This window comes from Cnephaeus nilssonii (assembly GCF_951640355.1).
Source record: "Cnephaeus nilssonii genome assembly, chromosome: 7".
NCBI lineage: Eukaryota > Metazoa > Chordata > Mammalia > Chiroptera > Vespertilionidae > Cnephaeus > Cnephaeus nilssonii.
The window spans coordinates 79,728,198-80,014,802 of record NC_137078.1 but is presented as its reverse complement, the minus strand read 5'-3'; the positions used below and the strand labels follow the sequence as shown (position 1 = coordinate 80,014,802).

The 286,605-nt window shown below is 52.6% G+C and overlaps 1 protein-coding gene across 1 annotated transcript; it reads right to left on the bottom strand.

The window, feature by feature from the left end:
- Positions 1-60,807: 60,807 nt before the first annotated feature.
- Positions 60,808-267,871, bottom strand: GRIK3 (glutamate ionotropic receptor kainate type subunit 3). Its single transcript, XM_079777705.1, has 16 exons — positions 267,379-267,871; positions 138,256-138,432; positions 127,854-128,111; positions 123,205-123,386; positions 120,849-120,902; positions 114,229-114,402; positions 113,550-113,693; positions 107,215-107,322; positions 103,931-104,044; positions 95,758-95,961; positions 87,635-87,858; positions 83,821-83,939; positions 81,117-81,334; positions 70,327-70,549; positions 69,605-69,855; positions 60,808-66,927 (listed from the first exon to the last, which is right to left on the bottom strand). The coding sequence occupies exons 1-16, from the start codon at positions 267,491-267,493 to the stop codon at positions 66,733-66,735; spliced, it is 2,760 nt and encodes a 919-aa protein (XP_079633831.1). The 5' UTR covers positions 267,494-267,871; the 3' UTR covers positions 60,808-66,732.
- Between the last annotated feature and the right edge of the window lie 18,734 nt (positions 267,872-286,605).

Here is a 286,605-nt window from a genome sequence, read left to right as displayed (position 1 = left end):
TTAACACCCGCCACGCCCATCACTGCAGCGCTTAGGACCCGGGACTTGCCCGCTCTCCTGGGCCAGGGGGTGTGGGGTGGGTCCCCAGGTGGGCGGGGGAGGAGGGTGCCAGGCCAGCTTGTTACCTCTAATTACCCGGCTGCAGACAGCGGCCTGGGCTCTTCTGAGAGCCGCTGGCAGAGTACTCCTCTGCCTGCCTCTCCGCGTAACGAGCGGCCGCCACCCGCTGCCGTGCGGCTAGATAGGACCGAGTTTAATTGCTACCCAAAATGTCAGCCCTTTCAAACCCACAGTATTTCATCACTTACCTTTAAAGAAGAGGGTAAAAAAAAATCAATTTGGACCGTGAATTTCGGCAGCAAAGCCCACAGAAAGGGCTGCCCAGTCCTTCATGGGAGCTGTTCTTTTCATTAAAATAGCTATTTTTAAATCTCTCTCTCTCTCTCTCTCTCTCTCTCTCTCTCTCTCTCTCTCTCTCGTCTCTTCAACATGAGATGAAAAAATTTCAGCTACAAGAAGAAACCCTTTCATGAGGGAATAATAATATAAAAAAAGAGTTTAAAAAAGCCCACTTCTAAAATAGGTCCTTTTTTAAAAAAAAAAACACCAAAAACCTCTCAAAGGTTAAAAACAGAAAAGGGTTTTATTCTCAAAAGGCTTTCACACGCGTGATCTCATCTCACCCTCACGGAGCTTGCGGTGTTGGGGGAGGGCAGTGCCCCTGTTCCCATTTTATGGATGAAGGAATGCCCCAGTGTGTATGTGTGTGTGTGTGTGTGTGTGTGTGTGTGTGTGTGTGTGTAGATCACACACCTATTCAGGGGGAGGAAAGAGGTCCCCCTTTTCTGTTCCCCAGGCCGGTCTCCCTATGGGTCCATGCATGCCACCTCCCATACACTTCGCCTCCCAAATTCAAGCTATTTAGCTCCTAGTTAGAAAATAAAGGTAGGGGGCATTTAAAAACCAAACCACAGAGGCCCATTAGCGTTTAACACTCATTTAACTCTCGGAGAGATCACAGCCATCCTTTCTTCCCAAGGGAGAGTCCTGCCCCCTCCCGCCCCCTCCTGCCTTTCCTTAGAAGAAAGGAATGTAATTCTTTTGGAGATTACGTTCCCTGGAAACTGGTTCTTAAGCTACAGTCTGAAGAAGTGTTCCGAAGTCTACTGACTAATTAACCCCATTGTTCGGAATTAATCACCTCAGGAATATTTGGAATCAACAAGAAATGTATCAATTGGGCTCTTAATAAGCCTAATGAAACGACTCCGCAAAAAGGCACACGAAATAGACTTTTAAAACATTAGCATACGCCACCAACCTCCTCGCGCAGCACCATCAGTCTTAATTGACACGTTATTAGCACCACGAATTGCCATTAATTTGGCAAATCCCCCCACACTGCCTGCTGCAATGATAAAGTTTTTTTTATTTGTTTGTTTTTTAAAGAGAAAAGAAAGAGATTGAAGTTTTTGGTGAACGAAGAGAGGGAAGAAATTGGGAGTCCCCGGATGGAGACGGAAGTGACGGGGTCTGAAGTGTGCTTTCTGCTCACGGGAGGCCGCGGAGGCAGGGGTCTTCGGGTTGAGGAATTGTCTCTGACCCAAGACAGAAGCAGCCCAGCTGGCTGCCTCGCCTGGTTCCCCGCATTGGCGTCACTTCAGTGCTGGGGGTTGGGGTTGGGGTGGTGGGGGGGTGTGTCTGGGCGGGAGCACAAGTGGAGGGCCTGAGTGAGCAACGAGGTGCTTGGAATCCTTTTTGAGTTTCAGTTTCCATTGTGATGAAACATTTGCTTCCAAAGGCAGGGGACTGTTCCTAACCCTGCTTGCTCGAATCCCTCCTAATGTCTAATAATTCTGCCCCGAGTTTGCGGTAAATGTGAGAGGGGCCCCCCCAGTTTCTCCTCAGCAGCCTCAAATCGACCAGGAGCCAGGAGGAAAAAATCCTCTGGGGTTTTATAACCAGGGACTTGACACCACTTGGCTGTCCATCCTGGGTGTCTGTGACCACTCGGACATCACTGTGCTCCCCATCCACTTCCTCTTCTTTCTCCTCCTCCTCCTCCTCCTCCTCCTCCTCCTCCTCCTCCTCCTCCTCCTCCTCCTCTTCCTCTCCGTCCTCTTTCTGAAATTCCTGGGGACACAGTTTCCGGGCTCAGCCTGGCTAGGTAAGGTGACCCCATACTTTCTGGAGTGGCTCCTGCTTGCTTAGAGCAACCAGAGAGAAGCAGTCTCGGGTGCTGTCCCAGAGGGCACCGAGAGCTGCAGAGTGTCCAGCCCATGAACAGAGTGTCAGAGAAATAAAGGGCGGGCTGCTCGTGCTTCATTTGAGACTGACTGGGGGTGTGTGGCCGTTCCTGTCATATGCCCCCAACTTGGATTAGAGGTTTACACTCTGCAGCTATTGTGGGCACAGGCTGCCTGGGTTGGAACCCTAGCTCTGCTGTGTCTTAGCTGTGTGACGTTGTGTGCCTCAGTTTTCTCATCTGTAAAATGGGATCATCACAGTGGTTCTTAAAAGCATTATATTATAGATTATCAGTAAAATAAGTACAAAGTTCTTAGAACTGTGCCTGTCACAAAATGAACACTATACAAGTGCTCTGTCTTGTTGTTGAAAAGGAAGTTGGAAGAAAGTAATAGCTAACATTTACTGATCATTCAGTATGTAGTGTTATGCAAGCCCAGGGTGGAAAGAAGAATCTACCAGATCAGACACTCCAGACTGATAAAATACTGCCTGAGAGTCTCCTGTTGTGTGGTTGGTATCCAATGGACCCAGACTTATTTGGATCTGATTTCGGGGTGATCTCAAGAGCAGGCACAATTCACATGCATTAGCACCCTTGGCATCTGCCCCTGGAGCCTCTAGCCCTGGGGGCTGGAAGGGAGGGGGTCTCTTTGCATGGAAAGGGGGCTGCTGATCCCCCTTCCAAGGTTTGCTCCTGATGCTGTGAAGAGGCCAAAACTCAGTGATACTAATACTGTTACTATTTGTGGGGACTGGCCAGGCACTAGGCGCTTGGCCATACATTTTGCTGATCACCAATAACCTCCGTGTGGCTTGGTGGGGCAGAGCAGGGCGGGAGAGCCAGGTTTCCCGGACTGCAAAGCTTCGGATCTCACCCGTTACACCCCCTGCCTCTCCTTTGCCAGCAATCTCTTCCATCATCTCAGAGGCTGGTTGCACAGCCTGCAGCAGCGGGGAGCTTAAAGCAGGTTCAAAGACCCAGGCCTGTGGCCTGACCTGGTAATGGTCCAAATTCATCAAAAACTGCCTCTCAGGACATTGGAGGAAACATGTAAAACAAGAACCTGGGTTCATTGAAAATGTTTGCTGCCGTGTTGGTCCTCAGACCAAAAATAACTTCTAAACCAATCCCACATGATCAAACATCAGCAATGTAGAGCGCAGTTTAAATATGAATGCCTAATGTTTTTCAATTAGTCATGAAATTATATATGTTAGATAGATGGTGCATGAGGGACAGCCCCAGAAATATGATGCTTGGGCCTCAAAAGTGTGCACACAGATTACACATCTGTGTGTAGCTCATGCGTTTAATCATAATCTTTATTCTCGAGTTTATTGTACCAGGCGTTGTGCTAAGTGCTTTGCATGTATTATCTCATTGAGTCTCCCCCAAGCCCTATGAGGTAGGTTCTATTATGACCCCCATTTTGTAGAAGAGGAAATGGAGGTGCTTGGTTATCTTGGGTCCCACAGCAAGTCGATTACAGAGTGGAAACTGAGGCCACGTCCCTTTGCTCCTTGCTTCACATGCCACAGCCATCCCCACATTTTAAAGGAGGTGTTTTTCTCATTTTCACCTCAGAGAACAGTCAAACAGAACATTTCCAAGGAAGATTGGAGAAGTCACTTCAGAGGCAGTGCCAAGGGTCGCTTTCGCCCCAGCAAAATCTTCTCCCAAGAGCTCAAATTATGGCTCAAGGAATTCTTCTCTCCCAGGCGTGCACCAATGTGGCTATGCACAGTGTGGACCAGCTCTCCAAGAAGAAAAATAATGTAGAGGTTAAAGGCTCCATTTCTGAAGTCAGAGTACGTAGGTCAAACCCTGGCCTTGCTGGGTAGCCTTGGGCAAGTTAATGAGCCCCTCTGGCCTCAGCTTCCTTGTCTGTGAAATGGGAATAAGAGTAGCATTTAGTTTGTGGGGCTGTTGTGAAGATTAGATGAGTTCTTAAGTGTAAAAGGCTGGGAACTGGACTTGACAATCAGTATACATGTTCTGCTGTTACCATCCTTAGAAATTCCAGTGGATAGAGTGCCTCCTCTAACCCAGTCTGAAAAAGGTTGATTGACTGGGATCTTGTGCCTCCTCTTAAACCAATCACTGTGGCTGGGGGTGGGAATATGCTGATTAGGCCTGGTCACATGCTCACCTGGAGCCCAGAGAAGGCCAGTCCTCCCCCGCAGCAAGAGGGACATGGCTGGCCCTTCCCAGAGCCATGGACCAAGAGGGTGGAGGGTTGACATCCCAGAAGAAAATCACAGCATGTCCCCTTGGGGAGTGGAAGCTGAGCAGGCACAAACCAACAGGTGACCGCCAATGTAGCTGACCTGGGATTTGAACCCAGGCAGTTCACCTCTTAAGAATGCAAGCATGGACTTTTTAAAACGGTAACTTGCTATTTATTTTTAAATGTGTAGCTTATGTACAGTAAAGTTAACTTTTTAATTGTCTGTTCAATTCTGAGCACTTTAATGCATGCATAGAGTCTTGGAAACACCACCACAAACAGGACCCAGAGCAATTCTAACCCCGCCCCCCCCTCCAAAGACTTCCAGAGTGCTGGCCCGTGGTACACCATCAGTCCCTCTCCAGCCTCAGCAAATCTGTTCTCCGTGCCTGTAGTTTTGCTTTCCGTCAGCATGTTCTACAAATAGAGTCATCAGCCTGGCATCTTTTGAGGGTGGCTTCTTGTACTCAACATTAGCATTTAGGATTCACCCATGGTGTTGGGCCTGTGACTCATTACTTCCTGTTTATTGCTGAGTAATAGTCCATCGCACAGCTGTACCACATTTTGTTTCTCCATTCACTTGTTAAAGGATGTTGGGGTTGTTTTCAGTTTTGGGTAATTATGGGTAATGCTGCTATAAACATCTGTGCACAGGTTTTTGTGTGAGCATCAGTTTTCATGTCCCTGTAAATAAATACCCAAGAGTAAGGTTGATGAGTCCTGTGATGAACTTTGTAAGAGGCTGTGTTCCAGAGTGGCTGGACCACTTTGCATTTCTCCCGGCAATACAGGGGAGGACCAGCTGTCCCACGTCTTCTCCGGCACTTGGGAATTGCCAGTATTTTTTTTTTTTTTTAACTTTTGACATTCTAATAGGTATACAATCCAAGCTCACAATCTCAAGCAAAGATGTTAATAAATGGTGCCAGTAGCTGCAAAAGTCAGAAAAAGTCTTGCCAGAGGGAGCTGGAGCCTAAGCATTGCATCCCAGACACTAGAATGGTAGTAGGGTGGGGGTAGGGGATTCCTTTGAGGGTTTGAAGGAACTGGGTTGTTTAAGACAAGTTCATGATGGACCCGGGAGAGTGGAGCGGCTGTCAGGGCTGTAAAGGAGCTCAGACATCACCCTGCGACATCCCTCCACTGTACCAATGAGGAGACCCAGGTCTGGTTGCAAGGGAAGGTCTCTCCCAGCTGCAGGACGTGCGGTAGATTCTCAACAAATGAGAGCGTTCAGTTTCAGGATTCCACTGGGGCTGGGGTATATGGCTGTGCATGTGCTGGAGGCAGGGGGCATTCTGATGGATCTTCCATGGGTCCTTTCAACTGAGGGGTTCTCGATGAGAGACACAGCTCAGAACCAGCTCTGTGTGCCATTGCCTGGCCCAGGGGCCACCCGGTGCCACTCTGTAAGAAGGAAGGCAGGATGTGGGTTGGGATGGGTGGTATTAATTGAGCCAGTTGCATGAAAAGTGAGCCCCCACCTTTTTTTTTTTTTTTTTTTGGCCTCTATGTGACCATGGCCAATAGCCCTGGAGTGTGTGGGGTTCTGGATCCTCATTAGAGCCACTATGCTTGCTTAGAAGGGGACAGAACAGTGCTGTCAAAAAGCAAATCCAGCTCTGGCTGGTATGGTCATGCACCAAGTAGTCCCCGGTTCCATTCCCAGTCAGGGCACATGCCCACGTTGGGGGCTCAACCCTCCAGTTGGGGATGTGCATGCAGGAGGCAGGCGATTGATGCTTTTCCCTCACTGATATTTCTGTCTCTCTCTCTCTCTCTCCTTCCTCTCTCTCTAAAAAATCAATAAAACATTAAAAAAAAGAAAATCAAGGCTGTAACTCCCCCAGGCCTGGAGCTACCCAGGCAGAGCTCCACTCACCCCTCTTGTATCTGATGCTCAGAGAAAACTACAGGGAGGCAGGGCTGAGTGGATGGACCGTGGCCCTGGGGTCTGGCGGCAAGAGGTAGGGGACAAACCACTATTGCCTGGTGTGCTGGGCGGGTGGGACTCAGCCCCTCCTCAGCTCCTGCAGGGCTCTGGGAGCTCTCTTCCAGCTAAGGCAGGGGTGGGGAACCTTTTTTTCTGCCAAGGGCCACTTGGATATTTTTAACATCATTCATGGGCCAATCAAAATGATCAACTTAAAAATTAGCCTGCTATCTTTGGTTAAACATTTAATTAACTCACCCCGAATGCCTTGGCAGGGCCAGACCAAATGATTTCTCGGGCCTTATATGGCCCATGGGCCAGATGTCCCCCACCCCTGATCTAAGGTACTCACATGAGGTGGGGAGGGGAGGCAGAGAAAATCCTGTTCAAGAAGCTCAGGGGCCATATACTTTGGTCAAGAAGGCGATGCCTTGCCAACTATGACTGTAGCGGCAGCATGATCTGGCCGCCCCCACTTCTTACTCCCCTGCTATGCTATGAACATTAGGATCCCCCTTGGGCTTCGGAAGAGCCATAAGAAAATGTGTATGCTCCCTGGGGAGGGCAGGCATCGTTTTGTGTGGCTTCCGTAAATCAAGTGCTGCCACTTGGAAAGTACCTAAGGCAGGGCGTTTGTTATTATTTTTTAAATTCTTTATTGTTGAAATATTACATATGTCCCCCCTTTACCCCCATTTACCCTTTCCAGCCCGCCCACCCCCCAGGCCTTCAGCACCCTATTGTCTGTGTCCATGGGTTATGCATATATGTATACAAGGTTTTTGGTTGATTTCCTCCCACCCACTCATCCTCCCTTGCCTTCCCTCCGAGATTCCGCACTCTGTTCCATGCTTCCATGTCTCTGGATCCACTCTATTCATCAGTTTATTTTGTTACTTAGATTCCACAGATGAGTGCAATCACATTATACTTGTCTTTCTCTGACTGACTTATTTCACTTAGCATGAAACTCTCCAGGTCCCTCCATGCTGTCTTAAAAGGTAAGAGATTCTTCGTTTTTACTGCTGCATAGTATCCCATGGTGTAAATGTACCACAGTTTTTTTTATCCACTCATCTGCTGATGGGCACTTGGGCTGTTTCCAGATCTTAGCCATTGTAAATTGTGCTGCTATGAACATAGGGGTGCATACATTCTTTCTGATTGGTGTTTCTGGTTTCTTAGGGTATATTCCTAGATGTGGGATCACTGGGTCAAATGGCAGTTTCATTTTTAGTTTTTAAAGGAAACTCCGTAGTGTTTTCCATGATGGTTGCACCAGTCTGCATTCCCACCAGCCGTGCACGAGGGTTCCCTTTTCTCCACATCCCCACCAGCAGCACTTGTCATTTGTTGATTTGTTGATGGTAGCCATTCTGACAGGTGTGAGGTGATACCTCATTGTCGTTTAAATTTGCATCTCTCTGATGATCAGTGACTTTGAGCATTTTTTGTTATGTCTCTTGGCCTTTTGTATGGCTCTTTGGAGAAGTGTCTATTTAGGTCCTTTGCTCATTTTTTAATTGGATTGTTTGTCTTCCTTTTGTTAAGTTGTATGAGTTCCTTACATATTTTGGATATTAACCCTTTATTAGAGGTATCATCGTAAGGCGGGGCTTTGAGGGGCCGAGATATGAGAGGGGTAAGGTTTTATGAGTGGGGGAGGGGATGGAAGATGATGGACTGGTCTGAGCAAAAGGCATGGCCAAGCTGGGATAGGAGAGTGTGTGTGTGTGTGTGTGTGTGTGTGTGTGTGTGTGTGTGTGTGTGTGTGTATGATGGGAGTGACCCAAATGGGGAGGGACAAGTGGGGAGGCTGATGGGGGAAGCAGGCTGCTTATGGGACCTCCAGGGCAGGGAGATGGGCTCTGGAGGGGGGCAATGCAGGCGGGGATCGGCCTGAAGCACCCTTTTTGCCTGCTGTTTTCTCAATGACACACACACACCTTGAGAAAGTCTGTGTGCTCCCCAGACCTTCAGAGGCTGCCACGGGGCCCCTGGACTGGCTCCTGGTAGCAGACTCTTCTCTGGCCATCAGAGCTGTGATCGGGGAAGAGGAGTCCTGCCTCTTGGCCTCCTTTCCCTACTGGCAAGATCATTTTGGGCTGAGATAATAGACTGTGACATCAACAACAATGATGACAACATCTCAACAACGATGGCAACGAATGCCATGTCTGAGCACTCACTTTCCAACAGGCACTGGCAAGCATATCACACACAGTTCGCATAAACTCACAGAAACCGTGCCATCACCCCATTTTACAAATGAGCTGGAGGTGAACTTGTTCAGGGTCATGTGGTGAGCAGAGGGAGGAGCAGGAATTCACGTGCAGGTCTGTCTCCCTCCAAAGTGGATGTGCTTGACCACCACTCAAGGTCCAATGAATGGAAGTGGTCAACAGGGGGACATGGCCTGAGGAGCCCCTGGGGGTCTAGGCATGCCCTGGGTAGGGGGTCTGGGCCGCCCAGGAGAGCCACCTGTCCGTCCAGGACAAATGAAGTGGGACCACTGGGGAGTGGTGCTGATGCTCCCTGCCCGGGCAGCCCCTTCCCTTGGCTGGCATTCAGGGTGGGACTTTCCTGTCGTGTCCTCAGTAGAGTTTCTCCAAGGAGAACCTGGTTATAAATTTTTCCAGCTCCGCAGCCCCTGGCCCTGGCCCCAGCCTCGGTCAGCGGATGCCGCTGAGCAGACAACAGATTTGTCACCGAGCGAGCCCTGAGCCAGCGCAGCTTTCAGCAGGGAGGAGTGGCTGTGCACCGCGGCCACGGCAAGCTTACCCTTGAGCATGACAGATGCAGACAGAGACCTCAGCATTCGCGGCTCTTCCGTCTGAGTGATGGATGGACTGGCTCCTGGAGCCTCGGTCAGAGGAGGTGCCTGCTCTAAGCCTCTGGGGCAACCAGATCGGTGGGCAGGGCTGGAGCTGGCATGGTGAGCCTGGCCCGCCTGGGAGAAGGGACTTGGAGGTTGGTGTGCACTGCTCCCCCTCACTCCTGACCATCTGTGCCCCCTCCCTGCACAGTGCACTGCAGCGGGCACAACCCATCCTACTTCTCTCTCACCTCCTTGCTTTCTTTCAACGATACATCCATCCAGCAAACATGAAATGCCCACCACTGGCTGGCACTGCACCAGATGCTGGGGACAGAGCAGTGAACAGGACCCCCAGATGCCTGCTCTTACGAAGCTTCCAGTCTAGTGGGGGGCAGAAGCCAACACACTCAATAAAGAACCAATTGAAACCTCAGAGAGTGATGAGGGCTGTGAGGAGAATTCAAACAGAGTGTGAGGGAGTGAGCAAGGGGCTACATAGTGTAGGCGATCAGGGAGGTGTACCTTAGGAGGTGACATTGAATGACAAGACAGTGCAGGCCAGGTGTAGACCATGGAAACAGCCCGAGGCAGAGGGAACAGCTGGTCAAAGTGCCCCAGGCAGAGTGAGCACGAGGGCTGAGGGAGCAGAGACATGAGCTCTGGCTGGAGCAGAGCGAGCGGTGGGGACCGCCAGGAGCAGGATGGGGCTGGCGAGGCAGGTCAAAGGCAGCTTCTGCACAGGGCCCTTAAGTCAGCAGGAAGAATTTGGCTTTCATCCTGAGTGGGATGTGAGCCATTGGGTTTAGAGTAGGGGAGAGGCGTGATCTGATTTACCTTTTGAAACGATCACTCTGGTTTTGTTTAGAGCAGATGTCGCTAGCAACATCCAAACTTGCCACAGCTCCCAGCTGCCAATGCACACAGCCTGCCTGGAATACCCGATGCTGTTTATCCGGCAGCCACTCTGACCGTGTCACATGCCTTCTGTCTAAGAGGATTTTAAATGTGTAAAGTTTTGCAGTGGTGTCATTATACACAGACACATACCTCATGACATGTGGATAAGGTCCAGTCTTCTCCAAGGAAGATCCTGAGCCTTGAGTAGAATTGGCACCCTTACAAACCATCCTGAGTCCATGGGTTACAAAAACTGTTCTTCATACATTGGGTGAAGTAGGGACGTTAAAGGCAGCCTTAGAGGGGTGGACTCAGTGGACCAAAGGGATATTAACAGATTGGCATTTAAGGGTTGATGTTTCTTGCGCTTTGGGCAGTATTGCAATTCAACACATGGTTTGGTGTGACAGCGTTTAGGGTGAGATGTTGAATCCGAGATGAGTGTGCCGTATAAAAAAGAGAGGAGAAGGGCCAGCGAGGCGCCCAGAGAGGAAAGGGAGAATAGAAATTGAGAAAGGTGCATCAGAGCGTGATAGGAAGGGACGCAGAAGCCCTGGAGTGGAATTGGAAAGAAGAGTATGAACTATGACTTTAACATTCTGCTCAGTCACTGAAATAACAGGCGGCCGCTGGGCAGATGCAGGTGTTGTGAGGTACTTGCAGCCCCACTGACCACGCGTTAGTCATCCAAGCTGCTTTGCTCTGGAAGGAAGCAGGGCTCCCGGGAGGGGTAAGCTGTGCTGATCTTTGTGGGGAGGTGGCTTGGTGCTGGAAGGCAGCAATGCTCTCCTGCAGGAAAACTGGAATGTGCACGGAGGAGGCCGGCCAAAAGGTCTCCTCCTCCCTCCCATCAGGATGACCAAACAGAGACCATCTGAGCATAGAAATCAGTCATTATGAGCAAGTGGCACAAGCTAAGTCCATGAAAGTGCGTAAGTCCATAAAACTATTGAAAAATGGAAATGAATAGGAAGTGTGCCAGAGGAAGCTGGAATGCAGACCACCAATTTTCAATATGATTTACAGAAGGATATTGATCAAGTCACATGGCTGGAAGCTCACACTTAAATTGTGGCCAGCAACCAGGTCTCCAATCCAACTTTTTGTTGACTTGCTCCAATTGTTTCCTCAAAGGATTAACATGCACGCAGAATCGTGCTGTTCCTGACAATATTTGTGTGGTTGTGCCCAGTGCTCGATGTTTGTAATAAGCAAGGCGTGGAAGGTAGCAGTCAGACCCACAAAACCCACATGTTGTCATTATAGACTTTTGGATGGCACCTCCACAGTGCCTTTTGCCCAAATAGGCCTTCATCACCAGGAAAAGATGTATATCATACCCCAAAGTGGTCAAGATGTCTTGAGAAAAGGTGAAAAATTGGGATGGTATTGTCCCTAGGTCAGAGCAACCAACACCACAGGGCCATATTTAGCCAACAGATATGTGTGTATTTTGACTCCTACCGGGTCAAAAAAAAAAAGGTGAATGATTGCAAAGTCTAAAATTAGAGAGACTTAGCATATAATCCAGATTTTCAGTTTCCTTTGAAAAAACCGGAAGATCTGGAAATGCTGAGCCAGCATTTCCATCCACACAGGAGGCTGGGGTTGAATAGGGACCTTCCTTTCTAGACAGAGCTCATGACTCTAGTTAGTCCCACTCCCTACCTCTCCCAATTGCCTCTTATCTAAACGACTTTCTTGAGCTCTGCCGACATTTGAGGTCTTGACCCATACTGGTAATACCAGTCAACAACAACACCAGGAAAGGGCCATTATGACCATTTTATAGGTAAGAAAACTAAAGCCCAGAGGGCTCAAGTAAATTGCCTTGAAGTCACAGGCTGTGGGAAGAACTGCTACCAGTTAGTTTCCTCTTCCGCATAATGAACAGAACCTCATTTTGTCTAGACTGACGATGTGCCCAGATAAAAGAATACATTTCCTCCAGCCTCCTTTATAGTTAGATGTGGCTATAAGGACCATTTAAAAAAACTCCTTAAAATGGAGGAGCAGGTCCTGTTCCCCCTCTCTTGTCCTCCTTCCTGGATGCCTGGAATGCAGATGTAAGGGCTGGAGTTCTGTCAGCCACTTTGGACCGCGAAGAAACCTTGAGCATGGAAGCCATGCATGTCTGAACAGAAAGCTAGGAACTGGATTTTCTGAGTGTGTAGATCCACCATCCCAGTCCTGACCCACATTCTGATAGGCTTCTGTTATGGTAGTTAGTAAACCGCAGGTGTTGAGGTCAGGTTTCTGTCTGTTCCTGTCACTGATAGAGTGGCGAGGCCAGGATTCGCACTCAGTCTGTCTGCCTGACACCCGAGCAGGGACTCTTAGGTGATGCCCCTACCCAGCCTTCCAGTCAGTACCGTAGCAATTCCTGACTTTCCCTACTGCCTGAAGCTGGCGTCCCCACTTCCTCCTTGCCTACTGGCAGTGGAGGAGCAATTGTACCACATGCTTGGACTGGCTAATGAGCAAGTGGCTACCTTCCAGGTCTACAGGAAAAACAGAACTGACCCGGGCAAGGACAATTCAGGAGTTCCTTGGTGAGGGACTACAGTCCCATATGCCATCTCATTAAAAGAACAGTAGCCAGTGAGCTTCTTTTCCCGGCTGCCCTCCAAGGTCAAAGGACAGATAAACAATGCCTGCGATAATGCCCACGTGGAGGGGGTTCTCAGGGAGACCCCCAAAGTCTGCCAAGGCTGTCACCAGCTGGTACCCCATTTTTATTCATGTGAAGGGTGTTCCTGCAGTAACAAGTGCCCTTTCTGTTCGAAGCAATGGACCCCTTTTGTTTAAGTGGTTGGGATTCATTTTGGTTTTGGCAAAAGAAAAACACACATGGTCAAACACTGAGACTTCTCTGGGGGCCATGAATGGATACAGCCTTCGGCTAGAAAGAGAGACTTGAAGTTAGAAAGAGAGACTTGAGGTTTCTGCTCAAGTCTCTCTGATCTTAAAAACAGTGATGACGACGACGACGACGATGATGATGATGAAGAAAACACCACTTTTAGCCATTGTACCATATTTCTTCTTGCTTTCCCTTCTTCAAAGAATAATCTAAGCCCCTCCTCCCCCCACCCCTCCCTCTTATAGCTGACCCAGTGGCTCCACTTCTGCCCCTTCACCCTTGGGCTGCTTTGGTTAAGTCACCAGCCACCTCCTGTTGTTCACCCAATGATTGTCTTTTAGTTTTTATTTTATTGGACGTCTTTGTAGAATGTATTGCTATCCACCCCCTTTCCCTTGAAATAGGGACAATACGACCTTTAGGTTTTCTCTCCACGACTCAGACCGATCCTTCTTTGGTCTGAGGGTCACCAATCCTTGTTCCTCCGAGGCTCATCTTTGGTCTCCTCCCCTCCACCCCCACTCCTCCTGGCCCCTCTTCCTCCTTTCTCGAATCCCTGGACACACTGTCCTCAGGCTCTGTCTTCAATCCCCGGTTTATCTAACACCATTCACCCATGATGCCTGTCCCCAGACACAGAATCTAAGGTGGAGAACCGCTGGCAGGAAGCTTCCTGAGAAAGGCTCGTGGAAACAACATGTGGGGGACCAGGAGCCCCCGGAAAGGGGGACAGCAAGCAAGCGAGGCCTCCGCCGATCCCCGGTCTCGGGATCTGGGATGGCCCTTCACAGTTATCCCAAAATAGGCAAGGGAGCCCAGCGCTTGCGCCCTGAGTGGCAAGTCACACTCACAATCCCCAACGGCCCACATGGCGGGACCAGGGGAGGGGCCTTGTGTTGGGTGAAGCAGCTTCTTTCTGCCAAAGGCAATTCCTGAAGAACGGCCCCGCCAGAGCAGGCAGCCGCCAATGTTCCCTCAGCTGGGGAAACGAGGGCCTCGTGCAGAAGGGGAGTGGGAGCACCACACATCCGCGATGCAATCCCAAGTCTAAATTTGTAGCCTTGACCTTTTTCTGAGCAATTACCACACTGAGGTCTTTAACTACCGCTGAATGTATTCACCTGCTACAGTTCCCGAATGCAACCTGCTGTGCACACCACTGCTGTAAGCGTCTCTCCTCTCTGCCCACAATGGGCTCATTTGTCTACTCACTAATTCCACACTTGCTTATTGAGTGTCCCTCTGTGCCAGGCACTGTGCCAGGACGTGGGGCACTGGCCAGTGGCTTGCTGGAGGTCAGGCCTGGAGTCAATCTGCCCCGTCCCAGCCCACAGCAGGGCAGCTCAGAGCCACCAGGTCCTGGGCAATGCCATGCTCACCTACTCTAGAAGCTTCTGGTAGTCCAGCAATGGGAGGAAGGAAAAATGGAGCCCCAGGGGCTGGTGGCAGGGGTGGGTCTGGGGCCTGGGGCAAGCAGAGGCTCAGATAACAGGTGAGATTTGTGGGGCTTGGGCACAGGGGAGCAGGGAACCCCCCACTCCATGTAACCCCTGCCTGAAGAGCCCCCAAACACCTACCTGCTGTGGCCCCTGTAGAAACTGGCCTACAATTCTGATGCCTGAGTAAAGTTGGACCCTATGTACATACATGTATGTGCCCACCAGCAGACCTGTGTCCCATGTGCACAGACACATGGTCATGCCTGCAGTTCCTTCGCAGGCACGCACGTGAGCAAGTCTGGGTTCCTCACAGCCATAGACATATGAATGGGTGTGCCACCACCCCAGCACACACCCAGGGCCCTGTGTCCACACTCACCATCCCCATCGGCCCGTGCCCACACGGTGGGGCTCGGCTTCCCGCTAGCACATGCACGGGCATGCAAGACCGCTCCCGCACATGCTCACGTGCACATGGTCATGGGAAGCCTGAGTGACAGCTGTCAGGCTGCAGCACGGCTGGCATCTGCCACGTCCTGCTGTGGCCAGGAGAAGGATGCTCCGCTGCACCAGCCTCCCGAGGGGAGAGATGAGGCTTTTTTCCCTTTTCGGGGCCAGCCTCTGAAGTGCCGTGAATAAGCAGTCAGCTTCCTTCCCTCCCCAGGGACCAGGCTGCTCTCTAAATACCAAGGCGGGTGGAGAGGTGGTATTTAGCCAGTGCAGTGGCTTCCAGAGGAGAGCCGGAGACCTCAGCGCCAGCCTTTGTTACCGTCCCATCTGCTGCCCTGGGTCCCTGATGCTGGAGCTGGAGCGGGAAGAGGAGGGGAGCAGGCTCCATCCTCCGGGGCAGGGTGTGCCCTGAGCTGGGGACAGGCCCTCAGGGCAGCGGCAGGCTCTTTGGGGTCATGGCCGGCTCTGGGTGGGAAGGTGAAGATCCCGGGACTGGGGGAGGCACAAAGGAGTGCCCCACTTCTTCTGGGGAGCGTGGGTGAGGAACAGGGCTTCAGCCACCATTCCAGGTCCTCCCTTAGGGAGCACGGCCCTCCCCCCCTGCCTCCTTTTGCATAGGTAAGGTGAAGAGATGATCACTTCACAGCACAATCCCTCTGCAGGCCTTTGCTTGGGGAGATACCGGGACCAGCTAGCCCCCTGGGCAGGGAGATGGCAGGAGCCAAGGCAATAAGGATAACAAATTGGCTAAATGGTTCTGCATGAGAAGTAAGAGGAACCAGCTTTACTCCTGAGAGGAAAGGAGAGAGAAGAAAGGCACGAGGGAGGGGTCCCAGGGAGAGATCCGGAGGCTGGCCCTGCTGGGCGTCTCCACGCCATTCGCCACTCCACATGCTGTCCCACTTCTCCATCCTGCCTGGGCCCTCAGCCTGCCCCTCCCAGGAACATCTCTGACCTCACGGAGCTCCTCCCTTCTGGCTTCTGGTTGGGTTTGGCCAACAGGAGGTATGGATAGGAGAACAGAGGGTGGGAGGAGAGAGGTTGGGGTACTTATTCCCTGACTCTCTCCACTCTCTTCCTATCTCGTGGGAAGTCACAGGTGCCCTGGGGGGCCCCCTCCCCTGCAGCATCACATGCAGTCACCGTCCTGCTTCCTCCCTCCTGGCTCAGCAGACCTGCTGTTTGCTTTGCTTGTTTGTTTTTACCGGCCTTTTCCCCCGTGTAGAGAATGGCTTCGCTAAAACTGAGGTGAGACCTGGGGACAGGTTGCTGCTGTCTGCACCTAGCTTGGGGTCACCACAAAGAGAGTGTGTTGGACTAAAGGTTGTGTCCCCCCCAGATTCCCATGTGGAAATCCTGACCCTCCAGGTGATGGTGTCAGAAGGTGGGGCCTCGGGAGGCCAGCAGGTTATGAGGGTGGAGCCCCCCTGCATGGATCAGCGCCCTGAGGAGAGGCCCCGCCCCTTCGGTCAGAGGAGGGCCCAGGAGAACCTGCAGCCCAGACCAGGGCCTGCTTTAGGGCCCCACCATGCTGGCGCCCTGACCCCGAAGTTCCAGCCCCCAGAACTGTGAGGAACAACTATCTGTTGTTATAAGCTGCCCGGCTGTGGCATTTGGTAGAGCAGCCCGGGCTGACTCAGGCGGAGAGGGAGGGCTGGCACGGATGGATGGTGGCGGGGACCTATGCCGGGCATGTGCCGGGGCGGGGTCAGAAAAAGGAGGCTTGTGACCCTGAAGAGGGACATTCTGTGTGACAAAACACGTGGGCATCTCGAGGGCCCACTGCCTGTGACTAGTGACCTGCCCCCCTTCCCCCAGCAGCTCAGGACCAGGTGGCTCCCGGACCTGCCTGGTGTGCCTGTGGCTGCCGGGAGAGCTGGGCTGGGGCGGGAAGGGGCGGCAGAAGGAACCTACAGAAACTGACCTAGGGACGGGGTTCTTTTCTGGCTCCTTCAAGGCAGTAATGGAGAGGGGACAGGCAGAGAGGGGCCTTTAAGGACTTGTTTTTCCCCCCCAACTTGTGACCCATAATGCAATCAGGTGACATTTAAATATTCATAAAAAAGGCCCTGACCGATTTGGCTCACTGGATAGAGCGTCGGCCTGCGGACTGAAGGGTCCCGGGTTCGATTCCAGTCAAGGGCATGTACCTTGGTTGCGGGCACATCCCCAGTAGGGGGTGTGCAGGAGGCAGCTGATCCATGTTTCTCGCTCATGGATGTTTCCAACTCTCTATCCCTCTCCCTTCCTCTCTGTAAAAGATCAATAAAATATATTTAAAAAATATTCATAAAAAAGGATAGAGATGCGAGTGTGAGACTAGTGGGCGAGGGAGGGAGCGAAGGAGAGAGTTTGGGATCACATGCCGTGTTTTATGGAACCACAGGATTTCAGAGTGAGAAGGGCAGCTGGGGTCACTGAGTCTGAGCTTTCACTGTTGCAGGAATTCCTTCATGGCATCCTATGTTTCTGCTCCATCCACTCACCGGGCTGCCAGGTCTACCTCTCAAACACCTCTGGAATTTGCCCGTGTTTTTTTTTTTTTTTTTTTTTAAATATATTTTATTGATTTTTTACAGAGAGGAAGGGAGAGGGATAGAGAGTTAGAAACATCGATGAGAGAGAAACATCGATCAGCTGCCTCCTGCACACCTCCTACTGGGGATGTGCCCACAACCAAGGTACATGCCCTTGACCGGAATTGAACCTGGACCCTTCAGTCCGTAGGCCGACACTCTATCCACTGAGCCAAACTGGTTAGGGCTTGCCCGTGTTTGTGAGCACCGCCGCTCTAGTCCAGGCCAGCGGTCTCTCTAGCCTAGATGACTGACAGCCCCTTACTGGTCTCCAGCTCGTTCCCCGACCCCAGCAACACCGGCAGCGCTCATGCTGGGGAGGAGGCCAGGAGCCTGCAAATGCCACTGCGACAGGCCTTGAACCAGGGACAGAGCTGGAGTTCTGGTTCTTGTGAATCGAGGCCTGGCTTTGGGAAGAAGAGACAGATGCACATGTGTGTGCATGCACATCCGGATTGCGTGTGCGTATGTGCGCGTGTACATATGGTGCGTGTGTGCGCTGCATGCATGTGTGCGTGTGTGCTGGGAGTAGGTGATCCAGGAGGGGCTCCTATCCTCACGGTCCCTAGAGATGTTTCCCAAGAGCCTGCTTCCTGCCCATCACCCGCCCACGCGGGAGAACAAAGCTTCTTCCAGCTGACTGCCGCCTGTGTTTGTGGAGACAAGTTGTACATCTCAATTTTTATCACATGAAGATGAAATAAATGATGCCGGAATAGACCCGAAGAGACGATACAGTGGAGTGACGACTCCTTTGCTGCAGAGTCTCCTGGCCCCCCTCCCCGCACCCCCTCCCCTAAAGGCTGTCCCCACTGAGATGCCAGCACTCTCTTTGGGGCCTTCAAAGGGGTGTCTGTCGTGGCACTTACATTTTAAAACACAAGGAGAGTTAAATGCACCACAAAGGCAAGAAGAGCGGTTCTGAAAGGCGCGGTGTGTTTGCTGCCAGCTCGGGCGGCTCGCCGCCTCCTCCGCAGTCCTGCCTGGACGCTGCCTTGACTAGACGGGAGATGTTCTCCTTCTCAATTAGGAAAAACCCACAGCTCCGCGCCTGCACAGGACGTGGCAGCACTGGCATTAGCATGGGGAGGGGAGAGGAGGCCACCAATGTGGCCCTTGGCCGGGCTTTCAGCCCCAGCCTGGCCCAGAGGAACAGCCTGGCTTCCCGCTGGGGCTCCCCCTCCCACTGGAATAGACCGGACGCAGCCGCTTCCAGCCTGTGCCAGGCCCCTTGGCAGATCTGAAGACACAGAGGACTGAAATGCAGGCTCTGCCCTGGGAGAGGGTGTGTGTGTGTGGGGTGGGGGGGTGGGGGAGCAGAGCTAGTCAGAGAGACCGATGGAAAATAGATAAACCCGGATGCCAGCTGGGCTCCCCTGTTCCTTAGCGTCCAGGTCAGATCAATTCTACTCCCATTCCACCGACCACACACGGAAAAGCTCCCAGGATTCCCACACCTTCCTGGAGGGCTTCTCACAGGAAGAGTTAGGAGCGCAGGCTCGAGGCAGACCCCCCGGGTCAGATCCTGGCTAGCTCTCCGCCCAGCCAGAGGGACCCACGTCCCTCAGCTGCTCTGTGCCTCTGTTCCCACACTCCCAAAGCTGGGTGGCAACAGTCCCTACTTCGTCGGGTGCTGTGGGAATTAAGTGAGTTAGTGCAGGTGCTATGCTCAGAGCAGAGCCAGGCACAATCGTAAACACCGAGAGATGAGCGCTCCACTCTCACAGCCTCTCTAGCTCTGAGCTCCTGCTTACATCGAATTAATTCAGTTTGTGCATCTTTTCAACCCCTGCTGGTGAAGTCAGTTGCATCCTGAATCAGCCCAGACAAGGACCTCAATCCTTTTCTTAGGTTCCATGAAAAAAAATCAGCCTCCCCCCACCTCCCCCCAAAACAAAGCATGGCTGGGCACACAAAGCCCCTGCGGGTAGCAGCCGCTTTCAAAGGACGGAGAGAAGAAGGGATTTATGGATTGCAAGAACACCAGCAGCGTCAAAGCCCCTGTTTGACATTTCCCTTCCTAAAAAGCCCCTCAGTCATTTCCGCCACCTGAGTGGCAGCCTCCTGCTACATTGTTTTAGCAGCTTCCCCTTTGCTCTCTGCCCCGCTCTCCCCACCTCCGAGTTCCTGCGTGTTTCCCACGCAGAGCAGTTTACTCTAACTACCTCTTCTGGTTCCTTGTCTCCTGTCAAATCATACCCTCAGGATGTTTCTTCCCCCCACGTACCTTGTCAAGGTATTGTTTTATACAAAGACGTTTGCTTCCCTAAGAGGAAGTATTGGAAAATGATAAAACTTTATTTAAAAGCATCGTAGAAACCCTAAATGAGAGAAACCCCATGTACTCACTAATTGGAGCACTCAATATTCTGAAGCCGTCAAATGGCACCCCCAAAGGAGACCAAACCCTGAGCGGAATTCTGATGTCAGATGCTAAATCAGTCAGGATCCAGCCAGGAACAGAGAAACCTCTGTAAATGTTTAGGACGGAAGGAACTTAATGCAGGGCGTTGGTTACACAAAGGAGGGGAGGTTGAGAAGCCAAATAGCCGGGCTTCACCAGCAGATAATATATTAAAACTAGAGGCCCAGGGCACGAAATTCATGCACGGGTATGGTCCCTAGGCCTGGCCTGCAATCGGGGCCATCGTCCCCAGCTGCCTGCAGCCGGCCCTGCCCCCCAACACCACCCACGCCTGGTTCCCTGTTCACCCTCAGGTGATCAGAGCCTGAAGGCTGGGGAAAGGGACTGAGATGTTGGCCGTTCACGCCTGCTCGCTGGCCCCACACCCGCTGTGGGTTGCCCTCTGTGTGTGGGGCAATCGGAGGGGTGGGAGCTTTGGCCTGGCACCGCCCACATCCCCCGCCACCCACGCCCGGTTCCCTGTTAGTCATCAGGCGATTGGAGCCTGGTGGCTGGGAAAAGGGTCCTACAGGTGGTCAGTGCACCTCAGAGTGACTGGTGGAGCAGTCGTTCTGGTTAGTCCTCCGTTAGGGTCCATTTGTATACTACCCTTTTATTATATAGGATACATTTGTGCTAGTCAAGAGCTGCTGTGAGTCCCCAAGTGTCCCCCAGCCGCTCCTAATGTCCTCCCACCTCCCCAGGCTCTGGCCACTAGAGGGTCAATGCTACTCACAGCAGGGAGCCTCCAGGGCCTGCTCCAGGGCCTCCTTGGATGGGTTAGTGCGCTGACACTGGTGGTTCAGTGTTTGGGAGCATACCCCTGGCCTGGGTGAATGGGGACCGCTGGAGCACGGTGAGCTCCTGAGCGAGCGGAGGCCAAGGAGCAAGGAAACCTGGGTGGAAACTGGAGGATGGAGCAGAAGGAGTGAGCCGGAGGCAGGGAGCACTCTAGGAGGCTGTGGTCAACAGTCCAAGGAAAAATCCCATCGTGGGACCCCAGCTTGCTTCTCCATCTCTCTGGTGGATGGTGCAGAGCGGCACACGTCCCCCACCCGGGATGAGAAGGGGCACATCGAGGCCAGCGAGACCGAGGTTTGCCCACGGTTATAGAGCAGACAGGGCCAGTTCTGGGCTCCGGAGGTCCAGGTGGGGGCTCTCCCCACGTCCGGCAGTCTGTCACCGAGTTGGATGGTAACACCAGCACACCAGAGTCAGAGAAACAGGAGATGAGAGTAGGAGGGGCCGAGAAGGTGAGCGGAACCTTCAGATTCCACCCCAAGGGAGACAGCAGAGACTAATGACATCTCGGCAGGACACAACAAAGCGGGAAGAGGCCTTTGAAAGAGGCGCAGGGAAGGCACAACCAGCGGTCAAGGACACGCACCGCCCACTTCTGGGGAGGAGGCGGGGGAGGCAATTAGTGGCGGTGAGAAGCATGGGGGTGACCGTGGGGAAGGAGCAGCCAATCCTCTCTCAAAACAGACCCGACGCAGGGCCTTGCTCTGACCTCAACTAACCTCATCAGCGCGCGCCTGTTGGAAGTAGAGGCTGTCACGGAAGATGGAGCGGTCAGCCCTCCCAGGGTCAGTTGGGCCACTCTGGTTCTTGTTTAAAAGTAACAGAAATGGACTCTGGGCAACTTAAGCCAAAGGGCATTGGCCAGAGTCTTTGAGATTCTCAGAATCAAGAGAGGATGTGAACACGGGCCTCAGGGATAGAGGGCATGCAGAGCGATGGTGGGTCAGGCCCAGGGGGAGGGGATAACAATACGTGTGACAAGGTACAGATGACAATATTTTCATGTCCAGAAGTCTCGAGCCATTTCTCTTTGTAGACAGACACCGAAGTGGAGCTGAGCTCCTTGGTCTGGGGACTTGAGTCTTCCTCTGAGTAATGCAAACATCAGGCTAGTGGGAAACTTACTGAGAGGTAACCAGACCTTTCGGGGTGTGTGTGTGTGTGTGTGTGTGTGTGTGTGTGTGTGTGTGTGACATGTGCATAATCAAAGAGCTGGCACCCGGCTGCCCAGCTGGTGCTGGCAGGATTCAGACCTGTTGCATGGACATGTTTCCACTGGGCAGGCAGGACCAGCCTTCAACTGGGAGTGGCACCTGTTTCTTTCTCTCCTGGTGTTTGGAAGTAAGTTTGACCCGCTTCGACTCATGAGCCCTGAGCGCTTTTGAGTAATGCAGGGGAATGGGGACAGAGGTCTCAAGGAGTCACTGGGTCCTACTATTAAGATTGGTGGCACCTAGTAATTGAAGACATACTCACAGATGTGTCTGCATCTGTACCCCCATCTGCCGAGCGGGGCCACACTGCTTATAGGCACCTTAAGATCTCAGAGTGCTTGGCACACAGAAGCCATGCAATGCATGGTAGCTAGTTTCAAAGCCTTGGGGCCAAACGGGAGAGGGTGGCTGAGCACATCGTGGATTGTAACTCAGATTTGCCCATGGCCCAGTCCCGCGGACAACTGTGTATGTGCTTGGGAAAGAGGGAGGGGACTTCAGCAAAACCAAAATGAGCAAAGTTGACAAAAACGGCCCTGAGACCTTGGGGACATTAACAGCCCTGCTTGGCGCTCTGCTAAGAGGGAGGATCTGACCTGCCCGTTGGCCACCCTTCCCTTTCCTGGGGAACTGCTTCATCTCCACTCGAACCCCGCGGTTCAAGTGGGAGCTGCGTCGCAGGATTCAACCTTACAGCCACCTGGGTACATGCATGACCCACCCCCAGCCATTCAGTAACCTTTCTGAGAACTTAAATTGCAACGAAGGGAAAAGAGTCAATTTTTCCTGAGGGCGGAGCCCTAAGCTGTGATCCTGGACTTTATTGGTTGCAACCTCTCCGACCCTGTCAGAGGTCAGTCTGAGGAGGAGAAACCAGAGCCAGCACAGCTGAGAGATGGCCTGGGAGAGGGTTTGGAGGGCAGGCAAACTCCTGGCATGGGTGATTCCTGTAATCCAAGTCCACCTCTCTACTTGCCATGGTTTGGTCATGTGAACCAACAAACCCTTCTTCTCAATGAGCTATTTCAGGCTGGGATTCTAGAATTTGAAAGTCGCGATTAGGCTTTGGTATTGGCTGATTCCAACGCGTCGATGGTGGCTCTGGCTGGAGATGATGGACACCCGTGAAGGTAACTGCATCTGATGAGGGGGGCAGTGTCAGCAAAGGTGGTGTTCCTGGGGGGAATGACAGATGCCCAGGGGAGAAAGCAGTGCCGGGGAGCCACGGCCAACAGTCTCCGGCAGAAGCAGGAGCAAGTTGGGGGTGGGCGGAAATGGGGACATGTCATCTGATTGAGCAGATTTTCTTGTGAAATTGATCACACATACAATCGATGCATTCTAGTATTCTTTTTATTTCCACTTGACTTTGGACCTTGGGCATCTTCCCTTAAAATTAAATGTGTTTTGAAAACGTGATTTTTAATGACTTCACAGCCTTTCATCATATGAATCTAATATAATTTATTTAGCAAATTCCCCAGCATAAGGGATTGTAGTAAATTGTCTTCATTTAAAAATTTTTTTTTCTTATTGTGTACTACGCTGCTAGGAACCTAAATAAATCTTTGTGCACATCTCTAATTATTTCCTTAGGAGAAATTGCTATAAATGGAATTGCTCTATCAAAGAGTATGGACATTTTAAAGACTTTGATCCATATAAATAATTTGCCTTACAGAATGGTTGTGATAATTCACACCCCCTGTAGGGTAAAAAATTTTCCTTTTCTTTGAACCTTTGCCAGCCCTCAGTACTATGATTTTTTTTTCAAAGGCTAGGCTAAGATGACAGGCAAAATGTATGTCTCCTTGCTTTAATTCAAATTTCTTTTATTACTAGTGATGCTAAAATGTTTCATGTATTTATTGGCTATTTGTAGTTTTTTATTATAAATTCCTTATTTATGTCCTCTGTTCATTTTTCTAATGGGGTTTTCAGATTTTCTTATTGATTTGTAAGAGTTATTCACTTTCCGTGTCATATATGTTACAAATATTATTTCCTAGTTTGATTTTTAATATTGTTTATGATATTTTTATCTACATAATGGCTTAATTTTTATGTTTTCAGATTTGTCATCCTTTCCCTTGGTGCTTTAGTGCTTAGAAATAAGCACTTCCTCACTCCCAAAATCAGATAAATGTTCACCAATTTTTCTTTTGGTTCTTCTACAATTTAATAGTTTAAACACATCCATCAAGAATTTATTTCAATGTGAATGAGGTAAATATTTAACTCCCTCCCCCTCCAAATGGTCAATCAGTTTCCCCAATATCATGTGTTAACTAATCCATTCTTTGACCACACTTCTTGCCTCCCATGGAGCTTTGACTTCCATCATAATGGAAGTACCTGATGGCCCACCGAATTATTGTAAGTGCTAGGATCTGTTGCTGGGCTTTCTGCTAGATTGCTCTGGTCTATTTGTCTATTCTTGGACTAAAATACAATTAACTGTATTTTTTTTTTAAAGAAAGGAAGCAAGGAAGGAAATAAATCTCTTAGTCAATTTGAAAGGGGGGAAATGCATATAATTGAGAATTTGGCCCTATTTAGACATTATACTACCTTTGAATCTCAAAATCTTTTTGAAATTTCCACACCATCTTTTGGCATTTATGACTAGAGCAGAGGTTGACAAAGTTAAACGGCTAGATAACAAATATCTTATGCTTTGCAGGCCTTCTGATCTCGATTGTAACTATTCAACTCTGCCATTATTGTGTGAAAGTTGTAGAAATATGTGAACAAATGACTCTGACTGTGTTACAATAAAACTTTATTTACAAAAGCAGGTGGTGGGCCTGATTTGGTTCATAGGCCATTGTTTGCTGATCTTGTTTTAGAGCAGCATAGCACATTAAAAACATAATGTAAGCCAATAAGTAGTTTAAAATTTTAAGAAATAGATGAAATTAATATATGTCATTGACTTCAATATATCCCAACTATTATCATTTAAGCATATAATCAACATAAGAAGTATTGAGATATTTTACAGCATCTTATTTTGTAGCATATACTAAAAATCTGGTTTGTATTTTATACTTTCAGCATATTTTAGTTCAGCTCAGCCACATTTGAAGTGCTCACTGGTCATGTGGATAGTAATTACTACATTGGCTAGCATTGTTCTAGATCATAAATCTAAGACTAATTTTGTTTTTTTCTTTGCAGGAACCAGTCTTTTTTTTCCTATAGGCCTGCTTTGAGGATAATTTTTTTTATCCTAAAAATTTAAATTTAACTATGATATGTTTAGGCCTTAATTTTTTTCAATATTTTTGTCTGCTATTTAGTGATTCCTTTCAAAGTGTGGACTCAGTACTTTAACAGAATGCATTTCAGCTATTTTATCTCTGATAATTACTTTGGTTCTAGTGTATGTATTTTAGAAACACTAATTACCTGTATATTAAACCTAAGGTATATCTCTTCCTTATCTGTTATCTCTCTTTTACTATTTGAATCTCTTTGTCTTTTCCCTTTGCATTCTGGGAAACTTTTAAAGTGTGTCCTTCACATCACTGATTGCATTTTTCTGCCCTAGGCTTTCTTGAATTCATAGGCTTCTAATGAAGATTTAAGTATTCCTTACAATCTTTCCATATCTAGCCCTCTTTATATTTCTGCCTGCCTCTCAGCCACCTAGTTTCTTTTCCACCTAAACCTTATCACTTTCCCCTCATTCAAAAATTCAATTTATTGAACAAAAAAATGAGCTTATTCACTTAACTCTCTATTGTAAAACCTAAAATACTATCTCTAAATTGTCTAGTGTGTTGGTCAGCTACTGCCATAGTAAAGCTGTGTAACAAATGACCCAAACACCATGATAAAACACAATACATATTTATTGACTGTGCTTCTGCTCTGGCTGTGGGCCTACGTGTTGACTAGGGTGGCTCTACTCCATATTTCATTCTGGGCCAGGGGTAACTTAGGGCATGTTGTTCTCATGATGCAAGTCAAAGCTCCATGGAGGCAAGAAGAGCACTCTGGCCTGACTTGTGTGGCTCAGTGGTTGAGTGTCGACCTATGAATCAGGAGGTCATGGTTCGATTCCTGGTCAGGGCATATGCCCGGGTTGTGGGCTTGATCCCCAGTGTGGGGCATGCAGGAGGCAGCTGATCAATGGTTCTCTCTCATCATTGATGTTTTTATCCCTCTTTCCCTCTTCCTTCTTCTCTGAAAGAGGCCTGATGCATGAAATTCGTGCAAGAGTAGGCCTTCCTTCGCCTGGCTGCCAGCACTGGCTTCCTTCCAGCCACCGCAGGCACCTGGGACCTGGGTTTCCCTCACAGCCCTGGCTTCATCAGGAAGGACGACTGGTCTAATTAGCATATTATATATATATAGACACACACACACACATATATTTAAAGAAAGAACACTCTGTGACTTTATTTTTTAATCCTCACCTGAGGATATTTTTCCATTGATTTTGAGAGAGAGAATGGAAGAGAGAGGGAAAGACAGAGAGAAATGTTGATGTAAGAGAAATACATTGATTGGTCGCCTCCTGCATGAGCCCCAACCAGGGCCTGGGTGGGGGAGGAGACTGCAATCAAGGTACGTGCCCTTGACCAGAATTGAACCCAGGACCCTTCAGTCCACAGGCCAACGCTCTATTCACTGAGCCAAACCAGCTAGGGCCACTCTGTGACTCTTAAGTCTGAGACTTAGAACTTACACATTGTCACTTCTACCTACATACCATTGGCCAGAGCTAGTCATATGACCAAGGCTAAAATCAATTGAGTGGAGTCATATTACTTCATTCTTTTTTTGCTGTTTTAAAGAGTCAACTTTATAAAATCACAACCACATACTACCATACAACTCTTAGAATGGCTAAAGTAAGGAAAAACCGACAATACCAAGTGCTGACAAGGATATGGAGAAACTGGGACTCTCACACATTGGTGGTAGGAATGCAAAATGATACAGCCCCTTTGGAAAATAGCTCAGCTTTACAAAGTTAAACATACACCTTCCATATGACCCAGCACTTCCACCCCTGGGTATTTACCCAAGATACAGAAAAACTTATGCTAAGTTAAGGAAGCCAGATTCAAAAGGCTACATACTGTTTTATCCCATTTATAAGACATTCTGGAAAAGTAAAGACCATAGCGACAGAGAACAGAGAGTCAATTAAAAGCAAGGATTGCAACAAAAACTGGGGACTTTCTAAAAACACCTCTTATTTCCTTTAATAAACTCATAAGAAGCCTCTTTGCCTTAGTACAGACTGATATGACCACTGTTTCATATATAGACTATGAAATATATAGGCTATAAAATAGCTTATATTGTTGATTTTTTCCTTTCTAGTTTTGAATGAACAATTTCTATCTAAATCTAGTGTTGAACTATAATTTGAGAGGGTGGATCCTTCTTGGTTCTGATCCATCTACTTGGTTGTAGTTTTTCTATCAGATTTCAAACAAGGTCAGTCTCCAGTACTGGCTTTTCTGTCAGTCATGGCAAGGCCTGGCCAGCCAGCAGCAGGAATAGTGACTTTCCAAGGAATACCACTGGAGGTGCCAGGGAGCAGGTCCCAGGCTCAGGGAGTTTGGGTTTAAGGGATGGCGTGTGGTTCCTTTAGTGAGGCTTGAAAGAGAAGCCCACTGGGGAGAGGAGCTCCAGGACAAAGAGACTCAGGCCTCCCGCAGGTGAGGCTGGGTGACAGCAGAACCTGAAGCAGCTGTACGACTGGAGGCGACAGGGCTAAAGGAGTTAGACAGGGACATTTCATCCCCTGGCCTTGCCCCAAAGAGAGGCCAGGAGTGCGGCAAAGGCAGCGTAAGGGGCAGTTCTCCAGGCTGGCCAGCCCTTGGACCTCATTCTGTCCAGTTTCTTCTTTCATTGAAGCCCTCCTTGCCCTCCCCCGTCAGCCCCAGCTGGGAAGTAACTGGAGAAACGAAGACTGGGGTGCCGGGTCTTGAACGGAGGGAAGGGAGAGTCATCTTTTTCCTCTGGGCCTCCTGTCCATGGGGTCTGGGCTGAGCTGAGCTGGCCTCTGCCTTGTGGAGGCAGGAAGAAGCCAGGCAGACAACATTCACCCAGGGACCTGTCATGTATGTGCTGAGCCTGTGGATTCGGTGAAGCCACGTCCTATAGCGACGTAGGCTACCCTGTGGAGCTTCCATGTCATTATCCTCAGACCTTCAGGGGCCCCTTCGTAGACACCACTCCCTGGTCTCAGGGGTTTGGGATGGAGTGGTGGACGGGAGGATGGGTCCCACTTTCGCTGAAGTCCCCTCGGTGGTGTGAGCCTGGGCCGGAAGGGAGGCTGGCCCCGTGTGGGGGTGAGATGAAGTCATTTGGGAGTTTCTCAGGGCTGGCAGTTTGAGGAAGGGGCCTGAGGGGAGATGGTGGTGGGTGTGCACTGAGGGCATTTTGCGGTGGGCTAGGCTCGAGGGCTTACGGGTGGCACACGTTATTACCATTTAATACTTTTTAATGATTCCCGGGAATGTGAGTTCCTTTTGCAGCGTCCAGCTGGGGAGGCATGGACATTCTGGCTGCACAGGTGGAGCTCGGGGAGGGGCCTGCACACGGGCCCCAGGAGCGCCTCCTTCCCCGGAGGGAAGCTTTCCAGGGGTGGTGGTCGGGGAGGACCCCCGAGAGCACCTCCGTGACCATCTTTGTACAGAAACCTTGGTCTGCGTTTTCGTGAGGACAAATTCCTAGCAATGAAATTCCTGTGCCAAAGCGTAGGGCATCCGTTGGAAATGTTTTGGCTGTGGTGACAGAAGCCCCCTCAAGCTGGCTTATCACGACCAAACGAGTGTGGGGGAGGTTTTCTGGATGCTCTGCGGTGGGAAACCCTGGGGTAGACCTGGCCTCCATCATGGTGGATCCGGGCCTCGGTCAGTGTCACTGGGCTGGTGTTCTCTCCCGTCATCTTCAGCTCAGCTGCCTTCCTGCGCCGTCCCTGAAAGCACCAGGCTTCCACCCCGCTGGCTCAGGCATCTGCAAAAAGAGGAGATCGCTTTCCTCTCTAGCTCACACACATCCTGGGCTGGGTCTCACTGCCCAGCAGGTGTCCCTGCATCGGCCACCAAGGCTGGGAGACACAGTGACTCAACAGCCAGCCCTGGGCCTCACCCTCCTCCTGGGACCCCACCCAGGGGATGGAGAGTGAGAGAGGGAGCTTCCCAAGGGAAAACCAGGCTCCTGTGACCTAAAGATGCTGCACAGCAAAGCCCACAAATGTCTACTATGAGCAGGCACATTGCTAACCTTTCAGTCTTCAATCAAATGTTGTCTTAAGCCAGGGGTGTGGAACCTTTTTTCTGCCAAAGGCCATTTGGGTATTTATAACATCCTTCTCAGGCCATACCAAATTATCAGCTTAAAAATGAGCCTGCTCTATTTGGCCAAACATTTAATGAACTCACCTCACCCCTAATGCCTCGGCAGGACTGGACCAAATGATTTTGCAGGGCCGGATGTTCCCCAACCCTGTCTTAAGCAATCGTTCCATGGCTGTGGCGATGCTGTAGGAGCAGAGGACCAAGGAAGGCCAGAATCCCTGCGAGAAGCATTCCTTTCTGCACAGGGACTTGACACCACTGCCTGCCAGAGGCTGCTGGCCCTCGGGCGGCAGAGTGAATCTGTGGGCCACACACCGCTCCAGACCCAGGAGATTGAGCAGCACACCCCAGGTACTGCCTCAGAGAGCCTCCAGTCTGTGTGGGGGACACACGTGCAGAGGTATCGGATGGTCAGAGCCAGCAGGTCACACGGTGCCCTGACAGCCCAGAGGACAGGCACTTGGGCAGGGGGAGGGGGAGGGGGGAAGGGGGAGTAGGTGAGCCCCAGTAGGGAGGCCAGGCTTTGAGACTTCAAGCATGAGTGGTGGAGACAGGAGGGGCCTGCAGGGGGAATGTTCCAGACAGAGGAAACAGCCCGGCCAAGGCGCGGAGACTGGGAGAGGAAAGGGCATCTAGTTCCTTCAGGTGGATGTGTGGGCCTGGAGGGTCGAGGAGGGTACTGGCGATGGGGAGGGATGGGGAGAGAGGAGGTGAAGATAAAGGGAAGTAATGGGAGGGAGGGCCCTGCTGGGCTTGATGTCCGGCAATGTGAGGGCAGTAAAGGATCCCGAGTCACTCGGATGTGTGTGGTCTGCGGGAGCTGGGGCAGTGTCTTAGCTCAGGCTGCTGGACCTTAGGCTGGGGGCTGAAATAACAGACTTATTTTTCAGTTTTGGAAACTGGGAAATTCAGGGTCAAGGTGATTTGGTTTCTTGGCTTTTGGATGGCCAACTTCTCAATATTGTCCTCACCTGGCATTTCCTTGGCGTGTGAGCATGGGCACAGCGACCTCTCTCTCTCTCTTCTTACAAGGACACTAATCCCAGCATGAGGGCCCCACCCTCTTGATCTAATCTAACCCCATAACCTTCCAAAGGCCCTCCTCAAGCACCATTACATGGTGGGTAGGACTTCAATATATCAATTTTAGGGGGACACAAACATTAAGTCCATATCATGGCTGGGGGGCCATGGAGGCAGGGGAGGGACCATGTGGAAGGTGAAGGGTAATACAGGGCCACACTCTGTCTTCCTCCCTCCCCCTCCTCTCTCTCTTCACCCTCCTCTTCTTCCCTCCTCCCTTTTGTCTCCTTAGAGGATGGGGAGCTGCCTTCCCAGAAATAGAAATTTATGGGGAAGTTTATCCTTGGCATGAGAGACATCCGTTTTACTCCAGAAAACCCAGGGTAAAATAAATCTAATTAAATCTGTTACTGTTCACAGAGACTAGTTTTGTGGGCAATTGACCTGTTTTATTTATTATGTAAACCATCATGAAACCCAAGCTCCATATTATTTATGCTAATGGAAGGGAATAAGTAATAGATCCCGTGTGAGGATGTGGGCAGGCCAGATGGTATGGTGGCACTTTGATGGCTTGTGCTGGAGGAGACCGTGCCAGACGCCGCTCCCAATCCCAGGAGAAGGGTTGGGGGGTGCCAGGAGGGGGTGGCAATGAGTCCTGGGGGCAGCCTCACTCTCAGCAAATTGCAAAGTGCTAATGAGAAGAGGGGGGCTTTCTGGGTCACCTCCCTCATCCATCTCCTTCTCCCTCTCAGGGGAAACTCTGATCTGTGCTGTGTCCCTTGTGGAGACTGGAATGAAAATAGATGGTGCGCCTCCCATGTGCCACGTCCCAGGGCGGGCACTGCCACCTACACGATGGCTGTGGGTTCCGCAGCAGCCCTGAGCAGGACTTCTCATTTGTCCCATTTGACAGGTGAGGAAATGGAAGCTGAGCCTCAGAGCGGGGTCTGGACCTGATGTGTTTGACTTGGAAGCCTCAGGTCTCTCCTGGGTGCCATGGCCTTGGTAATACAGACCCAGGAAGGAAAGGCACGAGCCAAGAGGGGACAGAGGAAGAGAGAAGGCAGGAGAGGGCAGAACAAGTGTCTTGTTTTTAAAGGTGGAATCTGGGGGCACATCACAGTACCCACTACAGTGGCTTGGTAAATGTGCGTTCTCCCATGGCCCATGGTGCAGGCCAGGGTAGATATAAACAGAAGGTCCCCTTCGCAGTCACAACTGGTGTCAGCTGCCGCCATCCATAAGAGCTCAGGAGGTCTCCTTCAAATTCTCATCGTGGCTTGTTCAAAAGGTAAGACCCTGTACTTCAGCCCCTAGGTAGAGCCTCTCAGGGTCTTCACCCCAGGGCCCCAGGAGGTCCCAATCCCCCATCTCCTGGATGTCAACTTGGGGCAGTGGAATCCTCAGATTCTTCAGCAGGAGATTCTTTTGCTTTTCTCATGGTGATTGTTCTTTCTTTCCTCTAGTCTGGGAGTCCCAGGCTATCTTCATCTCAGATAATTAAAATAGTGAAAAGTAACAACAGTCCTGACATTTATAGAATCTGTACTGGCATCAGGCATGTGTGGACAATGGGGTGGGTGGGTGGCAGAGCATGGAGGCAGGGAGACTGGCGGTGGCCATACTGGTGGGCCAGGCAGGCATGATGGGCACTGGAGTCGGGGCAACAGCTGTTGGCAGGGGTTGGATTCTGGATAGAGTTTCAAGGAAGAGCCGGTAGGCTTTGGCCATGGACTGGATATGGTGTATAAAAAAGCAGGCAATGGTTTTGGCCTGATCAACTGGATAAAAATGGGGATGCCTCTCCAGTAAATGGGGAGGTCCAGTAGGCGGTTGCATATATGAGCTTGAAGTTTAGGGATGGGGCTAGGGTTGGACACACACACTTGGGCATCCTCAGTTCATAGAAGGCAGCTAGGGCCATGACCTTAGGTGAGAGCACTGAAGGAAAGAATTGGAGAGAGGAGAGGAGAGGTCCAAGGTCTGAGCCCGTGAGCCAACAGCGTTTTGAGGTCAGGACTAGTAGGGGGCTTGTATTAGTTTCCTAGAGCTGTCAAAACAAATGACCACCAACGGGGGCAGGAGGGGGGGCGGTTAACACAACAGAGACATTCTCACTGTCCTAGAGGGCACAGGTCTGAAATCAAGGTGCCCACAAGACCACGCTCCTTCCAGAGCACCTTCTTCCTCTTCCAGCTTTGAGGGACTCGGGCATTCCTTGGCTTGTGGCTGCATTGCTCCAATCTCTGCCTCCATCATCACATGGCCTTCTCCTCTTCTCTCCCCAGGGCGTCTCCTCTTCTGTCTCTTCCAAGGACACGTGTCATTGGATTTAGGGCCCACAGGAGAACCCAGGATTATCTCGTCTCCAGAGCCTTAACTTAATTTCATCTGCAGACACTTTTCCAAATAAGGTCACACTTACAGGTTCTGAAATGTGGACATATCTTTATTGGGAAACACCATTCAACTCACTGCAGGGGTTGGGCACAGAGGTGAGGGGGATCAGATGGGGGAAACCAGGTGACGGTGGTGTCCCAGAAGCAAGCAGAGAAGATGTTTTTGGGTGCAGGGGGAGAGACTGATTGGGTCCAATGCTGCAGAGAGATCAAGATGAGGCCTGAGAACTGACCCATAGATTTGGTTCTATGGCCGTCAGCCAGGGCAAAGCAGCCTTCAATGTTCCTTCACACCAGGCCTGGACTACCGAGTTAGTAGGCCCTACCAAACTGAGTTCCCCAAGGGGCAGGAATGTGTCTGTTTTGGTCAGCCCTGGACTCTCAGGGCCTAGTTCAGTGCCTGGCACATGAGAGAGAGGCTCTGTAACAATTTTTCATGAATTCCCAAGGTGGAAGCCAGAGCCTCGCTGGGGAGGCTGACACCACAACTGAGAGCTGAATGTGAGGCCAGCCCACCATTGTGCACAACGTCTGCTCATTTCCAAGTGACCATCTGACCTATGGGACCTGCTGCCATGGGCCTTAGAGTCAAGGATACTAGACCCAAGGAATAGTCAGGGGACCTGCCCGGCCCTCCCTACTTCCCCAGGGGAAGGTAGAGCAATCCCAGGCTCATGGGGGCAGGAGAGAGGGGAACTCTGCAGAGTAAGCTATTGCCAGGCAGGCTAGGGGTGCTCTGGGCTCTTCCTCCTTTTGGATGAAAATTCACCCTCAAGCCTTAGCCGGTTTGGCTCAGTGGATAGAGAATCAGCCCTTGGACTGAAGGGTCCTGGGTTCGATTCCAGTCAAGGGCATATACGTCGGTTGCAGTCTCAATTCCCTAACCTTGGTCAGGGCACATGCTAGAGGCATCCAACTGATGTGTCTCTCTCACATCGATGTTTCTCTCTCTGTCTCTCCCCCTCCCTTCCACTCTCTCTAAAAATCAATGGAAAAATATCCTCGGGTGGGGAATAACAAAACAAAACAAAACAAAACAAAACAAAAAAGAGTAAAAAGAAACTCACCCTCAGATCCTTCCCTAGCACCTGGGAGTACCATCTATTCTCTGTAGCCAAGATGCCAAATGCTAATCCTAGTCTGGGCTTGGATAAGCTGCTGTTTAAATAGTCAGAGATTAGTTTTCAAATTGACAAATAAAGGCCATCTGGAGTGCTTGGAGCCGGCCGCTCCAGGGCCTGGCTGAGCAAACCCGGTTTAATTAGCCTGGTGCTCAGCTCTGCAGGGGTGGGAATAGATTGGCGTGGGGTGGGAGCATCTTCTAGCTCAGCTGCTGGTCTCTCTGAGGCAGCTGGGCAAGTCCCCGTCTGTCTGTCCACCCCAGGCCTTCTTCCCACTGTGCTGAGCCCTCAAGGGTTAAAGGGCAGGCATCACCCCTGCACCCCCAACCTCTGCTTTCCCCTGGGCCTGTGCATGCCTCTCATTCATTCACTCAGTCATGCACCCACAAAATAATGATTGAGCCCCTCGTGCTTGCCAGCCACTGTTCTAGGCACAAAAGAGGCGAAGGCTCTGCCTCTTGGAGTTTTAGTCTAGAGCGGGCAGTGGATAATGGGTCAAATAATCACACAAACAAATCTGTATGTAGTCATAGGCTGTGAGATGTGCTCAGAGAGAGGCGGGCAGTGTTGGGAGATGTGGGGCTTAGAGATGTTCAATGTAACAAGCTGCACACTCTCTAAGAAAGCTCTAGAACATCCCAGCCATGCCCAAGGAAGCACACAAGGGAACCCAGGTGGACCAGAGCATGGGGAAACCCCTGCAAGTTTCTCATTAATGGTCATTCACTCCTGTTCATTTGTTTCATTCTCTTTCAGTCCTTACACGGAGACAGGGGGACCTGGATAGTTTAAAAAAGAATGAAAAGGGAGAAAACCAGAAAGTGGGGAAAACTGTAATAATTTATTTCATCCTCCCCTCCCCCCGCCCCCCTGCAGATTTGGGAAAGACGCGGACTCTATCAAGGCAATCCTGGCAAGAAACAGATGGCACTCAGGTGCTTGCAAAAGGTGTGGACGAGATGTGGGGCCATCCAGGTGGTGGCAGGGCCGTCGCAGCCCCGGGCCCCAGGGAGGGATTTCCGGGTTGCACAGAGGTTGGGGAACTGGCCAGGGCGCACAGACAGTGGCCAGAGTCCGGCCAGGCTTGGTTTCCCCTTTGATATCCTGAACTAGGACCTGGGGCTTTGTGTGGCAGGAGGACTGGGACTTGGGGACACGCTGGGTTGCCTTGTCCTTGAAGCCCCATTTGCTCTTCTGAGTTTGCTTCAAGTCCCAGCGGGCAGGAAGGTGCTGGGGCTTGCTGGGAGGACATCACCATGAGAATCTCCTCTGGGAACAGTCCCGAGGCCTGCAGCCGGGACCCAGGCAGAGTCCAGCGCTCTGCTGACCTTCGGAACCCAGAGGGGAGGTGGCCGGTGAGTTGGGAAGGTGGCCGTTGGCGCAACAGAAGCAGGGCCGGGCTGGGCAGAGGCCAGGGCTCCCCGACTGGTTTGCTTTCTGCCTGGTGATTACCCATTACCTCCCGTCAGGGCCTGATAAACCGTTATCATGGAATTATCCGCCGCAGGCTCCGGCATCAGTTATGAAATCCATTACTGTCCGTCAAGCCCTGTGGCTAATGGGAAAAACCTGGCAGCTGCCCGGTGCGCCAGGCGGGGCTCGGACAGATCCCTTATCTGTCTATTACTTCAGCAATCGCACTTCGTAATGGAATCTTGGATGGGAAATGACAAGAAGTCCCAGGATGTGTCACTCTGACGGGCAGCTGGTCAGTGGGGCTGTTGGTTGGCTCTGGAGTGTGGAGTATGGCAGAGAGGTGACTCCAGGGGTCAGCCGTAACCTCATCCCCTGAGCTGGAGGGAAGCCCTTTGCTGGGGGCCCAGGAGCAGGTGCCCAGTCCGGAGCCGGCTAGACATGATGGTGGAGAGAAGGCTGGATGAATGGATAGATGGACGGGCGGGCGGGGTACAGGCCATATCCCAGCAGCCTGGAGTCTGTGCTTCGCTCTGTTCCTACCAGCCTCCCCTTCCGGGTCCAAGTTCAGGGATCAACGAACATAGCAGCCGGTGTGAGTGTGGCACAGGGTCAGACAGAGCTGGGTTTGAAGCCCAGCTCCACCACTCTCTACTGCATGGCCTCAGGCACGCGGCTTAAAGGGTCTCTGCTGCAGTTTCCTCATCTATAAAATGGGGTCAGTCCTGGACTAGTAGCAGTCAGCTGATCTCCCGTGGTTCTCGTGGCCAGGGGCATCCCTCCTCTTGTTCCTCCCCGTGTGGGACAGCCAGGGATGGCGGCAGCACTGGCTTTGGAACTAGCCCGGTTTAAATCCTGCCTCTGGGGCTGCTGCAACTTGACCATGGGCCAAGCGCTTCATTCCCCTGTCCTCCCACACCTCCTCCCGGGGGCGGGGCTGAGGGTAAGTCTCCACCTGACCGTCCACATTGCACAAGCTGATTGTCTGCATCCTCTGGAATGGGAGCTCCCCGAGGTGGGGAGTTTTGTCTCCTTGGTTTGCTGCTGGTCTGAGGTGCTCACTAAGTATAAGCGCGAATGAGTGAGCGAATGACGGATAGAAACCCACGGCACACAGGGGGACCCTGGGACTCTCAGCTTCTTGGCCACTCCTCTTCGTTCTTATCTTCCGAGTTTGACGCCATCTCCTCCCTCCTCCCTGTCCCTTGTCCAGGCCACGAGCATCTCTCTCCCCCTGGACTCGACCGGAATCTCCCCTCTGTCCACGCTGCCTCCTCCTCTTGTTCCTCACAGGCCACGTCCGCACAGCAGTTGGAGTGCTTTTCTGAAAATGCGAATCAAGGTGTGTATTTCCCCCCGAGGAAAAGCTTCCAGTGCATTGGAACTACAATGGCTCTGTAAGCGCTGGCCCTGGCAACCCCTCCAGCCCCCCTCCCTCCTGCTCCCCTCGCACAGCACTCTGACCACCCCGAGCCTCCCCTCTGCACCGTTAACAGCTTCGGCACACTCCTGCCTGTGCCTCTGCCTGGAATGCTCTTTCCTCAGATCCCCACCTGGTCGGCTCTTCCCATCACCAGGCTCCTGTGCAGGGAGACCTTCCCTGGGCCCTTGGTCCATCACTTATTTTCTTCACGGACTTGCCAGTAAGTGGAATTATTTTATTTCTTTGCTTTTTAAATTGTCTCTCCCCCACCATGATGCAAGTCCTCCAAGGGAGGGGCCTGGGGCAGCAGATTCCTCACAATAATAGGCAGTGATGGGCAACCTTTTGAGCTTGGTGTGTCAAACTTCGCCAAAAAACTGAGCATAACTCGGGTAGTGTCACTTTGAGGAAAAACATTATTTCGCAAATGTTTCATCCTCAGGAGCAGCAAATGTTTCATCTTCGGCATGCGGCCGCCTCAGCGGCCGCGTGTCATCAGAAATGGCTACGCGTGTCAGTGCTGACACGCGTGTCATAGGTTCGCCATTACTGAGTTTGAGGATCGCACTGTTCCTATCACCCCCATTTTACAGATGACTAAACTGAGACCTGGGAGGTTAAGGAAGTCGTGTAGGTTTGTGGAACCCAGACAGCCTCAAGAGCCCGAATCCGTAACCACTTCCCACTCACGTGGCACACGTGTGCTCACCTTAACTCAAGCACACGCGCCTGTCTGCCCAAGCAGGGAGAATTCTTGGGCCCTAACTTGTCTCCTGCCTCCGTATCCCCTGAAGTGTCCAGTTGAATTAATTCATGGAAGCAGAGGAGGGACTTTTGTGGGGAGAAATGGAAGCAGCCTACTGGTTTGGCCAGGCCCCGCGGAGACTCCCAAACCCAATTAGCACTTTTATTAAAGACAATTGGATTAGACGCGTCTGCAGCAAACGTTTGCTTGGCTTGAGCTGGGGGAGTCCGTTCATTTTTCATTAATGTGTCCGCTCCTCGCTCAATCATCAGCCCTGGGAGTGTTGGACTGGCTGCACACACCCTGGCTGCCTCTCTCCTCTCACCTCGTCTCACCCTGCCCCCGCCCTCCTCCCACCGCCCTGGGACAGCACCTTGCCGCTCCGTCTCCCTAACAAGGAGAGAGGGCTCCCAGTAGGTCTGTGCCTGCACCCAGAGAGGGGAGCCTGGGAGTTTTTTCTCAGCTCCTTCTCACTCTTCAAGTCAAAGCTCATACGTCACTTTTTCAGAGAGACCAACTCTGACAGCTCTACCTCAAGTGACCTCCCCAAGTTATTATTATTATTTTAAAATATATATTTTTATTGATTTCAGAGAGGAAGGGAGAGGGACACAGGGAGTGAAACATCCATGAGGAGAGAGAATCATTGATCAGTTGCCTCCTGCATGTCCCCCACTGGAAATGGAGCCTGCAACCCAGGCATGCACCCCGACTGGGAATAGAACTGCAACCTCCTGGTTCATAGGTTGATGCTCAACCACTGAGCCACCACAGCTGGGTCCCAATTTATTTATTTTTTTATCATCACCCTGTTTGTTTCCTTCATAGCTGTTATCCAAGTGAACATTATAGTGTTTTGTATTTGTTGAATAAGTAAATAATTCTCATGACAACTCTGTAATATTATATTATTCCCCCTTTTACCGAAACAGAGACACAGAGAGGTTAAGTAACTTTCCAAGATCACACAGCAGGTTGCTGGTGGAGCTGGTAGTGAACTGAAATCCAGTGAAAGCAAAGCGATGGCTCTTTCCTTGCCATTCCTGGAGTCATTGTAAATTAATGTATGGTTCTGAGGGGACACTCCTGCATGCACAAGCTCGTTCAAACCCAGGGTGCACTTCGAGGCCCGATGAGTGGGTGGGTAGCCCAGCAGGGCAGCCTCCATGCCCTCAGCCTGCTGACTGCTACAAAGCAGAGGTCCAGCTGTGGCCCCGGGCCCGGCAGGGGCAGCCACACGCCATGTGGCCTCCAACCCCCAGCCCCGTGGGGCCAGAAGGCTTGGCCACATCCAATAGCAATGTATTCCTCCCACTGCAGATATTAATTTGGGGGTTTAGAGAAAAATCCATATGATGTGAGTTATCCAGGGCAGCGGTTGCAGGGAGAGGCACAAAATCAATAGTGAGAGATTGTCCTATTTCACGGCTTCTGTAAACAGGGCTGGCGGGCCACTCCACGGTAGGTGCCGGCCGGCGAAGGTCAGTGGGCTGCCCGGCCCTGCGTGGCCGCGGCTCTTGCTGCCAGCCCGGAGGCTGGCTGGTTTCGGCGCCTGCTGGGGCTGACTTGTATTCTCCCTCTCTCCCTCGGCACTGTCAAAGGGCTCCGTAAATATTTATTAACACTTCTCTGCAGGCGAGAGCTCCTGCTTGGATGCAGCTCCTCGGGCATCAGACTGTGGCAGCCATGCTCACGCCCCACTCCGCAGCTTGCCTGTGAGAAAGCAAGGGGGCCCCAGGCAGACAAGGAAATGCGGGGTGGCCCAGGGCTGAGAAGTGGCTTCATCATCTCGAGGTGGGGGGGAGTGGGAGTGGGGTGGGGGCTCCTGAGGTTTAGTGAAGGAGTGAAGTTGTGGCTGGGCCATCCCGCCCACTGGCTCTGTCCACCTAGGCCAGTGGTCGGCAAACTCATTAGATGAAATTAGACGTAATAACATCTTTTATTTAATCCAAACATCAGCATTTCAATGTTTAATAAAGATTAAAAATTATGAACGAGACGTTTTAAGTTCTTTTTGTCATGTGAGGTCTTTAAAACTGGGCGTGCGCTTTTACACCTGGAGTGCACCTAACTTCGGACCAGCCATATTTCAAGGGCTCCACAGTCACATGTGGCCACCACATGGACGGCTCAGGTCTAGAGAGCTGTCTGAGGGCCAGGGCCAGGGTGGCATCAGGGACTGACTGCATGGTGTGCCAGCCATTGGTGTTGCCCAGCAAATATCTCCAGTTCTCCTGGGCACAGGGTAGAACTGGACTCTCCGAGCCTCTGAGCGTAGATGTGATCTAAGGACACACCTGGTCAGTGGAGTTGAGTAGAATGGAATGTGTGATCTCTACGCACCAGTGTGCAGGTCACCATGCTCTCTTTTCCTCTGGCGCAGTGACCAGCAATACCCCGGACTGGGCTGCTCTGTCCACCTGAGTCTCAGAGAGTGAGGCCAAGGACCCAGACGACTGAGATGAACCCATAGCATGAGTGAGAAGTAGACCTTTGTTGGTTGAACCCCTGAAACACAGGGGTTGTTTGTTACTGCAGCACAACATTACTGCTTCTCACTGCCGTGGGCGGATGGTTAACTGAAGACTTCATTCCTCAGTCAGCAATATAGAGTGAGTGCCTCCTGAAGCCAAGAGCCTGGAGAAATAATAGAAACACAGCCCCAAAGGACCCTGACCTCAGGGCACTTCCATTCTAATGGGGACCCAGACATTAAAACAATGGCCTGTTCAATTATGTGTCTAATTAGAATTGAGGAGTGATCTGAAAAAGACTGTGAGGAGCCACTGGAGCACCTTACATGGGGGATCAGGAAGGGTTCTCGGAGGAAGAGGTGCTTGAGCTGGGTGCTCAAGGGTGAGGGGGAATTAGGTAGGTAAAGGGTCAGGGTGGAAGCACACCGGTGGCTGTGGGAGCAGCATGTGTGACCTCCCTGAGGGACACTGTTCTCCAGGGACAGTAGCCTTGTCCCCTGCCCCCTGCTGGTACTACTCATGCTCCCCTCAGACCTCTATGATGTGTGTGAGGAGCTGGTCCAGCGTTGGGGGCGGGGAGTGGTGGAGATGAGGATGGGCAGGGCTCAGGTTCTGTTGGGCCTTGTAACCATGGGAGGCTTTTAAAACATGACCTTATTTGTGTTTTTAAAGATCTTTCTGGAAGGAGGGTGGATTAGAAGCCAGGAGTGGAAGCAGAGAGAATAGCTAGGTGTTGCCCATCAAATATTTGGTTGGGAAATATCCAAAGGACCCTTGTGGCAGGCAGGGGTCCAAGTGTTCTGGGCCGGGGAAGCCATGGGGATGGGGAGAGGCAGCGATCTGAGAGTGGTTCTAGGAGGTAGAGTCAACAGGACTTGGTGGGGGACTGGGTGTAGGGTAAGGGGCAGACAGGAGTCCAGAGAACGCAGGGCCCTTTAGATGAGCACGTGGCACCTTGGCCTAGCTATGAACCTGGGCTCACTTCTGAGAACCTGGGCCCTGCCTTGTTCCTTTGGGTATCCTCAGAACCCCCTTTAACACAGCTCCCAGGAAGCCAACCCTAATGGATTGAAGTTGGTGCAAAACATAAGCTCTAGCTGACACTTTTGAACTGTGTCAAGTCTGCTTCCTGAGCTGGCATGTGAGGTGGGTGTCAGGCCATCCTGGTCATCTACCTTCCACACATACTGCATAGGACTTGCTCTGTGCACCCTCTGGGGTTCCGGGTGCCAACACTGGGGTCCCAGGACCTCACAGCAGGTTGCAGCCATGTAGAGTGATACCTAACAGAGGAGAAGACTCCAGAGAGGCTCTTGACCTTCAGTGGGGAACGCAGAGGCGACTGTGCCCAGTGATGCCCTAGCCCCTTCCTGCTAATGACCACTACTTCCTAAGACCCCAGATGAGTGCACACCTGGAAAATGACATCTGTCCCGGGACTCAACGGAATGGAATTTTCTTGGGCCCTTTGGCTATTTCCCAACCAAAGTCATGCCGGAACTTGGTGGGAATCAGGGTGGCCAGTGCACCTGGGGAAGAATGGAGGAGGCGAGGTTAGGAGCTCAGTACCCACCATGAGCTATTTGTAATGACTCCTGGAAACAGCCTGTGGCCCACTGAGGCGTGGAGGGTGCTTCCGCCGTGCGCTCCTGCCACTGGAGCCAGCCTCTCCCAGCCGATAGACAGCCTTCACGACTCCTGAGCAGGCCTGGGAAACCATCGTGACAGCGGCCCTGAAATGTCACCAAGGTGCCCGGTGACAGCGGTCACATAAAGTGTGCAGGGCGGCCAGGGGAACTTGCACAAGGGAAGGTCTGGGGGGCCAGGGGGCATGAAATCATTTCATTTCTTTATCTACCAGGTTCTTCATTGTTTGTGGGGCGGGAGGAGCACTCATTTACCAGCACCCACATTTCCAGGTGCAGCTGTTTCCAGTGGAATAGCCCTCTGGACCCAGCTCTGCGCTGAGCCAGCCCCTCATCCCCTTGGGAGGAGGAGGAACTCTGCTTGGTGGTTGGGCGAAGGCACTGAGCATGCTCAGCTCAGCGGCTCAGAGGATTCCCATCCTCCCGCCTTCCGATGTGGCACACAGCTGCAGGTTTGCAGTTCAGGGAGAGGGTCGATGCAGGGGCTCCCCTTTACAAGGCCACACGGCTCTTACACCCACACCATGTTCTTTTAAGTACTACAGCTGACATTTTGATCTCCATTTGTCTAATGCTGGTGGGAAGAGACGAATGTCATTTATTGGGCTTTCTTAAGCCTTGTTAATGTCAAAGAAAAGCATCTTGCTACGAAAAAAAAAGAAAAAGATATGGGTGCTTTTTTTAAAAAAGTCGGGGATTTTTGCAAAATGCTTGGCTTTAGATCCAGTGCCCAATGGGCATTGCGCTTGACACGTCACACAGGACACCCACTAAATACGGAGAATGACTGACCCACATCACACTACGACTGGGCATAATAAAGAGTGCCTCAATGTGGCCAGGCCAGACATGTCACCTCATATGACCGGTCACTGTCACCAGACCTTGGACAAGGCACCTAAGCAAAAGCGTGGGATGTGGGTTTGGCGTACGGCTTCTCTACTTACTCTGTGATCTTAGGAAAATCATTTAACGTCTCTGGGCTCCCGTCTTCCCACCCATCAAATGAGAATAATAAGAAGTCCTCCTCCAGGGGATCCCAGCGTGCACCTCCTAGTGCTGGGCATGCTAAATGGTGACCTTCACCACTGGTACCAGAGAGGTCAGATGGACAAAGGTCGCCTGGAGCCCCGGGTTGAGGACAATTCTAGGAGCTCTGGAAGTAGCCTGTCTTCTTCTCCCCTGCCTTCTCTCTTCCTATCTCCCTAATTTCCTTTCAAACTCTCCCCACCACCCACCACAGAGGCAAGGAACCTGTGCCGTGGATAGAACTCAATCTCCAACTTGGTGTTTTGGCTGACTTCACACCGCACGTGTTAGCATTTTTACCACCACCAGATCAAGCCTCTTCATTTCGCTGCAGAATTGTGGGGTTTTCTCGTAAAGTGTTTACCAGGTATGTAAAATAGATTTCGCAGCTTGATGAATATGGACTAGATGATTTTAATGATTGCAGGCAATTTGAAACTTAAGGGCAATCACATTTGCAGCCATCTTCTGGTGCTTTAAAAGCACGAGCAAGCGGTTCTGAAGCGCCGCGGTCTCGCCCGCCTGCTTCTCGGCGACGTCCCTGCTCCAACCAGTGTTACAGTTATCTGATTATTGTAATTGATGACATTAGGAATAAGGAAGCCGCACAGAGTAATACAGCGCCTGTCACGCCAGAGTGGTTTTATTCATTGTTAGAGGAGTTCATAAAGTTGAAAGAAAGCATCTATGTGGGCTGGAACAGCACAACGCGTGTTCAGTCCTTTCTTAATTTGTAAATAAGATGATTAATTCCCGGCGCCGACTGTAACTGACAATTGGAATAAGCCCTGTGCACACCCCTCTTTTCTGCGCCCAACCCCTGGGAGTTACACGCTGCCACCCAGCCCTGCAGGACACCCGTGCCCTGCTTGTCCATGGCCAGCTCGGGGGCCCCTGCCTTTGTCCTAAGGCCCCCCTGCCTTTGCTTTACTCATCGTTACCACTCCTCTCATCCCCTCTCTTTTGGGGTACCCTCTCCCCAGTTTGGCTGCAAAGTTAGAGCCTTTTGGGTCTGACACAGGGTTCTGAAAGCTGTAGAACCCCAGACCCTCTTTTTAGGGGGTAACGAGTATCTCTATAGATTTCTGCTGTCCCTTTTGTAGTTAAATCTAATAACCATCGTTGATTGAGTGTTACAATGTGCCATGTGTGGCTTTTAACGGCTCAAGGATTATTCAATGGGATGCCTCACACCCGGCTTGTGTTGAAATTTTTATTCCTTTATTTTTACAGACAAGGACACGGAGGCTCCGAGAGGCTGAGTGACTTGCCCGAGATGGGGCATTTAGTTGGTGACAGTGAGAAGGTTTGAACCTGGGTTGGCCTGGCTCTCACTCTAAAATAGCTTTTCTTCAGAGAAGTGAGGGAGGAGGGCAGGAGGGGTGGCGTGCAGGGCAGAGGGGGTGCAGGGGTGTCGAGGAGGGAGGCTTTGGAGGCACTGCTGACTAAGGGCTTTTGGGTTTTTTGAGAATTTGGAGGCAGGTCCTTGGCTGAGCAAGAGAGAAGCAGTTAAGTGGTGGATGGGAGACCTGCGGAGAGGAGAGGAATTGTAAAATACGGCGTAAGGAAGGCGGGAAGGTTTGTTGATCAGAAGCTTGTGCAAGGAGTTGAGAATTGAGGGCAGGGTGATGCCTGAGAGTGAGGAGAGACTCCAGGCCGCATGGTTGTGTGGCCTTCAGCCATGGAGGAGGTGAGGAGGGACGGTGCTGGCCGTCTGCATGGGTCACATGGGTTCAATCCACTGACCCTGGGGGACCACACCCCGAGCGCCTCCCGCCCCCACTCTACCTCCCCGGTCCTCCCAGAGCCACATTCTGCTGGTGACTCTGCTGATCCCCAGTTCGAGGACACAGTTAAGGCAGGGCGATTTCCCTCATTCCTGCTAATTTGCTGCTTCTGCTTAAGCTCGTAAAAAGTTTCCTAGCAAAACCATTCTGGCCTGAGTTCCTGCCGTCGCCCGCTGAGCTGCTGTAATTAAGCTTTGATTAGCCGCCTATAAATTCCTTTTTGGAAGCCAGCGCTGCCCTTGGGAGGCCCAAGGAGAGCCTTCGGTGCACGACTGTCCCAGAACCTGCGGAGGGATGGACTCAGGGGGCCGTCCTGCTCAGGCTGAGATGCGGACGTGCAGGGAGAAGACCCAGGCTGGCCCAGACCCTTCCAGAACTGGGACAGTGATAGGCTGGGGTTCCGGGAGCGGGGGTGGGGGGTTGGGGGGAGGGAGGCAGGGGAGGGAGGAATGCTGGAGGGCACAGCCCCTCTGGAAGGCCCTCTCTGGCCTGTTTTGCAACAACCAGTAGGCCCCGGCCAAATATATTTCCCGACCATCGCAAGCTTGTTGCAAAGTCGGTTTTATGGATGCACTAAACCTGCCTTTTAAATTATCGTCAAGTGTAATAAAACGGCAGAAAACCGTCAATTTCCCCGAGAATGTGAGTAAAGTGAGAGTTAGTTACATGTCGGCATGGAGCTGTGGTCCAGCTGTGTCCGGGATCGGAAATACGCCTGAAAGCTTTGTGAGAACAGCTGTTTTCGGATCGAGCCGCCGGGCTTAGATTTTATCCCGAGGAGGTGAGGAGGCAGGGAACAGAGGCCCTGCATGTCTGTGAACTCACCCACAGGCCAGTGAGGAGGGAATGAGGGCTCAGGATGCTCTCCTGCCGAGGTCGCCACCTCCCACCTTGAGTCACGGCCACTCAGCATCAGCTAAGAGCCCGCAGGGCCCCAGGTGGTCTGGACTGTGTAGTGGGGAATGGTTAGCAACCGGCTCTCAAAAAACCAGGCCAAACAAAACCAACCAACCAAACAAAACACTCTGATGTATAGCATTCACCAGGTTCCATGGTATCAATACCGCCAATTTCTAAGTACAAACGTGACTTCACTGAACATGGTGTTGGGAAGAGAGTTGTGGCAATACATCCTTATCTGGTATTTCCAGATTTGATGGATGTAATTACCTGAAGATCATAGATATCAGTAAGATAACTGAGATGCAATGAATGGTGAACATCTATTACCTTTATTTATAATACAGTTTATTTAGTCGTGAGTTTACATATTTTAATTTTTAATTATGATTGTGTTTTTTTATTTTATTTGTTTTTCGTTAATCCTCACCCAAGGATTTTTTTAAAAAAATCCTCATCCACTGATTTTTTTTTTTTTTTGAGAGAGTGGAAAGGAAGGGGAGAGACAAGAAACATCAATATGAGAGAGACACATCGATTGGTTGTCTCCCACAGGCGCCCTGGCCAGGCCAGGAATTGAGCCTGCAATCTAGGTACGTGCCCTTGACCGGAATTGAACCCGGGAGCCTTCAGTCCACAGGCTGACACTCTATCTACTGAGCCAAAACCAGCTTGGGCAATAATGACTGTTTAACAGCCAGCTTGAAAAGTCTTGAAAAATTAACCATCGCTGCTGCTGCACAGCACTGGGAGCAGGTCTGGGAGCGTCCTGCTGGGTCCCAAAGTCTCCAGAGGCAGGGCAACCTCTGTCCTGCTCACTGTTGGGTCCTTGCCACCGAGCTCAGTGTTCTGCGCTCAATAGCTGTTCCTAGAATTTATGAGTAACAGGTGGCAGGAAATGTCCCTTGCAGTGCAAGGGAGTCCCTTCCTTCCTGTGGCAGGACTGATTCAAAGCCAAACAGCTCTTCCCTCCTCCTGCCAGGAGCTGCCGGAGATCGCCAGGGACTGCACCAGGCCACCTCCTCCTCTGTCCCTGCCTGCACATCCCTGGCTGGGGTCTGCTCCCCTCAGGGCAGCTGATGCTACAGAAGAGAGGGGACTTTGGAGCCAGGCAGGCTGGACTCAAATCCTGGCTCCAGCTCCTCCTTGCTGTGTGACCCTGAGTAAGTTACCTAATTTCTCTGAGATACATCAGACAAGCAGAAATGATCTCATCCTCTGTCCTTAACTCCTTCAACCAGTATTCCCTGAGCCCCTACTAGGTGCCAGGCACTGCCATGAATGCTGCAGACACACAAAAGAACAGAGCACAAAAGAGAAGGCAGACATGCATCGTTGCCAACCACTTATAAAGCATCATGCACTGTGACGCGTGTTATGAAGGGACAGAAAATGGTTTATGGGAGAGAGTGATGGGGAGCATGAAGCAGAGTGTCAGGGGGAACCTCTAAGGAGGAAACAGTATGCAGGCTGAACCCGAGGGATGTGAGGAGTTGTTTAATGGTAAATGGGAGGAAGAACATTCTAGGCAGAGAGGGCAGCAAAGACCCATGTGGAAAAGTGTTGTTGGGAGTTTAAAGGGGTGGCACAAGTTCCTGGCACACAGTAGGAGGTCAGTAAAGGTGCCTTCCTTTCCCTCTCCCCGCTCTGACTCTCAGTAGGTCCACGGGGGCAGGGCAGCGACTGCCCTGGATGAGAGGCGCTGGCCCAGTCGGCTGGTCCCAGCTGGAAGGCCAGGGAGGGAGGCTGTCCCTGCAGGCTCAGGCCCCTCGCTGGGGCCCAGGAGGCTGCGGAGGCGTCAGGCTGCAGGCCTGGGCAGGGCTTTTAGGGCGGAGTGCTTTAAGCTGTCGTTGAGGGCATTCAAATGGCCCTGTGGTCTCTGGGCCAAGAACATGGAGGCAACGCTTACTTTTATCCCATGGATCCCCAAACCCAGTGACAGATCCCATGTCCCTCTGCTGTGGCCTGGAGCCAAATTCCTTCTAGTAATTTATGGTTTGTATCTTTTATCCTGACTCCATGCTCTGAACTTTTCTGCCCTCATTTCTCCTTATCTCAATGTTCACTTAATATATGTACTGTTTTTTAAAAAATATATGTATTGTTTTTTATTGATATCGGGGAGGAAGAGAGAAGAACATCAATGATGAGAGAGAATCCTCCTGCCCACCCCACACTGGGGATCGAGCCTGCAACCCAGGCATGTGCCCTGACCAGGAATCGAACCATGACCTCCTGGTTCATAGGTTGATGCTCAACCACTGAGCCACACTGGCCGGGTGATACATGTATTGTTTTAAGCTGCCTTGGATTCTAGACTTCAATGTGGTAGGAGAAATTAGGTAGGGAAAGAATGAGGGAGAGAAGGAAGGAAAGAAGGAAGGAAGGAAAAAAGGAAGAAAGAAAGGAAGGAGGGGAGGAAGCAAGGAAAGAAGGAAGGAAGGTAAGAAGGAAGGAAGGAAGGAAGAAAGGAAGGAGCAAGGGGACAGAGAGGAGAGATGGAAGATGCTACTCCGCTGGCACTGAGGATGGAGGGGGCCTTGCACTGAGGGAGCAGGGGCCTCTGAGGCTGGGAAGAACAGGAAATGGATTCTCCCCTGGAGCCTGAAGAAGGAACCAGCCCTACTGACCCCTTGACTTCAGACCCATGAAGCTGATTTTGGACTTCCGGCCTCCAGAACGGCAAAAAAACAAATTGTGTTGTTTTTGAGCCATTAATTTGTGGTAATTGTTATAGCAGCAATAGGGAACTGACACCGCTTCTGAGATGCATATTCGACCTCACCTCCGCCCTCTAACCTCTGACCTCTGAGCCTGACCTACCGATGCTTGCCTCCAACAGCTGCCCTCAAGGAATCCCGTTTCAGCTCTCCCTTCCAACTCTCCTCTTGAGTCTCCTCTCTGACTTTGTATCTCCCCAAACTCACCTCTGATCTCTCACCTCTTGAGGGTCGCTTCCCAACTCTGACCAGTCCCTGGTCTTCCCAACTTCCTGTCTTTGGGTGCTGAGCTCCAGGCTCTGACCTCCTGAGCTTGGTCCACCCCCACCTGGGTCTCCCGCAGGAGCCCTGGAGTCCAGCAGGGGCAGAGCCCTATGTGTGAATGGCTCTTAGTCTGAGGATGGAGTGAAGGTGGGGTGGGGGGGCAGTGACTTTGGGGTGGCCCTGCCCTCCTAGGGTTTTATATCTAGTAGCTGCATCCACATAACACTAGAGCAAGTTGCCCAAGAGGGAAACATTTGGCATTATCATTAACCAGGAGAAAAGAATTGGCTTATTATGACTATATATACTTTAATGAATTCAACCAAGTAGTCAATAAATATTGAACTGAATTGACCTGAATAATCTAATAACCAAAGCTATTGCATATCAGGATTTATGGGTCTGACACATCAGTTACGTTTCTCACCTGATTCCCAAGTGACCTCTGGGAGAAGTACTAGTGTTTCTCCCACATTACAGGTGAGAACAGTGAGGTTCAGAGAGGTCAAAGGACTAGCCCAAGGACACATAGCCAGAAGGTGGTAGACCTAGGATTTGAACCAACCAGAGTGGGCCAGTGCCTCATGTACTTAACTCCACTGGTAATTACTTTCTCTCACTTGAACCTCAGTTTCCCTCTGTTGAGAGGGGATAAGACATTACCAATTGCATGGCCTGCCACCTTGGTCACTGGAATTTTTCTGGGGCTCTCAGAGAGCCAGAGGGTCAGACAGGTGGCCCCCAATGTCAGGCCCCAGCCTGGGCGAAGCCCTGGTGCCTCGGGTTCCTCAGGGACCCTGCTAGCCTGGTCTGGAAGGTGTCATTCCCAGAGAACATCCACTGTCTCCCATGGCCGCTCTGGGCTTAGGTTCAAGGGCTGCTGTGCGCCTGGATGATGCTCCTTGTGAAATGCTGTTTGTCTCTGAGTGCCCTGAGCGGGCTGCCTGCAGAGTGATGCGAGCCAGCCCACCAATCCCCGCACCCAGACAGTTCTGCACACTCCTCCGCCTCTGCACTTCTCAGAAACGCTTTTAAAGTGGCAGATGCAGCTTCTGTCTCCCCTGCGCCAACAGGGCACTAGAGGTGCTCACAGCCAACGCCGATGGCTGCCCTGGGACTCAGAGGCAGACTCGCTGTTCCTGGAGATGCAAATGCTTAGGGCAGAGAGCTCGAGGTGGGGTGGAGTCAGGCTCTAGATCAGCTAGGGGCTCCTACTGACAGGCTGACATCCGTGGATACCAATTCTTCCCCATCCCAGGCCTGATGCAGGGCCTTACCTTCCCCCACTGGGCCCTCAGCGCTTAGCTCCCAATGGCAAGTTAGAATGCAGATGTGGCATCTAAACTGGGGGAGATGACAAAGCAGGGCCCAGCTCCTTTTGGGTGCTCCCAGGCCTGGGAACCAGAGTCAGGCTGAGGGAGGCAGGGTGCAGAGCTTCGAGTCAGAAGTAACCAGGGTCACAACCCAACTCTGACTCATACCAGCTGAGTGACCTTGAGCCAGCATCTTCATCCTCGCCTTACCTCTAGGACGGAGGCAGTGATGAGATCCATCTCAAAGGGCCGGGAGGACTGAGTGGGAGAATGTTTAGCACGGTGCCTGCTTCCTGCTAAGTGACCAAGAAGAGGCTGGAACCCTGGAGCCCCCGGCCAGGGCCCCATGTCCTCTTCTGCCCGCGGTAGGCCCCCTCAGCCCAGGACAGGGTCCTCTATTTCTCTGCTTGTTTCTCTTGGCCATAACCCCAGCTCAGGCCAAACTTTCCCAGTGCAGCCCGGCTCCTCAGCTGTTCAGCCCTCTTCTGAGATGGCAGGTGGCCCCTCCGTTCTCCTGTCTGGATCCCCCTCTCCTGGGCTTTCTTCATCTCCGGTTCAGCTGGAGCATGTTTCCACTCCCCTGGCCCTCGTCCAGCAGTTCCTGACTCACTGCTGGACCCTCAGCATCTCTTGGTGCCCGTGCCTCTCACCCCAGGTCTGGGAATGCCAAATTCACACACCACCTGCCAGAGGCCCCGGGGGCTGCTGGCCACTGGTGTTTTTAGAGAGAGCTCTTGAGCGTGAGAGCTGGAGAGACCCTGAGATCTTCAGTCTCAGCCCTGTCATTTTGCAGAGGGGCACAGGATGCCTGGACAGCGAGGGGACTTTCCTCGGGTCCTGCATGGTGCCGGGATGGGGTCTGGATCCTTCGCCTCCTCTGTCTACAAGCAGGACCCGTAGTTCCGGGATTAGATGGGGAGAACATCTGAGAGGGACCTAGCACTCCGGAAGGAACTTTCCAGGGAACGGAGGGATCTGTTGACTCCTCAGGGGCTTTGTCTCCAACAACCTGCTTTCCTGATGATCTAAGTACGAAGCTCTGCCCTCATTATCCCAGTTAGCCTCCAAGGAAATAAAAACATTTCGCTCCTTTGACACAGTCTTTGTGCTGTTTTGCTTTTACAACCATTCCCTTTCAAGTGCATTTAGTTTAAAGCTTCTCAAATCCTGTTTAAGTACACGGGGATAAGGCATCAATGAATGGAGCAATAAATACAGAAATAGGGAGGGTTGTGAGTTTCTTTTTCCCGCATCTCTGAGGTGCATACCAAATGTCTGACCCACCCAGCTCTGGGCCAGGCTCCCTAAGCAAGGGATCAACGTTCATCTGAGGGTACAGAGCTCACGGTCTGGGAATGAGGCCCATCTGGCCGCTCAGCCTGGACCAGCCCTAGGTCATGGACAACCCCAGGCCACCCCAGGACCTTAGATCTTGTTTCTTGGACTCCTGCTTGGTGTGTGTCTCGATCAGATTATCTAGAAGCAGAACCTGAGCTTGGGACTCGAATGCTCTTTGTGGAAGGGAAGTGGAGAAGCAGCCTAAGGCAGGGGCAAGGGCACGGTCTCAGCAGGAGTTAGCTTCAGGCTGGTCCACTGCCCAGCTCTGGAGCACAGAGAACGCTGCGGAGTTGGTCCCATCTTAAGGACCATGTTGGAGGTCATTGGCTGTGAGCTGCCCCAGGTGCTGGGAGATGGGAAATATAACCTCATGGATGAGGGAGTAGCTGAAAAGGGGACGGTGGGAGCTATTACCAGCCAACACTCACAGAGGCAGAAGGATGAGTGCATCATCCAGGAGAAGGTGACCTGGGCGGAGAACCTACTTTGATTACTATAGTGGCCCAGCATCTCCAGAATGGGCTTCTGACTCCCTCTCAGGCTTCCACTTACCCCTGATTGAGGCCTTGCTGCTGGCCAAGCTCTGTGCTGAACATTTCATATCCATCTCACTGCACTTTCACAAGAAGCTCACAGGCAGGGCTTCTGAGCATGGCTTTATGAGGAGGCTCAGAGAGGTTGAGCAGTTAACCCAAGGACACACAGCTGCTGGGTGGTAGAACCAGGATTCAAATCTCATTTCCAAAGGCCACCTGGCATTGTGTTCTGGTTCTTGTGTTTGTTAGGTTTGCCGGATTCCACTTTGGGGGACCTTCATTGTCCCCCGCAGCCCAACTGCTTAGCATCTTCTACCTTAAGTAGTTTCCCCTCTGCATCGCTGGCTCCATTTCATACGTCATCCTCACCCACAGAGGTCACTCATTTCTAGTTTCTGGTTTTCTGCTTTTCCTACACCCCATATCTGCCCCTGGTCCTACCTCCACTCGCTGTAGCAGCCTGAGTTTTGCCAGGAATGTGTGGCACTATCTGAGTTGTCCACAAATGACAGACATCTCACTGGGGAGGGTTCCGGTTTGCCACCACTGTCTTGGCTGACACATCCATCAACATAGACCTTCCTAAAGACAACAGACATTTATCCCTGACAGTCAGAGGCACAATTGTAATCAGATGCTGGAGGCCTGCATTCTGTGCTGTCAACAAATTGATGAGGGCTCTTCAGTGGGTGGAAAGGGGCCAGAGGAGCGGGTTGGGGGAGCTGCAAATAGCCCATCCTCTGCAAGAACCAGCTCCAGGGCCAGGGCTGGGCTTCAGCTGCAGGGGCAGCAGGGTAGCTTGCAGGACTCATGGCAGAAATGAAGGAGAGACTATGAAAATCTTAGGCAGAGTGTGAGCTGGCTCTGGGCCTAGGAAAACAGACTATATGAGTGCAGAACAGGGCAAAGGACTTCAGGGTGGTGGAAGATGTTGCTGTGCTCAGCAATATTAGTTCCTTTCTCCATCCTAGGTACCTGGGAGACACACTCCTACCCTTGCTTGCCGTTAGGCAGAGTCGTATGTCTAGTTTTAGTCTATGAAACGTGAGTGGCAGGAATGTGTGGCACTTTTAGGCCGTAAAGAGCACTTATATGATTCTTTAGTCCATTTATTACTTTGTCGATGAAATATGGAGAAGGCCTGTGTTAAGATGGTGGAGCCACATGATCGAAGTAGCCTAGATCAGTGGTCGCCAATTGGTGGTCTGCGAACCACTGATGGTCCGTGAGGTCCGAAAGGTTGGTGACCACTGGCCTAGATCACCAATTTTCACAATGGAAGACAGCCATCCCAGAGAGCTGCTAGACCCACAGAAAAATAAATGTGTGTGAGAAATAAACGTTGTATGCTAAGCCACCAAGACTTTGAGACTGTTTGTTATTGCAGCATATCCTAGCCTATCCTGACTAATGCAATTACAGTTCATGGCTCACCTACGATGTGCCAAGTATTGTGGTGAGTACTTTACATGTATCATCTTACCCAATCCTTGCAGCTCCCCTTCCAGGTAGGACCTTTAATTAACTGCATTTTACAGATGAGGAAACTGAGGCTTAGAGGAATTAAGTCACTCCACAAGTTATCTCATAGTTAGTAGGTGCAGAGCTGGAATTCAAGTCCGGGTCTGTCTGGTTCCTGAGCTGGGATTCTTATCACACAAATTCGAGAGAGGCCACCTTAGTTTTTCTGCCCTTATTGGGCTCAAGGCACCAGGTAGGACCCAGGGGAGTACCTGAAAGCTGCCTCCAGAGTGTCCTAAGCATTAGTGGAGTTCCTGAGTGAAGTCAGCAAGGGCCACAAGCACACCAGCCTCTGCTGCCATGGAGTTTACAGTCTGGGGGAGCAACTAGCCAGGCAAAAGTGGTGGTTGGAATGAGGTGTGTGTGTGTGTGTGTGTGTGTGTGTGTGTGTGTGTGTGTGTATGATGGAATGGATTCAGTGAGGAGGCTGGTCTGATTAGAGGGGACAGTGTGCTGATGGGAGGCAAGTGGGTATGCCCCAGGCCAGAGAGATCAGAGGGAACCCCCTTGGCCTCTACCGGGAGAAGTAGAGGTGTGTTGGGTTTACTGGGGGCTATGGCTCTGCCCTTTACTCATCAACCCTTCCCAAGGGACCCTAGTCTCCCTGACCATCTGCTTGGGGGTGTGCCTATTCCTGTTTCTTGAGTTATAGAGTGCGGCTAACGTCCCGGTAAGCTGAGTGATAAACCCCACTTGTGGATTGCGGTCCTGTATACACTCTCAGACAGCAATGAGCAGTGGGTGTTTGGCTCAGTTTTAGCTTTTGTAAAGGGCTGACTTCTGAGCTAGGGATAAGACAGCATGTAGAACAGAAAGAGGCAGACAGACATGGGTTCAAACCAGCTTTTACACTTGCCCCTGAGTGACCTTGAACAAGTCTCTTTAGTTCTGATTGTCAGTTTCTTCACCTGATAAAATAAGGACAATCACATTTCTCTTGAAGGTCACTCCTGAGGACTAAATGGCACATAGCAACGTGCTCTCTCTTTCCCTCCCTCCTTTCCCACTCTTTTGGAAATGCTCTCATCAGTAACAGCCCCTGGGTAACAGAGCCCAGGCCATAGGTCTTCTCTGGCTGGGGAGCTCTCCTGGGGCTCTTCTCTGGCCCCACGAAGGAGGCCTACCCCAGAGGGCCACCTAGGGCCCAGCTGCGGGTGGCCCTGCCTTCATCCAGAAAAGAAAGATCAACTTGAACATAAAACTCCCCCACTTCTCCCAGCATCACGTCCCCGGAGGCAGTTAGCAAGCGGAGTAATGTATGGCTCCATTTTTAGATGTTGCCGAATTCCATTTGCTGGAGATCTGTGTTTTATTGCCGTATCAGTGTTTCTAAATTGCACTATATTTTCTTAGCTTGATGGGAATTTACAGCACCAGGATTGGAGCGAAACTGGGCTCTCCCTGAGGCTCGGAAATCACTGGGGTCGATTTCTGTGGCTGCTGCCTCCCCCTCCAACTCCTTCTGCTAATTATTCATATTAAGAAGAATCTGAGTCTGAGAAAGGCCGCCCAGGAGGCCCACTTGAGATATTCGTGAAGGCTGGGAGGTCGGTGGCTGCTCCGGATGAGGTGGGAGGGCTGTGGTCTGGAGTGTGCAGAGGCAGAGGCGAGGCTGGGGACCTGGGGAGGGCCCAGCCAGTGGCCAACCTTGGGCCTGGCATGTCCCAGGGAGCACTAGGCATTAGGTTGACAACCAAAGTAGCAGGAGCAATAATGCTGCGCATTTGAACATCCCTTAGTGGTCTCAAAGCCTTTCCTGTCTTCTTGATTCTCCTGAGGACAGGGACTATCAACCCCATTTTACAGATGAGAAAACTGAGGGCCCAGGAGACCAAGGTAAGCGATAGAGCTGGGGTTAGAACCCAGGGTTCTCTGACTCCAAACTGTTGTTTACTCTCCCTTGTACACTATGTGGGTTTGGCCTCCTCTCCATTTCCACGCTGGAGACTTGGAAAGGGTGCTCTCATTTACAGAGCCCCAGGGACTGCACCAAGATTCCGGCATCATCTCATTTCCGGTATCATCTCACTGAACCTGCCTAGAGGAGGTGTGACTCAGCCTGTTTATAGGATAGCCCAGGACGTTAAGTCACTCTTGCAAGGTCACACAGCAACTCCTAAGTGGCAAAGCAGGAGACTCAGTCCCAGAAATGACTGATTCCAAAGCCCGTTCTTCGCCACCTCGCTCCACTGCTTCTGGTGACACCAGCTCATCCAACTCCTGCTGATGTAGGAACGAGCTTCCCCGACTGTGGGTGGGAATCCCGATGCATTCTGGGAGTCAGATGGTGCCTGTCGGGTGCTGACATTCAGCAGGCTGCGGGCTTGCATGACATGGCCAGGGTGCTCGGGCTGCACCTGTATTTGAAATTCACCATTTCCCCAGCTCCTGCCTCCCAGGATGACAGAGCAGCACCCAGGGCATCAGGCAGGGAGAGGAGGGAGTCCCGAGGACCCAGCTGGGGACTGCAGGAAGTTCGGGTCAGTCCCTCTGGCAGGTCCCTGCAGTTTATCTCACTTGGCAGGGATCCTCTGTCTAAAAGCACGTCCGACGTTTTGTGCAATAAAGTTAATGGACTTCTCCATCTTAGAGCAGCTGAATTCTCTTGGAGCAGATGCTGAGGGTTATGGATGTTCTAATTAGGAAGCTGCCTTTGGCACCGAGGAAAAGAAGGGAGGCTTGTGACGTTGCGAGCCCTGGAAAGACCCCCTGCCAAACGGCTTTCTCCAAGCCTGCCAGGGCAGACGCGCTGCCGCGGGGAGAGAGGCGCTTCTTTCTCTCCCACTTCCCTCCCGCGGCCCACGGCCCTCCGTTTCCGGGAAAACCACGGGAACTGGGTGGAATGGCCGTAGCCTCCCAAGTCTGAGCAGCCACAACAGGGTTAAGTGTTGCAATCAAGTAAAACTTACAACCAAGTTAATCTGACACGTTTATTGATGTGCATAATTGTTATTGGACTGCACTACAATTAGGCATAAATGGTAGGTTGTTCCTGCAAGCAACTGTAATTAGTAATTCTCATTTTTGGCCCAATCAAGTTTGGATTTGTGTTTTTCTACACCCATAGAAATTCCCCAGTGTATGGAAACAGCATTGATTATTGACTGTTTTCTGATTCACTCATTCATTTACTCATTCACTCATTTATCAAATCTGTGGAACACAAGTCCCATCCTGGGGGCCTCATTCTGATGCTTCCCGGGTGATTGGGGGAGAGTTGTTTTACTTCTCTTAACCTCAGTTTCCACATCTGTAAATTGGGGATGACCTCCCTGAGCTCATAGGGTTATGGTGAGAATTCTGTGAGATGAGGTATACGAAGTGCTAAGCACAGTGTCAGGCCTGGCATTGTCACTCATCTAGCTGGAGCATATCATCATCATCATCATCATCATCATCATCATCATCATCATCATATTCTTGTTATCATTATTATTATTAATGACACTTTCTCCTGGAAAAGTAAGAGCTGAGCACTAAGAGCTCTCAAACCTCTGATCATCAGATGAGAGGGCCATTCTGGGTGCAGAGGGGGTCTGTCCCTTGGACTTTGCAGGGGGCTGGAGGCTAGGGATATGCAGAGGACACAGAATTGAGATGACATTTGGGTTATGGCGACTCTTGTGACCCTGTCCTCCCCCATAGGTGAGTGGGGTTGGGAAACATGTGGTTTCCCACATCCTCTGTCTCCCCCCTGCCCGGCCCTCGGGAATGTGGGGCTGAGTCAGACTTCTCGGAGAAGGACTTACGCGTGCAGGGCAGAGGCTCTTACGCAATGCTTGGACCAGAGGGTGCTCTATCAGGGTTTAGAGAAGTCTCAGCGCCTTGAGGCCGGATTGGGGAGGAGGAAGGGAAGCTGATCCTCACTGCAAACTCGAAGTAGAGGATTTAGGCCGGAGGGACAGAGGCAGCAACCTCCTGGAGGAAAAGCTCTCCACATCTGGAAGCCGCTGGACTCCCAGCGGGGAGCGTGTGCCTCACCAGCACACCTCACACTGGGAGGAAATGGGCTGGGAGATGCGTGGAGCAGGCAGGGTCTGTGGGGGCTGTCTGGCAAGGCCAGAGCTGCAGGAAGGAGCGTGGGGGAGGCATGGGCAGGAGGCCGGGGAGCCTGTGTGAGGAGGGGCAGAGGGCCAGGAGACAGTGAGCGCTGCCCTTCGGCTTACTCACTGGAGTTTGGGCAAGTCACCGGTCTCTCTAAGCCTCCGGCTGTTCATCGCTAACCTGGGGTCGCAGCAGGTGCTGTGTCTTGCACAGATCTCCTGCCCTATCACTTCTGCACAAAATGCCCAACTTCCTCCTGCCACCGCCTGCATTGCTCTCCCTGAGGCTTTGTCCTGCCCCAGCGCTGACCTCGCTGCCTGCGGCCTGCGGCCTGCTAGAAACACCGGGGATTGGAAACCTGGGACCAGCCTGACCCAAAGATGAATGTGTAGGTCTCCCAGCTCTCTCCCCTGGAATGGGAAACGGAGGTCCCTGGGGAGGTGAAGCCCTGTTGCATCCTGTCTTTCCTCCTCTATCCTCTGGGTACTGGCAACTCAGTCTTCAAGGGGCCCCAATGACTGAGGAACTGGGGACAGAACCTGAGCCAGGATGAGCTGATACTTAGATCTCTGGAAATAAGGGAACAGGGCTCTCTTGGGACACAGGGAGGATCTGGGGGCTTGTCTGGCAGGAAGCAGCGTGTTCCAGGGCTGGGTGGCTGCTCCAGAAACCCTCTCCACGGGGCCTCCTCATCCCTGAGCTGTCTGGAGGCCGAGGCAGCAATAAATCCCCGGATGGGGCTGGTCCCAGCATGGGCCACCCTGCAGAAAGACTTCTTCTGCGGCCTCATTTGCATAAGATAATGAAATCGCAGTAAAAATAGTAAAGGAAAAAATGGTCTGGCAACTCTGTTTCCATAATGACAGATGCTCCTTAAACACGCAGCTTCTGTTTCCAAGGAAGTGCCATCAAGGCCCCGGGGGAGCGCGTGCCCTGGCCCCGCCCGATTCTCCGCATGGGGACCCGCATCCCCAGAATTCCGGGGCCCTGACCTGCTCCTGCTCCTGGCTCACTGCCCATGGACCTGGGGGATGGAGGCGGGAGAAGGGGAAACTTACAGACAAGCGCAGAGGGACCCTCACAAATAGTAAGCCTGATGCTTCACGCTTAACATATGCTTTCATGGGAAGCTTTCTCCCGCCTCCTCACATGAGCTCCCTTGGCAGTCAGAATGGGCAAGTCCATTTCCTTCTCTGATCTCCTGCTTCCTTCACTGTAAAATGCGATGTGACCGTGCCTGCTTCAGAGGATCAGTGCTTAATCCCTGGGAAATGGGTATAGAGTGCTCCCTTAGATACTAAGTGCCTGGTAATGTGGGTTCCAGTTTCTTCCTTGGGGAGAGAGCTCAGTGTGTGTGAGGGCCACCCAGGTGGAGATGGGCTCTGAGAGGTAGCGTCAGGGGCTTCTCAGAGAGGCTGGGGGCGGGGCAAGGAAGTTTCTTCCTTTCTCTGCCCAATCCGGAGACATTCAGGGCCACCCCAGTATCCTGAGAGGTCTGGCTGAGCCCAGAGTGTCACAGATGGGCTTCTGGGCCAGGCTCCGAGCCCTGGGGGAGGAGTCTTGCTTCATTGCTCACTACTCTATTCCCAGAGGGCTCAGCATGTAGGAGGTCCTAATTCTCCTTCTCCTCCTCTCCTTTTTCTTAATAAAAATTACTACCACTTATTGTTGGCTTATGATACACCCAGTCCTGTGCTAAGTACTTAACATGCCTTTTTCTCCTTTAACCCACACAACCATTCTACAGGAGGTGATAAAGGGGGTTTAGGATCATGCATTTAATAGACGAGGAAATTGAGCCTCAGGGATGTGAAAGTTGCTTTTCAAAGTTATACATCTAGTAGGTGGCAGAGCTGGGACTCATACACAAAATATTTGTTTAACTCTGTGAAAGGATGGATGGATGGGTAGATTGAGGGTGGGTAGACAGGTAGATGGATAAGAGATGAACTGATTGATGAATCAGTAGGTGGATGGGAAGACATACATAGGTAGACAGGTGGGTGATTTGATGGATGGATGGCATGAATGGGTGGATGAAAGGATGGGTGGACAGAGGGATAGATAGATGGATGAGTGGCTGTTCTGCTTCTTCACCCCCACTGTGGACCTCATTCCTACCGGGTCTCTTCCTTTTCTCTTGTCCATATTACCCCGCTCCTGTGGGCTGGTCTTGGAGTCTACCTGGAACCCTACTGTGTTCACTCCTACGGAAAGGACCTTACTTCTGCCTCTCAGTGGCTGACAGGTGCTTTCAACCCAGGACCTCTCCCTGCCTCTGACCTGGCCTGGACCCAAAGCCTCTCTCTGGGCTGTGGCTCCAGGCTGGACCAGAGTTTCCAGACACGGTAGCCGCTGGGTCCTGAACTCCTCTCCACTGTGCAGGGATTTCTGAGGCCTGGGCTTGTCGGCTGATGGGAAAGGAGGGTACACAAGTTTAGAAAATCTTCCCAGCCCACCTATCTTTCTATGGAAATTTCTGGTTTTCTCACCCCTCCTAAAGCAAAGAAACGGGCACCATGATTTATTATGTGGCTCTTCACTCACTCTGGTCACAGCTGATTGAACCCCAGGTGACCGACTGACCCACGCTCTAATCATCGTCACTCGACGGGCAATTAGAAGTGGTGCATTTGGACTGAAAGGGCATGTAGAGTCAAGGTCTGAGACAACAGTGAAAGGATATAAAATGTGTCGAAAACTTAGCATAGCACTTGTCACATAGGAAATGCTCAATTTAGCTATGATTTAGCGATGATGTCATAGGGGAGCGTGGGGGGTTCTGGATGCAAATTAGTCTTACCAATTGAATCTGTCTGCACGAGTTTGGAAGGCAGAAGCGATCTCCCTGCCCCCTTCGGTCTGTTTCTGTCACGGAGCGTCACTCCGGGATCCATGGCCAGCTTCCCGGCAATGAGAAGCAGCTGTGCTGGGGCAGCGGCGGCAGCAGGCTCCCGAGCCCGGCTTTCGGAGCCCTGGACTGCAGTGCTGGCTGGGTTTTCACCTCACGGTTTCACCTCAGAGGGGGCCGCTGCGTGGGTCAGTTCTGTGCTGCTCTGTGGCCACTGGAGGCCCAGCTTGGCCTCGTGTCTTCATCTCTTCATTGACTTTGTAAGCATCCATGTTCAATCCCATCCTGCTTAAAACGCCCTGCCCTGGCCCAGCCGGCATGGCTCAGTGGTTGAGCGTCGACCTATGAACCAGGAGGTCTCGGTTCGATTCCTGGTTAGGGTACATGCTCAGGTTGCGGGCTCGATCCCCAGGGTGGGGTGTGCAGGAGGCAGCCGATCAATGATTCTCTCTCATCATGGGTGTTTCTATCTCTCTCTCCCTCTCCCTTCTTCTGTGAAATCAATAAAAATATATTTAAAAAAATGCCCTGCCCTATACCTTTTTTGTATGTATAGTTTCCGTCTCCCAGGGGTAGTTGACTTAGAGCTTTCTCGTTTTCAGTTTGACAAAGCTCAGGCAGGACTTCTGATGAGCCAAGCTCAGAGAGAGGCCCACCCAGCCTCCCCATTGGTGGCCACGGGGACAGGGTCCCATAAGGACATGGCAACTCCCCAGGAGGCTACGTGGCTGGAGATAAGGTGGGGAGGGACCTGCCCATGAGAAGGGAAGGCAGAGGTCAGACAATGTCAAGGACAGACACGACACCCCCCAGATCTGACTGGGAGCCAGGAGCCTGGGCTGGAGCCACCCCCACCTGCTCCTCACCAGGGTTTCCAGCCCTGGGTGAAGAGGGCACAACTGCACTGCCCAGCACCCTCTGGTTCTAGGGAGGGAAGAGAAGCAGAAACACACCTCAAGGGGGCCCCGTTTTCTAGAAACAGTTCTTTATTTAAAATTTAAAACCATATTACTTCATACAGCAAACTGTGCACTTGGATATATCACAGTGTCTTAAAAAGGAAAATAATCGGATTTGTTTGGAAATTTATTTACATCAGCCTAGAATGATTGGCAAGTAACACAGTTACTATGAAACCCAAATTGTTACAAAATGTTTACAAAAAACTATATTCATAGAAATTCTGCATGTCCACAAAGGGCATCCCCTGAATGGCCCAGAGACCAGTGTGTGGGAACCATGTTGTGTGGGAGCGGGGGCGTCCAGGCACTCCGGTCTGGGTGCTGGGATGGGCCAGGGGTCTCGCATGGTGCTGGCTGGGGGCTCAGCCCAGGGGCTGGGAACCCAAGTCCCCATCACGGGAGGCCCAGCCAGGCAGAGATGGGGTGGGGGTTTGGAGCACAGTGACAGGACCCTCCTCAGGGGGCTGGGTTCAGATGTGCTCTGTCCAGGACCCCTGGGCAGACCCAGAGTTAAGTGCAGACCAGCCTGACCCACGGGGCCGAAGCAGAGGGCAGGCCGCTGGCCACGGGGAAGCCCACTCCAGATCTCTCTCGCCTGCATGCTCCAGAGATGCTCTGGCTCTGACAGGGCAGGACCACTAGCTAAGGGATCAGAATTGCAAAGAACAGACGGACGTGGGAGGAGCGGGGGTGGAGGTCTTCTGGTTCTTCCGGGGGCTCTCTGTCAACTGCCCTGCTGGGGCGGTGCTGCAGGGGAGAGAAGGCAGACAGATGGCGTGGGCCCTGCTGGGACAGGAAGTGCCTTGTTGGTTTCTCATTTTGTGCCCATGTCACTGTCCTGCTCGCATCTCCAGCTCCCCAGTCTCTCTCTGAAGGCTGGCCTCTGGGTCAAATGGAGCTGGGAGGTCATCTGAGGTGGGACAAACTCCTAACTGGCATCACTGGGCCTACAGCTGCTTCCCTGCACCTGCGGCCTCAGAGCTTTGATCTGTAAAGTAGAGACACACTGCGGGGTGACTTGAGGTCTGTCCTAGAAAGCAGGGAACAGGGGCAGGTCAATAACGAGGGCATCGGGGCATCATACTGGCATGCTGGCAATGTCCTCAGGCCATTCTCTTTAAAAAGTGCTCTCCCTAGCCACGAGCTGTGCCCGGTGTGTGGGTGAGTATCGGCGGCAGAGGCCTTTTGAGGGTGTTCCAGGTGGAACCTGACATCTGCTTGCCAATTGTGCAGACAGGCCTTAGAGCAGGTCTCGGGAGCCCAGGACTGGCATCACATCGCTCCCACGTCACAGGCCCTGCTGTCCTGCTTCTGACACTCTCAGAGGGCGACAAGGCTCCTCCCCCACCCACCCTCCCAAGGCGGCACCTGCTGTGCAAGGGTCCATCCGCCAGCCTCCAGGGTTCCCCCTCTTCCTCAGGGTCTGCAGTTCTGGTGAATGCAGGGCTTGCCACACCCCCACCAGGCTCTCTGCATCCCTGGCCCAGGGCGCCTCTGTCCCAGACTTTGCTGCTGTAGCCCCCATCTCTCACCTGGTCCCCACCCATACTGGCTGGGTTATGTACACTCTGTGTGCAGACGTGCAGGGAGGGGTGCATATACACATGGGCTACAGGTCATATATACGCTGTGCATATATATATATATATATATATACAGCATATATATATATATATCTTTTTACATTCATATATATATTGTACAGAACATTCACCTTCTACCAAAAACAGTTTTGTGACTTCACATATGGCCTCAGCTCTGAAATTTTAACTCCAGGGCAAAAGCAGGACTGGAATGAAGGCTTGATTAAATATGGCATGGGGACAGAGGACAGGACCCTTCCACCATGCCAAGCGGCTGGGCCCATTCCAGATGTGTCCACGCCCCTTGGGAAACTGTTCCAGATGTGTCTATTCCGGAGACCTGCCTACAAGATTGGGCTCATTTTCTGCATCTGTCTAGGGGGCTGGGCCAATCCCAGATGTTAAGTCCGTACAGCTGTTTGACCAGAGCTAGGCCCTTCCCAGATGGTGCTCCACACAGGACCATTCCAGATATGGGCCAGAGTCTGGCCTGTTTCCAGATGTTTGTGCATATAGCTGGGGTGGCTCTGGGAGGGATCTGCTTCATACTGAGTGATGAGAAGCAGCTGCAGACCCACCCATAGCACCCCCTGGAAAAGAAGGCAGGGGGACCTTCTGACTGTCCTGGTCTGACTTCCGCCCTCTGAGAGCTTACAGAGGGGGAGTGACTTCTAGCCATTTGGAGTCTTCACCTAATAGTGTTCAAGACCCCTTTCTGTGCCCAGGAGGGAGCCAGCATGAGCCAAGTGGAGTCTAGGCTGTGATGGGGGGGTCTGAGCTGTGTCCCAGCAGAGACCAGTGACAGGTCAGGGGGAGAGAGAGATAAGGAGGGCTTATTGTGTGTGTCCCCTCACTGCTGCCCTTCGTTTGGCCACTTCAAGCAGGTTGAGAGGAGGCACTGGCGTGTGAGGTGGGAGATAGGGGTGGAAGTTGGGGCACTCTTCTGTTTAGGGCCAGCCTGTGGGGCCAGACTGGGACAGTCTAGAACCTGCTCAGGCAAGTCCCACCTTCTGCCCCATCTAAGTCAGCATTTACACTCCCCACCTCTCCCAGCCCCCCACCCCAGCGCCTCTATGCATGTGCCCACGTGCACCCGCCGTGGCTCAGCCCACCCCCGCTGGCAGGCGGGCCTAAACTTGAATTGCCCAGGACCTCCCTTGCTGGGAACACCTTCTCCCACCCCACCCCTCCAGATGTAGTGGAACCTGGAGTCCTCGAGAGACACAGCTCACACTTGGGCAGAAGTGGTTTCCACTGCACTTGGAACCCTGGGCTGGCCTTGAAGACGAACACAGGACATCAGCTAGAAGCTGAACATGAGCCACACATATGGACATAAGCTGGAATGTGGAGGAAGGTCACGCAGCATGTCACCCCATTTCTGTTTTGGAGCCCCCGAATCATTTCAGTATCTTGGGGAACTTCCCTCACTGAATCGTACCTCTGCTATCCCCCGTTCTTCACCTGTTTGATGAAAAGCCTTTCTACCCATGCCCTTCCTTTTCTTTCTCTCATCACAGTCTGTCTATGTGCAGAGCCTCAGAAAAACGTGACATGTCGTCCCTTGAGTGTTATACACAGAAGCACACACGTGTGTGTGATATGAGCATGGATGTGAGCGTGTGCTAAGAAATTATACTGGATGAAGAAAGACAGTTGGTGAGAGCAAATGGGCAAATACTTTCATTAGAATCCTGTTACCTGGAAATTGCAAAAATATGTCATTTTCCCCTCAAACAGGGCACTCTGCCTAGAGCAAAGGAGTCACCAGCCACAAGCTCCTGAAGCGCTCTGCCCCGACTTGTGCCTATGCCTAGACAGTCTTGCAAATCTTGTGACAGAAGATCTCTCCCCACGACAGAAGTGCCAACAGACCCTGGTTCTCTGCCTTCCTGATTGTCCATTTCTGCTCCTGCAGTGAGCTGTAACATGTGTGTGCTTGAACACGCATGTGAGCATACAAACACACACTCACAAACTCCAGTTCCTCATGGCTTCTCACACATGACATGCATGAACCTTGCTGCATGTCTGTCTGGTTCTGTCCTCTCTCCCGCTCTCTGCTGCACACATGAGCCCACACACACCTGTGCACACATGCTCACATGTGGATCCCTTGATGACATGGCTTCTCCTTTAAAACATATTTGGCAATGCTGCAGGTTTTATTCTGTCCTCTACCTTCTGCCATTGGTGCACAAATGCACATGCACACACACACACACACGCACACAATTGTGCATATATATATATATATATATATATATATATACTCACCAGCACCCCATTATGACATGGCTTCTCCTGTTTTTACATGTATGGAGCTCTGCTGCTTGTTCAGAGTTGTCTCCTTCATTCTCAATTCACACACATGACACATGTGTACACACACACACACACACACACACACCAGAACCCAAAGGATTCCCTATTATTGCATGCCCTGGACTCTGTATATGTCCAAATCTGTCCTTCTCTCCCAGCCCCCAAAACTCACACATACAAAGACACAGATACACATAAATGCACCACACACTCTTGCACCAGGAGCTCACGACAGCATGGCTTTTCCTATTGTTACACGTGTTGGCTACACTGCATGTCCAGCCATGTCCGGCCTCTTCTCCTACCTCCCATGCACACAGCCTGTTGGAGCAGCTCTGATTTGTAGGAGGGCCAGTACTTGTCATATGAGCCCGTTGTGCTCTCCTGCTTTGGAAGCCCCTCGGGGGAGCTAGAGATTACCCTTCCCCCCAGCCAAGAAGGTGCTTGAGACCTAAATGTAGCTCTTCCCTAACCAGGCTCCTCAAGCAGAAACAGGAGAGAGGTGGGAGGGGGTGGCTGGTGCCTCTGGGTCCCTGTCCAGATTCAGTCCTCGTCCCCTGCTGGAAGACTGCCCTCTGCCCTTGGCAGTGGGGAGCCCTACTGGCCCTATCAGGTTCTTTTTAAGGACACTTGGCTCCTACACCTTCCATGTCTCATTCTTTCCCCAGACACTTGAAGTCACAGACCTCTAGAACATCCATCACAGCTGGCTGGAACCTACAGACCATCTGGTCTACCCCTCACTGGCACCCCACCTGCTACTACTTCTCTGCCGAATCCCCAAGCCCTACAAGGTCCCAGCTGCTCTGGACAAGAGACCAGGCTCCAGGGTGACCTTGTGTCTTTGTTTGGGGGTCTTTGGTTAATTCTCCAGGAGGCAGCTTCTATCTTCCCACCTTTGGGGCCTCTACCAGCCATGATATCCTGTCCCCCAAAACTTCATTTTTTGGGGGGTATCTTTAGGTTTGGCAAGACCAGGAAGCTGGGAGTTCTTTAAGGCCCTTCTAGTTTTCCCATCTACCCCAAAGTTAGCCTGTGCATGGGACCTGGACCCCTCTTGTGAGGAAGGGTGACTCGGCTTTCACTTTGATCTAGGCTACTCTTCTCCCAGGATGATGAAGATCTTAGGGCCAAGCGGCCAGCAATGGGGAGCTGCTGATGAGTGGACGGCAAACAGGCCAAGCTCCTCATGCCATCAGGGTCTAAAAACAGCTTGGTAACCAGCAAAATAAGATCTCATGATGTGAAGGCCTATGGGATTTCCATGGAACCCACTGTTCCTCTGGGCCTCAAATATTGGCTGAGTCTCTGGGTGTCCTTTTTGAGAGTTCCAGGGAGTTGTCTCTCTGCTAGCCAGAAAGTGGGGAAGAGTTTGCTTCGCCTCTTCCCCCACTCTCCTAAAGAAGTGTGGCCATCGGACATTGATTGTAGAATTCAAAATGGCAGCCTCTCCCAGACCCCAAACTCCTCTTTTTCTCTTTTCCCCTATGGGGCTCTTTGCCTTCAACTCTGCCCAAACAGGGGCTACCATGGTTGGTGCCAAATCCAGGAATTCAGAAGCCTGTGAGCAGCCCCCGAGGGATGAGGTCTTCCCTCTGCCCAGGCATGTGGATGGCCATCCTCTGTCTTTAGCTCCCCACTGTCCCACTGTCAGCCAAATGAGAACACCCCTGCCCTGTCCAGGGTGTGTGTCTCTGGTCTCGTAGTCAAGCCCCAGGAGACCTGGGCTGATGGGGAAGGAGTGGTAATAAAAGAGCTGTTGCCTATTTTCTCTGGCCTCTGCAGGGCCGTGGCAGAAACTTCTGACTGTAGAGGAAGGTGGAGGCGCAGGTGAGTGTGGCCTGACAGAGGCGTGTGCTTCCTTTGGCCTTGGCTGTCTCGGCTGGCAGCTTTAGAAACCCACAGAAGAAACAAGAGGAGATGAAGCTCAAGCAGCTGGCCTGGGGGCCTGCTGGTTTCCCGGTAGGTGAGGGCAGAGGGCTCCTGGCCCAATAGGCAGGCAGCAGTTCCGGCCCCCAAGCCCAGTGTGGGGACAGGGATGTTCCTTCCAGCCTCCTTTGCTTTCCTCCACCCTGCCCTCCGGCCTGCGGTCCCCACCCTACCGGTGCTCAGGGGAACACGGGGGCCAGTGATGTGCTGCAGGTCATGCTGTCCTTGCCTGGAAGCCGGCGGTCATTGAATGTGTGCATGTTGATGACAGCGTCGGTCTTGACCATCATGGGGGGCGGCGGCTTGTGCTTGACCCGACGTTGGCAGGTGAGGGCGAAACGGATCTCGTCGGCCACGGTGCTGCAGAAGGAACGCTGCGGTGGGAGTGAGGCGGAAAGAGCAGATGGGTGAGGCCTGGCCCTGCAATTCCAGCCAACTCCTGCCCTTTCTCCTGAGCCTGTGCTAAGGCCACTAGGTCTGTCACCCCTTCATCTCACTCACCCTCGGCCCCGCTGCAAGATGACCAGTTTATGCAGCAGCTTACAGAGCATCATGTTCTTGTTTGAAGATGAAGCCCTACCCGGTTTGGCTCAGTGGATAGAGCGTTGGCCTGCAGACTGAAGGGTCCCAGGTTTGATTCCAGTCAAGGGCATATGCCTGGGTTGTGGGCTCGATCCCCCCTGGGGGCGTGCAGGAGGCAGCCCAGCAATGCTTCTCTCTCATCATTGATGTTTCTATCTTTCTCTCCCTTTCCCTTCCTCTCTGAAATCAATAAAAATATATTTTAAAAAAGAAAGAAAAAAAGATAGTAGGACAGGTAGTATCATCTTATCCCCATTTTACAGATGAGCACACTGAGGCTCTGACTGGCATATACATTAAGTTTGAGGAGTTGACATGTCTGACTTTTTTCCACTAGATTCTGAGAGCAGGAACCAGTCAGCTCCGCCCCATCGCCTCCCCCCGCCCCCGTCCATCCCCCCCCACATGAGCCCAGCACCGCACTAGTCCTGGCTCAGAGTCAGGATTTAAGAAAGACTTGAAATGTGTGGAGGGCTTCAACTAAGGGGAGCTAGGCTCCTGCAGGGCAGTTGAGTGGCAGTGGCCTCCTCTGGCCTAGGTCCCTGTGAGTACCGAAAGCAACAGCAAAAGTGCAGCATTGCCTGCGTGTGTATGATGGCAGAGGTTGTCCTGCAGCTTGACTGGAAGGCAGTGGGGACCACTGATGCCCAGTGAGGCCAGGGCATCAGCACCGGACAGCTGTCCAAGGCTGTGTGGTGCAGGGGAACGGGACCTGGCTTTGAATTCTGGCTCTGCCTCTTACCAGCTGTGGGACCTCTCCAAGCTCCCTCTTGTTCCCCCACGAAACACAGGACATCACCCTCACCTGCCTCTCTTTATTCTGAAAATAGTGACTGAGCCCCTACTATGTGCCAGGCACTATGCTAGGTGTTAGGCACACAGCAGGGAAAAGGACAGGCAAGGTCCCAGTCCTCGGGGAGCTTATGGTCTAATGATGGACGAGAAACAGATAACAAACACGTAAGCAAGTAATTTCAGTGATAACTATTGTTAAGAATACAGCAGTGGAATGGGACAGGGAGGGTTTGGGAGTAGCGACAGGTGGGAAGGCTCCTTGAGAGGTGACATTTGAGCTGAAACCGAATGAGCAGAAGATGCCGAGAATACGGCACTCTGGGGGGTCATTTCAGGTGCTCGGACAGCACGGGCAAAGGCCCATGGCTGAAACATGTCGGGCGCGTTAAGGACTCAAAAGGAGGCCGATGTGTGTGCAGCAGAGAAGAGGGGTGGGGTGGGTGGGAGGAAGTCAGAGGGGTGGGCCAGGGCCAGAACCTGGAGGCTTTTTGGTGGAATTTGGAGCTCATTCCAATTACAATGAAAATTCCTAAAGAGTTTTTTTTAAATGTAATTTTTCCAGCCATTCCTGATTATTGGACATTTAGTTTTTTTCCTGTTCTTTCTCTCTTCCTTCCTTCCTTCCTTCCTTCCTTCCTTCCTTCCTTCCTTCCTTCCTTCCTTCCTTTCTTTCTTTTTCTTTCTTTCTTTTCTTCACAAAATAATTAACACTTCAATGAACATTTCTGTAAACATGACCACACATATCCTTGGCCACTTCTATGGGTGCACTGCTGACGCAGGCTTACTGTTACAGAGGACGCCATCTCCTTTTGGACAGATGTGAAAGCTGCCTGTGTTTAATGGTCCCCTGTACACACGACTTAACAGCCATCTCTCCCCACACTGGCCCCGCGTCGCTGTGAGCTTCGGGGTGAGCGGCGCTTCCCCCCGCACAGCGGCCTTCCCCGCTCAGGTGCTCACTGAAACCACGCTGTACACTTTCTTAAGACGCCAATGCCAGGCGCTACCACAGACCAATTAAAACGGAGTCTCCGAGAGCGAGGCCAGGGCATTAGCACTTAAAAAACTCTCTTCCTGTGATTCTAATTTGCTCCGGGGACCCAGAGCCACGCTTGAATTAATCAGACAGGTTGAGTCGAGGTTCTCCCATCTGAACGCTTGGGCCGAACCTCTCTCTTCACCCTTTTCTTTTTTAAACTTTTGATTATGGAAATTTCCAAATACATGCAGAAGGAGAGAGAACAGGATAATGAGCCCCCGTGTAACCATCACCCAGCTCCCATAATTACCCTGGAGGGTCTGATGCAGGGGAATGGCCTGGTTTGAATCAAGTTTTAAGCGGCGCTGGCTGTGGATGGGGAGTGGGTGGCAGGGAGGAAGCGTGGAGGCAGGAAGGCCGGGCCGGAGGCTGAGGCGTGGTCCGGCTGGGGAGGACGGGGCTTGGCCTGGCATGAACAGCAGGGATGGGAGGTTTGCTCAGAGTCGGAGCAGAGGTGGGCCTGGCCGGGCTTCCCGCTGGATGGGATGCAGGGTGGGCTATGATGAGGATGGGGTCAGACACTACCTTGGGCCTGGCGCGCAGGAGGTGTGACCCCAGCATAAGCCCCGTTCTTCCGTCTCCCTCCCTCTCTGCCTCCCTTTCCGGTCCGGGTGCCAGTGCTCGGGGCTCACCTGCTCTCGCTCTGCTGTTTTGCGGAGTTTGTACACAAACTCGCCCACGGCCACCAGCACGGACAGAACCAGCCCGGCGGCCAGGACGATGAAGATGCCCCCGATCTTCTGGATCCCCAGGGCGCTGGCCTCCTTGTTCTCCTCCTCGGGACACCCGCTGCCCCGCCACCACTTCTCCTTCATGATGTGCAGCTTGTCCTCCTCCTGCAGCTGCAGGATGGCGATGGTGATCTTGTCCCGGTACGGGGAGCCTGAGGTGGGAAGCGGAGACATGTGTCAGCGGCGCTCGCGCCACCTGTGGTGCGCCTGGTCGGCGTCAGCCACGATCACTAGCCCTCTTGGTCAGCTCATAAAAGGGGCACCCAATTGCCAGAAGTCTCTCTTCCTATATGGCACCTGGGTGGGAGGAAGGGTCCTCACCTGGGCCGGGGAGTCTTGCTTATGAATCACTGTGTCGGGGCTGCCTCAACGGGGGTGAGGCCAGGAAGAGAAGGCATGACCTCTGAACTGCCCCCACCTCTTGGCCCCAGTTCTCTGCTTAGGCCAGGGCTGACCTCGCAAGGTGCACGGCTCCACCCCTGCATCTCTGGGCTAAGGAAATGCCACCTTGCTAGGCTCAGCGGGAGGAGCTGGGAGTGGGAGCAGGAGACTGTGTGTGGGAGTGGATGTGAGGGCCTCGCCCAGGCCTGACCCCTGACCCCCACACGCAGCCCCTCGCTCACCCATGGGCGTGCCGATGCCGTAGCCCTTGGAGTCGATGAGGCCCCCGATCTGGGTGAGGTTGCAGTTCCTCTGGGTGACGTACTCGATGGTGGTGGACTCCATGAGCAGCGCGTAGTCGGCGGTCAGCGTCCGCTGGATGCCCTCCTCGTTGTTCTTCACCAGCGCCGAGGGCTTGCTGCTCATGAAGGCCCACATCTTCTCGAAGGTGGAGATCTTGGATTTCTGGGCCGCAGGGAGGGGGACGCACACAGTTACCGAGCACACTGGGGACCTCGCCTGGCAGCGCTCCGGGCATGGAGCTCTGTCTACAGCCCTCAGAGTGATAAAGCCAAGAACCGGACGCAGGCCCCCCTGTCTGGAAACCCTTGGCTCTTTACCATGGCACACGTGGTTTTCACACTTTTAAAAATTTAATTTTCTTCCTCTAATATTTCCTGGATGATTACACGTGCAGGCCCTGTTCTAAGGGCTTCACTGCATGTATTCACTGAGTCTTCACAGCAATCATAGGAGGCAGGTACGTTAGCCCCATTTTACAGATGGGGAAACTGAGGCATGACTAAGTAACTTTCCTGAGGTCACTCAGGTACTAAGTGGCAAAGCCAGGCTTGAAACCCAGACCTGCTGGCTCCAGGGTCCATGCTCCTAACCACTGACTTGCATGGCTTCACAGAAACTACTGTGAGGGCAGAGAGGGAGAGGTGGATGCCGATGAGGGCAAAGCTCGGTAGGAGCTGCTGTGCTTGCGCTGCCTGGCTGGGGAGAGTCAGAGGGCACTGGGGCCAGGAGAGGGGGCTGACACCGCATGTCCCCTGCTGCTGGGGAGAATGGGCAAACCGGGTGCATGAACTTCATGAGACTTCTGGGGAACTTAGTGCCGGCCAGCTGCCTGCTCTGATCAGGGATTGGCCCTGCCCCCACTGATCCCAGGGGAGCAGGTGGCTCTGCGGGCCCCATTGTACCCGGCGGTTTCCAAGTCTGGCTGCGCCTGTCTGTGATGTCAGCCTGTCTGACTGGCACCCGGCCCAGCTCTGGTGTGCGTGATGGCATGGGTGTGCTCACACAGGCTGGCGCGGGGCTGGGGATGGGCAGGAGATGGGGAAGAAACTTCCAGGAGTCGGGGCAGTGGGGGTGGGGAGAGGTGGGGTGTTCCCTAGCTCCATAAGGACTGTCCCCTCTGACAGTGGCTCCTGGAGACGCAGGTACTCCAGGAGGAGGAGAGGCCTCCGAAGTAGCAGGGGGGAACCCACGAGGAGTTCCACCTGAGCCCAGATTCTGTCAAGTACCAGTGATTGCTCCTGGGCACAGGGTCTGGGGGCACCTTCACAGACAAGCAGCCCCTCCTCACCTGCAAGTTTATCTGCCCCCAAAGCCAAAGGCCTGAGATGTCTGGAGCTTAAATGGTTCCACCAGAGCTGCAAGCTGGCCGCTCCCAGCTCTTCCTGGGCCTCAGACTGTTCTATTTTCAGCTCTTCCTGCTCTCAGCTACTCCACCTCCATAGTTACTCTCTTACTTCTGCAACTCTTGCCTCCAGACCTTCTGTGCTCTCCAGCTAGTCCATCCACCCAGCTATTCCTCCACCTCAGCTTCTCCTGCAGCCCCAATGCCCGCCCCCCACGAGCTCCTATTACCCTTAAATACATCCCCAATTTCCAGCTCTTCCGACTCCCCAGACATTTCTTATTTTCTAGATAATTTCTGATATCCAGACTCTTCCACCCTCCAGCTTCTTTTAGCCCTCAGGTTCTTTCCACTGTGCTGCTTTTCCTGCTCAGATTCTCTGTGGCAGGAAGTTTCTATATGGCTCCAGTGATCTCCATCGGGGGACTCATGTCCTTGTGTAATCCTCTACCCCTACATGGGGGCTGGATGGACAGACTTACTTTGAAATCCCTCCCACCCCCATCCCATAGCTATGGGATGTCGCTTGGAAATTAGGTTAGTGAGACTGAACTATCATCTTGCTTGCACTCTGCTTGCTGCCCTGATGGAATCCACTGCCATGCTGTGAGTCGCCCAGTGGAGAGGCCTCATGGCCAGGAACAAAGGACAGCCTCCAGCTAATGGTCAGTGGAGAACAACCACAGAGGAACTGAATCCTGCCAACAGCCACGTGGGGGAGCTTGGAAGTGGAGCAGCATTAGCCGACACCTTGAATGTAGCTCATGAGACAACCAATCAAGAGGACCCAATCAAGCTGTGCTGAACCCTGACCCACAGACTGTGAGATCATAAATGTTGTTTTAAGACACTAACTTTTGAGCCGAAACTGGTTTGGCTCAGTGGATAGAGCGTCGGCCTGCGGACTGAAGGGTCCCAGGTTCGATTCCGGTCGAGGGCATGTGCCTTGGTTGCGGGCACATCCCCAGTGGGGGGTGTGCAAGAGGCAGCTGATCGATGAATCTCTCTCATCGATGTTTCTAACTCTCTGTCCCTCTCTCTTCCTCTCTGTAAAATATCAATAAAACATATTAAAAAAAAAAAAGACACTAACTTTTGGGTCATTTGTTACACAGCTATAGCTAACTGACACACTCTCTTACACACATACTCACACAAGCTATTTCTGTTCCCAATAGTTGTTTTTTCAGATAATCAATTCTAACTATTCCTTTAATCAGCCCATCGAAGTCCTATCATCCCTGCTTACCAGGTACACATACTCCTCAGATACTCTACCCACCTGGTTATGGTAACTAAGCACTATTCTCCCTTCAGTGACTCCAGCACCTCAGCTCCCCTTCCATCCAGGTCCCTCCTGCTTTCCGAATTCTCCTTCTTCTACCAGAGCTAAGCACCAGGGCTCCTTTATACCTCCAGTGCATGCATGCAATCCATCCATCCATCCATCCATCCATCCATCCATCCATCCATCCATCCTACCCTCCTTTATCATGTTCATGTTCTCATCCATCTGCTCACACACTATCTATACATTAATTTATTCAACTAACTATCCGACCACCCACCTAGCCTTTTACCTATTTATCCTTCCATTCATCCATCTAGCCAGCTATCTGTCCATCCATCCATCCACCTCTCCACCTCACCCATGTTACCCACTCACTCTCCTGTGCACATAGCCAGCCACTGGTAAAATCTCAAGCCTGGCAGAAGTAACTTGATAATGAAACATTCAGGAAGCCCTGCCCTACTCCTTGTGTCTCAGAATATAGCAAGAACTTCTCCCTATTCTGCAAACTCCTCCCTGCCTCCTCCCTCCAACACCCGCTTCCTCCTATACATACGCTTGTCTGTCATCAAGACACAGGCTCTTTCCAGTCACACTAACCATAAAAGGAGACATTTCCGTTGGGGGTTTGAGGGAGTGTTGAGGCCGATAGGCTTTTTGGAAAGACACAGAAAAGCCTCCGTGGGTAAAGGAACAGAAGGAGGAAGATGGGAAAGGACACCAGAGAGCTTGGCCAGGTAAGGTGAGAAGTGACAATAAGGCAGGAAGCCGGCGGCGATGCTGGTTTCAAGAGGCCCTTCTCTGCCAGCCCCGGTGTCAGCAAAGTCACCGCCTTGGCCACCTTTAGGCGGAGGGTTTGAATCCACTTCCCTAGCATGCCCACCCACTGTGCTTGTCCTATATCTTGGGCCCCATCGCAAACACCCCCACTCATGGTCCTTGTCCCCCTTATGCTCTGCTCTGTCCTTCGGTGAATCTGTGATTCCGGACACATCCCTGAAAAGCTTCCCTCTGGCATGTCTGAGGCAAGCAGGGATGCATGTAGGGTCCCTCCTGGAATCTCAGGCCTCTGTCCCATCTCCCCAGGCTCGGCCACCAGAGGCCTGAGCTCCTTCCTATCACTGGACCGAGCTGTGGTCACCACCAGGGAATGGAGTCTCATACACCTATGGCTCCAGAATCATCCTGCCTGCCCCAGCTCCGCTGGGAGCCTTAATAAGCCTTGCTTCAGGGCCAGTCACTCAAATCAATTAATGGAATTGTTTGGAGCAGCCATTCAGGGAGATGTGCCAGGATGAAGAGACTTTTTTATCAGTAAAATTGGCAAGAAAGTAAGTCTCAGGCTCACGACTTTCAATTGCAGCCTCCTCAAAGGAGTAAATTGATTTTCCCCAACCGAAGATACTTCATCTTGAGAATTTAACATTTCTGTACAAGAAAATGTACGTACGTGTATATATATAAATATATCAGTTCTGCAGGGAGCTGAAGCCCGGGAAGCGTGCGGCGATGTGATTCCATGTGAGACCGGGGATACTTTCCCTGTTGGGAAGGAGACCTTTCCTACAGTAATTAGCTTTCTTATCCCTGTGTGTGGAGTCTTTGGCTTTATCTGATCTTCCTACTCGAGCAGTTAATCATGTCTCTTGGCTTATTTCTGTGGGAACCAGGAGGTCTCCCTAAGTCCGCTGCTTCTGCCTGCCTGGCCAGGTCAGACTGCTGACCCCCACTCCCCACAGGCTGCCCAGCAGCAGCCCCTGTTGTCTGCACCCAGGCTTGCCCATGTGGGGCTGCAGGCTGGGCCCTGAAGTGGGAGTCAGGAGGTGAGGGCTGCAGACAGGGGTGGAGGTGGCGGAGGTGGTGGTGGGAGGGGTCAGCTCCACGGTATGAACTCTGGTTTTAAATGCCAGCTCCTTCTGTAACCACGGGCAAGTGACAGCACATCTCTGAGCCTCACTTTGCACATCTGTAAAATGGGGGTTAGCTTAGCACAGAGCCTGGCCCATGAAGTGCTCAATACGTGCCTGGAATCATTCTTTTCTTTAAGGCTCTTTAATTCTCTTTAAGGCTCAGTTTTCTCACCTAGAAACTGGGGACAATAACTTCTGTAGTACAGAGTTGCTATAGACTATAATGACACAATACTCAGTGAATGCGGACAGGAGCCACACATGGCATTGCAATAAGTGAAGAATGCTGAGTGGAATTTTGATAAACTGGAGAGAGCCGTCGGCTCTCAGCTCCTGACAATTGTTGCTTTGTGGAAGAGCTGGCTCTGGGATGCTCCGTCTTTCACATTTTCAAGAAGCTGGAAATGTGAATTTTTTAAATGCAAAGATCTCTGTGGCTGAAGAGGCCTGTGTATCACTGGTTCCAACAATCAACAATCAAAACAGTGTTTATGGCACATGTACTGTGTCGGGCACAGTTCCAAGCTGTTTATGTGAATTCTCCCATTTAATCATCTCAGTAACTATAGGAGATGGGCACTATTATGACACCCATTTCATAGATGAGAAAACTAAGGCACAGAGAGGTCCTCAGTAACTGAGAGTTTTCAATCACTGCCGGCATCACTGGCCCTCCCCCTGCACCTGCCGTTGCTCCTCTGCCCACTCTGGCTCTGCTCCGTTCTGACCTCTGGGTACCTCCTCAAGTGCTTAGCTCTGTGCAGAGGCAGATGGCCATCCTGTGACAGAGGCACCATGGCCTCCCCAAAGGCCCAGTCCTGAAGGACCTGGGAGAATGGAAAGTCTCCAGGTGTCCCCTGCCTGGACTCCTTCCAATGTACTTCTGGGACTTTGGGGCAATAGGAGAAAAGGGTCCAGCCTGCTTCCCCATTGGCTGGGCCAGCCAACTGGAGCAACATCCAGAGGAGAGAGCCTGGGACTTACGTGTGCCTGTGTGGCTGGCCCTGCGCTGACCACTGCACCACGGCAGCTCATTGAATCCTCTTGCTAATGGCCATATGGTGGGAATCAGTATCCATGTCATCCAGGTGAGCAAATTCAGGCTCAGAGAAGTGATGTGACTTGCCCAAGGTCACCCAGAAGAGACAACACCCACGACTCCAGTCCTGGTCTGTCTGACTTTAAGACTGATGTGACTTGACTGTGCCAGGGGCACCCCACCAAGCTCCGCCTGGTCATTGCATTTTGGTCTTCCCACCCCACTATCGATGGAAAACAGGGAGAAGGCACCATCAGAGAGGCAGGCAGACAGAGCGGAAGAAACGGAAGCTGAGGCCGGGGAGTGCCCCTGAGCCTTCCAGCTCACAGAGGAGTGCCGAGCAGCTGAGAGGGGGTGGGGGTGATGGACTGAATGGCCTCTCCAAGCGCCTGCCAGGCTCCGGTGCTAGGACAGGGCAAGGCTGCACAAGGGGGAGGGCTTGGCAATCCCAGGGACCGAGAGACCCTGAAACTCATGGCCCCTAGCTCCCACCCCTTTCCGAAGCGGCTCTCCTACCTACGTGTGCTATGCCTCCTCCACCCCAACACCAAAGAGGGCTCACTCTTGGGAGAAGCTGTCTTCTGATAGCTTTTCCCTTCACAGCTGCCCAGCCCTCCCACAAAGAGCCCGCTTCCCCAACGTTCTCCTTTACATTTTGCCTACATATTGTTCCAGCCAACCGGTGCTTTCAAAGGCCTCCCGTTTCATCTCCTAATTAATTTTCCTCTTCCAAGACGGAGGGAGGACAACACAGGAGACGCCGTTTGTGATGTCCGCCGCTCCTGACAACTCTTCAAATGAAGTTTCCTTTGGAGTGATGGGGCTGCCTCCAGCCGTGCGTCTCCTGGGCTGCAGGGTGGGGGAGGGGAGCTCCCCAAGAGAGCCCAACACCCCACTTCCTGCCGTTGTCTTTGGACAGGAATGGGTTCTCCCCACTGAGTTCTACTCTCCTTTCGGGGGCTTTTTAAGGTGGTTTGCAGCCTAAGCAGGAACACAGGTTAACCTCAGCATTGAAGTGCATCTGCCCTGGACTCTGGGACACTCAGGGGTGCCCCCTGCTCGGTTCCTGTCCTCAATAGGCCTCCTGCATTTGCCCCATTCGGCTCCTGTCATCTTTCAATTCCATCCTTTAATTCAAAAAGGGCACACATGAACACACACACACACACACACACACACACACACACACACACACACACTTGGTTATCAGATAGACAGTCTCATTTATTATTTGAGCAACTGTTCTAGGCTGGGGATCTGGCTCAACTGACTGTGGCTTCACTCTTGCCCAACTGACTCCTGGACTGCCTGGCTCTTTAGGGAGGTGCTATGGACACAGTGACAAAGAGCACAGGCACTAGAGCCAGAGGGCTTGGGTTCAAATCCCAGCTCTGCCTTTCACTAGCTTGATGCTGGGCAAGTCAGTGTTAATTAGGTTACTTTCTGAGGCTACTTTCATCACGTGCAAGATGGAGGTGAGAATTACAGCTATGACCTTCTAACACTGTTGAGAGAATGACATGAGTGAAAACAAAAGTCCTCCCTTATCTGCGGTTTCAGTTACCCACGGTCAACCATGGTCCTAAAATATTAAATGGAAAGCTCCATAAATAAGCGACGCATGCATTTTAAATTGCATATTGTTCTGAGTAGTGTGATGAAATCTCGAGCGTTCCTGCTCCGTCCTGTGCAGAACACGAGTCGTCCCTTTGTCCAGCACACGCACGCGGCATATGCTCCACAGTTCGTCACTTAGTGGCCGTCCCAGTTATCAGACCGACTGTCACGCGGTTGCAGTGCTTGTGTTTAAGTAACCCTTATTTTGCTTAATAATGGCCCCAAAGTGCGAGAGTAGTGATGCTACCAATTTGGATATGCCAAAGAGAAGCTGTAAATTACATGCATGTCCAGGAAAAAAATCATAGTACATACAGGGTTCTGTACTATCTGTGGTTTCAGACATCCACTGGGGGTCTTGGAATGTGTCCCTGTGAATAAGGGGGGGGGGCACTGTACAGGCAAAGTGCTTGTGACATTGCCTGGCACCTAGTAAGTGCTCAATAAATGTTACCATTCTTGTTGACTTTGCCAACGTCTCCTAGACATCCTGTGAGTACTCCTGGCACTGATCCCTGTTCAAACCCAGTGCCAACCTGGCCATGTCCACTCAGGGGCCGGGGAGGGACAACCCCTCCAGAAGACCCCAGAGTGGGTGTGAGAGAGGGCACTTCGTGTGCAGACAGAACATCCGGCCTTACGTCCCAGTTCCACCACCAACCTGCTGTGTGATCACCGGCCAGTCACCCAGCCCCTCCGTTTCTCTAGGTTAAACTCAGGTTTTCTCCCGGCTCTCACGTGAAAGTGACAATGAGGCTATAACCTGGCCTGGGATGGGGGAGGTGTGACTATGGAGGGAAGAGGGGCAGGGAGAAGTAAGTTTGTCCAGGGATCTTCAGGGAGGGTGCTGTGTGCTTTCAGCTCCTCGTGTGGGGCGGGGCTCATGTACCCACACTCAGCTCCTCTCCGCTACATAGCAGTCCCACTGCTGCTGCCAATGAAAGGGAGCTGGACGAGGAGAGCTTCACCGGAATTAAAGCAGGAGACAGGAAGGCCGGACTTCAAGAGGAATTAATTGGGTATCCGGAGAGTAAGGAAGTGGAGTTGGTCCTGCTGGGGGACATGGAGTTGCTGTTTCTGGCTGAAGGCCCTTATGAGGACAGGCCCTTGAGCCCCAGCATCTCAGCTGGGTGGCAGCATCTGAGTCCCTCCACTGTCCTCCTCACGGTGCCATTTGCAGAGAAGGTGGGTGAGGGCAGAGCAGGCTGCAGGAGGTGCTGATTGATGCCGAGGACAGCGGCTCAGTGGGGAGCTGGGACCAGGCTCTGGGAAGCCAATCTGAGCATCTTAGAATGGAGGGAGGCAAGGACATCCAATCAGCGGCAATGAGCCTGCACCGGCCTTATTTATGCTGCTTCCCTTTGATCGGGAGCCCTGCTTGGAGACGCGCTCATGAGTAATGCATGAGAGATGCTCTGGCATAGTCAACGGGCTGGGCCCCAGCCTGAGGAGAGGCACGAGCACACACATGCATACATGCACACTCATACATGGACCATTACAAACACATGTAGACACACATGCATGCAGGGGCCATCACACGCACACAAAAGCTATTACACACACATGAATGGGCCGCTACACCACACATGAACAATCACACACACACAGGCACATCCCCCCACTCACACTCATTTAGGCACACCCGTGGGAACATTTAAACAGATGGACATGCATATATTCTTCACACATATATACACACAGACACCCTGGCACACACTTGTAGACATTTATAAGCACATATCCACACACCCAGGTCACAGAGATACATATACACATATGCTCATCAGTACACACACATATGTGCAGATACTCATGTTCATACACAAATACACATGCTCCCACACAGGCAGACTCTGTGCATGGGCACAAGTGTGCACACATACATGTATTATACATTGCTATATGTACACATGAATGTAACACATGCTCACATACTGCTCACACTCATGAACATAGGGTCCCAGAGAACTCCTAACGTGCCTGTGACCACACTTTTCTCTTTCCTTCACTCTAAATACATGGAAGTGCCCTCTGAGGAAGGCCACGCCTGCCGTTTCACAGTGGCAGTAGCAACATCTGAGACAGGAGCCCCTTTCCTCCCTCTCTTCTCTTCGCTAAGCAGGTGCTTCCATCCCCAAGGAGGGAGTGGGGGAGTAGGGGTGGGACAGAGTCCTGGTGGGGCTCAGGTGCCCAGGAGGCAGAAGGCTTTCCCACCAACCCCTTCTTCCCTCCTCACTCAGGCCCCATTGGAGGCTCAATCCTTCACTCAGAGGATTAGCCTGGAAGGAGGCAAGGGCTGGGGCTGGGGAGCCAGGGCCCAGAGGAAAGGGACATACCCCAGACTTTCAGACTGATCGAGAGCAGCTGACTAATACAGAAATGAATGAACAAATGGACCTGTAGCCCCAGAGTTCCAAATCCTGACCTTTTCTGAGAAATAGTTGGGACAGTGGTTCTCAAAGTGTGGTCCCTGGACGAGCAGCATCACCTGGGAACTTGTTAGGAATGCACATTCCTGGCCCCACCCTAGGCCCCCTGACCCAGAAACTCTGAGAGTGAGGCCCAGCAACCTGGGTTTGCCCAGCCTTCCCGGTGATTTGGATGCACACCCAAGTCTGAGAGCCATGGCCTACACCATGGGCCTTGGAGGAAGGCAGACCTGGGTCAGCATCTGGCTTCTTCAGCTGTGAGTCCTTGGACAAGTCACTTAACTACTCCGAGCCTCAGTTTCCACATGTGTAGAGTGGAAGTAGGACCTACTCACAGGATTTGTCATGAAGGTTAAATGAGGCAACCATTTAGCACAGCGCCTGGCTCGCCGTGAGCTCTCGGTGGTGGTAGCTGTCGTTATGATCACTTTAATTTCCAGACTAACATTTATAGCTACTGGTTTTCAGGGTCAGCCTGTCAACCCTCAGCTACTCTAGCAGAAGGTGTAAAAACATTGGGAAATGAGCCATCACCTTACAAAGCAGGAGGGGCAGCAAAGTCATGGCCAGATTCCCATAAGAGCAGTAACCTGAGCAGGTGACAGCGGCTTTTTCTGGACACCAGTATTCTTAAGAGTGTAACACGCTAAGGAATGTTTGTAAACACTCTCTTCCAAGGAATAGAGGAGGACATGACCCCGGCTGCCCTCTAAGTGGGAAAGAGCTCACCCCAAGCCCAGGCCAGCCTCGTGGAGGTGGATGCCACTGAGACCCAAAGTCAAGGGCAAGGATGCCACTGGCCCTGGGGCCTGTTTTTGCATCTGGCCTCACTTCCTCCTCCAGCCTCGTCTCCCCACCTGCCCTCGGATGATTTAAGGAAATAATTCACACTCACACTGCTTGTCCCCAGGCATGGAAACGTCTAGGATCTATGATGGGACCAACCCAGGTGGCCACATCACCATCACCCCCAAAAGTTAATGATCCCCAACAGGGAGGGACAAAGCCCTGGGAATTTCTGGCCCTGGCTCTGTGTGGTTAGGGAAGGCCAGTAAAGGGTCAGCTTGTGGTGCTGCAGTGGAAGGGAGAGGGCCTCACCTTGAAGAAGGTCATGGTGGCCCCATCCTTGACCGCCCCATACTCGATTTTGGTTTGCTTGGCCAGGTCATCCGCAGAGTCGATGGGCGATTCCATGCGCTCCACGGTCAGAAAGGCGGCCAGGTTGGCCGTGTAGGAGGAGATGATGATGAGCGTGAAGAACCACCAGATGCCACCGATGATGCGCGTGGACAGGGCTTTGGGCATCAGTTCAGACCCTGGGAGAAGGGAAGAGGCAGGTGGTCTCTGACCAGACCAGGGCTGCTCGGGTCCCCTGGGTTGGGGACTCCACTGACAAGTGAATGAAAGCCGAGGCCCTTACCCTCGACCAGTGTTCTCAAACTGTGGGCCCTGGGCCAGCAGCATCAGCATCACCTGGGAACTCATTAGCAATGCACATTCTCAGGCCCCATCCCAGGACTTACTAAACCAGTAACCTCAGGGGTGGCGCCCCACAACCGGGGCTTGATGAGCCCTCCCAGTGATTCCAATCAGGCTGAAATTTCAGAGCTGCTGCTCTAGAACCACAGGCACTTGCGCAGCATTTCACAGGCCTGCCAGACCCTCTGATGCATGTCCACGGGCCCCTGGATGGCCCCAGGTTCTGAACACCTGGGAGTCAGGCCCCCTAGGTTCTGTAGTGAATTCTGCTCCTGACTCTCTGCATGATCTTGGGCCAGACACCTCCCCTCTCCCGGGACTCTGCAAAGCACGAGGAATTGTCCCTCCTCTTCCCAGCCTCACGCGATGCTGCGATGATATAATTTGAGGAGAAATTGTGTTGGAAATACAACTGGTATACAAATACAAGATTGCTATGCGGGGCTTTGCAGGAAGAGAAAATCAACATTTTTTGAAGCTCTTGGCAGAAATAGATAACTCTTCCTCCCCGACCTTGGGTGTGGAGCACAATTTAGACGAAACCTTCTAACTGAAGTAATTAACTGGGCGGCTTTCAAGAGATTTAAATAGCAAGTGACTCCTGAACTTTTCAGCATATTTGGACCTGCAATCTGAAAAGCGTCTGCTTTGATATGGATGATTTTTTTTTCTTTATCAAAGAAATCACTCAAGGGAGAGGTTTTCAAATACACAACTATTTTTCTCCCTCTTAATGAAAACCTTGCGGGAATACACAAGGGGCCAGGGCTTTGAATAGCAGCAGGAGACGAAGAAGAGAGGCTATTACTGCACTGAGGGGTTTCCAGGTCTTTCCCAACTGTCACTGCGCAAAGATGATGGACGAAGAAGCAAGGTGAGGCTTCAGGACACTCATTAATAGCGGGGACAGCTCGAGGCACTTCCCTTGAGAGCTGCCTGTCACTTCCCACCAGCTCCTCAGCTTCCTCACCCGCCAGTGCCCCACCTGCCTGGCCCTCCCCCAGACTGGAGGGCTAGAGCTGCCCCCAAGGGGAGAATGATTTAGTTGTTTGCTTGGTGAGCTTTGCCAGGCTCTGTTGGAACCCTACCCAGGCCCAAGTCCCTACCCTGGGCTCTGTCATGGATGGGAAATCATGGGGGAGGGGGGCAGGCACAGTATTTATCTTTCCTTCTTCATTCAAGCGCCCAGCACAGGGCTTGGCAGGTAGTGGGCACTCAGGACCCACTGGATAATATCACTCACTCACTCATTCATCCACCCATTCAGCATTTGCTGGTGGATGTCTACTGAGGACCAGGGTTTGTGCTGGTCCTTGAGGATACACACGGATGAGTGAGGGACAAGGACATTTTCATTGGGATCCTCTTCCCTCTGAGCCATGCTCCCTTGTCACCCGATGTCCCTTAGTGGGACCCTAGAGGTTTGGGTTCCCCCATTTCCTGAGATAGGAGGCTCTGGACTGATAGGCAGAAGCAATGGGCACATGTTCCCCCTGAGGGTGTTTGCTGGCTGGGGGCCCCATTCCCGGTGCCGCCACCAGCCCAGGGTGTCTCTTCCCACATCCTTGAAGCCGGAGCAAATGCTCTGCTTTCTGAGATAGGTGAGCAGCTGCATGTGTTTCCAAAGGGTGGGCCACCAGCCCAGGGCCAGGTACACGGCCCTCCCTCGACAGGATGTAAGGACCGGTGTCCTTCCACGTATCCCACCTCTCATGCGCTCAGGCTGAAGTCCAACCTCAGCCATGGCCCGTCCTCCTCCCAGGCTCCCCACAGCCATGCGGTCACGGAGTCCTGTTCCTGCTGCATCCTGACATCCTCTTAGTCCATCTCTGTCTTTTACCCTCATGGCCACTACCCCAGTTCAGATCTCACCATCTCCTTCCTGCAATGGCCTCCCATCCAGCCTCCCTGCCTCCAACTCTCCCCCTCCTCAGCCCAACTTTGTTCAGCCCGATGCTATGGTGGTGAGGCCATCGGTGGGTCAGCCTCAGTAAGAAGGATGCTCTATATCCACCTCAGTTGGAGCAGGAGGAGCTGGGGATGAGCCCTGCATGACATGGGTGGGGCAGCGTATCTGCTTTAACCCGAGAGCCTGAGCTGGCCCAGAAACAGCAGTGGTGAAGGGTGGGACCCTGGGGTAAGGGCACACACCTGGGTGTCCAGGTGTCGCCAACCCTGTGATGGCTCAGCAGGTCTGAGGCTGTCCTGGAGGGTGGGCTGACTCTGCTGACTCCATAAAGGCTGAGCCCTCCCACCCCCCTGCACACCCAGGGAGGAGAGGTCCCCTGGGGAGTGGGGACTCCCCCTGGGGAGGGGCACATACCTTGTTGCATCAGGGACCCCATTCCGAACCAGAAGCTGTTCAGCAGAGTGAAGTTGTTTTCCACCACCTCGGAGCCAGGGTTGCAGGGGTGAGCATCGTACCACTCATAAGGGCTGAACCTGCGGGGAGGACAGGGGAGCAGTGAGGCTGAGCTGCAGGGCGCGGGAGGGAGGGGTGTCCCTCCCACCAGCTGGTGGTTTAGCGAACACTGAAGTGCTGACCACTTGAGCATCCATTTCCACATTGTTCCGCTGGGGAGGCAGGGATGGGCAATCAGGGCCGTTTTGTTTTGTTCTTTATGGTTAGTGGCTTTGGCTGGTTATAAAAGTAATTCAGTAGCATCTCTTAAAATTAAAAGTGCACAGGCCCTCCAACCTAGCAATTCTGCGACTCATTATCCATCCTAGAATAAAACACGACTACACAAGCATAAAGAGAAGTGCGCGGAGGTGTTTATCAAAGCACTGTTTGTAATAGCAAAAAAAACGGGAAACAACTGAAATGTCCTTCAATAGAGGAACGATGAAATCAACTCTGCCACAAGGTGCTCTGAAATATCATGCAGCTGATAGGGAGAACGAGATACTTCTAGATGTACCGACAGGGAAAGATCTTCAACACGCGTTTGGTTAAAAAAAGAGTGATAAAAATACGAACAATAGGATCGCACTTATGTAAATAGAGTCCCGAAGACACAGCTATCTACCTCTTTATGTACATTTGTATTTAAATGCATATAAAACATCTGGAAGAATCCAATTCTAAAAAGTATCAGTGTTTTCCTCTGGGGAGGGAATTCAGAATGGCAAAGGAATTTCAGGGAAGCCTTTTGCTCTATATGTATTATATGTATTTTTATTTTTTTAATCCTCACCCGAGGGCATGCTTAGAGAGAGGATGGGAGGGAAGACAAAGGGAGGGGGAGAGAGAGAGAGAGAAACATGGATAGGCTGCCTTCCATAGGTGCCCTGACTGGTGATCAAACCTGGAACCTGGTCTTGTGCCCTGACTGGGTATCAAACTAGCCACCTTTTGGTGTACAGGACAGAGCTCAACCAACTGAGCCACTCCGGTCAGGCGTATAGTATACATTTTTTAAAATGAGAATGGGCTTTTGAATGATTTGTAATAGTATTTATTCATTTATTATTATTTATTACTATTTTTGTTATTTATTTATATTTTTAATTATTCATATATTACTTAAAAACTTAAAGTAAAAACAAAAGTAAAGTACATTCTTCGTAAAGTATCCAAACAGCATAGAATATAGTGAGAAAGTAAAAGTACTCCAGGATCCCACCCCGCTGGAGAGAACACTGTGCTATCAAATTTTTAAGATTTTTTTCTCTGAAGATACAAATGCATGTATGGCAGGGAGAAATGGTTACTTTAAGCCCCCCACTGCCTTCTGAGGAGGAGAAGTCCTGGCAGGTGGGGGCATCGTCTTTGTGTATGGCCCAAGTTCCCGTGGCGGAAATGAAGGGTGGGGGAAGCTAGAGCCTCTGAGAGAGAGAGAGACCCTGGGGAAGTGCCCAAGAGGCTGGGATGGCTGGTGTGGCCCGAAGCAGAATATCCTGGTGGCAGGAAAAGGCCTTCCTCAATGCTCATGCGCTGGTGCTAGGCAGGCATGAGCCAGGCCAGGCCATTGGCAAGGCAGACCGCCCTGTGCTGAGCCACAGGCCGTGGAGAGGATCTGGGAGCTCGCCACCTTCACAGGCCCCAGCTCTGGGCGCTGTGTCCAGCTCTCCAGCAGCCAGCATGCAGTGGCCCCAAGGACACAGGCCACGGGGAGAATGGGGCCGCGGGCCACATGCCCCATACAGATGTGCGGTGCTTGACCCTGGCAGTGTTGTAAAAAATCGAATGAGTGGCTACACATAAAAGCCAAGAGGTGTCACATTGAAGTCTGAATCTCTCTAAAAATCACGAACCCCGCAGCGCTGGCACAGCATCCTGCCGAGCGCAGCTGTGGGAGCTGAGGGTGTTTTTTTTAATCCCAAACCTTCGCCAGGTGTGTGCCTCTGGTTTGCTTCCATCCCCTCGCTCCCTATTCCCTCCACTCAGCCTGCTTCCCTTTCTCATGCTTCCTTCCTGGTCCCCCCGGCACCTCCATTTGCCACCCCTGGTTTAAGCTCGGAAAGGTCATGATTTGGAGCCTAACTCTGCAAGAAAAAGCTTTGTGACTTTGGGCAACGACTTCACCTCTCTGAGCCAGTTTCTACTTCTGTAAAGTGGGCATAATTATACCGCCTCACAGGGCTGTTGTGACGATTTCGACAGGTTGGGTGTGAATTGTGTTATGTGAGTGCTATACAATGTGACAATTGTACTACGATGCTGTCTGTGGCTCCGTGGCCAAGACCCTTCTCCTCCCTTCTCAACTCATGTGTCCTGTGTCACCATTCCAGCAGTTCTGGAAATCCCATCTCTCCCCAAAAGTCTCCCCCGCCTAACCTTGGGAAGGGGGTTCCTACTGTCCTGGCCAGGAGGGACTTGGTGGGAAGCAGGCTTGGCTGCCAGCGGCTGATGAAAGGCCAGGAATGGGAGGGGCCGGGGGAGGAGCCGCACTTCACAAGGGCAGAAGTGATGCTGGAAAACCTGAGCTGTTTTCCAGGGCATGGGGGGCTGAGAGGCCCCTGGAGCCTCGAAAATGATGCTGAGAGCTGCAGAGTGGCTCCTGGCCTTCAAAGGCTTGTTAGACCATTAGAGACAAGAGGCTGTGGCGGTGTCGGGCTGGGCTGCGGGCTGGGCTGGGCTGGGCTGAGCAGGCAGCCCCAGGCCTGCAGGCAGCGAAGGGCTTGGAGGCAGGACAATCTCATCCCGCCATCTTTCCCTTTGGTCTTCCTCTGTGTGGGAGGAGGGAGCGAAGGGAGTGGGATGGGGGAAAGGTTTTCAAAGAAGTCCCAGGAGAAAAAAAGGCTGAAACACCAAGTCCTTGGATCTCAAATTGCCTCTCCAGAGAAGTCTCCCTTCGTGCCTTGTTAGGGTTTAGAGAAAAAATAACCAGGGCAGAGGCTGGGCTGGGGTCTGGAGGGAGGGGCCAGAGGGCCCAGCTGTGAAGGGGAGGGGGAGCTGGGGCCCAGGCAGAGGACGGATGTCCAGGTGGCCGGAGATGTGGGTCACAGATAAAACACATGGGGTCCCGAGTTCACTTATTGCTAGGATGACCTTGGTGAGAATGAGCCTTTCTGAGCATCAAATGTCTCCTCTTCCTGGGAGGCTGTGAGAAGTAACTCATATAATGGCTGTAATAGACAGAGCATGGTGCTTGGCAAACACTAGATGCTTGGTAAACACTGAGCTCAACATGTCCCTTGTTATCTCCTTCTACCATCGACCACAAGGATGTGCTAGCATCTTCCATACAACCAAATGTGCAAGGTATTGTTAGTGTGTCTTACAGACAGGTGGGTATGTATGTTTCTGCATGAGTGCATGTGTGTGTGTGTGTGGTACTGTTTCCCCTGCTGTTGTGGATTAAATGGACACAGTCCTTTTTTCAAGTGTCAAGTCGCCTGCTGGGCCACCCAATGCACTTGGGTTTGCAGGACTGGGTGCCTGGCCCAGATGATTCAGCTCTGGGCAGTGACTTCACCTCTCCAAGCCTGCTCATAGGGCCTGGGGTGCAAGAGCTGCTTCTCAGAGTCATATACACAGACCAGGGTAAGGACAGGGATTCAAGCTTGGGGGCCATGAATATTCCCCGAGGGTCATAAAGGGATCCAAGCTTCAGAGGAGGAGAGTGGAGACATGCCTGGCTCCCTAAACCTCCAACCTTGGGCCAGAGCTTTGGCCATGGCATTGCCCTTACCTGGCGATGACAAAGAGGACACAGCTGACACCCAGGTAGGCGAGCAGCACATACATCCAGATGTCAGGGGACAGGGGGTTGAGGAAGGAGAAGACACTGGGGTTGGTGCCGTTGGGCTTGCGATATAGGATGCTGACACCGAGCGTCATGAAGGGCTTGGAGAAGTCAATGGCCTTCTCGCGCACATGGGTGATGGTCAGGGGGGCCACGGCCAGGTCCGCCTTCTGCAATGAGAGAGAGAGACAGACAGACTGTGAGCAAAGCCTCCGACTGACAGTGGATAGAACACTCCTTGGAGTGGAGTCAGTTGCCTGAGCCCTGGATTACTTAACCACTCTTCAGTTTCAATGTTTGCGAACCCTTCTGCTGGGCCAGGCCATTCTCAGGGTGCTGGGGAGACAATGATAAACTTAACCCTGTTCTCCGAGAGCTCATGACCTTGAGGAAAAGGACAGCGGCATAAACGTGCAGAGAATGGAGCCCTATTAAAGCTATAACCATGTGCTCTATTATAAAAATGGTGCTTTGTCAAATAAATACAGTTCATAACCTAAAAACATTTAAAGATCACTCATGTTCTTTATTTGTGACTTTCAAACATCATGAAGAGGACACGGAATCCACAACAACCCTTATCTAAATGTTTTCCTCTCCTATCCACTTATTTATTTCTTTATTTGTTTGTTTATTTATTGGTTAATTCTCACCCAAGGATATTTTATTCACTGATTTTTAGGTAGAGTGGAAGAGAGGGAGGGAGGGAGCAGGAGAGAGAAACAGTGATGTGAGAGAGACACATTGATTGGCTCCCTCTGGTACATGCCCCGATTGGGGCTGGGTATTGAACCTGCACTTGGGTACATGCCTTAGATGGGGGATTGAACCCATGACCCTTTGGTGTGCGGACCGATGCTCCAACCATTGAACAACACTGGCCAAGGCTCCTATCCACTTCTTGACTGCTTCACAACACTCTAGATATTCTATATATCCTAAAAGCCCCCAAAACCAGTTAGGCAAAAACAAGACCTTCTTTGGAGGGAGAAGGTAGGGAACAAAATAAACAGGCAAATTCAGAGCCCCCTTTAATCAGGGAGGGGAGGGATGAGAGCAGAGAAATAAAGGAGGGGGTAGGGGAGGCTATAAATGCTCAGATATTGATAAATCTTAGCCCATCACAATTTTATTGAAGAAAATAATAAAAGTTCTATCTTTTGGGTCTGAGCTTTTCCTAATTAAAAATCTATAATCCTTTATTCCTTTCTGTCCAGCCTTACCGCACTGCTCTATTTCTAAATGACGCCCCATTTAATTGCTTCCTGTTGACCACATCTATGCTTTGCACACACTGTGCCCTATTGAGAATGCCCTCTCCCTGTGGCCTTTTACCACTTTCCATATTCCTTTGCACATGCTCCCTCTTCCAAGAAGCCCTCTCTGATAGCCTCCAATTCTAAACTCCCACGAATTTTGCTCTGTCCTGTGGTAAGATCCTAGCCTACTCAGTTTGAATAACAGGATGTTTGGCCACATGACCTTTTGTCTTATCTGCTTATTTACCTGTGAGTTTCTAAGCACAGTTGGTACTATAGCTGATACACTTTTTCCGTTTCTCAATTTTTAATCCCCATCTCAGCCTCTGTACTATTTGTTAATTAATGTTTCTCTCTGAGAGGTTACCCCTTAGGTTCCTGTGGATATTTACACATTAGAATGTGAACCAAGTTATCACTTTCCTTCCCCTGATGGGGCAGGACAGAAAGGGAGGTTGGGGTCCTAAAGACCAGCACTAAAGACCCTTTTGCTAAGCTGTGAGACCTCGTCCCAAGGCAATGCCCCTAGGCAGCTATCCACTGGCTTGGTCCAGCTCCATCCATCCATCCATCCATCCATCCATCCATCCATCCATCCATCCATTATTTATAAGATCCACCAAGCATTGGAGAATACAGGCAGCGAGGGAAGTGGACACTAATCAAATTGTTTACTAAATGGCAGCTGTTAACACTATCTCTGACTTCACTAATCCTAGAATAGAAACCAGGAACCAAGTTGAAATCAGACTTCAAAGAGGGGAGGACTGATATGGGTGGAACCCCAGCTTCTAAATAGCTTTGCAAATGTCCTAGATTGGGGACGGCGGGAAACACACCATGATGTTGCTTACCCCAGTGTTTCTCCTTCTAACAGCACCCCCACACCCAACTATTGACACTTGGAGCACAAGGATTCAATGAACCTCAGAACCTGGGAAAGCTAGGGAGGAGGAGCCTATTACAAAGGATTGTTTTACACGGGACATTCCTTTTGTACATTTCTGAGTGTGTGAGCTGGAACTTGCTTAGCTCTTAAGGCAGAGAGAAGAAACAGGTACCCCAGTTCCCTGGAGCCCTCTCAGTTCAGGAACGTAACAAAAGAGAGAACTATCTGGGAAGGTGCAGAGGGACTGATGTGTATTTGCTCAAGACCTACTGTGCACCAGTCTGCCATGCAGAGGTGAGCAAGAGACCCAACCCCTGCTCTCAGGAAGCTTCTGGTAGAGGGAGACCCTTTTGGGGGATGAGGGTAGGACTCTGAGTAGGGTGGGAATGGGGCCTGGCACTCTAGAGAGTCCCTTTCAATCTTGAAGTTCTAGGATCCTCTGTAATGTTGGCATAACAGGATTGAAATGGACTTTTGATTCTCAAAGTTGGCCTCCCCCAGACTTGTCCCTTCAAAACACAATGCTTTTTGGGAGGCTCTGTTATGAACCCGAAGTCAACATCATTGTTCAGAATGCATTTGGAACTGGTCTCTGGGAATAGCCTCTGGGGCTTGGAGTGGATTCTTGGGAAGAACTTCAAAGTCAATGGAGGCAAATCTTCCTTTGGCTTTTGGTGGGAAGTTGGATGAGAACATTAGTTACTGGGGGGGATCAAGGTTTTTGCGGCCAGGGCTTGTTCCATCTACCAGAAATGTTTCAGGATTGATGAGGAAGACAATCATAGGGCCACAGGGCCTCTTTCTTCCTCAAGAACCAATCAGAACATCAGAATGTCTCTACCAGCCTTTCTACTTTCTGCTATAATGGGGTTAAGGCGCAGGGACATCTTTGGTATTCTTTGACTACATCAGCAAGACAATTGGCCAACCTGACCTTCTTCATGGGAAATTTTAATGTGTGTTCTCCTTTGGGCTTCAAGAAGGCCGGTGTTCTCTTCACTTTTGTTTAAGGCAAGAAACACATTTCACCATTTGGTTTCCCCCCCCGTAAAAAAGGCATTATTTTGTCCAAGTTCTCCTGAAAGAGCAGAGTAGATGTCAAGCCTTTGCCGTTTCAGTTCATTACTCAGAATGAAAGGCCCAATCTTGGCAGGTTCCTCCCACTCATGCAAGTTTTCTTTGAGGATGATTCACAAAACCACAGGCTGTCAGAACTGGACAGGAGAACTTTGAGAATATCTACTCCAACCCCAATTTCTTTATGGAGAGGAAACTAAGGCTTAAAGAAGGTCCAAGGTCTTTGCTTTCATATTTATAGTAATCACATCCTTGAATAACCTTCAAACCTCTGACTTGTTCAACACATTCATTGGTCTTATGGGTGATTTGTTGACCCTTCCCGCCCATGTCTCTCTCACTGACCATGTTCCTTTCTCAGAATACTTACTCTGGCTTAATAGTTGCATCTCTCCATACGTTCATGGATTATTGTTTGTTTCCTCCAGTAGAAGGTCAGAGCCTGAGGCTCAGGGGAGGGATCCTGCTGTGTATTCACAGCACCTGGCATGAGACCTACCTTAATAAATTTATTGAATAAATGAATAACTTGATCAATGGGAACACCAGAGGTTTAGGAGCTTACCGCCTGGTCTGCCACATGGCAGTTTTCGAGGGTGGGGACACTGAATCACAGGTGGTGTCTGATGACCCACCAGCCAGTCACACTTACCAATCAGCACTGTAGCCACTGACAACCTCAGAACAGCCTGCATATATCTAAAGAAATGGGTACAGGTGGCAGAAAATTCCTAAGTGTTGGCCGAGGGGTCATTGCCTGTGCTTCACACACAGACCTCCTGGATGCCTGATGGTGAGAAATGAAGCCGCTGTCTTTCCCCAGGCCTTGGAGAATGGCTGATTCCTGAGTCCTGGCAGGAGGTCAGCATGTTCCATTGATTCAGTTGCTCCCGCATCTCTAGTCACCATCCAGGTCTGGCATGGCATGGGTGCTTGGAACAGACCCTCTGGCTGTGAATAACCTCACACAGGTACAAGTTGACAGCATCTCACCTCCTGCCACCTGGGCCCTTCTTGCCCCCATGACTTCCCAGGGACACTGCTGTAGGGTCTCGATTGGCTCCCATGCCTCCATGCCAAGCCCAGAAATGCATGGGAGTCAGGAGTCAGTTAATAAGCCTGTCCCCCTCACTCCAAGAGATGGTTCTGAGATACATTTTGCAAGGCTTTCTTGGGGCACAGACTTGTGGATCTAGCCATTAGTTGTACTCAGTGGCAATGGCTCAGTAATGCATCCTTGTATTGGCTTTCCCTCCCTCCTGCTCCATTTCCCTGCCTGTCACTTTCTGCCCGCATCACACCCCGTTACTAAGCAGTGGCATCTGAGCCTATGCCTCAAGCTCTGCCCTTCAGGAGCCCAGGCTGAGACTTTGCTCCAGGAAGTTTTGTGGAATGAATGGAGGAACAGATGATCCTCAGGAGTGTAAGCGTGGTCCAGGTGCTCCCTCTGACCTCAGTTTCCCTCCAATACCTCCTTCACCCCTGAAGCTCTATTGCTACCTTGCACCTTGTCTTTTCTTGCACCTAGTTGTTTGAACCTTGACCCCTGCCAGGCTCTTTCCCAGGCTGGTCTCTGCTTGCTGAGTCCCTAGCAGCTGACAGTTCTGTGGTGAACCTCAATGTGGCTCCAAGTCCTTCCTGAATTCCTCACTTGCCTACTGGTCATCCTCAGGCAGATCCTGAGCTTCTCCAGAGCTCTGGTCAACCTGGCTGCCAACAAGAGTCCACCTTTGCAGTCCATCCATATCCCCTACCCTCAAATGCCCTGTCCCATCCAGGATTCTGACCTGCCCCAGGTGAGCTCCCAGCATGCCTTGCTTCAAAGTGCATTGCCCCAGCCTGAAGGAGGTGGCTTGGCAGAACCTTCCCTGGTCACACAAATAGGGGTTTGAGAACCCTTCCAACACCAATGCATGCAGGCCAGGACTTGGATCTGGTTCCTGGTTTGAAGGTAGAAGACATAATAATGGGTGATGGGGTCATGGCCTGACACCAGTGATGATTAGAGAGAGAGAGATGGGGTGATGGATGGAGAATGCGCTGCTCTGCCTAATCGCATTTGTTGCTTCCATAGTTGGAGGTGACTTGGGGGAAGGTGAGTGTGTCGGGTGTGGGGGCACTCTCCAGGTGCCCCATCTTCCTCCACAATCCTGGCTCCTGGGAGGCCATGTGGCATGGGACAGAGGTGAGCAGAGTGTCAGGGAAGGACTTCTTACGTCCTGCTGGTCAGAGGCTCCACCCAGGGCCTCCGAATAGGCCTCTGGGGGCAGATCCTTGCAAAGTTAGCATTCATCATTTTTACGTCTACGATCAGATCCCTAATAAGAAAGTAATAATGTTGCCAAGCCTTTACCACGTTTTCTATAAGCTAGTGAGAAGACTAATTATCTGACGACACTAATAAATGGTTATGATGATATTAAAATTGGCACCAAGCTAGGATTAATGGACTCATCAATTGTAGGGACTCTGGTTTAACAAGGTCACCTGCATGTCCCGTTAGAGCCTATGGCCTCCATGGAGACAGGGCTGAACGGGAGCCATCGATGGGGCCTCCTTCTTTCCCCAGCCAAGGGTCAACTTGGGAAGGTCTGGCTGCTGCAGAGTTTTTCTGACCCACCCCTAGCAAACAGCTCTTCAGAGCTCTCTGACTGCAGGAGATTGCAGTGACAAGACCGGTCTCTGCCCTGCTCGCTTCCGCACGTGGCTTCCCCTCCAGTGCTCTCTCTTCCTCCCCTGCCCAGCTCACGTCTGCAAACAGCAGGCTCAGAACCACTGGAAGCCCCACACTCCACAGCCCTGCTCCCAAGTGTACGGGGCTCCATAATGAAGATGCCTCTGGGCCCTGCTGACTAATTTCCATAATAATTACAGTTATTACTAGTAACGGTGACAACACCACACCCTTCCATTTAGATTGAATTCCACAACCTGGGAGCTGCTTCCCTAGCAGTTGTCTCTGAGGAGCAGCACAACCAGCTGGGAAGAACGCAGGGCAGGTATGGTTACTCTCAGTGAGTTAGGTCATGAGCTCAGGGGGATCATGGGACTTCCTGAAGCCCCCTCCCCAGCCTCAGTTAAAAAAAAAATAATAATAAGGGCAAGTACTGACACAGTGCCAACTATGTGTGAACTTAGTCCTTATGGGGGGAGGTTCTATTATTATCACTCCCATTTTACAGAGGAGGAAACTGAGGCACAGAGGCACAGAGAGGTTAAGGAACTTGTCCAGGAACACACAGCCAATAAGTGGCAGAGTAGGAATCAAGCCCCGTGGAGTTCATGTTCTTTACCATTAGCCTCTCCCATCAGCCTTCCCTGGGGGTTACTTCCTGGGGCCTAGGAAACTGCCATGCTCTGCTGGAGCCTTCTTGCTCTGGGCTCCAGCCTCTTCCCCGCTCCAACCTCCAAGGCCCCCATGTGGCAGCCCCGCCACCAGGGGCAGGAAGACTAACAGGAGGCCCTGCTGCTGCCTGCCCCCGCTCTGAGAGGCAAAGTGAGAATAATCCCTTTGGCTGGAACTGTTCAGGTTGCAAAGACCAACTGCATGAGCCTCCCTCTGCCCTGCCTCTTTGCAGAGGTCAGAGCACAGGGCTTCGGAAGTAGAGGGCCTCCAAAGACAGGTTACTGTGGGCCTTCACCTCCCTCTGCCTCGGCTTCCCAGTCTGTACCAGGGGTGGTGGCAACAGTCCCTACCTCACTGCACTGTCAGGATAAAGGAGAGAGGAACGTAAGGGGTTTAGTACAGATCAGGTTCTTGCCTTCCTTAGCAGGCCTTTGATCGAGAATGCTTCTGGAGAGTGGAGGGCCCTGCGCTGAAGGCAGGTAATGTAGGTGCCAGGTGAGCCTGTAGAAGTGGTGCCTCTTTTATTGCCACAACAACCCTAGGAACTCCGGTAGTTGCTGATTACTCCCTTTTAGAAGTGAAGAAATTGAGGCTCGGCGATGTTGATGAACTTACCTGGTTGCTCACTTATCAACTGGGAAAGCCAGGACTTGAACCTTGGTCCAGCGGTCCACGGCCTGGGCTCCTAACCATGGTGATATGTGTGCTGAAGGCTGGCCCTGCACCTAGTATTTCATGCTCCATATCAACAATTCTATGAGGAGGGAGGAATTACACCCGTTGACAGAGTAGGAAGCCACTGAAGAAGTCCAGTGACATTCCTGTTTACATAGCCAATGAATGAGGAAACGGGATTTGAACCCAGAGCCTCCTGACTCGCCCTACTGTGGTATCCCTAGACTGGATTTTCTTCATCTTGCCCCCAGTGTCCTACAAACCCAGTACCCTCCCACCACCTGCTCCCTCTCTCAAAAGCTCCATCTGTTGCTTCTGCTCCTTGTTCCCCTGGGTCCTCTCCCAGCTCAGACTGAGTATGAATCTGCCTCCTTGGTACTTCCCAGCTGAGCCTTGCTCATCCCTTCATCCCAGTCCTTGGCTCCCTGGCCCACCCATCTGCCCACTGGCCCCAAAGTCACTTAAGACAGTGTAGGATCTATCTCGGCATCCCAGGGTTTGGTGAGGTGTTTTGCATGCCAGCTCACCCACATGGCTGGGACACCCTTTGGTAGCTCTTAAAGGAACAGAAGGCAGCTCATCAAAGACTCTGGTGGGAATGGCTCTGAGTGGGATGGGCCAGTGCGTGTATGCTTAGATGGAGGGGAGTATCTGGGAGTTGGGAGCATGAACAAGGCAGGCCAGAGGGAGCTCCTCACTCCTCCCTCCCCACAGCCTGTGACTCCATCTCTCCTGCCCCAGGGCCCTCGTCTGCCAGATGCCCCACCCTGATGTGCAAACGGGACTTGGCCAAGCTTTCCAGGGGGTCCTCAGCCCCACTTACATGGTCAATGAGCTCCTTGATCATGCCGTTCCACTGGCCCTTGTCGTCCTGCGCCCCGTACTTGCCGTCCTCCACCAGCCGGATCTCGTAGGAGAAGCCCAGGATGTGGGCCAGTTCCTTGAGCAGGTCGATGCAGTAGCCCTCGAACCGGTCATTCCCAAACAGGGTCCTGTCAGACTTCCGGAACATGACAAAGGGCTCCTCCTGCAGGGCAGATAGGAGAGGCGCTGAGGAAGGCTGAGTGGGTTGGGCGAGGCCGGCTGGGGCTGGAGAGCTTGGGCTGAAACCTCTGCTCCTGTGTTTTAAAAAAATCCTCTGGGTGGCTTAGAGGGAGGCCTGCTAAGTCAGGGAGGAAAAGCACATTTCCTGAGAGCCGACGCTGTGCCTCCCGGATGGCCACCTACGGGTATCCCTGGCAAGACGAGGGGGCTCAGGCCGTATTTACTGATTAAGTGTCCAATGGTTGCAGAGCTAGTAAGCAGTGGACTAGGTATTTGAACTCCAAACCGTCTGGTTGTGAGTCACACGCTCTGTCTGCTGCACCCTCAACGCAGGCTGGTGGTTCTGAGTGTGGTCCCCAGACCAGCAGCAGCATCACCATCACCTTGGAGCTTCTCAGATTTACACATTCTCAGGCCCCACCCAGACCACTGAACCGGACACTCGGTGGGGCCGGCGGTCTGTGTTGTAAGAAGCCCTCCGGGGGATTCTGATGCTGGCTCAAGTGTGCGCACACTCTGTCATCAGGTATCTTCCCAGCTCCCATTTAAAAGATTAGATCTACATGCTCCCTGATACCGCTCTCTTCCCAAGGATCTCAGTCCCCAGAGTCAGGATCTGCCAGGTGAGTGACTCCTGATAACCGCGATAGCTTGCATTTGTTTGTTGACATGCGGGGCACTCGTAAATCAGCAAATGAGACAGTGTCGGTGGAGGGCCGAGGATGGGGCCCAGCAGAGCAGGAGGCTCAAAAGGCAGTAGCTGAGATTGCCTCATTTAACCTTGATTTCAACCTTTTAGGGGTAGGTACTCATAATCCATTTTATAGGTGCAGAAAGTGAATTTCTAGGATGAGTGACAGATAAGCTCAGGTTCCTCTAGAGAGAGGACCTGAACTCAGGTTGGTGCAACCGCAGAGCCTGAGCTCTTAGCCACCTCACTGTGTCAGAGGCCCTGAGTCCCAATGTGTCTCTCCCTGGAGGGCAGGGGTCCTCGGAAGGTAGCTATGGGGCCAGAGCACAGGTGACAGCTGTCCCATGTCAGGCTCCCTCCCTCCCTGGTGATGGGGAGTCAGTGAAGGGCTTTGAACAGGGCACGGCTCTGGTTTCCCATTTAGAAACAACCCCCTGGCAGCCCTGCCAAGTATAACAGGGAGAAGAGGCAGGAAAAATAGTGGAAAGTAGCTGTTGACCTCGTCCAGTTGGAGAGACACAGAGTGAGGAACTGTGGGATCTGACGTGTCCGAATCTAGGACCATACAGTGTCCCAGAGTCCAGGTCTTCCATGCAAGTCTATGTTTCCATTGGTCCCACCCACCCAGCTTCACTTACACATCTCCATTCAGAGTCTGTGGTGAGTGAGCTGAACGCTTAGCAAACTCAACATTTCTCGGCCTTCCTGCTATACATACACCAAGCACTAATTTCAACTCTTTCTCACAGGCTGTTTGATTTAAAGGCCTCACAAACTTGCAAGGAAGATGACATTGTCCCCATTTGACAGATAAGGAAACTGAGGCTCAGAGAAGGTCAATAAGTTGCCCAGGAGTTGAACTGCAGTCTGACGGAATTCCGTTGCAATCTTTCAGCTTCTTTCTGGGCCTTAACCTTCTCCAAAGCCATCTCAGCACCCCCAAATGTCAGAATGCCCCAAACCTTCAGCTGAGGGGTGATATTCCTCACTAGCCCACTAGCTGAAAGAAGGCACATGTATTGAAAAATCTTATGAACACAAGCCCACAAGAAGGGCACACACCTGATTATGCAGGTATCTCATCATTCTCTCAACTGGTGTGGCCATTCCTCTGACATGTGGGGCTCTGGAGTGGGGTCAGCAATGAAAGGCTCAGGCAAAGACCCTCATCGGAGGTCCTTGGGTGCAGAAACCCACCAGCAACCTCTTGCCAGGCTTCCGCCATTACAGGTGGGCTTGATCCTCTGGCCCTGGGTCCCCGGCCACACTGCCTTTCAAAATCCCACCTCACCCCATGACTGATTTACTCTAGATTCATCAGTCCTTTGGGATGCTTCAGAGAAAGAGCTGGGGAGTGTCTGAGTCCCCAAGAGGTTCCTGTCTCTCCAGGGATTCTGAGAAAACTACTTCTCAGTCTAATTGGGTGGAAAGCTGGGTCCTTTGGCGAGGGTCCACGCTCAACCTCAGTGCTGCCTGTCCCCACCCTCCAACCAAGTAGGCAGATCACAAGATGGGAGAACGGAATGCAGGGGCGGCGGAGAAGGTGCAGGTAGGGAGAAGGCGCTGGGGCCACCTGGAGGAAAGGCGACTTTGGCTAGTGCACAGGTCACCTTTTGTGCTAATTAGTCTCGGGGAAGGTGCTGCCTGGAACCCTGGCATGGGGGTGGGGCCGGTTTCAGGCCCAACTTATCCTTCTGGTCAGATGCTCTTGTGCAGTGAACAAACTGGCCCACGTACCTGGTGGCCCTATTATTGGCCCCAGAAAATAACTGGAGAGAAAGTGCCATCTTCCCCAGGGGATTACCAATCCCACTAGATTCCCAGGCAATGTGCACCTCCTTCTGTAAAATGGGGATAATAGTAGAACCTGCTTTATAGGGCTGTAATGAGGATTAAAGGAGTCAAACTATGAAAAGCACGTAGGACAGTACCTGGCAAATGGAAGCTACCATTATTATTATTACTATTACTAGAGGCCCCATGCATGAAGATTCGTGCAAGAATGGGCCTTCCTTCCCCTGGCTGCCGGCACTGCCTTCGCTCCTATCCGGAGCCGCCTTTCTGCCTCTTGCCTTGTGGTGTCAATTTGCATATTCCCCCCTTATTGGCTGTGGGCACCTCCACCTTTGTCGCGGAGTTATGGTCAATTTGCATATTCTGTCTTTATTAGATAGGCTTATTGTTAATATAATTATTGTCTTCTTTCTGTGTCCTGGGTGGCCTGTTACCACAGTGACCTTTCTAGCCTAGAGACCATGCCCAATGTTACCGAAGGTTAAAAATCATAGCTGGCAGCGGAAATCCATTTTGGGAAAGGCCCCGAGGTAGCTCACTTCCTGACCCTCTCTCCATGCCCGCCCCTCCCGGCCCTATCCTCTAAAATTAGCACTTCATTTGTGAAGCCACCACAGCCCCCAATCTATACATCTCCATATAAATACGCTGCCTTCGGAGCAGCTGTAAAATGCCATTAATTTTGGGAAGTGCTTTGCGGATGGCATACATATTTAACAGCCAAAGCCCAGAGCATTAAAATGGTGCTCGCCTTGGTAATGTGTCTCTAGACCTCAACATTTCCTAGGGGGTAATTCTGAACTCCGCCAACTACTTATTCATGGACTATTTCACAATTTATTACTGGAAATGTCCAGACAGCCAATTCACAAGCTCTCTCTGCTGCTAATCGATTGCTCGGTGAAGGTGCCCTCAATTTCATAACTTCACGCTCTCCTATTGCTCTGGGAGCACGGCTAAAGGAGCAGGGGTAATATTTCTCTTCAACAAGTCACAGGAAACAGAGGTCCAGGAAAATAACCTTTCTGACTTTTCGTTGCCAGGGCTCTTAGTCTAGTTTCTCTCCGATCACTTATACTGACTTGAGAGCCGGGCCCTGTGCTGAGCTTCTCCCGGCGACAGGACCTGTGGAGTTAGAAGAGGGGGCCTTTGGGGGAAGGATCCAGGGGTTAACTGCCTAACAGCTATGTTCCCACTCTCCTTTCTGACTTAGGTGTTATACACACACGTACACACAATATCCACACAGAATGTGCACACATGTGCACACAATGCCACTGGCACAAACACAACACATTCTCGAATATCCTGTCTGCCTAGCCCTGCTCGGACAAAGAGGCCAAGGACCCTGGACCCAAGGCCTTGGTTCTGCCAGTTAAAACCAGGACAGAGTACGGGGTGTATTGCCCTCGCCGCGGGGGGCTGGAGTGGTCCCTGGCCTGGGATGGTTCTCCCAGCCCACATCCCGGCCTTCCTTCTCTCCTCTCTCTCCAGCTGCTGGATACCATGGTCCACCTGCCTGGCTGCTGAGTCTATGTGGGTCACGATGTGCACACGGCACACATACACCCGTATCCAGACACCCGTGCCTACGGTCCCATACCCACTCACGTGCTGATGTGCATACTGACACCGCTGCTCACTTCAGCAGCCAAAAGAACACTGAACCTTCAAAAGCAGGGCCCCAGGAATGAGTTGGGTGTTTTTGCGGTGTGTGAGCTGAGGTTTGGGTGGATGAATTTTTCATGAATTCATGGAAGAGCCGAACCAGGACAGAGGCAGGAGCCAGGCAGGGAGCAGGCGGGAGGGCAGGCTTCCAGGCTCCTGCTGCAGCGCTTTGGCCTCAGGAATGAGGAAGGCTGCCTGCTGCAAGGAGGGGCCAGAGAGGGTGGGGCCAGGGCTCTGCCCGTCTGTGTCCAGGCTAAGGCGTCCCTAGCAAATAACCCTGGGCTCTCGGATAGGGAGAGGGTAGCACACACAGAGATGCTGCCTTCAGCCACATCAAGTTTCTAGAGGTCTCAGGGCCAGCCCTGTTCGTGAGGGGCGAACAGTCCGATCTTCCTGTACTCTTGCTTTCACCTGCCTGTCACTCAAAGCACTGTTGCCCTGGCAACACACTTCCAGAAGGGCAGGGGCCCAGTGCTCTCAGCGGGTGATGCTGGCCCTGCTCTCAGGCTGCCAAAGCACAGGGCTGGGTTTTCAGCCAGAGCAGCTCGGGCTGGGCCTCTGCCCACAACTGGCACAGCTGCCCCTAAAAGCTCAAGCCTGGGGCACCCCGGGCTCGGGGACATGCGAACCACACCGAGACTTTCCACTCTCTGGACGGTCTGGACCAGCTCTTGTGTCTTCAGACTAGTCCTTGTGTGGGAGTGGGCATCTCAGTCTCTTGGAAGACTCCGAGGAAGGACATCTGGGTCAGCAGCCATGCGAGAGGTCAAGGCCACGGGGCCAGGACTAGGGAATAATCGTGGTGTCAGGGCCAGAAGCTCAGACGTTGGCCAAGGCAGGGGATGAGGTGGTGGCTGGGACCTGGAGTTTCACCTATAGGTAGGAGACTAGAGCTATGAGACTAGAGCTATGAGGGGCCTCGCCTTCAGGGGCCAGTCAGGAAACAACTAGATAAGAGGCATCCACATGTAAACAATAGAGTGGTGGGGGTCTGTGGAGAGCCAGGGAATGCCCACCGGGCCTGGAAGGCATTCAAGTGCAAGTTCAAAGTTTAGAATGCACCCTGTGCTAGAGATAACCTCTGCGACCATGGTCAGGGGTCAGTCTGCAGCGAGGCTCAGGGACAGGAGCAGAGGTTTTCTCTAGAACTGTCATTCTGCATAGTGTATTAAGCCCGCGCTTCCTGGGGACTGGATTTGCACTCAATAATAATATGAATTAAGAACAGCAGCAGCTATCAGTTAGCACGCACTCTGTGCTGTCTGTACTTATTAATCGTTATTCCTCTCAACTCTAGGAAGCAGGTACAATCATTACCACCTCTCTTTTTCAGTTGGGAAACTGAGGCACAGGATGGTTAAATGATTTTCCAGGTCACAGAGCTCATGAACAGTCAAGCCAGGACTCAAACCCACCGTTCTGGGCTCTTCACCATCATCACACAGTCTTGGCCCTGTCCTGTTCACACTGCCTGTCCCAAAGGGCTGGGGGGCTCATGTTGGCCTGGTTAGTGGGAGTGGGACCAATGGAGCTGTGTCCAGGCTGTGGGCCAAGAGGGGCTTCTCTCCTTCCCTGTCCCCGGGAGCCTGGGAGCCAGTGGATGCTGCAGGCGGGAGGGGTCTCTGAGCAGCTGAGTACAAGGTAGATCCACAGTTTTGCAAGAAGCTTCCAGTACTGACCAAGAAACTTCGGGAAGAATAGGGGTATCTGCTGGATTTTGTCTCTGCTAGGGTAGAAAAATCCCTCGTGGCCTTGCCGAAGCGACTTCTGCCCTTGAAACCAGGCTGCTGCCATTTTAATAAGAGAACCCTGTGTCTTTCAAGGTGGATTTTGCATCATTTTGGTGTATTATCTGCAGCGTGCCTCAGACCGCTAGAATATTGTTTTGAGGCTGAGTCATCTCAGCTCATTTATCACCTCTCCTAATTTCTCAAAGCAATACTAGTTTTACCTTTTTTAATCTTGTCGTGTGAAAAGCGCCTTATTTATTGATAGCTCACGTTCCATGCGGCTCTGCTTTTAATCTTTTACCACCTTCTTATTATTTCATTTTTACCCTTTTATATTTTAGCTTTGTCACACTTTTATCCTTTTGCTTCCTGACATTCAGGTTTTACATTTCTTACCATGTCTAGCTGGAGTGTTAATTATTTATTTTCCCTTTTCATCTTTCTTGATAGCGTTCCTTTTCATTTTTCTCTACTATTTTCCTTTTAACCTTTTTATTTTTGTTCTCTTTCCAATCTCCTTTTATTTTTTATATTTTTATCCACATCAGTATTCCTTTAATTGATCATCAGTCTTCACTCTAATCTCTTTGCTCTTTTTAATCTTTTAGAGTTTTGTGTTTTTTGTTTGTTTGTTTTTGTGTTGTTGTTTTTTTTGTTTTTTTTTACAAATTTTCCCCTATTCCTAATGAGACCTTTGGACTTACTGGTTTTTAAGTCTAATTTTTATATATTTTTTAGTTAACAAAAAGTCGATCAGTAAAGGCAGGCAGGCAGGAAGAAATAACAGTTGTCAGGAGAAGATGCCAGGGGGGCCTCCCCCCAAATTGGCGGGAGTAGGTGTCTCCCCAGTCCTCTCGTTCTGGCTCAGTGGCCTGTCCAGAAGCCATGTTAGGTCCCCGTCACCTTTAATGATTGGATCCTCTCAATCATAACCCTGGAGACCGGGGCTGAGACCGGGGCTGAGACCCACAGGCCGCAATTGCTCCCTAGAAGCCAGTGGTGCCCCTGGCATCTGCTGCTCACTGGGCCTCCTGGGAGGATGGGGTTTACATCCCTTCCCGCTCTGTGGTGCCCACCACCCAGCTACCAAGCACATTGCAGGCTGTCCCACCAGAGGGAGGACATAGCACTGTCCAGTGGGGCTGAGCTGCCTCCGGTGGGAGGTGGGTGTGGCCAGCCTGCACGAGCCCCGTGGAAGGACCAGCATGGGGTGCAGCCTTACTTTATCTGTGCACTCTACACAGAGTTCTTTTATTGGTTTGTTTTACAGAGAATGATCTTACCACGTGGCCCTTGTAAACATTTGGCTTTACTATAAAGAGAAGCTGACCAGGGCGAGAATTGTCCTCAAAGGCTCTTTGGTCAGAATCCACCAGGCTGTGCCCCGGCTGCCTCCCCCCACCATGGCCCGGCGTGGGCCCCCAGAGCAGTTCTGCGTCTCTGAGAGGGTGGGTCCTGAGCCTCTGGTCACGCTGGAGGCTGAGGTCCAGAGTCCAGAGACCCCAGAAGACCCCCAAAGCCACTCCTTGGGTTGAAATGACCAGAAGAAGGTGGCACTATTCAGTCTGGGAATGGAGGGAGGATGGCAGGTAGAGTGACTGTTGCCAAGAGCAATAGGACAGGGGAGACCAGCGGGAGGGCCTTTGCTCAGGGGACTGAGGTGGAAGAGGTAGACCCGAGTCCTGGTTCAGACATCAGGTCAACTTCTTTTCTTCCACTCCATCTACACAGACTTCGGGGCTCAGGGAGTGGGTGGGTGAGATGTAAACACACAGTCCTCTGCAGGACTGACCACCACGTCTCAGGCAGGCTTGAGGGCCGAGTGCTCTGGCTCTGTGGCCTGTGGCCCTGAGCAGGGCTGCTGTGTCCCAACCACCCGAAGAGGGCTGTTTTGAGCAACCCTGAATGCATCCCTTTCCAGTTCCCCTCCCCCATCTCCCAGCCTCCCAGCAGCTTCATAGGAGGTACCCGGTCGATGCTGGGTGGGGTGATGGAGGGATCTCTCCAGCCCCGATGGCCAGCCCTCCCCCAGGCCAGACAGTCCCTCCTGCAGGGCTGCAGGCTCCTACCAGCACTGTGGTGACGACGAGTGACCGATTTGTCAGAGAGTCGGTGACGTTAGGGCCTCGGCCTTTGGGGACCTCTGTGATGTTGAGCCCCTCGGCAGGACTCCACACCCCAACCTGGATGGACAGACAGACAGAAAACAGGGTGCTGAGTCCTCAGTCTCTCCATCCTGTTCCCACATCAACAATCCCATCATCCTGATCCCATTCTTCACGGCCATGGCTAACATGTTTGAAACTAACCTTTCTGACTGCCACCTGCCTCCCTCACCCCAGGAGGAGGCCCCTAAGCGGGTGAGTCTCCTGAATTCTGCCTCATCCCCTTGGTGGCAAACCCTGCACAGCTGAAGGGGGAGATGCAGAGGGAGAGGTGAACACAGAGGGAACCAGTGGAAACCATCCTGGGTGGGAGCAGATGCCATGAGGAAGCCAGGGTCCTGAGTCAGGGTCAAGGTCAGGTCCTCCCCTGGGACAGTCACTTGAGTCTGGTGGGCCTCCCACCTCCCTGGGAAGACCCAGGCAGCCAGCTGCTCGCTCACTGGGTCTCAGCCCCAGCAGCAGCTCCAAAGCCCAGGACAGGACCTGGAGTGAGGGAGGGAGATGTTCATAGCATCTATGGAATGAGTGAAGGGACAATGACATGGGTACATACAGGACGGCAGGCTGGGCAGGAGACTGGTCTTGGTAGCTGTTTGGGGGATGGCAGAACAGAGTGGGTGACCCTCTCTGGGGGCCTTAGATGCTGCAGGGATTTGTGGTTTTACTTCCAAAATTGGCAGATACCCGGGAAAGGCGGCTTAATCTCTGTCCACACAGTGCCCTTGTTGCTATCAGGCCTGAGCCGGAGGGAGGCAAGGGAAGATCAAGTTTATAAATCATTCTAAAGCCCAGGGCCTCCTAAAGGTTCTTTTGGATCCAACTCTGCCCTGCCCTGCCCCAATCTCAGCTCTTCTCTCTCAAGGACGATTTCGGCACGTCCACCCTGTCCTTGGCCCAGCTGGGGGTTCCTCAGAAACTTAATCAATTAAACAGAGAAGCTGAGTGCAAACATCCCATTAAGAGAGCTGTGCCAGGAAGATAGCAGCGAGATGCGTAATTATGCTCGGGTAATTCTGCCTTAATCCTCCCAAAGCCACTGGCTGGAGCTGGCTGGATCAGCTGTGACCCAGCTTAGCAAACAGAAGTGACGGTATGGGAGGCAGAGCGGCTGTGTTGGGGGCTCAGTGCCATCTCCAGGCAGGATCTCTGTCTTCGCAGACCCCCCAGGGCCAGAGGAGAGGAGACAAGGAGACAGCCTGAAAGATGCTCTTCTCTCAAGAAGCCCAAGCTCAGCACGAGGGGCCCGAGCAGCACGCCTGGGTGCCGGGGCTGCTCAGCAAACATCTGTCTAGGGGCCAAATGAACAGCAGGAATCTTTGCCCTAGGAAGCATCTATTGAACTCCAACTGCATGCCCTGCTAGACACCAGGTGCCACGGGGATGTGAGACAGTGAGGACCGGGGGGAGGGGCGTGGACCAAGCCTGCAGAGGCTCTCTGCCCAGAGCCTGAGATCAGGAGCCTCTGAGGGAGGCCGCTGCAGGTCCACCTCAGTCCAGGTGCAGTAGAGTTTTTCTTCAGTGTAAGCTGCGGCCAACTTGTGCCAGTTGCGGGCAGAAGGATGCTGTGGTGGGCTCAGTGGGAAAGAGTGTTCTGATGAGCAGTTACTGATGCCAGCCACAGGCACAGGAGCGAGAAGTGGGGCATGCATGCCATCCTTCTAATTTCAGGCTATCCTCAGAGCTGAGACAGCAATGAGATGGCTACCTGAATGGATCCTGTATTGCAATAGTGCTGCCCGAGGAGGAAGGGAGCGCCCCAGCATGGCGGAGTTTAAATAGAAGCGGGAAGACTGCGGACTGGGAACTCACATGCTGTGTAGGGTCCACTGGCCTCGAAGATGTGAGGGGCAGAGGCCACAGCCCGTCCTTAGGGACCGATGCTACGTTCGGCACGAGAGAGTCACGCAGTGAGGGTGACGTTTCCCTGGCCCCCTCTCCCCAGCACAGTGACCCCATGTATGTGTGGGAAACTGGAGTGAATGGAGTAAACCTTGGCCACAAGGTACAACCCAGGAGTCAGAGGCCACTCCTGCCACCAGGACAGGACGGGGGATGGCAGGGGTGAAGGCCAGAGGTGCAGGAGGGAGGGGGTGTGACTGGACCATGGGAGTGCTGTTGGGGACAGTGGAGACCAGGCCTAGAGAGGAAGGCTGGGGCATTTCGAGAACCTTAGAGGCTGGGAGAGGGGCGGAGCTTACTGACTCAGGACTGGGGAGCTATGGGCAGGTTCAGAGCAGGGCAGAGCTGTGTGTTGGGAAATGTCGCCTGTGTGCACACTCGAATGGCTGGAGGGCTCAGGAGGGAGGTGGAAAGAAAGCCAGGTGGGAGTGTCAAAATAATCTGAGGACGCAGCCTGACCCAGGGCAGGCAGGGAGATGAGGAATCAGGGACTCCTGCAGGCCCACAGGCACCAGAGCTGGCCCTGCACTTCCAGGCCTCTGCTCCCGCATTTTATACACCCCCACTCCCGGGGCTACCAGGGACCAGCCTGCAGTGGGATGAGAGTGTGGCTGAGCTCCGGGCCCCGAGGTCCAGGGAACACTGAGAGTCAGGGGCTAATGTTAAATCCCACTTCTCAGTCCAGCAGCCCGATGTCAGAATGTGCTGAAGATTCCCAGGACCAGAACTGGCCCCTTCACAGACATTTCTATGGCAATCAGATGGGAGTCCCTAGGCCCTGGTGGGCCTGCTTTTCTTGTCCAAACTCCCTGGAATCATCCAGGCCTCAAAAACCTAGGGCCGTTCAGAAACCACACGCTTCAACCTCTCTGCAAGAGTTAAGAGTCACCTCCAGTGTCCCAGACAAGCAACTGCTTTGCTCAAGTTTTGCTTAAATGCCTCCAGTGACAGTGAGCTCACGACGCACAGGCAGGCACCTGTGGTCCTTAGAAAGTTTCCTGTACCCAAGGATATGTCTGTCCCTCTGCCCCACACAGCCCTGCAGAGACTTAGAGACAGTCTGTCTGCCGCACGAGCCTTCTATCCCTTTTCTAGGTTAAACATCCCTGAAGGCCCTTGCTCGGATGGCTTGGGTATCGCTGTGGCCAGGCCACTGGGTTCTGCATCCCTCGTGTGACCAAGGCTTCGTGTTCTCTGAAGGGCCAAGGCACAGGCCACCCCGGGTCCTGCTGAACCCTAAAGAGGCGGCTACGACGGGCCTCGCCCCTCCCGCTCTGGCGCCCACGCACCTTCTCTAGGCCGTCCTCCTTCAGACTGATGATGTCCAGATCGAAATCGGTCCGTAAGCCACTGGTTTTGTTGAAAACAATCCGTCCAGTTAATCCTTCCCATTGAGCCTGCCGGAGAGGAGAGGGCAGAGCGGCAATTCCTTGGGCTCATAAATCATCATTCGGTACAACTGTACAATGCTTCATTTTAATTACTCCTTGCACTGATACTGTTCCCCCAAGACCATGATTAATTAATAATCACCTCCATCATTGCTCGGGCCGTGGTGCGAGCCAGCGATTTCCATAAATTCTATTATGCTCTTTAGCCAGCTTTACATTTGCACCTTCCCGTGTACAACATCGATCTCAGGCACACTCAAATGAGCCCCCGCCTCGAAGCCATGAGAAGGGGAAGCCCGCGTCAGATCCCCGGCGAGGGGCAGGGAGGCAGGTGGGCAGGGCAGGCGAGACCTGCTGAGAGGCAGAAAGGCCAAGGGGGCCAAGTCGGCTGGGAGACCAGATGCGTGGAGTGGCCTCCAGAGAGCCAGGGAGACAGAGAAGGTCACTCCTGCCACCCCAGCCCTGTGGCCTCAGAATGCTAGATTCAGACACAATTAGCTGTGTGACCCGGGGCGTTTCATTGCACTCTCGGCCTCAGTTTCTTCATCTATAAAATGGAACTAACAACAGTAGCCATCTCACCAAAATGCGATGAGGGTGAAATGAGGTGAGTCCCGTAAAATATGTGGAACGGTGCCCGGTACAACCTGAGCCCTGAATGAAATGGTAGCTTTTCGTGAGCATCATTCACACAAAGAGGCAGACAGCGGTTCAGAGCAGGTTCAGGACCCAAGCTGAGAAGAGCTCCATCTTCTAGATCAGAGGTGGGCAAACCACCTGCCCGATGCCTGTTTTTGAGGACAGTTTCTTAGCTTACAGCCTCGCCCATGGGTTCACCTATAGGTATAGTCTTTGGCTGCTTTTTTGCTACACCTTCAGAGCTGGATAGCTGCTACAGAGACCGTCTGGCCTGCCAAGCCTAAAATATTTACTATCTGGCCCTTTGCAGGGAACGTTTGCCCGTGGGCCCCGAGAGTTAGCTCTGCGCGGCACTCCGCACTGTGCACACCACGCAACCTCCACAGCAATCCTGGTGGTGATGGGCCTGTCCTACAGATGAGGAAGCAGCCCCAGAGGGGCCCCACGCTCACACAGTGGAGAAGAGGGTGAGCCAAACTGGAGGCGGAGTCCCAGGGCCCCACCCCCCAGGCGGAGGGGTTTCCTCCTCTCCCTCCTCCTGGGGTTAGGGCACAGCAGCACACAGGTAAAAGCTGGGACGTGTGGCTTTCTGTGTCTGGGGAAACAACAAACCCACCCATCCTGGAGTCCCTGGGAACAAAGGTGAGCTGGGGTTTCAGGGAGAGAGGAACTCTGGGACTCACACAGCAGCTGCCTAGCCCGAGGGCCCAGAGCATGGACGGGAGGGGAGGTCTGATGCTGAGTCCTTGCTTGGCTACACTGAGCTCGTCCTTGCATGCTGGGGTCAGGGTCCCTTACAGGTTCTGAGAAAGGCCCCAGCCCCTCCCCGGCTGAATGTCTGTTGTACCCCTGCCGACACTCTCACTTGGACACACAAGCTCATGGGTTCACAGATGCCGATCTGTTGATCCGAAAGGAAAACTCTTGGGCATCCATAAGCCCCGGAGCAGCTCGAAGGCGCTGGAAAGTCAATCCTGACAAGCGCCCAGCAGGCAAATGGGTACACTAGCCGGCACCCTGGGGCTCCCAGAGGCTGTCAAACAAAAGTGGTCAGAACGTGGGCTTTGCGCTAGGAATCTACCCTCTCTGAGCTTCAGGCAGGAAAAATTACCTACTTCACGGGTGTTCAAAAGGTGTGTAAAGTGCTTAGCACAGGGCCTGACATGCAGCAGTCCCTACTTATCTGCAGTTTTGCTTTCCATGGTTTCAGTTGCCCGCGGCCCCAAAATATTAAATGAAAAATTCCAGAAATAGACAATTCATAAGTTTTGTTGTTGTTGTTTATTTTTGTTGTTACTCCTCGCCCAAGGATATTCTTCCATGGATTTTTAGGGAGAGTGGAAGAGAGAGGGAAAGACACAGAGAAACATCGATGTAAGAGAAACACGTCGATTGGTTGCCTCCTGCACGAGCCCCGACCAGGGCCCACCAGGGCCGACCAGGGTCCAAGCCGGGGAGGAGTCTGCAACCAAGGCATGTGCCTTTTGCCAGAATCGAACCCAGGACCCTTTGGTCCACAGGCCGATGCTCTATCCACTGAGCAAAACCGGCTACGGCAACAATGCATACATTTTTTAATTGCACATCATTCTGAGGAGCATGATGAAATCCTCCCTTTCCTCAGAGTATCCACATGTGTACACTCCCCGCCTGTTAGTCACTTAGCGGCGGTCTGGGTTATCAGATCGACTGTCAAGGCACCGCAGTGCTTGTGTCCACGGCACCCTATTTTACTTACTAATGGCCCCAAAGCGCAAGAGCAGCGATGTTGATGCTGGGAATTCCGATATGTCAAAGAGGAGCGGCAAGGGCTTCCTTTAAGTGACATGGTGAACATTCTCAACTTAATAAGGAAAGGGAAAAATTATATGCCGAGCTTGTTAAGATCTATGGTAAGAACAAATCTTCTACCATGACATTGCCTAACTTATAACTGAAACTTTATCACAGTGTGCATAGGGAAGCATAGTACAGGTAGGCTTTAATACTGTCTGTGGTTTCAGGCATCCACTGGGGAGGGGGGTTTGGGCCGTATCCCCTGCAGATAAGGGGGGGCTACTGTGTACAGTCCTGACTGAGTGGTATATACTATGATTTCTCCCTGTTGCTTTCTTGTGGGAGCTCTGTTGGATTATGGCCCTTGGCTGCGGGGTGGGGGAACCCTGGGCTAAGGCCCGAGGCCTCAGTAGAAACCCTGTCACCGAGGACTGATCCCTGCATGAGCTCATTCTGTTCTCATCCCGATCCTGCCAGGTGGGTGTCACCACTGCCCCCATTTTAAAGTCATGGGCACCGAGGTTCAAAGAGGGACCAAGCTGTGCAGGCCCCAAGCAATGGTGGTGCAGATGCCCGCTGCAGGGGCAGGGCAGAGCTGGAGAGCATGGGTCATGGCTGCCAGGTCGAATGGGAGATTTATGGAGCCCAGGGAGCCGGAGGGGGTTGGGGATGGAGATTAGAGACGCATCAGAAGAGGTGAAGACCACTGTGTATGACCTTGAGGGGAGGCTCAGCCGCTCTCAGGCCGGCTCCCCAGTCCCTCCGCCTCCCTCTCGGCACCGAGGGCGCCCACCCCTCAGGCTTTCTCCGGGCCCCCGGGGAAATCACAGCAGGTGCCTTCAAACCTGCACTGTGGAGGGGAGCCTTCCTCCTTGTCAGCTCCAGAGGAATTAAATGCCAGCAGGTGCGCTGCCTGTCTGTGGGCGGTGGGCAGGGGCAGGGCCTGGGCAGGGAGCCACTGGCACCTCCTCCCCGTGACATTTCGCGGCCCCCCCAGCCCCTTCCAGCCGAGGCTCCGGACTCGCTAAATGAAAGATGCTTCACACGCTCTGAACTCCGGCCTGGCATTTTCCAGCTCCTCTCGGAAATGCCAAGTCTTTAAAATGATTTACTGTCACGCAGTCAGATGGGGAGGCGGGCAACTTGGAAATGGTCCGAGGATAGACTGTGCTGGGCTCCGGCAGGGCACCTGGGGCCTGGTCGTGACCAGCTGTGGGACCATGGGCCAGCCCCGTGGCTGCTCTGGGCCTCGGTCTCCACACCCTAAGGCAGATAAAGATGTTTCTGAAAGGGTTCTGTAAAGGGATGTGAGCGGTGGGGCCATTCACTGGGCCGGAGCCAGGAAACAGGGGGGTTGGGCACTCCTCCCTGGGCCTCCTGGAGGGAGAAGGGGGCTCCCCTTTCTATGGTGTGCACAGTGGCCATTCTGCTCCCATCTGGGCTTTACCACTGAGCCTCAAGCATTCCCAGGAGTGAGGGTGAACAGAGTGGGGCTTGGAGATCCTCGTTAGCTGAAAACCCACCAGGAGACAAGAAGCCACAGGGCGGACAGTCGTGATGGCAGAAGCAATAGCTACGGCAGCCGATCTGTTCAGCACTGCTCTGTTCCAGGCGGTGTCCTGGTTTCACACACACACAACTCACTTCATCCTACAACAACCCTGGTATTACCTCCACTGTACAGAGGAGAACCCGAGGCACAGAGAGGTTCAGTAGCTTGTCTAAGGTCACACAGCCCCAAAGTGGTTAAGCTTCAAAGCCCCTTTGGTCTGGCTCCTAAGGGTCCCAGGGTTGTGGCCGGAGTCAGCAGATCCACACACTGGCCTGTGGCTACTTAAGCGGGAGGCCTGCCGAGGAAGGAGGTCTGGGAGGCAGGAGTCAGGCCCCAGAGAGTCCTGAGAACAAGCCGACGATCGCCTGGGCCAGCCAGGCCTGGCTCAGGACAGTGGTCCATCCACCTTCCTCTGCGATGTTGAGGGGATGAATGAGAAGGGCCCTCCGTGGTCCTCTTGTACCAAAACACCGGGCACTGGACTCCCTGCCAGGAGTGAGGGAACTGGCGCCAAGGCCTCACGTGCTCCCTCGCAACGACTCTGAGAAGGAGTTTGCCAGGTGACGGGACTGACGCTTGGGGACGTCTAGGAACTTGTCTAAAGCCACACAGCCGGGAAGAGAGACACTCCAAAGGCACACGCGTCAAACCCTCCAGCCTGTGTCTCATCCACGTTCCTGTTAGCGTCATTCTGAAATGCAGGAGGCGCCGTCACTGGCCTCATCCCAAGCAGTCACAGGAGGGAGGGCGGGGCCTCCGGGAAAGCAGCCCTGCCACTGAGGAGGGTGATGGCTTCCCTCGCTCTTCACCCTCACAGCGCTGCCTTCCTCGTGGGGTAGGGATACAGGCTTTAACTCGATGATGTGATGGACGTCTGCCTGGGCGCGAGCTCTGAGAGCGCGGGGCTCATCTGCTTTAGCTCCCTGCCTGGCACCCCGCAGGCCCACACAGGTATCTGCTGAATAAATGAACTCCCAAGGCAGCTGGCTTCATTTCTGGTCCATTGTGGTTGCTACAAAGGGATGGTCTATCCCAGGGGTCCTCAAACTTTTTAAACAGGGGGCCAGTTCACTGTCCCTCAGACCATTGGAGGGCCGGACTATAGTTTAAAAAAAACTATGAACAAATTCCTATGCACACTGCACATATCTTATTTTGAAGTAAAAAAAAAAACACAAAAAAACGGCAAAAACACCCGCATGTGGCCCGCGGGCCGTAGTTTGAGGACGCGTGGTCTATACGGAGCCCTCCTGCAGCTCTAAGTGCACTTGGTGTTGCCCTGGACACGGTCACTCTCTCTGACCCAGGATCTCCCTGCCCAGACCTCGTCCCCCCGAAACCTTCCTCATCTACCATATACTGGGACCTGACTGTGCCCGCCCTGGGGGCTTTGTGCATAGTTTTCCATTGCCTTCCCAACAACGCTTTGTAGCACACAATCTTACTATCTTCAGGACACAGCCGAGGAAACCGAGGATCTAAGAGTGAGTCATCTCAGCCAAAGTCACTTAGCCCGTTGGGATGAGCCAGGGTGCAAGCCCAGACCTTAGCTTCCTCCATCGGTAAAATGCGAACAATAAACGGCCCTCCACAGTTTACAGGACAGCGGTGCTGGAGCGAGCCCTTTGGGACTGAAGCAGGCACCGTGTCTTTCCACGGCCACCTTCTCAGCAGTAGGACAGCCTGCTGCTCTCTGGTTCCTTGGAATCAGCTCCGTGAGTGGGACTTCTCCACAGTCGCCGTGGTGCCAGGAGAGCTGGTCCCGATGGGGACCCTGGCTGGGAAGTTGGCTGGTGGGCCCATGACGTTAAGAGGAGTTTGTGGGGCTGCTATTCACCGAGCCTCCTCTGCCTTCTGCACTGCACGGAGCACCTCCCATGTGGTCACCTTTCATCTCTGCGCCGCATTGTACGGACGAGACAACCAAGGCCCAGCACGGTTCCTGAGTTTGCCCAAGGTCACACAGCTCCAGGTAAAGCCCCTCACCTGTTGTACTTGAAGCCCGTGCTGTGTCCTGCTGGCAATGCTGACCACTCCCTGAGCACCTACGACGTGCTAAGGACAGCCTCTCCATCACCCTGTAAGATGGGTCCTATCATGGCTATTTTCACTCAAGGAAACTGAGGCTCAGAGATGTAAGGCAGCTTGCCCAAGTTCAGGTGGATTGAACATTGAACCTGATTCCCAAACCTGGGCCCTTGACGGCTCTGCAGCACCAACAACCTCTGGAAAGATGGCCCCGGTGGGAGTTGTGGGGGGCACTTACCTCCTTGATGAAATTCATGAAGCGGCCGCCGAAGCGCCACGCCTTGTGCCGGTGGCACTGCAGGGAATTCACGGTCATCTGGGGTGCCCGCTGGTAGCACACGGACACGATGTGCACGGCGTCATACAGCAAGGCGGCGTCGGTCTGGAGGGAGGGCGCAGGGCCTGCCTGAGAACAGCTTCCGAGTGCTCTGCTCCCCCTGCCTTATCCCCTCCCCCGCCCCCCCCCCCCCCAGGCACACGGGGTCCTGGCGAGAGGCCAGGCTTGGGTGATCCTGCTGCTCTGCAGACACCTGATATCCTTGCAGCTCAGGCCTTTGAGCAGTCCCTCTGCCCCATCCCCATGCCCTGCTTCTGTCTTGGCTCCCACACCATCTCCTTCCCGCCTCCCCAGCCTCTGCTGGTCACCCCAAGATCCACTGGGCTATTCCAGCTCTCTGTAACCAGCTGTTGACATGTCTGTGCTGCCAACCTTGGGATGGACTATGTCTGACCCCCTTGTGTCTGACTCCCTTGTGTCCTGCTGACCTAAGAAGGGGGTTGGTAGGAGGGAAGTAAGAAACAGGGAAGGAGGAGAAGTGGAAGGAGGGATGGGAGGGATAGGAGGGAGGAAGGTAGGGAAGGAGGGAGAAAGGCGAAGGGAAAGGGGAGCCCTGGCCTGGCCCCCCCTGCTGCCGTACCATCATCACGCCGTCCAGCAGCCCGGACTCGGCCCGGGGGGCTGCCTGTAGCCGCTCCATGGACCACTTCTCCACGATGGCCGAGACGTGGGGGTTGTCCACATTGAGGATCCGGAACCCTGTCAGATTCACCCCCGAGTAGCGGTAGGGCTCCAGGTCTAGCGCATAAAGATCCTGACAGAGAGAGGTTCGTGGAAATAAAGGTGTGTCCACTGTAAGCTCCAGCCCACTGCCCACGCTCCCTGCTGTCCCCCAGAGCAGAGCCCTCGCTGCAGCCCCCTGCAGCTCTGACCATTTCTTCATCTGCCTCCTTTATAGGCCCAGGTGCAGCAGTTCATGCCCAATGCCCGGCCTCCAACAGTAGCTGGATGGTCATTTCGTGCTGCTGGGTCTAGGCATCTCCACGTTACCCTGAGTGAGGCTGAAGGAAGGATTTTATTCCCTAAAGGAGAGTATTTTTAAAAGACTTCTGCCAGGGACTCAGAGTACAGCTGCCCTTGGCCTCTTCTCTCCCCTGGCCCCCCACACCACAGGCTCCATCCTCACCCCTGCCTCCTGGGAGCAGTGACGGTGGCCAGCCTTTCTGTCTGGGGGCCAGGTCATGTCCAGGCTGGTGCGTGGGCAGGCCCTTGCCTAAGGGCCAGGGAAACAGGCCTGAATGCATGGGGGGGGGCCCAGCTCCAGCACCCCCCTGCAGCTCCGGGGAAGGGGGTGCAGACACAGAGGGAGAAGTCGGGTGCTTAGCTGAAAAGAGGTGGTGTTTGGGGGGTGGTAGCATGAGGAGCAGAGCAGAACTCTGTCCTCAGAGCAGACACTTACCCCAAACCTGGAAATAAGGCAGGAGAGCAGCATGGAAACATGGGTTACCTGCCCACCTGGGATTGTGCGATTCTCCCTGAGACCACACCTGGGGTTGCCTTCACTCTCAGCTACTGGGTCAAGGCCCAGACTCTGGGTTCACTTGTAGACTTTTGTCCATAAAAAGGATAATCGCCATGGTTGTGGTTTTATGTCCCCGCAGGACGTTAATCCGTTTTGTATCTGACCTAGCAGCCTTATTCTATGCTTTTTCTCATCAAGTACCTAAGCACTAGCCCCTCACTTGCTCTTTGAGCCAACACTGCCATCCTGCGATCCTCCTGCTGCCCTTGTTAATGATTGCATCTTTGCCACATGTTTCCTTCTATAATGTTTTTAACTGTTTGGAAAAATAGACTTTGACACTCGAGGTTGGTCCCATCCCACTGGTGGGGAAACTGAGTCTAAAGGTCATTGTCTGAGCTCCTCCTCATCTACTGTCTGTTCTTCCCCCCACTCTCCCCTCGCCGTCCTCGCTCGTGGGTCCTCAGGCTTAGTCGCTCCATCCCATGCTTGGAGGGTGGCCGGGACCCTGGCTATGCCTCTCCGTGGTACAGACATCGGGGGGAGCACCCAGCCCCACCACGGTCCCAGCTCTGGTTAAGGGGATGATGGCTCAGGGAAAGATGATGAGTGATACAACCTGGAGCCACGGAGCAGCTCTCACCCTGTGCTGGCTGCTTGTGGCCTCTGAGATCTTCCTAATCGATGCTAAACTCATTCTGTTCTTCCCCAACCCCCCAAATGGCCTCTTTCTGGAAGGCATTGTGTTAATTTCCTCTTGGAAGGTTAGGGAGTAGGGGAGAGGCTTAGACAGTGTAGTTCCAGCCTTGCCCAAACAAATACGGCCCTGATTCTAGACCAGGATGGGAGCTGGGGAAGGAGCTGGGTGGGAGCAGGATGCAGGGTGTTGAGCAAATGGGAGATGGCTACTGAACTGACCAAAGGGTGTCTATATGGCCTTAATATCGGTGGAAGTGGAGGGTGCTCACTATGCTCAATCCTGCACTGGAGTATATAATCAAATCTTTTAAAAAATATTAAAAAAATATTTTTATTGATTTCAGAAAGGAAGGGAGAGGGAGAGAGAGAGAGAGAACCATCAATGATGAGAATCATCGATTGGCTGCCTCCTGCATGCCCCACACTGGGGATCAAGCTGGCAACTTGGGCATGTGCCCTGACTGGGAATCGAACCGTGACCTCCTGATTAATAGATCGACACTCAACCACTGAGCCACGCTGGCCAGGCTGTCATTGGATCTTCACAGTCACCTGTGAAGTGGGAACTCAATAGTATTCCCTCTATTCCATGAGGAAACAAGGCCAGAGGGGTGAGGGGAGCGGCCTACGGTCATAAAGCCATGAAGGCGAACAGAATGTGTACCCAGGCCTGTTCCAGCGGTGGGATGGAGCTGGCTCACCCTGGCTGTGAGAGCGGATTGCTAGCACTTCTCCCCGGCTCTGTGTTCAGTGGCATCACACTGGAAGCTTCCTATTGGCCTCCCTGCCTGCTCCTCTACACACGTATGGTCAGGCGGGTCAGGGTGCTTCTGCTCTTCTCCCGGGGCCTCTGGATGTCACCCCCCTGAAAACAACTGTCTATGCTTGTGTCTGTCTCCCCTGTGAGCCCTTGAGCCAAATACGCTCATCAACCGAAGTAGAAGTAAGGTTCAGCACGGGTAGCGCTCTGGGGCACCAACCATCACTGGGAAGAGCCCGAGTGGAGAGACTAGTGCTTCCCATCCTCCTCTTGGGGGGAGCCCCTCTGGGGCTGAACGTTAGGCATGGTTTAGTAAATCCCGGGGGTGGAGGATGAGACCCTCAAGGGGCTTGCTTCAGAAACAAGAGGTCTTACCTAAACCACTTTCAAAGCAAGTGGGTCAGGGAAGATGGAAGGATTTTGTTTTGCAAGGGGTGTCTGCAAGTCTGGGGCTAGAGCTGACCTGCTGGGGCCACGGAAGAGAAGCTGAGCTCTTTCCCCAGGGGGCGCCCTCCTCGCTCTGTCCCTGCACAGGTTCAGCCTCTTCTCCAATGCAGTGTGGACCTGACACTAAGGCCTGAACGATGCCAGATGCCAGAGCACTAGCCTGCCTGGGGCCTCTGTGACTGGTCCTCCCTCCTCTAGGACCAGATGACAACTGGACCCCCTGGAAAGGGTACATCTCTGGCTTCGTGGCCGCTTCTGTGCTGGTGACAACAGCCCTTCCGGTCTCCAGCTGCAGCCTTCGTCCCGTTGACGCTTACACAGAGGCTGGGAGGGGGCGCGAGGGGGCGGCAGTGCTGGGGTCACCTTCCTCCTGTCCCCTCAAGCCTGGGTTTAGCTGCAAAGTGCTGCGGGGCTTGTGGCACCAAATGCGCCATCCCTGTGACATGAGGGCAGCGGCAACAGGACACGGGTAAAGAGGCCTCTTTGGCCAGCTCCAATGTTTGGATCCAAACCGCCCCAGGCTGAGACCCCAAATGCTGTACACAGCGAACCGTGTGCAACCTTGCTGCTTGGCAAAAAGTTGCTGTTCTCCGTGCCAAATGTTGACACACTGAATTCAGTATCGACGAGGGACCTTTTAGAAACATTCAGCATAACATAATAGGCTAATTCATTAGCACCCCATGGGTCTGACTGGGTGGAAGCTGAAGCTCGGAAAACATCGCCTTAAGGAATGACAGATGAAAATATCTTCCCCGTGATATAACTGTTATTGCAGGGAAGTGGCATTAATTGTGATTGCTTATCTATTAATTTATTATAATTCTTTCTTCACCTCCAGGCTTTTACCTACACATGCCATGTACCAGGGGCTCAGCTGGGGCTGGTGAACGTGGGGTTATCTGGGAAAGGCTCAAAGCTGGCTGGGACAGATAATGGCAGCTGGGGTAATTAAACTGTCTTCCGCGGGGGAGAAGCAAGTTGGGAGGATTTTTGAGAGACGAAGAGTTGGTGACATGGCTTTCCTAACGGGAAGGAGATAAATGCCAAGTGGCACTGCCTTTCCGGTACAGCTACAGCTGACCGCTGGGCGGAGGCGGAATCACCAGGGCAATACGTAAACCAACAGGGCTGGAAGGAGGGTGCTGGTGCTGGAGCTGGAAGCAGGACATGGGCAGCAGGAGGGGACCCAGGGGACACAGCCGATGCCCTGGCATGTGGGGGGCTGCTGGGAGACACCCTGGTAGCTCCCCTCTCCCCTACATACTCCACTGCAGAACTATCTGCATGGCGGCAGCTGTGCTTCCCTGGAGGGGTCTGTTCTCCTGGACTCTCAGAGAGGCGTGGGGAGGAGGGGCAGTGGGCTGGAACAGCCATGAGCTAGACCGGAAGTCCGGAGCCCAGGCCTCTATCACTGATTTGCTGTGAGATTCTGGGCAGATCACTCAACCTCTCTGGTCCCAGGTTTTCCCATCAATGATCAGGGAGCACAAACTCTGCTCTGTGAAGAGGAAATCAGTGATGTGGAGAAAGGGCTCTGGAACCGGTGAAGTGTGGGTGCTGCTGGGATTTGTGGAGGCGCCGTTACCCCTATTAGTGTCAATCACCAGGCCTGGACCATCACAGCCAGCTACGTGGAATCGGAGCCGGGCAGAGGCCGGGGAACATTCCTGCAGGCTCTCAGCTGCACAGGCTTCAGCAGAGCGCATGGAGCCGGGCACTCCCTGCTGGGAACAATCCTTGCTGCGCCCCTTTCTCGCTGAGCGACCTCTCTGAGCCTCAGTTTCTATGTTTCTGTAAAACTGGGGGAGCCAGGCCTCCCTTGAAGAGTTGGATTTGGATGAGATGAAGTATGCTGAGTACACAGAAAACACAAGCAGGAGTTTACTTAATTAATTGATTTAACTCATACAGGAGACTAAATGCCAAGCACGTTTCTAAGTGCTTTACTGATGTCAACATATTTAATGCTCAGCATAGCCATCCTCTGGGTAGTACTGCTATTGCGTACTTTTATAGCAGGGGAAACGAGGCACAGAGAGGCGAAATGAAAGAACCTCAATTATACCTCAGGACCAGAGTCCAGGTCTCAACTGCTGTTGTGATGGAGATATTGATAATTTCACTGATTACTTGCTACTTGGTATTGTGGTCATTCATTCAGATATTCGTGAGCACCTACTATGTACCAGGTACTATTTGGGCACTAGACATATAGAGATGAATGGGGCACGGAATCCAGGGACTAGGGTCTCAGTCACCAGCTTGGGGGATCCCTTTCTCCTTACACCACCCTGGCAGGTCCCCAGGTCTGAGCTTTGGATCAGGAGAAGGAGCAGGGTGGCTCCAGACCTCTGCCATAGGTATGGGGTGCAGTGGGTGGGGGGTGGAGAGAGGGTGACAAGCAGGGGTGTGCTGGTAAATGCTTAATAACCAGCTCTCAGGGGAGAGGGGGTAAAAAAACCCCCTTATTTGTAGCTTTTGCCAACTTCCGTAGTATGAATGTTCCCACAGTGGCCAATTTCAAGCCGTCTATGTGATATTACTAAGCGTGGAGTTGGGAAGAGAGGAACACAGCCGGCTCTCACAATCAGCCAGAGCGAGCCAGCTCCAGCACTCCACTGAGGAGGTACTCTGCCCCTTAGCCTTTGCCTACGCCGTTCCCTCTCTGTGGCATACCCTTCCTGCTTTTCCTTGGTAAACTCCCACTGATCCTTCGAGGCCAAGTTCTAGTATCTCCTTTCCAATAAAGCCTGCGTCACATTTTCCACCTCCACTAGGCCCTCAGCATCTGGCATCTCTTTCCACTGTGCCCCACGGACATCTGCCCAGGCCTGTGATGGCACAAGCTTGCTCTATGAGCTGGACATAGAGACACAGACTGGACAGGATGGGAGCTCCTTGAGGGCAGGGCCTCAGTGCCAGTCATCTAGAGGTACTCAGCTGAGCACAGGGTGGGTGCTGGATGGATGAAGGAGCGCAGTCGGAGGCCGGCAGGGCTGTGGCGGCGAGGCTGATGCAGACTGCGCGAGCTTGTTTCAGCAGCAGGGCGGTGAGCAGCGCTGTCCCTCACCCCAGACCTGGGCTGGGCGGGAGAGTCCATCCCAAGCCCGTAAGGTCAGAAGGCGTCTGGACCCAAGGCAGGGTGTCTGGGTGTTGGTGCCCCGTTGGCACAGGGATCTCTTTATTCTGCTGATCTCAGACCACAGCTAATTATCCTAATGGGTTTAAATGGCCCTAAATGTTCTCAGAGTTTGGACAGGACCCATCTGGAGCCCGCAGGTGGGCTGGCCTGGCTGACAGTGAGCGGGCAGACTCTGGCACGGTTGCTATAGGAATCCAAAGAGGCCATGCCTGTCATTTCGAGAGGCCTGAGACACGCGTGGGGAAGGGTGGGCTAGGAGCGAGGGTCAGCGTCATGAGAGCTAGTATTCCTCTAGCTCTTCCATGCCCGGCACTGCTCTCGGCATTTACTTTATTAACTCACTGGGTCCTCGCAGCCATCCTAGGAGGCAGAAGCCATTACTATGCCCATTTTTCAGAGGAAGAAACTGAGGCAGGGAGGTTAAATGACTTCCCCAAAGTCTCACGGCCAGTAAGCAGAGGGGCTTCTGTCCACGCTGGCAGGTTCTAGAGCGCCTGCCCCCCTTCGTCACACGTAATGTCACTTCTCCACGTGGGCGGGCCGCTGAGACATCTTTGTGCCCTCACCTGGGGCCACACCTCAGCCCCAGGAAGGCAGCTCCAGCCTGTTCCTCCTCTAGCTGCGCTGGCTGACCTGGTTCCGAGGGAGCCCCACCCCGACCCACGCCGGGGCCCAGAGGTACGTTACCAGAGTGGTGAATATGAAGTGGTAGTACTCGGTCATCATGCCCATGGCCATGGCCTGCGGGGAAGCAGAGCGTCAGCACCTGCAGGGAACACCCGAGCAGCCCCTCCCCGGCCCCTACCTCCCCACCCCCGCAGGGAGGAATGGGCAGGGGACAGATTGGCTGTGGACTGGGGGAGGCTGGCCACCGGAGTGATATTCTCTGAGACCCCTCCACGCCGTAGGCAGACTGGCTGGCAGACAGCGGTGGATTTCACCCAGGCGTGAGCGGCAAAGTCGCCCGGGACAGATGAAAATAAAATGCACGCTCTCAGGCCACTCTCTCCAAAGATTCCAAATCCCGAGGGGGGCGGGAGGGGGGCGCCTGGCGGTCCATCTTGTGGGAAGCGTCTCTGGGCCTGCCACACAAGCCAAGATGCCTTTTCAAGTGCCCTGACTGCCCTCGGCTGAGGCCAGCATCACAACTCCGGAGAGAGGTGTCCAGGTGCCCAGCCCTCCTCACCCCTCCCCTCCCGAGCCCCGGAGGAGGGCCTGTCCTCCGCCTCCGCCTCCCAGGAAGGGCTGACCACAGAGCAGGCCACGTGGCTTGGTGGAATGACTCCACGCCACCGTGAAGTCCCAGTATATACATTGCGTGTGTCGTATGAGAAGCCTGTAATCTGTAATACTAATGATCGCAATGCATTTTCTATGGAGCGCTTCAGGATGCTGGCCCGCAAAGAGCTCTGAGCGAAAACCGTCCCTGGTCAAGTCCACTCAGAAACTGCCGCACGCTCTCGCCCCCTCCTAGGGATTTACAACCCACACGCGCAGGTGGAAGGCTCAGGGAAGTCCTCAGTAGGCATCACGCTTATCTTTGTTGAGCTCGGTGTTCAGCGGAGCCCAGAATCTTCATTTTAAATTACAGACGTTTTCAAGCCGGACCGACCTGGGAGTGAGTTCTGACATTCAGGCTGGGTGACCGAGGGCCCACGGCCTTCCCGGGAGCCTCAGTTTCCTCACCTGTGGACTGGGCACAATAACCGACCCCACTTCCCAGGGTGACGGTACACGAGGAGCTACATGTACTGGCTCAGAGTGACTCTGTGGTAAACCAAAGTCACCACTGTCCTTCTTACTGTTGCACACGCCGGGAGGAGAAGGGATGCCCTGGGCACAGATGGCTGAGAGAGTGGGGGTTATGGGGTTACTGGGGAGTGGTGTCTCCTGGACGGCGACTTTAAAGATGCCCCCACCAGTGCTGACCATGAGAGGGCACCAGGATGAGCCCTTCCCTTCCTCACCTCCCTGAATCCTCCACGACCGAGTGAGGCAGGGACCACTCACTCCACCCACAGAGGAGGGGATGACCAGGCCGCCTGCTCTGGGCAGGAGAAGGATTCAGACTCTCCAATGAGCTTCTTCATCACCAGGTGAAGAGGCTGGTATGGGGCCTCCTCAGGGGAAGGCAGAGGCGGCCATTCGCTTGAGCACCCCTTGTGGGCCCAACGGAAGGGTGGCACGCAGGCCCCCAGCCCAGTCCTTGAGCCACTCCCCGGCCCTGCTCAGCACCTCTGCCCTCCGTGTCCCCTCCCTCCCACCTGCCTGTCGAGGTGTCATGTGTCAGGACCCCCAGAATATGTCCTGCAATCACCAGGGGTGCTTCCTGGGACCACATCATTGCCCTTTCCACAAAGCACTGGCTCCAATCAGAGTGTTTGGTTTCTCTGGGGCACCCTCAGAGGGGTTGTGGCCATTTGTGTTTCTTTCTTTGGAGGTTTGGCAGAGCTTGGCTCTCGTTCCCAGCATGCCACACCGGGCTGTGTCCAGCGCCAGGGGCCCATCCAGGACTGGGAGCCAATCTCCTCCCCCGCCGTCGCTGCAGAGCTGAGCAGATGGTTGGAGGAACCTCGATAAACCTAGTTATGGGAGAGCAACACCAACGCCGCGGGCTGTGGGGATCAGTCTCGGGAAGAGGCAGTGAGGCGCTCTGGGGGCTGTTCCCGAGACCCCCAGGTCTCGGTGCTTCCTGAAGGGTTCTGTCCTGGGAGGCTTCAGGCCCCTCTCGGCAGCCCGGGCCTCCCACCTGCACAGAGGTGGCACAGAAAGCAGCATTTACTCCGCACCCTTCATGTGCCAAGCCTGTGGCTGCTCATCCATCGTCACAGTCCATCCTCACACCAAGTCGGACGTAAAGACCACTGTGTCCATTTTGCTGCTGGTGAAACAGAAGCTCAGAGAGGCCCGTACAGCCAGCAAGAGGCCGACTGGGGGTCAAACTGAGATCTGGCTGATATCACGCCTGTATTTGGGGAAGGAGTGTTGGGGAAAGGGGGTAGGCAGATCCCAAGCAGCCATCCCCTGGCCAGCGCTCACGCACCTGCTTGAGGATCTGGGCAGCCATGGTGTGGCTGCAGTCGAAGATGATGCGGAATTCCCGGCCTCGCTTCATCTCCTTGAGCAGCGGGCGTGAGTCGTCAGAGTCCAGGGGCAGCTGGCGGATCTTCAGGCGGATGTTGTATCTCGAAGGGGCCATGATGAGCTCCTGCAGTCGGATGAGCCCTGAGAGACCACGGGGCACAAAAGACATGTGTACACACATGCATACACAGCAACAGGCATCTGCAGGCTCACGTTCATATACATGCCTGTGGCCACAGGTCTGCAGACAGGGACTCGTGGCCCCCAGAGATATGTGCATGAGCATGTTCATAGCCATACACGTCCAGACACAGGAACTAGCACCTCAGACTAGAGATGTGCACTCAACTGTACACACCTGCACATGTACACAGATGTGTGTACACATATGAACATAAGTTTACATGCATGTCGATACAGACAGGGCATATGTTTGGGCTGATAATATATGTGTATATATGTATATAAACGTGTGTGCACACAGATACATATACACACATGTGGATTCAAAAGTAGGCATGGACAGCAGATTCTCACTGACCACGCCCACCTGCTCCTTTCCAACCCAGAATAGATGTAGAGACTGATGGAACCTGAACCAGACACCATACCCTCTTCATCCCCTGCCCCCTGCAACATGGTGAGGCACGGGGCATAGTTCTCTTAACCACACTTAGCAACCTGTTCCAGGATGCAGGCACAGTGGCAGCTCCACACTCAACTGTACCAACAGTTGGACTGGGTAGGTTCAGATGGTGTCTGTGTCCAGTCCCCACCCCCACCCCTCCCCCCAAGGGCAGACTCCTCAGTAAACCTAACCCACCTTCCAAGCTCAATGCATCCACCTCCTCCATGAAGCCTACCCCTACTGTTCTGTCCAGACAAGATCTCCCATCCCCCAACTCAGGGGCCTCTCCCTCAGCACTAGCCTCCTCTGGACTCATCTCATCCCCCTGATCCTGCCCCAAACTCTTTAACATGAGGGGCTGTAGGGACCCAGCCCAGGGCCTGGCACTTAATGGTATGCAACACAAATTTCCATTAGATTGACTTACTATTTTTCTCTCCCCACACTGAAAAATCCATCCTCCACCTTAGCATTTTGCAAAACCACTTAATCTGGGGACTTCCAGGGAAAACTAAATGTCACTTCCTAGAGACAAATGGCTTGCATAGGTCTAATTAAGTTCATTTCCGTCCCTATTTCAAGGTTCATTCCTGCTGATGTCTCTCCGCTTAGCCTGGAAGCAAGCCTGCTGGCTGCTCTATCTCCAACCCCAATGCAAGGAGGGGCGAAGCCAGCATCGGGCCAGGGGCCCAAGCAGGTCCTTACTCACCACCACCACCTGCTGGCCCCCTGCTCATACTCGGGGCTCGGGATGAGCCTAAGTCCTGGCTGCACTGTGCACTCAGTGTGCTCCACACCCCCAATGACAACACGCTGATTTCCCTTTGGGGAACAACCCCCTTCTCTCTCAGGCCATATGACCAGGAAGGACCCATCTCCAGCTTCCAAGGCTCAGCCTGTGGCCCCAGCCTGGCCAACCAGGCAGGAGTATGGGCTTAGAGAGGGTAGGTGCCCCCAGCTGGTCCTCAGTGACGTCCAGTGCCAGAGTAAATGGTGAGATGCGCCCCCTTTTCCATTCAACTCCAAATAAGGAGGACGTGAACCTGGGAGTCACCACATGGGACCCGAGAAGGATTCCAACAGGGCAGTCAGAGAGGCCAAACGGGGAGAAAATTAGGTTGATGATACCCATTCAAGCCTCTGGACCAACCAGTACCTGAAGCTAAATTTACTCAACTTCCAGTTACAACAACCTCCCCCCGCCCCCCCTTTTTTTTTTTTGCTTAAACTAGTTTGTGTTGGATTAAAGTTTGCAATCAACTGTTACAGTGTCTGCTATCTGGACAGAGTTTCCTATGGTCTCCACAGAACCCCCCTCTCCCCACCGCCCCACAGACAGCCCACTTCAGATGCCTTCCAACAGAGAGCCCCCGTTTCCAAAGCTATTTCGGGTACACACGCCTGGGTCTGTTCAGCCTCTCATTCCCGTTCTGAGGGCTGGAGTCAGGAAAGCGATCTGATTGGTGTCCTTCATGTCACTGCGCTGGGGAGGACAGAAATAGAACCCGGAGACCTAAGCCTCTCAAAGGGCTCCCAAACAAGCTTTGCCATGGCTGTGGGGTCAGGAGCCCAGCCCCCCGAAGGCCTCAGATCCAGGTGGCTGGGGTGGGAGAGGGCTCTGGGGTCCTGAGTGGCTGGATCCATGGGGATCAGGGCCTCCTCATACCAGACTTGATGGGGAAGATGGCGAGGATACCAGGGAACCTCAGCAGAGGAGGGAGGGGGGTCACAGCCTCCCACAAACACACACCCAGCCTCCCCTCCACCCAAGCGAATCTCAGAACCCCTTCGTTTGGCTGACTGATGCTGCCTACTCCCACCTGTTCCCCACAAGGCCCAGAGTGCACACTGTGCTCCCACGAGCTCGGTTTTCAGACTCACGCACAGCATCCGCAGGCACACGGGCTGTGGGGACCCAGGACAGGAGGGCGGGGATGGCCTGGGTGCTGGAGCAGAGCTCACCAGAGTCTTCCTGTCAAGCAGGTGCAATGCCCCGTGTAATAGTCGGTGACCCACATTCTCCAGCAGCAAGTGTCAGAGCTCCTTCCCATCAGTGTATTCCCGAAGGAGCCCAGAGGCTCGTCTCGGCCAACCCAACGGAAGACGAGGCTCTTTTGTTCGCCCGAGATGAGCTTTCCTTCCTGGCTGCTTCCCTAATCAATCTCTCTCAAAATATCTGCAGTGAATCATGTTGTTGGAATAAATATCTGCAGTGAATCATGTTGCTGGGATCATGTTTTTCACTTACAAAGCACTTCCGCATTCATTACCCGACTTACCCGTCTCCCTGTCCTAGAAAGCATGCAGATGAGGGGCTTCTGTCCCAATGTGGCAGGTAAAGAAACTGAGGCCCAGAGAGGTTAAGTGACCCTCTTAAGGTTTCACAGCATGCTAGCAATGGGGTCAAAACTAGAGATCCATCCTTTGGCTTCTAGACTCGTGGTCGGCAAACTCTGGCTTGCGAGCCACATGCGGCTCTTTGGCCCCTTGAGTGTGGCTCTTCCACAAAATACCACGGCCTGGGCGAGTCTATTTTGAAGAAGTGGCGTTAGAAGAAGTTTAAGTTTAAAAAATTTGGCTCTCAAAAGAAATTTCAATCGTTGTACTGTTGATATTTGGCTCTGTTGACTAATGAGTTTGCCGACCACTGTTCTAGACCAAGTTACCAGCACATAAACCCATCATAAGCCAAGCAGCATCTGTATTGCCCAAAGGTAGCTGGCATACCCCTTCTAGCATGCCGAGAGAACCATGATTTTGTTTGGGTGACCATGCGCCAGTCCCATGAGGTGACCTGAGATTGGGAGGAACCAGCCAATGGCAATCCGTTGTAACATGATCAACTTCTCAAAATAAGATGGTATAATTGCATCCTCATTTCTTCTTCCTTCCCAGTGTCCAACACACTCTTTCCTAATAACATTTACTTATAGTTTATTTCAACTTGATTTTCGATTCGATTCAATTCAACTCAATTCAATTCAATTCAATTCAATTCAGTTCAATAAACCTTCATAAACATCTGTGTTGTACCAGGCTAAACCCTGGAGGCACAGAAAGCTCTGCTCTGGAAGGAGAAACAGGCTCAAAGACAACCATTCATAGTGGTATGTAAAGACAGATAAGCCTATAGGGCTGCACCAACACTGGGGGTGACTTGGAGCTGGGCAGGAGTGCCCCTCAATGGCAGGGAACTTGTGCAGGAGGCCCTGAGAGGGGTGGTGGTCCCTGCCCTCCAGGATCCTCTGCCTGGTGCTTTGGGTATGGCAGGACCTCAATAGATGGTGGTCGAATCCTGAGCAAAATCAACAACTTCGGAATGTCTTTTCTGAGTGTTTGATTCCCACTCCGCATGTGGAGGTAATAGAGCTGACATTGAATCGCAGGCTGCTACGAGCTGGAGGGCTCTTTCCAGACTGGATACTGTAGCTCTTGCTTGATGCGTGGAGAGTGGGGCAGATGGGTTAAGTGACTTGCCAAGGTCACTGCCTCTTAAGAGGTGGGACTAAGAAACATTTGGGACTTGAGTCTTTGGAAGGAAAGAGGAGAGGAAACAGGTCCATGCTGCCCAGCTAGTAAGCATCAGAGCTGGCGTACATGCACTGGTGGGTTTGAGTTCAACGCTTGCACAGAGGGAACCATGTGAGTGTAAGAAAGCAGGCAGGTGTGAGCGCAGCTGGGCAGGTGTGGGTGCTAGGAGTGGGGTGAGTGTGCTGAGTACAGATATGAGCATGCTGCTGGGTGGAGGCGGGTGGGTGGGAAGGTGTGAGGTGGGCTGGGGCTCGGTGAGTGGGCGTGTGGCTGGGGTACACAGGGCTGAGTGAGCAGAGATGAGCAGAGACGTGACTGAGTGAAGCTGGAGGGTGAGGGAGGACCCTTTCCCCAGGGGCAGCTGAGTTGGGCGAGCAGTGAGGAGCCTGATCCTGGGGTTCTGCCCCCCTTGCACCCTCACCCCAGCCTGGTCAGGCCTGGCCACCCACCTGTACTGTCATCATAGACCACGGTGGCCGACCGCCACTTGAGGTACTGAACCAGGTCAAGGATGGCGTGGCTGAGAGAGGCGTAGTCAGGATAGAGGTTCACGTAGAAGGTGTCCTTGTTGTCCAGCGGGTGGTGCTTCCAGCGCAGCTGGATGTGGGGCACCTCCAGGGCATTGCAGATGGACTGGACGGCGTTGGTGCAGGAGCCCTGTGATGGCCCGAAGATCGCCACCACGCCCAGTGCCAGCTGGTCACAGGCTGCAGCAGAGGGAGGGAAGGATGCACAGGGGTCAGTGCTGGGTCTTGTCAGGCAGCTGGGGTCCAGGGCCCTGGGGCAATGGTTTTGATAGTCCCAAAAACACATGGGCAAACAGCCCCTGCAAACCCTCTGAGGCTGGATGACGGACACTCTCTCTGAATCTCCGTTTCCTCATCTGGAACCAGGGTCGCAATAGTGCCTGCCTCATGGGCTCATAAGAACTTGAACAAGATAATGCACCTACGCCCCTCAGCACAGAGCTCCTGAAAGAGAAATGATGACTTTTGATGTCCTCATTGTCATTAGCTTCCCCAGCTCTGTATCATGCCCTGTTCTGGGTGGGAACTTGAGAAACAAATAGAAATAAAATACCTACTTGCTGGTGACTTTTAAACTTAAATCTCCAGCCCCGATCTATTTCTTAAAATCCAACGTGTATGTCTCACCCCTCGCCTCAACACTGCCATTTGGTTGTCTACAATGCACTTCAGACCTAATGTGTCCAAAACGCAACCCCCTCTTCTCCTCCGGACCTCTCCCAGGTTGGTAAACGGCAATTCCAGGGTCCCACCCGGTGCCCTACATCAAAAACCCTGGTTCTATCTTGACTCTTCTCATACTCTCATATCCCACATCCCAATCCATCAGCAACTCCTGTTGTTTCATCTTTGAAATATACCAGAATCCGACCACTTCTCCCCACTCCTACCCTGATCCCAGCCATCGTCATCTTTCACTTGGATTCCTGCAGAAGGCCCCTCGCTGGTTCCAGCTTCCTCAGTAACCGGCTCTACCATCTATTCTGCACTCAGCAGCTCGAGTGAGCCTTTCACAACTTGAGAGTGGATTACATCACTCCTTTGTTCCACTCAGGGTAAAAGCCTGTCCTAATGGCGACCAACAAGGCCCTATTTGTTGTAGCTCCTCCCCACCCCTGTCCCCAACGTCACCCACTAGTTTTCTGACTTCCTCTCCCATCCTTCCCTCCTATTCTGACAGCCCTCAAGCCCCACTGGCTCCCATGATGTTCCTCACACACACTAAGCACACTCCTGCCTGAGGGCCTTTGCACTCGAGGTCCCTTCTGGCTGGACTGTTCTTCCCTCGGATCCACACGACTCCCTCCCTCCTTTCCTTCAGGTATCTGTGAATGTGCGTCTTAATAGAGAGGCATCACTACCCAACCCATAATAGCAATCCCATCCAGCCAGTCTCTCAACCCCATACCCTGCTTTACTTCTATGTTAAAGACCACCAGAAGTCTTGTTCATTTGTTGACTTCTTTTCCAACTTGAACATAATAAGTTCCAAGGAGGCAAGGGCTTGATCTATGTTGTTTATTGCTGTACCCACAGTGCTTTAAACTGCTGATCTGAGTAGGTGCTTAATCAACATCTGCTGAGTGAACAAATGCTGAATCCATGACTTCAAACAGTTCACATTCTTGGGGGAGGCCCAAGGGCTCAGGCAGATCAGACAGCAGATGCTTCTGGGAAGGCCAAACCTCAGTGGGCACAGCACAGCATGAATTGAGCAGACCCAGGGCAGCTGGGGCTCACAGGGGGATGTAGGCTCATACGTCCTGGATTGTGTCTGAAAGATCCATAAAATGAACCTCTCAAGGGCATCAGGGGGAGGGCTCCCCAGGAGCCACTGCCCTTTCTTCTGGAAACTGTCCCCACTTTTCCTTTGGGCTCCATTGCTTTTGTCACTCCCAACCCGTGTGGGGTGGGCTAGTGACTTAGAGCCTAGGCTGACCTCCCCCAAGCCATGATGATTGGCTTAGAGGATGATCATGTGACCAATCAGAGCCAATGGGATGCCATGAGACCTCAGGCACTGGGAAGGGGGCACAGTCCCTCTGTAACTGGATCTGGAAGGAGGTAAGATCTGGGTTACAGTAGCCACCTGTACAAAAAAAGTGTGGTGCTTGTTTGTGAACACGGTCAGTGTGGAGATGAGCAGAGCCAAGCCAGAGAAAGAAATGTGAGCCCCTGATCAAGTGGAAGCCTGGAGTTTGGTGACATGAACCAATACATTTCCTTTTTGCTTAAGCCAGTTAGGATTTGGTTTTTGTCAATTGCAACCAGAAGAGTCTTAACTGAAGAGTATCAGCAAACTCACTAGCCTGTGGCCACGAGAATGAACTACATGCACATGTATGAACATAAGATGATTGTAGGAGAAGGCAAGACAGAGTGCATGGATACCCAGTGGATTCGATGCATCCTAGCAGCCTCAAGGGCCTCTGGGAATGACCTCTGGCCTGAGGTCCACCCCTAACATCTGTAGGGCCCAGGGCCAGAGTACAAATGGAGGCCCATATACCATATGGCTAAATAGTTAAATGTTATAAGCTGACAAACTGTTATATAAAACATGCTCTGCCCCACCCCCAACTTGACAACATGCCTTCATAACAACCTGGAAAGTCAGGCTAGAACAGCCTGGAAAGTGAGGATGGGGACTTACCATATGCAGTAATGTGGGGAGAGATGGCACCAACCCCCATCCTGTGTCCTTCTGTTTGACCACTTGCTCCCCCTTGTATCAGAGGGGGCTGTCCACACCTCTCCCACGTCACCCTTAGATAGGGCCTACAAGTGCGACCATGGCAGCATGGCTCCCCTCTGTAGGACAGCTCAGGGAAGAGGCTCATGCAGGCTACGGGGCAGGAAATTCAGGGTTCTGGATACTTGGAGCAAAGATTAGAGGGGCATGGCACAGAGTCTTAATAGGCAAGTCCCCTTGGTCCCACTGACCCCTATTCTGGGAGGAGATGTCGACCAGAAGAAGACGAGGGCAGCATCTCCAAAGCATAGGCCCTGGGAAAGGATCCCTCTTGCTTGGACTAAGGGTGGTACCAATGGATGCAGGGATCCAGGGTAGTTTCTAATCAATCAGAATGTGTGATCTTTGATTATTTTCCCTCTCCACTGATGTGCTCCCTCCTCCTTCACTGCTTCCTGGGAATAGGAGATATTACTCTGGTATATAAAGTGCTTATTTTCCCTGAAAAAATTTCCCCCTAAGAACACCAGAGAATGCCATTACATGAAAGATACTGCACTCTGGGAGGTGGGCTGGTGATTGTTAGGAGTCTGCAGAACCACCTGGAACATGGGACAGGGCAGCCCTGTATGGGAAGCAGCGGGGCCTGTACAGAGAGCATTTCCTGGGTCATCAGGACTCCTCCTGGCCAATGCCAAGTTCGGGAGAGGATGCACAGTGGGGCTCCTGGGCTCCTATAGCTGTGGGACTGGAGGTCAAATTCCTGTATTGTCGCCCTAGAGTCAATAAACTTTAGCAGCACTCTGTATGGTGACTGTGTGTGAGAGACAAACACCAGTGATAATAAGTGCTTCAAAAATAGGAACTCTGGGTGTGTTGGTAAATTGTCACGTTTAGGGACAGTTCTTCTTTTCAGTGTCTTTCTCCCAAGGAAGCTGATCATTGACCTGTACTCTCACTACTCATTTATGCTGTTCTCCTGCTGTCTGGGTGTGCAGTTGTCTGCTCTCACCACTTTGTCCCCTTAAGAGCAGGTGCTGCCTGAGGGAAGAGACTATGTATGAGTCACTTGGTAGCCACGGAGGCTGGAAACCAACATGTAGGAGATGGTGACAGTGAGGAAGTGACAGCTGCCCAAGCCAGAGGTCATGGGAACCTGATAAAATCTGCAGGTTTCTCTAATGCTCTTCCTCCTGTCTCTGTTTTGAACCTTCTAGCTGTCCTCTGATATCCCTGGCTTCCATCCCATCATCTCCTGTCTCTATTCTTTCTCTTTTCCTTTGAGGAACTTCGATTGATGACTTAGTCAAATGACTTGTGTGTCTCATTTCCTCTCACAACCACCTCCCAGAACCTGTGTTTTGGATTTCCCCCTTTGATCTAAGTCTTGAGGCAGGCAGGCAGCAAATGCTTTCCTTTCACCTCATCCAGCTCAACCTCTTAGATCATGGCCCCCTGCAGGTCCAAGGTCTGGGTATCCCTGTTTAACTGAGGTAGGGGAGAGTAGACCAACCACAAATTATGATGATGTAGATGATTGTAAGAGTGATCATGAAAGAGAATGAATAGATTGGGGTATAGTTATACAATGGATTTTGACATTGATTATAGTGATAATGGTAAAGGTAACTGTAATGATAGTCATAACAGTGAAGACCATATCATGGGGCTGTTGTTGATCCTGGTGATGCCATTAATGAGGGTGGAACTGATGGTAACAACGATGTTGTGACATAATGGTGGGGTGATGATGGGATGGATGGTGATAAATATGTTAATGCCATGACAGTGACTGTGATGATGATGGTAGAAATAATGATGGCGATGTAAACATGGATAAGAGGGGAGGAGATAAAAATTTTGATGGTGTTGATAAGATTGGTGATGATGAAGATGTCAATGCCATGACTGTAACTGAAGATGGTGATGGTAAGAAATGATGGTGGTAATGTTAGTGAAGATGAGATTGGTTATGATAGAGATGCTGCTGTCATGGCAGTGATAGTGATGATGACAGTGGGGGTGGTGATGGTGGTGTTGAGGCTAAGAGTGGAGATGAAACCATGGTTGATGGTGATGAGAGTAACTGTGTTGATGGTGTACTAGTGTTGACAGTGGTGTTGATATGATGATGACCACACTGGGTTTTATTCTGCCAGAGATGTAGTGATTAGATCTCACTATTGGGTGGCAGGAGGCATCAGTTCTGCCTTTCACCTATTTCTCCTCCGTGGCCTTTCTTCACACCCCTTTTCTTGTTCCCTTCATGTTCCTTCCACCCTCTAATAACCCCCCAGTCTGGAAGAACTCTGTTTTCTCAAAGGGACCATGGCAGGGGTTATAGTAGTAGCAGCAGCAGCAGCAGCAACTTTATCTCCAGATGTTTCCAGAGCAGCAGCCAACCCTTGTTCTGGCAGCCCTGAGCACACACTGCAGTAATTACATTATTTGTGGCTTCAATTTTAAATCCATTTTCTGGTCATTTTACAGTAACTCAATGGTTCACAGTCATTGCAGGAGTCCACAGCCTGAATGCACTCCCCCCCTCCTCCTTTCCATGGCAATTGTAGTTATAGCAAAAATTATCCCAATCAATTTGTGTCTTAAAAGGAATTGAGCAGCCCAGAGAATAAGTGAAGGCAGAGGAGCCTGGGGAGTGCTGGGTCGATTCCAGGCCCGCTCCGGTCGGGCCTGGAAGAAAACACAGACGCTCTCTGGGTTGCAGGCTCAGGCGCTGCCTGGCAGTCACTTATCTTTTAATTTTCCACAAAACATTGAAAAATAAAGACAAAATGTGAAAGTCCCTTTTAATGGTACTTCCCTCCACAGAGGCCCAGTACCATTAAAAAGGCCCTTTTAATGGTACTGGGCCTCTGTGGAGGGAAGTACTAATTCGACCAGAGCTGGCAGGGCAGGCGGTGCCAGGCTCCGTGCCTCTGCATCTCCGCACCCGCGTGGCCCGGGATGGCTGGATCCAGTTGCTGCAAAAGGGAGTGGTGACTGTCAGGCACCTCTGCCTAGGGAGAATGAGTTATCACTGGGTTAATCGGAATTAGGCCCAACATCACCCCCCTGGAAGAGGCCTAAGGATGCTCCTGAGAATTTAAAAAAGCCAAAGATCAAAGGAAAAATAAAGATCACAGAATAAGGGCTCCCCAAGGGATGGAGAGTGCCCAGTGGGGAGCGTGATCAAACAGCAGGCATGCCCCCATGGTCAGAGTGGATCCTTGGCATATTATCAGAGGGACATTGAGGGAGAGTGAAGGCAGAGAGGAGCTATTCAATTTTTTAAAAATTGAGATAACAACCCTCTATAGTGAAGTGCATTCATTTTAAGCACAGACTTTTATGAATTTTTACTGTAATAGAACTGTACTCACGTAACTACTACTTGGATCAAATATAGCACATGTCCAACACATAGGAAGGTTTTCCCTGCCCCTTCCCAGTTAATATCCTACTACTAGTAGTATACTACTCCCTCCCCTAGAGGTAACTGCTGTTTATACACTCAGTAGTGAGGTTCATTCATGACGTTGGGCATAGCAAGAGTTTGTTCTTTCTTTATTGCTGATTCTAATTCCCTTGTATAACTATACCCCAATCTATCCATTCTCCTGCTGATGGAGGCCATTAACTTATTTCCCACTTTTGGCTATGATCAATAAAGTGGCTAGAAACATCCTTGCAGGCACACATTTAGCTTCAGGAGATACTTCCACAGAGCCCTCCTGAGCAGCTGAATCATCCTCACTCCCACCAGCTTGGTGCAAGGAAAAATCGCCTCCACCCCTACCTTCCACCAGACATGAGACATTGATCTGAGACAGATCACAGAGCTAACCATGGCAGACAAAACCAGAGGGCTTCTAGCAGAGAAACTAGGAGAATATCCCTGACCTTGGGATAGACAGAAACAGAACACAAAAGGCATTAGCCATAATGAGAAATACCAATACATTGGACTTCTTTCAATGAAGAACGTTGCTCCTCCAAAGATACTGCTAAGAGAGTGGAAAGGCAAGTCATCTGTAATAGATATATGCAATACACATGTACATTTAACCAAGGGCTCTTATCCAGAATTTATAAAAGACTTGCACAAATCAATAAGACAATGACAAGCAACTGGATTTTTAGAAGTGGTCGAAAGGCTCCAAAAGGCACTCCAGGGAAGAAAATATTCCAACGATCTGTTAGCATATGAAAAGATGCCCAACCTCTCTGGTCACCAGGGAAATACAAAATAACACCACCATGAGATGCCTACTACATAAACCACGCAGATGGCCAAAATGCAAACAAAAGTGATTTACCAAGAGTTGGTAAAGACATGGAGCCAGGCGAGTCCCATCCACCGCCGAGGGAGTGCATATCGGTGCGGCAACCTGGGAAAACCGTTCGGCTGTTTGCACATCCTATGGCCTCACACTTCCAATCCTAGGTGCACATCAACAAAAAATGCGCACACTGGCACACCGGAAGACACCTACAGTGCTAGTCTATGGCCACAAATGGAAACAACTCAAATGTCCAACAGTTATTTTTTATTTTGAAAAACTGGGGTATATTCGTATAATGAAATGCTATGCAACACTGAAGAACAATAGGCCACTGTTTTATTCAACAACAGACAAATCTCACAGATATGTCATAGGGTGAAAGAAGCAAGACTCAAAAAAGCAAACTCTGGAATTCTATGTATGTCAAGGTCAAAACTAGGCAACACTAGTGCATGGCAGTAGAAGTCAGAGCCATGGTGCTAAGCACAGCAGTGAAAAGGCAAAAGTCCAGAGTGTTGCCAGATATAAGTGGGAGAGCTGACCTTATCTGGGGGCATGAGAAGGGTTGCCCTAAGGCCCAGAGGTTTGAGAGAAGGGTGAGTTAGCTAGACAAAGGGAAGTGCAGAGGTGGGACTTACAAGGGAAAGGGAATTACAAGCAGAGGGCATAGCATGTGCAAAGCCCTGAGGCGGGAGGAAGCCGGGTACCTGCAGATGGCAGGTATGGCTAGAACCCAGAGGCCAAGCTAGCGAGTAGTATGGATGTGGCTGGAAGGTCATGTTAGGGCTAGATTGCGCATGCCCGCATGGGCTCCAATGATGATCTAGGGAAAGAAGATAGGACATACCACCCAGGGTTTTAAGCAAACAAGTCAGGTGAGCTGGTGTGGAATGGAGAGGGGCTGTGGCTTTGGTCACTTGCACCAGTCTGGCTGGATTTCTTGAGCTGGGTGTTTCCGTCTCCGGTCTGCTCACCCACCCCTGGCAGTTGTGCATTGTGCAGGACTGGACGTTCCCACTGGAGGAAGTGCCTCAGAAGGCTCTGGAGCTCTGCCATGGGCTCACTGCTGCCTGGAGAAGGCTCCTGCACTGAACTGCAAGTGCACCACTAGACAGTCATTGTATTATTTTAGTGGTTTTTTAGAAAAAATGGACAGAAGACTCTGCTTAGCCCTTTGGGGTGGTTCTGCCCACGTGGGCCTCTTGTTTTCTGGCTCCAGGCATTTGTTCTGTGTCCTGACCTTTTCACTGAGCAGTTTCCTTGATTGAGTTCAATCATTTTCTATATGGACAAGGCCGGGGAGAGGGTGCCAGCATGAACTCTTAGCAGGGAGGTGGACACCTGACTACACAGTGTTGGCTGCAGGGCATGCTGGGGAGGGAGTGGTGAGGACATAGCCAGAGCAGAGGGCATGCTAGCATAGGAGAGGGGAGATGGGCGATGGACCACTCTTGGAGGTTGTTGGGGGAGGGGGATGGCCAGAAGGCAAGGTGCCTCTAGTCTCGGTGCAGGTTGGCCTTGAGACTCAGGGCAATGGCCTCAAAAGTGTCAGCATTAGGCATTTTCAATGTCAGGGACCCTCCAAATTTCAGTGCACAAGGCAAGGAGAAGCAGGGTGGGAGGGACAAGGGCCAGCAGTAGGAAAGTGCTTATAGGAGTGAGGCCCCTGACTTGATGGCTCAGGATGTGGAGAGCAAGCCAGTCAATGTAATAAAGGCAAAGTCCAATGTGGTACTTCCCATGTGCCAGTCATGGATCTAAGCACTTCACAAAGTTGTGCCCATTTTATAGATGAGAAAACTGAGGCACATATTCTCCAAGGTTATACAACTAATATCACAGTGAACATGGTGCAAATACAGGCAGGCTGGCTGCAAGCCCATGCCTCTCTGCTCTTCTATGCTGAAATGTTTACCCACAATGGTGCTTTGTGGGTAAACAGAGCCAGCAGCAGATAGCGTTGGCAAATCTGCTCCTGGGAGCTCAGGAAACCTTCATTAGCGACTGGGAACCCTTTAGAAAGACCAAGGGTCCCCTGTGGATGGGCCTCAGTTTTCCCAAGATATATGGATGATGTTGTCCCTAAGCTCAACTGACAGGGGTCTTATTCAGACTCCCATTTCCTGTTCTCACACCATTCATTCATTGATTCACTCGATGATCATTTCATTGAGCACTTACTACACACCAGGCTTTTAGTTGCCAGGGCTATATTGGTTAAAAAAGAGGGAGCCTTCCTTTCATGGTATTGGAGAGAAAGGAAAAGACATTAAACACACACAATTACTTAACTATTAATTGTGATAATAGCTTTGAAGAAGAAAAGCAAGGGGCTATGATAGTGTATTATAGGAAGGATGACCTAGTCTACCCTGGGAATGAGAGTCCTTAGACCTAAGATTTTAAAATGAAGTTCCATGGAACTCGAGGGTTCTATGGAAATTATTTTCAGAGTTATCTAAACCTTTAAGCTAAATTTCAATTAAATATGTATATGAACCACATTTTTAAATACAGTAACAAGATAGCATACTTGTATACTCAAATGTGCCACAGTGGAAACTGCTAGTTCATTCAGGTATTGGTAAGTTACCTTTTTTCCTTGGAATAAAATTCTCCAGTCTTTTCTGTGCAGTGATTGAAGTTTACTGTAAATGTCTCACTGATGAAGAAGGATGATGTCCAACATTTTTTAAAATTTTTTAAAAAAATTCAGGTGTGGGAAAAGCTGATTGAATTTACTACCACCTGTTTTTATGAATTACGATTTTCATGTTATTTTGTAGCCAAAACAAAATATGAAAACATTGAATGCTGAGGTCAATGTCAGACTTCAATGTCATCCATAGCCTCTGCGGTCAACCTGTTGAAGTCACAGAAGCAGCTTTGCTGTTTTTAGTAAGTCTTTTTATGGCAAGTAAATGCTGCGTATTTGAACTTATACATATTCTGTTTTATATGCATTTCAATTTTTTACATTCTGGGTAGAATTTCAATGAAATAAAGACAACTTTGAAAATGTCTTCAGTTTAGAGGTGTCAGAGACCTGGGCTGCCCTCCATACTGCTTGCTCCCCAGCCCCATCTCAGGCCCCACCCCGCACCCCTCAAGCCCCTCCCATGCTCCCATGGCCCTCATTCCCTCATGGCCCCTGACAGTGGCATGGAAACTCCTGATGGATAACCTACTGGCCCTGGGGTGACTCATCCTAAAGTGAACTGGGACTGATACAGGTCTCGAAACCGGATGGGAAAAGGATCTACGCCTCAAGTCCACCCAAAACTTTGGACTATTTTCAGCACCTTGGACAGCAATCCCCCACCCAGAGCAGACAGGGCAGCGCACTCACCCTTCTTGGTGGCTTCGAAGCTATCGTGGAAGTGAATCCTCTGGATGTCATAGGTCAAGGTAGTGTTGGGCAGCAGAGTCCGGTTCCTGTTGATGATGTTGGCAGAAAATCGAAAGGCATGCTCCTCGGCGTTCATGACCTGGGCGTTGGGACCGTCTGCATACTCAAAGATTCCTCCTGCAAGAAATAAGTAAAATTGTATGTGCTGGGGAAGGAAAGGGCGCTAATAAAAATGCTTGACTTCAGAAAGGTTTATGGACAAGCTCCCCTCACCCAAGTGTTCAATAATATCCTAGATAATTCCCGTATACAGAAATTGTGCTGGAGCATAAGAAATATGAAAATCCTCCTAGTTCATTTCACTCAGCTAGCAAACTCCTGATAACAGAGACTGACAAACAGAGCCAAAATAAAATCACCAACTTATTAATATGGCTATGAAAATTCTCAATAGAGTGCTAGCAAGTAGAATCTACCTGAATATTACAAGGATGACATACCATGACCATGCAGAATTATATTCCAGGAATGTAAGTGTGGTTAAATACAAAGAAATCTATGAATATCATTCCATCACATCAATAGTTCACAGGGAAAAAAAAGTCTGACCAACTCACAAAACACAGGAAGGCATTTGGTAAAATCCAATACTTACTGCTGTTATGAATGCTTAATCAACTAGCACCCGGAAGGATACTTCCTTGAAGCATCTTTAGTTCAAATCAGTCTTTAATATCTCACAAATGGTGAAACACTGAAGACATTCTCATTAAAGGAAAAAGGGGGAGGGGAAGAATTCACACCACACCATTAATCAATGAAATAAGAGAGAAAAAGAATTTAGAAGCATACCTCTTGGAAAGAAAAAAACTCTTATTTGAAAATGATATATACTGAGTGGCCAGATTATGATGATCTCTGAACGCATAATAATCATCTGGCCACTCAGTGTGTGTGTGTGTGTGTGTGTGTGTTTGTGTGTGTGTGTGTGTGTATATATATATATATATATATATATATATATATATATATATCCCGGTGCATGAATTCGCGCATGGGTGGGGTCCAGCCAGCCTGGCCAGGGAGAGGGGACATGCGCGGATGGCCGGCCTGCCTGCTGGTCTAACTCCTGGTCGAGGGGACAATTTGCATATTAGCCTTGTATTATATAGGATATCCACTGAGTGGCCAGATTATTATGCGTTCAGAGATCATAATAATCTGGCCACTCAGTGTACATGCCTTTCTTAAATAAAAACCTTAAAATAATCCCTAAGCATGAAAACTAGTAGGAAATAGTAGAAGATTCCATTTAAAGAACCAGTTAGCACAAATTGTTTCTTTATATCAGCAACAACCAGTAAGTAAACAATGGCAAAATAATATCCTTTACAATATTAACAAAAGATTAAATAACTAACAACAAACCAAATAATAAGTGTGTAATCCCTAGTAATCGGAATGAGAAAAATACCTTAAGTGAGAAACACAAAAGTAGACTTAAATGAGGAGGCATGTCATGTTCCTGGATATTTAGATTCAAGAGTAGAGGTGTCAGTTTTCTCCAAATTAGATTTTTAGTTTAATTCAATTCCAATTAGAATCATAGAAGGATATTTCTTTTACTTGACAAAGTGACTCTAAAATGCATCTGGAAGACTAAACAGGAGATAACAGTCTAAAAAGAGATGAGAGGTGACTTGTACCACCAGATTTAAAATGTATCATAAAGCCAAAATAATTAAAACTATGTCCTTCCGCATGGTACATGAAAGCACAGATAGATAAATAGAATGAGATAAAAAGTGCCTAGAAAAAGATTCAAGTAGAGATAAGCATTTAAGATATAATAAAAGTGGCTATTTCCAATTAGTAGGTAAAAGATGAATTATTCAGGAATTGTACTGAGACAATTGTTCAATGATTAGGAAGAAATTTAAGTTAGATTCTAATCTTAAGCCACATATCAAAATAAGTTCCAGATGGATTAAAGATTAAAGAGCAAGAAAGGAACGGAAGGAAGGAGATTTTGTTCTTTGTGCTTTTCTATATTTTCCAAATAAAACTTTATTTTTGTTCCTTTATTCGTTTTAAAAATAAACTTTATTGAGGTATTACAAAATCCCACACAATTCACCTCATGCTAAGTGCACAATGATTTTTAGAAAATGTGCTAAATTGTGTGACCATCACCACAATCCAGTCTCTGAACATTTCCATCACCCCCAAAGCTCCCTCGTGCCCACTTACACTCCATCATTGCTTTCACCCCCGGCCCCAGGCAACCACTGATTTCTGCCTCTAGAGATTTGTCTTTCCTGGGCATTTCATATAAATGGAATGATGCTAGAATAATGCAATTTGTGGTCTTCTGCATCTGGCTTCTTTCACTCAGCATCATGTTTTTGAGGTTTATCTATGTTGCAGCACGTGTAAGCTCTTCATTCCTTTTTGTTGTTAAGTAATATTACTTTCTATGGGTCTATCACATTTTATTTACCCATTCACCACCAGTGGATGGGTATTTGGGCTGTTTCAACCATTTTGAAAAAATTTTGTAAATAGTGAATGCTTTAAAAAGTGGACAAATAAATCTGCCTTCCCCCCCACCCCCTCAGCCCCGGTATTCCAGCAGGCTCACAATTCGTAGTGCATAGTGTGTCTGAATGTGAGTGTGGGTGGGTGTTCATAAGCATACCGAATACACGAATAAAACAAGAAGAATGCATCCCAAACACGAAAGAGGGTAGGATTATGGGTGACTTTAATTTCCTTCTTTGTGTTTTTCTGTATTTTTTCTAGAGTTCTGCAGTGAACATGTGTTCTATTTCTCATCAGAAAAGCGATCACGTGATTGTGTGTATGTGTTGCAAGGACAATAGATGATCAAAATACATTATAACCCATTTCTAGGTATATAAATTTAGCAAAAGTTGGAGATGCATTAACACATTTATGTATAAAGATATTCTTGACATAATATTGGAAAAACACAAACAACTTAATGTTCAAAAGTAGGAGGTCACTCAATATATGAAAACCTGCCCATATGGCCCAACACCTTGCAGGCACCAATAGTCAGGGGATAAGAGACCAAGATGGCTGCGTGGGCAAACGCCTGTATTTTCTGCCTCCCACAACCACATCAAAATTACAACTAAAATACAGAACAACCATCATCCAGAGCCACTGGAAAGCTGGCTGAATGGAAGTCCTACAACTAGAGAAGAAGAAAGCACACTGAGACCGGTAGCAGATGAGGAGGCAAGGAATGGGCTGATCCGGCACCCACGTGTGCCGCTTTTTTAATCAGGAGGAAGATCATTCCTGTGGAGGCCGCCCAGAGGAGCAAGGGGTCCCAGCCCCACACCAGACCCCCAGCCCAGGGTCCCAGAGCTGGGAAAAGAAGTCCCTACGGGCAGTAAGAACTACAGGCTATAAAAACCAGTGGGGATTGGGGTTCAGTGACACAGAGGCTGCTGGAGACCCAGCTGCTCCTCTTAAAAGGCCGGCACCATGAACTGAACTTACAAGCTCCTGCTTCCTCTGAGCTCCAGTGCTGGGCGAGGCTCTGGGGGACCCAGACACATACGAGGAGGAACTGGACTGTCTGGCATCGCAGGGCAAGTACTTGGGGGCGGCTTTCTTCCAGATGGAGGTGCTCACAGGGGTCATTGTTCCTATTCTGGGATCGCCCCAGTTGAAGGGCTGACTGGCAGCCATTTCTGTTTGCTTAGCCCTGGTGATTCACTGACACTCCGCCCCACCCAATTTACAACCCCACCCAAGCTGTGTGCAGCAGCTTTTGCATATGAATGGCTTGTCCTTGCTCAGGCTAAAACCTGTCAAACAAGCTGCAGCTGGATCAGGGAGCCCCAAACCTATCAATAAAAGGCCCAAGACCAGGCACCAGCACTAGCCTGCCTTACTTCACAGCTGGGCCTTGTCTGGGCACTTCCAAACCTGATACAAAGGGGAGGAATTTGCAGATCTCTCTGTAGCTCCTGCTGGGTGACCCCAAACAGTGGCTGATTTTGCACTTCCCTGGAGACCAAAGAGCCAGTGTACCCAGTGGTCAGTGTAGGACCATACCAGATTATCCATAAGTGACACACTCAAGGGGCAGACTCCATGAGCACCAAAACCCCACTGAAGCAAGTCATGCTCCATAAGGGTGTCTTCTGCACAGCAGCTCTCCCACTGTAGTCACATCTGGTCTCCACAGCCAATTGGCCTGGAAGTCAATTCCTCCCAGTGACACCAATAGCAATCAAGGCTCAACTACAACAAGACTGTGCACATAGCCCACAAAGGGGTGTATCTAGAGCAGTGGGTCTCAACCTTTCTAATGCCGTGACCCTTTAATACAGTTCCTCATGTTGTGGTGACCCCCAACCATAAAATTATTTTCGTTGCTACTTCATAACTGTAATTTTGCTACTGTTAATGAATCATAATGTAAATATCTGTGTTTTCCGATGGTCTTAGGCTCTATAGCAGCGGTTCTCAACCTGTGGGTCACGACCCACAGGTTGAGAACCCCTGATCTAGAGTGTCCACCTCAGGTGATTGGGGAGGCTGAGCCACTGGGCCCTATAGGACACCTAGCACATAAGGACACTCTATCAACTCAAGGAGACTTAGCAGCTCTACCCAATACATAGAAACAAACAGAGAGAAATAGCCAAAATGCAGAGACAAAGAAACATGTTATAAATGAAGGAAATGGAAGAAAGTAAACCACTGGATAGAGTTCAAAACCACAGTTATAAGGTTACTCAAGAATATTCTGGAAACCTTCAAGGGACTTAGTGAAACTTTCAAGGATCTTAGTGAGAATGCCAAAAAAACCCGGAAATGGACCAGTCAGAAATTTAGCATACACTGACTGAAATAAAGAATAATATACAGGGATTCAATAGTAGACCAGAGGATCCTGAGAATCAAGTCAATGATTTGAAATATGAGGAAGCAAAACAAAACCCAACCAGAAGAGCAAAAAGATAAAAGAATAAAAAAATATGAAGATAGTATAAGGAGCTTCTGGGACAACTTCAAGCATACCAACATCCAAATTGTGGGGGTGCCAGAAGAAGAGAGAGCAAGATATTGACAACCTATTTGAAGAAATAATGACAGAAAACTTCCCTACCTGGTGAAAGAAATAGACTTACAAGCCCAGGAAGTGCAGAGAACCCCAAACAAAAGGAATCTAAAGAGGACCACACCAAGACACATTATAATTAAAATGCCAAGGGCTAAAGAAAAAGAGAGAATCTTAAAAGCAGCAAGAGAAAAGCAGTTAGTTACCTACAAGGGAGCACCCATACAACTGTCAGCTTATTTCTCAACAGAAACTATGCAGGCCAGAAGGGAGTGGCAAGAAATATTCAAAGTGATGAATAGCAACGACCTACAACCAAGATTACTCTACCCAGAAAAGGTATCATTTAGAATTGAAGGTCAGTTAAAGAGCTTCACAGACAAGAAAAAGCTAAAGGAGTTCATCAAACCAGTATTATAAAAAATGTTGAAGGGTATTCTTTAAGAAGAAGAGGAAGAAGAAGAAAAAGATAAAAAATATGAACAAAGTGGCAACAAATACATATCTATCAACAATTGAATCTAAAAATCAAATGAATAAAATATCTGATGAACAGAATAAACTGGTGAATGGAATAGAATCAGGGGCATGGAAATGGCATAGACTGATGATTCTCAGAGGGAAGAGAGTGTGTGCTGAGGGGCGGGAAGAGATTAGACAAAGATCTTATATGCATGTATGCATTACCTGTGGACACAGACAATTGGTTGGCTAGGGCATGGGGCAGGGCGGGAACCGGGTGGAGGGGAGCTATGGGGGAAAAAAAAGAGGGACATCTGTAATAATCTCAACAATAAAGATTAAATGAAATAGTCAGCGGATAGGATGGCTTGATACGGTGTCTGGGATGTGTTTCTAAGTAATATCGGGTGTGAAGGGGGTGTGGGTCTGGCAGGTTGAGCCGTGGGTTGCTGGAGCTGGGTGGTGGGTCCATAGGGATTGATTACACCATTCTCCCTCAGTGTATCTGACAGACGTCCTCCACATTCTACTAGGTTTACTCTTGAAACCTAGTAGAAACTAGACAGAGAGCTCATGATGGCGCACGTGTGCAAATGTAGGAACATGTATAACCCGCCCCTACAGCAGCAATAAACAGTGAGAAATTATAAGAAAGAAAGAGACCCTATTCACAACAGCAACAACAAAAAAATAAAAAGTTCACAATAAAGCGCAATTCCTATATCATCAAAACCACAAAACTTTACAGGGGAACATAAACGAAGACTTGAATAAATGGGGAGACGTAACTTTCTCCTGGAAGGGAAGGCTCAGTATTGTAAAGATGTCAGTTCTCCTCAAATTAATTTATAAATTTAATGGAATTCCAATTAAAATAAAAAAGGGCATGCAGAAGGGCATACACTAAAATGTTAACAGAGGTTCTTTCTAGAAAGAAAAAGATAATGGATTGCTTCTCTTGGTGCTCCCCCCCACCCCAAGTCCTCTGCATTGAGTGATAGCTTTGGCAACAAGGAAAAAAGCTTTAAAAGATGCTCTTAACGAATACCTAATAACATAGGAAATGCCCATACTCTCTCTCTTCCCCCATCCTTGAGCAACAAAATCATATTACAGTGTCATAGCTATTTATCAAACCAAAAGCACATATTTATATTATAGAAAAAAGACTAGAAGGATTTGTATCAGCATGTTACCAGTGAGTATTTCTGGGTACAAGGGGTTTATGGATACTTTTAACCTTGCTTTTTGCATTTTCTTGATATTTCCAAGTGATTTACAACAAATAATGTATTATTTGGTTACTTTAAAATGTAGGAACTAAAGAAGAGAGCCTGGGGAGAGGTCTCTGGTCGTTACAGATCCCATCCCAAATGAGGGTCAAAGGTTGTGGGACAAGGCCATTTCCTAGGGCTTGACACCTTCTTCCTGACTTCTCACACCTTGGCAGGTGGGGAGGAGCAGAGAGAGAGGGGCCAATATCTCACAATGGTGATGGCATTTCTCAACCACTACACCCAAGCCCAGGCTCAGAAAACAATTCAGTTCCATGAACACCCACCGATCTCTGCCACGTGCTAAGCTGTCAGTGGGAACTGGGACACCAAGAGAAGTCAGCACCGCGGCCCTGCTCTCACGGAGGGCTCGGCCAACAGTAACCAGCAGATGCGTGGTGCCGTAGTGAAGAGGTTCCCAGCTCAGACTCCAGGGGCAGCCATGCCTCAGTTCAAACCCTAGCTACAGCCACTGATATTACTTGATCTCTCTGAGACTCAGTTTCTCCATCTGTAAAATGGGGTGTGTACTTCAAAGGGTTGATTTTTGCAAGGAAGAAAGGAAATTGTAACTAAATGCATGGCACACAGTGAGGCATTCTTACAGGGGGAGAGAAGCAATGCTGTCTAGAAAAACAAAATAAAGTTTGAGTTTCCACATTCTAGGCCAGGGTTGACAAACTTTTTCTGTAATGTACCAAATAGCAAATGTTTTGGCTTTGTGGGCCACATGGTCTACTCAACTCTGCCATTGTAGCATATAAACAGCGCTAGACAATATGTAAACAAATGGGTGTGACTTGGTTTCAATAAAACTTTATTTACACAAACAGGTGATGAACAGTTTTGGGAATCCATACACATGGGCTGTCATTTGTACCCCTGTTTTAGGGGAAGGGCAGCCTTTATCTCCAAGGTAAAAGCACCTTAGGGCCTGGATAGAGAAGATATGACTATGATAGTTCTAAATTGCTGTGTAAAAAAGACGGATGAGATGCTGAGTTTCTGAATGGGGAGGATGGGAGAGTAGGGCCTAAGAGAAAGGGACTAGGTATGAAGTGGGCTCAATAAAGGGAAAAAGAGGACGAGAAAATAACCCAGGCCCAAAGGCAGGTAAGCTTGGTAAGAACTCCTCTGTGGCTGACTGGGCCGTGTGAGCAGTCACGCTTGGTGCTTAGCTTTCGTTCGCCAGCACTGTGCTGTCTCCTCCCTCCCTGACAGGACCGGCATTTAAGAAAGTCTTGCAACAGCATGGATGGAGCTGGAGAGTGGTGTAACTTATGCTAAGTGAAATAAGTCAGAGAAAGACAAATACCACATGATCTCACTCATTTGCAGATTATAATGAACAACATAAACTGATGAACAAAAACAGATCCAGAGACAGAGAAGCATCGATCAGATGCTCAAACCTCAGAGGGAAGGTAGGGGAGGGTGGGGGTAAGGGGTAGAGGTCAACCAAAGGACTTGTATGCATGCATATAAGCATGACCAATGGACACAGACACCAGGGGGGTGAGGGCATGAACGGGAGTGGGATGGGGGGCAATGGGGGGGGGGATAAGGACACATATGTAATACCTTAATCAATAATAATAATAAAAAAGTCTGCTGTTGAAAACTGACACCAGCTTGTGCTCTTTGGGGAAAGTGAAGGAAGGGGGGCAGTGTGCCCAGCCCAGGATGAATCAGGGCAGAAAGAGGACAAGAGGTGCAGGAGGTGGGATGAGAGAGGAGACGGAAAATTCGGTAGAGAAGGAAGTGATCAGGAGAAACTGGAAGCCCTGGAGCGTCTCAGAGGTGGGAGAGATGCAGTCTGAATGTCTTGGGACACCCAGGCAGCACATATTTGGTAAAGCGTAGAGTTCAGAGACAGTGGGTTCTGGATGCAGCAGACCTGGGTGTGAGTCTTGGTTCCAGTCATTCATAGACTGCTTTTCTCTAGAGAATTGTTCTGAGTTGAAGGAAACAACCCTGCCAGAGGTTACACCACTCACCACTGCCCTAGGGGCAATCTGCAGCCAATGACTGACTAATACTGAGCTCAAAAGGGTGGTCCCCTTGCCTCAGAGTGGGGATCATTCTGTGGCGTGTATGCTTCTGAGCCCCTCCCAACACCCTTGATCTTGATCTCACCTAAGGACACATCCTTGCCCCCAGTCCTGTCGCCTTCCCCATCCTGCTGTGCTCACTCCCCTACTGCTTTTTCCTAAAGAATGCTCATCCCCTCTATCAACTCCGTGCATCCAAATCCCTACCTCAGGCTCTGGCCTAAGACTGGGATGACATTACTTGAGGGGGAGAGGGGATGTTACAACCATAATTAGTTGATGCTTTTGAAGGAAGAGCAGGGGGAACTAAACTCATCCATTGATAAACCATCAAGGATTCTTCCTTCTACCCTCTCTCTTCTGGGTCCTCTCGCCCCCTCTCTCTTTTGTGCAAGGGGTCTCAGAAGCTCAGGGTCTGATGGGCTTGGATTCTGACTCCAGCTCTGCTTCATGGAAGAAAGGCTGCTCTGGGTCTTGGCTTCTGGAGAGAGCAGCCCGCCCCACACAGAGGCAGCTCCCCCATTCAACTGGCTCCTCTCCATTCTCTCCCTTCCCATACATTCCTCATGATCGGTATTTAAAGAGGCTAATAAGTAGGTTGGCACTGTTGATTAATGCATAATCTTAATCATGATTGCATAGTGTAATTGGCATTAATTTGAAGAGCCAGTTCATTATGAAAATAATTTTCACTGCTTTCTGCTTTAATAAAATGGAGCAGAGACACCAGGGCTGCTGAGGAAATGGGACAGGGTATGAGTGTGTGTGTGTGATGGATCCCAGAGATGTAAGCAGGGGTGGAGCACCGGCCACGGGGACACTTCCTCAAACAAAATCTTGAGTGGAAGCCCAATGGGTAGAACCACCACCACCACCAACAACAACAACAAACAGCTGCTCACGTGTCAGGGATGCTGCGGAATGCTCTCTACCCATTTCACTTAATACTCGCAAGAACCTCTACAGCCACATTAGAGAGAAACTATTATTGCCCCATTTTACATAAGAGAAAACTAAGGCCCAGGGAAGCCAAGGATGTTGTTAAAACTACCAACTGGCCAGCTTGCTAGAGCCAATACATTTTCAGGAATTCTGAAAGCCAGGTATTAAAATATTGGCGCTTGCAATCTGCCACAGTGAGAGTATTTGCACCACAGAGATAAGCAGATGCTACAAATGAGGACTTTTCCCCTGAAGATCATGTTCACCAACCCAAGCCCACTGCCCAAGCCCATTTCCGCCACATGGGCTCTCAGAGACTAGATGCCACAGTTCCTAAGAAGGCTCGTTGCCCCAGGGCCCGCTGAGCACAGCAGGAAGGCTGCTGCTCAAACCCAACCTCATCTACAGATAGTGGAACTCGGGCTGGGGTAGGGGAAGCTGGGACAGAACCGGCTCTGCCAACTGGGACCAACTTCCGTCTTACTCCTTCTACTAAGTCACGTTGTTGTGTTTTGAGGACATTCTGAATACCCTCAGCATAAATGCCCATCTTTCTAAGATTGCTCTTTTCATATCTCTGGAAATGTGTCCAAATGGTGGAATGTCCTTGCTTCCCCGGTGAGCAGGCGATGGTGGCCTGTGTTAAGCTGAATGTGGTCTCTAAAACCAGGACTGAGGGTTGTCACTGCCGCTCTGCCACACCTCATCATTCAGGGCCAGGATCCTGGAGACAGTGCCCCCACCCCATCCTCTGGGCAGATGGCCCTAAAGGTCCCCCAAGGCACAGGTCCTAGGGCAGATGGAGCAGAAGGCTTAGTCCCTTGTTTAAGCCCAAGACCTCATGACTGTCGAGGGCTGGTCCAGAGTCCGTTGAGATTGTTCTTTCTCTTGAACTTTGTACTCTTCTTGAATTTGGCCCTTGCAAAAGCAATTGGGTCAGCCCAGCTTTGAGCTCAGTGAGCCCCGGAGACTCAGGCAGGGCCTGCATCATGCCACCACTGTCTGTCTGGCAGCCAAGGCCCAGGAGACAATTACATTCCCAGCACCAGGCCCAGACACTTTCTTTTCTCTGGGGCCTGAGCATGCTCTTTCCTTTCTAGTCTGCTTTGTTCTTCTTCTGAAGTTTCTAAGATTTCACAGAGATTAACTGAGACACTGATCAGTGAGATTACCATTGCTAACAGCCTCTTCCCGGGGCCACCGCCCTGTCTGTTCTGATCAGGGTTCTCTCTTCTCCAGCCAGGGCCCCGAGGCTCCGTGCAGCCCATGGGTAGGAAGAGCCAGGCTCTGCTCCCTCCAGCCCTTCTGGAGCCCTGGTGGGGCCTCGAACTTGCCTTCTGGGCCTCTCTGGGCGCTTGTGTCAGCAGGAAGAGGAGTAGGGAACATGTTGGCTGGCTTTCCCCATGAGACACAGTATGTGGTTTCTGAGGGTGAGCAGTGCCCAGCAGAAAAGGTCACGGGCTTTCTGGGGTCATGGGCAAGGGAAGGGAGGGGCGACAAGGAGTATATGCGTTCGTTCGTTCATCCATCCACCCATTCCCCAAGCAGTTTATTGGCTACGACTGGGAACAAGGCTCTATGCTGGGCACTGGGTGAGTCCGAGAGGCATCAGGCATATGCCCAGCCCTTCAGGAGCTCCTAGCTTGGAAGAGGAGAGGAGGGGAGGGGCACGAATAAAAACACTACAGGGGTAAAAACTCTCCATGTGTAAGAACAGCAGACAAAGCTGGGGAGACTCTGAGAGTAGAAGGTAGTGGTGTGTTCATGGAGGAGGCAGCATCTGAGGGGTGCAGGGAGTAAGGCAGCCAGTGGGGGGTAGGGGGACCTGAGGTGGGGGTTGGGGAGATGAGGACTTATACTAGGGCAGGGGTGGGGGGCGCGTGCAGGGATGGAGGGGCCAGGCCGAGGGGAAGGGCAGGGCTTGCTTTTCTAGGACTGGGCAATAATGAAATGATGGCAGGAGGTGGGTCTAGGAGAGATGCCTGGAAGATGACCCTGGAGTCTGGCCGGTGAGGGAAGTCCAGTCCAGCATGCGGACTCTGCAGCTCCTCGTAGACAGCCCGGGCTTTAACTGACCCTGCTGTTCGCCGGATGTACGACCTTGGGTAAGTCCCTTCCCTGCTCTGTGCCTCTGCTTCGCCACCTGAAGACAGGGATATTAATAGCACTTGCAGCATAGGGCTATTTGGAGGCTTCCGTGGCATAAATCATCTAAGGCATGTCGTAAGCCCTCGATAAGGTAAAACATTATTATTATGAGGTGACAGGGAAGCTGGGGGGCCTTTAACTGAGATGGGGGCATCCAGAGAAAGAGAAGGTCTGCAGAGAGGGTGTGCACTCCCGTGGGGTCCCCGGGGAGGGGCCGCTGATTGAGTTCAGGGCCTGGTGGCAGTTGTTTTAATTGATCTGGTGATATGCGGAGCTTTGTCTATACAACTCAGGGACATGCAAGTCAAATATTGCAGAATCGACCGCGTTGGGAGGATGGCTGGAGGCTCCCGAGCTGCCCAGAGAAGCTGATGACCGATGGGCTGTCATCAGGCGGAGGAGCAGGAGAGCAGGAGGCCGAGCGGCCGGGGACAGGGTGGGAAGGAGGCTGCGGAGGGCCCAGCGAGCAGTGAGCGCCCTTGCCGGAGGGGCTCGAAGAGTGAAGACTGAAAACCGCCAGACACACGACTCACCCTCACACACATGCCCACAGCAGAAAGGCCAGCCCTGAGCCTGGCATCGCAGGCCCTTCGGTCCAGCCCGACTCCTCTCCAGCCTCGGCTCCTCCAGGCAGTCCTCCTCCACGCACTCCCGTCTCACCATTCCCTTCACGCCTGTCCCTTCGCAGGTGCTCTTCCTCTGCCTGGACAACCTTCCTTCTTTCTCCGTTTCATCTGTGCAAAGCTGGCTGCCATACTCCTCTTCTGAGCCATGCAGCAGTCACTGACCTTATGCCCTTGGCTCACCCTGGGGGCCACCTGCACACACTTTCTCTGCTTGCCCGGGCCCTTTCTGGCAAGTGGGGGAGGCAGGCCCAGTGCAGGACAGCCGCAGGGGCCAGGCAGCAGGAGCCTGAACCCCCGTTTCCTTGCCCCTCAGAGGCACAATGTCTAGGCACAATCTACAGTCACTCTCAGTGTAGTCACCTGCGGACACACCTTTCTGGCCTTCCTTCCCTTCCCCGTGGATCCCAGGGTCCTGAGGTCACCTCCCAGATAAACTACTTGCACCCTAACTTTTGCTGGGGGCCTGCTTTTGGAGGTCCCTGCCTGAGCCACCTTCCCTGAGCTCTGAATTCATTCTCCTCTGTATCCTCACATGTTAGGGTGTCTCCTGTGCTGCCCTCCCCCTTAGGCCGTGGTCATCAGGAGGGTGGGCATCCTGCTGCCTCTTTCCTGTCCCCAGGGCCTGACACAGGAGAATGACAAAAGAAGTTTGTTAAATAAATGCATATGCAAGTACCCACATGCCCATGCGCTCTCTCTCTCTCTCTCTCTCTCTCTCTCTCTCTCTCTCTCTCTCTCCCCCTCCCTCTCTCTCTCTCTCTCTCTCTCTCTCTCTCTCTCTCTCTCTCACACACACACACACACACACACACACACTCTACTTGTTTGAAGAAGCTAATTCCCATTCAGGATTTTGATACTTAAGTGAAAAAGCAAAAAACAAACAAATATCCTTCAGATCATCTGCCACGAAGATGCCCAGCCAGGAGGACACTAGTGATACAGCTTTCACCCCCACTCCAGCCCCAGCCCCAGCCCCAGCCCCAGCCCCAGCCCCAGCCCCAGCCTCAGCCCCAGCCCCAGCCCCAGCCCCAGCCCCAGCCCCAGCCTCAGCCCCAGCCCCAGCCCCAGCCCCAGCCCCAGCCCCAGCAAAGGTCGGCCCTGACGAGGTGAGGAAGCTGCAGCTGAGGTGCCTCAGTGGCACCCTTCCAGGCCCCTGTCCCTTACTGGTGGATGGAGAGCCGTGTGCCTGCCAGTGTGGCTGGGTGACTGAGGAGAGGTGCCCTGGTTCTCCCAGGCTGCAGGTGGACTCTCCAACCATCTTAACGGGCTCATCTCCAAACCCGGGGCACCTGCTCCACAGCGGTGCCAGCGTCTGGAAGACAGCCCTGCCTCTGGCGGCCCCTAAGTGCCGCCTGCCCACCCACAGCCCTGCCCTGAGAATGCCAGGAGGCCCAAACGAAGGCTGCTTGGGAAATGGCGGGGGCAGGGGCACGGGCAGGAGCAGGGGAGCAGGAGCCCGGGAAGCAGTGGAGGGGAAAGAGGCAGCAGCTCTGCATTACTGCTCCCTTCCTCATCTGCTTTAAATATCAATCGCTATGCAGGTTAAATACTTATTCAGATGTCTTTTAGCTTAAAAGCAAGCTAATTGATCTCTGGAGATCCTGAATGAACAGTGAAGAAACTGCACTAATTACCGAATCAACTTCCACTTCTCTACTTTGTTTTGTTTCTTCTCTGACAATACTGCTGGAGTGACAGACAGGGCCGAAACACGTGCTGCTTTTATTAGGCTGCAACAACACACCCCGCCCCACAGCCTCGCCCGCCCCTCCCAGCACGCCCCTGACGGCGGCATATCTCCCAGGTGGGCCTCCTGGGCGCACCTGTCCCAGCTGGGAGCTCTCCCAGGCAGAGCTTTAAGATACTTAACACACAATACGATATACAGATGATGTGTGATGGAATTGCACACTTGAAGCCTATATAATTTTATTAATCGATGGAACCCCAATAAATTCAATAAAAAATAAACGATGCTGAAAATAGTATAGGTCACCAGTGGCTAACAGCTACTATAGCTGTCTGTTCTCAGCACACCTTCCCTGAGGGACCCACCCCCACCCCTTAAAAAACAAAACAAAAACCCAACATAAGTGGGGCCACAGCTGCTCCAGGTCCACTTCCTAGTCACACACGTTGACCCCCTGTGGGCGCTCAGCTTGTGACTTCACACTGACCTCCTAGGAATAGGCGTACAGCCCGGCTTCCCCTTGGCGTCCTCTGGTTCCCCCCCAACCCCCCAAGGCTCCTGCTCACCAGGGAGGCCCGTACTGCAGCCGCGAAGTGTGGGAGCCTGGGTTTCCTCTGCCTGGAGAGATGTGGTTTTTGTTTTTTTTCCACTTTCTCTCCTCACCTTGCTTGGCTGCCTTGGAGAACAGAGCATGGCACCTCTGGCTTGGCTGGAGGGCCGCTGTGTCCCTGCTCTGGCAGTCCGTTGCAGGCAGACGAACGTCTCCCGCTCGCTTGGGAAATTAGAAACGAAACCAGGCTGAGCAGGTTTCTTTCCTGCAGGACTTCTCTGGGCATTTATTCCACTCACGTGCAGCCTCGGAGATGGGGCGGAGCCAGCAACATTTCCCAAACTTACTTGACAACCGTGGCAACCTTTTTTGGCAGAGCGTCTGGCCGGAAACAGGCTTTGGGAAATCGCTGTGTTACAGTGGTGTGGACCAGAGGTCTTTCCCTTCTGAGAAGTGAACTATTTGAAGTCCGGGGCTGGAGCCTTCTCATCTCAGTTCACCCCACACACCTGGCCCCCAGCCCTGAGCACCAGAGACGAGAAAGAATGAAGGAAGTCTGACAGCCAAAGTGTTCCATCTACTGCACACCAGGGCCCAGTGCGAAAGATCTGGTTTGTTCCTGGGTTGATTCTGGGACACCAGTGACTGGTTGTGTCAACACAGTTTAGAGGCGTGATTACCCTGCTAGCTTCCGATCAGCGTGTGTCTGGTGTGAGGGTGCCTGTGCGCGCGCACCTGGGTAGGTGTGGGCACTCCTCTCACCTGGGCGGGGGCACAGCAGGAAGCCAATTCGTCAGCTCAGTGCTTTGTGCCTCTCTCCCCAAGGCACTGGGTTGAAAGAAGAGATTCTGACTTCATTTTGATCATTAGCCAATGAAACCCCTTGCATCTCTGCTCAACAAAGGAATCCCCAGCGACCTTGTCCCCACCGACACCGCTGATAGAGACGTTCATCCACTCAGCACTTCCTCATTCAACAAACACTCAGGACTCGCCCCTGTGTGTTTGGCACCTGCACACAGCACATAAACAGCGGGGAGGACCTGCACCCCGGGAATACCTTGTTTACTTCCTCAAAGCTCTTACTGTAGGTTGAAAGAATCTCAAACACACATTTGTTATCTAGTTGATAGTCTGCTTCTGCCCCCGACCCCCACCGCTAGAATATAAGCTTGTTCGTCACTTTCTCTCCAGTGCTGGCACAATGCCTGGCACATAGTAGGCACTCAATACATATTTATCAGCTATAAATCAACATGCATGAGACATACAGGTATAAACAAGTGAGAAATGGCTACACAACAAACCTCCAGAGAGGGAACCCAAGGATGGCAGCTTTGAACCAGAGCTGCTGCCTCGGAGTGGCAGACGGGGATACCACAAAAAGCAAGACAATAATCTGGGGCTTTTAAGGAGTGGGAGGAGATTCCTTATTGGAGCATCCAGATCAGAAAGCTGAGCACTTCTCGCCCAAAGCCAGCAAGACGCATCATCCCCTCTAGTCACAGCCACTCAGAAGGCCCAGGGCCGTCTGCCACGGGCAGGACAGCAGGTGCCTTTGCAGAACTGGAGCAAAGGAATGACCTGGAAATTTGCATGGACTGTCAGCAGCCACGGAGAAAAGGAGGAGCTTGGATTTTTAAAATATAGGTTTAAAGACACCGTCCGCTAAACCCTGCACTTGGAACAAATGTGGACACGGAATTTTCTGCATAACCGTCTGGTGTAGATGAGCAGGGGGACCCAGAGCAGTTCAGGAGTCATAGTAACGAGAATCACAAACACCGGCTGGGCCTGTGTTCTAAGCCTTCTCCATGGATGAGCTCATCTAATCCTCACCACAACCCTAGGAGATGGATTCTACAATGATTCTCTCTTTGGTTTTCTCAGAGGAGGAAACGGCAGCTCAGAGAAGTTAGTGATTTGCCCTCAATCACACAGCTTCTGCGGATCCAGGAGCCACGCTCTGCTCTGGGTTTTGAGTCAGAGCCTAGGACCGTAAACAGCACGCTGGTGATGAAATATAGCATCTTCCCCAGAACCCATCTGGCACCTCCTCCCCCGGGAAAGCCTCTCACCCGGTGGTTAACACCAGGGCCCACAGTCCTTAAATCTGTAGGCGGTTCATAAATTAGTGTTGCTAGATTTATGTTTAACTATTTAGTAAATGGTGTGTGGTTCTCATTCTGAAGTATGGGTTCAGTCATTTCCAACTCACGCTTTCATTGCCTTAAACGCTTACAATTGACAACAACAAAAAACTGCACCTATTTCCAACATCTTCATAAACGTGGCCCCATCGACCTTGCTGCCTAATCTCCCAGGAAACGTCTCTGTGCAACGCGCAGTCCAACACATCAGGCAGCTTCTCAGCTACGCCACGAACTGCCACATCCCTGTGCCTTTGCTCATGACGTTATGCTTCTCATTAATGACGACAGAGTATTTGATCCCTTCCGTGCATCAGGTACCGTGCCAAATGCTTTACAAGCTTCATCCTGTTTAACCTTTACAACATCCCTAAGTATTAGGCCCACCATATCCCAAACATGGAAACCGAGGTTCAGGTAGCGTTGTAACTTCCCCGCAGAGGTTCGTCCCTGGAACCCAGGTGTGTCCAGGAATGTCCTCCCCGTACTACACTGATCGGTTCAACCTTCGGTGCAGCCTTTACCCGTTACTCTTTCCATGCTGGTCCCCCAACTAGACGTCAGGGCCTTCGAGGGATGCTGGGAGTGTGCCCGGCGCAGCTCAGAAACTGAGCCTGAGGGACGAAACTCCACCTCTTTGGCCCTGTGTGACTGAGCCCTCAGAGCAGCAGCCTTTCTCTAATTCACGCACTGACTCCACAAGAACTCATTGAATGCCTACCGCGTGTTAAGGCGAGGAGCGGCTGACTGCGCAGAGGAGTAAAATCCCTGAATGGGCAGAGGAGCAGCCAGAGCGGAGCATGAAGGAGCCTGGTGACTTGGGCAAGCAGGCAGGGGCCAGGTGTGGCGATGCGCAGGCCCCGCCTGCCGAGCCCTCTCCTCCTCAGCATCCGTGTTCCTCAGCCCCTGACTCAGAAGGATGCTCTGAGGAGCTGCGGCTCCTTTCTCCAGCGCTGCTGCGCGCTGCTCACAGCACACACACCGTGACCGTGTCTCCCCACACCTCCCAGCAGGCGCCGAAGCGTCTTGTGAGAAAGCGCAGTGCCCAGGCCCTCCCAGGCCCTGCCTGCTGCTAGTCAGCATCCTGGTCCCCGGAGAGAGGCACACGGTGCAGAGTAAAGGGTGGAAGACCCCTCCTAGCCCGACACCGGCTCCATCCTGGCCTCCTTGCTTCCGCTGGATGCAGCTTGGCTCCCAGTTTTCAAAAGCGAGGCCTATCCCGCCCCTGCTCAGCCCTGCCCCAGACTGAGGACCATGGCTGAGCAGGCTGGCAGGGAACGAAGGAGCTGCAGCCTAAAGCCTGCCTGTGCTGATTATGCTTACCCCAGCCTGGCTCCCTTGTCTCTGCCTCCGTTTCCCTGGAAGGACCAGAGCATGTGGTCTGGAGCCAGACTGCTCTGGTGCGGTGCACATCCCGGCGCAGCCACTAACCAGCTGGTACCCCTCTGTGTGCTGTGTCAGTTTTCACACCTGTGAAATGGGAGTTTTGCCTCCCAGTGCTGCTGGGCGGTCTATAGGACATGATGCACATGAAACACTGGCCCAGTGCCGGCGTGGTGGATGTGGATGTGGCCTCTGACTCTTCCTTCTGCTTTCTCTGCCTCAGAATAGGGTCTGCTCCCCAACCTACAGCTCCTGGGCCAGGCCCACCTTTTGCCCATGCCTGATCCCCATCGGCTACTGAGACAGATTCCGGGTCCCCCAGCCCTGGGTCTATCTCTCCAGCACCACCCCTTCTCCCTGCATCAGGTGGGTCCTGGCCTCTCCCGTCCACCTGAAGCTACCGGGGGTCAAGTCTCCCCCATGTACAAGCTCCGTGCTCAGGCCAGTTCTCCGAGGGGGTTGATCCCAGGCTGGCCCCTGGGGTCTCTGAGCCCCTCTAAGAGGAGCCATGGCTGCCCCGATGCCATTCCCCACACCCACGCCTGGGTTTTGCTCCAGCCAAGGCCCACACGCTGCTTGCCTGGTAATGGTTGTGGGGAGTGAGCTGATGGGCAAAAAAGAGGCTCCATTTCTCTCTGGGACCAATTTGTGAGTTTTCGGAGGCAGCTCTAGCTCTCCTCTCCGTTTCTGCCTTATCTCTGCCTGCCTGCTGCTCCCACTCACTCTACTGGCTGTTAGGATTCGGAAAGAGGCTGGAGAGGTGGGACTCAGTGTCTGCTAGTCAGCCAGGAGTGAAAGCCATGCCCAGCCAGAGTGGGGGCGGGGGGAGGGGTGGGACGGGGGCCTTGTGGGCCCCAGGGGCAGCCTCTGGGGGACTGGTTGGGCCGGAGAGAGGCTGAGTCCTGTGGGCAGATGCTGATGCAGAACCACCCCCTCTGGTGCCCTTTGCTCTGGTAAAGAGACAATCCTGCCTGGTGGTTAGGTGCACAGCCTGGAGTTACATGGAGCTGGGCTTGAGGCTCAGCTCTGCCCTGCCGGCTGAGAGCAGGGTGGTAAAGTGGTCAGCTGTCCAGCTCCTCTGCCTCCTGCAGGCTGCATGAACACAGACCAGCCTGTCACACTCTGTGTGTCTCAAGTACTTCACTGCAGATCTGGGTGGTGACCTGGCTGGTATATGAGCATAGCCCAATACCAGGTAAGTATATGCCTTTCTGTGTGACCTCGTAACATTGTTTAACCTCTCTGAACTGATGCCTGGATTCACAGGGTTTTGTCAGGATTGGATGAGGTGCTGCATGGAGAGCCCACAGCGGAGAACTGGGTGCACAGAGAAGGCTGAGAAATGGCAGCTAGAGGGTTTTGTCACCATATTTCATTGATTACAAACCACACTCCCACCCCACATTTTAACATCCCTGAAATGGAGATGGGTCTTGCAATAGATGATAAGAAAGCACAGTGTCATAGTTTAATTGGTGGCATATTTTCTTTCTTAGGGGAGTACATAAAATTATGAATCTCACAGTCAGTGGTGATTTAGAATGTATGAAATCAAAGCAGACCAAGGCAAGAGGGAATGCTCCCACTGAGGAGCTGGCCCTGCTGTGTCCTGCGGGGATCCTGCCTGCCCCAGCCGCCCAGTGCCCCCTCCTGCCTCTCCTGGCCCTCCCTGACACCTGCTCTCTCTTTCCGCCAGGAGTGAGGTCTCGATGTCCTTCTAGACAAGGACGTTGGAGGGCCTAGGTAGATAGGTATTGGTCTGCTTTTATGCAGCCCACCAGGACCCTGCAGAGAGCAAGGCCCGTGTGGCCACAACACCAGGCTGAGGGGCAGGAGAGCTGGACGGTCAGACACTGGGTGTGCACTGTGATCCAGTCCTCACTGTGTCCCTAGGAGGGAGCACAGGGGCTCTGCCACCTCCACTCACCCCAGGACTGTGGGACGGCAGGACACAGACCCGAGCCGGCTCAGGACCCGTCCCTGCGGGGCACGTTCCCAAGTGGGACAGTGCACCCAGAGCTCCGGCTGCTTCCTGGTTTCTGAGGAAGGAGGAGGAAGCGGAGAAGCCCAGGAAAGGCAAGCTCTAGGGGAGGTCAGGTCGTGGGTTCTGTGCTACTGCTGGCAGCCCCGGTCCCCCTCAGCCAAACGGCATCCCCAAACCTCTAAAACGTCTGCTGCTGCCTCAATTGCCTCAAATCGCCCCCCCGCCCCCAACAGGGTCCTCCTCCCCGGAGATTCCCCTCCCTGAACTTCCCATGACTCAGCCACTACATGGGTGATGTCTGGCCCCATTGGGGGCTTTGATTGGCTGCTGCCCCTCCCTTGCCAGACCGGAGGTCACTTGTACTGAACATCACCCCCAACTCCCTAGAGCAGTGGTCGGCAAACTCATTAGTCAACAGAGCCAAATATCAACAGTACAACGATTGAAATTTCTTTTGAGAGCCAAATTTTTTAAACTTAAACTTCTTCTAACGCCACTTCTTCAAAATAGACTCTCCCAGGCCGTGGTATTTTGTGGAAGAGCCACACTCAAGGGGCCAAAGAGCTGCATGTGGCTCGTGAGCTGCAGTTTGCCGACCACTGCCCTAGAGTAATGCAGACCTTCAGCCTCCTTGGGATGGTCCATGGTGTGGGGCCGTGAACTTATTTAACCTCGAGGAAGGACACCTCCTGAGGAAGCACCCACTCCAGGCTGGCCCCTGGGCCTGGACTTCCCGTGGACTTTCTCACTGAATCCTCCCCACAGATCCAAGAGGTAAATGAGGAAACTGAGGCTCAGGAGGCTCGGCTGCCTGCCCCGGAAGTGGCTAGGCTGCACCCAGAGCTCAGATGTGTCTGCCAGTGGCGCCTCCCTGCTCACACAGCCCGCCTCGATCCCTCACCATAAGCAGGGCTCCAATCTTTCCTGCAACCCAGAATCTGCCAGCGAAGTGATGATCAAAGGCTGGCGATGGCGCTTGTCTGGAGCCGGGGGTAAAGGCAGGCCTCGCCGGGCAGGGAGCGGCACCCGGCCCTCACCCTGGGTCTGCAAGGCCATCAAATATGCAGAATCTCATCTTGTTCTCGGGCAGCCGAGGGCTCCGAGTCACAGGAGGTGACATTGCTCTCCAACAGGTAAGTTGTTCAACAGATGGGCAGTCGAGTGGCAAGGGAATACATTATTAATGTTTCTGGTTAAATTAACTGATTAAAACCACCCCAGGTAAAAATGTACGTATCAGCGCTTTGCCCACAGCAAATGAGGAATTAATGGAATATGGCTGCGTCTTTGTAATGAAACACAGACAGGGGCTGTCTGGAAAGGTTCTCTCACTTCAGCGGGAGCGGCAGGGGGTGGGGAGGCGGGAGGCCTGATCCATCTGTTAAAGGGACCTCAACTGATTGGCAGCACGGGGGAGAGGGGCCCCAGGGGCTCCTGCGGCCTTGCTGGAGACCCGGGGAATGGATTGACTGAAGCCCGTGGAGAGAGCTCAGGGCAGAAGCAGCGGTCTCTCACGAGGGGGGTGGTGAGGTGGAGAACACTGCAACGGAAGCAGGATCATGGGCTACGGCTCCCGCTCTGCCCCTGCAGACTCTACACAAGCCAAGTTCCTGGCGGGGCCTCACTTTCCTCATCTGTAAACTGGGGAGAGAATGAAACAGTCTTCAAGGCCCTCTTCTAACTCTTGCTTCTCTCACATCATAGGCTTCTAGGGTAAACCCCAGTGCTGACCTTGTCCTTACCCTCAGTCGATAACCTAGTGGCTGCTGAGCCCCATCTGGGGTGTATCCAGACACCCCCTGCCCTTGTGTGGCTTTTGGGAAACCCCGGAAGTGTGAACTTCCTCAGAGTAATGTTTTGACATAAGCACAAAGTGGCACTCACATGTCTATGCAGTTGGTTACACGCATGCATGCATATAACCAACCACATGTATACATACATATGCACACATCTGGCTGACACACACAGGCACACATCTTCATCCAGGAACCCACACATACTAGCAAGCCTGCACACAAGACACAGGATACTAAGAGCTCCCACACGAATGCACACATAGCTGAAAGGAAAGGTGAAGTCCTGTTGGTTGTGTACAGGCAGGAGGGTATGGGGCACACGCAGGTGGGACACATTTCTGAGCAGTGCTAGAGGGAGGGACAGGAAGGGTGCAGCTGGGACAGATGATCAAGGGCTACTTTTTTCATCAATGAAATAAGTTTTTTTGCCAGGGTTTTAAGAGCTCCCAGACTCTGTGACCCAGTTCAGACAAGAGGGAGGTTTTGCATAAATTAACTAGGTAATCACATCCCTAGTAGGGTTTCCCTTGATCCAGGGACCTGGGGTGGATGGAGCCCCACAACCCCAGTCCTGGAGGCACTTGCACTAAAGCCCAGTGCTGTCTACTCTGCAAACAGTGCCCCCTCCACCCCCACAAAAAGGGGCTTCAGGAGCTCTCCGAGGTCCTGACGTCGGAGGGCATAGAGAGCTGGGCTGAGAAGTTGTTTTTCTCCTCCACTGCAGGCCTGCCAGCTGCTGGGAGGGTGGTTGGTGGGGGTTGGGGGGTGGGGTGAGGGTTGGGGGGTGGGTTGGGTGCCAACTCCACGGTCCTATCATACACTCTCAGTCACTGTGTGCCACGCTGGGGGAGGGGGGCAGGATGGAGGCGCCCGCCGGAGCCTCCTAATGAGTCCCAGCCTGCAAGGAGGCCCTTCCAGGGGGTCAGCGCTGGCACCACAATATCATTAACTGTTTACTCTGAGAAAGTTCACACTTCCAGCGGCAGTGCTTGAGCTGTCAGAAACACTGCACGCGGCGCTGGCAGCTCTGCCAACTGCGGTCCCCAGGGCCCAACAAAACCAACATTTAGCAGGTGCCTGGCTCTCAAGCCCACGTGCACACACCTTCTCTCACGGGGCATGGCATGCCAACACACAAGTACAAACATCCACACAGACTTCCTCCCCAGATACACACGGAGACCCGGAGGCACACATACCATCCATATACAAACAGATACACACATGAAGATATGCACACACAACGCCACACTCTCAGTGCAATAGGACAATGTCATATGTATTGAGCACTTACTATACGTCAAGCATTCGTTCCAAGCTATGAATATGATCATCTAATCCCACACTCCTGACAATCCTAAATGATAGGCGTTATCATGCTCCCATTTTTCAGATGATAGAATGAGGCTGCAGCAGGCAAACTCCACAGCTAGTGACCATTCACTACACTGACACACACCTGCCCACCCAAAGGCACATGAAATTCAGACACACATACACACACACACACATACACACACACACACAAATACACAAGCACATAGAGGCAAACTTGAACTCACACAAGCACGAATTCACAGAAACATACTTGCATATACACACAGCACAACCAGTTCCCTCCCAGCGCTGCCCCCACCCCCAAGCTCCCAGACACACTGCCCCAGGGAGCCAGTTATGCCCTCAGAGGCCTCTGCCTGCCAGCTGCCCAGCTTCTGGCAGGCTACCTGGCTGATGCTGATAACAGCACTGGCAGCTAGCAAGAGAGAGTGGGCTCTGATGGGGAGCAAGTCCAAATGGTGGCAGTAAGTCCCAGATGTTGTATGGAAACAAACAAACCTGCTGAAATTGGGAACTTGGCTCTAGCCTGGTGCTGCAGAGTGGTCCTCCCAGGGGCTGGGGCTCAGCCTGGCACAAAAGCCTGGCAACAGAGGGTGAAGGCTCAGCTCCAGGGCCCAGACTTCTCTGGAGCCCTGGGCAGCTCAGCAAGAGGCTACTTGGGTCCTAGCGGCCGAGGAAGTTCAGTGCAGGTGTGGTGAGAGCCTGGTTAGGGAACAATAGTATCACCCAAGGTCTCAGCCCCCATCAGCCTGGCCCACTTGGGCCCCCAGGCCTGACCTGCTGCTTCCAGGCCTCTCTGAGGCCTCCAGGGGGAGTCATCACTACTAATTCACCAGATCTCTACTCACTGATTTCCAAGGTCACTGTCTGCTGGTTTTCAAGGTCACTAAAGATTGGTGCTTTAGGCCAACTTCTCACTAATTTTCAAGGTCATTGCTCATTGACACACAAGGTCACTGCATAATGATTCGGACAGACATCCTTAAGACCATTTCCTGCTGATGCCTGGATCACAGTGATTCCTAGGGCAGCCCCAGGCATTCCTGGGGCCCTACTTTGATGTTAGGAAGGCTCAACTCTCTCCTCTGCCCTGGCTATTTGGCTCCTGTCAAAAAGGCAAGTCTCCTGAGCAGTGCAAACTTCTGACTAGATAGCTAGCACCACGGAGAGGGGAGTGGGGGTAGGGTGGAGGGTTGGGGGCTGGGGGTTTGGGAAGCTGGTATGTACTTCAGGTAAACTTTGTAATTTACACACGATGTACATCCTTGAGGCCCCTTCCTCCTTCCCGCTTCCTCCCTTGCTTCTTCTCCTCTGCCACCCCTATCCCCCTCTTTTTAGCAGGATCTTCCAGGCCTGTTGAGAAGGAATCTACTCCCAGGCCCCTGCCAGGGCCTCCCACCTCTCCTCCTCTCCAAGTTCTTGCAGTCATTCTCATTTTGGGCTCTCAAGAAAAGATCTGATTAACCCCCCTCTGATCAGGTAACTGAATCTGCATGGGTTCTCCTGGGGAATTTGCATGAAAAGAGGTAATAAGCCAGAGAAGTGACCCTCTAAGAGTGGAATTTTAGGCAGCACTACAAGGAGCAGCTCCTTCCGAGGGCTGAACAAATATGTCTCCCTTCCCCAGATACTGCCTGAATTGCTAAGCAAGGAAAACATATACAAATAAAGTGTCACGTCCTGACATTTGATAATTTAAGTGGAATGTCGAAGAGCATCTGCTTAATTACGCATGGAGCTGTGCGTGAACACGAAGAGACAGGCTCCAGGGGGGGCGGAGACCCCTGTTCCAGAGCGCTAACAGCCATGCAGCCCAGGCCGCACCGACAGCGAGATTTGTCTTTTGAGGTTAAATTAAAGCCCACGTTTCATTTTTGACGCAACCCAATTCTTCTAGTTTTCCCCATCTACCTCCCCAAACCGGGGCCTTAAGTGGAAAAGATGCCTTGAATAGCAAATGCAATTCAACAAATATTATGACACACTGTTCATCACCAGCCCTAAATATTTAACGGTTCAACCTTATGGGCTTTTCATTTTGTTTTATTTTCTTTTTTTTTGCCAGACGCGATGAATTTGGAGCTAACAGGCCTCCGTGCCTCAGAACCGCCCGTGTCCTAGTTTGCAAAACGAACCAAGTGAATTTCATGCAGGTGTTTGTGACCTCAGCCCACTGGGGCCACGTTGCCTTATCTCGGCTCAGCCCAGCTGGCTTTCAGTAAAAAGAAAAAAAAAAAAAGAAAAGTGCAATAAAGGGAGAGAGGGGGAAAGGGAGGTGAGAATGGAGAGGGTCGGAAAGCCTCCGTCGGTCAATTCATTTCTGTTTAATCCATCTCCGAGCTGCAGAAAGCTCCTTTGTGGTGATGAGACCAAAGGTCTGTAATAGATTTCAACAGGTTCCCAGAGAGGCTGTTGACTGCTTGGAGCCGAGTGGGAGAGTGCGGGGCTCCCTGAGAGGCGGGGGGAGAGGGATAATTGGAGCCCTGGAGCCCCAGTTTGCCCTCTGGTCCCTGATTTCACAGATTTAAGAAGAAAAAGAGATTGTCAGGAATTCCGCCTCCGGAATTGTGAAGGAGAAGGAAAGAGAGCAGAGGTGGCAGCGCCAGGCCTCTCCTAGACCTGGCACGCGGCCACTTGTCCTGCTCGAAGAGAGGGGGCCGGGAGGGGCTACGGGCCTCGGGGCCAGGCCTGCTGGCTGGGAACTGCCTCTGGCAGCTGGGAAGGCCTTGGCGTCCTCTTAGAGGCGCCTCCAAAGTGTGTGTGGATGGAGAAGCAGCCACCCACTTGGGGTGGGGGAAGGAAAGAGGTGAGTGGAGGCAAGGGCCAGGGGAGGCAGATGCCAAAGTATCCGCAAAACCCCTCTGAGTGTGCGATGCATCTGTAATAAGACAAGGAACTCCTACAGCCGCGGTTTAGCCCACTTCTCCCTCCACTAGGGAGGCAGGTCTGAGGGACCTAAGCAAACTCCACATCATCACTCAAACCTTTCCCTGTGGCTGCCAGGTGAACAAAGGAGGTGTTACCTGTATGCCAGATGTGTCGGCGCAAAGTGGCAGTGGTCTGGCTGGGGTGGTGGGGACAATGATGTCCCCCCGCTGCCACGCAAAACCGCTGGCTCCTGACACAGGGCTTAGAGCAGCGTTCTGACATGATCCTGACAGCAAGCTGACCCAGACCTGGGGAGGGAGGGCCCGCTGGCCACACCCTTCCTTACAACTCTCCCTGGCTTCCCATCACCCAGGGAATTCAGCCTAGAAAACAAACAAACAAACCAACAAACAAACCAACAAACAAAAACAACACAACAACCCCAAATCTACCTCTTTAGCCTCATTATCTTATACTCTCTGCTTTGGCCATAGCAGGCCCTCGCTGTCCCCAGTCGTGAAGTAGGAAAAAGCTGCATGATGGAGGTAAGGTCAGGATATTCTCAAGGAAGGAGAGAATAGGGGCACCTTAGTCAGCTTGGGGGTATAGGTGTCAGAGAACACTTCCTGGAGGAGAGAGCATCAGAGTTGAATCTGCAGAATGGATCATAATTGTAAGGAGGGTAGTTCACATTTACTCAACACTTACTATGTGCCAGGCACCTAATCAGTGCTTTATCTATATTACATCACTGAGTCCTAAAGTCTTTCCTATGGGATAGATACCATCATTATTAGTCTCAACTTGCAGATGAGGAAATGGAGTCAGAGAGGTGGAGAAACTCGCCCGGGGTCTACCTTTCTGGTCATTGCCACCGGTGACTGGTAGAGCCAAATTCAGCAGGGCATCCCCTCCACAGTCTGTTGGGACTCAAAGCATTTATCACATGTTTCTGTAAGCACGGTCTTTCTCTACACAGCAAATTTGTCAAATTATTGTAGTAGACCTGAGATGACACTTAATAAAAACAGGATAAACAGGGGAAGGCAATAAAGAGCAAAGCTGAATAGAAATAGCAACACCTGCCTTCTGTCACTGCTGAAATAAGCTCATCCCAGTGCCAGTCTCTCCCAAAGGGAGGCATGAGTGGGTCCCCATCATTCTGCAGGTCTCAGCTTAAACCTCACCCTCCTCAAAGAACCTTCGTTGATCACCTTCTTTACGGTTTGGTCACCCTGTTAGCTTTCACTCTTTGTTTCCTTCAGAGTACGTAACACAATCGGTCATTATCTGATATTACCCATAGGTTCATTTGTCTCTCTCTTACGAGACTGCAAATTTCATGAGGACACCAACGATGCTGAAGAAACGGGTGTCCTTGCCGCCGTGGAGGAGCGCTTTCTGCTGCCATATGCTCCGGAGCTGGGACATCTGTGGGAGAGGCCGTCTTCCTAATTTGGCATCAGGACCAGACGAGAGCGTCTCCCACCCAGTCCCACAGCGTGGCGTGCACATCCCTTCTGTCTGGGTCCCAGATGCGGTGTCTCCAGCATCTGGCAAGGAGCCATGCCTGTCCCCCAGCTGGCGGGCTGGGCCGACTGGCTGACCCCTCTATTGTCAGCCCCCATTTCTCAGGAGTGGACTGTCCAGCGCATCGTCGTGCCTGGTCCTGGTCGGATGCTCCAGAGGCTCTGCATCAGTCTCTGCCAGCCCACTCCTCCCTCTGGTCCTGCCCTGCCCCTGAGTCAGGACCCAGCTCCAGCCTGGATGCTGCTGGGCCAGCCTGGGTCCATCAGCCTCTCCCCTCCCTGGGCGACCGGGTTCTATGCTTGGGGCTTCCTTAGGGCCAACATCCCACATCTCCTGGCCTCTCAGCTTGGTCCTCCCTCCTCCTCCAGGGCAGAGACAAAGGCCCCTTAGCAGTGAATTCTGACGCTGACAACTTCCTGCCGATTTACCTTCACACCAATTTGACTGATGATCTCAATTTTGTTTTAGTTTGTATCATGCTATAGACCTTCCAGGTGTAGAAAACCAGCCCTGGCTTTTGGTGAGTGCCCAAATCTGGACACCCAGATTTGGGCACTCACCAAGCAAGTGACAGTCTGCTCTGCTCTGTCCTGGGGGACCTGGTTGTGTCACAGTCCTCTCCTCCGTTGGGGTAGGGGTGTAGGAGACACCCCAGCACTTCTGGGGCGTTCTACCAGGGACGTGTGGAGCCCTGTGTCCTTCCTCTGCAGGGGTCAGAAGTCAGAGGACCCGGCGGCGACACTCCCAGGGCCTTTCTTGCCAATGACGGTCCAGCAGCCACGATGCCCACTTTCCAGCCAGTGGCACCTCTTCCATTGGGAAGCTTCTTGGCTAAAATAAGATCCTTATTTTTTTTTTTTTCCAAACGGTACTTCGTATTCATCCAATCCACCTCTTGAAGAAGATCTACCTTTTCCTTTCGTGCTGAACATTTTTGAAGAGGAGCATGCACAGGCAGCTCTCACCTATAAACACGCCGAGGCCAGGTACCAGGCCAGCTTGCTCACTGCGGCCTCTCTAGCCTCCTGCCTGGCATGCGAATCTATGTGGAACGAACGTACCGGGATAATGGAGGGGGGAAGAGGTCATTGAGAACCCCAAATCGCTGCTAACACGAGTAATCAAAACATGCCAAGCAACACATTTGGATGCTGATACGATCACACCCAATACGTAGAAACACGTTTGCCACTCACCCTGCAGCCTGTTACATCCTGTTTCCGCCGGAGCTCTCCTTTTTGTGCGACTGGAGAACAAAGCCTGCACTAACACAGCCTGTCACCGAGCAGGCTGAGCTCCTTGTCACCGAGCAGCCTGGCAGCTCGTGTGAGCCAAGGTGACGAAGCCCGCAGCTTCGGGATCTTGGTTTTGTGAGCAGCGCCTCCCCGACCCGTGCCACGCCCCGCCTCTCCCACAGGTGGCCTCCCTTTGCTCCAGGTGCCAGACCTCAGTCCACACCCGTCACAGGGTGTCACTCGGGGAGGTATTTCATCAGCGTGCTCCCTGTCCCACATCCATCCACGTGCTGCCTGAACAGACCGCTGATGGGGGAATGTTTTCATGTTGCCCAGGACCCAGTGTGGACCTAAAGGTAACTCGTTCCATCCATTCGGCATCTTCTGAAAGAAGGATGCTATCACCAATTGGCAATCAATTTGACTTTTTTTTCACGTCTCTCCCCTCTGCCATCATTTTCCTCATTATTATCTGTTTCCCCCGGTTCATCTACAAGCCAGTTAATTCCCCCACATGTCACTGAGTGGCCAAATCCTACAAAAGGCACAGGTCTCTAGGTGCGTTGGCTGGCTTGAGGCAGGGAAGTCATGCGTGTATCCTATATACTTTTCTCCATTACTTCCACGTTCAGGGGCAGCCAGGTGGAGTAGAAGGGACTGTGAGTCAGAATTCACTAGCTCCGTCTTCATCTCCCCTGCCCGTTAGACAGGTGAGCCATGCGTTTGCTGGCCCTCCCCGCAGGCTTCTGTTCCTTCCCTGGGCTGCTCTCCCTCCCTCCTCTGCCCCCTCCCTGTGCCCCGCTGCGGGATGAGGAATTGTCAACCTGAGTATTCAGAGCCCCTGGGCCATAGTTCCTAGTGGCAGGGATGTGCCCAAGAGGTCAGGACCTGAGTAGTACGGCCAAGGGGGTCCCCTCCGCTCTCTGTTTCAGCGTCTCTGTGAGGGGCGAGTCGGTGGGGACAGGTCTGCCTGAGGCACTGGCCCTATGAGGTTAGTCCCTCAGGAATGAGAGAGATATTTATTGAGCTCCATACCATGTGCCAGGCAAGAACCTGGACTTATGGAGCTTACCATTCAGTGCGGGGAGAGGAAAAGAAGCCGGTATTGAGTGCGTTGGCATTGAGTGCTATGCTATAGAGAAAAATAAAGTTGGGGCGGGGAATGGGGAGGGGTAAGTGGAGTGGGCGGAGCTATTTTCTATGGCGATCAGGAGAGTGTTCATCCACAGAGGTGCCCTTCCAGCAAAGATCAAGTTCATGGTGAACCCACGCTGCTCCTGCTAACTTTCCCAAGATCTCACACAGGATTACCTTTTCAGAATTGAACCTGTGACTCTTACTTGGACTTTATAGGTTCCATCTCTGGAAAACACTTCCTACCCCCTCCTCGTGACACCTGTCTCACGGTCTCATGAGGACCTCGTTTGTGACCTTCAGTGCCTAGCAGCGCAATTCAGCCAGGACAGTCGAGTTCTAGCCTCTGGACAAGCAAGGTATGCTCTCCTATGTTCTTCCATCTCAGGGGCAGTGCCCTCCCATCCAGGCTCGCCTTCCTCTTCAGTCTGAGGATGATCCTCTTTGACGAGGAAGAGTTGAGAAGTTCCTCTCTACATTACTTAGCCTCCCCCTCTCTGGGATCTGTTTATAGTTTCCTTTCTTCCCGAGAACCACGTTTCCAGGAGAGCACATGGAGGAAGTGGAAACAAGGGAAGTGCATGGCAGCAGCGTTTCCTGCAAAAAGAAGCGATCTGAGGGAGTCAGGGCGGCGTCTTCCAGGGCCCCATCGATTTGCGGTTAATTGGTTTAGAATTCATTAACCGCGTTTTCCTGCCCGCCTCTTCCCATCTCTGGAACGGTGCTTGAGTTTCCCGAGTCTTTGAGTTGCCAAACTAATAATTCACCTACTTTATTTCCTGACTCTCGCCGTTAGTTTGTTTTAGTCTAAATAATGCATATTCAGCTTCATTAGCATATATTTGGATCATTTCCCACTTGAATGTATTCAATCCCATCAATTCACCATTAGCGGGATCATTCAGGAGGGACGTTCCCACATCTTTCATGCTGCTCAGTCCTGCTCCTCATCTTTACTGGGTGTGCGGCAGGGGAGAGGGGTGACGATGGGGGAGTGGAGAAGACAGGGAGATGGTCTTCCCCATCACCCCAGTTCCAGAGGACCCCCTGCTGTAATGGGAGGAGTCTAACCCAGAGTGGTTGTTCTGGAGTCTAATGCTTGTACCAAGAGATTCAGAAGGCCAGGCATGTGCCACAGTCTACGGTGAGTCTGAAGGGTTTTTTCCTCTCCAACCGGTTCTCTGATTCTCCAACAATAACTGGGTGTCCAACAGTCTAATGCAATCCTGACACTTACTACCCATAGTCAGCACAGACCCCACAGGTTACGGGTTTGGTCCCACAAGACTCTCCCGTTCAGATGACAGTTGCAAGCCCTGGGCCACCCGTACTTCTGACACACTGGCTGTGGGGACCACCTCCTCGGGGTCCTTAATTTACTAGAATGGCTCGGAGAAGTCAGGGGAAGAGTTTACTTATGCTTACAGGTTTATTGTAAAGGATGCAACTCAGGAACAGCCAGATGGGAGAGATGCACAGGGCCAGGTGTGGGAAAGCACGGAGCTGCCTGCCCTCTCCAGGGGCCCCCTCCTCCCGGCACCTCCATGTGTTCACCAGCCCCTAACCTAGTAGCTTAGGGGTCTTTATGGAGGGTTCAGTATAGAGGCAGCATTGGCTAAATCATTCACCACTGGTGATTGAACTCAAGCTCTAGCCCCTCTTTCTTCGCAGAAGGCTGGGGTGGAGGTGGCGGGGGGAGTTCCAAGCTTCCAATCAAGTCTTGGTCTTTCTGGTGACCAGCCCCCACGCTGAAGCTCTCTGAGGGTCCACCAAGAGTCGCCTCCTTCGAACAAAAGATGCTCCTACGGCCCTTCTCACTCAGGAATCTCCAAGAGTTTCAGGAACTGGGGACAAAGACCGAATCTCTTATCACACCACATGACAGTCGAACGAGGCGCCCAGCATTGGATAGTCGGGGCCCCCACATTTACGCTGAGATCAATAATGAATTTCACTGGAGAAACATAATATTCACGCCGCCAGCATTGATGTGCCGGCTCCATGCTGGGCACCGGGTACACAGAGTGAAGAAAGCATCCACGAGGCCATGTGACTGTCACGAACCTTACAAAGCGTGCCACGCTTAGCTGTGTCAGTCATCAGACGGACTCCTGGATGAATCAATTCGTTAGGTATCCTCTTCCTCCTTTTACACCTTTTGTTTGGCTGGTGGGCCATGGAGGGGAAGGGATGTAAAAACCAAAAGAATGCCAACCTACTCTGTCTGTAATAGGGACAGCAAGACCTGGAAGGGCAGGTGCCAGATGTGGAGGAGAAGAAAAGGAGGGGCAGGTGCCAGGAAGGGGAGCCAGGAGAGCGAAGAAAGAGGTGAGAGCACAGAGGAAAGAGGGTGGGAGCAGCTTTGCTGGGTGGTGTGCTGTTGGAAGCTGCCCATCGTCTTCACTAGCAGAGAGGTGTGGACAAGGAACCCGGAAGGCTGGAGACCTTGAGCTCTGAAAGGTCAGAGCTCTGCACCCACTGTTTAGTTGAGACAATGGTAGCTGAAACAACTTCCACCTTTTAGTCTTATGTACATCCTTGCTGACGGGCTATCCATCCAGCTATTATTGGAATTGCCTGCCTAAGGGCTATGAGTGTGCCCCAGACCTGAATAAAAGGGACGGCAAGGCCAGAGCAAAGAGGAGTCCTCTCTTGGGCTTCCGCCTGGCCCTCAATTCCCAAATTAATATTTTCTTGTCTCATCTCTTTCATTTGTGTGCGGCCTCCTCCAGAACCCGAACCCTGAACCTGAACCCTGAACCACGCGGGGCGTGGGGGGGGGGGGGAGCACTCACAGTGTATGCTGACCGCCTGCTGCCTCAGGCCGGCCCCGGGAGAGAGCTGCTCCCTTCGCAGCGTTCCTATAGGAGGACAGTCTGTGTTCAGCTCTATCAGAGGGAACAGCATCGGCAAATCCCTGAGACCGGGAGGAACCCGGCTCGTGCAGGAACTGGAAGTCCTCATGGCCGGGGCGGAAACACTGTGGGGCTGGGATCCATAGAAGATGAGATTCGAAAAGGTGTGGGGTGGTCAGGGAAAGAGGGTGATGCCATGGGAGCCTGTAGGCAGGAGGGCGAGGGGCTGAGTTGGGCGGGTAGGCAGGCCTCCTGGACACTTGTCTGGACGACGCGCCAGGAAAAGGAGGCTGGATGCAGGGGGTGGAGGGTCAGTGGTGCAGACTAGATGCAGACTCTTGTGTAGGAAGCCCCTGGAGAAAGAGCCTCCTTCTCACCACCCCATGCGCTTGTAGGGCAGGGCTGTGCCGGCCTGCAGGGCAGCGAGAGCCACAGCCGCAGGCCGGCGATGGAGCGGAAGGGGTCTGGGCCTGGGGTGCCTGCGCCCCTGGGACCTGGCTGAAGGGGTGCCTGCGCCCCTGGGACCTGGGGTGCCTGTGCCCCTGGGACCTGCGCCCCTGGGACCTGGAAGCTGTGCACACGCATGTGGGTCAGACGGGAAGGACGCAGTGCTTTCTCAGGCAGCAGCTGTGCCGGTGTCCCTCCCCCTTTCTGGATGTCCCTACAGTGTTCTGTTGGAAAATACACATTGAGCCGAGAGACCTAAGGGGCTTTCTGTTTCTCTCCAACTTGTCACCAAAAGAGAAGCATTCACAAGCCAGAGGGATGAAGTGGGTCAGGATGGAAGCATCTCAGGGAGACGGAGGGCAGGGCTGAGTGTGGGGGAGAGGGCAGGGCTGAGTGTGGGGAGAGGGCAGGGCTGAGTGTGGGACAGGGCAGGGGTGAGTGTGGGAACAGGGCAGGGCTGAGTGTGGGAACAGGGCAGGGGTGAATGTGGGGGAGAGGGCAGGGCTGAGTGTGGGGGAGAGGGCAGGGCTGAGTGTGGGAGAGGGCAGGGCTGAGTGTGGGACAGGGCAGGGCTGAGTGTGGGAACAGGGCAGGGGTGAGTGTGGGGGAGAGGGCAGGGCTGAGTGTGGGGGAGAGGGCAGGGCTGAGTGTGGGAACAGGGCAGGGGTGAATGTGGGAGAGGGCAGGGGCTGAGTGTGGGAGAGGGCAGGGCTGAGCGTGGGACAGGGCAGGGCTGAGCGTGGGAGAGGGCAGGGCTGAGTGTGGGAGAGGGCAGGGCTGAGCGTGGGGGCGAGGGCAGGGCTGAGTGTGGGGGAGAGGGCAGGGCTGAGTGGGGGAGAGGGCAGGGCTGAGTGTGGGGGAGAGGGCAGGTCTGAGTGTGGGGGAGAGGGCAGGGCTGAGTGGGGGACAGGGCAGGGCTGAGCGTGGGAGAGGGCAGGGCTGAGTGTGGGGGCGAGGGCAGGGCTGAGTGTGGGGGAGAGGGCAGGGCTGAGTGGGGGAGAGGGCAGGGCTGAGTGTGGGGGAGAGGGCAGGTCTGAGTGTGGGGGAGAGGGCAGGGCTGAGTGGGGGACAGGGCAGGGCGGAGTGGGGAGAGAGGGCAGGGCTGAGTGTGGGAGAGAGGGCAGGGCTGAGTGTGGGAGAGGGCAGGGCTGAGTGGGGGAGAGGGCAGGGCTGAGTGGGGGAGAGGGCAGGGCTGAGTGTGGGGGAGAGGGCAGGTCTGAGTGTGGGGGAGAGGGCAGGGCTGAGTGGGGGACAGGGCAGGGCGGAGTGGGGGAGAGGGCAGGGCTGAGTGTGGGAGAGAGGGCAGGGCTGAGGGGGGGACAGGGCAGGGCTGAGTGGGGAGAGAGGGCAGAAGTGGAGGGCGGGCCCACTGCTCTGGCTCTAACCCAGGGGCGGACGGGAGGCAGCACCCACTCTGTGTCAGACCCAATCTCAGGTCCAGACCTGATTTCCCTCCTCAGGAAGGGCGTTCGGGGCTTTCCTGCTCACAGTCCCCCTGGTGAATGGCTGACTGCACCCCAGGGGTTCTAATGGGAACCTGTCAACCTCCTCTTACAACAGCCGCCAATCAACAGGCAGGAATTCCAGGTGCTGCTTTCCTGCCCCCCCACCCCACACACCCCCCCCCTCCTCGGAGAACCGCGTTTGCAGCCTGGACTGGCTCTCTCAGTTCTCTTTGCTGAAAGGCCAGGAGATGAAACCCTCTCCTGTGCCAGTCACACGCTCCGTGACATTGACCCCAGGCCTCTGCAATTACATCTGTGTCACCACCACGAGCCACCTCTTTCAGGACAGGGACCCTCCACCCACCCCCGCTCGGCTGTCCTCTAACCTGCGCCCGCTCCCCAACCACAGTAATGGTTGAGGGGCCAGTACCTGACCCCACGCTTGGCCACCTGAGTCACCTCGCCTGGGTCTTTCAACAGGAGGGGGGAGACAAGGCATTTGTCTCAATGGAACACGGGAGACGGAGGTGGTGATCCCGACCTCCTGCAGAAGCCACTTGAGGGAAGGACAGGGACTCACAGGGAAGAGCAGCAGACGTGAGTCAGAGCCAGATGGGGAGACACACGTGTCCCTGGTTCGAGCCACCCCAAGGCTAAGCCAGCCCCGCCCTCCCCGCATTTGGCTCTGTGAGCCAACAGATGCCGCCACTGACCCGCCAGCTTCGTGAGAGGAGGTTTCTGTCGCTGGCAATCCACGCCTAATGTCCCTCTAACACACCGTGCGTGGAAGTGGAACATGAAAAGCTGATCTCGCACCCAGGGAGGGAGCTGACGGGGGAGGACAGTCCCAGGGGAAGCAGACCCCGGTGGGGAGGTAAGGCCGTCTCCCGAAGAAAGCAGCAGCGGCCCTGCCCTGGGCTCTGTGCCTTTGCAGGCAGAAAGGGCCACGCGGACAGGGCTGCACCACCCAGCCCAGCCGAGGCCCGCACTGGAGGCCCGCACTGGAGGCCCGCACTGGAGGGCCGCACTGGAGGTCCGCACTGGAGGGACGATCCGGGAAGAACAGTTCGGATGGTGCCATGCACTCTCTCAGGCAGGGGTTCCCGCCAGCTCCTCACGGAAGAGGAAAGAGGAGAAAGTCGAAGGGTGGGCTGCCGTTGCTGCTCATGATGCTTTCCCCGTTAACTGGTACAAGAGCCTAACAGTATGGAGTCATTGTCAACAATCCTCTGGTCACCTTCATGAAGTCTCAAGTCAGGGAACCGCCTGGCTCACCCACCCCACGCCTACCTTAATAAGGCAGCCGAGACCATGCGCCCAGAATGCTGCTACTTCCTACAGAACCGGGTAGAGGCGCTTCACATGAACCAGAGAGGGAGGCCAGGAAACAGCAGCCGCGGCCAGGAAGGGACTCAGGAGGAGAGCTGGTCTACCACCAGCCTCCACTAACGCTGTACCGGACCATCCTGACACAGCACCCACCAATGAGACCCTCCCAGACCCCCCAAGTCCGCATCCCACTTCCGCAGAGTCCACTCGTTCTAGGAGTGGCGATGAATAAAACAGGCAAGGCCTCTTCAGAGACTTGTGTGACAGGCGGGGACACAGACAATAAGTAAACAAGTCAAGGAGCAAGGCAAGTACGCACTGGAGTAAGTATGCAAGGTTCTGTCACCTTCAGCACCTCCTGGGGAGAGAGGGAGAGACCTGGCCCCAGCGCTGTATCCCAGCTATTTCTCCGCCTCCATTCTATGGCCCCGGGAGCCCCAGGATGCCCTGTGGCTCTATCCAGAAATGTCCATGGTCTTTTTGGCAACTTCTAAGAGGTTGCCCCACTGGCCTAAGTCCACGCTGCGTCTGGTATATGGTTAAGGTAATAATCATATGTCTGCTTTGCCAGGGACAGTACTAGTTTATACCTGTTGTTATTAATGCATTAGTATTATTATCATATCAATAGAAACCACCTTCACTTGCAAAATAGGTAAAATAAGTTTATGCTCTCCCCAATCCCCGCTTTTCCCCCCGCCCCCCCCCCCCCCCCCCGCCGCCTCATTCATGGAGTACCCGTGTCTGGATCCCTGGAGCATCTTTTAAAAAATATATATATATATTTTTTATTGATTTTATAGAGAATAAGGGGGGGAGAGAGAGAGAGGGAAAGAAACATCAATGATGAGAGAGAATCATTGATCGGCTGCCTCCTGCAGGCCCACACTGAGGATCGAGCCCACAACCCGGGCATGTGCCCTGACCAGGAATCGAACTGATGACCTCTTGGTTCAGGGGTCGATGCTCAACCATTGAGCCATGCTGGCCAGGCAATCCCTGGAGCATCTTGATGCTAGACCGCATGCTTTGTATCTCGGCATCTTCTCCAGATGTTGGACAACACGCGAAGGCCTGCCCCATTCTGCCCCAGGAAACCTTGGGGCCCACCTCCCCGGACACTGCCCAGCATTTGAGAGTTGTGGCAGAGGGGGCAGCATCTCTTCAGACGGCCCTCCCTGCCTGACCCCCTTCCACTCCAGCCATGGTCCTGCCCTGCCCATGATCCCCTGCCCCTGCCAAGGATTTCTCCTAAAGAAAGCGCACACTGGGCATTAGAGGTTTCTGGAGAGAACCAGCCATGCCCTGTGCACACGGAAGCATCACTAAGTGTCTGCTGAGTTGGAGAGAAAACACAACACCCTTCGGTGAACTACATCCCAGTTTGACCCAAGCACACATGCAATTGAAATGCCTCTTCCTCCCAAGAAGATTGAATGACATTTGCCATGTGCATTAGGCCCCAGCCTTATAGAGCCCCCGATCTCCTGCATTCTGCCCCAGGAGTGCCTGGTCTTGGCCCTCAGCTTCCGGGGCTAGAAGCCCTGTCCTGCTCCAGAAGGGGCAGGGGCAGGGGCAGGCACAGGTCTCCTCTGATAGCATCGTTTCAGCTCAGTGTGTTCTGATCTCGGGGGCCAGGATCCCAGCCGCCTGGGGGGCAGGCCCTGAGCCAGGGAACAGCCTTGCCTACCTGTGCCCATCATCTGGGCACCGCCCAGCACCCTCCCGGCAGCCCAGCCGGCACAGCAGGGCGGCAGCAGGAGGCCTCTTCATGCAAATTAAATAAAACAACCTTTTTATCTGTTGGCTGATTCCCTCTTTTGAAGAAATCAACTACAAATTCATTTTTGGGGCGAAGCAATTATGATGATGGATGGAATGTCAGAGAAAGGGAATCAAACAGAAACCAGAGGCTGGGGGGAGGGGGCGGCTTCCAGAAGCAGAAGAGGGGGGGACAGGCCCTTACAGCTCCCATCCTGGCTGGCTGTCTGCCCTTCCCCCGCTCCCCCATTATGTGGAGTGGGGATGCTGCCTAAAGGGTCCCTCCCACCACAGCTAACAGTCCTCTTGGTCTCTGTGAGAAGAGGTTGAAAAAGGCATAACAAGAGGCATAGCTTGTCCTCAATACTTGCTGTGCCAGGCACTTTCTAGGCATTCTCTCATTGAATTTTCACCACTGCTGTGCAAAAGGAAGATGGATGCACCCATTTCACGGGTGGAGAAACTGAGATGCCATAACTGACTCGATCAAATTCATGCCACTAGAAGGGGAGCAGAATTAGGACCCACCCGTCATTCCACTGCAATATAAGCCCTTACAAGAAAAGTGGTTTTAGCTCAGGGCCCTAGAAACCAGCTGGCCCATTCCCAAAGCCAGGGATGCCATCTTTGCCTTTTGCTGCCCAACAGGCCCTCCCACCCTACCCGTCTCCAGAGCACGGGGCCAATCATTGGAGGAACGGATACATTTATTCAACCAATCGTTACACAGTTTCAGGCTCAGTTCAGGGATGCAAGAGCTCTAAGTTCACAGTCAAAAGCTTCAGCGACCCCAGCCTGTGAGATCTGGAGAAGAGAAAAATCCCCGGGACCTGATGCGGAGAACGGCAGCCCAGCTCCTCTGCGCTAACTACATGCTGGAGAGGACCCTGGAGCGGCCGCCATGGAGGGACTCGCATGAGTCCCCCGGTGCCAGCCCAGAGCCAGGAGCCCTGGCGCTCCAGGAAGGGCTGAGCCGGTGGCTGGTCTGCCTGGCAGCCTGTCAGTTCTGGGGAATCCTTCACAGAGAGGAGTCTGGGCTTCTACTTAAAAGGCTGCTCCGGTAAAGACCTGCTAATTGTTTGAAACACATTTCCACTGAAGTGTGAATTCTCTCTCTCTCTCTCCAAACCTCCTGTGAATTCCAGGAGAGCTCAAGCTGCTTCCAGGCAGGGAGGCGGTTCCCTTGCCTGGAGCTGGAGGGAGACCTGGAGGGAGACCTGGATGGCAGGGACCAAACCCCACCCCTGGCTTCACCTCCCGTGGACTCATGGGGACTGGTCACCCCCGGAGAGCTGAGGTGACACCCTGGGTGCTGTGAACTCTGGGGAAGGGGGGACTGCACTGAGAGGGAGGCAAGAACTGCAGCTGGGGCTCCGTGGGCTGATGGTTCGGGGTTCCCTGCGGACTCCCCCCGCCTTTGGGTGATAATAGAGTGCCCAGCTATGAAAAATAATAGCTAAGTTCCATGTGGCTGGCACTGTGCTAGGTGCTTTACATACTGAGTATCCCTGCTCATTAGAATCCTCACTGCAACCCTGGGAACAGGGGGTATTTTGTCCTGTTTCACAGATAAGGACACTGAGGCTGTGAAGGTTTAATTGTCCAAGGTCACTGTCCTCTGCTAAGCAGGGTGGATGGGACTAAACCCTAGGCAGCCAGACCTACCTTAGGGCGCAGAGGATGAGGGGGGGGGGCATAAAACACAGAAAGAAGTGAGTGGCTGCCATTCTTCCTCCCTCCCCCGGGGCCAGGGCCCTGCTCAGGGGTCAGGCCAGGCATGGAAACGGGGGACTGTCTGGAGAAAGAACAGAGGCAATGAAGTCATGTAGACCTGGCAACAAATCTCTGCGAGCCAGGTGGCCACGGGAAGTAATTAGCCTTTCTCTGACTTCATTTCCTCACCTCTAAAGCAGAAATGGCAATGCCTACCAGCACGGTCATTTTCAGGAGCTGAGAAATCAGACACTTGCATGACCCGGAGAACAAGTGACTCCTTAAATTTTGTGCCGGAGGCACCTCATTAGTCCTTCCCTAGTTCTGGCCCTGGAGATAATTACACGTTAAGAATCTGGAACAGGAAATTTCTGGCAAGAGTAGACAATACATAAGCGAATGACTAAAAGAAAAATGAATGACTCCTAGGTGAATGAATGATAGCCATCGTGCATTCATTCATGTCTAACCTGTCAAGCCCTGTGCAGGACAGCAGTCCCGGGGACTCAAGGAGGAGAAGGCACGTGCCCTGTGTGCAAGGAGCTAACAGTCCAGGGGGAGCCTGCAAGGCCAGGGATGCCATCTTTACCTTTTGCTGCCCAACAGGCCTGCCTGGTCTGGTTCAGGCCTTGGGCCCACTCTGTGTGAGGGACCTGCCAGGTCCCTGATGCAGGTGAAGACTTGACTCTCAGACAGAGACCCGAGCTTGGCCTGCAGTTCTGGGGAAGGGGAGACCCCTGCCTCTTAGTATCTCCTCCCAGGCACTAGGCCAGCTCAGGACCCACATCCCATACTGGGCATGGGAGGAAATCTGAGAGCTGTCTCAGGGGCTTAGGACCCCGTTTCAACCCCTTCCACTTGGGACACACAGAGCCGCCCCTCAGGGGTCCTCAGAGGGTGCAATCATGACTTAAAAATCCCACCCCCACAGGAGGAGGGCCTTGAACCAGCAAGGGAGGCAACAAGGAGGGGAGCAGCAGAGCAGCCTTCCCGGGGCCAGCTCTGCTCGGAAACAACAGCTGGAAGGCACAGCTGGAAGGCGAATTCTGAACATCACGGATGTCTTTCCCTGGAGATCTGTATTAGAGATGGCAAAGGCCCTTCAGGCTGAAGGGTCACAGGCCTCCCATGGCTTCCTGCTGTCCCCCAAGTTAGGAATGTGGGGACGGGACGGGGCAGGAAATAGAGGGCTACAGGATATCAGAGCAGGGGGAGGGGAGGAGTGGGGGAGGAGGCTGCAGAGAATCTGCTCCCAGGACCCACACCACAGGAACAAAAGGGAAGCGAGACTTGAGACATTGGTTCTGATTCCTATGATCTTGATCTTCGGGAAGAAATCTCCTACTTAATGCACCTGATCATCCACTGCAGCCTGTCCCTCTCATCCTCTCCCCCTGAACTCCACCGGCTATGGAGCCAGAGAGAGGTGGGTCTAAAGCAGTCTCCTCGTCTGTAAAATGGGAGCACAGCTGGACCTCTCAAGGCTGCCCTAATTCTCAGCGAGGTTATCTCTGCAGAGACGCAGCCTGGGAGAGGACGCAGGAAGAGCCTAGTCCCGGCGGCTGGTGCCCCCTCTCTATTATGGCCACAGCAGCAGCGGAGCGGACCCGACACCCTCTGCAACCAGAGGGGCGGCTGCCGAGCCGAGGGACAAGGCAATGGCACGGTGAGGCCACCCAGTCTCTCCAGCCTGTAGGCAGGTGTGCGTGGCTGGTCCCGCCCCCTGACCCCCAGCCACACTGTTCGTTAAGCAAAAGGCCCTCAGTGGCCAATGATCAGTGGGGCAGGAGGGCCGATGCCTCTCCCAAGCGGGCCTCATCACAGGCGGGCACCGAGCTAATTTAAAGATCTAAGTGGAGCATATTTCTCCTGATTCGGCAGTTTCAATTGAAGTACTGTCTCCAAATAAACGCTGGAGCCACAGCAATTAGTTTTCTGGATGTTGGGCCAATTTAAGTGGAGTACAGAGGGGCTGGGGGGAGCGGACTGGGGCTGGGCAGCTAGAGAAGAGCCTGAGCCAGCTCAGGGACCAGGGACCTGGGCCCCTGCCTGGGCAGGGATGGGCTTTCAGACCTTGAGGTTCCGCCAGGGATTGGAAGAGTCCAGGTGTCCACCACACACTTTCAGAGCCGGCAGGGACTTGTGACATTGTGAGGACTGCTCCTGCAACACCATTTAGACTGATCCTTTACGCAACAGAGAGGACCCTGGGAAGAGACTATGGATGGCTCAACGTTGTCCATCAGGTTGGCGTCCCGCCTGCGCCTCCTGACTCAGGCAGTAACACAGCAAGCCGCAGCTTGCGAGGTGCTTCCGGTGTCTACCATCTCACTTAATCAGCACACTGGCCCCAAGGGATGGAATGACTAGTCTTCAGAGTTGAGGGAACAGAAGCTCAGAGAGGTTGGGTGACCTGCCCGAGGTCACAGAGCTGATAAGTGGTAGCTTTGGGTGTTTGCTCTTCTGACCATCCCCTGCTGCACGGGGATGTGTCTCACATTCTCCTCAGGCCCGGTGCACAAAGCCTTGTTGTGCCCCAAGGAGTCCCACCTTCTGGGCTACCGTGGTTTCCCCAGGACAAAACTCCTGGCTCCCAGGAAGTCCCTGTCTGGTGTGGAGGCAGGATCTCTGCCCCAGGTGAAGAGAGGGAGGGCAGGGCTTGGAGAGGCAGGCTGAGGAGGTGCAGCCAGGAGAGACGCTGGCCTGCAGTCAGTGAAAAGGCTGGGCACAGAAACGCCACCAGTAAACCTACTGCCCGGCCCCAGGCCAGACGTGGCCAGAGGCAGCCGTGGGATCTGCACCCAGTGATCCCCAGGGGAGTCCTGACACCTGGGGCCTGAGGCTGACAGGCAGGGCTGCACCCTAAGGGAACAGGTGGGACACCTCTCCTTTCCCTGAGGGGGCACGGGCTCTGAGGGCAGTAGGGGCAGGCTGGCGACCTGGCCTTGGGGCAACCCAAAGTGTGCAGCCCCAGCAGGCAGCAAGGAGTCTGTAAGGACCCACCGGGCCTCCTGCAGGGAGACTGAGGGCCTAAGACCCGTGCTTACTGTGGGCTGGAGAAAGGAGCCTCCAGTGGCTGCTGGGCTGCCGTGGGGATTTGGACACCTGGGTGTGACCATCATCGGAAGTGAGGTGGGCAGATCGGCCTGGTTCCGAATCCCACAGCCCTCCCTGAAGGTGGCTCTGGATCAGAAGGATCCCTCTATGAACAGCCTCACATTTGGTTAATTAATAACAATAACGAGAACCACATTAAGAGCCACAGCCGTCACTTGTTGAACCCCTACTTTGTGCCAGGTCCTGTGCTAGTGTCATGTTACAGGTCAGGCACCGGAGGCCCAGAGATACTAAATAATTCACCAGCGTCCTGCTGCTTGTACACAGGGACTCAAAGCCTATTCTGTCCCCCACAAAAGCCAGGGCACTTTGCTCCTGGCATTGTCCAGGCTGCTTTGGGCCCCAGGATGACCCCGATTATTTGATTTTTAAGTTTCCTCCAGGAAGACTGGCTCAGAAGGAGTAGGAAAGAAGAGAGGTGAGGGAGAAAGGACACATAAGATGAAAGAGGAGAAGATTGGATTGTGGTTTCTAGACTGAAGGAGGCGGCACTGGGGAGAAGAAAAGAGGCTGTGGGGGAGGGGAGAAAGGGGGCACAGGGGGGAGGAGAAAAAGGAGCAACAGTTTCAGGAGGGACGCGCCATCTGCTGTCCCAACCCACCTCCAGGCCTGGTGTTTCCATTTCTCATCATGGGCCCCTTTCACCCTCATCCATGCTCTTCCCTCAACCTCAGACAACTCAGTTCCACCGGTAACAAACAAACAAAAAAGGCATCTGGCCCTCCTCTTCCCCCTCCCCCACCACTACCTGAGTCCAGGCCCTGTCATCATCATCATTGTCATCTCCCACCTGGACCACTGCCACGCCCACCTCTGGCCTCAGCCTCCAGTTCTGCCCAGTTCTTCTTCCTGAGGCTCTGGTCATGTCCCTCCTCCGCTCGAAGGACTTGGGAAGCTGGCCACCCCCTACAGAATCAAGTCCAAATTCTTCACCCTGGCGTTCAAGGCCCTTGGCAATCTGGTCCCCACCTCCCCACCCTCCCTTTCTCTGCCTGCCAGGTTCTTTCTCTGTTACCACACGCTCTTTCCTTTCCTGGATTCAAGTTTCAGCTCAAATGTCATCATGTCACACCATGTCACGCCTTCAAAAGGGCTCACCTGCCCTGGTCTCCTTCACCCGCTTAACCCTTCTTTATGTTTCCTTAAAGCTGTCAACAGCTGACATCGAACATACTGGAGTTTCCACCCTCCTGTCCCCTGAAAACCAGCGATGGTTTTATCCAGAGCCGTGCGGTCAGGGCTCAGAGCAGGGCCAGCAGAATCACGGGCACTTGATACTTGTTGAGTAAATGAATGGCTGCCCTGCGACCCCAGTTTGCACCCGGTGACCAGTAACACTTCAAAGTTGTCCTCATGGGTCCCCTGCACTCCATCACTCGCCTTTGCACGTTAGCTGAAATGGGAAACTTACCCACCTCCAGTCCCTCCTCCTCCAGGCAGCTCCCTCCTTACACCTACCTCAGGCAGCCTTGTGATGAGGCATTCGTAAAGGGCTAGTATTTAATAGTATTTAATGTAGGCTCTTTTAAAAAGAATGAAAGGTCTATGAGTTACTCCACTCTACCACACAGTACCTGGTATAGAATTTGGGTACATATTAGGCACTCAGTAAACATTTCTTGGGCACAGCAGAGAGAATGAGAACTTGTTCAGCAAACATTTTCCTGAAACTTACCCACTCCCAGCCAAACTCTGGGTTAGCCGCAGCCCTGCTGTGTGCCAAAAGCCAGGCTGGATGAGTTCCACTGTGTGCCAGGTCCTATATTGGGAGAGGCCCTACTTTGTGCCAGGCTCCAAGCTGAGAAAGCACCTACTATGTGCCAAACTGAGTTGGCTGAAACCCTACTCTGTACAGACCTCTTTTGGATGAGATCCTATGTTGGGAAAGGGGGCAACTATGTGCTTGGTTTCATGCTGAGAGTGCACCTACTATGTGCTAGGTCCTGAACCAGGCACTGGGGCAGCAAGATAAATAAAAGTCAGCCCCTGCCTTTAAGTGCCTCACAATTGCCTGGGACGAGCAGCAAATGGGAGAGGAAGGGGAAGAAGGAAAGCACAAGGGAGATTAATAATAACTATTTATTCTGGCAAATTATGAGCGCATGGAGGGCCATCTGTGCACATAGCTCCTGCCTGTCGTCGCCAGCAAGGCCCAGCACAGGAGCCCAGCTCAGCTTTGGGGAGCAGCTGGGCTCTCCGCCAACTTGTCACAGCCCTGGGGAAGGGGCACCCAGCTTCCTTGTCTCCAGCCCTGCAGCCCACTGCCCACCAGATGGACATGTGGGCTATTCTAAAAATACAGCCAAGGTTGACCACGGGTAGGGTGGGCGTATTGCCCCCTCCTGCCAGAGCTGAGATGGCCACTCCCTGAGCTGGAAGATGCTCAGGGACCAGGATACAGAGGGCAGCTCCTGGGTCTCCATGAGGAGGATGGGTCAAGGTCACTGCTGGCAGCTCAGATTGGAGGAAGGCCCCACAAGGTGTGTGGGGAGGCAGAAATGGACCCAAGGAAGGATTCGCCAGAGGGATGAGGGTGGGACTAAGGGAAAGGCTCAGCCAGCAACATGAAGCATGCCCCAGTCCCCATTTTACAGACCAGAAACAAGCTCAGAGTGGTTCAGCAACTTTCCCCAAGTCACACAGCTGGTAAGTACCAGGATTCGAATCCAGATCACCTGGCAATGGAGTGTGCCCATGATACTGAAGTTGCTCTAAATGTGTATAAGCTCTTGCTTCACACACACACACACACACACACACACACACACACACACACTTTCTTTCTCGGAACAATGCTACGAAATAATTTTTATTACCCCACTCCTAGCGGCGTAGAAGTTGGAACTCTGAAAGGAGAGCTGGCTTGCCAAAGATAGCACAGCTGAGACTCGATCACGTTGGCTTCCAACTCCGATCTTTAAATATACTCATTCTTGCTTACAAAACACACAACTACTAAATAATATAAAGGAAAAAATCAACAACACTTATAATTGCACCATCCAGAAAAATCACTGTTTGTATTTTGGTACAGGTCCTTCTAGTCTTTTCTCCATTTGTAAAATAATATTTTTCCAATAAAATAAAACATTTTTTCCATTAAAAAAAATGTGGGTACTCCATGATTTTCTTGACAAATCCTAACAGCTGGGCAGTAAGGCTGTGGCCAGTATTTAAACCCATCTCCCACACTCCCTGACAGACCACATTCGTGGAAGACAAAGCTAGCACGGACTTGGCAACCTCTTTCTGGGCTTAGCTGAGTCAGTCTTTGGCTGGGCAGCCAGTGGGCAGCACAGAACAGAGGCCGGGAATGACAAAGATGGTGTCCCGGTTGGTACCCTTCATCCCAATGCCCAATTTTCTTTGGTAAAGGCAAGAAGCTCCACAAGATTTGTTTACTTGTTCTTAGGGAGTCCTTTAAAAATTTTGATTAAATTTATTGGGATGGCATCCTATATAATCTTACTAATAAAAGCCTAGGTGGTCCTCATGCCATCACGCCGTGATGCCCTCACGCTGTCACAAAATGGCTGTGCGCGTAGCAGGTGCACCCAAGTGGGCGGGGCTAGGCTTGATGCTGTGTGCGCAAGGGCGCTGGAGGGAAGTTGACCAGGAGGTGCATCGGAGGAGTCCCGTGGGGCTAAACATCAGGAAAAAGGGCACCACCCCCACGCCATCTCCACTGGGGGGAAATGAGATTCAGCTCCAGTGTCAGGATAAACCTGGAGTAGCGGGAGCTGCCCACACTCCACGTCCACCCCCCCAGCCTTGACCTGGGGTATGAACATGACAGAAAACCTCCCTGGTCACTGCCTGGTCCCCTACCCTGAGCTTCTCCCCACACAAGAGCAGTCATTTCATTTCCTGACAAGAGCAGTGACCTCACTTCCTGACGATGGAGCCAAACAGAACGTGGAACCCTGGTAGCCAGGCAGCCACATTCTAAAACAGCCCCTACCCAGCTCATTTGATAGAGACATTCCCACCAAGGCATATTCTGCTGTTTGCTGCAGTCCAGCCGCTGTCATAGGCAAAGAGCCAGCATGACAGCTTCTTCCACCGCTGCCACCACTGGCTCCCCACTCAGCCCCACGCCTCTGGCCCTTTTCACCGGGGAACCCAGAGGTAACCCAGGGAGGCCCAGGGCGGTTTCCTTAGAGCCAGGCCACCACTCATCCCCCTCACCAGCCCTGTGTCCCCTGGGGTGCCGGCCCTGTGGGGCTGTGGGACTCTGGGACTCGGGGGAGTCCTGCAGCCCCGTGGGGTGCCGGCTTTGATGCTGTGTCCTGTGCACTCTGTCACAGACTCTGACAGGAGGGAGCCAGATACCTGCACCCAGGACTTGGCAAATAGTGATATTAAAATATTTCTTCTAATTAATTCCCTTTCAATGTGCACGAATTCATGCACTGGGCCACTAGTAAAGAGCTAATATGCAAATGGTTGTTGCGCCCTCTGCTCAGACACTCAACACTGGGGAGAGAGGAATGGGGACCAGCCAGGCACAAATGAGCTCACGAGAGAGGAATGGGGACCAGCCAGGCTGCAGCCCAGGAGAGGAACAAGCCGCCCGCCCCACAGTCCCAGGCGCCAACGGCTGTGCCTGCCACCTGGGAGAGGGGCAAGCCGCACGCCCCATGGTCCCGGGCACCAGCGGCTGTGCCTACAGCCAAGGAGAGGGACAAGCCACCCACCCTGCAGTCTTGGGCACCTGTGGTTGCGGCCCAGGCGAAGCCACCTGCCCATGGTCCCCTGGGGCTGTGGCCAGCCCTGGCGAAGCTGGCCCAGGTCCTGGGTGCCTGTGGCTGGCCAGAGGGAGGGAAGCCTGGGTCCCGCAAACCTGCGACCAGCCAGAGGAGGGAATCCTGGGTCCCAGGTGCGGGGCGAGGCAGAGGCAGTTAGGGGTGATCAGGCCGGTAGGAGAGCAGTTAGGGGCGATCAGGCAGGCAGGCAGAGGGGTTAGGGGCAATCAGGCAGGTGAGTAGTTAGGAGCCAGCAGTCCTGGATTGTGAGAGGCAGTCAGACATCCCCTGAGGGGTCCCGGATTGGAGAGGGTGCAGGCCGGGCTGAGGGACCCCCCCCCCCATGTACGAATTTTGTGCACCAGGCCTCTAGTTGGTTAATAAAATTATATAGGTTTCAAGTGTACAATGCTAGAATACATCATCTGTATATTGCATTGTGTGCCCACTACCCAAAGTCAAGTCTTTTTCTGTCATCATATATTTGACCACCTTTACCCTTTGCTACCTGCCCACCACCCCCCGCCACCCATGCCCTTTTCCCTCTGACAACCACCATACTGCTGTCCGTGTCTATGAGTTTTTGTTTGTTTCTTTCTTTTTTTTGGTCTTACTTGCTCACTTGTTGCTTTTGGTTTTATATCCCACATATGAATGAAATCATACGGTTCTTGACTTTTCCCATCTGACTTACTTTGCTTAGCATCGCTGTCTTTATGGGAATGCAGTGTTTCCCCTGCTGGAGAACAGAAGTGTGACTTTGGAGGGGTCATCATTTGTGGGAGCTGATCTCATGAATGATCATGTGCTATCACCTACCAGTGACACACTGACCCCCTCGGGATGTCGGGGGCCTGTGATGCTACAGTGAGGGCAGCAGGCAGGCGAGCAGGTAAAGTCTGGGAGGCATGGCTGTGGGCTGGGTCAAAGGTGTTTCTGAGGTTCGACAAGGCGGGGCAAAGCACATGCACTCAGATCCAAATAAAATGTTTCCCAGAGCGTCCACAAAAGGAGAAGGTGTGGAGTGTGCACCTGGAAAGAGGTGGCTCTGTGGCAGGGGCTAGCAGGGCCAGGAGGCCAGGCTGCTCCGGGTCACCCAGCTGTGAGGCAGGGCATAGACATCCTTTGAGGGTCAGTGTATGCAAGCATAGACTGGGGCATGTGACCATGAGCTCCGCAGCCCCTCTGGAGGGCCCAGCACAGCCCTGCCTTCAGACTGAGGAAGAGTGGACCAAGATCAAGGACATATGCAAGAGCGGGACAGCAGATACCCAGGGGTCCTTGGTCTGAGAGCAAGGACACACGGAGCAAGGGACAGCAGACGCCCTGGGGTCTTCATTTCTCCTTCCTTCTCCTCTGTCTTCTTCCTATTGCACACCTGGGGGTGGCCATGTGACTGCTGGGGGCCAAGTGGCCTGAGCCCAAGGCCGCCTCTCCATGAAGCGTGGCTCCTGTCCTACTTATGTCGGCACCGCCAATGCCGGGCTCGTGCAGATTAATGAGGCCACGGCTGAGGTCCTGTGCCCAGGGACTGGCCTTGTTTCTAGGTGACCAGCTACTTGAACCTAAATTAACTTTGACTACCCTTTGTGCTCTCCCCCTTGGGCAGGGCAGGAGGAGAGGAAGGGGGAGGAGGCAGAGAAAAGGTAGGAAGGGGAGGAGAAAAAAGAGAGGGAGGAGGAGGAGGAGAATGAGGGGCTGAGGGAGAGAAGGGAGTAGAACTTGGAGGCACGAGAGAGGGAGGAGAGGGCAGTGAGGGACAGGAAGCAGGGATGCAGAAGGGCAGTGTCCTGGGGCAGGACACGTGTGGCTGCTCCATGCATCTCCCACCCCGCCAAACAGCCCCTCTGGAAGGTTCTCTCTCTCTCTCTCTCTCTCTCTCTCTCTCTCTCTCTCTCTCAATGGATGTCCCTGCCAATTAGCCACTTCAGACCATGCACCATCAAGACCGAAGGCCCTGCTTAATAGATGTGGAAGCAGGTGACTTTCCAGGTCCTGGGAGGTGGGAGCAGTAGGGGATGTAGCTCAGGCCTCCTGACTCCCCTGCTCTTTCTGCTGTACAATATGTACCACACAGTGACAAAAGCCTACACATCCCTCAAAACCCTACTCAAAGAGCCCTCCTCCAGGAAGTCTCTGGGCTCCCATGACCTCCTATAGTGCTTCCTACAGACCAGCAGCATCTGACAGTTCATTTCCATGTCCCAGTTCCCAGCACACAGCAAGCACTGAATGAATGAATAAAAGAATGAATGAGATGAGGCTTTGGGGTCAAACAAATGTGGGTTGAATTCCCCACTCCATCTCTTATTAGATCTGTGACCACTGGTGAGTTTCTGAGCCTCTCTGAACCTCAGTTTTCTCATCTCTCAAATGGATCTCTTGCAGGGAGTTGGGAGCAGTAGGGGATGAATTCCATAATGCAATCCCTCATTCATTCATTTATACACTTATTGAGCACCTACTGCATGCCAACCAGGCTCTGGGATAGGCACTGGGATAGATAACCAGTGGGCATAAACTGATGTGGCCCATGACTCATGTAGCCCATGGCTTGGTGGGGCATACAGATAATAAAAAAGCAGTGAATGAATATTCAATTGCATAAGTGCTAGAAATGAAAAAGGTAAGGTGCGATCAGACAGAATGTTGAATGGGGGAGTCTAGCTCATATATGGTGGTCAGGGAAGGCTTCTTTAAGGTGGGAACCTTTAAAGCTAAGATCTGGAGACTGAGAAGGAGCCTAGATGTGTGACTGTGGAAAGCTCTCAGGCAGAGGGGCAGCATGAGCAATACTGTACAAGGTGGATGTCGGTATTACCATCCAGGCGTCCACTGTCCTCTGGAGGGGCTCTGGAGGCTGACCCAGGACTGCATGGGGGAGGAGGAAAAGGGGGCACCTGCATGCCCTCCCCTCTCCTTCCTTGCGCCCTTCCATGTGTTCAGCATGCACACACTGAGCTCCCGGTCTCTGCAGACTGTGCATCTTCGTGCTGGCACTGGGCAAACCCTGACACAGCTTGAATAAGGTAAACTGCAGGAGGGGAAATAACGGAGGCAAGAGGCCCCGCCCCCAGGACTGTGCTGAGGACATTGGGAGTCATAGCTGGGCTGCTGTCTCCCCAGGCTGCTGCCAGTCAGGCAGACTGACCTGGGCCTCCCTCCTCTAACTCTGTGCTGGCTGCCATGCCCAGCCCGGTTCAGGAAACCTGCTGTCCCAGGAAGGAAAGGGGCCTTCCAGGAGTGTGAGTCTGATGCTGCCACGTAGGCATGAGGAGGATGAAGAGCGTACCTTCAGCTGGGGCGTCAGGAGAGAATGCCTGGACGAGGGGCCATGGCAGCGACAGAGGTGCTTCTCCAGGCCGAGATGAAGGGAGGGCACTCCTGCTGGGAAGACCTCGCCTGGCTGATCCCAGGTCCGGGGTCTCACCATTGCACCAGCCGAGTAGACTGGGGTGCAGGGCAGGGACTGCTCCTGCCTGCGTCTCCCAGGGCCCAGAACACGCCCGAGAACTTGTTCACGAAGGGTTCAGGATGCCCTTCTGTTGTGGAAGCTACAGCAAAGGCAGAGGCCCGAGTGCTCATGGGAGGGGCAGTGAGAGGGGAGCCTGGGCCCTGCCATGAAGGCCCACATAGAGGAGGCGGTCCTCCTGGAGGGAGCAATGGGAGCCACTGCAGGGTTTGAGGGGTATCACTGAGCCGTGTGTGTGTGTGTGTGTGTGTGTGTGTGTGTGTGTCTCCAGGATGTTTGAGGTGGGGAGATGGGCTGAGGCTGGAGGCAGGAAAACGGGTGGGAGGACACGTCTATGTTCTAAAAATGGGTCCTGGGCTTACCCTGCTTAGTGTAAGGAGGCTGGGGAAACAGTGCACACACAGTCACATACATGTACACACACACACAGGTCCCCAAGGCTTAACCAGATTAATGCAAGAAGACTGGGGGAGACTGTGCACACACACACCTATATACATGCACACACATGTATCTAGAGGCACATGTACACACCTGCATACACACAAGGTCACACACACATGTACATATCATGAGTAAAACCTGGCACAGGCACACAGGGATACACAAGTTTGGGCTACACAAAGGCACTTCAACACACAAGGGTAGAATGGACAAGTGCCTACAGATGTGCGCAAAGGGACACAGTGCTACGTGTACCTGCACATGCACACACACAGGCCCATAGAGAAGGGACAGCAAGGGAAACCACCTGGCCAAGGCCTACTCCTTCCAGATCAGGCAGGAAGCCAACTGGCTGCACACTGGGTGCTGGTGTTTCAGGCAGAGGCAGGCAGAGGGCCTGGGAGCCCTAAACAGGCCTCAGCAGAGTGAGGGGTGCTGGAAAGGGTCTGGAATGCACCGATTTGCTGAGGCTGGGGGCACAGGTCAGCCTGCCAGCCAGCTGCTTCCCCTTCTGAAATAGCAGCCGCATAAACATGACAGCCCACCTGGCTAATGGCAGGGTCTGGCCCAGGCTGTCCCCAACCCTGCCAGCGGTTGGAAAGGGGCAGGCGTGGGACATGGGAGCTGGGTCTGACCTCACACTGCCCATCCCCAAGCACCCTGAGAAGCACACATATGCAAACGTGCTCCTGTAGGCAAGCATACATGTGGTTGGCAGATGCACAGAGGCCGACAGATCAAAGTATGAGCACATGCATGGCACCGATAACCAGAAACAGGGTACTGAGTCATCCAAGACCCTATGTCACCCAGACAGAGAGGCATAGACGCATGACACACACGCTCACACACATGCTTACACACACATACGCTGCCCAGATCCATGAAAAAGCAGGGCACATGCACACACATCCACACACAAGCATATCCAGAGAAACAGAGCACACACATGTTCAAATACTCCAGACATACACAGAGCACACAAACCTGCACACACTGCAGTCCACATACTCATGGACACAGAGCAGAGGCTCACAGACACCCTGTCACATACTGGATAGACATGGATGCATCGAATACACCAAGACATTGAAGGCCAAAGACACATGCACGCAAACACACCTTGCACATGTACACACAGGCATGCACACGCATCCACAGTGCGTGCTGACCTTCTGCATGAGGGCCCCCTGCCCATTGCCTCTTCTCCCCTCCCTGCTGGCCAACAGACATGGCCAAGGCCAAGGCCTCCTTGACGAAGGTCCAGCATTTAGACTGGATTCTCAGAACTGATAGGTGGCAGTGCCGAGAAGCAGAGTCTGGATGTCACCTCCTCTCCCAGGCTGCCAGGCTGCCTTGGCAGCCAGTGGGGCACATGAAAGGCCTCTGGACAGGAGTCCTGAGCCGTGGCATCCTGCTCACCCATCTCAGCCCTCAGCCTGGGGAGCGGGACACAAGGAGGTCTGATCTCCACTCCTTCAAAACCACCTCTTCTCTCTCCTGACAAACCATCCCAAGGCTCCATCAGGGCAGCAGAGAGGGAAGAGGCCCTGGGAAGAGAGGGCTGGGGGAGGGCAGGCGGTGTGATTGGTGGGGCCCGGCAGCCGCCTTGGCTGGAGACTGGGTGGAGATGCTGTGTAAGCACAGCCCAGAAGAGGAAAGTTACTTAGGAAGATTAAATGAGTCAGTGTAGCATCTCACCAGCAGCCATTTAAGTGACTCAAAGCCTCGATTGTAAAACCACCAGAATTTACTGGGAAGGCGGCATTCCAGTCACACACCAGAGAGAAGGAGAAAGGCCAGCAGGAGGGGCTTCCATCTCCAGGAAAAGGGCTGTCCAGGGCCACGCCCACTCCTACACCGCTCCCGGTCACGCATGCACTCCATGGCCCATCCCGGCAAGGTCTTGAAAGATTTCTAAAAGAGCCTGACCCTGAGCCCAGCACCACTGGGCAGGTGAGAGGGAGCACAGAGCGAACGCTCCTGCAAACACTCCTGTCACTCAGAGGTAGGCGGCGATGGAGCCCACAAGACGGCATGAGCTGACAACTGATGACGGGGCGATGAGGCACGAGGGCTGGCTGGTCTGGTCTCTGCTTTGGCATATTTCACAATTTTCTGAAATAAAATTTGTTTAAGCTTTGGATCTCCTCTCTCAGAGATAACACTCATTCACCATTATTCACTTAATCGTGCATTCATTCAATCCATCGTTTTCATGGAGGTCCAGCGGACTCATCTGTATCCCTCTGGGTGAGACCCAGCACCCACGAGGGTACAAGAGGCAAGACCCCAGTGCTGGAGCTGGAGGGGGCCCGGAGTGCAAGTAGGAGGATGCCTGATGGGGACCCTGTGTGTAACTCCAGTGCTGAACACAGTGCTTGGCACCTGCTAGATGCTCAAAAACACTGCTGAGCCAATGAAGTGGGAGCAGGTGAGGGGACTAGGGGCCACTGGAGAAAGAGGGGGACCCTGAGGACTAGCGTGAGATGTGTGAAGATGGCCTGGCTGGCTGAGAAGTGGCCTCAGGGGCTCTGGATCCATCCTGGCTGACAGGCAGGGTGGTCCAAATCCCACATCCAGCCCTAGAGTCCTTCCTATCCAACTCCCGCTTTTAGCTTAGCCAGGCTCCCCAGAAATCATTCCCTTTACTCCTGGAGACCCTCTGGCACTGCTTGGTCACCCCTATTGCCTGTACACCAGACTAATTCCCCCATCCAGTGATGGCCAGCTATATCCAGGGAGTGAGCTCCCCAACCCCCTTTCAGCCCAGGACATACTGGGGAGCTGGGGTGTAGGTGGGTACCAACCCCCAGGGAAGAAGGGGTGCTGACTTGGCCTTTGCCAGGGAACAGCCATGTACATGTCACTACCATAGCAGCGTTGGGGCCGGTCAGCGGTCACCCCTCAGCAGGAGCCGGACACAGAGATAACCGGCCCTGAGCTCTCATGTGTAGGAATGGCAACTCTGACTACCCCCGTGTCCCGCTGTTTCTGCAGACATTTGGTGTGGAGTGTACCTGTACTCAGAGATCGCCCTATGCAATGTGCCTACACACTCACACACACCCTCGTCCTTCCCTGCTCCCAAGCATCCACCCCCCTCCCGCAACAGATAATTTGTGGGCTGGGGGTTAAGGAACAAGCAGAGGCAAGCAGGAAAGGGGTCTCGGCCTGAATTCCAAAGTCTGAAATAGCCCACCACAAATTATCTTTGTTCTGACAGGCTGATTAGCATAATTATCCCATCAGAGAGAAAAAAAGAAAAAAATCAGGAGAGGACGAGTACCGTGGCAGACAGAGAGATAGCGGGGGCAGAGACAAAGACAGCAACAGGCACCCAGAGAGCTGGCACCTTCAGGAAAGCAGCCGCCGGCACCAGGCAGAGCCCCGAGGGAGCCCTCCCCCCACCCCTCCCATGGCAGGCCAGGCTCAGTGTGGGCTCCAGGAGCCGTCTGTAAACAGGGAGGGCTGGACAACGTGATTGCCAAGGTCCTGCCAGCTCCAACGCTAATGCCTCGAGGTGGCGGAGCTTGATGTGCTGGACAAAACCATTTCACCAAAGGATGCCAAGACCCTTGCGTCAAGATTCTTCTGCTGTAATTCAAGTCACATCTCCCCATTTCCCACCATCTCTTAGGAAAAGCCTAGAATGTGCCCTTCCCCCGTGCCAGGCACTGTGCTAGGCGCCGGGGACTCGGCAGGGACCAGGAGGGCAATTGTCCTTGCTCTTGGGGAGTTCTCAGCCTGATGGAGGACAGAGAAACCCATCAGGTGATTTCAGTACTATGACAACTGGTCTGAGAGCCTGAGACAGGTGCCCTGGGATGCAGATGAAGGACACGGGATCCAGGTTTTGGGGGAAGATACTCCCAGCATCATAGCCGATGGCTGGCTGTTGCTCTCTAATCCCCCAGCACCTGGCTCTGAACAAGTTTACAGGAATTAGCTTCACAACAGAAAGATCCATGAAAGTAGGCCTCTCCCACTTCTTGCATATCTCCCATTGTCCTGGTCACACAACAGGCTTACCCCCCACTGAATGGAAGCTCTGTCCATGCTCAGAAAAGGGCCGCAGAGGTCCTGGGCTTCCTTCCACTCTTAGCTCCAAAGGTCTCCCCCCAGGTCCAGTCCCCGAGGTGAGACCCAGCCGCAGACCCACTTTTCAAGAAGGAATGAAAATGATGCTTCCAGCTTCTGGGGAAGGGGCAGAGGAGGAGAGAGAGCCAAGCAACCCAGCGGGTCTCGGAGACCTGGGGAGTCCTGAGCAGAGCCCACACGCCTACCGTGGAGACCGATTCACCCTGGGGAGCAGGGTAGCTGGAGAAGGAGTTAGTGCAGAGGAATGGGCAGGGGAAGAAAGGAGGGCATATGAATAAATTAGAGAAAAAGTCAGAGAGAAAGGAAAAGAATGAACAAAACAATCAAAGGGTAAGAGACACACACCCAGAGAGACAGAGAGGCTAAGAGACAGAGACGGGAGTGCATAGGTCAGGGAGAGAGAGGGGAATGGAGAGGCAAGGAGAGCAGCCAAACCAGATGGAGAAAGACCAACATGCATGGATAAGAAGAGGAGGAAGAACAAACAAAAAGCTAGAGAGACAGATAAACAGCCCAAAATGGTCAGGGGCGAGTGGAGGTGAGGAGGGGCAATGGCAGGGACAGGAAGGATGGAGGGGGACAGAACCAGCATCAGGGAGGAAACAGAAGCAGGAGGGGGATGGGAGGAGAGGCTCCATCCAGGCCAGGCCAGGCCCAGCCTGGGGTCAGGGCACTGGGCAGGAGGCCGGTGCCCAGTGTCCTCTGCTCCATCTGTCTGTCCACAGGAGCTCACCCAGTCTTCCACTCCATCGGGCTGGCAGGTCTCCTGCCCGCTTGGCTCCTTAAGTATGTCTGGAGGAGGCGGGTGGTGGAGAAAACTGCTCCAGGAATAAACAATCCTGCTCAGCCTCCCGAGACCAGGACACTCAGGACGCCAGGCTGAACATGAAAGTCACACCCGTCACGCTTCCAGATGGTTTCTGTGTGCCCACAAGAAGGCTTGGGGGTTGCATTAAAAGCCGCAGTGTTGAAGAATGCCTTCAGGGTGGCAGGCTCATGCTCTTTCTCCACATTATCTCCTTGGGTCCACGCAGCAACTCTGAGCTGTATGCCATTATTCACTCCCTTTAAACATTGGAGGCTTTTGCCCTTAACCAGTTTGGCTAAGTGGAGAGAGCGTCGGCCTGCGGACTGAAGGGTCCCAGGTTCGATTGTGGTCAAGGGCATGTACCTTGGTTGCAGGCACATCCCCAGTAGGGGGTGTGCAGAAGGCAGCTGATCGATGTTTCTCTCTCATCGATGTTTGTAACTCTCTATCCCTCTCTCTTCCTCTCTGTAAAAAATCAATAAAATATGTTTAAAAACAAACAAAACAAAACATTGGAGGCTCAAAGAGGTTTAGGAACTTGCCCAAAGTTGTACAGCTGGGAAGGGGTAGAGCCGGGATTTGAATCTCTGCTTTTAATTTCTCCATCTTATGATTAATAAAGAAGAGCGAGAGGGTGCTCTAGGGACAAAGAATTTGCTGGTGAGAGTGAGAAGACAGTGTTTAGAGCCGGAAGCCTTCTCCTCCCAAGGAGAGGCCTACCACCATTCTCTCTGAACCACCCTAGTCCTGGAGGTCCCCCTGGGACAAAGCATGCTGTGGCAGGCAGTCCTGAGATGCCATGGGCCTGACTGAGCAGGAAGAGAGCCAGCCGTGAGTCTGGGGCACCAGGCTGCTCCCACACCCGAGTGAGACCTGGAGCAGATGACACAGGTGTGTGGGGCAGCTGTACCCCTGCCCTCTGGACAGTACTGAAGTCCTTCCCCAGAGGGTGTCCCCCTTTGACTTGCCCAGAGAGATGCTGGCTGAGAGCTCAGAAGTTGTCAGAGCTCAGGCGACCTCCCTGTGGAGGGTACCTTTGAGCTGTGACCTGGCAGCCTCGGCTAGCACAGCTGGTGAGGACCCGGAGGTCAGGAAATTGGGCCACAGGCTCCATGTGACCAGGGATGGCCTCCACAAGTGACCTCTCTCCCTCTCCTTATACGAAGGTCATCCACAGACAAGTTCAGGTCGCTTAAAACCCAAAGCCCCACATCTCTGCCCTTCTGACACAGCCAGCCTGGGCACAGGCTCTCCATGCGCCAGGCTCCGGCCGAGACGCTTTCTCATGCTTCCCGTAGGATAGTGTTCACAGTAACCCTGCACGGGAAAGCGCCTGGTGCCCAGATGATAGATAAAGAGACTGAGGCTCAGTGAGGCAACTTGGCCAAGACCACACCTAGTGAGTAGCCGCCTAGCTGGGATCCAGCTCTATTTGTGTCGCTTCCACTACCCCCCTCCCCCCCCAAAGCTACCCCATGTGATATGACCCGTGTGCTCACAACCAGCGTCAAACGGAAGCCTCAAATGCCACTTTGAAAAGTGGAGCCTGGGAGGGATCTGACAAAAGTCCTATGCCAGAGCCCCTAAGGGAGATCTCATAGCTGCCACGTGCCACCATCACAGCCCAAGCCCCATTAGCTGACTCAGTTTCCTAGGGAAGGTTTTGAAATGCTGCTAATTCTCCCAATTATAAACCAGATGCTACTGATCTCGTCAAGGTTGATCACACAGCAGAGCTGCATGAGTGACAGCTAAACCCGAGGGCGGGCACAGCGGAGCGGAAAGCAGGCAGCATTCGAGAAAGGAGGCTCAGCTCTCACCCCAGAGCTGCTCTCCTTCAGAGTATGACCTTGGGCAAGTCACTTAACAACCCCAGATTTCTAGTCCTCGTCTGTCAACTGAAGGAGTTGAATTATGTGGTCCCCAAGGTCCCCTGAAGGCTGAGCCTTCTGGGAGCCTGTGATTCAATTAAAGTTTACCGGGCTGCCTATCAGCAAATTTAATGACTCTTTAAAGTTGACCAAGGCAGACAAAAAGATTAAATGTAATTTCATTGAAATGGGAAAAGATGAGAAGAAGCCAGCAAATAACATCTTAACACAGAGGCAATGCTTACCAGCATACAGTGAGTCACTGCCTTTGCGTGGGGGAAAAGGAGAAATAAAATTGGATTCTCTGAAGCTCATGTGGGCTGGTCTTCCCAAAGCCTTGCAGAGGACTGGCCGTAGCCAGAGGCCAGATGAGACCCTTGGGGTTAATTCAAAGTCGAGGGAGGGAGGTCTCAGGAGAACGGATTAAGCCTGCCTAAGAGAGGAATTTATGACAACTGCAGTCAATTCTTTTCCATTTGACCCAAGGGCCTCCAGACCTGCTGGGACGGGCTCTGAGAGACTCTACCATGCTCGGTATTGAGTCCCAAAGGGAATTTTGGTCCCGGGGAGGTTAAAGGTCCTCTGTGAAACAACAATGCCCTAAGAAACAGTGCAAAGAGGGTAATTTAAGCAAAAATACTATTTGTTTCCCAATTTACAAGCAATTACACATGATTTACAGCCCAGCCTGCCTCTTGCACAAGCAGCTCTGTAATTTACAAGACCATAAAGTCGGGGGCTCCCCTGCTCCTGCCACCATAAATCTGGCCAGGATGGTGACTTGGGGCAGAAATGATTAATCTGCCCTTCCAGGATAAGCCTTCACACCGCTCTATTAGCTGGGGAAGCCTCGTGCTGGGACGGCACTCCGCCTCAGCCCCACCCGAAACGTGAGTTTTGCTTTGGAAGAGAAATATGTCCCATGTCCCAAGAGAATGTGGGCCACAGACATGCTGGCCAGTGAGAGGCCCAGGTAAGGGTGCAGGGCCAGCCAGCTGTGCACCGATGCAACCTATCTTTTGTCCTGAGGGGTCACCTGTGCCACAATAAGAAACATATTCATCTCTGCCCCCAGTTCCTGCTAATATTTTATCTTTGACCCTGGTCCCTGACACAGAATTCACAAAATCCTTGTAATTGACTCAGTTATAGTGGTAATAGGAGTATCTTATGCAGAGCTCCCAAATCCTTAGAATTTCCTGGGTGACAGGAGGGTCTTTTGTTCCAATAAAGTGACTCTGGGTGGGCTCCTGGATGAGGGCTGGTCACCAGAAAGACCAAGCTGTGAGTAGAAGCTTGGAGATTTCAGCCCTGCCCCCTATCCTCCTGAAAGGGAGAGGGGCTAGAGTGTTAATAATCATGTCTATGTGATGAAGCCTCCATAAAATCCCTAAAAAATGGGATTCAGAGGACTTTTAGGTTCATGAACACATCCAGGTGCCAAAGAGTGGTCACCCCAACTCCATAGGACAGAAGTTCCTGCCCTGGGGATCCTCCCAGACCTTGCCCTCTGAACCTTTTCATCTGGATGTTCATCTATAGCCTTTATTTTGTAATAAACCAGTAAGCATAAGTGTTTCTTTGAGTTGTGTGAATTGTTATAGAAAAATTATCAAACCAGAGGAGAGTTTGTGGGAACTCCCAGTTTATAGCCAAATCAAACGTAAGTGTGGGTAACCTAGGGGCCCACTCTTTGTGATTGGCATCTGAAGTAGGGCAATTTTTTGGGACTGAGCCCTTAGTTTGTGGGATCTGATGCTAACTCCAGGTAGGCAGTCTCAGTGTTGGGTTAAATTGCAGGGCACCCAGTCGATGTCCTCAGAAGCCTGGAGAAGTGTTGGTGAAGTGAAGTAATGGGAGGAGAGGATAGAGGAGAACTAGTGTGTTTTCCCTTCATCACTCCAGCCCCTTCCCCACAGGCCGGGTTTGCATCTGCTGAGGCAGCCTGTGGCAGATTTGTGATGTCTCAAGCAGGAGATGAGACCAGACAGGCTACCAGACAAGTGTCAGACATACATGCCATGGTTTGGCCTAGATTGAGCCTAAAGCCTTTGCCAAGCCAACAGGGGCCTTGGAAGGGTCGACAGAACAGGCTGGACCACAGCCTCTTTGCCAGGACCGAGGTGGGGCTGGGAGGTCAGCACCAGGGACAGCTCCTGACAAGGCTCTGCAGGGCGAAGGCTGAGGGTGACCACAGCTTTTTGACTTCCCACAGTTCAGGTTAGCCCTACATTGGAGGGCAGGTGAGAGAAATTCCTAGCTTGAAAAAGCTGAACTGGGAAGGTGGATCCCAATCATCCTTATCAACAGAAGAGCCTTCTCTCCCTTCCTCATGAAGCTGGTCACTCTGGACACCGATGGTCACTATGGACAGTATGGATCCTTCATGTATTGAGGGGCAGCTTATTTCCCAGGATCCTCCTCATGAGAACCTTCTTCCAAGGTAGAGTCCACCCTCCTGCTCCCCCCCCAGCACTCTCACCTGCATGAGGATTCTGACCTTCAGACTTGGCCCCAGGGAAGGAAGGAATAATAGATGCGGGCATGGTGAGACTGTCATTCATTCATTCAACATATGTACTAACTCCCACTGTTTTCCAGAGTATGTGCTTTCATATATATATATGTATGTATATGAAAACCCACTGTTTTCCAGAGTTGTGCTTTCATGTATATATATGTATGTATATGAAAACCCACTGTTTTCCAGAGTTGTGCTTTCATGTATATGTATGTATGTATGTATGTATGTGTGTGTGTATATGTATGTGTGTGTGTATATATATATATATATATATATATCCCAAAATATGTATATACATTTTAACAACTGATAGCTCAATTTTGAAAATGAAATCTATTTTATTTTATATTATTTATTGATTTCAAAGAGAGAAAGGGAGATGGAGAGAGAAACATCAATGATGAGAGAGAATCATAGACCGACTGCCTCCTGCATGCCCCCTACTGGGGATCAAGCTGGCAACCCAGGCATGTGCCCTGACTGGGAATGGAACCGTGACCTCCGGGTTCATAAGTCGGTGCTCAATGACTGAGCCACGCCGGCTGAGCAAATGAAATCTATTTTAATAAACACAGCCTTTATAATTATTCAAAGTGTGTGTATACATGTTTTGGAAACTCTATATATAATGTTTACATATATATAATTTTTATATGTATTCCTTATTTGTAAAAGTGGGGACAAATAAATTTATGATAATTATCACTAATATTTGATGAATTCTTACTAAGTATCAAGTCTGTGTTGAGCCCCTCTATAGTCAATATCTCATTTAATCTTCTAAAGAACCCTATAAAGTGGGTGTCATTATTATCTGGTCACACAGCTAGCAAGGGGAGGATCTAGGATTTGAACCCAGGCATCCTGACTCTAGGGCCTGACCTCTTAACCACTACACAATGACAATGTAGTTTAATCAGTTCTGTGATAGAATGGAAGAGGCAGGTTAGCGCATAGAAGAGTCTTTCTGATCCTCAGTTTTCTTCTCCAGCCCTTGGTCCTTCCTTCTCCAGTGAGACCTGGGAGACCGGGGCTCAGGCCCGAGTCCTTCTACAAAGCCCTGAGAAGTGCTTCTGGCTCTTGCTTTCCTCTGGCCTGGCCTGACTTCTGCTCCCACCTCCATGCCCAGCAGGACCTGACTTCTCCCTGCCTAAGGGTCACTCCTCAATGCAGAGCTCAGGCCCCTTGAGCGTGTAATTGGAAATGAGGGAGCAGAGACTCCTGGGTCATCTCTGGCTAGCTGGAAAAGTCAACCCCAGGACACAGAGCCACAGCCTATGGTCTGCGAAGGTGGGAAGTGACAGGACAGGAAGTAAAGAGGAAGCAAGATGGAAAACCAAGAAGTAAATCCCGGCTAACAGACAGAGTGATACGGGCAAGGCCAGAGGTCCTCAGGCAGTGCCCACACAAGGTATGTGGTGAGTGGTGAAGAACAGAAGAGTAAAGAAGATGCATTTTGGTGCCAGAGGGGCTTTGCTACGTACAGGTGGATTACCTGAGCTCTCACAGGCTGAGTTTCCTCATCCGCAAAATTGGATTAATAATAGCAAAAATACATCCTTGTTGTGAGAACTGAGATAATGAATGTATGGTCCATAGTAAGCACTCAATAAATGAAAGCAATAATGTGGATCATGACGGCTGATCCTTGGCCAGTGAGCTTGCTGTGAGGGCCTGGGTCCCAGGCACCTGGGAACAGAGGCCCAGACTCAGCTCCAGTCTCTCTGCCCCACAGGGAAGCTGAGCTGGCAGGTGCAGGCACTCTGCGATGGGAACAGAGCCCCCAGTGCCCCAGCCACCACATCTGTCTCTTGCAGGTAGGAACCTCCCTAGAAACTTCCACCACAGACATGGGAGCACTATTCTTCCTTTCCCCATAGTTTCCCCTGCTCCACGTCTTTCTGTCTGCCTGTCTATCTTTACATGACTCTGTCTCCTTCTATTTTGTCTCATGTGGTTCAGGCTTTCTCTCTCGCTTTATTTTTCTCCCTCTGTCTCTGCCACCACCCCATCATTACCGCTGTCCTGTAGGGCAGGATAACGGGTGGCCATTGAAACTGACACATGTTTCCATAAGGCAAGTCAGAAGCCCTTTGTGAAGGAGGTTGATTGGGTATTCTTCCCCCAGAGCGCTCCCAAGAGCAGAGAACATTTAAACCTGTTTCCTGTCCAGCTGCCAGCACTCAGAAAATATTTCCACCTGCCGGTTCAAACACCTCTGACGTATAGATCCTCCCCCTCTTTACACAGATGCAGACCCTTCCCAGCCCACTAGCACTGGGACTCAGTCACGGGTGCTGCAGCCTCCTCTCAGCCTGGAGCCCCTCACTACCGATCCCTGAGCATAGCCCCATATGGGGCCAGCCAGGCCCTCATGGGGCCCTTGCCAAGGCATTCAGGTCAGCAACGTGGTAGCAACTTGGTCCCCACTTCCCAACAGTGAGTGTCACAGGAACAGAAGTGCCTGTCAGGACAGCCCCAACACCCCAACCAGGATGCAATCTCGACTGCTGTTAGACAGGCAACAATTTGAGCAAACAATGACTCATCCAGGAGACAAAACCAAGGCAGAGAGCCTTTCCAGCGCTCTCCCAAGGGAGGCAAACTAATTAAGTGGCCTCACCAGAGTGCCCTCAGCACAGCCAGCCCCACTTTCCACTCCCTCTGCTCCCCAGGAGGAGGCCCGATTAGTGGAATTGACTGCAAATGCCACCCTCTCTTCTCCCAAATTACTCTGGCTTCCAAGACAAAGCAACCTTTCCAGAAAACCAGATGAGCATCCTCATGCTCATCTCCTCAATCAGCCCTGGAGGTTCCCTTGCCAACAGCCTCCTTGTGGGGCTGAGCAGGTCTCTGCCAATGGCAGGAGCCTGTCATGACAGCCAGGAAGAAGGGGAAGGAAGGGACCCCAACAACCCAGGAGACTAGCCCTGCCCCTGGCACAAGTTCTGTGTCTGGTCATCCTCACTCCCTTGTGTCCCTTGTATCCCAAGGATAGCACACAGCAAGTGAGGCCAGCGGTGGGGATTAACAAGAATGGGACCCATGTTCGAATCTGCCACCTGGGAACAGAGTTGGCTTGTGTTTGGTTGGGGTTTTTTGGGGAACAGAGTTTACAAAGATTTAAGCTCAACAAATTAACCTTCACACAATCACTGATAGATTCATTCATTCATTCATTCATTCATTCATTATTTGTTGGCACCAACCATGTGCCAGGCCTGGAGGTACAGAAATGAAAATGCTAATGATGGAATTAATACTAGGGCAGAGCTATGTGCAAGGTCCCCTGAAAGCCTATGGTGGAAAAAAATAAATGATTTTCTGAGGGTATCAGAAAGGGTTTCCTAGCCGAGGGGACACCGGCAGAGGCACTTGTAGGATAAGCAGGAGTTCATCAAGTGGGACATAGAGCTCAGAGTTCAACAAAGCCACGGGTCCTGGCTTTAGGCTGCAACAAAGTCTTTTAAAACTCACTCTGAACATGGAACACCCAGAAATCACAGTGCTCTCCATGGAATGCTATGAGAAGTGGATGGGTGGAACTCTATTGCATGAGCTAATAAGTCAGCTAACAGAAATAAAAATTGCATCAAAAGTATCGGTATGAATTGCTGTGAAGAAATCCCATCTTGGCAGGGGAGTAATACATAACACTAGTCTTCTTACCAACCAAAACGTGAAGGATGAGCTCGACAGGCTGGGCAAGGATGCCTGATGTCAGGTGATATCTGAAAACCAGGCAGTCACTGGTCCTGTCACCTGCTACTCTGTCCTGGGGACCAGTGTTAGCAGCCACCAAGATTTAATAAAAAGGTGTAAGGATTGCAGTGATTAAGAAAATAATTTCAACTAACTGCACAGCTTCTTTGATTTGGGAAGAGCCCTCTGATTAGAGCAGTTTAGGGTTTCTCTGCTCCTGAAACCCCTAATCTGACCAGGAGGCTGTTCCACAACGTTCATGGGTGGTGAGGGGGTCACCTTACCATGCCAGGCCTGGCTGCTCTCAGGAAAATCTTTCAACATCTGAGCCTGGTATTTGAGGCTACCATTATCTGACCCAAACTACATTTTCAGCCTTTTCAAATTTCACTACAATAATACGCTCTAATCTAGCTGGGTCATTTAATTCACCATTCACCTTACACACTAGACCATTTTGATCACCATTGTAAGCTCAATTCCTGGCACATAAATTGTACTCAACAAATATCTTGTAGAATGAATGAAAGGATAGATGGATAGATGAATGGTTGGATAGGTCCTACTATCATGTCATCGTTCTGGAATTTCCTATCTAAATCCAGCTTATCCGGGAAAACTTGGCTCATAAGACTTCTCCAGGATCCTCCTTCCCCCAGTCCACTCCATCACACAGTGATTACTAGTACTTGTTCCTCTTAATTCCCGGGAATGAGAAATGAATCATGTCTTGATTCCATAGACTACCCTACAATGTCTCTTACATTCCTCTTGGTTTTGCAATTGCTTTTTCATGTCTGTTCTCCAAGTAGCCTACAATTATCACAAGAACAAAGACCCTGTGTTTTGTTCCAAGACAGTCCTGGACCACTGGGCAAGTCCCAGTAAGAGTTCACTAGGTGATGATGTAATCATAACAAGTCCTTATTGGGCAAGTCATGCTGAGCCATGAGAAGCCATTAGCCAAGCAAAGCATAACTTGCCTAATCCCAGCGCTGCTGCTGTGAGACCTGGGCTGACCACTTCTCTCAGGCCCTTCAGGACATTCTTGGTCTGGCTCTTCTGCAGCCCTTCCTTAGGAGAACCTCCTATACTTCATGGTCCTGGCGAGGCTGTCAATCATGGTGTTATCTCTTCCAGCCATAGGGATGGGCAAGTGTCCAAGCTGGTTAACCAGCAGACACATTCTCATTGCCACAGAGATCCACTCCAGGATGGGCACATGACTGAGTCAAGGCCAATCTGGAAGGTTTATGCTAGAGCTAGCAGGGGAAACACCCATCCTACACAAATAGAAGAAAGCCTATGCTGCAGAAGAGATGAAGCCACATCTAGGCTTCACAGAAACAAAGTCCAGGGATGGCATGGCTTGAACCCCTAGGTCTAGCCATGTCTAATACCAGTCTAGCCCTAGACTGTGGAATTTGATACTTTGAGCTGAGCTTCTAAAATCAAAAGATACTTTGAGCTGGGCTTCTACAATCAAGAAGTGCAAGATCTAAGTTCTTTCTCTGCACTCTGACAGGAGTGGGATACGAGCAAATTGCTCTGTTTTTAGAGGGCACCTGGGGGAAAGTTAATGCTTGGACATCAGAAGTCTTGTAGACGTTTCTTGAGGCTTCTATCTGATCCCCAGCAGGCTCTTGAGTGTTCTCTCATGGCTCTTCGCAGCTCTGACCTTCTATCCTTAAAGACATCCAGAAGGGTAGCAGAGTGAAGAAGACCATTGCCTGGAGTACCCTCTCCAGCAGAGCTGCCAGCACCTATGTGCCTGTAGCTGACACCCTTCTTTCCTTCTGCTCTTCTTGCAGCCACATTATGTAAATAGGCTCAGTAGTCACAGAGCCCTGGAGACACCCATTTGGAGGGAGCGGGAGAACCACCTCCAGCTTAGCTCTCTGCAAAGTATGTCTGTGGCAGAACCACTCCCCAGGGCCAGGCACCATCTGTTGTTAGAAATCCCCTTTGCTAATTATTAAACTTCTCCAAATGAAAATGAATCACGAAGCCAGTCAGGAGGGGCTCAAGGAGGAGCTGGCAATTTACTTAGCATCAGTAATCATCCTAGCCGGGCCACACGCAGAGGTTCGTGACCCATCTCTGGCATGGGCTCTGCCATATGCTCAGCATCCCAATGAGGTAGCTATTTTTGAAGGGGAACCTATAGGGCCTGGGAGCTCTGGGGGTTGCCTGTCAGAACCTCTCTTGGGCTTGAGCTGCCTTGGAGCCCCCAAGGAGCCCACTCTGTCCAGGTCCAAAGAGTCAGCCCAGCCTGGAAGTGGACAGGTCCTGCTGGAATAGCCCAACCCTCTCTGACTTCAGCACCTTGGGAGAAAAGTGTCAGGCCCATCCAACTGCAGCCAGCTCCTGGATGAGGAAATACAATGACAGACAATGACCTTGCCCCCTAGTTACATTGTGGAGAGGATGGAAGGGGTAGGAGCAGACTCCTGAGAAATGGGAAGGGGGCCCTGTCCTAATAAGGGCTTCCGCCATTTCCAGGGGCTCCTCTGCCACCGTTATGTGACCTTTCCCTTCAGCAGGCCAGGTTATTTTCAGGGAGCTGAGAGCCCAGCCCAGGCCTTCATGGAGGTATGGTACTAGGAAAGGAAACCCCCATACCTTGAGCACTTACTATCTTCAAGCATGTTGTTGTGCCCTTGGAAAAGTTTTCTCATGGTAATCTGCCCAACAACCATGCAAGACAGACATTATTACTCCCATTTAAGAGACTGGGAGACTGAGGCTTAGAGAAGAAAAGTGTCTTGTCCGAGGTCCTTTGGTCTGCTAGTAGTTCCATGGAATTCTTTCCGCACCACTACACTAAAGGCCAAAGGATAGGGTTGAACGTGTGTGTCCAGAAAAAGATTTGCTGGCTGAGGAAACCACCTAGCAGCCCGGCCCAGGATCTCCACCATCATCACCACCAACTCTGAGCATGTACCAGGTGCAAACTGGGCCCTGGGAGTGCACAAACCTGAGGGGCTTCCACTGCAGTCCCCTGGAAAGACATCCCGCTATTATTATTAGTGAGTGACTCATAGCAGTCTAATCTCTGCCGCCAGAGAATGGAAGAAAGGGAAAGCACTGGTGGTCGCACCACACACACCCAACCTTGTTTCAATCCTTCCTAGGCTTCTCATGGCCCCAAGGATAGCACACAGACAGCAGAGAGGCAGTCAGCATCCTCCACGACCTGTCCCTTGCCCACCTCCCCAGAGCCATCTTCCACTCCTCCTCCCAGCTCCAGCAGTGCTGGCCTTCTGAGAATATGTCTTCCTGTGTCTGCACTCCCGGCCTTTGCCCCAGCTGTTCCTTCCAGACACTTTTTTTTTTTGCCTGGCTGGCTCCTCCTCTTTATTCAGGTGTCAGCTTAGACATCATTTTCTTTCAGAGCCAACCCTCTCATAACATAGAATGAGGTATAAGAAATGTTTTTATATGATGTAGCTGACATTCATGACACAGCGTGCCACATCCTCTCAGCTCACCTAATTTCAGCACCGCTGTAGAGGACAGTTCCCTGCCCATGTCCCACTTCAAGCATAAGCCACAGACTCTCCCCATGGAGAGTCCCCATAGGGGACTTCAGATCATTGTCTGACAGTATTACAGATGTCCCCCAGTCCTCCCCTCCTTTGCCCCCATCCACCTAGCCCCTGCCCCAGCCCAGGCCTGCATCATACTAACTTTGAGAATGTTGCTGAGCTCCTGGGGAGCAACCAGGAAGTGTGAGGGGAGATGAAGCAATGGCATTGGGAGTTGCAGAAGCTTGCCCAGCTTCCCTATCCTCCAATGGGATCATTCTGAGGTGGGTCCTACTTGGTTCTTCAGACTGAGCACCAACTGCCCACAGCAATAACCAGCTCTTCTTATTTAAAGACATCCAGACATCTTCTTATTTATGAGCCTGGTATTTGAGGCTACCATTATCTGACCCAAACTACATTTTCCTGTTTCACTTTCTCCACTCATTCCCTCCTGTTTCCTGGAAGCACTTCCCAAGTAATCTACCTGGACTCAAGTCTTTGTCTCAGGACAAGTGGTTACAAAAAAAATCTTTTTACTTTAATAGTTATGTCTATGTTTTAACATATATTAAAATATAAATAGCACACATAATAACACAAAGGTGGAAACAATCCAAGTGTCCATTATGGATGAAGGGATAAATAATATGGTATATATACTCAGTGGGATATTATTCAGCCTTAAAAAGGAATGAACTTCAGATACAGGCTACAAAATGAATGAACCTTGAGAACATTATATTAAGTGAAATAAGTCAGACACAAAAGGAACAATATTGTATTCTTCTACCTTTGTGAGCGATCTAGAATAGGCAAATTCATAGAGACCGAAAGTAGAATAGAGATTATCAGGGACTGGTAATGAAGGGGGTCATGGGGAGTTACTGTTTAAAGGGGACAGAGTTTCAGTTTGGGATGATGAAAAAGTTCTGGAAATGGATAGTGATTGACGGTTGCACAATGATGTGAATGTAGTTAATGTCTCTGAATCATCCATTAAAATTCATTAAAATTGTAAAGTTTCTGATATACATCTATTGCCACAATAAAAATAACTTTAAGCTTTTAAAAATACATAACACATTAAGACCCAGATGTCAGAGATAATATTGCTTAGGACAAGGCTAAGAAGATCAGAGAGCCTATGTAAAGTTTGTTTAAAGAAAAAAAAAGAGAGAAGTAAATAATAGCACAGATGGTATGTTGATTTAACAAAAATTGTAAAGGTAGAAAGAATTTAAATGATCAAAGTTTGGATAACTCTGCCCTAAATGAAATAAAATCCCCACTGCCTCATGCCCCCATTTGCCTCTCCCTTCTTCCCCTTTCTCCTTTTCATAATACTCACTACACACCTGTAAATATTTATTTTCTTGTCTGATGCCCCAGGTTGCCTGTAGGTTAAGTGAGAGCAGTGACCGTCCCCCCCCCCCACTCCACCCCCACCCTCCTCTGTTCCTTTCTGTATCCCAGCAAGTAACATGGGGGGAGGGCTCCATAAATAAATGCTCAACTGAATGGGTTGGGATTCAAAGTTATCAGCAAGGTCTCCTGGAAGAGGAGAGACTCCAAAAGTAAATAAGATTTGCTCAAGCAGCAAAGGTAGAGAGAGTCTCAAACAGGAACCCAAGGGAGGAGACCTGTGCTGTGTTCAGGGACAATGAGCTGACATGCTGGACTAGCAGAGGACAGGAGTGTGGGGTGTGTGAGGAGGGTTGCACTGGAGTGGATGGAGAGGAAGATAGAAAGTGAAATGAGCCCTCGAATGCCAACCTAAGGCATTTGGATGAGTCACTGTAGGCCAATAGGAGGGCTTCCTGCCTCTTCCCAGAGTCTCCTTTTTCCCAGAGTCTCAAGTTTCAGCTACTTTCTCTCTAACACAGGAGGATCTACCTGGGATGGTCTTTAGGGCATCTGTGACCCTTCCTATTGTTTGCAAGTTATTGTATAAATGTGCACTTTTCTGGGGAAAGGGTCTGTAGCTTTTATCAAACTAAAAGGAATTTGTGATCCCTCAAGGAGTGAGAATTTCCTGGTTCCTGGGGGGAAAGCCAGTTGGGTAGGGTCCCACTCAAATTGTTCCTCACCCCAATGGGCCCTGGCCCAACCAGCAAGCTCAGCCACTATCCAGACCCTGTAACCATCCGGATGGAGGATTGGGACTCAGGGGATGTAAACCAACTACATCTTAACCCCCTATTCGTTGAGGGGATGATGGGAGCTGATCCCACTGCCCTCCTCATGGTTCCTGGATCTCCCAGTTCCTCCCCTGGGGCTCTGAGTTACCTCCTGGGTCTGAGCCCCATTAGCCTTTCACCCTATTCACTCCACACCAGCCCAGTCCCAAAGCACCAGGACACTCAAGGGACCTCTTCTGGGAGCCCCACTGCAGGGATGGGGGCTGATCAAGCCCCTCCCAAGTTGCTCATACTTCCAAACTACAGATTTTCTGCCAGAAGGACCCCTGGCCGCAGGACACATGAGAGTCACTCCTCTCTGGCCTGATCTCAGCCCAGCGTGTCCAGAATGGCTCCCTCTGACACTCGGGGTCATAAGAGTCCGAGTGGGTGTGACCAGCAACAATTGTGGGCTGTCCTCAATTTGGTCTCTCCCTCCAAAGGCCGTCAGTCCCTCAGGAAGACAGTCTACATATCTCTTTGGTGTCTGATCCAGGGAGATGTGGATTAAAATCCCACTTAAGCCATTTGCCAGCTCTGTGCAAATCACTTCCTTGTGAAGCCTCCATTTCCTTAGCTTTGAAATAAGACTGATAATCCATACTTTATCAAGTCATTTTTAAAGTAACAAAATCATGTCACCTTTCTCAAAATAGGTTACATTGTTTTAAAGGTTTGATACCCTGATATCTTCCTCTTGGAGCTGCAGAAGGCTCATTGTTATACCAGAGGTTCTGAGATCTTCACGCTGTTTAACTCAGGACTGGACTATATGCACAGCTGGCCGAGACACTCTGAGCTGGTTGTCTGTAGAGAAAGCTCAGTGCCTGGCAGGCAGTAGGTGCTCAATTAGCAGGATCTGTTTGCTCCAAACACTTTCCCCTCGAAGGGCCAGATATGCAGAAAATGTAGGAGATGCAGGTAATAGAGTCATCTTCCAGCCTCCTCATGGGTTTTCTGTATCAGTCCTGAGAGCCCCTTTAAGAGACGGGCTGGAGAGACCACGGGCCCAAGGCACAGCTTCCTGGGACCAGCTGGCTGGTTGTGGGGAGGCTGCCCTGCCCTGCTGACGAGGGTGGGTAAATCCTGCCAATTTGAATGCTTGCTAATTCTCCTGAGGATTTCATGTCTGACAGCCAAGACCCACCCACCCATTAGCAGGGACTCAGTGGCCAACACAGTGAGAAGAGAAAAATCAGTGAAAAGGAAACAAGCCAATAAACAGAGTCCACCCACTGCCAGAGCCCCCAGCGCCCCAGGAGGCAAATTGGGGGTGGACCTGCAGGGGTGGGACTGCCCCTGTGTGGCTACAGGGACCCAATGGGGCTGCCTTTCGATGCTCTCTACACATCCTGCCCTCCCCCCACCATCGTGTCCACTGATTAAGGCAGCGTTCCCTACTACAGCATAAACGAATGCATTATGTCTTTGTTATGCTAATGTCATAGCACGACGCAATTTAAATAGCACTTCCAGAAAAATTAAGTATGTTCATTGACACAGTGAAATGTTTTCACCCTCGATGTAACCTTCACAGATTCTGTACAAAATCCATCAGTCAGTGAGCTATTCATTTGTGAATGCTTAGCAATTATTATGCTAATGCATCACAATGCATTACAGCAAATTCTCTGTAAGTGGCAGGAAGTGCAGCTGCCTGGTACACACCGCACCCAGATTACCAGGGCATCTACCAGTACACAGAATCATCATTGCAACTTGAGTCCGCCCACATTTTGAGCACTGCCTTGGAGGAGTGGACCTCCCAGGCTCAGAGACTGAACTAGAAAGCACATATCAACACATCTTTGGAGGTCTCCCAGCAGGGAGGTGTATCAGTTAGCTACTGCTGCGTAACAAACCATTACAAAACTCTGGCTTCAAGCAATAAGCATTTGCTGTTGCTCAGCAGTCTTCAGATCAACTGGATAGTTCAATTGATGTGGGTCAGGCTAGGTGGCATTAGGCTGGGCTCATTCATGTGTCTGTGATCTGTAGGGTTAGCTGTTCTTCAATTGCCTCATTTAATCACTGAAAATTAGCTTAGTTGGACAATGGGGCTGACTTGGCCACCTGTCTCTCATCATCCAGCAGACATACCAGTCTTGTTCAAGTGGTGGTAGCAGGATTCCAAGAGACAGGGATGAGGGGTGAGAGAGAAAGCATCCAAGGAGTCCTAAAGTCTAGGCTTAGAATTGGCACAATGTCCCTTTTGCCACACTCTATTGGCCAAAATGGGAGATCTGCAGTCATCTCCCATTACATAGATTGTGGATACAGGGAGGAATAAATACATGTAGCCATTTGCCAGAGCCCCCAACTCTGGGAGTCACTCTCTATACATCCTGCCCTCCCCCCACCATCGTGTCCACTGATTAAGGCAGTGTTCCCTACTACAGCATAAACGAATGCATCTTGATGGGAGATCTGCAGTCATCTCCCATTGCATAGATGTGGATACAGGGAGGAATAAATACATGTAGCCATTTGCCAGCAACCTATTACTGAAGGTGTCTGCACTATACATATTTGAACACAAAGAGAGGCTGGCATTGACTATGCTGATGCCACCTCATGGTGTTGGAGAAGGACAGCCTGCTGGTAGGTCAGGGACAGGTGAATTGCTATTGGTTATGGTGACTTCTATAAACTGAATTGCCCTTCCAAGTGTGGTATCCAGCCCCAGACTAATGGTCCAGTCACTGAGACAGAAGAGGACTCCAGATGCACCAGCCCTCCCCTTAACATGAGCTCTGACTGTGGGGTTGGCCTGCAAGGAACCATTCACCCTCCCTTGTTGGGACCAATGGCATGGGCTAGTGAACCAACAGACCAGAATTAGGTCTTCCCTAAGGCTGGGGCTTGGTGTCCAGTTCTGTTCCACCCACCTCAAAGGTCTGGGAGCCGTCTCCTAGCACAACCACCTGCACAGTCAGATCTAGAAGGTCTGGAGCTTAGAGCTCTGGTGCAGGAATGTTCTAGGTCTGGAATAAGCTGGTATGTGCTTACCCTGTCTACACCCTCTCCAAGGGGAGCTGCCCCATTCACAGCCTTGCTGCCTCAGAGGTCATGTTTTAGATCACATCCTCTTCGGAAAAAGGGGCAGTTACTTGACCCAAAGACAATTTATGACTGGGTCATAAAGAGGAGTTGATCCAATCAGATGTATTCTCTTGGGAATCTGAATTAAGAACTTGTATGCATACATGCATAACCCATGGACACAGACAAGGTGAAGGCCTGGTATGGGGGCGGGCACGGGCTAGAAGGGGTCAATGGGGGGAAAAGGGGACATATGTAATACTTTCAACAATAACGATTCTTAATGATAAAAATGAAGAAAAGAAACACAGAAAAGATTTGCTGGTCACTGGCAGGAGCTTCAGATGAAAGATAATAAAGTGTCATCAGGCAACCAAGGGCATGATGGGCCACAGGGAGCCCACGTGATGGGGCACAGAAGCTGTGGCCTGCAGAGGAAGGGGACGGAGGAGTAACATTTCACAGGCTGAAACCACATTGCTCCTGAGATGAGAAGGGGTAGGGAAGGAGGGAGGGAGGGAGAGGGAGAGGGAGAGGGAGAGGCTGCTCTTCAGAGCCCATGGATTCCAAAGGCTTTCCAGTTACAGTTCCAATCCACGTGCATCTTGACAGTAAGCTCACTTAAGTGGGCTTTTATTCCTTGCAACTCGAGACACCCTACCACAGCACTCCACAAGCTCGTGTGCTTCAGCATGTCTGGGTCTCAGTTTTCTAGTAAAGATCCCTTTGAATGAGTCTGACTTCACTGTAGCAGGAACAGCAGGGCCAAGTCATGGACTCCCAACCTGTTCTCCACACAGTAGCCAGAGGGATGTTTTTAAGATTCAAACCTGAGCACCCCATAGCCCTCCTTAAAACCCGTGGACACTGCTCATTGCTCTTCAGATAAACCCCAAATCCTCCTGAGGCCTACAGAGCTCAGTGTGGTCTGGCACCTGCTCACCCCTCAGGCCACCTTCCACCACACTACCGCTACCCTGCTTGTGGTTCCTCGCTGACATCTAGCTCCCCATGGCATGGATGTGTCATGCTCCTTTTCGCACAGGGTCTTTTCCTCTGCTGCTCCTTCCACCTGCAGCCCCCTCCTTCCTCCTGGGGTGCTATTTGCCCCTCTGGCTACTGGGATCAGGTTGTATGGTTTGGATAATGGGCATGCCAGGACATCCTCAAGGGCATCTGAACCCTTCCTTTGCAAACTCAAGGACTCAACTCAATCACATTGACATGCTAATAACATGCACCAAGAATGCTCCAGACTCAGCCCATCTGGAGTGGGCCCGCCCACCCAGAGTCAGCCCCACCCACTGCCCACCCAAAGTGGCTTTCCTCAGTGGGGCAGGCTCTTCTCACTTCCAACCGGACCCCTGGGAAAGAAAACGAAGACCTGGGCAATGAATAAGAAGAGTACGTTTAGGGTCCACACAGCAAAGAATTCCTCCCTGGGATCCCTGACTGATTATGTCCCCTCATCAGATAAACTCACAAAATCCCAGCCTGGGGCCATCCGAAGGACTATCTTGCTCTTTTATTTACAGATGAAGAAACTTAAGCTCCCACCACCCATCCATCCTTCTTCCCCACTCCTGTCCCACTGGCTTGGCCATAAGAACAATGAGCTGATGGCTATATCCCAGGAAAATGATGACCACAGCTGCAATTTACTGAGTGCTGCCCATATGCCAGGCACCGGGCTAAATGTCTGAGGGTGATTTACTTCATTCTCACAATAACACATTAACCAGATGAAGACACCAGGGCTCAGGAGGGTTTGAGGTCCCTCCCTCGCTCACTGGTGGTGGTGTTTAACCTAGGCAGTCTTGCTCCAGTGGTGCCTGCCCGACTCCCTAGAGCTGCCTCAGTCAGCTCAGGCTAATTTGGGGCTTCTTCATGGAAGCCAGTGGCTAGAGGGTGTGTGAAGAGAGAGGGAGCCAGCTGGTGCTCAACTGCTGTCACCACAGAGCTCTGAGCTGGGTCTCTGGAAGGGGGAGGGGGTCCCATTGTCACCATAGTCAGTTGCCTAGTGATCAGGGAGGTGGGGTGGTGAGGTGGCCAGCCAGGGTCAGGAGTACCAAAAGGGCGGGTAAGAGGAACCACCACTGGAGCTCCATTTAGATGATGCTTTGAGGTTCTTCATACCCACAATGAGGTGGAGATCATTGGTCCCTTTTCACAATTGAGAAAACTGAGTGCTGGAGAGAAGAAGAGTTTGTCTAATAGCGCACAGGGGGTGCAGGCAGGCCTGTCTGACCACTCTGCTTGTCACCTGCTCCATTTCACCTCCCAGAAGTCAGCTTGGTCATCCCCCTGGTAGGGATCGAAGTGAGGGGTGAGTCAGGCCATGTCTTTATTACACCGTGTATCCTTGCTAGGAGGCTGTGCAGGCGGGTCAGGGACAGGGCTGTGCCTATGGCATTCATGCGGTAGAGGTTTTTGAGTACCTGCTATGTGCCAGGCACTGTTCTAGGCACAGAGGATATGACATTGAACACAATTCCTCCCGGAGCCTAGAGTCTCCTTGAGGGGGTCAGATAATAAAGCAATAAACATAGAACATAATGTCAAGTAACAAATGAACCAAGCAGGAGAGCAGTGTATGTGTGTCTCTCGGGTGTGTCTGCAAAGGAAGGTGAAGCTGCAAACAGGGCTAGAGGAGGTGCTGAGGGTGGGAAGACGTCCTCCCTGGGGACCTTGACTTGTTCCCAAGTCCTTCCCACTCCCCCGGCTCCTCCATCCCACTCTTGCTATCACTGCCTCAGCTAGCTCAGCCAGTACAGGTGAGGACACCCCAGAAGGCATATTTCCTAACACTCTCAGGGCAATGCCCGTTTGTCCAGCTGAACTGGCTGGGGCAAGCACAGTGGGTAGGTGGGTGCTGGTGGAGGCAGCTCCCCAAAGAGGGGCCGTGCCATGTGCCTGGGGTCCCACATGCAGCTACTGCTCCTACAGCTTTTGGGGGTGGTGGCCTGGCTTGGTCCACCACCCAGAGAGGATGAGCGGGGAGGACACAGAGCCCTTGGGAAAGGCCACTTGGCCCACAGCTGGTCCCTGGAGGCCTGAGGTCCTTACTAATCAGTGTATGGTACTTAGAACACATGTACCATCACTGCCTGGGGTTAGAAATGCAGAGCCCCAGGCTTCACCCTGGGCCCACAGAATCAGATCTATGAACAATCCATTTGTTCAAGTTAGAGAAGCAACGCCTTCTGTCACTTGCCTAAAAGAAACATCCAGTGGGAATGCAGGGAGGGGGCAGGAAGGGGGCAGTGCCCACTCCCAGACCCACTAGCCAAGCCTTTTGAGGGCAGGTCCAGGGTGGACAGGCAGCCCAGCGGCCTGAGTGCCTATAAGCAGTGAGGAAGATGAGCAAAGAGGGTGAGGTGGAGAGGGCTCTGAGGATGAAGGGGGTGGGAGAGAGGGAGGCAAGCAGGAAGCGGGGGAGGAGGGGAAGTAGCTGCCAGCAGAGCTGAAGGATGTTGGCCAACAAGTAGGGCAAGGAGCCGACTGCAGCTCTCGGTGGGCCACTAACGACTCCCCGGAGCCCCATCATCTCCACGGACAATTAAAACAATTAAAACGCGGCTGTCTCCCAGTGAGCCTGGCAGCCTGGCCCACCTGCTGCTGGTGGCTCTTGCTGCAGCCCTCCTTGAGGCCCACGTGATGCTCTCTTGCACAGTGACACAATCACGTGTTTCCTTCAATCCTTACACTCACGGGAGTGCACCATGCACGTGCACACCCAGCAGTGGGCAGATTCTCCCCTTCCCCGCCATCCCCCCACCTTCCTACACACACACACACACACACACACACACACACACACACACACACACACACACTGTCTTGGCATGGTGGTCAGTGCATCTGGCCACAGGAATTGACTCTCTCAGGCAGCCTGAGATCCTGCCCCTAGATCCCTAAATGGCTACTTCCTATTTGCCCAAACTCAGGGCCTTAGGGCCTCTGACAATCACGAAGATTGAGTCTGTGGATAATGAGGCGCTTTGGGGATGTTATTTTAAATGAGCCTGGGTCTAGCAGGAAAGGGTGGGTGTAGGCATGAAAGGGTCAGGGGTAGCTACAAAGCCTCGGGCTTGGCAGCCAGGAGGGAAGGAGAAGAAGGCAGTGAATTGCTGTCGGGGGCTTCCCTGGGATAAGCACCAAACCCCCTCCCATCCACGGCACTCCCTCTGGCCCGGCTAAAGGGGCAGTGCCTCCCTGGGGCCACTCGAGCAGCAGCATCATTGGGCCATGCAGGCAGTGAGGGCATGGGGTCCAGGCCAGGAGGGCCACAGTGGGCAGGGAGAGCTGGCTGAGAATGAATCAGGGCATCCCAGGCCTCAGGGACATCTCGGGCAAGCCTGGTGCATGCAGAACAGACCGCTGAGGAAGCGGCAGGACCAGGCTGGACGGAGGCTGGGACTTGGCTTGAAGCTGGGCAGGGACTAGCATGGTGGTCACAGGCTCCACGAAGCAAGGGCAGGAGCTAGACGAACGTGCTGGCCCCTGACATTCAGAGCACATCCAAACAGGGCCACTCCCATGGCGCGTGTTCAGGAGTGCTGGGTAGAGACAGCTTCCAGCTCTGGACACCATAGGTAGACCAGGGGGGACAGAGAGAAGACTGGGATCACCAAGGAAGGGACAAGGGAAGGAACAAACAGAGGGCCAGGTGACGACAGGCAGGGCCTTTCTCTTAAGAGTGCTGGGATAAAGGTGAGGTGAGCGTTGAGGGTGGGGTGTGGGGTGCTGCTCTTGCCCTGCCTTGTCCCCCCCCCCTCCTCAAGCTCCAAGGCAGTTCCTGCCTGTCCCTAATAAAGCTGCCTGAAGTCCTGAAAACCTGTGTCACCCTGCAGCCTAGAAGAGCCCTCACCCTACCCACAGGGACCCAGACTCACTATCTCCTTCTCGCTGAGCTTCTAGGAAGAATCCTAAGGAGCCAACTGCCCAAGAATACAGGGTCATTGGAGAATGTGCATATCACTTAGTTCCAAAGCTCCACTTGAGCACGGAATGATATGGTTCTTCAACATCCATTCAACAGTCTGCCCACTCATCCATTCCCCCACTCACCCAGCAGCCCATCCATCCCTTCCACCTTTCACCCCTGCCTTCCTCTCTGTCTCCCTTCCTCAGTCATCCAACCAGCCAGCCAGCCAGCCAGCCACCTATCCACCTGTCCATACCTCAGTCCATCAATCAATTTCTCCTCAGTTCATCCATCTGTCCATCCACCCCTTAGTTCATCAATTTACCCATCCATCCATTTGTCCATCCATAAATCCATCCATCCACCCACCCAATAATTCAGGTCATGTGCCCTGAGCTGTGGCTGTGCCAGGCCATGAGCTCTGGAGACAAGATGAATTGACACAGTCCCTGCCCTCAAGAAGCTCCCGGCCTGGTCAGGGACCAAATGTGGAGACAGATAAATGGCAAGGCGATGTGATAGGTGCAGTTACCAAGCTATGAACAAAGAAATGTGGCAATACCTCGGCCACAGCCTGGAGGAGCCGGGGAAGGCTTGGCAGAGAAGGTGACATTTCAGCTGAGTCTTGAAGAATGAGTGGCAGTCTTCCGGCTGGAGATGTGGGGGAGAGCTCATGCCCACACTCCTCAGAGATGGCTTGTGACAGTTTTAGCTCTACAACTAATAACTTGGGGGTTCAAACGAAATCCGCCCAGCAATTGAGCTGGAACCTGATGAAGTCCTTTAGGTCTTTGAACTAGGAATTGGAACGTTACAGAAAAGTCTCCTCCCCTCTCAAGGACACAATCTCCCCCGAGGAATTCCAACACATGCATTTGGGCGGCTATGGCGTAGCTCTGGCTAGCTGGGCATGCCCTGCCCCTCTCACAGAAATTCCAATCAGAGTGGAACTGTTTGAGCCCAAAGCAATAGACATGCCAGGTCCAAAGTCAAGCCAGTGGGTTGAGGAGGCAAAGTTCAAGGGTCACAGCTACAAGCCCCTTAGGTGGTCAGTGCTTGGTTCAACTTCATGTCTGCCTAGTAGAGTTTCTCCTAAAAGCAGACCCTGAAACAAGGATTTGAGTTCGGGTAATTTATTTAGGAGCTATTGCCAGAAACACTGTGAAGAAAAGGGAAGTGAGGCAGGGAAGGGAAGGAAGCCACAAAAGGGAGTGTTGTTGAGTAGATTATAGCCAAGGGCAACTCAGGCTTGGTCCCGTGGAAACGTCCTGGGAGACAGCACAGACTATGCCCAGGAGTATTCGACCAGAAAAGCAAAGAAGCCCACTGTATCCTCCAACTCCTGTCCACCAGTGGCTGCAGGCTGCTCCCGAGGCATCAGCACCCAGCACTCTGACCGGGGGAAGGAGTCTCGGGTGCTTGCCCCCAAACCCCACCAGCGGGACTGGAATGGTAGGTGCCACGGGGCTGCGGGCACAGCACCAACAGCGTCTGCTGCCCATGCCAGGACCCCTCCTGACCATGCAGGGAGGGACAGGATGTCTTCTAGGATGAGGAAAGTCTTAAGTTTCAGACACTCAAAAGAAACCTAAGTAATTGGGAAGGCTCGACTCTGAACAGTAATCAGCGGCAACTCACACAGCTAAATGACATCTAGCTGTCAAGTGCCTGCCCTAACTGAACTCAGGCAGGGGACAGAGGCGCCAAGACAGCTTCCAAAGAGCTTTAATGCAAACAAAAAAGCCTCCCAGAGCCCCCCTGGACGTCACCCCAAGCCCAAAGCTGTGGTTGGCAGAGCTACCATCCCACCTACGGGGCAGCAGGAAGCAGTCAAGCTGGTTTGGTGGTGAGAAGCCCCCGGAATCTTTGCTAAGCACCCAAACTCGCTCAGAGCCCCTGATGGCAGGGTGAGATGAAGCCGTGGCCCTGGGCCAGATGGGCAAAGATCAGAGAGTCTGTTCCGGGGAGGACTAGTGCCGGGCCCAGATCTCGGGGAAGTGCAGGGTAACTTTCCTCCGAGTGCTGTGCAGTGAAACTCCGCAAAGTGCCGAGTCACAGAAAACGCCAAGATTCTTCACGCACAGAATAATGAGGCAATAAAACTCAACTGTAAAGTTAAATAATTTACCATAAATATCTGAAGCTCTCAAATCATTCTCTACATTAACTGCCTATGTTTAAAATGATCTTTGCATTCACTGTGTCACAGATGGCAAAAGCAGACAAGAGAGTCCTTGACAACTCTAACTGCAATTAGCCCTTCCCAGCTGCGGTGATTTAAAGGCCTTTTCAGTTAAGCTGAATGAAACACCCGCGCTTTATAAATAAAGGCTTTACCAGGGCTGACAATGAAGCATTTGAAACGTACAGGCCCGAGCTGGTGGAGAGGGGGTGGTGGGGAGCGTACTGTCACTACATCCTCAAACCCAAGCGCTACACACCCCTCAACCTCCCCTCCCCCTCCCAGGCCTCCCGCTCACGTGATGCTTACAAGGCTGCCCTTCCTTCCCACGAGGGCGCCTCCCCATCTCTTCAACATGCTCCCCACCCTCTCCCCCCACCCCACTTCATACTCTGGCACACTTTGTCCATATTCCTTCAGCTGAGCACACCCACGCCCCTCCCTTCACACATATACATACAGGTGCCTCCATCCCTGCACACACACACACACACACACAGCTGGGGATGTGTGCATCTCCAAGAAAGGTGCCCTGGGCTAAAGGTCAGATGAGGCCAGTTGTCTCTGGCCCCAGCGAGATGGGAGACCCCGGTGCCAGCGTCTGTGGCCCAGGAGCCCTGCCCACCCCTCTGGCTGGCAGAGGAGGAGCGTCCTGTGCTGGGAGGAGTTGCCCTTCAGCAAGACTCCAGCACCTTGGAGATGGGAGGGAGGAGGCTGAAGCGGTGTGCCTGCGAAGGAGGTCAAGGTCACCCTCTGATTGCCTCGGAGCGCTCCTCTCAGGGGCCTGGCTAGTTAATTGCTTGGAGTCTGGTGTGGTGGAGGGAGCTGTCAGCAAAATGGCCCTTCGGAGTCGCATGCTCATCTCTGGGATCCTTTTGGGGGAGCCTGGGCCCCTACCGCTTCCTGGCCTCACCTACCACGCAGAGGACAGGGGCCTCGTCCCCACCTGGCCCGGAAAGCTTGGCTGCCCCTCCTGCTCACCCATTTGGGGTCCACAGGTCCTCCTCCTGCCTATCTTGCTGGGGCCAGAGCCTGTTCCTGAAGTAGTCCTAACTCACAGCCTCTCCCACCTGGCACCCACAATGCAATGACAACCACACCCCCTTTTACTGAGCAGTTACTTCACCCCAGGCACCATTGTAAGCTAAGCCTCTCACTGACGTTTTATGACATAGATGTTATTCTTCTCAGTTTTGAGAAGGGGGAAATGACACACAGGGAGGTTAGTAACTTGTCTTAAGATCTCAGACCAAGGAAGAGGGCGGTAGGGATTCGATCCCAAGCAGCCTAGCTTCAGGGTGCTCGCCTTAACCACTGCACCATCACAAGGCCCTCGCTGCTTGCCCCCCAGTCCCTGTCCTGACCACAGCTGTCAGAACTCACACCTGCCAGGCTGAGCCCTGAGCCCTGCCCAGCCCTCCCAGCTGCCTCCCTTAGACTTGGGCCCTGTCAGTCATGATGTCCCACCTGCCTGGGCACCACCTGACCTCACCCCACCCTGCTGTGTCCCCTAGGCTGGGCTCCCCCTGCACAGCCATGTGCCCCTCATCTGGGCCCCCATCACCGGATCCTGCTTTACTCCTCAGCCTGGAAGGGCCAGTACCCTTGCACCAGCCATGACCCCACATCGTGGAGGCAGGGAGAACTCCAGGGGTTGCTGGCTGCAGACAGCCTCTGAGGGTGTTGGGAGGACTGGCCTGAAGATCCAGAGAAGCTTTGGGTCCCGGAAGGGCTCTACCCGGACAAGTTCTCATTCATTTGCTGTTTTTAATATATGAGTTCCAGAGAGCTGCCTGGGCTGGGGCCCAACTTCCAAAGAAGGAAAACAAAACTCCTTCTTCTCTAACGGCAAATAAAGGCATTGACAGGACCTGGAGATTCGTTACAGGAATGGGAGGGTACGCCTGGATGCTGCCACAGGGTCTGGTGTGAGGTCTACAGCAGATGGGCTGCTGCAAACTGCCCAGCCCAGGGCCTGGCTGCTGAGGGTAGCCAGAGTTCCAGGGGCAGGGAGGGCAGGCCCGGGGCCACTGGGAGCAGAGGAGGACTGTTGCTCAGCTGCAGGCTCCAGTCCAGGTCTTGCTGGGGCCATGAGCCTCCAGGTTAAGAGCAATGATTTTGCCTCCACAGTTCTGGTGGGTGTGGAGACTGGGTCCTGGGCCCCAACCCACCTGTCTATCACCCTGCACCTCAGCTGCTCCTTCCCTGGTGTGTGTGTGTTGGGGGTGGGGTGGGGGGGGAGGCTGTAGATTACCCTGAGTTGCCTGAGGGAAGCACATGGGCTCCAGAGTCAGCACTACCACTCCCCTGCTGTGTGACCTTAGGAAAGTAACTTCACTTCTCTGAGCCTGTCTTCTGGTCTGTAAACTAGGAATAGCAGCCCTCGCCTCACCCAGTTGCCAGGAGACACCTAGCACAGCACTGGTACCTCCTAGGTGCTTCCTAAGTGTCAGCTCCTGTACTCCTTTCCTCTTTCTTGGACTCCCCTTCGCAGGAGTCCTAGACCAGCACAGGTCAGGGCCTCAAGGGGCCACACAAACCATCTCTGTAACTCCTGCATTTGACGGGCGCCAAGAGGGGCAATGACCAGCCCTAGTCACACCGTGGCAGCGGCAGGACTCAAGCCCAGGTCCTGACCTTCCCTGGCTGTCCCCTCCACAAAAGGCTGCTGTATGAGCTTCCTGTCCATAGCTGGGCTTCCAAGCTGGGTCCCTCAGACTCAGAAACCAGCTCTTCCTAGGAACCTGCCTTTCCCCGACTGAACTCGGGTCCTTGAGGGCTGCAGCCTCGGGCCCTTTGCCTCTCCCAGTGACGGCCCAGGGAGCAAAAGGTGACCGAAACAGCAAAGGCTGTCCGCCAGTGGCGGGGATGCCCCGGGACCAGTGTGCAAGCCTCATGCACAGGTGCCTGTATCCTGGCATCGTCCGGGAGTTGCACCTGGTGGGAAAGGCTCAGCGTGGAGCCTCGGGCTGGGAGGAAGGTAAATGCATGTAAAATGCTCAGAACAGGTCTCGAGCCGTCCTCAGCTGCTCCCAGCAGCAGACAGTGTGTGGCTTGCCTGGGAGGCCAGACAGGGAGAGGACGGGGCCTGGGAATCTGGGCAGGAGGAGGCCTGACGTGTGGCTCCCAGAAGAAAGCCCTACTCTTGCTCTCCTGTTGTTGGCTTTCCCAGGTTATTGAACATCTATAGTGGACGGCCCCAGGGCATAGAGGTGAACCAGATGCCACATCCTGCCCTTCCCGGAGGCGAAGGAAGTAAGGGAGACTGATTTCGTGGAAGGCAGAGCACCCAGGTGAGAGTCATAAGAAAGGAGGTGCCAGGGAGACGCCAGGCGCTTAGTGAGGCATGGGAGGTGACGCCTTGGTGGGATCATAAAGGGACATCCAAAGGATCAGCCACAGAGGAAGAACCGGGAAGGGTGACCGAGTGTGGCAAATCTAGGGTGCCCCCTGCATGTGTGCCATGGGAGAGCGCCCAGGCCCGGTGCCAGGTGCACTTCACCTGCGGACGAAGCCAGATTTGGAGAGTCCTGAGTTGCCTCTTGCTGGATGTACATCCTTGAAGAAATATCTTTCTTTTTTAATCCTCCCCTGAGAACGTATTTATTGATTTGAGAGAGAGAGAGAGAGAGAGAGAGAGAGAGAGAGAGAAAGAGAGAGAAACATCAATGTGAGAGTGAAACATCAATGGGTTGCCTCATGTATGTGCCCGGACCAGTGATCAAACCCACAACCTACGTATGTGCCCTGACCAGGAATCAAACCCGCCAGCTTTTGGTGTATAGGACAATGCTCCAACCAACTGAGCAACCCGGTCAGGCTTGACCAATATCTTAACTCTCTGAGCACTTGAACTCATCTTCCATCAAGTAGGGGCATTTTTAATACTCCATTCACCAGGCATTTAGGAGGATAAAATGCAACAGAACATTCAAAAGCCTTTTGTTAGCAGGAAATCTGATGGATATTAATAAGTGCCCTCAGTGATGGTAATGTGATGTGAGTCTGGGCAAGGTACGTGTAGGGACATGTGCGAGGCAGAGAGGGGGTGTGGTGGATGTTGTGACGCACCGCCCGGACCCCCTTCAGGAAGGTTTGTCCTCCTACCGCCAGGATGCCCTCAGCCAGCAGCCTGCTTGGGGGCCTGAGTCCGCTGAAGAAACAGCCTCACCCACAGTCACGCCTCCTTCCAGGGGTGGCCCGTGTACAATAACGCTCTCATCCCAGTGCAGTTTACCTGGGAAGGGCCAGCCAGGCTCCAGGGCAACTCAGAGGATTTGCAGAGGCCCCTGTTGCCACAGCGTTGCAGCAACATCTCTCTGCCGAATCCGCTTCCAGGCCTCCCTTCCACAGGATGGTCCCAGCACACTCCCTCAGAAATACCTGGCCAGGAGGTCACCGGGCCCAGGCGTGCACACCATCAGTGACAGAGGGACTCCCCGTCCCCGAGCGGCCCAGCCCATCGGTGGACGGTGCTGGCCATTCTCTGCTTCTCTCACCAGGGAGCTGCGTCGGCCTCTCTGAGGGTCTCACACATCGTCCAGCTGTGTGGTCAACACCCATCAGGGTTCTCTCCCTTCCCACTGCTTAGCTCCGTGGCCTGGACAAGTTAGTTCACTCTGAGCTTTGGTCTGGTCACCCATCAAAGGGGCACAGAAACGCCCTCGGCACACAGGTGTGGGGTGACACCAGGAACGCTTCTGAAGAGCCCCTTGCACCACCTGGTGTACAGCACGGGCTCTGCCTTCAAGCCATGTGACCATTGCATGTTCTCATTCCCAGATTCCCAAATAACTATACGAACGTCCAGGTTTCAAGTTAGTTTAAGCTGAGCGACCTTAAGCATGACAATCTCTCTGTTCCTCAGCATTTTAATCTATGAATTGGCATCAACATCATATGAAGCTGAGCGACTTAACCCACGGGACCCTTGCAGAACAGTGTCTTGTACGCATTAGGTTCTCCATAAACGCCATCTGTTACCGTCAGGACTCTCTTAGCCGTTAATTGGTACCAAGAACTAAACACCATGTGACGGGCTATGATCTGTCCCGGGCACAGCAATATGGCCCCATCACCTCCCACTTTGGATCCTTGACTTCTAATAATGTTGCCCAGAATTTTTGGAGAATGATCCTTTTCAGCCACCACACCACCCTGAGCATCCTTCTAAGATTTCTGGCAACAAAACCTAAAGCAGCTCTACAGCTCTTCCACACAGGCTCTCCCACGTGTCTTCGCCTTCTGACTCAGGCTGGATTCCGCACCCGTGTGCACGCACCACCTTTATCTCTGTAACAGGGAAGTCACCAATGAGATGGATAGACGTGCCCGCGACCTTTGCAGAGCAGTGGGGACAGAGAGCGTGGGGAAGACTGGAGGCGCGCAGATGCCCACAGAGGGAGGGAGCAGCGCTGTGAAACTACAGAGCCATCAACACCCTTGCAACTGTTGCTGCTGTCACCCATTGTAATTGTAATTTCCCACAATTTCACGTTACACGTGGAATTAATAAGCATACTTATCCCTGCCACACCACCAATAATAACAATGATCACCACTGTTCATGGTGCTCACGTTCAATCCACCACACGAGTCGGAAGGGCAGCTCTTGGGCACCTCATTTTTGCATCCTGTGACCCACCCCCTGCTCACCTCCACTTGGGCTTCAGATGCTTGGCTACGGCTCTCAGCCCATCTACGGGTTGGCCGAGGCCCATGACAATGGCCTCACATGAAAAGTTGACAGTCCCGCCAGATTCCTTCTCATGGGAATCTGAACGAGGCAATGCTGAGCATGAAGCGACTGGCAGTGGGAGGTTAGAGAGGATGGAGGGGTCATGACAGACCATGAGCAAGTAACAGGCACAGGGTGGGGGCAGGAACAATGTGTGAGCATGAGCTCTGAGGCAGAGGGTAGGGGAAGGAGGGCCTGGGCAGCCAGGAAAGCAGGGGAAAAGCTGGGGAACCTGAGTCCCATCTATGGGGCACTCCTGCAGTGGGACATCTTAGACCCAAACCGCCCTTTGGCATATACTCTGCCAGAGCCCTGATGCTTTCACGTTGACTGGGTCCTACACACATGCACCTAGCGAGCCCTCCCCTATGGCTGTGAGCCAAGGACAGAGCCGTGTGGTGCTCCGACAAAACCCCTTTACGCATGGACAGAAACATGAATGAGCAAGCACCTTGGGCTGCAATCACTGGGCCAGTTACTAATCCACCTAATTCCTTTCTTAATATTTGCATTTCTTCATCTCGTTCAGAAGGAGAGCTTGAGAAGGTTGTCCAGGCACACCCAGGCACATCCAGGCATTATTCAGGTATATGCATCCCCTGCTCTGAAGTTCACTGACCCTGTCCAAGAAAGAAAGCTTAAGTCTGACAGGACTTGACCTCACACCTCACATAGCAAATGACACATGGTAGGTAGGTCTTCAGGGAAGCTTGGCTTTTGTCTATGGTGAACCTGTGTTGGGTCTAGGTGCTCACAAATTTCGACCTTAAGCAAGCTCCTGGATCTGGAGTTTCTAGAAACCACTGCTCCTTTTGGAATCTGTCTGTCCCAAGCCTCCCAGGAGTCTCCGCTGGTCTCCAGAAGTCACCACCAGTGGTTCAAGAACCTCAGTGGGATGGTGTCTCAGTGCCCAGGCACGGGCTCCTGTCCAACATCCCCCCTCCCGGGCTGCTGTTCTCCCTGAGGTCTGGGCTGCCCCCTTTAAGGCTGATGACCCTTCACCTCAATCATAAAGCAGAACAGGAGTAAAGTGTCACCTCGGTGTCCCCTGTCACCCATCACGTGAAACCCTTTTCTTGTCCTCAACAGAAATGGACAAGACTTTTTACTCTCCTCTGGTCTGCCGTTTGCTCCCTTCTTTCCCCACCCCACAGCCCTTTAGGGGTTCCCAACACTCTCATTCCATTACCATTATTATGAGTCTCTTAGAGGAAAGGGACCTTCTAGTTTTAGGACATAAACTAGATGCTCATCACTGTGTTGACATATTACATGGGTGAATTCTTTCAGGTCTCACAAGCTCCTTTCTAGAAAAGAGAAGCTGACCATTGACCAGAGGCCACAGGGCAAGGAAGTGGCCGAACCAGGCCTTGACCTCAGGTCTGTGTTGCTCCTGAATCCTGCCTCCACCACTGACTATGTGTGCGCCCCTGGGCAGGTGCCAGTGTCCTCGTCTGAAAAATCAGGGGACCCCTACTTACTACGTGTTTAGCACTGTCTCTGGCACGTAGTAAGCACTCAATAAATAACAGCCACTATTAAGACTTATGGAGATTTTCTCTAAGCAGAGTCTACATGCTGCCTTAAAGTCCCAGCATTTTGGAAATCCTCCTGGGAGTGTTATGTCCCAGGAATCGCATCCCTTCTGATGTGCCTTCTTGATTAACCTCCCTGCATCCCACCCTTGGAAGCAACCACTAGAAATCTAATCTCTCCAGAAGCTACCTCTGCAACCACAGGTTTCCTTAGGAACCACCCCACACCCTTCTCTTTCCTTGGGTTGATTTGCCAACGACTCTTGTCAGCAACAGGAGCCTGCCATTTCCCCAATTCTTTGAGCTCCCTGTCTCAGAGTGGTAGCCCTGCTTCAAAATGTCACCTGCTAAAGTTCAAGCTGCACACTCAACAGTCGTCACCAACAGAGCCGGTTCCTGTCATGCCTCCGCACCGCCTTCTTCTTGGTCAGAATGCGCAGCTCCTCTGCTCACACTGTCTTTGTCCTGGGCGCTGGAACTGTCACCAGGCAAGTGAAGAGCTGATGGGAGGCTCTGAGCAAGACCAAGGACCTCTCAGCTGATGTCTGGAGGTCCAGCTTTCCCATCGTCACAACCTCCACCTCTGCCTCAACCTTCGGTCAGCACCTCCTGTCTCTGCTCAGCAGGCATCAGGACCAGGAAAACAGCCCCACTTCCCCCACGGCCTGGCCAAGGTCAAAGAGAGACTCTTCCTGCACCAGAATCCAAGGGTCCAAGTCCTCCCTTTCCAGGATCTTGTGGAAAAGGCTTCTGAGAGTGAGGTGGGAAGAGGCAAGGCTGATTCAAAGCCTCGCTCTCCAGTTGCCATGGCATACAGGCAAGTCTCTCTGGGCCTTGGTTTCTTCACCCATAAAATGGAGCTAATGACACCAACCCACAAGGTCGAGGGATGAGATGAGATGATGCAGGCAGGGCACGTGGCTCATTGGTGATAACTCATTCTTCCAGGGCAGTTCTCTTAGGCACTCAGGGACCACTGGGTGGGTAGGATGACCAACGACAGTCCTCAACACCATCCGGTCTGCTCAGACTGGCTTTCCCGGGACCTGGGACTTTCAGTGCTAAACCCAGACAAGTCTCAGCCAGTAGGACAAGTGGGTCCCCTACCTTGAGGTTCTGCTCACAGGGACCTGGCTCCATGCTGTCCTAAGCTGAGCAGGGGAGTGGGAGGAGAAGGAAGACCAAGAGGATGTGAAGAGAAGTTGGTTCTTCACGCAGAGATGTGTGTCTGTGGATCCACGGCAGGGCTCTCCTCTCAGCCCCCCGCAGGCACCCTGCTGGTGTCCTGGGGCACCTCAACTCCCAGAGGGGGAACAGAGGTGTCTCTGTCGCCTGTAGCTCCCCATTCTGTTAGAACTAGGTCTGGGGTGGGGAGCAGGAATTAGCTGCCAGGGCTGCCCAGCGGTGCCCTGGCTCCTGGGTGTCAGATGGTGCCTCCCTCTAAGACAGTGGTTCTCAGCAGGGGGTCATTTTTGCCCCCCAGGGGGCATGTGGCCACATCTGGAGATATTTTGGGTTGTCGCAATGTTGGGGGAGAGTGCTACTGGCATCTTGTAGGTAGAGGCCAGGGATGCTGCTAAACGTCCTGTAGTGCACAGGACAGTTCCCACAACAAAGAAACATCCGGCCCAACATGTCAATAGTGCCGAGGCAGAGAAATCTTGCTCCGGGGGAGCCAGAAGAGGCCAACTGGGGGGCTGGGGACCCTTTGTCTCAAGCTCAGCATCCCTGTGTCTCAAGCTTAGCATCCACAGGCCCCCAGTTGGGAGGCTGGGTGTCCCTTCCCCCACCAAGTCAAAAATTGGGGAGTTGCAAGTGCCAGGGGCAGGCCTGGGAAAGTCACTTTTGGCAGGAGGCTGGCAAGGAGCAAGCTTTATGGCTTGTTTTGTTCAGAGTTTTAATTAAGCGTCTCAAATAAGGATTTAATTGGGCTGTAACAAGCTAGGCTATTGTATGCAAGAGAAACACCTGGGGATTATTAGAAAACATTTTTAAGGCAGTAAAGCTGCAGCAAACACTTGCAGTGGTTAGATCAGAAAAAAATATTAATTCCAAAGCTCAACGCCACACATGAGGAGGGGGAGCCAGCCCCCCACTCTGCAGTGCTGGCCAGGAGGGGCAGGCTGCAACCACACTGGGATCGGAAGAGGTGACCCTGGTGGAGGCACTCAGTCCAGGGCCCTTGCCAGCTGCTGCCTCTCAGGCCGCTTCTGGGGAAAAGAGAGTGGCCTGGCTTAGCCCGGGAGGGGCCCGAGGCGACCACAGCCAGCTTGATGGGTGCCATATGGTCAGGCCCAGACCGGGCCCTGAATAAGGCCTAACCTGGGTGTTGTGAAGTGTGGCCAAGCCAGCCTGGGTCCTGGAGGGGCAGTGACCAAATGTAGTCTAGGAGGAGCCAGGAGTGGCCAAGCCCAGCCCGGGAGGCACTGGGCCCATTTTAATGATGATGTTTCCCCACCTAGAACTGAAGCTCTCTGAACCCAAGGACCAGGATTTGTCCTATTTCCTGCTGTACCTGCAGAGCACAGAATGCCTGGCACAGAGCGGGCACCGCTGGATGAGTGACTGTGAGGGGGCGGTGGTGCCCAGGCCCATCTTTTAGGGACCAAAGCTGGCCATGCCATTCCCCCAACACAGGTTTCTGATTGGAGAACCAGGGGCATCCATAAAACAGGTGGCCATTAATCTGGTCCAGATTTCGGGATGGAAGGCTCTGACCAATGTGTTGTCTCCTGCTGGGAAAGTGGCCTAAACGCCTCCCCTCTACCCCCCGCCCCCAACGGGGCCCTTTCCATCAGGTTCCCGCAGAAGCCTTCCTTGGCCATGTCCTAAGGCTAAGCTCTTGGCACCATCTGTTAGGGCCTGCCCACAGCTCTTGTAACTTCACATTGTCTCCCCAGTGAGGCAGTGCCTCCCCAAGAACCAGTCCCATGTCTAGTGCCCCCAGCATCAGCCAAGGGCCTGCACGCAGAAGACGCTTAATAAGTGTCCATCGCGGGACTCATGAACGCACAGATGATGGATGTGCCAGTGCAGAAGTACCTTCATCACGGCTGTAATTTACTGGACCCCCTCCCACATGCCAAGCACTGTGCTCAGCGCTGCGCTCGCACCATCTCACCGAGCCCTCCAGATGGCTTTGTGATGGGGGTTTTCAGCTCCATGTTACAGAAGAGGAGACTGAAGCTCAAAGGAGCCCCTTAATCCCACTCCATTGCTCCTTCCAAAGCCCCCTCTCATCCTAGTGTTGAAGGGAGCCCCGCTCCCAGCCTGTGAACAGCAGCATGAATTTCAGCTCAAGACAGTAAGGGGCTCAAGGCAAATCTCTGGGCCCCCAGAACCACTGAAGGGCCCCTCCCCGTGGCCAGAGCCCAAAGGGCTCCTGAGGCTCCTTGGACATCTGCCTGCAGGGTTTGTAGCTCCCAGCACACCCCTAACCCTGCCCTGCCCTACACTGGTGAACTTCAGAAGTGGGGGTCGGGTTAGAGGGAGATGAGGGCCCCACAGGTACCAGACCTGAGAGGGCAGCTCAGGTGAACTGCTGGGACCTGGGGTACAGAGTAAAAGGTTCACGTGCCCAAGGTTGGGGCCTGAGTGCATGAAGCGGGGAGGGAGGTGAGTCAGCTGCATGTGCACGGACAGCCCAGGAGCCGGGGAGGGAGGCTCAGAGCACAGAGTTAGGGGGCTGCGGAGCCCAGTCTGGGGTAGGGGCTCAGGAGCGCCGAGGCAGGAGAGGTAGCTGCAGGGGCAGCGGGAGCAGCATTCCATCTCTCCCTGACCAGGGCCAGACGGTGCTTTCTGAAATGATCCTTTCTGGGAAGCCCCCTGAGGCCCTAAGTCTTAGTCTGTGTCTCCCCACTCACCACCCAGAGGCCTGAGGCAGTAGAACGGGGCCTTAGGAGATGGTCACCCACTCCACCCCAGATTTTTCTGTTCCCTCTCCCACAAGCACGGGCATCACAGGCCAGGGCAGGGGCCCCTGGCTGGGCCTCAGGTAGCACCTTCAGCCCACTACTCCTACCAGAAGGCACCTGCAGGGCAGGGGCCAGTCACAGCCCTGAGCATGTGGGTGACATGTCCCAGCTTCAAAGCGCTGTTTCAGGTCTTTGGTCAAACAGTCTTCTCATGAGGCCCGAGGCCTTGGGGACCCTGACCACAGCTCACATGACCCCTCCTCCCACCTCCTATTCCCCACCCCTGCTTATTCCGCCCCCAGGAACTTACTATTATCAAGCACACTCTGTATTTCTCTGTAATTTTCATGCTGTGGGTAGTGTCCTCATCAGAAGGTAGGCTTCTGCAGGCAAGGGTTTTGCTGTTTGGCTCTTTGCTACTTGCCAATGCTTAGAGCGGTGCCTGGAACACAGTAAATGCTCAAGAAATGTTTGTTGAATGAATGACCTTCAGAAATCCATTGTCTCATTTGATCTTTCAGCCCTCCTACAGTAAGGTGGACGAGACAGGTGTTACTTTTATTACCTCTGTCGTATATGAATGAATAATAATTATGGTAATCATAGCCAACTCTTATTGAGCATCTCCTATGGGCCAGATCCTATAATAAATGCTGCACACACATAAATCTAATCAGTGTAATCTTCATAACAACCTTTGGAGGTATCATTAACCCAATTTGACAGGTGGGGAAAATGGGAGTTCAGAAAGGTAGAGTCACTTGCCCAAAGTCACACAGCCATGTGCCAGGCACCATGCTGAGTGCTTGACACGGATTATGTCATTTCATGCTTACAATGATCTTACCGAGCAATAATTCTATTTTATGGAAAAGAAAACTGAGACCCAGAGAGATGCAGTAACTTGTCAGGTCACCCAGCGAGCCAGGCACAGAGCCAAGATTCAAACCCATTTCTGTCTGAATCCAAATCCAGCCTCCTTCCCCTGTGCCCACGGGGGCAGGAAGCAGCTCCCCGGAAGTGGACAGTCAGGGGGACTTGAAATCAGAGTGGGAGAGAAGTGAGACTTGGAAACAGTGACCCAGATCCCAATTCCGTCCTCAGGTCGCAATGCTCATGGGAGTCTTCCATCTCTGAAATCCACATCCAATAAACAGCTGCGGGCGTGTACCCCAGCAGCGCGCTGGGCCCTCGCATCACTGAACCCCCAGTCAGGGAAGTGGCAGCGGTACGCGGCTGCAGAGGTTAGGGAATAAAACAACTATGGTTGCAGCAGTTCCGGCTCCAATTTCTGTCAATAACGCTCCAAGGATATTCCTTGGATTACCAGCCAGTGACTTCCACTTCTAACTTAAAGAATCAAAATGCCTTCAGATGCTGCAGATCTATGTCTCCTGTCTCCCACCCCCGCTGCCCACAGCACTTGGAGAGATGAGCTCCCACAGGCCAAAGGCTCCACTTTATGGTCACCAACCAGGAGTGGCCGTGGCAGACAAGTGGTCCTTCGTCTGCCTATTGTCAGGAAGAATGGTCTGAGATCAATTGTTCTAAAGCAAAAATCAATGGCGTTCGGCAGTTGTCCTCTCCAATGTAACGAGTTTATCTTCAATAAGTCTACAGAGCAGGGAGGGTAACGAAGTTACTGGAGGACAGTCTGCACCTGATTCCCCGGAGGGAAGTCAAGGGCTCCAGGCCTGGGCATCCTCGGGAGCTTTATGGGATTCCTGGGATTCCTCCTGCTCAAGCAATACGGCCACAGGCACTGCACTGGGACTCCTGGGAGGTGGTGCGGAACCTGCCTCAGAGCTACCCCCACTGAGGGAGAGGAAGCTGGGGTGGGGGTGGAGAAGGTCTCACCTGTCCTGGGAGGAGGCATCCACCCCTCACCGTCCAGCTCTCAGGCACAGGTGCAGGTATTCTCAGCGAGCAGCCGGGCTTGCAGAGGAACCCAAAGATGCCACCCTAAGCCGGGCACGGAAGGACCCACTGAGAGAGGAAGGTCCTTGAGTCTCACCCCTTTTAGTTACTTATTTTCATGACTGATGTAGAAGGTGCATAGTAGATTGACCTGCTGTACTTAGATACAACCTATAAAGAACTAATTATATCTATGAGGGTGCAAGCTAAACTTGGTTACTCGTGGGTGGTCATTATCAATCAAAGAAGTCTGGTGGTCACTGCTCTAAATGAAAAGGGAGCTGCTCCCAACAGCTGCCTCCCAACCAACCAGCCACCTCGATGTCAGGTCTTGCCGGAGATGGTCGCCCGGACCATCTACTGCCCAACACAATCAGAAGTCTGATGGAGAGAAATGACATTTGGGAGGAGGGACAGGCGAGCAGGCCGGCCGCCGATTTCTCCAGCTATTCTAGGATTTATCCTTGGACCAAGCTGTGCACTTGGACCGGGTGCCCAGGCTTTTGGCTTGATTGTGTCATTATGTGTTTTGTCATTATGCCTTCAGCTGACACAGAGAACAGACAATACCAGACGCAGTCTTAGGAAATCGGCCGCTGCCATTTGTTAAAAGGACGCTGCACTTCTCAGCATCTTCTATATATGGCCCTAGATGAAAACATTATTTTAAAATGAAGGGTTAATAAAAGTTTAATTTTGTCCCTGAGATACGAGGGTGGTTTTTCCACACACAAAAGGTAAAATGGATATAACTAGTAGTTTTTCTCTTTTCTTTTTGGCCACCAGGGAGCACAAAGTCAAATGCTTGGTCCAATTATAGCAACTGTAATGGACATTATGACTTAAACATAACATTTCTTTTTCCTCCTAGGAAACATTTTATTTCTAATTTGTATTTTCTTGGTCCTGAATTCTTTGAACAATAAGCTATCTTATTAAATGTAACTCTCATAAACAACTTCGAATTGTTTTTGTGGTATGAGATGGAATAGTTACTAAGTCATTGACTAAAAATGAAGGCCAGCCGATAGCCCAAATGTCATTTTTTGACTCAAACATGAAACGTGACTGATGCCCTGCTGGGTCAGTGCCTGCTGTCTCAGACACCGAGTCTGCTTCAGACAAGAGCAAGACAAAGGTCCTTTGCTCCACCTCCAGGATCTCAGCCTCAGAAGGTCAACGTGTCTGCGCTCTAAGATCTGGAGGGGCTGGGGGCCTGGGGTCTGGCCAAGAGGTCCCCAGCACCCCCTCCCTGGCCTTCACCTGAATGGAATCACCACCCCCCTTTCTTTTCATTTGGACCCCTGCATCAACTCCTGGCCTTTCTGAGCAATTTAAACCCACACTCTCTGCAAACTCCTCTTAACCTCTCCTTAACCTTTCTGAGCAATATAAACCCACACTCTCTCCAAACTCCTCTTAACCTCTCCTTTGAACTTAATCTGAAACATGTCATTTTGGGTCCCAAGATAGACCCCTTCAGTGGGTACTAGGGAGCCAAACTCTCCTGGCTCTCTGCTCCCTCCATATTGGCAAATTCTGAGTCCAGCCTTTTGGGCTGATGAGGGCATCTCCAGTCTCTCTTCCCCGATCATGCTCCTGGCTCCCCAGCTCCCACATTCTTCTGTGAGGTGCTGCCCCAGGCGGGGCAGAGGGAGAGGAGGGAGGGAGGGAGCTGGGAACAGAGCCTACCACCCATCAGGGCCCCCAAAGCCAACTTGAGGAAGAGCTGAAGAGGGGAGATGAAATACTTGAGGCAGCACTTGGCCAACCTCTGCTGTCAGCATCCCCCAGACACACACACACACACACACACACACACACACACACACACACACCGGAAATCATCAGGGCAGCATGGACTCACGCAGGCCAAAGGAAGCTGTCTTCTAAAACCACCACACATCAGAGGATGGAGGAAAATGCAACAGGGCAGGAAGTCACCCGCTCCTGGCTCTAATCCCGCTCCACAGCCCAGCCTCCCAGGGGGCTCGGACCAGCCGGGCCCCTTCTCTGAGCCTCTATTTCCTTATCTTATAAAGCGGAGATAAGAATACCAGCCCATGTCACAGGGGGTATCAAATGGAAAACTGTGCACAAAAGGGCTTTGAAAAGGATAAAGAATCACACAAAGCAGAAGAGAATTGTTGCCGCAATTGTTCCCTCTGAGAGCTAAGTGACCCCAGAAGAACGGGAGAAATTGAGCCTCAGGATCGGAGTGGGTGGGGTGAGGGGTCTGAGCTCTGGCCAAAGGCTCCCAGCCCCTCTGAGAGGCAATCACCACTCCCTTTGTTTTCATTCATGCCCTTAAATCAACAGGCTTGAGTCTTCAGAAAAGGGGTGCCCAGAGGTCACTGAGAGGTCATCTGGCCCCTCCCCAGGCTCCATGCCTGGTGTTCCTTTTTTTTTTTTTTTTTTTTTTTAGGCAGTATATTTATTTTATTTTTATTATTATTTTTTTTAAAATTTCTTTATTGATTAAGGTGTCACATATTTGTCCTCATCCCCCCATTCCCATCCCACACCCCTCCCCTTGGATGCCCCAACCCTCTGTTGAACTTAAGCATTGGTTAGGCTCATATGCATGCACACAAGACCTTTGGTTGATCTCTCCCCCCTCCCCCCACCCTCCCCTATCCTCCCTCTGAGGCCCGATAGTCCGATCGATGCCTCCTTGTTTCTGGTTCTGTTCTTGTTCATCAGTCTATGTTGTTCATCATTTCCCCTAGATGAGCGAAATCATGTGTCACTATAGATATACTTATAAGAATTGAATGTGCGACGAGCAATAATAGTTATGCTGACAGGCAAATGAATCAGTCTGTAGTGAGTTTCTTTCTGGACCAACAGTTCTTTTGAGACCCAATATCAATGTCCACCGGTTCCCTATGAGTACATGTCGGCACTGACCCCTCAGCTCTGGATGGTGGACAAATGGTGGTAATGCAGGTCCGACTCCCTCTGGTTTGGTCTCGGCTGGACCCAGGGGCACTGCTTCACCCGGATCCAGGGGCCCACGGCCTCACCTGGACCCGGGGCCAGGCTCACCCGGATCCAGGGGCCCGCGGCCTCGCCCAGACCCGGGGCCCAGGGCTCACCCGACTCCAGGGGCCCGCGGCCTCGCCCGGACCCGGGGCCAGGGCTCACCCGGATCCAGGGGCCCGCGGCCTCGCCCGGACCCGGGGCCCAGGGCTCACCCGGATCCAGGGGCCCGCGGCCTCGCCCGGACCCGGGGCCCAGGGCTCACCCGGATCCAGGGGCCCGCGGCCTCGCCCGGACCCGGGGCCCAGGGCTCACCCGGATCCAGGGGCCCGCGGCCTCGCCCGGACCCGGGGCCCAGGGCTCACCCGGATCCAGGGGCCCGCGGCCTCGCCCGGACCCGGGGCCCAGGGCTCACCCGGATCCAGGGGCCCGCAGCCTCGCCCGGACCCGGGGCCCAGGGCTCACCCGGATCCAGGGCTCACCCGGATCCAGGGGCACACGGCCTCGCCCAGACCCAGGATTCAGCCTCACCCGGACCCAGGGGCGCATGGCCTCGCCCGGACCCAGGGGCACGTGGCCTCACCCGGACCCGGGGCCCAGCCTCACCCTGACCCAGTTCCCAGCCTCACCCAGACCCAGGGGCACGCGGCTTCACCCGGATCCGGGACCCAGCGGGGTTTTGTCTTCTTGATCCCAATTCCTGTTGGTCAATTCCCTCTCAGCAATTCCTTCGGCCATTTTCTCAGAGCTCCAGGGCAGCCACCGCAGAACTCGTTGGGCGGCGGGCTCGGCGAAGCTCCGGTGTGCCCGGTGCGCGGCGGCGGGCTGGTCCGGGGTGGCTGCGTCGGCCCTTGGGTCTGCAGCGGTGGCCGGTCGCCGAGCGTGCGCACCTGGCCGCTTCCGGGGTGTTGAGATTCTTGAAGGACTCGGAGGTCAGCAAGCGCGTAGTCTCCCGCCCCATGTCTCCCAGGGGCTCGTCTGTCCGTGCTCGGCAGCGAGTGAAGCCTTCCCCTCAGCCAGAGACCGCTGGGGGAACTGCACCGAGCACGTTCCAGGCCGCCATTGTGTCGCCTGAGCCGTAGTTTTTAAAGTGTGGTCTTTGGGTCACCGGCATCAGCTTCATCCCGCGTACCCCTCTCTTTTATTCTAGTTGTATAGCATCCGCTCAGTTAGCCCTCCGGTGGTTCTGGATGGTGTCTGCTCTGCTCTCCCGTCGTAGTCTCAAAACCGTTGTGGTAGGCAGCAATCAGGCTTCTGCCCTATGCCTCCATCTTGGTCCTTGTTTGTATAGTTAAGTCTTGATTGTTGTTGGTGTCACTGGGAGGAATTGTCCTCCAGGCCTATTGGCCGTGCGGACCCTCTGTGTCTATAAAGGAAGAGTTGCTGTGCGGAAGACACGCCTATGTGCCGGGTCTTGGTGCAGCAAGGCTTCGGCGCTCACTGCGTCTGCCTCTTGAATGTGTCCCTTATGGGAGTGGTCGAAGTCTGGTGTCATCTCACACCGACCACTAGATGCCCTCATTTCTGGGTCTCCAATGTAGTGTAGGTCAGCTACTGCCTGTGGCCCCTCAGCAGGAATTACAGCATCCCTTATATTCGTGACCTGTTTCGGTGCCTTCCCCTTTTGGCTGCCTCCCTATCGCTCAGCTTCCCCAATCTCCCTAGGTGGTCGCTCTTGATATCCCCCTTTGTGGGCTGAGTGCAAAGTCTTGGTGTTGTTAAGCCTTGATTGCTGTTGGTACACTGGGAGGATGTGACCTCCAGCCCAATTGGCTGTGAGGATCAGCTGTGTCTATGCCGGGAGGCAGCCCCATTCAACTAGACTTGCAAAATTGTAAAAGCCTCTGTGTTCAGCTTGGATGGGGCGGAGTTACAGGGCGGAGCCTACCGCCTTGGCTTCCTGTCAGCCCCGCCCTATGAGGTTCCTGTGTCCCTCCGTACTCCCAGCAAACACCTCTGAGAGAAAAGTGCCCTGGAGTTTCGCGCGCTGCCAAACAGTCTAGTCTCTCCCCCAATGAATCTGGATTCCCAGATTCTCTCCCGGAACTGGGTCTCCGTGTAGTCAGAATTGGGGCTCACCTCAGTCTGGCGCTTTTGTCTCCTTCCCTCCAGGGCGACTCAGCGGCACAGTCAACAGCCCATCCTCCGCGCACAATCCCGTGCGCGCCTCCGGTGCTCTGCTCTTCGCCGCCTCTCTGCATCTCTGCCCCACAGCCCAGCTTTCCCCAGTATGAGCCTGGCTTCCCCGGGTCTTTCCCGGAACTGGGGTTCAGTGCAGTTGGAACTAGGGGTTCAGCACAGTCCGGAGCTTTTGTCTCCTTCCCGCTAGGGCAATCCAGCGGCACAGGCAACAGACCCTCCTCTGCGCGCATTCCCGTGCGCGGCTCCGGCGCAGCTCCTCTGTGTCTCTGTCCCACAGCTCAGACTCCCCCAGCATGAGCCCGGCTTCCCAGGGTTTCGCCGGGAAATGGGGTTCAGTGCAGTCGGAGCTGGCGCTTTTATCTCCTTCCCGCCAGAGAACGCCAGCCAGGCCGTCAGCCGCCCCTTCCTCTCCGGCTCCGTCTTCCCCGCACGCGCGCGGGCTCGTGTCTCCGCCTGTGTCTCCATACCTCAAGCTTTTACGGCTTCTCTGATTTTCCTTGTGGTTTTCTTTTTCCTTCTAATTGTGGGCATTTCAGTCAGCCAGCTTTCCTGTGGTTCTGGATGATGTCCGTTTTGACTTTTAGTTGTGTTTTTGATATTGTTGTGCCCGGCTGTAGGTTAGGTGTTTAACCTATGCCGCCATCTTTGTTTCTCGGCACTGACTCTTCCCCTGGTGTTCCTTTATTGTCACTGAACTCTGTGTGTGTGTGTGTGTGTGTGTGTGTGTGTGTGTGTGTGTTCCTTCTAAAACCTTCCAATGGAGATTTCACATGTGTGATTTAGGCATGGTGACCACAAAGGGACAAGCATGATCTGCAGTAGCTGAAGTCCACGCCACATTCCCAAAACACCCACTGTGTGCCACTGGTTTCCTCCCCTCCCTCCCCCTGAGCACCCTGGATTTGCAGGCCCAGACTCACTGTCTCTCTGGGCCCCACCTCAGCTGATGCAGGAGGGACTTCACTTCAGAGAACGGTTCCATCACCCAGAAAGCCCTCTAGGCCAGCCGGACCCCTAACCTCCCTCGCGGGTGTGGCACAGAGTCCCTGCCTTGTTTCCTGGCCTTGGCTGCCTGTCTCCAACCTCCACCTAGCAGCCTCTTCCATCTAAGGACAGTTTCTCCGATGACAGGCCCCCAGTCCTGGCCCACTTTCGCCTGCTGCCTTAGACCTCTGAGCTTTATCTGTGCTGGGACTCCCCCTCTGGGATCTGTCACTTTCTGGCCACTCCCTGGTCCCGTGCTGTACCTCCCTCATGGCCATGCCTGGCTGACATCAGATGCCAGCCTATCTGGACATAACACTCTGCCCTGAGAGGACCAGGCCCTCCCACAAGCTGTGGCTGCATCTTTGGTGACCGGGCAGCCCGAGTCCTACACTACCCAGCCAATCTCTCTTGCATCCACTAGAAGCCACACAGAACTCTGTGAAGGGGTCACCTTACCCATCCCAGACCTCGGGGGTGTGCAGCCAAGTCCAAGAGCAGACGCAGACTCAGGAGAGCCAGGTAACAAAGGGGTGTCTGTGGGAGGAGGTCATGGAGGAGATGTGACCGCCCGTGGACCCGCGAGCCAGACCTGGGCAATCGAGGGCTCCCACCTCCTCTGCTGTGGGTTCTGCTTGTCTCCCTGGTCCCAGAGCTGCCCCAGGGACACAGCCCTGAGACAGAAATGTGGTTCTGAGACCATCTGGATGGTGTACGTGACTGAACCCAGTTAGGACCTCTATAAACTTTTAGGTTCTGGTGGGCGGGTACAGAGATGTCTTGTGGCTGCTCAAGACAAGCCTTGTAAGTTCCCTCCAACTTGCCACCCGCCAATCTGGAGTGGCCTGCCTCTCTCTTCGGTCTCAGATGATACCCAGGAAGCTCCGGAGGAGGTTTCGAACCAACAGTGTCTAACACCAGAGGGTGCCGAAGTTGGCAGGAGGGATCACAGGGCTGGGCCACCAGGGAAGGTATCCCAGGGGAAGCAGGGTCTGACCTGGGCCTTAAAGGATGGGATGCAGGTGAGCCAACAGGTCTTGCCTGGCAGCAAGTGGCTGTGAGAGCAAAGGCGTGAGAGTGGGGAACTGGTAGGTCACTGTGTCATTCATTTAGTCATTTAGTCATTCATTCAGTTATTCAGCCATTCACTCAGCAATATTTATAGAGCACCTCTCCGAGGTCCTAGGCGCTCTTCAAGACACTGGGCAGATTGTGGTCAATAAAGCAGACAAAGGCCCCTGTCCCCAAGAATTTCACACTAAAGGGGGTTCATGATGCTAATGAGGATGAAAAGATGGGTGGAGGACAGATCCTGGAGGTCCTTGAACGCCAGGCTGAGGAGGTTGGGTTTCATCTTGCAGGCACTGGGGAGCCCTTGAGGGTTCCTGAGTGAGGGTAAGGCCACATGTAGAGACATAAGGGAGGTTGTGAGAACCACTGACATGAAAGGTGACACAGGCCAAAGTAAGAACAAAGATGCAGCCGCAGAGAGAAGGGCCTGGCTGTGAGTCAGCGGGGAGCAAGGTGGGCATTCAGGAGATTCGAGGTTGATGAAGCCTCCTCTGCTTCGTGGAGTCTGGGGCTCTCTCTCCCTCCCCTACACACACCACTATCAGAGCTAAGTCTGAATCCCAGCCCTTGCAGAGCAAACTGCAGCTGCTCACTAGGGTGGGGCTGCTCCCCTGCCCTCCAGGCCTTAGCCCTCTCCTGCTCACAGCGACCTTAATAATGCGGGGGGCTGAGGAGGACTCAAAGACCTGGCCAAGACTAAATATAGCGCGCCAGGCCCCGTGCAGAAATGCTCCCTGAATTTACTTAAGAGCAGAGGTTGGCTGGTTCCTCTGGGGACCGCACTTTGTTTCAAGATCAGGCCAGCCAGGCCGAGTGTGATGGGCCCTCAGAGCCTTCTTTAAACACAGAGAAAACATTAAATGATTTTTTTTTGCAAAAGCCTCAGCATGCGAGGAGGAATGGCTAATGGGAGGTTCAAGTCAAAGACCTTCCTGGTCGATGCCCCGCAGGACTCAGGTGAACTTATTCGTTAAAAACCTAAAACCCTCTGGATAAAGAGCAGTCTCCATGCAAACCAGGCACGTGGCCGAGACGTCGGAGGCCAGTTCCCAGGCACCGGTGGGGCCGTGGGCTGCGATGAATTGACGTGGCTATGGAATGAACGCTGGAAGGGCTGTGGCTTTGCAGTGCTGAGCACCTCAGGAGGAGGGCACCACTGCGGTCCCCACCTCACAGGACAGAAGACAGACCAGGGAGGGGCTAAGAAACTGCACAAGTGTGGTGCAGCCAGGATTTGAACCCGGGCTGCTGCGTATGACCAAGACACTCTTCCATAGCCCCCAACCACAGGCGCTGCAGCCCTGCAAGCCCATCACGTCACTGAGATGCCCCCCAAGCAAGGCAGAAGCCCCTGCCTCAGCTCTGCGCTATGCCCACTCCCCACCCCGGTCTGCCAGCTGCCTGGAAGGCCGCCTCTCAGAGCGCCCTGTGCACCCGCAGCGCCTCCTCCTTGCTGAGTCTCACACGTGGAGGCTGAACTCAAGGTCAGCTCTCCACTCCGCCAACAAGCACGGGAAGCCCCACTGTGCGCAAGGCTCTGCCATGCTACGTGCAGGCGCCACGTGCAGTGCTCTATTCATGGCGCACCTCATTTGGGACTCACGAGGAGGTAGGTACTATCATCATGCCCATTTTGCAGATGAGGAAACCGAGACAGAGAATAGATTGGCGACTTGTCCAAGGTAAATGACAGACCTGAAAGTCACATCAGACAGCCTGGTGCAAACCTCTGCGCTTCTGACCACAGAGCTCAGGTGCCTGAGAGAGTGTGTGTGGGGGGGTCATTACTGCAGGGGACTCTGGGAAACCTTCTGGAGGAGGTAGGTTCTGACCTGGATGGACACTGGGAAGGGTATTCCAGGCAGAGTGGACCCAGTGAATGAAGGTGAGGAGGCCTGAGTGTGCGGTGGCATTTTGGGAGCCCCAGGGCCTCGCTGGGGACAGGGGCACAAATCGTGCTGGGAGCTGCAGATGGAGGAGCTGTGCGCCAGGCCCTGGGCTGAGCACCTTCAAGTGTTTTTCTTGACACTATCAACCATGTGCATTGTTTCTTTGGTCCCCCGTTGGAGAATGGCAGTCCTGGCTAACAGGGACCTGTTTGAGGAGGCCCAGGTAGGGGGCTGAGCCCAGTGGGGTCCATGGAAGGTTTCTGAGGAGGGAGTGATGGGACACAGCCTAACCTAGCCTTCCTGGGGGGGGGGGGGTGCACACCAAGCAGGCAGCAATGGAAGAGGAGGGTGGACCTCGGGCAGGGAGGGCCCTGGGGCCATGTAGCCGTGCAGCCCTACTGAGGGTTCAATTGTTTCTCATGCTGTGGGTCCCACATGGGCCATCAGCTGCACAAGTAGGAGCCATAGCCATAGAGGTTAACGTACCCAGCACAAGCTTGCCGGAGAGAAACGCCCCGCATCTCACCCCACTTCTCATTCCATCCTCTGACCACTATGCGCATCTCTTTATGGTACCCAGAGGGGCCTGGGCCAGGCAGGCTTTGCCTGCCACTGTCAATGGGACTTTCAGATTCTTGTGGGGACAGCAGAGGACGGAGTAGTGAAAAGAGCAGGTTTGGTCTGAGGGCGCTGGGTGCCACACCTGGTCCGGCCCTTGCAGAACTGGGTGCCCTGGACAGGTTTCTTCATGTGCCTGGGTCTCAGCATTCTCGCTTGTACACAGGAGTGAGAAGTCCACTCCGCCGGCTCCGTGTGAGGACCGAAATCCCCCAGGGCAGTGCCAGAGCACAGGCAGAGGGGGCTGAATAAACACCACGTGAACTACAGCACTCACTGTGAAATTCTCTCAACTTTCCTGTGTGTTTAAAATGTCTCATAATTAAATGTTCTCCTCCCCTAAAACTGTGAACCCAGACAAAGCAACCCCCCTTGATGCATCTCTCTGGTTATCCACATGTGGAAACAGACAGAGGGGATTTGGCAGGTCCTGGCGAAAGCCTGGGAGGCACAGGGCCAGTGTCCTCTATCCCTGGGGAGCTCTGTGCTCCCGCCACCCACACCCCCAGCCAAGAAAGGCCCAGTTTGCCCAGGTGTGGTCTGAACTCCACTTCCTCCAGTACAACTCAGTCAGAAAACTCTGACCTGCTGATTTCTGAGAATGTCAGGGAATTGAATGTTGGCCCATACCTTGCCCCTGAGTCAGGCAAGAATTAAGTCATTATCATAGAACTAGAGGCCCAGCGCACAAAATTCGTACACGGTGTGGGGAGGGGTCCCTCAGCCCGGCCTGCACCCTCTCGCAATCCGGGACATCCCTCTCGAAATCTGGGACTGCTGGCTCCTAACCACTCGTCTGCCTGCCTGCCTGATCACCCCTAACCACTCTGTCTGCCTGCCTGATTGCCCCTAACTGCCTCTGCCTCAGCCCCCACCACAGCGGCTTCGTCCGGAATGACATCTGGAAGGTCGTTTGGCTGTCCGGTCTAATTAGTATACTATACTTTTATTATTATAGATTAGAACAATGAAGTAATTCCAGCCCATCTCCCGGATTGTTTCCTTGGTAAAAAGGAAGAGGTAGCTATGATACAGCTATGATCACAGAAGCCAGATAGTCTGGGTCTAAATCCAATATCCACTGTTTACTGGCTGTGACCTTGGGCAAGCTACTTACCCCTCTGGGCCTCAGTTTTCTCATCTGTTAAATGGGGATGCAATAATTATAATACTATCAACCTCAAATTGTTGTCATGAGTGCTTGACATATGGTGAGCATTCAAAAAATGTTAACCTTATTTATTATTTTTAATAAACCTTATTTTAAAGACATTTCAGGTTCACAGGAAAAAAAACCAAATGTATAGAGAGTACCCATACACCCCTTACCCCCACACAGGAATAGATTGCCCCCATTATCAACATCCCCCACAGGAGAGATGCATTTGTTACAATCCATGAACCTACGTGGACACATATGTCCAAGTCAATGGTCTACCTTGGGGTTCACTCTTGCTGTTGTATGTTCTCTGGGTTTTAACGAATGTATGACATGTCTCCACCCCTGTAGCCTTGTACAAAGGAGTTTCACTGCCCTGACAAACCCCCGTGCTCCACTGCTCATCCCTCCCTCCACCCTGCTCTGTTACTTTTGTTTGATTAAGGAAAAAGCTTTCCTTGGACTTCATCTCAGATGGCCTGAGTAGAATGCACTAAGGATAAGGATAGGATGTGGAACTTGATATTTTTATCTTCTGATGAGATCAAAGGTGAGAGAAACTGAGGCCTGGGCAAGCTCGGTGACTCCTAGAGGAAGGCAGGCAGGGGCGGGGCCTGGGCCTGAGCCCCCGTATCCCCCAGCCCCAGATTCTCTGCGGAGCCTGACTCCAGCCTGCAGCCTCTCCAGGCACAAGCTGGGGAAGCTGGGCTCACAGAGCTGTCTGAATACAAATCGACTTGGAGGAAAAGGCCTTTTTTCAGTTTCACTTTTTCATTTATAAAAGGAGTCCATGGACTGGTGGCTGACGGCAGCGTGTGCCTATGGCTGGAGGGGTGTGTGTGTGTGTGTGTGTGTGTGTGTGTGTGTGGTCCATCTGTGCAGAGCCCATGTTACCAGAGTTCGAAGAAATGTCAGATTCTCAGAGAAGAAGATTTTAATTAGGTTAGAGTTGTCTCCAAAAAGTACTAAAATTAAATATGAATCCATAATGTATGGCATCATAGCTAATGGTATGCAAATCGGGCTGGGCTGGGCTGAGGCAGGAAGTTGGGCGATTGCAGTAATTGGGAAAAATGTCCCCTGGCCTGCAGCCACAGTCCCAAGGATGCTGATGGGAGGGGGGAGGGGCAGGGTAGGAGTGGGGGAGCTTTGAGGGAAGCAGCCAATGTCCTGATAATGAAGAAGTGGGGGCAAGTACTAGGACTGCCCAGCAGGGCCACCCCCAGTGACATGGCAGTCACGTGCTTATTGAGAGCACCTCCACCTAGGGGGAGGGGCCAGCTCTGCTAGAGTCCAGCTTCTTTGGGGGAGGGGAGGGTGACAGGATTTCCCTGCAGCTGGGCCTTTGAAATGGGGAGTTTGGGATGCAGCTGCAGCATAGGGAAGAGGTGGCTCTGCAGAATTCAGATCCAAGGATGTGAATTCGAGTCTTGCCTATCTCACCAGCCAATGGTGTGACCTAGACCAGCCACCCAGGCTGGACCTCTCTCTGCTCAGGCACCAATTAGAAGAGACGACTTCGGACTGTTCCAGTCCTCAGAGCTGCCGGAGGGTCAGAGGAGTTGTAAACTAGTTTAGAGCTGTGCAAACGGATATTTGTTCTTTTTATTTTAATGTTTATTCTTGAGAAGAATACATAAGAGGTAACGTCTACTGAGTGCTTTCTATGCATCGGGCAATGTATCCAACTCGATCCTTTCTACAGACCCAGGGAAGCTGAGACACAGAAAGGGTGACAGATGAGAAGTGGTGAATCCAGGATTCAAGCCCAGAGCATCTGACTCAAGAACCTACTCGATTATCAGCTATGCTGAGAGAGCTCTTAGAGACGGAGGGAAGGGGCACGATTCTTACATACACAGGACAACAGACATAACCAGGGCAACCAGAGAAGCTGGGGACATGCGTGATCACCAGCTCTAATGTACACAGGAAGCACCCAGGCGTCACCTGCCCTGACTGACTGTCAAATACTTTCTGGGCCTCAGTTTTCCCATCTGCACCACATTGACCCTGCTGGTCCAGGCAGCTCCCAGATGCTTTCCTACTCCAAAGCCTTGTTCGCACCAAGCAGTCCAGCACCATAGGAAAATGCTCAGGGCTTGAGTCAGACCAGCCATGTTCTGAGATTACAGGTGATCTGCTTGACCTCAGTTTTCTCATCTGTAAAATGGAAAGACTAATAGGCTTTTGCTTCTTAACATTGTTGTGAGGATTAAATTGTTAAGACAATGATGATATTAGCTTATAAGCACTGAGCTCTATGTATCAGGCGCTGTTCTAAGCACATTACACATATTAGCTCATTTAATCCTCACCAGCTAAAAGCAGCCAATGCTTACATGGTACTCATATGTGCCAGGCACATGGTGCTTAGCCACAGTAACTCAATCTGTTCCACGACCCCTTTTCATCTGCATTTTACAGATGGAGAAACTGAAGCGCAGCGAAGTTCAGAAGGTCAAGAGCCAGGATTTGAACCTAGGCAGTGGGGCCCCAGTGTCTAGACTCATAAACAGCTCTGCTGCTTCATTCAACGCCCGTATGCTTAGCACAGCACCTGCCTTTTCTGAGCACGCAATACAGGATGTTGTTGTGCCTAAGGGGGTGAAAAGTTAACTTCAAACATAGCATTAAGTAATGTTACCCCTGGAAAGCTCCCAGCTCACAACAGGGGCTCAAAAACTGCCACATGAGTGAGTGAGTGAGTGAATGAGTGAGAGAGTGAATGAGTGAGAGAGTGAATGAATAGGTGAGTGAGTTTAAGGGATGACCCTGAGACTATTCTGGCTCCTGAATAGTCCCATGCCTCTCCCCCACCCCCTCTTCCAAGCAGGGAGGCTGGTGCTGTAACTGGCTGTCATCCCCCCAGCAGGGCTGCTAATGCTGGTCTCAGGGGCCTAGGAGGATGCCCAGGAGCAGTGGTGGCTATGGGTCCAGTGTGCCCTGAAAGCAAAACTGTCCTTTGAGACCTGGGTCAATGGATCAACTCAGGGCACCCCATGGCCTGGGCCAGAAGAAGCTCTGGCGGTAGTCCCAGAAATTCTGAGTCCTGTCCAGGCAGGTTCTGTCCTGGGCAGCGGCCCCTGGGAGTGGTGAGCAGAGAAGAAAAATGGGACGGGAAATGGCACCAAGGATTTTGAGATGTAAAAAGTATAAAGCTCTTCCTTTGTGTGGGAATGAGTGCCAGGGGGCCAATGCCTATTGAGTTTTCTTCAAAGTAATTTATTGATCAATGCAGCTAACATGGCTAGTTCAGCGATTTTGAAAAAAAAAATAACCATGTGTTGGATGCGAGGAGCACTTTATGGGATTGTGGTGAGCGGGGCCGGGCAGAATCACCTGTGTTTTATGGCCTTCTGGGAACGGGGCCCTGGCAGTTACATCACTGTGGCTTTATCTTCATGACACCAAAACACTGGGATGGAGAGAAGAAAGATGGACCAATCTTCCAGGTGTTCAGTCTACCTGGCAGCACCTATCAAGGCATTTCTGTGCAAGGTCATAGCAATGAACCCGAGACCCTCGAGGCAGGGATAAAGGTGATGGGGTAGAAGATGCCCAGGAAATGGAGCTGCACACTTACTAAGCACCTACTATTGACCATGACCTGAGCGAAGTGCTTTGACACACACCACATTTCTCCATGTTTTCAGGTGAGCAGAACCAGGCTGGCATTGAGTTCCCAAGGTCACGGAGCCCCTGAGAGGTGAAGGAATGATTCACGTGCCGATCTGACTCCAGGACTTTCACAACCCAGCTCTCACCTGTGGGCCTTTGGATAGGTGGCCTGGCCCCACTGAACCTCAGGTTCTTCATGTGCAATTTGGGGCGTCCCAGTCCTGTCCTGTCTGCTGAGCTCACTGTAGAGAACACTGAAGGACGCAGCGTGAGTGGACGTGGCATTCCAGAGGCGATTCCATGGCCAGGCCCAAGTACCGAGGAAGCAGGAGCCCCACTCAGTCCAGGACTTAATCTGCTTGCTTAGAAAGCTGGAGGTTCTTCAGAGAAAACATCTCCCACATTCCTGTTTCCCCTGCCACCTGGCTCCGAGGGGCCCTGTGATAATGACATCTCGGGATCTGGGCGAGGCTGTTCACCAGCACTGTCCTGGGCTGGAAGCTGGCACTTGCTTCTTTGCTAATTTTTTCTTTGGCAGCCACCTCCTGACAAGGTCCAGGAGGGACTCTTGACATGACACCAGGCAGTCCACACTTTCACTATAGGTGCCCCCCCCCACACCCACCTGTAGCCTGGCCAGGGTGAGGGTGCCCAGCACCTCACGCCTGCCTGGGTGGAGGGCACAGCCTCTCCCCTCCTTCCCAACCCCCATCAAGCGGAAGTGGCAGCTTTGCAGAGCTTCCTACTTTGTATGGCCCCTCGGAGCCTGGAGGGAGTGGGGAAGGACTGTGTCTGTGTGGCCTATTATCCAGGCCCAATTAGTCGCTGGGGCTGTGTCATCGGAGTGATGGGCCCTCGGCCATGGTGAGGACTGCAGGGAGCGAACAAGGACAGAGGTTGTTAAAATGCTCCTGCAGAGCTCGGATGCCCGCACCAGGTCCCGGCGCCTCAAAAACATGGGAACGTGAAGGGACTCGCAGCGGGTTTTCTGCCCGGCACATGTTAACCTAACTCCGGGTAATGCTGCCCTGGAGATACACAGCAGCACGGAGCCAGGCAGGCGCCAGAGAAGGAAGGAAGAACCAGAAGCATCCTAAACAGACCACTGTCCGCTCTGGAGGAGGGGGAGGGCTGTCCCCACCAGGCTCTGCCCAGCCCCTCGGGAATTCAGTTTGATTTGTGGGGCACTTACTAATTGGCTACTGTGGGCCTGGCTTGGGGCAGCTGCTGGACTACACAGGGAACTGAGATGGAGCCAGGCAGACCAGCGTGCAAACCTTGGTGCCTACACTTCACCAGGGCTCAGACCCCTCATCTGGAAAGTGGGAATACTGCACCCACCGTAGGGTTGTTGTGAGGGTTAAATGAGATGGAAAAGGCCTCGATGGCCAGTAGCTGCTATTACCAATAGGAATGAGATAAGGGCCTTGCCTTTGAGGAGCTCCTGTCCAAGTGGGGTCAGGGACTCAGTGCCTGTGGGAGCCAATGGGAAGCCTACAGTGAGGCAGGACCAGGAGGGAGAGAAAAATATTTGAAATGAGTGGTTCTCTTAGCCTCTCTTTTGTTTACTCCTGATCATAAAACACAGGCACGCAAAATATTTTGCTTTTCCCTCTTAACTCTACTGCAAGAGAACCAGCACATGCATGATAGTAAATGGCCCCGATGCAGGGGACACACTATAGGGCGAGGTGGGGCCTGTGGCATGTGAGAAAAGAAGCTGGAAATCCAAAATTTTATATAAAAAATTCCATTTATTTTAATATTGGCTAACTCACCTTAAAAAACTAATTCAACTTAAAATTAAATTTATGTGTGTGTGGGGGGGGGGGTTAGGGGGCAGAGCCTAGAAACAGAGTTCAGAAAGAGAATTCCTTGAATTTTAGGCTAAGAAGTTTGTTTTCAAGACAGTAAATAGGTTTCGCTGTTGGTATTGCTTTAATAACAAAATGAAGAAACAGTCCGAGGCAAATGCAATAATAGGTCCATAAGCTTCAATGTTGTGAGCTCCAGGGCCGTGAGGAAGACTAGTGGGGAAGGAAATTATTTTTGCACCAGTGAGAAGTGCCCTGAAAAGGAAGCGGGGAAAAGGCTCCAGGGGGCCTTGGGAAGGTCGTGACCAACTGCCTAGTGCATCAGAGGAGGCTTCCTGGAGGAGGTGAGACTTGCAACAGGACATGATATATGAGACAGAAGAAATTCAGCAGGAGGCCAAGAAGGAGAAGCATTCCAGGTGGGAAGCATAGAATGCAGAAGCATGGGGGTCACAAACAGCTCTGCCATCCTTGAGTTGATCGTGGTTCTGTACGAGAACAGGGTGCTGGAAATCGAAACTAATGGGAAGCATAGCCCAACAGGTCCGTGTGGGCTGCCACTCCCACCCTGCCGCAGCAGTCCTGGGTACAGGGACCCCTGCACCTGTCCTGCAGGCCGAGGTTTCCCTCCTCCCACCACGGCGGCTCCACCTCAGTGGGCGAAGGGGCTTCAGCCACAGGGAAGCTCCTGGTCCTTGGAGACTCCTAAGGAGAAAACTGAGAATAGAGCCCCTTCCTTGGGCCTCGCTGCCACGCGGTCAGTGGGGTGTAGGACTTGCAGAAGGTCTGTCTGGACCGGCCTGCCTGCGGAAGGAGGCGTTGAGCAGAGCAGTCACCACCCGAGGAGTGCTCACCACCTTGGGTGCCAGGAGACAGAATACACCTAGGGTTTTCTGGTCAAAACAGAGAAGCATGAAATGGGGCTGGAGGCCCAGCTGAGCTTGTGGACAGTCTAATGTGGCATTCACTGATGGAGGTCTCACAAAGCAGATACATAGTTCCAGGACTGGCCCACACATGAGTGTCATGGCCTGGCCGCCAGTGCTCAGGCCTGGGGTAAGGGGACCGCCAGGCTTCTGCGGAGGGCCTTCGACCAGGAGTCAGGACACGTGGTGTCTAACCAATCCTCCATCTGTCTCCACATCTCCCTGTCCTTTCTCACCTGAGCTACTTAAACAGGTTCTTTTAAAAATATATATATTTTTATTGATTTCAGAGAGGAAGGGAGAGGGAGAAAGAACCATTGATTGGCTACTTCCTGCACACCCCACCCCGGGTATTGAGCCCACAATCCAGGCATGTACTCAGACAGGGAATCAAACGGTGACCTCCTGGTTCATAGGTCGACGCTCAACCAGTGAGCCACACAGGCTAGGCTTAAACAGCTTCTTGATGGCCCCTCAGCTTCCACTGGTACCCACTGCTGTCACATCACACAGACATCAGGACAACTTTTCATATGTATAAATCTGATTATGTTGCTCCCCATCATGTAGTCCTCAATGGCTCCCTAGTGCCTTGAGATAAAGTCCAGCCTCCTTGCCTTGACGTGTACAGCCTTCCATGAGGCCCACCATTCAGGCCTTATCCCTTCTGTTCACTCCATTCACACTGGACTTTCTTGAGGTTATAAAACACTAGTTTGAAACATGAAATTGTTGATGTTTGACCTACAAAGTTGGTAGTTTATGTGGTTCAGCTTAACACAACTGTCTGCCCCTCGGGCATTTGTACGTGCTATTCCCTCTATCTAGAAAACATTCCTCCCTCCTCCCCATTGCTTTCACCTAACTGTCCCTCAGGTCTCAGCCCAAATGTCACTTCCTCTGGGAAGTCTTTCCTGATGTCCCCTGGCAGCCTGCATTTCCCTTCTGTAACTCCCTTTGAACTTGTAATGACTTTGATGTCTGTCTTTCTGCCAGATAAGCTCCATGAGGGCAAGAATCATGCGCATCTTACTCACCCTTGTAATCACAGCACCTGGCACAGGGCTGGCATATAGTCGGTGCTCAATAAGGTCTCGCTGAGGAAACTGCCTGTAGGAATGAGTGGATACAGCTCCACCCAGACCAGCTGTATGACTTTGGACTATCCACCATTTTTAGACATCAGTTTCTACATCGACAGAAAAGGTAATCATGCTTCAGAGAGATATGAAAATTAAATGAAATCAGGCATTCCGGCATATTTGGCATTATACGGCTCAAAACGTTGATGGCAGGGCTTTCTCCAGACTTGGCTGCAGCACCCAGTTTCCTTCCTGACCTGACCCATGGGCACTGCCAAGGGATGAAGTGCTGAAGGAGACATGCAGGGAAGAGCCTGGTAAGAGTATCCCTTGCAACCATGAAGTTCAGACTTCATGGAATTTGTATAACATGGAGCAGGCATGGCCCTGGCCTTTCAGGGAGCTGCAGAAGCCTGGATTTTTATAGCACCTCTAGCTGCACAGCTGGGGATGCCTAGAACACCAGAGTGAAAGCAAACCAGGGCCCCTCTGTAACATCGCTAGACAATCTATTCTTGAATATCTCCTATAACAGGAAGCTCACTACTCCCCACGGTATCTTATTTTATCTTCGAACTAGTGGCCCGGTGCACGAAATTCGTGCATGGGGGGAGGGGGTTCCCCTTACTCCAGCCTGCACCCTCTCCAATCATTTACCCCTTGGGGGATATCCGACCACAATCTGGGACTGCTGGCTCCTAACTGCTCACCTGCCTGCCTGTCTGATCGCCCCTAACTGCCTCTGCCTGCCTGCCTGATTGCCCCTAACTCCTCTGGCTGCCTGCCTGATCACCCCTAACCTCTTTGCCTGCCTGCCTGATCGCCCTTAAATGCCTCTGCCTGCCTGCCTGATTGCCCCTAACTGCCCTCCCCTGCTGGCCTGATCTCACCCCCAACTGCCTGTGCCTGCCTGATCATCCCTAACTGCCCTCCCCTGCTGGCCTGATCTCACCCCCAATGACCCTCCCCTGCTGGCCTGATCTCGCCCCCAATTGCCCTCCCCTGTCAACCTGATCTCGCCCCCAACTGCCCTCCCCTGTCAACCTGATCTCGCTCCCAACTGCCCTCCCCTGGCTTGATCGCCCCTAATGGCCTCTGCCTTGGCCCCCACCACCATGGCTTTGTCCAGAAGGAAGTTGGACGTCTGGAAGATGGCCGGTTGACCCAGTCTAATTAGTATATTACCCTTTTAGTAGTATAGATAAATTATATAGGATAGGATTGCTTAAATGCGGGGGAGGGGGGAGCCTTTTTCAGCAGGAGGAGATGCTCTTGGCAGACAAAAATACTATATCTGCACTGATAGCCAGCCATTGCACTATACTGCCAAACCGGTCATTAAAAAATTGAACCGCTTTCTTACATCTTACACCAAACAGCTGTTGCCCTTAAAACTCCTCCTCAGCCCCCACCTTAGATTCTGCCTTCACAGTTCACCCAGGTTAGGTTCTGATTGGTCGGTTTCTATGCCAGTCAGTGTATCTGGGCCTATCAATGGGCCTGATCAGAGAGGCAGGGCTGATCAGCAGCCCCAGAGGAGGCCCGAGAGAAAGAGAGGCAAGGCTGCTGGCCAGGGCCTGAGAGAAAGAGAGAGGCAAGGGCTGATCAACAGCTGCCACGGAGGCTACAGATCAGACCCTGCTTCTCTCTCCAGGCCTCTCTTCGGGCCTGATCCACAGCCCCCTCGGCAGTCAGTGCTGGGTCACGGCGCCCACAGTGGTGAGCAGTCAGTGCTGGGTCGCCACGGCAACCCAGCACTGACTTACGGTAGGTCGAGTCTTCAGTCGTTTTGGATGTTATGGACCCTAGGTTTTTATATATTAGGATAGCACTGACTATGAGATAGCTTGTATTGAATCAAAGTCTGCCTTCTTGGACCATCACCCACTGGCCCCAATTCTCTTTACTGGGATCTCTGAAACCAGGTTTGCTCCCTCTTCCACCCTGCAGCCCTCAGAGATTTAGAGATGACCACTGTTGCCCTCACATCTCCCAGCTCTGGTCTTTGAGCATCCTCTGTGGCACTTCATCTCCATACCTGTACAATGGGGACAGCCTGTGCTGTACTTTACTTCTCTCTGGGTGGGGCTGAGACTGGTAAGGAGAAAGCATTAGCATTTTTGCTCTGAGTGAGGTTGCAGGAGCCCCAGACCTTTCTTACTATGGGCCTTCGATCCAGGTCTGGAATCAAAGTAGCTCACAGGAAAAGCCACCTTCTGGCGGGTGAGTTAAGCTCCAAGGCTGTCTGCCCTCCCCGGCCTCTGGGAGAGATTGATGCCCACACTGACGAATCACTCCAATGTATTAGGTAGATAAAGAAATTGATTATTCCATAAATTACTGTCTCCATGAAAAAAAGTCCCAATTTTTTAAAAGAGAAAATATTATAAATCTGTCCAAGGCCTTGTGAGCAAAATTGTAGCCATTTCAGTTTAATTGTCTGAGAGCTTCTTTGCTACGGTCCCAGAAGAAAAGTCCCTGAAGCTACTGGCTTCCAATCTAGCTGTTCCCTCCCGAACTCCACAAATAGCCATGTCAGGTCATGGGCGAGGCGGATTTACACTGCAGCAGGAAGACTCAGGATCAGCCAGAGAGAAAAACTTTCTCAGTCAGGAGACAGATCCGTATCCTTCAGAGACGCCAAATAGGATACGAACACCTGCCCCTACCATTCCCCTTCCTCCTCACACCGGTACCTACCCCATCTGGAGATGTTAAGGTCCAGTTCTGCCAGGAGACAGAGAACTGGCCAAAAAGAACCCTGAGTGGGGCTTGAGGATGACGTGTGACAGGTCAGGAGAAAGAGTTCTCAGAACAACAGCAGTGATAGAATGGTTACGAAGGAGCAAGGACAAGAAGGAGGGCGGGAGGGAGGGTAACAAGGAAGAGCCGTGGTTGTGCTGGGTGGGTTTTAGCTTGCCTCTCCTCTCTGAGCCTCGGTACTGCTCCCCAGCACACAGGAGAATGAGGAAGATCCAGTGCAGGGCTCTGGTCTGAACTGTATGGACCTAAATGTTCAAGGAGCCACAGCTATCATGGCAGGTCAGCTTCTTGGACCTACGTGAGGCCAGCAGGGATGGAACACTGCTCCGTGCCCCCGCGCCCCCCTCCCCCAATCCCCTGCTCTGCATGCTCTGCAGTACACAGAGTGGACACTCAAAAATGTTCAGTGAAGCAATGAGTCAGCCCAGAGTCCACGTGAAGAAGACAGGAAACAAACAATTACAAACAGCATAAAAATAGCCACATTTCCAAAGCAGATTTCTCTGATTCTGGGAATCCAAGCAGGAGCAGCAAAAACCCCAGTCCCGCCCTGACTAGTTTGGCTCAGCGGATGGAGCGTCGGCCTGCGGACTGAAAGGTCCTGGGTTCGATCCCGGTCAAGGGCATGTGCCTTGGTTGCGGGCACATCCCCGGTGGGAGGTGTGCAGGAGGCAGCTGATCGATGTTTCTCTCTCATCGATGTTTCTAACTCTCTATCCCTCTCCCTTCTTCTCTGTAAAAAATCAATAAAATACATTTTTTAAAAAACAACAACAACAACAAAAAACACCCAGTCTCCTCTTACTGAGCTGGATCCAGTCAGGGCCCCTGGAGTACCCTACTTTGCAGGCCCCCCTTCCTCGCTGCCCATTTCAGATCGTTCCAGCTGCTGCATGACTTCAAGGTGCCATCTTGCCTCCTAAATCCCTGGAGCCCATTCACCTAAACCTTACTCCTTGTTCAGAGGCAAAAGCCTCTGACTCTTATCCTTCCAAGACTCTTAGCCTCCTGTGCCCTTTGGCTTCTAGTCCAGGAGTTCTAGCCAACTCTCAGGCCCCAGTGGTGGACAGAAGCTCCCCTCTTCTCTGAGGCATGCTGAGGTCACTTTCCTATGTGGGAGGGACCTTTGTCAACGCCCAGCCCAGTCACAAGGCTTCTCAGGCACGTGCAGGTGGCGGAGCACCTGGTACCGCTGGGTTCTCTGGGGAGCGCCACAAAGCTGTGACACGTTTAACTCCCAGGACCTGAACAAAAGTAATTTTATTTACTACTGGCAGGAAACAGTTCTATTACAGGTATGCAGGGCTCTGCAACTCAAAAAATAATGCCACACAAAACACTTTTAAGAAATCACATTTAGCAGGATAAAGACGGATAACACATGCCTACTTACCAAATGCAACGCGAGAGATGGTGCTGACAAGCTGAGCGAAGACTCTTGGTATCAGGTGTGATATTTGACAACGGAATATTCACTCGTTTTGTCATCTGCTACTGCTCCCTAGCAGACAAGCCATACGAGGCACAACAGGTTTAAGAACAATTTATTGGGGACGGGGGCGGGGGGAGGAGAGGGAGGGAGAAAATTCTATCCATTCGCTTTCTTTTTCTGTGAGACACTCAATTTGCACGGCCACAAATAACAGTTCTTACTAGCCCACTGTGTCTGCTAAACACCTCAGCCCGGTTTATGAACAGCAGAGTCCTAGAGGAATAGCATTTGGAAAAAGAATGCCTGTTTAGCAAGACCTTACAATAACCACATCACCCCTTACTGGAGAAGTCAGCGTGCAGGCGGTGCCTACTGGCTACCCCAGGGCCTGGCTGCTCTCCGTGGTGCTGAACTCAGAGGTGAGGGGTGAACCTTAATTTCCCTGCTTCTTGCCAAACCACACAGGGTGTATCATCATCTACGAGCTTTTATAAACACGTGTGAATCTGATTTGTACTTCTCCCTCAACATGGAAAAAAGATTTTATAAGTCTTTTTTGCCACAGTGGAAAGATCTAGTCTCCTTATCTTTCTTAAGGCTGAAAATTTAAAACCTATAATGTGTGTGTGTGTGTGTGTGTGTGTGTGTGTGTGTGTGTGTGTGTAGGGGGTGTAGCAGGGAAGTGGATGGAATTTTCCTAATAGACTGAGGGTTACAGACCCATGTTTTCATATTATTTTCCTCATGGCTCATGGGGTGTGGACTCCAGTCATTCCCCCCCTTCAGTTCTCTGTATCCCAATCTGTGATAGAAAAGAGTGGGGACAGGGAATGCACTCCTGTAGGCCAATATTTGGGGTGCCTCCACTTACGTTCCCCATGGGCTCAGAGACTGTCCAACAGGATGGCCTTGCCTGGCCTCCTCCAACACAGAAAGACTTTCTGGATCCAGAGAAAGACACAGGCTCAGCCTCTCTTGCAAGAAGCTGGGGATGCTATTTCTGCTCAACTCTCCCCAGCCCTCGGTCCCCATGGACCAGCCATAATTCAGCTAAACCTGCGAGTTCACCCATATTTTATTTACTGATTCGATGTTACGAGACAAGTAAAATAGACGGCTGTCACCTCTATTAAACTGAGCAGGAAAAATGGCCATGTAGGCAACAGGCTCTTTCTGCTCATAATGTGTCATCTGTTTCCTTGGGGAGGGAAGCAAGAAAGGGGAGGGCCTGGCCTCAGGGGTGGTCCCGGTCCTGTCATATTCAGGAGGCTGCACTGCAAACCTGTACTGTCCTCACTCGGTGCACAGATGAGCCCAGTCAGTCAAGAATTGGGGCCATCACTTAAGTCCTCAGTTTCCCTATTGATCCAAAAGAAAGTCCCTGTATTCACTCCCCAGGCTTGGGGTAAAGAATGGCTGTTGAGCCCCAATTTTGGAAGCCGGTGCTACAGAAACAAAACTCCAATTGGCTGCCTCTTACAAGTACACAGACACATACATGTGCACACATTCACACTCCCCAGAACCCAGGGTGGATGGTGGATATGTTCCTGGTGTTAAACAGCCCAGGCTGACTGTCTATACAGCCTGAAGCTCCAGGTTAAGTGACAACCTTGCTTTCCATAAAGCTGTCATGTAGTCCTGTTGTCTACACATCCTATCGGGATCCAGTGATATGGGGACGACAGGAAAAGAGGAGGCCTGTCCCATGCCTGGTGGCAGCTCAGTGATACAGCTACAGCCCTGCCAGGCAGCTGTCCTGAGTGACCAGCCTATTAAGGAACAGCAGATGTTCCCTTCCGTGGTTCAGCTCCCAGAGTGAGCAGCAGAGATGCTGAGAGGAGAGTTGGGAGGAGGGAGGGCTGAGGCCAAAAAAGGCAGGTAGAGCATGGTCTTCTCTTCTGTCTTTTGTTGAAGTAGACAACTCGTGTCTCTCTCAATAGGAGCAGCATGAGATGAACCAGACAACAGATATGAAGACCAAGCCTAGGCCAAGCCTGAGAAAGAAGAGCCCACTGCCCTGTATTCTCCAGCTATCCCCAACAGTCTACATGAAAAAGGTCTTAGCTGAGCTGATGTAGCGGAAGAACACATGGACATTATTAGAACACAGACTTCATCCAAGATGCTAACAATGTCTTCCATGAAATCCTGTTGACAACGTGGAAAATGTGTTGAGCTGAATGACAGGGTAGTTAGATTGTCTTACATTCAAATGACTGTATTCATCAATGCATTCATTTATTCAACAAATAGTCATTAATCACCTACAATGTGCCACTCGTAGCGTTAAATGCATTGGACAAGTCAGCTTTGGCCCATGCATGTACAGGTAACCAAGAATTACAGCATAGTAAGTGCTATGACAAGGAAGTTCAGGGCACTGTGGGATCCACAGAAAGAAGTGGGAGTCAAGAAAGGCTTCTTGGAGGGAAAGACGTGTTTGCTGAGACCTGAGAGATAACTAGAAGTTGGCACAGAGTAGGAGGGAAGGCACAATGCTTCCTGGGGTCTTGGATGTTCAGTACAGTGGAGCTGAGAAGTTGTGTGAGCCTGGAGGTGCCAACCAGGGCAGGTCATAAAGGGCCTGAGAACATGAGGAAGCCAATGGGATTTCAAAGCTGGTTAAAGTGTAAGGCAGTCATGGATCCAAGACCACTGAATAAAGCCAACAGACTCTGACACTGGTCATGTCCTGACTAACGTATTGATGGCAGACACAGCTGAAGTGAGAGGGGGTGTTCATCCCAGGCTCAGATGGCACAGAGCATACCAGACAACAGAAAGGGAGCCACAGAAGCATCACTGCCCAGAGCAGTGGCTCCCAACCCCAACCATACTGCAGGCCAATAACCACCCGACCTCTTTACAGTAGACCCTCGGAGGGAGGTCAGGGAGGAAGAAGACGGTGAAAGTCATGCCTCCCTCCTGAGGATGGAGGGAAGGGAACAGGCTTTGGTGCTCCAGAAACAAAAAGAAGAATAACCACCCAAGGGTTCAATAATAGGATTTACTAGGGATAAATGACAGGTCCTGCCTTTAGGCTCAAAAGATCAACTGCCAAAGAGAGGATGAGAGGAGTTATAGATCAGCAGCGATGCCTGTGGAAAAGACCTCGTGATCTCATGGGATCACCAGCTCAGTGTAAATCAACAGAGTGAAACGGCTGCTGACAGGCTAAAATAATCTGGGGTTGTATAACTAGATCTGAGGAGGTGATGAGCTTACTGGTTTCAATACACAAGCAGTACTATGATTAGCTCTCAACACCACGCCGGAAGAATTAGGCATCTGTAATCCAGAGAAACGCCTTTACATTTCTGTAGGACTTCATTGTGGGACAGAGAGCAAATTGGAACCAGAATCAGTGGGCAGGACAATCATAATTGTAAGAGTAATGGGTAACATTCAGTGAGCTCTTACATGGCTATGGTCTAAACTTTACATGCATGAACTAATTTAATCCTTACAAAAAACTTCTGTGGCAGGTTCTACCATTACTACTATTATTTTGCAAAATTAAATAATGTGCCCAAGATCACACAGGTGGGAAGGGATGGAGGCAGCTTTCAAACTCAGGCTGTTGGATCGCAGGACCGGTGAGCTTCTCCACAATGCCAGATTGCTAAAACGTACTGAGAGCTTCCTTTGTTCCAAGTATGTTAATTCTCACATGATCCCACAAGATCAAATCTATTATTATCCCCCTTTTGCGGATGAGAACATCTAGGTTTAAAGAAGTGAAGTGACTTACCCAAAGTGGCAGAGCCTGGAGGGAGAGAATCAGAGTTTAAAGTCCAAAGAACTTATATACATATATGCAGAACCCATGGACACAGACAAGAGTGTGGTGAAGGCCTGGGGTGGGGCAGGGACTGGGTAGAGAGGGTCAAAGAGGGGAAAAAGGGGGACATCTGTGATACTGTCAACAATAATATATATATATATATATATGTGTGTGTGTGTGTGTGTGTGTGTGTGTGTGTGTGTGTGTGCGCGCGCCGGCCCTGCCTGTCGCCTCCTGCAGAGGTGGCAGAGTGATTGGGGGGTGGGGCCGGCCGGCGAGCAGGCTACGCCAAGCTGGCCAAGGCAGGTGCCAGCGGGGGGCCCTCCCCTCGCATCCCCCCTATCGCCCTGCTAGTCGCCCCACAGATGGCCCTGATTGCCGGCCAGGCCTAAGGACCCTACCCATGCATGAATTTTGTGCACCAGGCCTCTAGCATATATATATGACCTTAAAGTCAGACAGATTTCAGAACCTACATTTTCAATGTCCAAGTTACTCTGCCTTCCCTGGAACTGCAGGGAGACAAGTTTGAGGGGGAAATTTGCAACAAAGATTGGAAGCGGCCAAAACATTTGCAATCAGGAACAGAGCAAGGTCAAAAGTGGCGAGCTTTCTTTTACAGGTGGTGTTCAATCAGAGATGAGACATGCACCTACTAAGGGTACTGCGACTTGGAACAGTGGTTCTCAAAGCGTAGTCCTCGGATGAACAGCATCAGCATTATCTATGAACCTGTTAAAATGCAAATTCTCAAGCCTTGGCCTGAACGCACTGAATCAGAAGCTGTGAGGGTGGGGCCCAGCAATCTGTATTTTACTGAACGCTCCAAGTGATTCTTCTGCATGCTAATGTTTGGGAATCAGAGGCCTGGAATGACCCCTGGGTTTCTTTTCAGCCTGGATTCTGTAATTCTTCACCAGAGCAGGGAAATGTGATGCCTGGAGCCCTGGGAAGTCCGCGGCTGCCTGCTCCTGCTTTTCCGCCCAATTGGGCAGGCTTTTCGGAATAGCATATTTCAGTTCTGCAAAGCAGATGCAGGAAGGCTTTGCAGAGGTCTCCCTTGTTCGCATCTTTAAAGAGCTCATCCCTGCAGTTGTTCTGAGAACTCTATAAACCCCCTTCCATCGGCAGCCGGTCTGCAGCAGCCCCTTTAATAGTGCAAGACTTTATTGTCTCCTATGGATTGGAACCCTCTGCACACAAACAAGAATCTTAGCTCCTTCTTGCTCCTCTTTTCCCCTCTGCCTTTCTTCACCACCATTCAGTATGGAACCAAAGGATTTGGAGTCGAGCAGCCACTCTCCCCTGCCCCTCCCAATCTCACTCCACCTCATTTTCTCCCATCTGAATGATCACTATGGGGACTCTCTCCTCCCTGGCTTTTGCTGCAGCTTCATTACCTGGTGTCTCCCAGCAGAGCCAGCAGTCTCATCCCCGGGGGCCCAGCCTCCAGCCACAGACCCTCTCTGGGCTGCACCTGCTGCCTGCCCAGCAAGCCAGATTGGACTCCCATCCAAGGACTGATGAGGCCTCCCTGGACCAATCCCTCAAGAGCATCCCATAACCAGAATCATCCAATCTCTAGATACATGCAAAATGCATTTCGGTGAAAATGCTGCAAATGTAGGGAAAAACCAGTACCCTGTGGTTGCAGGTGTGTGAGAAATAACAGGCCCAGGGGAGTCTGGGAGCTGACATCCAGGAAGGACACCTCGCCTGCTCCCTAGCATGGTGGATAACTGCCACAGGCTGCCAATTCCACTGCAGGCACATGGGTATGTGGGTAGTGGGCAAACACCGCATATTGAGCTGCATGGAGTATTGAGCATGAGGATTGGCATAAGGCAGAGGGTACATGAGAAGCAGACAGCCTCAGAGCTCACAGTCTGATGGTGGAGACATGGCCTCCACCCTTGGGGGATCCTCTTCTCCTAACATTTATTAAGCATTAGGCACTGTGCAAGGAGCTGTATATACTTTATCTCCTTAAATCCTCACACTAACCTGATGAAGATGGTACTATAAGATTCAACCATATGACATTTTTGTAGGTCGAAAACATCTGAATATAGATTAAACTAATATTAATAATTCTACCTTACAGAGGAAGAAATGGAAGCTCAGAGATAAAGTGACTTACCCAAGGTCGCACGGCAGGGCTATATTAGACTCACATTCAAAGTCCGGTCCACCACATTTCATCAAAGCCAAGTGCCAAGAAAGAAAACAATCTTGCAAGTAAACTCAGACATGACTTGTGAGACACACTGATTTTAAAGATGTGAAACTGTGTGTGTGTGTTCTTGTTAGAATCAATAAGACATATTATTTCATTCTGCCTCTTGGTAGTGATGAGGGAGAGGTGGCCTTAGGTCCCCTTGGGCAGCTCCATGGCATAACACACATGCACTAGAGAAAGCCCTAGACACCCACAAGCAAAACTATAACCAAGGTCGATAAGCATTAGTAAACAGGTCTAAAGGTCACAGGAAGCAAGGAGAGGGATGTGGGAAGGTGACCTTTGAGGAGAGGGAAGTGACAGGCTGGAGCAGGAGGCAGTGTGGACCCTGGAGGTAATCCCAAAGGGAAGACAGCAAGATACGGTGGGCAGGTGCTCTGGGCACGGCTGCTACAAAATGTGGCCAACGGGAGACCAAAGCAAACTCAGAATGGCCTGCTGTCCTCAACGCGCCCCCCCACCCCCCCGCCCAGCCCCCATCACCCTCAATCCAGTCTCCGCTCTCCCAATCACAACTCAATTAAGATGTTGTCTCTGGAGCACAAGAAAACATGGACTCCATGAGCAAACACAGGTGATGGTGGAGGCCAGTGGGGCACCTGCTCTCCCGTCCAGTTATGCAAATGCAAAGTTGCCACTTGAGAGCCTCCTGAAATCCTGTTCTTTAGCTGCCTCGCACACCTCACCCTAGTCCTGGCCCTGCGCATGTCAGACTCCTCAAACAACAAAAGGAGAAAAGCTGATCTTAGGAGAGTATTTACGCTTTTTTGAGAAGACATCACACCTATTTGACTCTGTGAGGCAGGCAGTATCATCCCCATTTTACAGATGAGGAAACTGAGGCCCTAGAATATAACATGATCTGTCTGACTGTGCCTGTCTCAAATCTGTCACCTCTGTAGGGGCTCTGAGCAGTGCAGCTTCCCCCACTTCTAAAACAGTTCAGTCCCTGGCAACCACCACTGTCCAGTCACTCCGTGTCCCCCGGGAAAATGAACATGGTGGGAAAGAAGGGTTAGGTCTTCCCGAAGGAGAAGGGTGGATTGGGAAGCTCTTGCACCCAGGTCCCCACACCCTACCCATACTGTCTGTAGGACAGCAATGCATGTTCCAGGGCCCAGTGTCAGTGGGCCTTACCCTGATATTGTCCCCCAAACTCGATTCCCAGCAAGGCAGGCTCTATTTAGAAGGTTGGGATGTGACTTTTGTTTACAAATAAAATGACCATAAGACCTATTATCCTGGAAAAGATGTTGAAGAGGAGAGGGGACAGGATTGGGGAGGGGCAAAGGAGGTCACAGAAGGAGTAGAGAATAAAAAGCTAATTCACCAGCTACGTTCTCTGGCCAGGTCACTAGCCGATGGGGAAGGAAGTGAGGGGAAGACACAGACATGAGGCCCTGGGGTTTCCTCAAGGCTCTGACTACGTCTTTGAGAACAACCTAATGGCTGCCAGGGGACATGCAAGGTGGAGTCCCCAGAGCAGAGGCATTCCTGGGGGGCGGGAGGGGGCGGGGAGGAGACTGGCCACACTCAAGGGAAAGTCCAAGCTTTATTTCAGGCTTGGATTAAAGTGCTGGGCAGAGTGCAGAAGGCTGAACAAGGTGGGGTGTAGTCACAATGAGAATGTGTGTTGGCCACAGGGGTGGGAAACACCACCCATACCTTTCCTCTCAAGGAAGCATATCTGCCACATGGCCCATCAGCAAGGGCAGTCTCCCTGGCACTGGTAGGGTTAATGTCACATAGCCCACAGCTATCCCCTACAGCCGGTGAAACAGCCCAGCCCCGCCCCACTCAGCACCCAGAACCATGGAGGTGGGGCATTGCACTCAGCTGCCTGTAAAAACCGTTGTTTTCTATCTCCCAACTACACAGGCAGCTAAAAGCACAGGATCTGGAGTCAGGCTGACAGGAGGGGAGTTCTCATCCTGCCTTATCCCTTACTGTCTGTGTGAGCTTGGACAAGTGACTTCGCCAGGTTTAGTTCTCTCATCTGCAAAATGGGAATAAATGCCTGCAGGGTGGTGAAGACTACATAAGCTGATGGGGGAAATGCAACAGCTACATTTATCGAACATGTACTAGTCACCCACATGACTAGTCATTGTGTGAAAAGCACTTAGCACAGTGCCCAGCAGTGGCTAAGTGCTCAAATAACTTGGGGCCAGTGTCCTGTTGTTGTTTTATTAATTTGTGCTCCAGACCAAGGTGGGTTCCCAGGCAGGAGACAGGGCCCAACCAGCCACCTGGGCACAGACACACTGCCCCCTGGTGCAACTGCTGGGGATCAGCACCTGGGAGAAGAGCTATTCAAGCCAACAAGCTCACACAAGGCCCCCATCTGCATCAGTCAGGCCCTGGGCCCACCCACCCAGCCAAAGCTCCAACCCCATCACACCAGCCTGGGGACGGCAAGCGGGGCCTGCTGGGTGCTGGCCCCAGAGGAAGAGCCCGGAGCCTGGAGCTGCAGTCCTCTCTGTTGCCAGGCAGGGCCTGGGAGCTCCGGGCTCCTCTCTGCTGCTGCCCAGCCAAGTGGAGCAGCGGCTTTCTGTTCCCTCTGCAGGGTCCTGAGCAAGCAAAGCGGGCCTCAGGCTAAAACCCTGGGAGGCAGAGGCAAGGGCAGCTGTCAGTTACAGGCTGGAGGAAGCTTGGCCTCCGTGGTTGAGCACAACCATATCTCCCCCTAAAAGAGCACCCCAAGCAGCTCTGCAGCCTCTTCTACATACAACCCTGCACCTCCCCAAGAGGAGAGGTTGTTCTAGTGCCCCGTGCTTCTCCTCCCAACCCCCAACCCCCCCCCCCCCAGCCCGGAGTTTCCTGGGGCAGGAACGCAGTGACTCAGTGAGGCCCACAGGCCCCACAAAGGATCCTAAAAGCAGCTCAGCAGCCTTGCTTTCCTGAAGGGGGAGGGACTAAGGAGTGGCCCCTGAGAAGTCCTTTCAAATTACACAGCAGGACTGACTTCTGAAATCAGCTGGTGTGCCCGAGGGAGGAGGATGCAAGTGACCTTGGGAGGGTCTAGTGAGGACTCGGTGCCTGGCTCACCCTGCATAAACCACCTTGAAAAACCCCAGATCATCCTGACGTCAAAAGACTATTTAGCGCAGCGCAAGGCAGAAATCAAGAAGAAATTAAACTCCAGCTTGAGAAGGAGGGATGCCTGGGCTGACTGGAGCAGCTGGGCTAGAAAGTGGAGGCAGAAATTCCTCAAGTTAATGCGTCCTAAGGCCCCTCCGGCCACGCCCAGGTCTTGTCTGAAGCTATTTACTTCCAGGGGGGAAACCCCTATTGATCTTCATTCAGCTCCTGTCTGCTCCTACAAGGCGGTGATTTCAGCGCATCACCAGTCACTGCGAGAGATTTCCCATTGTTTTACAGGCAGCAGCTCCCAAACTCAGGAGACAAACGTCCAGGACCATTTGCGTGAAATCATGGGAGGAGGTGCAGATGGAGCTGGTTTGGGAACTCTGGGGGAGGGGACCTCACTCCCCTGGGACAGACTGCAGGTGCCTGCTGGGCCCCCCAACCGAGGATCAGGGGGCCTCATAGCTCCAATCTACTTCGCCTGTAGATGCTCGGAGAGTCGGGAGCTGAGCCAGCCCTTCCCTCCACCCCTGCCCCCCCCCCCCCCCCCACACACACACACAAACACGCACGCACACCTGCTTTATGTCTCTGCAGTCATTTGGCTCTGAACCTCACCCCTGGCTGGCTAGAGATCAGCACCATCCATTCAAGCTCCCCAGCTGCTGCCACCACTGTCTGATTCCCTTTTCAAATTCCAGGCTGGCCCTCGATCCTACAGTATGTATGTAACATGAAGGAGCCTCATGACACACGACGAATCTAAGCAACAGATCTACCATGGTGCTGACATCCCCGCCAGCCTGCACTAAAGGGAACCTGGAAGCCACGGAAGAGCCCGAACCATCACGGCCAACCCAACAGTTTACAGCTGGGGAAACGGGCTCAGGGTTGGGGGAGAGTACAATGTGAACCAAGTGGCCCAGAAAACTGGCGGAAGATACAGCAAAAAACCCAGGGCTCCTGGCTCCCAGGCCAGCGCCCCTCCACTTCAGGTTCTGAGTCATGTAACCAGGAAATCCAGGTCCCCACATGAGGTCACTGAGCCCTTTTGGCTGCGAAGACCCATGCATTCAACTGCTTTCCATGAGTTAAGACCAGCATCCATCTGAACAATAATAGCGATGATAATAACAATAACAAAATACTGAACAGTATGCCTTGAAAACCTTCAGTGAGCAGTACCTGATAATCACACGCAGAATACATCTTCCACATATTCATATAAAATAATCAATGATCATTTTTTCCACCCGCGGACTACAATCCAATTACTCTCTCTCCCTCACTCTCCTTTGTTACTTGCAAACCATCCAAGCAATCAATGCCTTGACCTCTCCCTCTGATAGACACAATTACAAAAAGACAGAGCAATGCAATTCATCTATTCAAGACGGATTGTTTGAACACTCTGTCACACTGCTGAGCTATCCATCTCCTTGTCTAAGAGGAAATTTCAGCCCCCAAAAGAGGCACAAAGAGAGGGGGCGGTACACTGCTCCCCAGCCCACAGAGCCCTTTGCACACCTGCAGGAGACCCTCTCCCTGGCCAGTGCGCGCCACGCCTGCCTGCCTGCCTGCCTGCCTGCCTGCTGGAGAAGGATTCGGCTCCAAGCGGCTCAGGCACCCGTCTCGGGAACCACAGCACACAGCACACTTCGGAGCCCAATTTCTGGGACCTCAATTCCTGCGGCTCCAGCCAGAGCCTTGAGATCACAGGGGTGGGGAGGGAGGAGAAAAGGGAGATGGCACGGGGCCCAGCCAGGGCGGTATGTTTGGGTTTCAGCAAGAGAATCTTTCCCTTTCTGTGCTGTGTCCACTGTAGTTCCCTGACGCCAGCTGAGGCGTGAGCCTGGGCTCAGTAGGATGGAGGTTCAACTCCCCAGGAAGCTCCAGAGAAGCCCCCTGGCCCCAGAGCCTTCCCATCCTCCGTCCAAGCTGGCCCGGCTCTGGTGGTCACATTTGGCATCCGCACAGCACCCCAGTCCTCGAGCTGAAAATCAAATGGGGCCAGACTCGCTGATATAAATGGCCTGGGCCGACACGCTAATTAATCCTGGGGCTTAATACGAAGAAGATTAGAAGAGAAGAGGGCTTTGCCGTCCTTAATTGCATTATTACACGCTGAACCCAAGAAAGGGCAGGCGGGCTTGAGGCTTCCCCTCAGGGCCCTGAGGAGTCCCCTGGTGCAAGTCAATTTCACAGTGGGAGGTGCAGGTGAGGGTACATCATCCTGCCCCCCCTTTGGCTGGTTCCTCTGGGGCTGGCCTCCCCTGCTCCTGTCTTCTGGGCCCCCCCCCCCCCCCCAAAGACCTCCATCCCTAAGGCTGGGCTGGGAGCATGCCCATCCCATCCCTGCAGAGGAAAGAGGATCCTGCAATGCGTGAGCTGAGCACTTAGCACCTTTCCTCCCCCCTTTTCTCCCGAGAGCACCCTACCATGCAGGCCCCCCAAAAAACAGAGGAAAGGAAGCAGGGAATAAAGAAAGGGCTGGCCCACTACCAAGGGGCTGCATGCCCCTAGAATGGTGACCAGACTGGGCACTGGGGCAGAGACAGAAGATATTTTTGGCTTGCCAGCAACACCCTGGACTGCAAAGGGTTTAAGCCTGACGGTGAGGGCTGTCCCCAGAGCAGTCACTGGACTCCTCTGCCTTCCCGCGTGCACCTGCCGGGATCCTGGGCATGGAATGAAAGCCCCAGCCAGGGCAGTGCGTCTACCACCATCCAGACAGCGAGTTCCATAGGGTCTGGGATCCGGGAGAGAGCGAAGGAGGAGACAGATTCCCACGATCTGACCGCCTCCTGGGAAAATCCTCAAGTACGGAAACCAAACCCCACATTGGTTCCCTGCACGCTCTGGCAACCCAGGGGCCGCACCTGGAGCAGAGCCACAGGGGAGGAAGGTAGCTCCGGCCCAGCAAAGCTCTGCCCGCCTCGTGCCAGACACTGGTGGTGGCGCCTCGCGAACCCAGGCGGCCCAGGTCTCCGGCCTGGCGGCGGGTGCAGGGCCTTCGTGATGGAGGCTCCCGCGTGGCCAGGCCCGGCCCAGCCCTGGGACAAGCAGCCCCCCAACCTCCCAACCCCCCGACCCCCACCCCGCACAGCCCAGAGCAATGCCTTCAGGGTGCTGGGGCGGCCACAACAAAGTTAAAGCCTGAGTGAGAATCTCCGGCGAGGAGAGATGCAGAGACGCAGGAGCCCCTGAAAGCTGCGCGCAGCCCCGCCAGCAGCCGCCAGCTGCGGAGGGATTTCCGCTAACTTTAAAAACCACTCGCGTCCCTCTCCTCGCCTTCCCTCTCTTCGCGTTGGGCAGGCTCGATTGCTCCCTTCCCCCACCTGCGCTGCCCCAGGCCCGAGAGGCCTCCGCCGCGAGGGGCGGCCGGAGCGAACAACACGGCTGCCGCTCCCCTGCCCCACGCCATGGGGCTGAATGCGGGCCACCGACGCGAAGGGCGGCCACCGGGCGAGGAGCTGGCTGCCCCGCATGCGAAGCTGTACCCTGCGTACCCGCAGCGGCCGCTAGAGCCATGCCCTAGGCAGGGACGAGGGGCCCAGGGGCAGCGAGGAGGGAAGAGAAGTTGGCGCCTTCCCCGGGGCTCCCGCTCCGCAGAGAAGCGGGTCCCAGAACTCGGTCTGCAGCCGGTCGTGCTGGCAGGCGCCGGGAACTGCGCCCGCTACTCGGGTTGGGGCTGGAACGCTTCGCTACACTCTGCGAGGTCTGGCCTCCCAGGAGCGCGCCAAGGGCCCCTCGCCCCCCGCGGCCCGGCTGCCTCCTTCCCAATAAGTAAGGCCTGTGACCCCGGCTTTGGAACTTTGTCCTCACCGGAAAGAGCTCCAGGTGGTCACCCGGCCCTGACCGCCAGGAAAGGTTGAAAAAAATCCTTTGGGGTCGTGTCCAGAGGCCCCCATTCCCGCCCCCGCCCGGCGCACGGAGACCCCCGGCTCTGGGGAGCGCTTACCGATCCGGATGACGTGGGGCATCCCGCGCGAGTCCGGGATCCAAAAGGCGCACACGAGGAGCCCGGCCCAGTATTCCCAAACCAGTCTCCGGAGGCGCCGCCAGGGAGCGGTCATCGTTGGGCGCCGCCGAGCGTGCCCGGGGCGCGGCCGTGGCGGGCTCCCTGGGGCGGCAGCTCTAGGCGCGGGCGCGCTGCAGCCCCCGAGGCGCCGCCTGGCCCAGCTGCCCGGCTCCCGAGCGCCGAAGCGAGTAGGGGGCGCCCCGCAGCGCCGCGCACATCTTACTGGGGGGCCGCCCCACCGGCGCCTGCCCCGCCCGGCTGCCGCCCACGGGCCGCCCGCTAGCGAGGCTCCTGTGCTCCGCCCGAGCTCCGCTCGGACTCGGCTCCTGCTCGCGTCGGTTCGGCTCTCCCGCGCGGGCTCCCACCTGCCCGGGCTGCCGGGCGCTGGCGGGCGGGCTGCACGCGTCTCGGCCGCTCCTCCTCCAGCCGCCGCCGATGCTATCGCCCCGGCTCTCACAAAGCCCCGGAGTGGAGTTGCACGCGCGCACACACTCCCTCCCAGCCCCCTCCCCGCGCCCTGCTTCCCGCCTCCCGCGCCGCCTGCGCTCCCTCCGCGCACTCCCTCGCGCACACACACTTCACACTCACACCAGCCAAGGCCACACTCGCGCGCTCACACCTGCGCAGGGGGCGGGGAAGGGGATCCTGGACGCGGTTTGGGGGGGGACGCCCCGAAAACGAGGACTCTCCTCAATCCCCAGACGTCCCCACCCGCCCTGCCGCTCCTAGTCCCTTCAACTGCGAGGGCACGGAGCCCGGGAGCCGGGCGTGGAGCGGGAGAGCTGGCACCGGGAGCTGGGAGACGGCGGCAGCCCAGCGGCCCGACCTGCCAGACCTGCCGGAGGAGACGCGCCCGCCGGGAGCAGAGGGACCTTGAGCCCGCCGTCGGCGGAGTCTCGCCGTCCAGCTAGCACGCTGCTGGGGCTGGCTGGACGGCGGCGGCCGGAGGCTGACCAGGAACGGGTTTCCCTCCCTAATCCCAGGCCTTATGGAATCAGAGTTGGGGCTGGGGCTGGGGGTGACAGAATTCAAAGCGAATTGCCCAAGCTGGGCTTACGGAGCTGCCGGCTGGCAGGGGCGTGAGAGCCCAGACCCGACCCTCTGCTGTGGAAGGCAGGACTGCACCGCGCTCTGCTAGGACAGGGGCTTCGGAGGAAGAAGGCTAAATCCTTACAATCAGAGGGGCAGCTAAGATGCACCCTGGTGCTCCCCATCCCTCCCTTCCAGCAAGGCAGGGGGGCTGGCACCCCCTCCCCCATTCCTCCTGAGAAAGGATAAAGAGAAACTGTAATTTCCCGTGGGATGGAGGAGGACCCGTGTGGGAGCAAGCTGGGAAGGGTTAAAAAAAAAACCACCTTGTTTATTAACAATAATAAATTTTTTTTCAAGTGGCACTGGGTGTCAAGGGAAGGGAAGGGCTGTGGAGCGAGTCTGGAGCAGGAGGCTGGAATTACGCAGTTAGGCGAGTTTAATGACCTTTTTGACAGAGACAAAGCGGTGCCGATACAGTAGATAAATAAACGGGTCTGTCACAGGCAGCGGCTAGGCTGTGTGTGAATTTATTTTTCTCATTTAAATAATTTGATCCATTCCATCATTCCCAATCTCTCCCATTTGCCAGCTGTCTGGTAGGAGCATGGCCCCCAACATCTGAAAAGCAAATCTTTAATTTTCTTACAAATAGGCTATGAGTGGAGCTCTATCTGGCCTATTAATTTCCCTGTCTTTTCTTTCCCTCCCTGACTGGGCATAGGGGACCAGGGCATTGTGTGGGGACGTGAATAGTGCAGAGTGGCCAATCCTGCCAATTAAGAGGGGCCTCCCCCACCCCCCACCCCCACCTGAGGTGGCTGTGAGAGGAGGAGGAGGAGAGATTCCCAGGGCTCTCCTCTTAAGAAGAGAAAGGTGTGCTGGTCTTCAGGCCACCCTCAAAGATCCGCCTGCAAAGAGGGGGGGAGGGGGGTACCTGTGGTCTGGCTTTACCAGACTTGGGCCTTCCTCACCCTTGAGCAGGAACGGCTGGGTTCCCAAGCAGCCACTGGAAAATGTTCCCCAAGAGACCAGAGGGAAGGACACGCAGACCAGAGCCAGAGAAGCAGCAGCTGCCACCTCTTGATAGAGAGGAACTGCCCGCAGTGGGCACCAGCAGGCAGAAGCGCAGGAGAGGAGCAGAAGGCCTGCCCTCCAGGGGGAAGCTGGAGGAGCCTCTGGAGCGCGCCAGGACTCAAGATTGGGCATCTCACCTCCATCACCTACCAGCCTCCACAGCTGGTTTAGTTGCTCCAAGGAACCCGGAAGTCCAGGCTGTTCTCTAAAGAAGAACATCCCAGTGCCCCGAGGGGGGGTGGAAAGGGGATGGGCAGCACCTGAACTCCAGGCCTAAAAGGGCTAAATCACCAGCAGTGCTCAAGGACGGTTAGGGCACGGGGGAGGAGGGGAGCCTGGATGCTAGTTCTGTTTGGGTTGTCCTGCAGGCAGTCTCTTGCCATAGGAGGGGCAGGGTGCAGGGAACAATGGCCTGGCTGAGATACTGAAGAAGCCGAGGGTAGAGGTGTGACTCCTGGGAGGGAACAGATCTGCAACCCAGACAGAAACCCTGGGAAAGGCCCGTGGGAGGGAGAGATGAATGTGGGAGCAGGAGGAAGAGAAACAGCCTCCAAGAAAGCAGCAGGAGAGTGGTACTAGAGAAGTGAATGGATAAAGGTGGGGGGGGGAGGGGGGCGGGACTGAGGCCCTGTCACCTTGGGCCCCTCACCACCCCCAGGGAAGCAGCATGGGCTGGGCCTTGCCCTTTTGCATTTCAGAGTGGGCAGGAGTTTGCCTGCACTGCGAGGAAGGAGGCTCTCCTCTGCTTCCATGGGAAACAGCCTCCAGCTGCAGGGGCTGTGGGTTCAGTCGCTGGGCCTGGCAGCCAGCGGGAGCCTGGGGCCAGAGGGAAGCGGGCTGCCCCCAGCCCAGGACTGGGCCTTCTTCTGGACCTAGCTGCAAGCCTTTTTGTAACACAGAGGTCTCCCCAGACTGACAGCAGCCTGCTCATCCCAGTGTGGTGGAGGGTGGGAAGCTTTATAGCAAAAACAACAGCAATGATGATGACCACCAGTATTTATTACATGTTTCCTATGTTCTGGATGACATACTCACTCAACGCACCTTGCTTGCATCACTTCATCTAACCCTCTCCACAACTGGCTGTGATAGGATCTGTGTGCTGTTTGCATTTTACAGATGAAGACTCTGAGCCTCAGATAGATATGAGGTCCAAAGTCACACAGCTAGTACAGTATATGACCTTCCCTTCCTTCCTCCCTTCCTCCCTCCCTCCCTCCCTCCCTCCCTCCCTCCCTCCCTTTTCTTTCCTTCCTTCCTTCCTTCCTTCCTTCCTTCCTTCCTTCCTTCCTTCCTTCCTTCCTTCCTTCCTTCCTCTAATATTGATTGACCATCACTACCAAGCGCTGCGGTGAGGAGCCAGTATATACATGCAGGCCTATCTGCCTCCTAAGTTTGCAGGCTTGACCCCTATCCTGCATAGGCTGAGCCGGGGACAGGCTCTCAAAGAAGATCCTGTCACCAGTCCCCTCTGCTGGAGGCCCACTGGGGCATCTGGCTGCTTGTAGAAAGGCTAAAGTAGAATAGGATTTGGGCCCTTTACTGGAGCAAACTGGGGAGCTCCATAGTCCCCGGAAACCTGCAGCCCTCTCTCCCTGTCTCGTGCGCCTGTCCAGGCTGTCCTGCCACCAGCAGGCACCAGAACTGGCACAATCTCAAGCTGCATCTCTGGGGACTGGGAGCCACCAATCCTGGCTTTTCAAATTGTTGGTAAACAAGTCTACCCACCAGCCAAGCCTGGGCTTCTCGCTCCCCCAGGAGGCAGCCAGCACTGGATTTATGAGGCCTCCAAACCTCATTCAGACTAATGCAGCTTTTCATTCCCAAATAAAAGGGGCCGCTGTCTGAAAGGACAAGTACTCCTGCATTTCATTAACATCTCCAAAAAAAAAAACCCCACAAAAAAAAGCTGGCCCAAGTCGCTGCCAGCCAGATTCATGTCTCCCACCAGCTCACAGGTGGGGGTAAGGGGAGAAGAAACCTTAGGCTGTGGCCTCTCTGGGCCACTCCCCAACCCCCATCCCAATCCCCCCCGCCTCACCCTCAGCTTCTGTGGGGGCAGGGCAGGGTGGGGTGGGGAGTGTAGTGGTGGCCAAGCAGGCTCACTGGATGAGTCCCCCGTGTGCGTGTTTTGTTAGACTCATCCACTCCAGCTCTCAATCCCCCCACAATCACTGTGAGTGATGAGGCCCTGGGCTCGAGTTACCGAGATTCATGATCTCCGCTTCCCTGGGAAACCGAGGAGCACACTCGTGCGGTTAGCTGAGTGCAGATTCCTAGGACTTGAGTGCCCTCTGCCGAAGCCTGCCTACCTTCCTCTCCCTTCAGGCTGCCCGGTGGGCAGGCTGCTGGTGGTGGCTAGACGCTGAAGCCAGGGGTCTCCGGCCACTCCCCTGATGTTCCAGTAGCAGCCTGCACTGTCACAGCTGTGCCTTGGTGTGAATGGAGGGAGAGGTTACCTCGCACCCATCTCATCCTGGAGGGGGGCCAGGACTAGAAAGAGGCAGCTGCCAGCTGCCTGATCTTTGCTAACTGCCTGAGCAGGGAGGAAGAGGAGCCTCCCTCATACCTATTCTTAACAGCATTCTCTCCCCATCAAAGTTCGAGCCAACCGAAGGAGCCAGCCTTGGCCCGTCACAGGATACTGTGACCGGCCCCTGGGCCCAGGGACAGGGACATTTTTATCAGCCTGGGGCCTTTGTCCCTCATCCCTGTCCCAAGAAGGAAGAAGCAGGGCAGCAGCTGGCTGCCACTTGAGCAAGCCACAAGCCCAGTGAAGACTGCATCACCTTAGATTTTTGTCAACAGTCCAGCAAGTTCATTCCCACTGAAGTCAATTTCTGTGTTTATTGTTAGCTTAACTGGCTGCTGGGAGTTATTTCTCAGCAGTGAGGGAGACAGGTAGACAAGCCACCAGAGATACGTTACTTTACTGACATCTGCGTTTCAATAGTCCGGGTGCAGTTCTGGTGGCGGAGTAAATGATACATGGCAATCCTGTTTGTATCCATACATAATGGAACAGTCGCCGGTGGTCTGGGAGCCGGCAGGGTTTTGCTGCTGTAGGGGGAGGGGAAGACTGCCTGCAGAAAAACATCACCTCCCTCTGCCTGGCAGCAGGTCCCCTTTCCCCAGACCAGCAGTGGGGACCAGAGTCGCTTGTTCACTCGTTCAAGTCATTCAGTCATTCCCTGGTTAATGTATTCATGCAATCACTCATTCATTCACTCAGACATTTATTCCATCACATCCATTCATTCATTTCTTTCATAGGATCATCCATTCATTCATTTACTCAGTCCTTTGTCCATTTGTCTACTCATCCATTCATTCAGTTGTTCCCTAATTAAGTAATTTATCCAATCACCTAGGCATTCACTCTTTCATCCATTTATTCAATTGTTTGCATAATTATTGCTTACATTCCCTTACTTACTTGTTCATTCATTCATTCACTCACATTCACCCGCTTACTTTCATTTATCCATTCATTTACTTAGTCATCTACTCTTTCATTCAATCACTCAATTGTTCACTCTTTCATTCATATTTGTCCTTTACCTTATCACCCATTCGCTCAGTTACTCACTCACTCCTTCTGCCATTCATCCACTGCCTCCCCCCCGCCCCGCCCCGCCCCGCCCCAGACTGAGCAGACACCTGCCTGCTTCTCCTGTCCTCAGCCACTTTTTAGGCTGAGCCTCAGACACCATCCAACCTCCTGGTCCAGGCCAGGGTGCCCCTGTCAGCCACTCAGGTATCTTGGCTCCTTCAGAGCCCCCAGCTCTCATCTCCTCCACTTTATCACAAAATTCAGCAACCTTCAGGACTTAGCTAACATTCCTGGCCCTGGAGATGGTCTGGGCCTTTGACTTGCTAGCAAAAGCCAAAGTCCACTAAGACCCAGAGCCCAGGCCTGATGATGGGTGTAATTTAGAGCTGCCAGGCGATGCCACTACACTGAGCCAGGAGCCACAGTGACTTTCATTCACGTGATCTCTTTGTCCTCAGAACAACCCAGGGATGAAGAAATGGGCTCAGAGTCAAATAACTTGCCCCAAATAACTTTCTGGGGCTGGGGGTGGAGGGTGGGGTTGGTGGTGGCAGAAGCAGGCACGTACCTTTGTTCAGTGTGATAGGGAGAGAGCAGATAAATGAGCAAATGCATGGTGAGTGAGCAAGGGGGTGACTGCATGAATGAATTCATGAGAGAATGAGCAAATGAACAAACAAGTGAATAAATGAATGAATGGCCTGTGCCCAACAAATAAGTAGAAAAACCGAGCTTCCGGCCCAAGTTTCTGGACTCTGAGTCCAGTGCTCTCTCAGCTGCTTAACTAGGTTCCCCTCTGCCACACCCTGCCCTTGCAGGGTCTAGCAGGAGGCAGGGGTTGGAGCGGGAGGTGAGCCAAAACTAGAGCAGAAGTTGGCCAACGGTAGATTTTTCTGGAGAAGTGCCTCCCTCAGAGACTGCAATGAGCGGCTCTTGTCTGCACCTGTCCTCCCGCGGGCAGAAGGCTGCCACCATCCTCCTTAGAGAGAAAAACAGAGAGAGCCACGAAATGCAATCACTGAGTGATAAGAAAATAAACACGTGAACTTCTCCAAGTTTCCCAGACTTCCCTGCCCGAGGCCAGCTTAATTAAAGTTGATGCGGAATTTTAAAGTGGGAAAACAATTAGGGCAAGTGATAGAAAAGAAAACATTGTTTTGTTTTGTGTTTTGCTCCCTCTTAATTATGCCACAGACTGTCTCTCCCGTGGATCCTATCCCAAGTCCGCCCTCCGCCAAGATTCCGGCAGGTGGTACACTGTGTGAGCAGCGCAGGCACACCTGTGCCTCTCTGGCACGCAGGTACGGCGCTTCTCTGCCCGAAAGACAGGCAAGGCGGCAGGCAGCCAGGCTGGGAGTGGAGAAGAGCACGTGCCCTCAGCGCTCAGGAGGAGGACCTGGGGCGGGGGGGGGGGGGGGGCGGCGGGGGCACAGCAGGCTGTTGGGAAGGGATGCTTCCTCGCTGACCCAGCTCCAGAGGGGAGTAGAAGCTGGGGGCCCGACACCCCATGACCTGGTGTCTGATCAGGCCAGTCCCAGCCCCCGCCTCCTGGTTCAGCGGCTCCCTGGTGGTACAGCCCTATCCTGCCGTGCTCTGGGAGAGGAGACTTCACTCCAGCAACTGCCAAATGAAGTCCTGGTGTCTGTGCCCAGAATGGGGCTGGGAGTGGTCAAATATCCAGCTGCAGCAGGTCCCAGAAATCAACTCCCCCGACACCCAAGCACTCAGAGTTCAAATGGGCCTTTGCTGCTCTCCCTCCTGATGCCTCGTCCATGGGCAGGGAAGACACAGAGGACCTGAGCACCCGCCTCTGAGAGCTGGTCAGTGGTGGGGCAGCCTGGGCAGCGAGCGGAGAGCTCCAGGCTCCTTGGGGGGAGGGGAAGAGGCAAATTCTGCCAGTGTCACCGAACGGAGCTGGGCAGGCCTGCATGAGAGGGCACCTGTCCCTGGTGCCAGGCCTTCCCACACTCGAGTGGAAACACTCGAGTACAGGAACATGCCTACATTACTGTGTGTGTGCATGCGTGCGCGCGCACACACACGTACACAGAACTTCTAGCATCCTATGACTAGTGAAAGTGTGAACTCTGGAGCCAGGCAGGCTGGCTTCACATCTGCCCTGTCTCTTAGCAGCCTACTACCCCGAGGCAATTTGCCTACCTTTCTTTTCCTGACTGTAAAATGGCAGTAATAATAGCATCTGGCCTGCAGGGTTGCAGTGAGGATTAAATAAATTAATACATGTAATGTGCATAGCATAGACCGAGCAAATGGTCAGGGAGTGTTGTACTTAGTGATTAACTCTCTTTGCTGCATGAACATATGGACTCCTGAACAGACCCTGAAGAAAACCCTCTCCTGTGAGCCTCTGGTAGGAAGGGCGATGCGTTTGCGCACACACACACACACACACACACACACACACTCACTGCCGGCCTTCCAGGGCCCACTGGGATGTGTGTGAATGGGCTGGGGAGGGGCTCAGAAGGAAATGATACATGTCAAGCCATCTCTCTAATCCCCCCACACCCAACACTACATGAAACGGGCTCACCGAAGTTGTAGGGTCACTGAGGGTGTGTATTGGGTGCGGGGGGGGGGGGGGGCGGTGCCTCTGTGCTCATGCAGTGGGCAGGCTGGCTGCCAGGAGGAAGGGAGCCGAGGGCTTTCACCCCACACCTGTTGCCAGGTTTGCACATTTTCCTCCAGGCTCCCTCTTCCCCATCAAGCCCTCCCCCCACCCACCTGAGCTTCCTCGGGGTCCTGACCTTGGTGATAAGCCTGACCCCTTTCTGCATCCCAGTCCAGCATCCTCTCATCCCCAGGGACTCTCCAGCCTCTGACCTGAGACATAATCCAGGAGGTTTCACTCAGGAAGGGACACCCCCTCCCCATCCCCATGCAGAGCTGGGAGCCTTCGGAAGCCTCGCGGAGGGCTGGGGTCCCGAGGCTCCGAAGCCTAGTGGCTTAGCCGTGCCTCCCAGAGGATAGAAGCCTACAGCTGCGAAAGGCAGCAGGAGAGGAGGCTTGGCGGGGGCCCTGGACCAGGGATGGAGGAGGCCCAGCTGCAGGAGCCAGACACAGCTCTGTGTTATCTCTGAGGTGCCAGGAGGACTGTGTGATGGGGAACGGCGGCTGCCAATCAGTTAATCCCAGCCGCATCCCCCACCTGGGCTGGGTTGAGTAAATGGGCAGACTGGGACAGGTGCCAGTGGCCACAGCCTCATTGCTCTGATTTGGCTTCATTTCATGCTATTGACTCAGCCGGTCCCTTAGCTCTCGAGCACGCAGGAACGTCCCTACCAAGCACCGGGAAGCTCAGAGACGCTCAGAGAAGCCCAAAGGAGCTTGAGAACCAGGGGATGGGGATAGAGAACAAGATTCTGGTGGCTGTTCTCCAGGTACAAGGGAATCTGACATGACCCGCTGGCTTTCCGAGGGCAGGGGTTTCCTAGGCCTCGGGTCAGGGGCCTTGGGCCTTTGATGGTGGCCTTACTGCCCCAGGGAAGAGAGGACATGACAGTGTAGCTCGGTTGGGGCCCGATGGCCTTTTACACTCCTCCTCTCCCTGCGAGAGCCTGTGTGTGGGATGTGCGGAGGGGAGTCCGGAGCCTGCTAGCTGGCTACTACCATGCTGGTTCTTGCTCCTGTGGCCAGAGGCCAGGACAGAAGGGTAGGGGTGTGGACAGAAATGCCACAGCTTGTGGCAGGGAGGGAGGCTGTGCTGCGTCTATGCACATACCACGGAGTAAAAAATAGAAACAATTTTCCAGATAATTCAAGGGAAACCACTTTTACACCAATCACACTTCAAGCTAGTTCCACATATCTGCACAGCTGCTCCCCTCATGCACTCATTTGTTCTTTTCCAACAAGCATTTCCAGTGACCTACTGTCCTGGGGTGACCAGGAAGGGCTGAGGTGACACGGAGAGGGCACAGGGTCACAGGTGGAATCCATGGGGCTAAATGGTCGGGGTCAAAGGGCATAGGTAGCAACAAGGGAGATGCAAATAGAGATCGTGGGGTCACAGAAAAGGACTGAGGGACTATGTGGAGAGTTTGATGGGACAGAGGAGAGCTTGAGAACCCACATAGGGGACAAAGGGACAAGCTAGGAGCTCTTGGAACCCAGACAAGGGTTGGAGGAAGACAGGTAGGCACTGCGGTGACTCAGGAAGAGCAGAGGGGCAAAGCGGAGGGCTTGGGAGCACAGGAGGAGACGTTGGCCCTAGAAGCAGCTCCCAGCCTTGCTAAGGAGAGGAGACACGGATGAAGGCCGGCAGCAGGAGGAGGAGGAGACAACGCCCAAGAGCAGCTTCTAAGCAACCAAGAGATGAAGGCCGTGTGTGGCATCTGCTCCCGGGAAGACCTGTGCAAGGCCAGAGCCCTGGGGCCCCAGCTGGGTTCCAAAGCACCATCCACCCCGCCCAGAGGAAGCAGGGGGGGGGTGCATGCACCATGGTGTGTTAGATAACCACCTGGTCTGTGCACCTCTGTACCTGCCCTTGGACTCTCAGGACTCTGGGAGAGCCAGGCCTGGAAGCAGCGCACTCCACGGGTGAGGCCAAGTGCTGTCGTGGCAGGCAGGCCGACGCTGGCGCCGTGGGAGCCCCGAGGAGGGGGGAGAGCCCTCAGGGAAACCCAAGGCTTCCTTGACGAAGATGAGAGAGCAGCGTAGGCGCAGAGAAGCGACCTCACATCCAGGAGAGCACCGCTCAAGCCTCATGCCCGTAGGGTTTACCGGGCCTCCCGGTCCCTTCCCCGACATCCACCCCCAGCCCTCGGAGTCAGGCTCAGAGTTCCCCGCCCCAGCGTGACCCTGCCTCCAAGGCTGAGCTGTCTCACAGAATCACCGGGGGCGGGGGGGTGTCTTTGAAAATGGCTTTATTGAGGTGTCATTTACATCCCATAAACTCCATCCATTTCAACTGTGCGGCTCAATGATTTTTAGTGAATTTACAGCATTGCGCCACCATCACCACAGTCCAGTTTTAGAACACTTCCATCTTCCCCAAAATATCCTTTGTGGTCATTTATCTGAGGGACTTTGACTCAGTAGTTCTGGGGCAGGCGTGGAAATAGGTATTTGAAGAAGTTTCCCTGGGGATCCTGGGACAGTGGTGGTTGGGGACACACTGGATCCAAACCACCGCTGGAGAGACCTTTCCCAAATGCAGCATGCATAGAGGGGTGCTGCTCTTCTGCTCCAATCCTCCCGTGGCTCCTGCACAAGGGTGTCGGGGCAAGTGGTGGTAAGAAGTAAATAGTGACCATAGGCATTCGTTGGTGCTCGCTGTGTGCCAGGCACTGTTCTAGGCACTTTACATGTGAGACCTCTTTTAATCCACACAACTGCCCTGTCAGATGGATACCGCTCTTTCTACTCTGCTGATGTGGAAACTGAGGCACGGCCAGGAGGTGGTGAGTTCAGGTGTGACTCCAGGCAGCCCTGGCTCTGGGCCGTATAATTCATGCTTCATGCAGCCTCTTCCTCTCCCTGTCCCTGTTTGCTTTGCCCTTGGCACACGGCTTGATTAAGGAGTGGCTCTCTTAATGCTGCAATTCAAGCTGTGGCCCGGCGCCCCTCCCCAGCTTGACGGTGGGCTTCTTTGCGTCAGGGTAGCAACTGCTTTATCACTCTACCCCTCCAGTGCCCGTGTATGTAATAGGCTTGTTAAAGAACAATGGTCCAGCCAGGAGTTGGGGGGCTGTCCTGCCATCTCATTTTAGGTCCCAGCCCCAGACGGGTTCCCGCCCAGCATAGCAGGCTCTCGCTTCATTGAGTCACAGCTGCCACATTTAAAACTGCAAAGGACAACAGGTCTCCAACTACAGAGGTGACGTTGGTTTGTCCTCCTCTACATCCTGAGAACTACCGAACGCTCTTCCCCTTAGCGGATGCTTCTAGGAATGAGCGAGGGAGGGAGGGGGGGAGGGAGGCCCCATCCTCTGGATTCCCTGACAAGGACTCTGTCTGGCTCACGTCCTCTTTCCCACTTACAGACGCCTGGATCTTTCCTAACGCCACTTATGCAGGAGGTTAATTCAAGTGCTTTCCAGCTTAGCAAGCAATAAACAACTTGGTGTTGCAGTGCGTTGTTCTGCATGTCATATTTATGGATCCGAAGTGGGGGAGGGGGCGGGGGCGCCATTTGTTCGGTGTTACAGGGACTGTTACATGCCCTTCCTTAATTACTTTCCTCCCTTTAATTAGATGGGGAGGGGAGGGGTGCCCCAGAGATGCTGACTGAAAGTCACCACTGACAAGAAAGGTGTTGGTGGCATCCTGCCCTCAGATAGGACAGCAGTCATCTGTGGGGTCAGATGGAGGAGGGGGCGGGGCCATCCCCTCTGGAAGGGATGCTGCCCGTGGAGAATTCGAAGAGGAATGTTCAAGCCCTCTCCGTCTCTCGGTCCTTCTCTCCAGGGCCCTGTTTTCCCACCGAATTCTTTCCCTTCCCGTTTCTCTCTTCCCACGGCTGGGGGCTGTCTTGGCCTCCTGCCCGCTGCATGCACCCCTCTCCTTTCTGACTCCACTCAAAGGTCACAGGATGCGCCGTTGTCTGTGACACACACGCTCCTCTGCAGTGGTGCAGCATGGGGACCCCTCTTCCCTAGACCTGGTGGGCCTCCCCCTCCCCCCCCCCCCCGCCCCGGCAGAAGGCTACCATCACGCCCCCATCCTGTCTGGAACACCCCTAAGTCTCCTGCTTGGGGGCATCCAAGCCAAGTGATGACATGTGCAGGCACCGTGCCAGGTGCTTCCTGGGGACCTCGGCGAGCCTCTTGGTGACTCTGGGAGGACTCACTGTGATCCTTGGTGAGCAACTGGCCCCTTCTGCACAGGAGGTAGCAGTTCCCACAAGCCTTTGATCCCCTGAATCTTCCCCTGGCACCACGCAGCCCGAGTTGTAGTAGAGAGTCTGCAAGCGGAGAGCTGCCGCTGCTTCCCAGAATGGACAGGAAGCCGCAGGGGCAGCCAGCACAGCTGCTCGGGCGGGCGGCATCAGGCATCTGACGGGGAGGGCTCCTCCAGGGCCCATTGATGGGCCGGCAGGGCCCACCGTCCCTCACACAGGCCAGCTCCCCGCGCCAAGTCTCTTCCTCTCTCCTCACTGCGTGCGGGGAGACGAGCTCCAAACCCAGCCCATCTGCTGCATTTTCCCGAGACTCCGAGGCGATCCAATTCCGCACACCAGATGGGAAATAGCATGTACATTTCGAATGGTGATTAGTGTTTTTGTTTTTCCCCCCAAACGCTCGCGTTAATGGAGCTCCTTCCTGAAAGTAAATTGGAGAGACTTCAGTTTGATGGAGTCTCATCGACCTCCACCTCCTACCCCCCAACAAACGCAAGCGTGGCTTTCCCGGGGTCTGCGGGCAGGGGCCTCGCCCCACCTCTGCCCCTCTGCCCCTCTGCCCAGATGCCATCTGCACTGGCCAGGGCTTCACACTCACCAGAGCAAAGCAGGGCAGAGCCAGGCCTGCCGGGCTGCAAAAGGGCCTCGTGGAGCCTGCTGATGTCCAGGGCAAATAACTCCAGGGAGGGGTCCCTCTGTGACGGAGGGCCAGGGCCAGTCTATCCTTCCTGAAAACATTACTACATCCCCATGAATTCCAACTGAACAAGGGAATTAGGATTTCACAGACGAATCCGGACTTTTCTTAGGGCTTATGACTTGAGAGGAAATTCATAAATGGTGTCAAATACTTAAGGGCTAGAACATGGGTCTTTTGATACGTTTGAACCAACACGTGGTACAAAGTAAGGTCAAGAAATGCTGAATGAATGAATGAATGAATGACAAAATAGATAAATAAAAGTATTTCTGTTTATGCAGTTACATGCAGCCCTCATTTTCCTACATATTTGCAAATTCAGCACGCGTGCACACACACACACAAATACACAACTTCTCCCCCAAACCAAGGAACTGAAATTGAGAAAATACATATTTTATATAATACTTATACATATTTATATAAGAGAATAAAACATGTTGATATAACATATATATTACATAAAGGACACTTGGCGGTACTTTTGCATGTTGTCTTGCTCGGTTTTCATCGGAACTCAGTGAAATCCATGCTGTGGCTCAGAGGGGACTGGTAACATGGCAGGGTCCACAGGTAGCGAACAGCAGAGGGGAGATTTGGTTTAGGTGTAGCTGACTCCCAAGGCCACAGGAATCCAGCAAAAGCTTTGAAATTGAAAGTGATATAATCCAGCTTATGCTTCTAAAAAGAACTCCACTCTCCCTGAGCACTCTTCCCTGTGCACTGGGGCCAGAAAGCCTGGATACGGGGAGGCAGTGGGGGCTGGTGCGTGGAAGAGGCGTGTGGTGGTAAAGGCTGGCCGGGGCTGGCGGGGGTGAAGATAGAGAAGGTCACGTGCACAGGAAGGAGTCACAGCCTCTGCAGTACGTGAGAGACGGAGGAGGCTGGGAGGGCAGTGAGGCCCGCCTCGGGCATAGTTAGGGCTGGAGGGAAACTGCTTTGGGGAAGAAGGTGATAAGGGACAGTTTGGGATCATTGGCTGTGAGATGTGCATAGATCATCCATTGGGAACAAGGCTTTAGAACTTGGAAGAGTCAGAGATTGGAGATACGGATTTGGGACTTTTATCCTTACAGGAAAAGAAAAGAAACCATGAACAAAAATGAGATCTCCTATGACAGTGTAGACTCAGGAGGGAAAAGCCAAGAACAGGGTCTGGGAAGCCCCATTACCCAGGCACGGAAAGGAGTAAGGACGAGGGCGGGCTGAGAATGCACACACACGTGCAAATACATAGGCTTGTGCTTGGATTCAACACTCATAAGCATGCACACGTACTTACACACACATGTGCATGTTCACACACATCTCCACGCGCTCACATATGCATGCACATGTATATATATGCATACACACATCTTTATAAATATTCTCTGGTGCATACACCCAGATGTGACCACATGAGGGCTTGGGGCAGAATCTCTCATGAAGAGAGATGAGAAGAGGCCTGCAGGGAAAGTGAGGGAAGGAGGCTCGTGGCTCCTCTGCTCCTGGGGCCAGAGCAGAAAGAGGGAGCGTGAGGGAGCTTCCCCCAAACGGTGGCTCCAGCGGGCTCATCTTCCCCGGGGCCTGCACTCATGCCTCCTGTGACAGGCCCAGGGGTGGGCCAAAGGGCCCCGCAGATCCACTTTATCATCCGACTGTCTCCCGGCGCCTTTTTCACTTGGAAGGCACATGTCTCCGTGTGCCCATAGCTGGGACATTTCCGAGTGGAGGTGACAGACTGGCAAGCTGGGCAACCCTCCAACCCCACCATGCAGGTGGCTGCAGCTTTGCTCATGCGTAGCATGATGGGAGGGGGGGGGGGCGCTGCTACGTGGAATGGGAATACTGCTGCCTCAGTCTTACCAGGCCATCCTAGAGCTGGTGGCTTCCGCCGTCATGTGGCCAGGCCTCTGAGACACAGGAAGGCCAGCCTCCTGCTTCCCAGCGCCTCTTCTCAGAAAGCCCACTCATGCTTCCTCCGTGGGCTCTGACCCGGGTGGTCTGGGCCCTGGGAAACAGACCTGGGAGGCGGGCGACAAGATAAAGGAGGTTAGATGCAGGAAGGAGAGTGGGGGCAAGAGCAAGAGCCCATGGCTGAAGTCAGATGCCTCTCACTGGCTTTTTCCTCCATCAAGGCAATGAGTCAGGGAAGCCAAGGTGCAAGTTCTCGAAAACACCACACCTTGGGTCCTTTCAGGCATTGCCAAGTCTCCCCGAGCTGCTTCTTCCACAACATATCCGTTCCGCTCTTGGTCACACGAAAAGGGCATTTCTCAAGTTATCAGTCTGCAGAGTAAGAACTTCCAGAATGCTCTCTGGTATCTCAGATCGTCTGACCCGTTGGTGTAGAATTCAACGTGGACCAAGAGGCTTCAAAATCTCAGTGAGTGTGTGTGCTTGCATGTGCAACCTGCCAGCCTCATAACAATGCAGAGTAGGAAGCAGGGGAGGAATGAGCTTCCTTCTTGCAGATGAGGGAAATGAGGCTCCAAGAAGGTCAGCAGGTTAATGAGTAGCAGAGTGACAGTAACGGCTTGTGATTTGGCTGGAATCTGGCAGATCTGTTTGAATCCCAGCTTTGCCTCTTAGCTGTAGCTTGCCAAGTAAGTTACTTGGTCTCAGTTTCCTAATCTGTAGAATGGGGTAATATTATCTACTTGAACATGTGTCGAGAGAATTTGAGGAGGTAAAGCTCAGACTGCGCGTGGCATGGTGCCAGGGGCATAGTGACACGCAGCAGATCTCAGCTCTTAGCTGGGATTTGAACCCAGATCCCTTGACTTCGGGTCAACGTGCTTCCTCTGTAGCTCTCTAGCTTTCTGTGATGTGGCGGCTCCCAAGCAGATCCCTGAGAATCATTAGCTGGGTTTGGAGGTGACTTTCCTGCCACCTTCACCCAGGCACTGGGACAGAACACAGCCTAATGTGACTGCATGTGCAGACACGTGTGCATGTGTGTGTGTGCCCGCACCTGGCAGTCTGAGCTACTGTCATCTGCGTTCTGCGTGTTCATTTCACTAATGGGAAATCACAGAGTGGCGGGGAAGGGAGCGGCAAGGCCATGCTGAGTATCACAGCCAGAGTCTGCGGTGCCTTGCCATTAGAGTTAATGCCAGGCTCATGAATACCAGATGAATGCACTGCACAGACCAGCTACTTAGGCTAAAGTGGGCCTGCTTTTCACTGGGAGAGCAATTCCCCAGGCCAGGGAGGCTGGGAAAAGGCCTCTTTCCTCTCAGCCCATCTCCATCCACCCCCTCCACCCCAGGGTTCCCTTTAGGGTCGCTGATATCCATCTGGGCCTTTTGGAAGACTGCTTACACTGAGAATACACAGACACTTCATGTGGCTGTTTTTCTGGTACCGCATGCCTGCTCTCACCCCTCACCCCTCCCCACCAGCACCTGCCTGATGACAGGAAGGGGCTGGGGGTTGCCTGCAAACCCACTTCTGGCTTCTTTGCAGCCTGGCTATTCCTGTCCCATCTCTGCAGAAGCTCATCCTTGGAGGGTGCTGAATGGGGCCTTCTGCCAGGTTGGCGACCTGGGCAGGTAGAGGGACCCTAGGCTGGGGAGGGGGCGAACAGGCACCCTGCAACTGGATTCTGGAAGCTGCCATGATGCTCCCATTGAGCCCTATTCTGGAGATAAAGAATGTTCTTTTGGAACAGTAGGTGTTGGGGGTGGGGATGGAAAGAGAAGCTGCCTGGCCCACAAACCTGCCTGGAGGACACCAACCAGCAGGGGCCGAGCCCTCCTTACCAGAGCCTGCTCTCTACACACCAGGAAGAGCCTCCACGCAGGGCTGGCTGTCACACAGTGTCTGCATCACCTCTTGGACTTAAAGAAATTTTTTCCTGGTCATTAAAATGCAAATAACCCCAAGAATGGAATCTAGTTAAGTCTCAGGTGCTCCTGAAAGGATTAGATCATTTCCTGAAAGCAAGATGGTTTAGGACTTAGAGGCAGATAAGAGCACAAGGTTCCTATCCAATGGGAAGAAGGGTGGGGGCAGGGTAAGTCCGGACCCCATGGTCCCTCCGGTTCCCACTGGCAATGCCCTGAGCTGGGAGGAGACCTGGGTTCTGATTCAGAGATGGGATGCCTCCCAACAGGCACAAAACATTGACCTCTCAGTAGAGGGCTCCTCCCCCTGTTAACTTCTTTTGAACTCACAACTATAATGGGCTGGCTCTATAGAAAGTCTTTACTTTCCCTCTTGACTTCTCCATCCATCTGTTCATCCATCAAACCATCCACCCATTCATTCATATCTTCAGTAAATCGATATTGACTGCCTACTATGTGGCAGCATGTGGGCAGGAGCTGTAAATACAAAGGTGCACAAACCGGCTCATATGGCCCCTGGCCTCCTGGAGGCTTCCAGATGTGACGGAAGGGGACGATCCACAATGGCCAGGAGGTGTGGGGAAACACCTGCTGCAGCGAGCCTGGCTTTTCCAAGGGAAAGGAGAAAGCAAAGGACAAGAATTCCTCGCCTTTGCCCAATCTGTCACTTCTTCCTCATCCACTCTCAGTGTCAGACCACACCTGTCCACACTCAATGTCAGCTACAGGAAATCTCTCTACCAATTAGGTAGACGGATTGAGCCCACGAAAGCCTAGACCACTGGAGATCATCAACCTCAATCTCTCACCATGCATTTGGGGAAAGTGCTGCCCAGAGAGGGAAACAAACTTAGCTAAGGTCACACAGCATATCCATCACAGAGTTGGACCAGCAGCTCGCGTCACGTGGTTGTTTTGTGGTCTCCTCATCCTCCACCGCCCTGCCAGAGTCCATCATGAGCACCACGATCTTTGTCACTGGCCTGCTGCCAAGGACTTTTCAGAATCCCCCTCAGCCCCAAACCAGCCCTGGGTAGATGGGAGGTGCCCAGGAAATAATCAGTAAAATTCACTAGTAAAAAATATGTAAACAACCATAATCACACAAAAAACAGCTACTTATTGAACACGTACAATGTGGGCTGAGTGCTTCATGTACATCCTTTGAAGTAACACTTCCTTAAATGTGTCTGTGAGGTAGATCCTATTACATAGGATGCAGTATATAGAGAGTGCAGGATATAGAGCTGTCTCCTACTAATAGCTATTATTCATGTTAATTGTGATACTAGTTAGTGTTTATTAAGCACTTGCTACATACTAGGCATATGGGTTACTGCTTCACATGGATCATTGTGCAATTCTATTAGGTTGACGATGGTACCATTCCCAGACAGGGAGGAAACTGCAGGTTGGAGAACTAAGGTTACCGGCCCAGGATCACACAGTTTTCAAATGCTAAGGCATTAAGATGGATCTGATTCCAAAACCCTTGGCTTGATATTCTTATCCCAGGTTTCATAGACACCACCCCCCCCCCCCCGCCGCCTAAAATCATATGCAAAACTTGGGGTATTTGAGCAATTTTCTAAAGGAAGGGTGAAGAGCCTGCACCAGTTTTTCAGAGCGATCCATGACCCACAAGGGGTTGAGGTCCCCGGCACTCAGCCGCTCCGCATGGGGCTGCTCCAAGCTCTAGCTCAGGCACTGACACCCAGCACCCCAAGATTTTCACCACCCAGCTCAGATGTTTGTGTCATGGAGACAGCTGTCCCTTTGGATGCTGAGTCCAACACGGGGCACTTGATTTTCTGAACTCTTGCAAGTCCTAACCTAGTCACGTGGCCCCTGAGACTGCCAACGCCAGAGATAGGAACCTATGCTGGGGCTGATGGGGCTGAAAACTCCAGAAGCCAGGCTTCTGCATCGAAGCATTCATAACTTCTCCATCCCATGACTCATCCTGTTTACATCGGAGTGATCCTTGCTGAATGTGTCGTGGGAGCCAGCCCCTCGCCACGCCACCCCCCTGGGTAATAGCTCATGATTGCCTGAATGGGCGGCTGGCGGTGGGAGCGACTGTACAAGATAACTGATTGTTCATAATTGTCAG

Bases quoted from the DNA above. Each gene is read 5' to 3' on its own strand.
- GRIK3 (XM_079777705.1), bottom strand. From the start codon at position 267,493: ATGACCGCTCCCTGGCGGCGCCTCCGGAGACTGGTTTGGGAATACTGG. The intron at 123,387-127,853 runs GTGGGTGGCCAG...GTGGTCTCTCAG, and splicing joins GGTCTATGATGACAGTACAG to GGCTCATCCGACTGCAGGAG. The intron at 104,045-107,214 runs GTGCGTGGGCGC...CTGTCCATCCAG, and splicing joins AGGAGGACGGCCTAGAGAAG to GTTGGGGTGTGGAGTCCTGC.